We start from the raw sequence: 266,805 nt of genomic DNA on the forward strand, positions 1-266,805 counted from the left end.
TGAAAAGGTAAATAGATAATTCCTATCCCGCCCCCTTTGTCGAAACGTCCGGGTCTTCGGTTTCGGTTACAGAAACAGCCACTTCTGCATAATGCCAGGAGCTTGGGGGGGGGGCGCTGGGGATTGTGCGACAGACACTGACACCCCACCACCCTGAGTTCAAAAGCTACGTTGTGGATATTGCTGCTTTCCTTCTGGGAAATGGGGTGGGTGGGGTTTTATTGCAGGAGGTGGCAGGGAGAGTCTGGCGAGCCCTCCAGAATAATTTCCTGACGCAGATGCTTGGTTCTGAAGGATGGGGAGGGGTGCAAATGGTTTGTGATCTCCTGCCCCCCCCCTTTTCGCTAGCCTGGACTCTTCATCCAAAACTCTATTGTTCCCCCGTTTGCCGCTTTGCTCAACAGTTGCAGAAACATCTCTTTTTGGAGGGCAACACTGTCCGGGGATTTAGTTGCACGAGCTGCCTAACTCCTCTTTCCGATTCAAAGTACTTTTTTGGCGGGGGCTGGGGTGGGGGACAGGTAGAGGAAGAGGAGGGGCAATTTTATTTATGTCGCATACTTCGGTTCCCTAAAGGAAGGAGCTGCGGTTTCCTCTGAGTTGAACGCTTGCGGGATTGTTGCTGTCCAGCGTGCAAGTCTCTCCCCTCCCCTTTTTGCATGGCGAAGGCAGTTCCCGCCCAGTATTAAAGGAAAATAACTCATGTGCATGATTTGTTATTTTTCAGCAGGGAATAGTGAGGAAAATCCAGTCAGCCTTGGGTGCCGAGCCAGACTAAGCCCCCAAATGGTTGCTGAGGGTGGCAGAATCAGAGGGGTTCAGTGGGGGAAGGGGGGAATCGTTTAAGATGTACACACACGTCTCCTGCTTGCAAAGTGGACAGAGATGCGCTCTCTTTGACGTCTCGATGGTGTGGGGCAGTTTGTCACTTTCCGATGGCAGAATTTTGTGCCAAGTGCCCCTGGGGTGTTTGTGGGTCCCTGAAACACATGCCTGGAACTCAGAAATCCTCTCGCAGGCATGTTTGTGAGTCTGAATGCTTCAGGCAGGTTCTCCCTGCTCCCCCCCCGAAAAACCTTTCTTTTACAGCATCTCATTTCCCAGGTCAGGCCTCTGGTTCTCTGTGCTGCTTGGGAGGAAGTGAACCTCCCATTTGCCAAAAAGGGAGCCTCCTGTGGCTCCCTTGGCCTGGCTGGGCGATTTCTTAAGTCCTCTGGGTCTTCCTGGCTGGCGCAGCAGAGATCACCTTCCCACCATCCCCTCTTTTGCTCTTGAGTTGGCCGGGCAGCGTTCAACTTAACTTGAGTCCCTGCCTTGTTGTCCCTCAGGTCTGGGTTTGAGTCCTGCCATAGCCCTCCCCGAATGCCCCCCTGCTCTCCCCGGCGAGTTACAGCTGGGCCCCTGGGCCCCTGCATGTGCCGCTAGCAAGTCCCGTTCCGAGTACGTGTCTGCTTACACTCCGCCTGTGCCATCCTTTGTTTTACGACTTTTGCACTAAAACTGCCGCCTCCTAGGCGTTCTGTGTGGGCACTTGGATGCAGTGCTTCTCCCCCAGCCCTTTCCACTCCCAGGAAGTGTCCTCTCCCATTGTTATATAACCCGTATCAGTATTTTAGCCTCTAGTACTCGCCATGGTCTGCCCATTTCAAGCCTGCTCGGTCCCTCTCCTGCGCGAGGAGGAATCCCATCTGCTATTAAAGAAAAAAACAGGAGGTGGTATCTCTCCTGCTCCAGACGGTGAAAGCAGAGGTCTCGTCCTTTGGCCTCCAGCGATCCTGTCAGAATTCATTGGTCCGACTCTCTGGGATGCCCTTCCCTCAGATCTCAACGTTGTGCACAATCCTCTTCCGTCTTTGGCCTGCCGTTTGGGATGCGGAATTGGAAGATGTGTTGCCTGGTCTGGTAAACACACACAGCTCTCGAACTGGACAGTTTTATAGGGAGATGTAGAAATCTCTCTCCTCCTCCCTTTTCTAAATTACACATGTACATAGGAGAGCCTGTGTGCGGATAAACTGTAAGTAGTTTTACAAAAATGGCCTTAATATATATCTATATCTATATATATCTGTATACACACGTGAACACACACACACAAAAAACCTTTCTGGATTTGTTTGAGGGTCACTGAGGATTAGGGACCATTTGCTTTGGAGGGCACTGTTTAATTTTCTGGTCTGTTGTTTCATTTGTTGCTGTTGCTGGAAACGGATTGTTAAAGATGGCAGGATCGTAGCGTAAGATATTTCGGTACCTCTGCTCCCAGCAGGGGGCAGTGTCATTCTTAATTTATCATGTTGAGTATCCAAGCGATGACTTTAGCACAGTGGCAAATTACTTCCTCGTTAATGCACCTTATATTCTGCTTCTTTCTGTTCTTTCATCTTGTGGGGGTTTTCTGTGCTCACCTCCGCCCTCAATTCTGTGTTTAAGGCCAAGCCCCCGGAGGTTTTGAGATACATGCTCTGGCTGCATCAGCTTCTGATGCAGAGCTTGTTTAAAGTTGCTTATTTTGAAGAGGGCGGAGCTGAAAGCTCCCCAAATCTTTCCTTTTGGGGGATTCTACCCACCATGATTCTGTTCCAGGGGAGAATGCTTTGTTGCCATCCTGCCTCATTCAAAAGCAGGTTTGTTGTTCATTGCTCAGTTAGGGTCAGGTTTAAAAGAGCAGCTCTCTTTTGGTTAGGTGCCTGGTTTGTGTCTGGATACCGGGATGGGCACAGTGGTGCATTTGTCTTAAGCTGTTCCTTCTGTGCTCTCCTTTCCTCCCACTCCCACTTTCCCACCCTTTACCTTCCCAACAACCCTGTGGGGTAGGTTAGGCCAAGAGATGGCAGCTGGCCCAGGGAGTGGCTGTGCCGAGTGGTCATTTTATCCTGGGTCTCTGTGGGCCTTAATCTGACACCAGCCTGGTCCAGTATTGCTGTGTGTGTGGTGTGTGTGTGTGTGTGCGTGCGCCAGCTAATAATACTGTGTAAACGAGACCAGCTTCACCCCGCAGCACGGTCTGAGCTCCTGAACTTACATAAGCAGTGCCCTTTCTCCTTATAATTTGGCAAGAAAAAGTTCCCAGTGAGGAACCGAGCACGTAAGTCGACGTCCCTCCAGTTTCCATCAGGCTCCGCTTGCTCCACAGCACCTCCACGGGAGCAGGCCAGGAGGGGTACTGCGCCTTCTCATCCCAGTGGGATTCCCAGGAGCCAGGAGGGTCCCCTTTCACTGCCGATTCTGGTCTGCCGCCTCAGACTGCCAGGCAGTACAGGCTTCCATAGCTCAGTTGATAAAAGAGCATGAGACTCTGAATCTCAGGGTTGTGGGTTCGAAAGGTTCCTGCATTGCAGGGGGGATGGGCTAGATGACCCATTGGGTTCCCTTTCCAGCTCTACAAGTCTGTGATTCTTAGCAGGAGCTTTGCTGCCAGCCCAAAATATTAGCAAGGCATGTTAGAGCCCTAGAGCTGATTGGGGTGTGTGCGTGTGTAAGCAGACTGCGATGGAAGTGTAAAAAAGCAAGACTTAAAAGTGGTGCAGGGAGGGGGGGTACAGATCCAGCAACTGGATCAAGCCAAAGGGGGCCCAGCCCAGCCCCTCTTCCCCCAGCGGCCAACCAGACCCTCAGCAAGCAGAGGGCTAAGTGTCCAGTTTTCCTCGGATACAGGACGCTGGGCTTGGGGTGGTCAGACCCAGCATTGCACAAATTGGGGGCGGGTGGGATAAGACACCCCTCCATCCCTGCCAAAAAAGGCCAAATTTGGGTACGGCCTCTGCCCATTGCATGGCCAGTGATAACCGAATCTTGTTATCGCCGTGGCTTTTCTGCATGTTTGCAGGAGTCTCGCTGGGCTCCTTGGAAATCTGTCTCTCTTGACAGGCAGCAGCAAGAGACTGAGCTGTCCCTTTAAAAAATAACCAAAATATACTTCTCTCCCCCCCCCATTTTTCTGTGGTGGTCCCATTTCCATCCTCCTTTTCCTTCCTCCATCCTTTCAAGGCAGCCTTCTGGTCCCCCCCCCCCCTTAGGTAGGATTCTTCTCCGGAAGAGGAATCTACATACTACATACACACTCATGGCTTTTGAGAAAAGAAAGAAAGAAGGCACTTTGATTATTATTTTTTTAATTAAAAAAAATTCCCTTGTCACTGTGAAAACATCTGTGAAAGAGCAGTTGAATATCTGAGTATGCATTCTTTTTAGGGGGGAAAAGGGGGAACCCGAATAAAAAGTTAAGTGTTTTTCTGTTGTAACTTTTTTTTTTTAACCTTCCTTTTATTTTCAAAAGAAAACTTTTAGGGTTTGTGTGGAATTCCCATATTGCAATATGTGAATTGGGGGGGCGTGGAGGGTTTTAAAAAGCAACACTACGTTTATGGAACTTCGGTCATTATCTTTGTGCTTTTCGTTGTATTTATTATTGTTTTTATTATTATTTTTTTAAAAAGGAGAAAAAAACCTTCCTTTCGGGGAGGGGGAGGAGGGCACGGTGCGTGTGTGTATATAAATATATATATATTTTAAAAGTACCGGTATATATAAATAAATGTGAGCTTGGCCAGTTTCTACTGTGCTGATAAAGGAAAGGCGTGGCTTTTTTGGGGAGGGAAACGCAGGCTGTCGTTGGGGAGATGCTCCGAGGTTGCGGCTCCAGCTTGGTACTTTCTGCCTTTGGGTTGTTGGGTTTTGGTTTTCACCTCCCTTTTACATAATAATGATAAGAACCGAAAGCAAAAAAAAAAAAAGTATAATAGCTGTTGGTATCTAGCATGTGTATTGAAGCAAAGGCTGTCTTGGCTCAATGTCTCAGTTCCCACCTGCAGGTTGGACGATCTCACGCCCGTGGTTGAGCATTCATTGCCTTTTTTTTTTTTGGCTTTCTGCCAAGTTCCCTTCTCTCCTCTCCTATTCCACCCCCACTTCAAAGACTTCTCGGTATATCAATAACAATGATAAAATTCCCAGCGTTACTGTTCTGCTCCCCGCACCCAGCTGCAATTTTCAGGTGTGTCAAAAACAGTGGAAAGCCCACCTTTGGGACCGGGTTGGATGGGAGATGGGATCTGAGATGCCTTTCCTTCCCCCCCCCCAGACACAACTTATATATGTTTGGGAGGTGGGGGCAACCCAGTCAAGATGGGCGGGGTTCAAATAATAAAATTATTATTACTAATATTATTATTATTATTACTATTATTATCAATTGCCACCACATCCAAACGGTGTTCTGTTGCTGTATGGCACGGTCTTCTCCTGGCCCAGCCTTCGCCAACCTGGCACCCCCCCCCAATGCTGCCACCGTTCTGGACGGGGTGGGCAAGCAGTTTTTTGGAGGCTGGGGCTTGGGTGCGCGGTAGAAGCTTCTCTGGAAAAAAGCACCAGCAGAGCTTTAAAACTTAACTGGGCAGATCAGCAGAGGCTTATGCACAGGGACTAGCTGCATCATTTTTTTTGTTTAAAAGAGAAATGGCGGTATCAGGAATCCCTACTAAAAGCCATTATCCTTGGGAGTGGGAAGATCCACAACCCTCTTGATGATGGCGACCAGCGCATAGAAATCAACCCCTCACTTGCATTCCTTTTAAACTTTTTGTGCCAGGAGGAGAAATGGCTCAATCCCTCCTCAAGACCCTTGATTTGGAGAACACTGGAGAACAGGCTTGCAAATTCCCTGCCATATGTAAGAGGAACACCAGGATTAATTCTGCAAGCTTTTGCAGGTTGCGTCTGCTGTCGGCCATACTCTGAGTAGTCCTATTGAAACAGACGGATGTGGCCAAACGGGTCTGGTGGATCTACTCCGAGCAGAACTTAATTGGGCTGCAACCCTAACATTACTTTCTTTTTGGGGGGGATAAGACCACGCCTAAACCTTATTTCCCCTTTCAATCCTAAATAGTTCCTAACTCTATATGGGCATGAGCAGTTGCACCTTGAACGCAATTATCCATATTATAATAACCATATTGCTAGAGACATCCAGAACATTAACGCAACTTAGCAAGTAAACAAATGTGCTTAGTTCTAGCTGTTAGTCGGGTGGTAGCTTTTCAATACATGGCTTTCTTTTGGGGGCAGGGAGGAAATTTAATTTCTCTCTCTTCCCCCCCCCAATTTCTTTTGGGGCACCTGAAAGTGTAAAAGAACACCAGGGGAAAGGTGGGTTTTATCTGAATAAGGAAGATTCAGCTGTGCGTGGCAGCTTCCCTTACAGACAGGCAGCTAAAAAACAGTAACACAAAAATCATATTTTGGGGTGGGGGTGGGGGGAGGTGGATTAAAAGGGTGGGAAGGGAACAGTCTTTTGTTTTCTGTATTTTTGACTGTGTAACATCCTGTTCTTTATAGTTTTTTTTTAAAAAACAAACAAACATGAGGACTAGTGGAATGACTTTACTGATATATGCAAATCCTACCATTGAGTTACAGGTTTTCTTGAGGGTGGGGAGGGGGAACTTGGGGCGGCAGCAGCAGCAGCAGCAGCACAGGAACTCTGGAGCATAGAAGCTTAATTTATTGTGGCTTTTTTTCTTGGCAAAAAAAAGGAACCCTGAAGGTGGCTTTGTAAGCGTGTGTGTGTTTTTCTTCTTTTTGCAAACTTAAGAACATGACAATGATGTGAAAAAGCGGCAAAACTCTGTGTACATTCTTTTTGATCTCTCTTTTTTTTTTGGTTCGTTCGTTTCCTTTTTCTTTCTTTCTTTCTTTCTTTCTCTGTGAAGGCTTTTTTTTGTCTTTGTAACTTTGCATTATTTGTAAATGAAATGTAATAAAGTTCAGCTGTTTTTCTCTCTCGCTGCTCAGCTCTGCTTTTCTGAATAATTGTTGTTAATTGCAAAGCTTCTTTGCAACGGGTTAAAAAGGGGTATTTATTTATTTATTTTGCAAAAAAGCCTTCCTGTTCCCTAGCCAGACAGCAGTTTTGCTTTTTTGGATCTCCCCTGGCTTTCAGAGAGCCCGCCCTGCAGGCAGCATCAGAAAACAAAACACAACCTTCTTGTCCTTAAGACAAAGTAATTTAATTCTCCAAATTCTCTATACATACATATTATTTTTTTAAAAAAAGTGCTTTCTTTGCGTTTCTTCTTACTGCTTCCGAGAAGGTGCGCATTTCATTGCCTGCCTTTAATGCGCCAAGGATTCAGGGCGAGGAATGACCGTGCAAGTGGGTTTGGAAGGAAGCTCTGTTTACCCAGGGTCACCTGCTCACCAGGCTTCTCACCACCTCCGGCCGGAGCCTCGAGGGGCTGAGGATCGAATCAAAGCAGGAGCATCGCTCTTACAGGATGCCAGAGCAGGCCAGATTGGATTAGCTCGGTACACGTTTCCCTCCCTGTCCAATTTAAAGCTGGTTCAGTCATACATTTCTCAGAATTGGCTACTTGCAAGACTATGACCATTTCTCAGGAGGGACGTCTCACACCCCACCCCGTTTTTGTATGAATCGCTGATCTGTGCTTGGACAGTGATTCATGCAGGGATGCAACGGTCAGCCCCACTTTCTTGACATCAGACCCGAACCCCCTACCTAGGGGTGGAGCAGAAGGAAGCAGCTTCCCTCTGCTGGTGAGTGCTTTGGAGTTCTTGGTGAGTTTCTCCTGGCCAGCCTTTCCCCTCCATGTTCTCAAGCGCCTCTGTTGGAACAACTGGATTAGCTGCTGCTCTTTTGCAGAACATTCAGCAGGTTCGTGGCCAGCGAGTGATTCCAAGGGGGCTTCTGGTTACTAGGGAAAGGGGGGCGCAGCGATGCCAGAGGGCGGCTGGGCGGCCGCTGCATGGTGTTGCGAGACTGTCCATAATTCGATATATCGTATAAAAGAGCAGGAAGCAGAGGGGCGAGTATGTGTCTTGGGCCAACCCTAAAAGGCGCTTAGTAGTCTTGCTGGTTCCGGTAAGATTCGTAGTCCTCTGGAATTGTGTCTGTGAATGAGGAGAAACAGGAGGCAGGGATCTTAGAATGGTAGAGTTAGGAAGGGGTCCCGAGGGTCATCCAGTCCAACCCCCCGTAACGCAGGGAGTTACAGAGTCCCACCCAGTAGAAGAAAGGAAGAAGAAGGAAGAGTTTGGATATGATATCCCGCTTATCACTACCCGAGGAGTCTCAAAGCGGCTCACATTCTCCTTTCCCTTCCTCCCCCACAACAAACACTCTGTGAGGTGATGTGGGCTGAGAGACTTCAGAGAAGTGTGACTAGCCCAAGGTCACCCAGCAGCTGCATGTGGAGGAGCGGAGACACGAACCCGGTTCTCCAGATACGAGTCTACCGCTCTTAACCACTACACCACAATGGCTCTCCAGTAAAAGAGAGGGACTTGATGATGCGAATGTGGGAGTTAACGCGCTTTGGTAAACCCCTCCCAGGCTAACATTCTGTTCCTTACAGCCGCTAAATACCCATAAGAAACCAGGAGTCCAGATAGACTGCCTCTGGACCTGGAGGTTCCACAAGAACATAAGGAACCTGGCTGCTGGATCAGGCCAATGGCCCATCTGATCCAGCATCCTGTTCTCATAGATGCCAACCAGATGCCCCCCCCCCATGGGGAGCCCCCAAGCAGAACCTGAGCACAAGAGCCCTCTCCCCTCCTGGGGTTTCCAGCAATGGTATTCCAGAAGCATCACTGCCTCCGACTCTGGAGGCAGAGCCGAACAAATAGGTGAGTCCCAAAGGGAATACGACCCTAAGACCCACAACATGCCGGAAGTCTGTAAAGCAACTGAAACTCGCTTTCTTTTGCTTGGTGTGTGAAACGCTGTCACTAAATCTTTTTTTTAGTTCCACCCTTTGGCATTAAAATTGGCAGGGCTTTGAAGGCTGCGGGGGGGGGGGGGGAGTGGGGCCCTGCTCACCGTTTGCAGCGATACCGCAGGTTGGACCAGATGATGTTCTCCTGGGAAAAACAGAAGACCCCCAGGCGCCCGGCCTCTCATCGTGGTGTCAAGGACGACGCCTGTGTCTTCGCCACCAAGTCAGGGCCCCTCGTAGATATCGAAGCCCTAGAGAGGCAAGTAAAACGATTCGAGGATTCTAATGCCAGCACATTTGTGGCAAAAAAATGTGAGGGTCTCCGGCAAGGCGAGCCTCTGCTTGAAAAGAGGCTCCTCGCCGCCGAAATGATTTTTTTGAATAATAACACAAAATCTCTTTGGAAATAACCCCAAATAAAGGTCCCTTGTACCTTAGGAACTTGCCTTATCTGGTTTTTATTTTTAAATATGCATTTCACAAAACAAGACAAATACGTTAATTGGAAACTGAAAAGGAAGCTTATAAACCTCTTGCTATGTTTGAAATGAGACACGGGTGGCGCTGTGGTCTAAACCACAGAGCCTAGGGCAGGGGTCAGCAAACTTTTTAAGCAGGGGGCCGGACTATATTTTGCATAAAATAATACTAATGAATGAATTTCTATGCCCGACAAATAACCCAGAGATGCATTTTTAAATAAAAGCACACATTCTACTCATGTAAAAACATGCTGATTCCCTAGGGCTTGCTGATCAGAAGGTTGGTGGTTCGAATCCCCACGACAGGGTGAGCTCCCGGTGCTCGGTCCCAGGCTCCTGCCCACCTAGCAGTTTGAAAGCACGTCAAAGTGCAAATAGATAAAGAGGGACCCCTGACCATTAGGTCCAGTCATGGACGACACTGGGGTTGTGGCGCTCATTTCGCTTTACTGGCCGAGGGCAGCTGGCGTACAGTTTCGTGGTCAGTGTGCCAGCATGACCTAAGCCGCTTCTGGCGAACGCTGTTTGCCTTCCCATGGCCTAGGGCTTTGCCAATCAGAAGGTCAATGGTTCGCATCCCCGCAATGACTGGGTGAGCTCCCGTTGCTCGGGTCCCAGCTCCTGCCCACCTAGCAGTTCGAAAGCACGTCAAAGAAGTGCAAGTAGATATAACAGGGGTTACTGCTCCGGCGGGAAGGTAAACAGCGTTTTCCCTGCACTGCTCTGGTTCGCCAGAAGCGGCTTAGTATGCTGGTCACATGACCCGGAAGCTGTACGCCGGGATCCCTCGGCCAATAAAGCGAGATGAGCTCCGCAACCCCAGAGGTCGTTCGCAACTGGACCTAACCTTTACCTATGTTTTGAAGTAAATTTTGCAGGGTGTCTTGCATTCAGCGACAACAGAAAACAAGAAGATACAGTATTTTTTTTTTTTTTAAGAGATCACATTCAAAACCATGCACCAACTTGAGGTGGAGGGAACCATCCCAAACACAATGAATAAGCAAACTAGAAAAATTCTTTCCAGTAGCACCTTAGAGACCAACTGAGTTTGTTCTTGGTATGAGCTTGTGTGCATGCACACTTCTTCAGATTACCATGCATAGCACACCGAATAGCTCATACCAAGACAAACTCAGTTGGTCTCTAAGGTGCTACTGGAAAGAAATTTTCTATTTTGTTTTCAACTATGGCAGACCAACACGGCTACCCACCTGTAAATGAATACAGCCAGGACAGGCACTCAAGCACCCGTCAAAACTGCATGGAAGCAGGAAGTTGGGAGGGTAGTTGGGCTTTTGTTGAGGAGGGAATCCCAGAGCTACAGGACCACCACTGATCCAGGCCCTTCTCCCTGGTAACCATCCAGCTCCTGGAGCACCTGTGACCCTGGTCCCTGCCACTTACGGCTGTAGCCCCACCTGGGGCCGGTGCTGCAGGAACCAGCGGTAGGAGGTCTTGTCCTTCCAGCCGACGTTGCGAGGGTCTCTTCCAGAGCAGCTTGACTGGTTGGCCGTGTCTCCGTGTTGCCACGACGGGCGTTGCGGGAGGTAATCTCCAGGGCCTGTCTTAGACTTCACTGCCTGGGATTTGGAGGGAAGGGAGGAAGCTCAGAAAGCAGGAGCAGGTGTGGGGGGCTTCCCTGAGTCCCCCCCCCAATGTGGTTGGAGAACCACAACCTATCGGCGTCAGCAACCCGTCCCTTTTCTATTTATATAACCCGCCTTTCCCGCAAGCTGGGATTCTAGGAGGCTTCCCGCATTTTGAAAATAATGGTTGTAAACATTTTTTTTGGTGATCATTTTCATTGTTTGCCCTTTTCGTAAACTGCTTTTGAGGTTTTCCTTTCAACGCCCAAGCGCGTGAATCTTATGAAATCGAAGAAACAAACGTCGTGGAATATGAAACAATTCTAACGAACCAGTTACAGACAATAGTCAAAATGCATCCGAACACATTTACCATATATACTTGAGTATAAGCCTAGTTTTTCAGCACATTTTTTGTGCTGAAAAAGCTGCCCTCGGCTTATACTTGAGTGAGGCGGGCGGTGGGGGCGGCGAGAAAGAAGCCCTTTCTCTCCGCTTGTGCTGCCACCCACTCTCCCCAGTCAACCATTCCTTAAGAAGCGTACAAGAACAGCGTTTTTCTTTACTCTCCCCAGGCAGCTTGTTCCATTCCTGAACTGCTCGCATAAATGCAAACTTGCCAAAAGGAGGAAGAGGAAGAGCAGCCCAAAGGGTTGCTTTCGGGCTGCTCGTTCCTCCTCCTCCTCCACAGCGGCAAAGGGTGAACCGGCTTATACTTGAGTCAATAAGCTTTCCCAGGTTTTTGTGGGAAAATTAGGTGCCTCGTTTTATATTTGGTCGGATCTATATTCGGGTATATACTGGTAGAACCTGCTCTATCCTAGAAACCACAGAACTGTATTTTGTGTTTTTTTATCCTGTATCTTTATGTTGTGAACTGCCCTGAGATCTATGGATGGAGGGCGGTATACAGATTTTTAATATTAATAGGGTTAGAAGGGATCCTGAGGGTCCAACCCCCTGCAATGCAGGAATCTCAACTACGCCATTCACGACCCACAGAGAGGAGATCTCGAGGCAAGCCTTTTCCTAGAGAAAAAGACTACCAAGGGCAGAAGGATGTGGTTGAGGTGATGAAAGCCTCCCTAGGGGTCCTTCCAGATGACCTGATCTGTTTGCTAGGAGCATTCCATTCTGATTTGAGCACTTGGCCATGGTCCCATCAGCCCTGGCGGGAGACGGCTGCTCTGGCAGGGGATGATGGGAGTTGTAGTCTAGGACATCTGGAGGACAACATGTGCACGGAAGGCTGTCTTAGCCTCTTTCCTGGAGGCCGGCCAGTGCCTTTGCCTTGTGTCTGCAGGAAGAACTGGCTCTTAACTGCTTGAACAGCCTGCGGAGGCAAGATGCAGACGAGATTTGAGAGAAGGCAACTGAGATACAGATCAGCCGTCAGGGAAAACATTCCTTATTTCCCTGCTCTCGTTGCCAGAGAGGAGAAACACGAGATGGGAGATTTTGTGTGGCCCGTTTTCTTCTCCCGTTTTCCTGGCTTGACCCGCGGCATCTGGGCTCCCCCTGGGCTCCTCAGCCGCCACCTACCTTGAGCTGGATCCCGGTTCCGCCACAGCCCTGAAGGGGTTCGCCTCGCCAGTAGGTCTGCTCCATCTGCTTCCACATGACCACGTAGAAGCTGGCGCTGTCCTGGTAGCGAAGATGAAGCCGGCGTAGTCATCGTCCGTGGCCGTGTTCACGTGGAAGGTGCCCTCGAAGTCCACCCGTTGAATGCGGTGTACCCTCAACCAAGGGAGAGAGGGGTCACCGCCACAGAATCTGGGGGCGGGGTGCAGCTGGTGGTCTTGGCCTGCAACTCCCGGCCAGCCAGCAGGAGACCAGAATGGTTGGGGGTGGGGAGTTGCAGTCCACCAGCACCTTAAGGGGCAGAGGTGGCCCCCCCCTTCCCTGCTGCAGACATGGGAATCCTGTCTCATGCCCTTGGCCCATCTAGCTCAGTACTGTCTGCGCTGACTGGCAGCAGCTCTCCAGGGCTTTAGGAAGGGTTCTCTCCAAGCTCTAGCTGGAGAAGCCCCCAGGGATTGAACCTGGGGCCCTTCTACATGCAAAGCAGGTGTTCTACCGCTGAGCCCACCCTCCCCACATCACTATCAGGGCAAGTGCTGGGGCCAGGTCAGCCCACAACTCACAAGATGCCAGTGAAGCTAACACTTTATTCAAAGGAAACAGCTCAGACCAGTGAGCACAGCAACTCTTTCCCAGTAGGTCTTGACCCAGTGCGGCAGTTGTGAGGACTGAACTACCCACCTTCCCACAACTCCCTAAGTCCCCCACCCCACCCCCGGGTTCTTGCCTTGCAACCTGAGGCTCTGCTCTGCCCTCTGCACGTTCTGGGAGACCAAGGGGGGAGGGGAGCTGGTCACAGCAGGAGGGGGAGACCCCCTGTCTTCTTCAGCAGCCTGCCTCATCTCTGCCTCCTCTCCTGTCTCTGTTTCTGCCTCTGAATCTGGACTGCTCTCTGCCACAGACTCTCCCCACTCACTAAACCCTGTTGCCTCTTCAGCTTCCGGCACTCCCTGCTCCCAGCCTTCTCCCTCTGCCTACTCATTGTCATCCCGCCACACCCCTCCCTGGGCTCTGAGCCTTCTTCCCTTGGGGGTCCCCCTAGCTGGTGCCTCCCACCACTCATCCACATCCAACCAGTCCGTGACAATCTCTTTTATCAACAAGCCCGTGGCATTTATGTTCAGATGACACAGCTATTCACTACAAAATAAAAAATAAAAAATTCCTTCCAGTAGCACCTTAGAGACCAACTAAGTTTGTTCTTGGTATGAGCTTTCGTGTGCCTGAAGAAGTGTGCACGCACACGAAAGCTCATACCAGGAACAAACTCAGTTGGTCTCTAAGGTGCTACTGGAAGGAATTTTTTATTTTGTTTTGACTATGGCAGACCAACATGGCCGCCTGCCTGTAACTACAGCTATTCACTGATATTTTATTGGTGGTTGGTTTTTATGAAGACTTTGTGAAAGAATATTAATAATGGTGGGGAAAGGATGTGGGATTTATGTGTGGAAAAATATCACTTACCGACTGCCAAACCTGGGTCGCTGTTCATGGTCTGAACAATCTCCATTCCCTGCAAATGAAAGGAGAGAGAGAGAGAGAGAGAGAGAGAGAGAGAGAGGAGAGATGAGGGAGAGAGAGAGAGAGAGAGAGAGAGAAGTGGGTGCTTTTTTTTCAGTCTGAGAGCGTTGTTCCAGAAGCACAGGTGGTTTGGAAGCACTAACTGGACTACTGCAAAGTGCTCGGTGTGGGGCCACCTTTGAAGACCACCTGGAAGCTACATCCGGTGTAGAACAGCTGCGGAGCTGTTCATCCGTTCAGAAAACACCCCGTTTGCTTTCATCTCAAAGCCAAGGCTGTGGTAGATCACAAAACTTTAGCAGCTACGCAGCTTGGAAACTAAATGTCCGAGGAACGACTCCCTCACATCCATCTCCCTGTGCCATCCCCGGAGATTCGGACACTCTAGTTTCCAGGGCCAGATGGAGACATCTGGAGGGCCACATTTGCACCCCTCTTCTGGACAGGCCCCTCCACACCTGGGCGTAACTGAACAGGGACAAGGAAGGAAGCGTATTCTGCGGAAAGCTTTATCCTTCCGCCTCGGACCACAACAGGAAATGGAGAACGTAGAAGCTGCTCCTTTGCCAGCTGACCTGGTTGAGGACGACCCAGTTGGGATCGATCTGCGCGTCGCCCTCGGGATCCAGCACCACTGTCTGAAACGCCCGGAAGTCAGTCAGCGTCACCTGGGCATTCTCTGGGCAGACGTCTATGCGGTCGACCACCATGTCCTTATCGAAGTCTCCCTGGCAGGCGTCCCCAATGCCGTCTCCTGCAGCGGGGGGGGGGGGGGAGGAGGGTCAGCTTTCTAAGAGCAGCTCTACCCCCCAAGGGGTTCCGGTTAGATCATGGAAGGACCCAGGCAGGGGGTGGTGGGGCGGGAAGGTCACAGATGCCACGCACCCCTCCCTGCAGGCAGATGCTGCTAGATGAAAAGTTAGGATTCAGGAAGTTTTACTTTTTTTACTTATTTTATATACCGTATTTTCCGGCGTATAGGACGACCCCCAACTTTTCCAGTTAAAATATACAGTTTGAGATATACTCGGCCGCAGATTCTCCACCCGGTGTATAAGATGACCCCCCAACTTTTGAGAAGATTTTCCTGGATTAAAAAGTAGTCTTATACGCCAGAATATACATAGGTCTCCTTTCTGCCCACAGGCATTCAAGGCAGCTACTGAAGTTGGAAGACAAATTGTTTTTTTTTAATTAAAAACAACAGCAGCAAGTTGATGGATTTCATGGATTCGAAGTTACTGTTATGAGTTTGGCGGGGGTATCAGTCTGGACGATACCCCGGGTCGCTTCCAATCCTGTATATTGCGGTGGGTGGGGGAGGGGAGAAGAATGTATAAGAGGAAGCCTGAGCAACCAGATGTTTTGTCAAGGCCGTGCCTTTGGTTAGGCCTGCTAAGACCTGCAATTCAACAGATCCAAAGAGGGGGCCCTGTTGCCATAGAGACGTGTGGGTGGTCCTTCTCCCACATCACTTGGCTGGATGCCACACCATCGTAGGACGGAGAGCAGGTGGCCAGAGGGGTGTGTGTGAGTTCTGCTGATGACTGGGGTGGGGGGGGGGAGAGACATGCCTTGCTCTGGGCGGGATTTGGGGCTCCAACTGGGGAAGCAAGATCTGTTGGGGCGTTAATGCTGTGAGCCTCTCCGCCCTATGCTCAGGTAAATAAAACCCAGACCTTCATTCTGAGGAAACACCTTTGCAGTCTTTCAGCACTCTGAGAGGGGACAGCACCTAACGAAATACTCCAGGTGAGGCTGTGGCCCGTGACAAAACCAGGGAGGTGGCCTGATGAGGTTTCTACTTTTTCCCCCAAGGCCAGTTCTCCTTCCTTACTGTCTGTATCTTCCTGCCCGGGATTAGGCACCAAGCGGCAGTTGTCTGGGCCGGGGGGCCTGCGGTCAGGGATGCCGTCGTTGTCGTCGTCCTCGTCGCATTCGTCCCCGATCCCGTCCTGGTCAGAGTCCAGCTGGGAGCTGTTGGGCACCGAGGGGCAGTTGTCCCTGGAGTCCTGGTGGCCGTCCCCATCTCTGTCGTGCAGAGAGAGAGAGGAAGGAAGGATTGCAAGTTTGGGGTATGGGAACTGAGGTTTCAAGAGCAAAGGGAGCCTTGGACCTACAAAGGAGGGCAACCAAAATGGCCTGGAAACGATGCCTTATGAGGAACGGTTTAAGGAGCTGGGTATGTTTAGCCTGGAGAAGAGAAGGTTAAGGGGTGATATGATAGCCATGTTCAAATATATCAAAGGATGTCATATAGAGGAGGGAGAAAGGTTGTTTTCTGCTGCTCCAGAGAAGCGGACACGGAGCAATGGATTCAAACTACAAGAAAGAAGATTCCACCTAAACATTAGGAAGAACTTCCTGACAGTGAGAGCTGTTGGACAGTGGGATTTGCTGCCAAGGAGTGTGGCGGAGTCTCCTTCTTTGGAGGTCTTTAAGCAGAGACTTGACAGCCTTCTGTCAGGAATGCTTTGATGGTGTTTCCTGCTTGGCAGGGGGTTGGACTGGATGGCCCTTGGGGTCTCTTCCAACTCTAGGATTCTATGATTCTACATGGGAAGCTCAGGGTCGCCAATTTGACCCGACGGAGAAGAGGAATTGGCAGTGGCTAAGTAAGTCTCTTTCTGTGTCTCCTCTTTTAACGGGTCCCTTTAAAGTAAACCGATTCCCAGCTCTGAAATTCCTTGGCTGAGCTCTAGCCCTGGCTCTGGACCCAGACTCCTAGGTTTCTTTAAAGGTGAATCCGAACCACACTCATCCACAGGAGGCTGCCTGCTGTATCTCTGCATGAGCTAGTGTTGCCCTTCAACCACCCCCCGCCCTCCTGTCCTCCATCCATCCAATCTGCCAGGTTGGGTGCAATCGGATCTTAAGATGTAGTAGAACTAAGTGCCCTTGAAGGCGCCTGTCGCATCTCTGTATGACTCCCTGCTCTGGGTGCTCTGCCTGTCAGAAGAGGCAATTATTGCACAAATCCAGTGGCGTGTGCTACCCTGAGGGTAGATAATGATTCTCTCTCAGTTGCTCTTACTTTTGGGTGTCAGGATAGGTCTCAGGACAGTGGCAGTTCAGCAAAAACAAAAACTATAGGTGCTCCATAGCTCCTGCCGCCTGACATGTGAAACGAGACAAGCCATTTCTATAACTTACCTGTCTTGGTTGGTATCACACAGGTCCCCAACGAGATCGTGGTCCGTGTCTTTCTAAATAGCAGGAAGCAACAGTGTGGTGTTTATGATTTAAACCACAATGCGTGAGTTCAAAGAATAGAGAAAGACAAAGGAAGTTGACCAGCAACAACCTGTCTGAGAGAATGGGGGAAAGAAAAGAGCTTCCCCTTGCTCTCATCCAGGAACTTTTATTGAACACAAAAACCCGCCTTCCAAGATTCAAATCATCCAATCAACAGCTTCCAGCGCAAACCTCTCCTAGGGCCATGTGGCCAGGTAGAGAACAAAGAATCTTTGAACTTAGCAGAACTGGTTTGATCTAACCCTACTTCCTAGGCTACAATTCTAATCAGCATTCCAAAGATGAGGTAGGTAGAAAGACACAAGATTGATAGGAGGAAGCGAAGAACAAGCATCCTGGCCATATTGACACTTCCCAGGCCTCCAGGATGTTAGCAGATATACTTCAAAGAGACAAGAGGGACAGATGCTCAGAGTTTATCAAAGATACACTCATTGCCATGTAGTTGTAAATTAATCCAGCAACTCAATTGAAAGAAAGACGTGACTCTGTGCTTCTCAATGATGGAAGCTTTAAGGAACACAGCCAAATAACATAGCCAATTTCAGGTCATGTAGGATTGATCATAGAAAATCATATTTTGCCAACAAGACCAGCAGGGAGCTTTGCACTCAAACACAACCGCATATATGGGTATCGGAATGTCCCGCTCAACCCTCACAATGTCTTTAGACAATTTATTATTCCTTATTTATCCTGCATGAACACTACACAACAGCTGCATTATTTGCTTAAAATAAAATAAAAAAGTATACAGGAGCAAAACCTGACTTTGAAATCCGTGACTCTTAACTGCAGGGGGTGGGGGGTGGGGGAAACCATGTCTACCTACAGCCCCTATTTCAAACCTTCGCTTGAAAGATCTAAGCCGTACAGACATTCACCTTCAACCCCAGTCTCTAGGCACCCTTCAATTTGCTCCCCCACCCTTGGGAAAAGACCCATTTGCACCCCGCCGCCAACTCATTCCTTTCCCCAGGAAGTGCTTACTTGGTCCGGGTTGCTAATCAAGGGGCAGCTGTCACAAACGTCTCCAACTCCGTCACCGTCGCTGTCCCTCTGGTCTGGATTGGGGATCCTCACGCAGTTGTCCAGGACATTTTTAATCTCTGCAGAAGCGGGAGGCAAAAGAGTGCGGCATCTCACCTTGCCTGCAAAGCTCTAGGAGAGGTATTCCCTCCTGTGCAGGGGTGGGGGCAGGATTCTCCTCCCGGAAGAGGCATCAGGGCTTATGCCAAAGTGAGGAAGGAGAGGCACTCTCCAAAAACTGAATGCCCAATCCACAGTTCTGAGAGCTTACATTAAAAAATAAATAAAACCTTTTTCAAAAAGCCTCCTGGCCAATTAATTGTGTGTCTCTTTATTAATTAATTCAGAAGGTGTGTGTTTTAATTGACCAAATAGTCCATCTTTCCACTCTAACACAGATGCGCTTTCTTTGTCACGTCCTAGAATGACGACAGGACAGGTGTTGTCTGTGAGATGGAGCAGGATGCAGCAGCTACAATTGTCCTCTCCTGACCATCCCTTTGCCTAGACCTGATCCGGCAGCCAGGCTCTTCTTACATTCTTGCGGAACCTCCAGACCCAGAGGCAGTCTATCTTGATTTCTAGGCTCTGTGAGGTATTTGGCAACTGTGAGAAGAGGATGCTGGGCTAGATGGCCCGATCTAGGAGGGCTGCTCTTGTGTTCATCACCATAATAATTTGTGATGATTACTGCTGTTAATCCACCCGCTGATCATCATCATCATCATTCCTATTATCTATCCTCCTCTTCAGCCCCTCTGTCTTTGGAATCGCTCAGGGGCCCTGCAAGTACTCACTGTCTCCGTCCATGTCGTCGTCGCACAAGTCCCCCCGCCCGTCTCCGTCACTGTCCCGCTGGTCGTTGTTCTTCACGTTCCGGCAGTTGTCGCAGGCGTCGCCAAAGCTGTCCTGGTCGCTGTTGCGCTGGTCTGAGTTGCGCACAAGCACGCAGTTGTCCTGGGTGGGGAGAGGAGAGGAGGGGTGAGTCAGGGGAGGGGGCTGGAGAGATACGGGAGGGCGAGAGTTTGCTGCTGGACTCGAACCCTGAGCCTGTCTCTTGCGCAGGCAGCATTCTGCTTCCTCTATCCTTCCTCCAAGCATTAATTTCAGAGGGTTTAGCCTGAGCAGAACATCGCTGGAGGCAACCCAACAATCCAAGCTCCACAAAAAAAAAACCATACATTTAAAGAACACCTCTCCCTCCCCCCCAGTTTGCCCTTCACACAACTACCATTCCCAGCAGCTGTCAGCAACAACAGGGTTTCCGATTTTAACACACGTGCAATTATTATTATTATTATTATTATTATTATTATTATTATTTATACCCCGCCCATCTGGCTGGGTTTCCGCAGCCACTCTGGGCAGCTTCCAACAAAATATTAAAATACAATAGTCCTTCAGATATTAAAACCTTCCCTAAACAGGGCTGCCTTCAGATGTCTTCTAAAAGTCTGGTAGTTGTTTTTTCCTTTGACATCTGGTGGGAGGGTGTTCCACAGGGTGGGTGCCACCACTGAGAAGGCCCTCTGCCTGGTTTTCTGTAACTTGGCTTTTCAGAGTGAGGGAACCGCCATAAGGCCCTCGGCGCTAGACCTCAGTGTCCTGGCTGGACGATGGGGGGTGGAGACGCTCCTTCAGGTATACTGGACCGAGGCCGTTTAGGGCTTTCAAGGTCAGCACCAACACTTTGAATTGTGCTCGGAAACGTACTGGGAGCCAATGTAGGTCTCTCTCAGGACCGGTGTTTACATGGTCTCAGTCACCAGTCTAGCTGCCGCATTCTGGATTAATTGCAGTTTCCGGGTCACCTTCAAAGGTAGCCCCACGTAGAGCGCATTGCAGTAGCCCAAGCCGGGAGATAACTAGAGCATGGACCACTCTGGCAAGACAGTTTGTGGGCAGGGAGGGTCAAGTTGCCTGACATAAAAGCTTATTGGAAACTGCCCTCCATGGAGCATTGTGCTTGACAAGGAAACGACAGCTTTCCTTGGTCCTGAAAGCAAACCGGAACGGCACTTTTCTACTTGACGCGCACGCAGGACAGGAGTTCAAACCTCGGTGTTTATTATCCCATCGCCGTCGGCGTCGTCATCGCAGGCGTCTCCCACCCCATCTCTGTCCGCGTCCTCTTGCCCGGAGTTGGGGACAGTCACACAGTTATCCTGGAAAGGGAGACAACGGTTAGGCTTCTAAGGTGCTTGTGTGCGTGACTTAGGGGGAGCTGCCAGCCAGGACCTCCTGCATGGAAAGCAGGGCTTACAATCCTTGCCCTTTCTTTCACCAACAAGGTGGTGTTCCTCTGCCTGTGTTTTTCCTCCGTTTCATAGTTAACTTGTGACTTTCTCTCTCGCTTTTTTTTTTTAAACAACCACAGCAACCCAGTTTGAGTTGTTTGGCCAAAGTCACCACAAGGACTTCCCTTAACTTGGAATCCAACTCATTCGTGTGTGTGTGTGTATGTGAAAACAAAATAAAAAAAAATCCTTCCAGTAGCACCTTAGAGACCAACTAAGTTTGTTCTTGGTATGAGCTTTTGTGTGCATGCATGTATCTGAAGAAGTGTGCATGCACACGAAAGCTCATACCAAGAACAAACTTAGTTGGTCTCTAAAGTGCTACTGCAAGGATTCATTTAATTTTAATTTTTGTTTTGACTATGGCAGACCAACACGGCTACCTACCTGTAACTCTGTGTGTGTGTGTGTGTGTGTGTGTGTGTGTGTGTTTGTGTTTTACAATTTAAAGTGCTCATTTTTACATCCTTAAGATATCAATGACTCCCCCTCTTCTCTTTCCACAGTTCATCTTACATATCATAAATCCCTGCATGTTTTACAAGAGCTATACCATTCAGTTTTCCATTATTACCTCCACCATAACTTATTTACACTGTTGAATTTATCTTAATGCTGCCAGCATTTTCATCTGTACACAGTTATTTCCTATATATTCAATAAACGTTTTCCAGTCTTCTCTAAACGTAGGTTCTTCTTGTTCTCTTATTCTATATGTTAAGTCCGCAAGAAGAGTTTAAGTTGCCACTCTTCTTTGGTTGGGAACTCGCTCATTTTCCATTTTTGGGCTAACGAAACACGGGCCGCAATACTGGCATACATAAATAACCTTTTTTGACACCTGGGAATTTCAGTCTGAATAATCCCCAACAGAAAGGACTCTGGGGTTTTTTTGGGGGGGGGGTTGGGGGTTGGAAGCACCTTTAAACATTTTTTTCAATTCATTATGGATCATTTCCCAATACCCTTTCACAAGAATAAAAGGAATGCAACTCTTAAGCCTGCCTAAGCTGTGCTCAGACAAGGAGAGGCATAGTCCAGATGTGGGGCACAGCCTTGGGCACCGAGGGTCTCTTCTTACCTTGCGGCACTTCTTGTCTGTGCAGCGAAGCTTCTCGTCGGGAAATCCGTCAATGTCGGTGTCTTTGCCGCAGATGAAGCCATTGCCGGCCCACCCAACAATGCACTGAAAGCAGACGGGGTACAATATTAACCAAGGAAGGCAGACCTGTTAACACAGGCTCCTCACTTTTCTAGTCTTCACTACACTTCTGCACGCGTTTATTATTATTATTATTATTTTAAAAACTTGATCTCCAGTAAAGTCGCCATGCGTCCTTTAACTTTGCCTTATGCACATTTTTTTTTTGCAAGCAGTTTCCTGAAACCTAGTGCTGTTTTGACTCAACCGATGCATTTTCACGCACAACAAGAACAACACAAAGGTTCAATGCTGAAGGGGGCTTTGCACAAAGGTCTGCCCTTGAATCAACGAGCGAAGGGAGGGTATTAATTTCTGGAGGTGCAAGTGTGTGACTGTCCAGCCACTAGGGGGCAACAGAGACTAAACAAAAAAAGGCTTTGTGCTGTACAGGTGAAACTCGAAAAATTAGAATATCGTGGAAAAGTCCGTCTATGTAAGCAATTGTTTTCATTCGCTACTGGAGTTTAATATATGAGATAGACTCATGACATGCAAAGCGAGATATGTCAAGCCTTTGCTTTTTATAATTGTGGTGATTATGGCGCACAGCTGATGAAAACCCCAAAGATGAGATTGTTAATTTGGGGTTCTCATCAGCTGTACGCCATAATCATCACAATTATAACAAATAAAGGCTTGACATATCTCGCTTTGCATGTCATGAGTCTATCTCATAGATTAGTTTCACCTTTTAAGTTGAATTACTGAAAGAAATGAACCTTTCCACGATATTCTAATTTTTCGAGTTTCACCTGTAGAAGATTTTGCTGTTCTAATGTACAGTACTTCTTTGCAAACATGACCCATACATTCTGAATCTTAAAACATCAGTTTTAGAACAGGCCTATTTTGTTGTTCTTCTGAATCAGTCGTCCCCCCCCTCCCGCCACATTTGGTGAGGGATATATTTAGAAATGGATTTGAATGGAGTCTTCACTTTTCTGCGTACGCCTGCCTTCGTTTTCTGGACATGCTGTGAAGCAGAAGCCTGAAATTCACATTTCTAAGGGTGAGCCAGGGGAGAAAAACACACCAGCCATCTCAATCTCCTCTAGTCTGCAGAACTTTGCAGCTTCCCCGTCAGCTAGATCTGGAGGTGCTTAGGGCTTAGGGCACATGAGGAGGAGGAGGAGGAGCCCAAGGGAGGATTTGAACTCACCACACAGCTGAGTGTTCCATCGCGTTCCACAATGCAGTCCGCTTTCTCGTGGCACGGGCTGAGCTCTCCGTTGGGGCACCTTCTCTCCGTCTTGCTGCGGCAGCCGGAAACCTGGTCCCCTGTGAAGCCAGGCTTGCACGCCCCACACTTGTAGGAGCCCTGCAGGGAGAAGAAATGGGGTGGTTTGCAGTCTGGCATTTGCAGCGATGGCCAAGCAGCCGAAAGGGTGTCCTCTCCCCTCCCTAGATGCGTGAAACCTGCCCTGCTGTTTCATGGTGCTTTCTCTCTTTCCCTTCCACCGATTTTGGGGCATCCTTGCTGTCAGGGAACTGTCCCGCCCGGCGCAGCGCAAGGTGGTGGAAGGGCTCTCGGGATGCTACGGAGAGCCCCGGCCCCACCTGACCAGCAGCACCTCCTCTGGCAGCGGAAGAAGCAGCGAGACTTGTCTCAGGGAATGGAGGGTCGAGGCTCTGAGGATGCTGGAGAGACCCTGCACTCCCTTAGCCCAAGGGGTGATGAAGGAGGCATGCAATTTCCATCGCCCCAAAGGTGTCGAGGGGTGAAACGAAAGGATGGAAGGCGGGGTTTCTGTATACTGAAACTCTTTTGTTGGGGTCAGAACCAGAAGGGGCCATAGCTGTCAAGTTTCGGATTTGAAAATAAGGGATCAGCAGTCTCACCTATCCCGGGGACAGTCACATGTCAGTGGTGGGCGGAGCCAGAAGCAAAAGTGGGCGGAGCAGCAATGTAAACTCCAAGCGGGCTCGGAGCGGAGCAAATAGGAGGGCAGCCATGTGCTCCGCGCGATGGAGCCCCATTGTCTTCTTGTCTGATCCCATCAAAACAGGACAGGAATCAGCAGCTGCTCAAAGGCAGCCAGGCTCCGCCCACCAGCTAACCCTATTGGCCAGCTGAGGGGCTCGGCGGCAGCGGATCGGGGCTGATGCAGGGGGAGGAATACACCCCCCTGTAAGCATGGGAAACGGCTCCCACTTGCTTTGAGGGCTGAGGCTTTTCTCTCCAAGTAGGCGAGGTCTTCCCACCCAGTCCCTGGCCAGCAGGGGAGGAGCTGCTTCCATTAAAAACGGGAAATAAAAAATAAGGGAGAGCAGCGGGAAACTGCTTGAAATAAGGGAGAATCCCGGGGGAAACGGGATACTTGACAGCACTGCTCTAAGGTGCTACTGGAAGGATTTTTTTAAATTGTATGGTGTCAATTTGACAGCACTGGAAGGGGCCATTCCTGGATTCTGCCGACGCTTGATACAGGCATGAACTTGTTAGCTCTGCACTGTACATAGCATGCACAATAAAATTACTAAAGGAAAAGTCGGAGTTTTTCCTGCTTACGCATGAGCAACTAACTGAGGACCTTACACATGCTTTTGGGAAACACAGGCCAGTGTGTACCGTGTGCTTCGTCTTGCTTTCAATAGGATTGTTTTTGGTGGGCTGGGAACCCCCAAGGTGGGTGTCATTTGTGGCCGCTTCCAATGCACCTCTAAAGATGAAGGAACACCTGTTGATGCATCTAGCTGTTACCCGGCATAATTTAAATGGGATGGACAGAACCAGGTGAGAGGCTCTCTCAGGATAATTGTCTGCAGCGAAACTAAAAGACATTAGTCAGGAATCTAACATGCTGGGCAGACCCTCCACCCCACCCTTCCCTGTTCTTGAGCTGCTTCTCCTTTCGTTGAAAGGAGGGGTGGGGGTTGCCTTTTGCGGCGGGACAGGAGGAAGGTCTGGTCTGAGGCAATTGCCTAGAATTACCCGAGTGTTGATGCAGATGGAATTGGGGACACAGGATTTGCCCACCCCTGTCTCGCACTCGTTGACATCATTGCAGACCTGTGCAAGAAAGAACAGAAAGAGGGAATATTTGTGCCTGCCTGTTTACCTTGCGGCAAAACCAGCAAAGTGTCCTGTTGTTGTGGCAACTTTTAAGGGCCAACACGTTTATTATGTCATAAGCTTCTGGGACCGGGCCTGAGTTTCTGCAGCAATAAATCTGTTTGTCCTCAGAGGTGCCGCAAGACCTTTTCGCTGTTTCAAAGGCATTTTTGGGTGATCAGGTATTTGGGAGGATCAATAGCTCCACAGCGAAACACAGACTTGGCCTGCAATAAGCAACTTCCTTCCTTGTGTGACTGCAATAGGTAAAGTCTGCTCTCTAAGAGAGATTCGCCAGCTTGAACGCTGCTCACCCTGCATACCAAAAGGGCTTCAGTAAGTACTGTAGTTTTCGCTACATAGGGCGCACTGAACCATAAGGCGCACCTCGTTTTTAGAGGAGGAAACAAGGGGGGAAAATATTTTTCTGGTTTTCCTCCTCTAAAAGCCCTGGCTTTTTTGAGCATCAGCTAAAAGTTTTGCAGCTTTTTGCAAAGGGAAAAGCCCTGTTTTTTGAGGATCAGCTAAAAGTTTTGCAGCTTTTTTGCAAAGGGAAAAGCCCTTTTTTAGGATCAGCTAAAAGTTTTGCAGCTTTTTTTGCAAAGGGAAAAGCCCCGTTTTTTTGAGGATCGGCTAAAAGTTTTGCAGCTTTTTTTGCAAAGGGAAAAGCACTGTTCTTTTGAGGATCAGCTAAAGGTTTTGCAGATTTTTTGCAAAGGGAAAAGCCCTGTTTTTTTGAGGATCGGCTAAAAGTTTTGCAGCTATTTTTGCAAAGGAGGAAAAGCAAAGAGGAAAAGCCCTGTTTTTATGGGGTTCAACTCACATTTCTGAAAAATCTTAAGGAAAGGGAGCCATTTCTACAGTTTCCAGACAGATAATCTAATCAGCCAATCACATGTCACAGGGGAAACAAACAACCTCCCTCTGCAGCACATTCAACAAAGGAGGCCTGGGCAAGAAAGGAATGCCTGGGCTGAAAGGGAGCCGGGACTCTTATCTCTCTCCTGATCTCTTGCTGATCAGCTGCTGAGGGGGGTCCTTTCAACACCCCCTTTTCTCTTTGTAAAATAAAAAGCACGATCCTCTTTTGGCCCCTGGGCAATTCGGCTACAAGGACCACCATTCGCTCCATAAGACGCACAGATATTTCCCCTTACTTTTCAGGAGGGAAAAAGTGTGTCTTACGGAGCGAAAAATACAGGTAATTGGACCAAGTGCTAGTGTGAAGATACTGGCTGAAGATGGACCAGCGTTATGCTTGGGACCTGAGTGGCCTTGTATAGAGTCACTGCCAGGACTAGGACCCGGAGACAGGACCCCTCCAGCCTGCTGCTGGCAGCATTCTTGCAACCCGGTGCCCTCCAGCTGCCCTGCAGCACAGCTTCAAAAATGGAAACAGGAGCAGAAATTGCTGGTATCCATTTATTCACCCCGGAACCAAAACAAACCCGGCAAATATGGTATTTGCTGTTGTTTTCTGCTGCTAGTTCACAAATGATCCGTAACTGATTACATACAGGTGAAACTCGAAAAATTAGAATATCGTGGAAAGGTTCATTTCTTTCAGTAATTCAACTTAAAAGGTGAAAGGTGAGATAGACTCATGACATGCAAAGCGAGATATGTCAAGCCTTTATCTGTTATAATTGTGATGATTATGGCGTACAGCTGATGAGAACCCCAAATTAACAATCTCAACTTTGGGGTTCTCATCAGCTGTGCGCCATAATCATCACAATTATAACAAACGAAGGCTTGACATATCTCGCTTTGCATGTCATGAGTCTATCTCATATATTAAACTCCAGTAGCTAATGAAAACAATTGCTTACATAAATGGACTTTTCTAATTTTTCGAGTTTGAAATGAATGGGGTTGTAATAATGCAATGGCAAATGGATTGTAGGCTAAGTAATTTCACCAGAGAAGACAAGAGAGGCGGATGAGATGGCCTTGGGCGGGAGACGAACTGCAGCAGAAGAGAAACAGGACGTTGGGCGGAACAGCATGCGAAGCCTTCGTTCTTCCATCCCTGTTCCTATCAGCCCTCCTGGATACAGGCCCCGGGAGCATAAACAGGCTGCCCGGCTTAAAGGAATGGCAAAGAAATGGAAAACTGGGAGGAACCCTGCCCGCCACCCTTCTGTTTCCGCAGCTGTGCTCACCACCCCTGAGCAGAGGGCAGAAGACCCTATCCTCTTAGGAGTTACCTGCTTGTTCGCCCTGGCGAAAGCCAGACCGACTCCTTCCAATATGGGGCCGCTGTAGCCAGGAGGGCAGGGGTTGCAGTGGAAGCCGGGGGCTGTGTTGACGCACTGGACTCTGGGGAAGCAGGGGTTCGCTGCGCACTGCAAGGAGGAAAGGTTTCGCTTGTTTGTGCATGATTATAGCATCGCTATAACAGTGGTTTTCAAACGGGGGTGTGTGTGTGTGGTTTGTGGTGTTGATAACACCATTTGGGACATTGGCTCGCATTCCCTCCTTCGCTCCACTACCCCCTCCCATGGCAATCTCCTTGAAGAGGATCCTTCTCTCTCTCGCCCCCGGTCACACTCTCAGTTGGAGCAAGATGAAAATGAGGCCAGTGAGCTTGTCCAACATGCAGAGGCGTAGCAAGGGGGGGGGGGGCGTAGGGGGCAGTCCATCCCATGTTCCATAATGGAGGAGGTGACAAATTATCAAGGAACAATTACTGCCCTACTAGGGCGGTTCATAAAAAAAAACTTATTTTAAAAAAATGCCTGCTCCAAAGGTCTTATCTTACTATATACTAGGGATTATATAGCTATATATGAAATTTCACGCATATCGGTTAATATCTTGACCCTCCTCCACCAAAACAGCTGTTTACTTGGCTGTTTCCCTACGTCGTGAAGGCTGAAATTTCAGTTCGGTGGAGCACTTACTGTTCCCAACCCTAACCCTGTGGAAAGCCATCTAATTAGACTTTAATTTGATTTTAGGATGTTTTTAGGAGGTAATTTAATTATTGTTTGATTTTATACCAATGTTATGTATCTGATGTTAGACACCCTGAGCCCGACTTCGGCCGGGGAGGGCGGGATATAAATAAAAGTTTATTATTATTATTATTACTTGTTATTATTCCTTTGTAAGAAAATATGAACTAACGTAAAACCATTTTTGCAGGGGGGGGAATCGATGGGGGGGGGGTTGACAAGAAATTTTCCACACCGGGTGCCACCTGCGCCTCTGCCAACATGCCTCCCCCATTGTGTGAATCATGAACACCTCCCACAATTCTATGGGGTTCTAGAACACCAGCCTTCACATGGAAAGTAGGCGATTTGGGGTGGGGATGGGGGGGCAATCTTTTTGATCCGAGAAGAACTGTGCGTGTTTGCGGGCGTAGGGGGATCCAAGCCAATCTTAGTGCTTGTCCTCCACTCCCAAGGCAGTTGAGGAAAAAAAAAAAGATTCAGAAGAGATCTATGGCTTTCTCCTGCCTCCCATCTTTCACGCAGAAGCAGAGGGGGGAACCTCCTGACCTCGTCAATGTCGGTGCAGTGGGTCCCGTTGCCCGTGTAGCCCTGAGGACAGGCCCCACAGCGGAAGCTGGTGGGGGTGTTCGTGCAGGTGACCCTGGGGAAGCAAGGATTCGGGTAGCAGCGATTAATGGGCACCACGCTGATGCCGGGGCCAGTCGCTCCTGTACGTATCCCTGGGAGGCAAGGAAACAAAGAAAAAGACATTGGGCTGCCCCCACTGGAGGCTGGTCTGTTAGGGGAGAATGGGGCACTGCCCCACCAACCATCTCCCTCCTGTCTGATTCCTCTTCCTTCAACTCAAGCCACGTTGACACCATACATTTAAAAAAACCCTTCCAGTAGCACCTTAGAGACCAACTACGGTAAGTTTGTTTTTGGTATGAGCTTTCGTGTGCATGCAGGTGCATTTCAGGTGGCGCTGTGGGTTAAACTACAGAGCCTAGGCTTGCTGATCAGAAGGTCGGCGGTTCGAATCCCTGCCACGAGGTGAGCTCCCGTTGCTTTGTCCCAGCTCCTGCCCACCTAGCAGTTCAAAAGCACGTCAAAGTGCAAGTAGATAAATAGGGACCGCTCCAGCGGGAAGGTAAACGGCGTTTCTGTGCGCTGCTCTGGTTCGCCAGAAAGCGGCTTTGTCATGCTGGCCACATGACCCGGAAGCTGTCTGCGGACAAACGCTGGCTCCCTCGGCCTATAGAGCGAGATGAGCGCCGCAACCCCAGAGTCGGACACGACTGCACCTGATGGTCAGGGGTCCCTTTACCTTTACCTTTAAGATGCTACTGGAAGGATTTTTTTTATTTTTTATTTTGGTTTGACTATGGCAGACCAACACGGCTACCTACCTGTAACTGGAACCATACATTTAAAGTATTTTGACCCACTTGAAACAGCGAGATGAGCGCCGCAGCCCCATAGTCGCCTTTGACTGGACTTAACCGCCCAGGGAACCTTTATCTTTTTTGCCTTTATTTGCCATGCGCCCATGTGGTGCTCATAATGCCAAGGTTGCAGGTTCGATCCCCGCATGGGGCAGCTGCAAAATTTCTGCTTTGCATGCAGGGGATCGGATGAGATGGCGCTCAGTGTTCCTGTGGGCTGGAGCAGGACGAGTGGCTGCCATTAGTGGGCTGCCAGGGAGCAAGGGAGAGGGAGAAAGGCTGAGCCAGCTGTCCTTCAGCAGCTGCAGCCAGGCAGAAGTTGCAGCAGCGCACACCCAGCCATGCGCTATTAGGCGATTAGGGGCTACGCCTTGGGTGGTGCTCTCAGGCGGCAGTGCTCTGGCCCCTTACGGCTGGCTGGTTGCACCTGGTAGGTGAGATGAAATCTGGTTACAATAAGGGCCCTATGGTCCTCTCCCTTTTTTGCAGGAGGGGCCTCTGGGCATGCCCAAAGTACCATTCACTCCAAGTGCTGGTTTGTAAGGAATTTTTAACTCTTTCCAAGAAATGGGCTGCAATGTGTTGGGTCTGTAGGGACCCAAGCGGACTTACCACAAGCATCACACTCCATCACTGTGTTCTTCAAGAAGGTGAGCTCCTTGATCTGCAAAACAATTGCGAAAATAAACACCAGTTTACAGCCCCCTTCCTTGGTGATTTGGGGTAGGGGGGAGGAATGCTCAGCTTCCGACCCAAAGCCATGTATACAAAAGCAGAGCAGCGCTGAAAATTCCCAGGTGACATGCTTCTGAGAACAATTGTTTCTGAACCTCCTAGAAAAAAAAAATAAAGCACTCAGCAAAAGTTTCTCTCCATATTGTTCTGTCCCAAGCTTGTGGGGTGGTGGTTTGTTTTTTTTTTAAACTTTTGGAAAGAGACAAAAAAATGCAATCAACAGAAGTAACAAAATGCAACATGATGGTTGTTCCATCAGGATTGGAAACAGTCCTGATGAAATCCAGACATGCAGCATGGTGGATCCTAAAATTTTAGGTGGGCAACCCAGCCAGATGGGTTGTAGTAAAATTGAAAATTGAAATTAATCTTCACGCTAATAAGTCTCTCCGAAGATTTCCATCCGTTTCTCCAAGTGTGTGTTGTGTTACTAATAGGGATGTGGGTGGCGCTGTGGTCTAAACAACTGAGCCACTTGGGCTTGCTGTTCGGAAGGTCGGCGGTTCGAATCCCCGCGACGGGGTGAGCTCCCGTTGCTCTGTCCCAGCTCCTGCCAACCTAGCAGTTCGAAAGCACGCAAGCGTGAGTAGATAAATAGGTACCACTGTGGCGGGAAGGTAAACAGCATTTCCGTGGGCTCTGGCTTCCGTCACGGTGTCCCGTTGCGCCAGAAGCAGTTTAATCATGCTGGACACATGACCTGGAAAGCTGTCTGCGGACAAACGCCGGCTCCCTTGGCCTGAAAGCGAGATGAGCGCCGCAACCCCAGAGTCGCCTTTGACTGGACTTCACCGTCCAGGGGTCCTTCACCCTTCTGCCTTTACTTGTCATGTACCACCCCTGGTTTCTGGGATGGATCCAACTAAATATCCAGACCATACATTTAAAGCAGTTTTATTCCGCTTTAAACAGTCATGGCTTCCCTCCCAAAGAATCCTGGGAGCTGTAGTTATAATTCCCAGAATTCCCTGGGAAGAGGAATTGACTGTTGTGTTCGGCATTAAGTGGTGATTCCTTTGTGGAATAATAATAATAATAATAATAATAATAATAATCTATAAATATATAAATGTTCCCATTGTGTGCACGGCGGACACCGATGTTTTCCTTAACCGCTAGACCAAAGCGCATCAAATTAGTACAAAGCATAACTTGACCATCGAGGAAGGATCTGGTATAATAATTTTTTTAAAAAACCACACCTGTCATGCCTAAAATATAGAATAAACACAAAAAATGGTGCGCCTATTATACCTCACCAGCAAAAGGAATGAAGACTCCAACAGCATCCAATAGAAAGGCAGATGGCCCGTCGACATCATCAGACCTGGCCAGAGCAACAATGTCTGTGCCCTCACCTAAAATGGCCGTCGCAGCTTCGCATGCTCCGAGAAAGGGGAAAAAAAAAACCACAGAGCAGGAGGCATGCTTGAGAGGTCGCACTGAGTAAGACCAGCTCTGAGGAGATTGTTTTGCTGGGGTGCGTGATTTTGGGACTGGGTAATTTTGGGACTGGGGTGGGGGAGAATGCTCTTTAAGGTCACCATTGCCCTCTCCTAAAATGGCCGCCGCAGCTTCGCATGCCTGGTGTTTTTAAATGAGTAGAATGTGTTCTTTTATGTAAAATGCATCTCTGGGTTATTTGTGGGGCATAGGAATTAGTTAATTCCCCCCCCCAAAAAAAATAGTCCGGCCCACCACATGGTTTGAGGGACAGTGGACCGGCCCACGTGTGAAAAAGGTTGCTGACCCCTGCTCTAAAGGGACAGGGAAGAATGAAAACAGGAGCTTCCAGAATACTCTCGGGGTCAGGAGAATTTTAAAAAGCAAAACAACAACAACAACAACAACAACAACAAACAAACAAACCCCACAGCAACGCATGGCTGGGCCAGCTAATAATAATAATAATAATAATAATAATAATAATAATAATAATAATAATAATAATAATAATAAATCTAATTCTGTTTAGAAACCGCCCCCCCCCCATTTCCCCCTCTTTCTGGCCTTGCTTTCTTTAGTTTCAGACTACACTACTTGTACATTGATGAGGCCAGAACATCATTTGTGGAGGGGAGCGGGCTGCCATTTTTCTCCCACGATGCCCTGGGATGATGCTAGAATGCGGCAGCCAGACTGGTGACTGGGAACAGCCGCCGGGACCATATAACACCGGTCCTGAAAGACCTACATTGGCTCCCAGTACGTTTCCGAGCACAATTCAAAGTGTTGGTGCTGACCTTGAAAGGCCTAAATCAGGCTTCTTCAACCTCGGCCCGTCGGATGTTTTGAGACTACAATTCCCAGCATCCCTGACCACTGGTCCTGCTAGCTAGGGATCATGGGAGTTGTAGGCCAAAAACACCTGGAGGGCCGAGGTTGAGGAAGCCTGCCCTAAATGGCCTCAGCCCAGTAGACCTGAAGGAGCGTCTCCACCCCCATTGTTCAGCCCGGACACTGAGGTCCCGCTCCGAGGGCCTTCTATAGGTTCCCTTAGCTGTGAGGGAAATGGTTTTTGGTAGTGGCGCCCGCCCTGTGGGACACCCTCCCATCATAAGGAACTATAGAGATAAAAACCATTAATGTTTTTCACGATGTCTTACTGTGTTTTAATTTGTTGGAAGCTGCCCAGAGTGGCTGGGGCAATCTAATAATAATAATAATAATAATAATAATAATTTGCTGGCATCATCTGAAGATGTGCCCTTTTTGCAGAGCCATAGCTACAGGGGCAGGGGGCTAGTTGTTGGGGTTTTTTGCCGGGGTGAAACCCCCAGAGGGGCTCCATTGAGGCTCCTATCCTCTGTGTGTGCGTGTGTATACACAAATGTGCATGGGGCGTGTGTGCCAATCTGGGTCTTTGACCCGGGTGAAATAAAGCCTAGTTTCGGCCCTGCTTTTTGCCCAGGGTGGAGCTAACGAGGCCAAATGCCAATTAATGTATCGCCCAGGGTGTGCTGTTTTGACATTTTGAGTTCCCTAGGGGCATTCCTGAGAAAACGAGGGACTAACTCTTAAAAATGTCTTGGTAGATAAAGTCTGGACCTCGTTCCCATCTGGATTTGGCCTTGAAGCCGGGGAAGCAGCAGAAGGTCTTGTTGTTTAGTCATTTAGTCGTGTCTGACTCTTGGTGACCCCATGGACCAGAGCACGCCAGGCCCTCCTGTCTTCCACTGCCTCTCGCTTTTTGGCCAGACTCATGTTGGTAGCTTCGAGAACACTGTCCAACCATCTCATCCTCTGTCGCCCCCTTCTCCTTGTGCCCTCCATCTTTCCCAACATCAGGGTCTTTTCTAGGGAGTCTTCTCTTCTCATGAGGGTGGCCAAAGTCTTGGAGCCTCAGCTTCAGGATCTGTCCTTCCAGTGAGCACTCAGGGCTGATTTCTGACCCTGATGTTGGGAAAGATGGAGGGCACAAGGAGAAGGGGACGACAGAGGATGAGATGGTTGGACAGTGTTCTCGAAGCGACTAACATGAGTTTGGCCAAACTGCGGGAGGCAGTGAAGGATAGGCGTGCCTGGTGTGCTCTGGTCCATGGGGTCACGAAGAGGCGGACACGACTGAACGACTGAACAACAACAACAAGGTTTGATCTTCTTGCAGTCCATGGGACTCTCAAGAGTCTCCTCCAGCCCCATAATTCAAAAGCATCAATTCTTCGACGATCAGTCTTCTTTATGGTCCAGCTCTCACTTCCATACATCACTACTGGGAAAACCATGGCTTGAACTATACGGACCTTTGTCGGCAAGGTCTACTTGAGGTAATCACCTCATCTGGCAGAAGGCTGGAGGTTTACCGTTTGCTTTCCAGCTCGCAATTAAAGTGTTGCCAACGTGTTGTGGTTTTTTAAAAAGCTTTAATCTAACCCAGACCTTCCTGTAAACCTGGGCAGAGCAGGCCTGAAGGGACCCGTGGTGGTTTTAGCTTCCACTGCCAGATTTTTATTTATTTTAATTTCTTTTTGCGTTTTGTGGGTGGGTGATTTCTATATTTCAGGAGAGACTGACAAACACCACCCAACCTCAAAGTGAGGAAGGGCATGTGCGACCTTATTTTGGAGATATGCCCCCCCTTTGAAAACATATATTTCAAAAGGGCAGAGGCTGAAGATGAATGGGTGTGCAGTTAGAAGGGAGTAGCGCAAGAGCTCGTGAAAAGTTCCTTTTCTTTTTCCCCAGAAATGGCAGAGCAGAAGGAGCAAGGGAACTGCTTTGTGATATCAAACTAGAGCCAACAGTGAGCAACCAGGATGCCCCCCACCCAACAGCACAATAAAGAAAACTATCCCCTGTAATATGCTTCTAGTTGGAGGTAGGCTGCTCCTGAAGGTGGAAGCTCGACTGACAGTGGCAAAGTGTTAGTTCTGGGCCCATAAGTTGCCAGCCCCTCGTCTTCCTCAAGTGTAGTGGATTTTTGGAGAGGGGTGATCTGAGTTTAATGGGTATGATATTAATGAATGTGATGAGCGGGAATAAATTAAGATGACTTTATGTAGAAATGATTTGTTGGGGCGGGCGAGCACAACTGATCTGAAGCAAGGAGTGTTGGGAAATTAATTGGTGGAGGGGGTGTTCTTTGTGTAAATGAAAAGAAGAACGAATTGGGTGTGGATAGCAAATGCATTGAATAATTCATCTGGGCTGCCCTTCTGTGACACTGAAAATCCAAATTTAACTCCAGGGAACAGAAACGGCTAAGTTTATGCAGGCCTCATTGTCCTAATAAACCCCAAATCTTTTAAGTACCTAGCCATACAACCAGACAGACCACACCTTGTTGTTCCTCCCCAGAAGCTGCTATGTGCAGAGGTAGCCTGCCTCTGAACCTGGAGGCTCTACCTAGCCACTGAGGCAATGGGCAGCCAAAAGACTTTGCCCATGTGGATTCACCCCCCAAAAAACATTAAGAACGTAAGCAGATCAGGCCAAACAGGCCCCCCCCCAAATGTCTAGCATACTGTTCTTGCAGTGGCCAGTGTTTCCTGGGACTGGTACTCAAACACACTGCTCCCTTCTACTGCGAAGGCAGAACATATAGCCAATGTGTCTGGTTGATAAGCCTTTTCCTGCATGAGTAGAGAATAGGGGGTCAGTGATGGGGAGGGGGCCAATGGGGGGAGGCATCCAGACACCATTATGGGCAACCGGACGCCATTATGGGAAGCCTGCAAGCAGGACCTGAGTTCAAGAGCACTCTCCCCTCCTTCAGGAAAGGGTTTTCTTTCTTTTTGGAAAGACAGGCCCCTGACTGGAAGGCCCATCTGGCCCCCGGCGGGGGTCTCTCCGAGAGGCTTGCGAGTGGAGGCGTCCTAGCTGCCTGGGGGCAGTGGGGAAGATCTGACTTCATCCCAGCAAGGACGACGGCCGGAGAGGAATGCACGCACGGCGGTGACTGCCCCCGGAGGGCCCCCCCCGGCTCCGCAAGAGTTTGTCCTGGCACAGAGAGGGCCAGTCTGCTTTTCCAGTTTGCTGGCAAGGAGAGGCGGCAAGGGAGCCGGGGGTGGAAGGGGAAAGCGCGTCTGGAATGTGGAGTTACACAAGAGAGAGGCGGCCGGACAAAGCAGACTTTGGATGGCGCAGGGAGGAAGACCCCCAGACGCTGCATCGCCCCCATAGCATCGGGGCAGCCATCTTGTTGCATGCCCTCCAACATTTCTCCAACGAGGACAGGAAAAGCGGGACGTTCTGGGATCAAATAAAAAACCGGGACAGCTTCTGTAAATCCAAGACTGCCCCTGAGAAATAGGGACACTTGGAGGGCCTAGGATGCTGGGGGGAGGCAAAAACCCCTCCGGGAAGCCAATGTGCTTCTCTCCTCTGCTATGTGGCCCCAGCAATATGCAGTCTTGAGTATAAAGAGTCTGTTATGCTGACGTTCTCGCTAATACCAAACGCAGGTGGCAAGTCCCAACAGGGGTTGGAGCCCAAAGCAGGCAGGGCCATTGAGAAAGTGGGGCTTGAAATCTCACTTGTGGGTTTTCTGCAATGGGCATCTGCATAGCTGTCAACCTTCCCTTTTTTGCAGTGGGAAACGGCGCTGGAATGTGGGGATTTCCTGCAAAAAATGGGAAAGTTGACAGCTATGGGCATCTTATCCTCCTTCCCCTAGAGCAGGCATATCCCAAGTCCGTTTCGGGGGCCTAATCTGGCCCGCCGGTTGGTTTGATCCAGCCCCTGTGGCGGTTTATTTCCTGGGGTAAAATCCTAAAAAAAAACCAAAACCATTCAACAACTTCAATCCTAAAAAAATGCCCAACAATTTCAACCCTAAAAAAAAGGTCAACAACTTTGGTCGGCCCTCACTTCATCAAATCTGGCCCCCTTTGCAAGAAGTTTGGACACCACAGCCCCAGAGATTTGTTTGGAGAAGCAGGACGTAAGCAGAGGCCTGTTGTGTGGGCCAGAGGGAAATTAAATCCACCCAACATTTTGTTTCCGATGGGTGTACAGCAAGGCACCTCTAGGGAGGCAAAAGTCCCCCCCTCCCAAACTCGCCGCTGCCCTGTGGTCTGTCCCAAGAATCTAGTCTTGGGGATGGAGAAATTAATTGGTCTAAATAGGGGGTGGAGAACTGTGGTCCACAACCCACAGCCTAATTTCCAGTTTGCCATGGGGTGAACAAAATGAATGGAGTGATGGAAGGAAGCATGGGGTGGGGGGAGCCCTCTTCACACACCAGGGGTTCTCTGTCTCTCTCTTGTTGGGTGGGAAGGAAAAGAGAGAGAGAGAGAGAGTAGCCCCTGACAGATTGTCCCCAAGGGAATGTGACCCTCAATAGATTTTATTTATTTTTTAAAAGGCTCCCTCTCTCCTTTTCAGGAGATTCTGGAGGCCTTGGATTGGCCTAGACTCTTTAGGTTCAGGATCCTTGCCATTTTCTCCCAGGTCACAATATCGTAATTGCTTCTTGTCCATTATAATCAGGGGTACAGAATCAGTTCTTGGGGTGTTCTCCAACGGTAGCCACGCTCAGACAGACCCACTGAAATTAAAGACACAGTTTACTCCAGTCCATTATTTAGGTAGATGCAATGCAGAAGAGGGTCCCCCAGATCATAGAATCCTAGAGCTGGAAGAGACCCCAAGGGCCATCCAGTCCAACCCTCTGCCAAGCAGGAAACACCATCAAAGCATTCTTGACAGATGGCTGTCAAGCCTCTGCTTAAAGACCTCCAAAGAAGGAGACTCCACCACACTCCTTGGCAGCAAATCCCACTGTCCAACAGCTCTTACTGTCAGGAAGTTCTTCCTAATGTTTAGGTGGAATCTTCTTTCTTGTAGCTTGAATCCATTGCCCTGTGTGCGCTTCTCTGGAGCAGCAGAAAACAACCTTTCTCCCTCCTCTATATGACATCCTTTGATATATTTGAACATGGCTATCATGTAACACCTAAAGGCAGGATTCGGCATCTGGGGTGGGATGCCGACCAGCGTCGCCCTGCATCCTCCCCCTGCAATTTCTTTGCAAGCTTCTAGTCCTTATGACTGCGCACGATAGCCGGCAAGCACTAGAGAACGCTGCAAATGAGGAAAAGCCTGCAACTTGGGGTGGCTGTTGGATAGAGGTGACCCCATGCAAAACACATTATTGCTCTACGAACATTATTGCATACGCACCCCATGCAAAACACATTATTGCTTTACGAATCCTAGAAATAATTATCAAATGCTTAAGGGTAACTGTTGCTGTTGTTATTATTTAAAAAGATCTGGTATGCAAATAGCCTGTGCACAATTAGTACATAATTTGATGGTGGGGAATGGCTTTCGTCTGCCATGCAGGGTTCAGGTGTTTTAATCTTCCTCTCCTTTTTAACTGAAAAGGAGGATGCGACCGGCATCGCGCTTCCCTTACCTGCTGTTTCAGCAGTTCTGTGATCTGCCGCAGGACCTGGTTCGTCTCCCTCATCTCCGAGAGCATCTGGGGCGAAAGGTCTCCGCCTGCAATGAGAAAGCAGCGGATATTTTCCTGTTACTTCAGGGGGGCAAGAGAATCACGGGGTTGACTCGGAGCTAAGGCACCTGCCCACCGCCGTATCCAGCCTTTTGAACACAAATACCTGACCAGTTAGAAATCTCAGGGGAGCTGCCTGCCTGAGTCACTTCAGAGAAACCATGATTTGGGAACAAGGTATAGCAGTTAAGCAGAGAAGCCATCTTCAATCATGCTCTGTGAAAGTAAAGCACCAAAACCAGGTCCCCCCCCCCCCCTCTTTTTACAATTGAAATCTGCCCCCTTGCAGTTAAAGCCGACCCCTCAATCAACTCTTGTTTTAGTTGATTAATCTATTCACAGAGATAATTCAGTTTGGTGGCACCTGAGACCCACCCCTACTCCCTTCTCTTTGTCCAGCCAGCCACCTCAACCAATCAACTGCTGCTATTGCTGTCCAGCAACAGATAGCCTGCAACTGAATAGGGAAGTTCCATTTTAGCTATCTTGACCATCACCCATTGATAGACCTCTCATTCTCCATGAATTTATCTAACCCTCCCCCCGCCCCCACTTTAAAGCCATCCGGCTGCTGCAGCAACACCTTGTGGCAGTGAGTTCCACAAGTTTAATTATCTGCTGAGTGACATACTGAAATTCATTTTGTGGATCAGTTGAGATTAAATGGATGAACCCAAGTGAGGAAATACTATACTAGATAGATAGATAGATAGATAGATAGATAGATAGACAGACAGATAGATGTAGATATATAAAACCATTTCTATTCATTTTTTCTTCATCTATACTTTATTTAATCAAGTACCTTCTTAATCACTTTCCCCTGCTAAACTAAAACCTCCATTTTTTAAGAGGAGGGCCTATAGCCTAGTGGGTAGAGCACCTGCTTTGCATGCAGAAGCTCCCGGGTTCAAACCTGGCACCTCCAAGGAATATCTCCCTGCCTGAGCTCTTGGGAGAGCTGCTGCCAGTCAGGGGAGACAAGACTGCACTAGATGGGCTAATGGCAGCATCCTGTATAGCATGGACTGTTCATGTTGCACTGGTCATGTTGTGCAGATGTCTGATGATCGTCTTCCAAAGCAACTCCTCTATTCCGAACTTAAAAATGGAAAGCGTAATGCTGGTGGTCAACAAAAGAGGTTCAAAGACTCTCAAGGCAAATCTTTAAAAAATGTAGTATAAACACTGACAACTGGGAGACACTGGCTTGAGGGCACTCCAGTTGGAGAACAGCCTTTACCAAAGGTGTCATGGGCTTTGAACTCAGGACGAAAGGGAGAAACGTGCTAAGAGGAAGGCACACTTGGCAAATCTACACCGTGATTGACTCCCGCCCGGAAACCAATGTCCCCACTGTGGAAGGACGTGTGGATCCAGAACTGGCGTCCACAGTCACTTACGGACTCATTGTTAAAACCGTGTTTATGGAAGACAATCTTACTCGGCTACTAGGGATCGCCAAAGAAGGAGGATAGCATGGGTAGGCAATCTAAGGCCCGGGGGCCGGATCCGGCCCAACTACCTTCTAAATGCGGTCCAGGAATCAGCGTGTTTTTACATGAGCAGAATGTGTCCTTTTATTTAAAATGCATCTCAGGGTTATCTGCGGGGCATAGGAATTCGTTCTCTCCCCCCCCCCTTCAAAATATAGTCCGGCCCCCCACAAGGTCTGAGGGACAGTGGACCGGCCCCCTGCTGAAAAAGCTTGCTGACCCCTGCTGTGTAGGGAATCATAGAATTGTAGAGTTAGAAGGAACCATGAGGGTCATCTAGTCCAACCCCCTGCGATGCAGGACTCTTTTTGCTCAACCTGGGGCTTGAACACACGACCCTGAGTTCAAGAGTCCTCACGCTCTACGGACTGAGCTATCCCACAACAGGGTGCAAACAGAGCCACGATAACTTTGGTCACCCTTTTCTGCACTTTCCCCCACAATTCCTTAAGGTCCTTTTTAAGACAAGACAGGGCAGTTTGGGGTGCCCACGATCAGATACCTTGTGGTATGTGCACATCTGTGGAGCTAAAACTTAAGGGTTAACTGGTGTGTGTGTGTGTATTTGTGTGTGTGTATTTGTGTGTGTGTGTGTGTGTGTGCATGCCTGCCTGCCTGCCATTGCAATTACACAACTTGTTCCAACCCCAATTAAGCCCTGGAAATCGGCATCTTTCATCCACCCACCCTGCAAGGTAAATTGTCCAGAAGCTCGTTTCACAAGTCCGTTCCTGCTCAAACTTACAAAACCTCGGGTTTTTTTAAGACTTTAAAAGGTTGCAGCTTCCAGTGTTAGGCCATATGCTCCCCCCCCAAAAAAAAACACCCCAGAAGTTATTTCCACAAACCCCGCCAAATGATTTGCCCCCCTCTTTGCCTCGCTCTCGCCCCCCACAATTGCAGAGCAGCCAGTGGTGGAGCTGCCTCAGGGAGACCCACTTTTCATTCTGGTTTGGGGGAGAGGAGCTAACCCTCTCCCCCCCCCCCAGCAAAAACCACCTCCCTCCCTCCCTCAATTTTGATCTGCCAGGACGCTGGGCAAGGGGCCTTCTTTGTAGTGGCACCAACACTTTGATCTACTCACTCTCCTCCAAAGTCTTGCCCCTCTAAGACCTCCTACCTGCTTATTATTGCTCTGTCCACCCTTCCCGGGAGTGTACTGTGCTCCTAACGAGACCCTTATTGATTATTGCTCATCCATCCTGGTGTGATAAGAGTCATCCTCACTGAGGACTGCTCACATGCCCTGACTGAACTATTGGGAGGGGGGGAGCACCTTTAAAACTTTTAAAACATGTTGTGTATTGATTCAAGGGTTATCATAGTGTCTGTATTCACATTAGGGGAAAAGTAATTGCCTTCCTGTTCCAGAAGGAACAGCTACTAATTGGTTCATTCAAGCTGCTGCCTTTGGATCCTCGGTCTTATTGGTTCCCACCAAAAGGCAGCTTTGTGATTGCTTGAGATTGTTGCCTCCAAAATGTATCCTTTCTAGCCAGTCTTCTGTCCCTATAAATGTAGCTTCCCTCTCCTCAGTCTCCAGTCTTGTTTGCCTCAATAAAGAGTGTTACATGAAGAAGCTGTCTCCTGCCTGCTATGCCAGAGAGCTGAAATCACTTGCTGAAATCACTAACCTCATGCTACAACAAAACAAATATAAAATTAATACAAAATAAAATAAAAAATTCCTTCCAGTAGCACCTTAGAGACCAACTACGGTAAGTTTGTTCTTGGTATGAGCTTTCGTGTCTGAAGAAGTGTGCACACAAAAGCTCATACCAAGAACAAACTTAGTCGGTCTCTAAGGTGCTACTGGAAGGAATTTTTTATTTTATTTGTTTTGACTATGGCAGACCAACCTACCTGTAAATAAAATTAATAATACTTCTCTCTCTCAGGGCATACACACTGCCCTCCCCCATTTCCAATAAGGACACTCTTCCTATTTTCTGGTATTCTGCCCCTCTCCACTAGTCAATGTTCCCATTCTCTCCCCCCCCCTTTTTTTTGGGGGGATGCTTTTTTCCAAAATGGTCCGGAATCACACAGGATCCTGTGTTCCTGTCTTGGGCCGGGCATCCCCTCACTGCCGTTGGAAGTCGTACGGCCCCTAAATCTTCCTTTCTCGTTTCCATGTCAAGTGACAAAGCGTTAATTCAACCTGCAAGTGGGGAGGTTTGCCTGTTGCCCAGGGACACCTCCAGACCAGGCTGGAAAAGACCCCCCGAGCCTGAAACCCTGGAGAGCCACAGCCAGCCATTGGATTCTTGTGGCAATGAGTTCCGTGAGTTGACTATACCCGCTGGTCAGTTTTTTTTCACTGATCTGGCTCAACTGTTATGAAGCAAGCAGGAACACACTTCTTACATGGGTCCAATTTCCAAGATATTTAGGAGGAGCCTCCTCTGCAAGAGGACTGGAGGGCGGCAACACGAGAGCAGGGCCTTTTCTATGGTGGCTCCCTGCTTGGTGGGAGACCCGCCTGGTGCCTTCACTTCATATCTTTAGACACTAGGCCGAAAACGTTCCTCTTCTCCTAGCCCTAGCCTTTTCAACTTGGGGTGAGTATTTTTTATTTTTTTGCGTATAAGACTACTTTTTAATCCAGGAAAATCTTCTCAGTATAAGTCGGGGGTCGTCTTATACGCCGGGTGGAGAATCTGCGGTCGAGCATATCTCAAACTCTATATTTTAACTGGAAAAGTTGGGGGGTCGTCTTATACGCCCAGTCGTCTTATACGTCGGAAAATACGGTATGTATTTTTGTTGTTTTTATATTGTAAACCACCCGATGATCCTCAAATGAAGGGTGGTATGGAAATTTAAATCATCATCGTCATCACCATTTTTGCAACGCAGTTCTCCAGGCACATAGTATGTGCATAAAGATGCATGCATTAGTGGAAATATTTTTTAAAATTGCTTTGCAAAGTTTGTACAGTATGCAAAATCGCATACCAAAAGGTATACCTTATGGAACTCCCTGCCTATTGAAATCAGGCACGCTCCTTTGCTGACTCTTTTCTGCACCTGCTTAAAACATTTTTGTTTATGCAAACATACCCAGGCTGGACATGTCGATATGTTGACTTTTTAAATGTATTTTACTGCTAATTTTAATTATTTTCAAGCATTTTAAACTACTTTCATTAATGTTTTTTTAATATTTCCTGCAGGTCACACCGAAGTTTTTACCAACAATCAAGCGTTATATATATATTTTATTATGTAAAATAAATAAATTATAGGATAACCGCACAACAAAATTCTGATGAATCTTCAGGAGGATTTAAAAAAAGAAAAGAAAAAGAAAAAGCTTTGCAAACTAATGTGGAAAGCTGGTTAAGTGCACAATAACAGGAGGAAGAAAGACAGAAATCATATGCAATGTAACATACTCCCATACATTCTTAAATAGATATGACCTTATTATCCTAATACATATGTATGCAGATATTAAAATCCTACTGAATTCTGTGTAAACTCCTACCAAATGTTGTCATAATCATCCAAACAAAGTCTACATCTGTAAGACGTATTCTACACATCTCCTTCCCCCCCCCCTCACTTTTCTTTTCTTTTCCTCTGTATCACTATTTATTAGAATTGAAATTGTTAAAAAACAACAACCAATAATGGGGGGTGGGGGTGGGAAATAGGATTGACAGATTTGTCCATCTTTACATGAGGAAATGTGTGTATATATATATCTCTCTCTCGAAGGCAAATGCAGCTGAGCTAAAATGGAGCTTGCTTTCTGCTGTCCCAGGGGCAGGATTTGGACCATTGGATTCGAATGACAATAAAGGAGAATCGGACTAAACACCAGGACTAAACTTTCTGATGTGGAACAGTCCGACTGTGGGCTCTCCTTCCTCGGAGGTTTGTAAGCCGAGGTTGGATAGCCACCTGCCATGTCATGGACTTTCCAGCTGTAATTCCTGCACAGCTGGGGATTGGACCCTTCCAACTCTCGAATTCGAGGATGCTAAAGATTACGTGTAAAATAATTGTGCTGATTGTTCGCGAAACTTGGTTCGTCTCTAAGGTGCAGTTAGCAGCCAGCTTACCTAGGCAAACATAAACCATGCTATCAAAACAAAATATAAAATGTAATATAAATAAAATATAAAATATATATAAATAAAATCAAAAAATCAAAAAATCCTTCCAGTAGCACCTTAGAGACCAACTAAGGAAGGGTTTTTTGATTTTTGATTTTATATTTTGGTTTTTGATTTTATATTTTGTTTTGACAATGGCAGACCGACACGGCTACCTACCTTTAACATGCTATCAAGATTTAATAAAATACAATAAAAAATTCCTTCCAGTAGCACCTTAGAGACCAACTAAGTTTGTTATTGGTATGAGCTTTTGTGTGCATGCACACTTCCTTCATATACCTTCAGATATCCGAAGAAGTGTGCATGCACACAAAAGCTCATACCTATAACAAACTTAGCTGGTCTCTAAGGTGCTACTGGAATGAATTTTTTTATTTTGTTTCGACTATGGCAGAACAACACCTGTAACAAGATTTAATAAGGAAACCAGGATATGATGCTGGACTAAAACAGAAAGGGAACGGATCACAGGAGCCTCAACGGGGATGACTTAAAAAATCAAAAAAAAAATCAACCTGGATGATTTATTTTACAAACCCACCCCCTGACTTCCTTGAGAAAGAACAAGACTGCAAAAGGGAATCTTAACTCACCTCTTCCTCCAGGCATCTGGCCTGAACCCCAGGAGCAGAGGCTCAGCAGAAAAATTAACCTCGGAGCGACAGTCATTCTCAAAGCCTGATGGTGATGCCCGAGCAGGCAGCCTGCCCCCCCTTTTAAGAGTCTTTTGTATATATAAAAAAAATTGGCTCGAGAACTCGTGAACCTCGGCTCCGCTCCCCCTGCTGAGTGCCTGGGCTTTGCTGTTTATGAAGCTGCATTTCTGCCTTCTGAAGTTTTTATTCGCTCGGATGCTCAAAGGAGACGTCATCCCTGGCTCCTGCTCCAGCGGGAGAGAGCGAGATAAATTAAATTAGAAGAACAAACAGTGTACGAGAAAACCATCAAGATTACCTCGCGGTGGTGGATTGGCATGTTTTTTTTAAAATTTTCTAATGAAATCAGGGAGAAAAAACAACTCCGGGATTAAAATGTTGGAGGGATTATTTCCTCCGTAGCATTCTTCAAAACTCACCTTCCCCTTCCCCCTGTCCTTGTGGAACCTTGGTTGGCGAAAAGTTGACCCTTACATACATCCCTTCTCCCCGCCACTTCCTCTCCCACCACTGCTGAAATTCCAACTGTAAGCTCTTTGCGGGCAGAGAGCTACTCTGCTTTGGTATGCCGAAGAAGCATCTTGAGCTTGGCAGTGAGTTCATGCTTCCTGCTGTGCTTAGCTGAGGCTCAACCACGGCAGACAGCTTGTGCCCCCCCACTCCTGAACTGCCCCCTCCGACGTCCACTTGCCCAGGCTTCCAAGGCCTGGCCAGTGGCCCTCTACAACGGGGGTAGCCAACAGTGTTCATCTCCGGCTCCCTGACCATTGACTGGGCTGGTTGGTGGGCATCGGAATGCATGCGCCTCGGGGGTGCTGTAGACTACAGTTCCCAGCATCCCTTGCCACTGGTCCTGCTAGCTAGGGATCATGGGAGTTGTAGGCCGAAAACATCTGGAGGGCAGAGGTTGAGGAAGCCTGCCCTAAAAGGCCTCGGTCCTGTATACCTGAAGGAGCGTCTCCACCCCCATCGCTCAGCCCCGGACACTGAGGTCCAGCTCCGAGGGCCTTTTGGAGGTTCCCTCACTGCGAGAAGCAAAGCTACAGGGAACCAGGCAGAGGGCCTTCTCGGTAGTGGCGCCCGCCCTGTGGAACGTCCTCCCATCTCATGTCAAAGAGATAAACAACTACCTGACATTCAGAAGATATCTGAAGGCAGCCCTGTTCAGGGAAGTTTTTAATCTGTGACATTTTAATGTATCCTAATATCTGTTGGAAGCTGCCCAGAGTGGCTGGGGAAACCCAGCCAGATGGGTGGGGTACAATAAATTATTATTATTATTATTATTATTATTATTATTATTATTATTTTATATACAGGGCTTTCTTTCTTTCTTTCTTTCTTTCTTTCTTTCTTTCTTTCTTTCTTTCTTTCTTTCTTTCTTTCTTGGTGCTAGCAATTGGTATCTTGCGATTTTCTGAACTGTGGGCTGCAGCCCTTCCCCTAAAACTAAATCAAGGCTCCGGTCCTCATGGTTGTGAATAAAGGGCGAATTTACATTGCACCTTTATACTGCACCACTCCGTCCAGCTCAGTATTGCCAACACTGACTGGCAGCAGCGGCTCTCCAGGTTTTCAAACGGGGAGCCTTCGCACCTCCAACTGGAAGTGCCAGGGATTGAACTGGGGATTTTCTGAAGGCAAAGTTACAGTCCCTTCTCCAGGCAAACATGACAGCTTGACCGATGTCTTCCCAACCCAGCCGGCAAGCTGTTTTTTCCCCCAACAGGAGCGTCACTTCAAAAGAAGTCTTGTGTATGTAATTTTCTTCTCCTTCTTCTTCTTTAAAGAGGGTTGTTTGTCGGTGTTGTGGAAGGGAATTTGCGGAACATGGGTTGAAGCTGCAGGAGCAGACAAGCGCCTCTTGTGAGACCATCCCAACAGGAATTCTCATTAAGAGGGCTGGACTTAGAATATGGACAGGCCAGCCTCAAAGTCCAACATTATTAATTTTTTATTTTTTTAAAAAAGAAAAACCCCTGCGCCTAGAAATGTCCGTTCCAACACCAATAAAAACGAGGCCATATGGAAAGAGTGGTTTTCTTCATCCAAGCGAGGTGTTAATGGATTGTTTTTTTGGAGTGGGGGAGCCCCTCCCCCAAATTTCGGAGGCCAGGCACCTTGCAAAAAAACAGAGCGAGGGTCACCTCGTGGTTATGCTTTGTTCGACACCCCATCGTAAAGACAGGAGGCTGTGCCCTTTCTGTTGCCAACTTCTGTTTACCAGAACTGCTCCTGCGCCTTTAACAGCAGCGCTTCCAACGTAGCAGATAAAAGTTCTTCCCCGCGGTGTACGGAAAGAGTCAAGGTTCAGCTGCTGTGTCAATGTGAGTCGTGCCACAGGAACCAACATGTTCTTAAGCTGTCCTGACAAGAGAACTGTCTCGGTGGTCCGCAAAAAGCCCCCCCCCCCCGGTCTATGGAGGCAAGACTGGGAAACGGGGCCTCCTCGGTGGTGGCCCCATCTTTCTATAATTCCTTACGCAGGGCAGCAGCCGAGCTAGGTTTACTGATGAGATTTTAAGTTTTAACATTTCACAGAGGTTTCAGGATGGCAGGTAGATGGGCTTGGTATCAAAAACTTGAATTTTCAAAAGGTTGTAGCATTTACCCTTACCCAGTTGCCCCAAACACCTTCTTTTTAAACTGAGACTAATGGAAAGTGATGGCTAGTGAAGGCTATTTAAACAAGTAAATTTGGGCAGGGGGAGGGAGAGGGGGAGAGTAGCAAAACGGTCCCTAAAGGGGGGGCATTTGAAGGGCACTCCTGGTGGTGAATGGCATTTTTGCTTAAATTGCAGTTTGCTTGTTGTCACTGCCCTCACTTGCCTTCGTTGGTGTCATTAGCAGTGCCGGATTTACGTATAAGCTAAACAAGCTACAGCTTAGGGCCCCACTCTCTGGGGGGTGGGGTGGGGCCAAAAATTTTAAAGCGGAAAAAACTGGATGTACATTTGCAAAATATAAGATAAAAAAACAAATAAAAGAAAACCTACATGCAGCAACAGTGTTTGGTTGGGCTCCTATGATTTAAGTAATGAGCCCCGTTTGCTAGCCTGCTCCCTAAAATATCACGGGTTTGCTCCTTTCTATATATAGGGTGCCTACGTTCTGCATGGACTGGTTGCAGGGCAACATGTGCAAATGGCTTGAGATACCTACCGGTATTACAGTAGGTCCATAAATTGCCATATAGCATATATTCAACACAAAAAAACAGCGACAAATTGTGATGGACAGCTGCACATATAAAGGGCCCCATTACCTTCAGTAGCTTAGGGCCCCATCAAACCTACATCCGGCCCCGATCTGATGAGCTGCAGAGCATCATGAAAATGTTCCGTTTGCTCCACGAGTCCTGGTGTGTGTGTGGGAGACCACCTAGAGAGAGGAAGCACATACTGCCAGGAACAATAACCTTGAGCAGGACCGAATATTCACATGGTGATGTTTCAGGACCAACCCCCCCCCCAAAAAAAAAACCAAAAATGAGAACATTGTGCAGAACCTCTGTTTGGCTGCTTCTAATTTGGACCCTGCTGATCCTGATTATTTTTGATATTTGTGGGCTGGGACGGAGCCATTGGTCCATCTAGAATTGGTCCATCGGCTCTGCTGTGACCCGAATTTTCCATCAGGCTGCCTCATTTGGAGATATCGGAAGCAGAAGGCTCATTCCATCAGCTTCGCTGGAGGCCCACTTCCATCAGACACCCCCTGCCTCTGAACGTTGCCAGCTGGTCAACATTAGGAGCAGTCGTTTAGAAACCGATGCTTGAGTTTCAATTTTCCTCTTCCCTCCTGCTCCCTTTCCCCTTGTGTGTTGTGTTGCGAGTTGGTTTAATATTGTAAGCCTGCCGGTCGGGACTGTCTGGTTTTGACTGTGTGTAATCTGCTCTGGGAGTTTTTTTTCTGTCTGAAAATCAGGGTAACAAAGCCTCTAATTGAAACGAATAAATATCACCGTCTGAATCGATTGGCAGCCTTGCTGGCGAAGTCAAATTGCTGGATAATCACAGCGCCTGCTGTGGCCGCAGAGACCGGTAACTCGCGGCTGCTGCCTCCTGTGTTGTTTTTGCTGTGTTCGCAGCACCAAAGTGATCTCCCTGGGGCTGGAGGTCCCAGGCTGTCTGGAGGCTGCCCTGACCACAAGACCCCCCTCTCGGCTTCGCCGAGCTGATCCAAAGGAAAGCAAAGCAAGACTTCTGTCTTGGGCCCAGTCTTATTCAACATCTTCATCAATGACTTGGATGATGGGCTTGAGGGCATCCTGATCAAGTTTGCAGATGAAACCAAATTAGGAGGGGTGGCTAATACCCCAGAGGACAGGATCACACTTCAAAATGACCTTAACAGATTAGAGAACTGGGCCAGAGCAAACAAGATGAATTTTAACAGGGAGAAATGCAAGTACTACACTTGGGCAAAAAAAAAAAAATGAAAGGCACAAATACAGGATGGGTGACACCTGGCTTGAGAGCAGTACATGTGAAAAGGATCTAGGAGTCTTGGTAGACCATAAACTTGACATGAGTCAACAGTGTGATGCAGCAGCTAAAAAAGCCAATGCAATTCTGGGCTGCATCAATAGGAGTATAGCGTCTAGATCAAGGGAGGTAATAGTACCACTATATTCTGCTCTGGTCAGACCTCACCTGGAATACTGTGTCCAGTTCTGGGCACCACAATTCAAGAAGGATACTGACAAGCTAGAAGGTGTCCAGAAGAGGGCAACCAAAATGGTCAAAGGCCTGGAAATGATGCCTTATGAGGAACGGCTTAGGGAGCTGGGTATGCTTAGCCTGGAGAAGAGAAGGTTAAGGGGTGATATGATAGCCATGTTCAAATATATAAAAGGATGTCATATAGAGGAAGGAGAAAGGTTGTTTTCTGCTGCTCCAGAGAAGCGGACACGGGGCAATGGATTCAAACTACAAGAAAGAAGATTCCACCTAAACATTAGGAAGAACTTCCTGACAGTGAGAGCTGTTCGGCAGTGGGATTTGCTGCCAAGGAGTGTGGTGGAGTCTCCTTCTTTGGAGGTCTTTAAGCAGAGGCTTGACAGCCATCTGTCAGGAATGCTTTGATGGTGTTTCCTGCTTGGCAGGGGGTTGGACTGGATGGCCCTTGGGGTCTCTTCCAACTCTAGGATTCTATGATTCTATGACGTCTGGCACCAACTTGCCAGAAGGAAGTGTACAAGGTACTGTTGAATTGTCTTGTTAGTCCACTCCAGATTGTGGTCTGCAAAGTATGGATTTCACTACCAAAGCCTTTATCACGAATGAGTAAGAGCTCTTTGACGAGGGGGGTGGTCTCCCTCTGGAGACTGTGGGCTCTCCTTCCTTGGAGATTTTTAAGCAGAGGTTGGGAGGCCACCTGCCATGGATTCTTTAGCCGAGATTCCTGCATTTCAGGGGGTTGGACTAGAGCAGTGTTTTTCAACCACTGTTCCGTGGCACACTAGTGTGCCGCGAGATGTTGCCTGGTGTGTCGTGGGAAAAATTGAAAAATTCAAGAGAATTACTTTATATATAGTCAATATAGGCACAGAGTTAAATTTTTTAACATTTTCTAATGGTGGTGTGCCTCGTGATTTTTTTCATGAAACAAGTGTGCCTTTGCCCAAAAAAGGTTGAAAAACACTGGACTAGAGGACCCCTGGGGTCCCATCCAACACTACAATTCTGCCGCAAGGCAGCAGAGGTTCAGGTCCAGAGTTTTCCTTCTTCCAGATGGGCTACCTCCCCAGGTTCGTGAGCCTCATTTATCCAATTGACAGCAGCTGTCCAGGATTTCAGGCAGGGGGACATACCCAGCCATAGCTGTCAACTTTCCCCCTTTTTTTAAAAAGGGAAATTCCCTTATTCCGAATAGGATTCCTCGCAAGAAAAGGGAAAAGTTGACAGCTATGTAACCCAGCCCCACCTGGGAGGTGCTGTTGGGGAGCGAACCCTTGGACCCTCCGCAGTAAGGCCAAAGTCTAAAATTACTGAACTGCATCACTGGCCCCCTCTTAAGCTGCCAGTTGGTCCCAGTACAAATTAGTTTAGCCAGGAAAGAGAATTCCAAGACTCTGCTTTTTCGGTAAGAGGAGGTGATGTTCTCCTGCCTCCTGGACGGGGTCTGGAAGTTATTTTTCTCTATGTGTGTGTCGTTTCTTTTTCTTTTTCTTTTTGTGCGTGGCAGAAGCACGAGAGACCCAGTAGCCAGCGGATGGCCTTTGGGGATGCTTTTGCTGAGCACACGGCGTCCCAACAGGGTGAGATCACTCCTTTCCTTTATTTTCCTTGGAAAAACACACACCCTGAGCCATTCCTCCGATGGTTCGGGGAACTTGTGGCTCTCTCCAAAGCTTGCTGTTTCCCCCCCCCAAACAAAGCCTTTACCCACAGAAGATGAGGACAAACACACACCCCCCGCGGGCCAGGTGGCTCCTCTCTGACTTAATGAAGACGTAGTCTTGGGAGCAGGAGGAAGAAAAAGGAGCCGGGAAGCTTAAGGATGCTGCAGAACTGCCCTACTGGGTCACTCAAAAAGTGAGTCTACTCACAACACAATCCTGTTCCCCACAAAGGCCAACCAGGTGGCTCAGGGAAGCCCACAAACAGGGAGGCAACAGCTCTCTCCCATGGTTGCTCCCATGCCCTATCTCAGAGGTAGAATGCCCTGGACATGGAAGTTCTGCTTAGGCCCTGGCAAAGGATGTAGAAAGAAATGTGTCGGTTTGGACCAACGCTGTGCCTGCTCTGTGTTCAGTTCCTAGCATCTCTAAGGAATGTGCTCTGTCTGAAACTCCAGAGCAGCTGCTACCAGTCAGTGCGAGCAGACCACATAAGCCAAATAGACCAGCGGCCTGATTCTGTATAAGGCGACTCTTTGCGTTCTTATTCTTATCCTGATTCATGCAGTGGAATGCTTCCAGGAAGACGAGCGAGGGGGATGGAGGTAATTCAGGGGTAGACTGCCTCTGTGTGTGGAGGCCCCATTAATAGCCCACCTAATGGAATGACCTGCCTCCCACCATGGCTAATGAGATGCCTCTGGAAAGGCCACAGGGAGGGCAAGAAGGCAATAGCCCCCGCCCACCGCTTGCCAAAACCTGTCACCAACACTGGCTTTTGTTGAGAAAGTATCTAGAGAGATCACAAAGCTGAGTCTATCTAGCTCAGGGGTAGGCAACCTAAGGCCCGTGGGCCAGATGCGGCCCATTCGCCTTCTCAATCTGGCCCACGGACGGTCTGGGAATCAGCGTGTTTTTACATGAGTAGAATGTGTCCTTTTGTATAAAATGCACCTCTGGGTTATTTGTTGGGCATAGGAATTCGTTCATCCCCCCCCCCCAAAAAAAATATATAGTCCGCTCCCCCCCCCCATGGTCTGAGGGATGGTGGACCGGCCCACGGCTGAAAAAGGTTGCTGACCCCAGACTGCGGGAGGCAGTGGAGGATAGGGGTGCCTGGCGTGCTCTGGTCCATGGGGTCACGAAGAGTCGGACACGACTGAACGACTGAACGACAACAACATATGTCTGAACTGCAGCAAAATTTTGCAGTGCGCTGTCGTGAACCAGCCCACGGCTGAAAAAGGTTGCTGACCCCTGATAGCCCATCATTCTCTTTCTAACTGCAGCCAGCCAGGTGCCTTCAGCAGTTCACCAGAAGACCCTGAAGTTGTAATAGCTATCTCCTGCCCACCCTAACAAGGTTACGACGCCTGTCTCCAGCAGTGATCTGCACACATAGTCACAGGCTGTAGGAGCACCAGTTGGAGAGCTGGGTCTGGACCAGGGCTGAGAGCTGATTACAGAAGCTAGGGAGAGACCATTGCACCTGAGGTGGTTGGGCAGGACTCCCCAGAGGAACCTCCGAGGCCACCAGGACCTATAAGGCTGGAGACGGGACCCTGGTGGGCACATTCCTTTCCCAGCACCTCACCAGTTCAGGAGCTCTTCAGGAGGGAGGCTGTGGAATGGGGGAGGAGTGCTCATCTTCAGGCCAGAAGGTTGGTCCTTTAAGGCTCTGAAGGTCTCCACAGGTGAGTTTAGCCTGGAGGCGGCAGTCCAGACAGAGGTACAAAGGGCCTCAGTCTACTTCCAACCTCTGTCAGGGGGCTTTTCTCGGAGCTGTCCGTGGTTCAGCAACCTTTGTCCAGCCTTGCCTCTTTCCCCCAGCGGTTCCGGCATTGGACCAGAACACGACAAACCTCAGCTGCAGTGTGTGTGTGTGTGTGTGCTGGGTAAGCTCACTTAGGGAGGAGGGTCCTCCGAAACCCGGAGCCAACACAGCTAACCACCCTCTGCTCTCTGCCCACAGTATCTGGTCCTCTACCTGGCAGTCATGGAGAATGGCCAGTGTTCTTAGACCTAGTTTTCCTTCCGTAAGTTGGGCATCGAACCCATTTTCTCGGGGATAGGTAAAGGTAAAGGGACCCCTGACCGTTAGGTCCAGTCGTGAACGACTCTGGGGTTGCGGCACTCATCTCGCGTTACTGGCCGAGGGAGCCGGCGTACAGCTTCCGGGTCATGTGGCCAGCATGACTAAGCCGCTTCTGGCGAAACCAGAGCAGCGCACGGAAATGCCGTTTACCTTCCCTCCAGATCGGTACCTATTTATCTACTTGCACTTTGTGCTTTTGAACTGCTAGGTTGGCAGGAGCAGGGACTGAACAATGGGAGCTCAGCTAATCGCCCGGATTCGAACTGCTGACCTTCTGATCGGCAAGCCCTAGGCTCTGTGGCTTAACCCACAGCGCCACCCACGTCTTTCTAGGGGATACTTTCTGCATAACAAACTTCCCCCTCTCCAGCTATTGGTTGGTCTCTGGTGATGTCCACCTCTATTCTGTTGTTGTTGTTCAGTCGTTCAGTCGTGTCCGACTCTTCGTGACCCCATGGACCAGAGCACGCCAGGCACCCCTATCCTCCACTGCCTCCCGCAGTTTGGCCAAACTCATGCCAGTCGCTTCGAGAACCCTCTCCAACCATCTCGTCCTCTGTCGTCCCATTCTCCTTGTGACCTCTATTCTACTTCTTCCTTAAAAAGAAGCTGTTTGCTCAATCAAAATGCCAATCTCTCTCTCTCTATGTGTGTGTGTGTGTGTGTGTGTGTGTATAATATTTTCAGGATGGAGGGCAAGCAAGGAAGAATTGAGTCAAGGGCATAAAGTGAGCCAGGAACTGAAAACAGTATTAGGCTGAAAACATAAGGCTGATTTCTGGTAAAATGTCGGGATCCAAATGAGAAACATGATGCCAAAGTGTGTGTTTTTGTGACCTCCCGCAATTGGGTCAGAAGTCCCGTGGTTGTGTGTGTGTATGTGTGTTGGGGGAATATCAAGCCTCAGCCGCAGGAATTGCTGGTTTCTGCCACCTCTTCTTGCTCCTATTGTCCAACACTGGTCCATTTCATGATTTCATCGCCACCTGACCCGTGTTCCTTCCACCTCCTCCTCCTCCTCCTCATCCCACGGAGCGTGTTCCCTTTCCATCGGTTCCTCTTTCAACCAGTAGCTCGGCTACCGCCTAGGAACTCAGCCCAGGGTTCTAAGAAGAGGAGGGGAGGGGGAAAGCGATTGTCTTTTAATTGAAAATGACATGAGTAGCAAAGGAAAAAATGTCTGATGTTTCCTGCCAGGCCCTTTTAACAGCTCCTCTGGGCGAGCGATTACGCTATGCTCTGCGTTGGGTGGCGGTAGGAGAAGCAAGCTCTGGCAAGCCCCGGCAGGGCGTCTGCAAACCTCATCACAATGAACCATTTGGAGAGCGAAAGGGGGAATGAGGAAAAGAGGAAAAGAACGGACAAACACACAGGAATCGGCATTCTCTGTGGCCAAAGTAAATGAAGGCCACCGGAAAATCAGCAACAAAGTGGCCCAGCCAGATGGGTGAATTGGATAAAGGAGGTTGTGGTTCTGGTGGCTGTTTTAACAGCCCTTGTCCAGACTGCTTGTTTGGAAGATTCAAGACAGCCTACAAGCCAGGACATCCTTCACACAACATATAGTTCAATGTCCACTGACTTGGATGGCTTTAAAAGGGCACTCGGCAAATTCATGGAAGAGAAGGTTGTCTGTTGATGGCTGAGGCTCCATGTGCCTCCATGTCTTGAGGCAGGTCATCTTTATCAATGACTTGGATGATGGGCAGGAGGGCATCCTGATCAAGTTTGCAGATGACACCAAATTGGGAGGGGTGGCTAATACCCCAGAGGACAGGATCACACTTCAAAATGACCTTAACAGATTAGAGAGCTGGGCCAAAGCAAACAAGATGAATTTTAACAGGGAGAAATGTAAAGTACTACACTTGGGCAAAAAAAATATGAAAGGGACAAATACAGGATGGGTGACACCTGGCTTGAGAGCAGTACATGTGAAAAGGAACTAGGAGTCTTGGTAGACCATAAACTTGACATGAGTCAACAGTGTGATGCAGCAGCTAAAAAAGCCAATGCAATTCTGGGCGGCATCAATAGGAGTATAGCATCTAGATCAAGGGAAGTAATAGTACCACTGTATTCCGCTCTGGTCAGACCTCACCTGGAGTACTGTGTCCAGTTCTGGGCACCACAGTTCAAGAAGGATACTGACAAGCTGGAACGTGTCCAGAGGAGGGCAACCAAAATGGTCAAAGGCCTGGAAACGATGCCTTATGAGGAACGGCTTAGGGAGCTGGGTATGTTTAGCCTGGAGAAGAGAAGGTTAAGGGGTGATATGATAGCCATGTTCAAATATATCAAAGGATGTCATATAGAGGAGGGAGAAAGGTTGTTTTCTGCTGCTCCAGAGAAGCGGACACGGGGCAATGGATTCAAACTACAAGAAAGACGATTCCACCTAAACATTAGGAAGAACTTCCTGACAGTGAGAGCTGTTGGACAGTGGGATTTGCTGCCAAGGAGTGTGGTGGAGTCTCCTTCTTTGGAGGTCTTTAAGCGGAGGCTTGGCAGCCATCTGTCAGGAATGCTTTGATGATGTTTCCTGCTTGGCAGGGGGTTGGACTGGATGGCCCTTGGGGTCTCTTCCAACTCGATGATTCTATGATTCTAAGTGATGTTTCTGAATACCAGTTACTGCACGAGGGGAGAGTGCTCTTGGGTTCAGATTCTGCTTGGGGGCTTCCCATGGGGGCATCTGGTTGGCCACTGTGAAAACAAGATACTAAACTAGATGGGCCTGATCCAGATGGCTCATCTTCTGTACATATGTTCTGTTTTGCAGCCAAAAGTCTTTGTGCAGACAGCAACATGAGAACGGGCCTTTTCCGTGGTGGCTCCCCACTTATGGGATGCTCTCCCCAGGGAGGCTCACCTGGCCCCTTCATTACGTATCTTTAGGCGCCAGGCGAAAACGTTTCTCTAGAACCAGCCGTTGTCTGATTAAACCAGGCTTCCTCAACCTCGGCCCTCCAGATGTTTCTGGCCTACAACTCCCATGATCCCTAGCTAGCAGGACCAGTGGTCAGGGATGGTGGGAATTGTAGTCTCAAAACATCTGGAGGGCCGAGGTTGAGGAAGCCTGGATTAAATGATCTGTGGCCTTTTAAACATGTTTGTGGGAGGGGGGAGGTGTTTTTTTTATTTTTAAAGTTACATATTTTTGTGTTTTTATACTGTAAACTGCTGTGATCTTCAGATGAAGGGCGATAGAGAAATTTAGTAAGTAAGAATAACACTTTGTTGGCTACCATCCAAAACATGTAATGCATAAATTAAAAAAAACAAACAAACCATCAGTTAAAACGAAACAATCTGCTTCAGTGAAAAGTTCATTCTGTTTGTTTCTTCGGCAATGCCAGCCATTGTCTCCAAAAAACCACTCAACACCCCTCAGAGTGCTTGGCAGAAGGGCAAGCTTCATAGCTGGCACCAAAATAAATCATTATTATAATCTCCACTTCCCCCAAATCAGGTTCCAATAGGGTTTCATCCCAGTGAGGTGTGTCTCCAGTCCGGATGCCGACCCAGCGCTGCCTGATCTTCTTTCCACAAGCGCTGCCCATTCGTTTGTTCATTTGCTCCCCCTCAGCCATATGGCGGGCTGTAAAGGTTTTCCCAAATTTAGCCTTGGGCCCTGAGCGATGCCTCCCTTCCGTCCACATAAGCTGAACATTGTTAATTCTGTACAGATGGGAGGATTGTACACATTCCCCAGGCTCTGCAAAGGTCTCTCTCTCTCTCTCTGGCCAAACTCTTCTGTTGCTCAAGGAGGAGTCTTATACAAGGCGGCTCTTTGTATAGCTGCCTGGGCCGCCTGCGGTTGACAAGAGGTGGTCCAGCTTACCTTTCCGTTCCTCCTTGCCCACTGAGTTAACTGCCTGCCCTTTTGCTTCTGCGACACTAGTCCTTTTCTACGGAATTGACGCAATTCGTTTGCTCAATTTATTACAGGGGAGAATCCGGCTGGCTTTGCTGCCAGACTCCTGCATTCCAGTCTTCTCTGCCATCGCCTTCCTGTCTTCTCCCCACTCACCAAGTCATGGGTTTAGGGTGGAATGGGGTAAATTTCTAGATTATATGACAGATTGTAAAAATTTGTAAGCACTTACAGGTTTGATGGAATTCTTGCAGCAGGACAAAAATGTATAGACAGAAATGATAACAATAAGACAACAAAACATGTGAGAAAGAAGGTAAAGCGTTGGAGTGATGAAAAACTAGAAAACCAGAGAAGGAAAGGAAGGAAGTCAAAAACTTGGCGGAGTTTGTGTAATATTGTACAACCTTATATGATGAATATATTTGTATTTTGTTTGTTGATAAAAATAAAAAGATGTTTGCAAAAAAAAAAAAAAAAGACATGGGTTTAGGGTGTCTCCCGCTTTGACATGTAGCCTCTTTACAGAGGAGCTATACGGAGTGTCTGAGGCACTGGTGGAGAGGGGCTGTACGTCCGTTTCTGCTGGGGGCTTCAGTGCCCCGAAAGTTTCCCGTTTGTATTTCCACATTTAAATTTAAGGGAAGGGCCACAGCTCAGTGCGAGAAAACATGCTTGGTTCAGGCCCTGGCTGGGAAAAGCCCTGTGGGTGGCGTCAATACCAGTTTGTGTGAACAATTCAGTATGAAGCATCTTCTTATTTAAATCTATTGATAAGCTTGTTGAGAATGGGGAAGTTCTGTTGCTTGGTGGGAGAGCAGTTGCTTTGAATGCAGAAGATGCAGGGATTCATCTACAGGTAGAAGGGGAAGAAATGGAGGCAGTGAGAGATTTCACTTTCTTGGGTTCCATGATCACTGCAGATGGTGACAGCAGTCACGAAATTAGAAGACGTCTGCTTCTTGGGAGGAAAGCAATGACAAACCTAGACAGCATCTTAAAAAGCAGAGACATCACCTTGCCGACAAAGGTCCGGATAGTTAAAGCTATGGTTTTCCCAGTAGTGATGTATGGAAGTGAGAGCTGGACCATCAAGAAGGCTGATCTCTGAAGAACTGATGCTTTTGAATTATGGTGCTGGAAGAGACTCTTGAGAGTCCCATGGACTGCAAGGATCATAGAATCATAGAGTTGGAAGAGACCCCAAGGGCCATCCAGTCCAACACCCTGCCAAGCAGGAAACACCATCAAAGCATTCCTGACAGATGGCTGTCAAGCCTCTGCTTAAAACTTCCAAAGAAGGAGACTCCACCACACTCCTTGGTAGCAAATTCCACTGCTGAACAGCTCTCACTGTCAAGAAGTTCTTCCTAATGTTTAGGTGGAATCTTCTTTCTTGTAGTTTGAATCCATTGCCCTGTGTCCGCTTCTCTGGAGCAGCAGAAAACAACCTTTCACCCTCCTCTATATGACATCCTTTGATATATTTGAACATGGCCTTAACCTTCTCTTCTCCAGGCTAAACAAGAAGATCAAACCTATCCATTCTGAAGGAAATCAGGCCTGAGTGCTCACTGGAAGGACAGATCCTGAAGCTGAGGCTCCAGTACTTTGGCCACCTCATGAGAAGAGAAGACTCCCTGGAAAAGACCCTGACGTTGGGAAAGATGGAGGGCACAAGGAGAAGGGGACGACAGAGGACGAGATGGTGGGACAGTGTTCTCGAAGCTACCAACATGAGTCTGACCAAACTGCGGGAGGCAGTGGAAGACCAAACTGCGGGAGGCAGTGATCTGGTCCATGGGGTCACCAAGAGTCGGACAGGACTAAATGACTAAACAACAACAAACTGATGTACAGTTAGAATAAAGACAATCAAAATAGAAAGTAAATTAAAAAGAAGATTAAAGAAAGCAGATTACTATGGTTGATATTAGACCCGCGTAGAGGACGAAGGAAGTCAACAAACAAAATGGAGTCAAATTTAGGTTAATATATATCTTTATTTTTGAGATGTTCCTTTTTTCTTTTTTGTTCTTTTTTCTATTTTTATTTTCATGCTAATATATTATTTGTATTTTCTTTGTAATATATTGTATGTCTGTGTTGTTTTATGTTTGTTTATCAGCATATAAATAAACTATTTAAAAACAGATAAAGTCTTAATTTAATTTTTAAGGGATAGCCCCTTGATAAGAGCCCAGGCACTGCAAGCTTCAGTCCTCTGCATCTCCATGAAGGGGCTGGGAAAGACTACAGTTGTGGCCCAAAACATCTGGATGACACCACTTTGTGAAAGGCTGGGGCAAGATCAGGGCCAAGGAGAGCAACCATTTCCCAAAAACAGAGCGTGCCAGTAAGCATGAATAACATGTGTTTCACAATGCCCTTTCTACTCAACCCCTTTCCTGGGTTTAAACTCCCGTGTCTCGGAAAAATCCTTTGCCTGCTTGCCCAGTGTTGATTGGAATTGCAATATGTATTTAGGGTGAGAGGAGTGAGGAATGTGTATGAGCCCATTGAACAGCATATAGAGTCATAGAGTTGGAAGGGACCCCCAAGGGTCCTCTAGTTCAACCCCTTACACTGCAGGAATCTCAATTAAAGCATCCATGGTCGTACCCAGCGAGGGGCAGGGGGGGCAGCTGCCCCTCCCCAGAAGCAAAAAAAAATATTAAATGGTTATAAAGTGATGAAACGAAATAAAATTAGGTAGGGCAATGGCGAGTGATCAGTGGTTTAACACACTGAAATGGTGTAAAAACCGAGAAGTATCTAGAGCCACGTAGCGACTGGTAGAGGAATCTATGTCAGCCAGCCAGTGGGATTCAAGGGAGGGAGAGGTCTCTAGCGGGCTCTAGCAGAGAGAAGAGGGAATCTTCTAGAGGGGTCTAGTGAGTTCCACGTCACTATATAAACTGAGCCGCCCGCCGCTAGTTGATCAGTATTTTAAGTGCTTTCCCTTCCACCCTGGAAGTTTTGATGGAAGTAATAATAATGGAATACCGAATGGTTTAGTTTATATAAAATATGCAAGGATTTCTGTTATGTAAAATGAACCATGGGACGCGGGTGGCGCTGTGGGTTAGACCACAGAGCCTAGGGCTTGCCGATCAGAAGGTCAGCGGTTCGAATCCCCGCGACAGGGTGAGCTCCCGTTGCTCGGTCCCAGTTCCTGCCCACCTAGCAGTTCGAAAGCACATCAAAGTGCAAGTAGATAAATAGGCACCACTCCGGCGGGAAGGTAAATGGCGTTTCCGTGCGCTGCTCTGGTTCGCCAGAAGCGGCTTAGTCATGCTGGCCACATGACCCGGAAGCTGTACGCCGGATCCCTCGGCCAATAAAGCGAGATGAGTGCCGCAACCCCAGAGTCGTCCGCGACTGGACCTAATGGTCAGGGATACGTTTACCTTTACCTTTAAAATGAACCATGGAAAGAGAAGAAGGGAAGTCATTGGTATTTTAAGGTTTGTATAAATGAATACTCTAAATTGTAAAACGGAAAATTTAATAAAAACCACACACACACACACACTGCTTTTTTTCTTTAAAAATGTTTGGGGGTACTCTCATTTTGACTCAAGGACACCACCATTTTATAGTTCAATTGTGGTTCCAGTTGTTTCATCCCTCTGCTGCTGTGATCTGGGCTTTTGGGCTGAACATGGAAAGAAAGAGGGAAAGGAGCAAGAGAGAAACAATCCTGAATTACAGAATCATTTATCTCATTTTCATTTTTTGTCCCCCCCAGGCCACTTAGCATAAAAGCTGCTACTGACTCTGGGTGTTTATACTGAATCGCATAGAAAATAGAATGTCCTTCAACAGCCCTCTGGTGGAAGAAGAATGAAATGGAGTGGATAGAAATTTTTCTCCCTTTTCAAATGGCACTAAAATTCAGGATCTGCCCCAGTGAGATCGGCAGTAGATTCAGAGAGAAAGGACTCGTTCACACAAAACGCTGGTGGGTTTTCATGAGGATTCCCCCCCCCCCACTTCAAAATCACAAACTGAGGTGGAAATGTGGAGCACTGAAAATGAAAGAATGATAAACTTAGAAAAACAAAACAAAATAAAAAATTCCTTCCAGTAGCACCTTAGAGACCAAGTAAGTTTGTTCTTGGTATGTTAGTTAGTTGGTCTCTAAGGTGCTACTGGAAGGAATTTTTTATTTTATTTTGTTTTGACTATGGCAGACCAACACAGCTACCTACCTGTAACTGAGAAAAACAGAAATGGATAGATTTGCAAAGCTTTCCCAATTACCAGGTAATTCTACTCACCTTGGCTTCTCTTGGCTTTTCTCCAGCTGGACATACTTCACTTCACTTCTAATTTCTGACTTGTAATGGATCCACATCACCAGAGACAGATCCGAAGGGACTGTTAGATTTTGCCTTCTCAAATATGAGGGAACAACCTGTGTGTGTGTGTGTGTGTGTGTGTGAGTGAGTGAGTCTACACAAAATACGTATGTGGAAGAATAGACTGTTAGACCTTTAAAATACACCCTTGTGAATGTCAAAGCTTCCCTCTTCCGGCAGCATAGGAAAAGACCACATGTTCGGTAAGTTAAGAATGGTTTACTTACAAATTCTTCAAAGGTCAGATTCCATACAGCATTCAGAAACAGTTGCATAGGCACTAAAACTTGGCTTAGTGGCGAAAGTTCCTGAATTGTTGGTACAGAAACACAAGAACTGTTTGTGAGAGTCACTAAGCTGGAGCAACCCAGCTAGCCTCTTCACACGCATAGACTGGAAGGGAACAAAGCCTTGATTACCTAGTCCCTCCCAAGGTGAGCTAAGTCTGGCAGGACAGCTTACTCTATGGTCTTAACCCCTTCATGCACTAATTAGATTTAAGTATGTTGGTTATAGGGACCCAGGTGGCGCTGTGGGTTAAACCATAGAGCCTAGGGCTTGCTGATCAGAAGGTCGGTGGTTCGAATCCCTGTGACAGGGTGAGCTCCCATTGCTCGGTCCCAGCTCCTGCCCACCTAGCAGTTCAAAAGCACGTCAAAGTGCAAGTAGATAAAGGTAAACGGCGTTTCTGTGCGCTGCTCTGGTTCGCCAGAAGTGGCTTTGTCGTGCTGGCCACATGACCCGGAAGCTGTACGCCGGCTTTTCAGTGATGGCCCCGACCTGGTGGAATGCTCTGTCCCACGAGACTAGGGCCCTGCAGGACTCAATCTCCTTCCACAAGGCCTGTAAGACAGAGATATTCCGCCTGGCCTTCAATTTAGCCTGATCATTCATTCCTTTTCCCCTTCCCTTTTTCTATGAAGAAAGCCTTCTGAGAACCCCACATTTAAACTCTTCCCTGGTCTCCTTGCTGGCCCTAGCAGGACTAACTTGGCCAGTTAGCCCTGGCGATCACACATTTATGTTGTGTATATTCTGGCGTATAAGACTACTTTTTAATCCAGGAAAATCTTCTCAAAAGTCGGGGGTTGTCTTATACGCCGGGTGGAGAATCTGCGGTCGAGTATATCTCAAACTCTATATTTTAACTGGAAAAGTTGAGGGTCGTCTTATACGCCCAGTCGTCTTATACGCTGGAAAATACGGTACTTTATGCTGTTTTTAAGCTGTTTTTAAAGTTGTTTTTAATCAATGTTTTATATTTGTTGTTAGCTTCCCTGAGCCCGGCTTTTGAATCGGGAAGGGGGGGGGCGGGGTATAAATAAAAATTTTATTATTATTATTATTATTATTATTATTATTATTATTATTATTCTTATTCTTCCTCTGCCCAGCAGACCTAGAAATACTCCAGCCCACGTTCCTGGCTTTTCCTCCCTAACTAAATTTGTCTTTTGTAGAGTTCTGATCCTAATTTCTCCATTCACTCATGGTTCCCTCACTTCCCCTGGTACTACTCTCCTTGCAGGCATGTGCCCAAGAATGACCGGCACTTCAACAAGGTCAACAAGGATCATAGAATCATAGAATCATAGAATCCTAGAGTTGGAAGAGACCCCAAGGGCCATCCAGTCCAACCCCCTGCCAAGCAGGAAACACCATCAAAGCATTCCTGACAGGTGGCTGTAAAGCCTCCGCTACAAGACCTCCAAAGAAGGAGACTCCACCACACTCCTGGGCAGCAAATCCCACTGTCCAACAGCTCTTACTGTCAGGAAGTTCTTCCTAAGGTTTAGGTGGAATCTTCTTTCTTGTAGTTTGAATCCATTGCCCCGTGTCCGCTTCTCTGGAGCAGCAGAAAACAACCTTTCTCCCTCCTCTATATGACATCCTTTGATATATTTGAACATGGCTATCATATCACCCCTTAACCTTCTCTTCTCCAGGCTAAACATACCCAGCTCCCTAAGCCGTTCCTCATAAGGCATCGTTTCCAGGCCTTTGACCAGTGTTCCTGCCTGACATTACCTTGGGCTTCCAAATGTGTAATGATATCAGCAATGCAAGGTGGACGTACCGGTCCAGCCTATCTCCGTACTCCACGCGCAGGGAAGTAGTTTTGAACTATCAGAACTAAAGAGGGGAAAAGCTGTTGTCCATCATTGGGGGTCTGCACTGCGAATCCTCAAAGGCAGATGGCATCCATCTCTTGCATAGCTGTCAACTTTTCCCTTTTTTTTTTTAAAAAAAAATGGGAAATTCCCTTATTCCGAATAGGATTCCTCGCAAGAAAAGGGGAAAAGTTGACAGCTGTGCTTTTTGGTGTCCTCAAGATTCCACAGGCAAACAGGGATGCAAAGGCCACAAGGCGATAGCTATACAATGTTAGGTTAAAATAGTATATAAGAAGTTAAGAATTTGTTTTTTATATTAGAAGTTATGGTTATGAATAAGTAGATAGAGATAGGATAAGATGTTAATTGAAGATTAAGAATAATGGTGAATGATTGTTAAAATAGTTACAAAGTTACTAAAGTAAATTAGAATTGAACGCAGAAGAGAGAACGTGAGGAAGTCCCCCCAAGAAAGATTTGAAACAAGTTTATAATAATCAGATTGGTGTGTTTTAGTGTTTTTGTAGGGTGATAGGTATGTATTAGTTTTATTTGTTATTTGTATGTTGTGGTGTGTTTGTTTTATATGTAGAATGTATGTTTTTATTTGTTATTTTGTGTGGAAATACCAATAAATCTTATTTTTTTAAAAAAGCAAAGGCTACAATAAGAATAGTGAAAATGATATGGAGAAATTGCATCTTGTAAGAGTGGGGGAGGGAGCTGTTCTGCATGAAAAAATGTGTGCATTAAATTGCAATTGCACTATTATAATTTTCATGCAGGCCTTTAAAAAACAACAACCAGCTTTAAACTGGGGGAAACATGATTTGGACACCTCTGCTCAAGACTTACTGCCGCCAGCACACCTGCTGGGGGGTTGTCCTATAACCCTCCTCCTCTTTCTCCCCCCGCCCCCCCCCCCGCTGCTTTTTCTCCTCCTCCTCCTCCTCCTCCACCTGTCCGTCATGTGCCACAGACCCTCCTCCCACAAGGAGGGATTTGATGTGAAGGCAAAGCCAGCTCTCCTCTCCTCTTCCCCCTCCTCCTCCCCGTTTGCAGAGGTGAATTTCTGAAGGCAGGAAGGAAACCTGGGGCTGAAATCCCTACAGCTCTCATAGGGGGGGGGGGAATGTCAGCTGGACAGAATCACAGCAGCAGAAAGTGGGTTGGTTTGGGGTGGGGTGAACATTGCATGCAGTTCCTAGACAGATATTGAGCCTGCTCTTTCTTTCCTTCCTTCCTTCCTCCCTTCTCTTAACCATCTTTTGCCATCTCTCGGAGCCTGACTGGTCCTCGCGGATAAATGAGGTGAGATGCTCTGGTTTCGTGCGCGTTTACATTTTTTGCACCAGGGATGCGTTTCCAGGGAAGAGAAATGGAGGCGGGGGGGGGGGTGGAGGTAATAGGAAGGTCTGTGCAAAGAGGAAGGGAAGCGGCTGGTGGAAATGGCCAAGGAGCCTGGGAAACACAGCGTCGCCGAAGAGATCAGCCAGGATTTGCAAAGCTTTAAGGAGATTTGCATGCGAGCCGAGCTGGGTTCTTGAAAGCATTGCAACAACGTCAAGGGTTTGTTTGTTTGTTTGCATGTCGGTTTCGGCGGCAGCAGTAGTCGGGGCACCGGGAGGGTTGTCCTCTGTGCGTTGTCTTGCTAAAAATAATAAGAATAATTAGGTGCGTTGCCTTTTCAGCAGGAGGTTGCTGCATCTGCCCAGGGAGCCATTAAGGGGTTGGGGAGGAGGAGGAGGGAATTACTCGCCCCCCCCCCCAGCTTCCAACGCATGCATTTGAAAGGGCAATATCCAGGCAAGGTCAGGATGCATGCAGGAGGGCCTGGGATGGACGCTGGTCTCTTATCTCTGTGTGTGTTTTTGTGGAGTCAGGCCCTTGTGCACCTTGGCTCATTATTGCTGCACTGGCTGGCAGCCTTTCTCCGGGGCTTCAGGCAGAGGATCTTCCCGGCGGCTGCCACAAACCAACCCACTGATCCATCTATTTCTGTACTGTCTACACTGGCTGGCAGCAGTGGCTCTCTAGGATTTAAGACGGGGGTCCTGCCCCCCCCCCAGATGAGAGCACTTGAACCTGAGACTTACTTCATGCAAAGCTGGTGCCCCACCCCGGAGCTGTGCCCTTCCCTTAAAAACAGAGCAAGATTCTAGTCCTCATGGACTGGATTAAACAGAAAGCTGCCTTCTGCTGTTCCATCTAGCTCATCACTGACCGGCAGTGTCCCGCTGGGGTTTCTGGCCCTACCTGGATATGCTGCCAGAGAGTTAACCTGAGATTTCCTGCATGCACGGCAGCACAGATGTTCTGCGATATCTCTCCCCCCAAATCAAAGAGGCTTCCTATCACCTGAGAGTCAATTCCAATAGATTTTTATTGTTTATAGCCCGTGGCAATCGCAATACAGTATGAGGTTGAATCATGCAACTATAATAATAAATAATAATAATTATTATTATTTATGTAATTATTTATGAAATATATTACTTGCACCAGACCAGGACAAATCTACAATGTCCAGATTTTTTTTTTAAAGCATTCCTTCCGGTCTGCACCCCTGGGGTTTGGCACTTGCACTATCCAGAAAGGTTCCCCTTACCTTTCTGGACTCTGGTGCGAATGGTGCCACCCTATAACTGATGCGCTTCTCAACACCTGCCAACAGCCATTCAGTTTTAAAAAAACATGAAGAATCCCCTTCCCCCCCCCCCCCCCAGTGCCAGAACTTCCTAGGTTATGGCGGTAACTCAAGACCACAGCTTGGCAGTGGCTAATAATTTAGAAGGTCTTGCCTTCTAAATATCTCCTGTAGCGTAAGAAACGGACTCCACTGGGTGAATCCTGAATTTGAACCCATTAGCTTTTTCCTTTGTGGACAGGTTCCCCCCACCGGTTTTAAATCCGTATCGTTATTTTCATAGCTCAGTTGGTAGAGCATGAGACTCTTAATCCCAGGGTCGTGGGTTTGAGCCTCACGCTGGGTGGAAGATTCCCACACCCCCAACATTATTATTATTATTATTATTATTATTATTATTATTATTATTATTATTATCATCATCATCATCATCATCATCGTAGCACCCTATATCTGCAAGTCTCAGGAAGGTTCACAAAAAACACAAACCGCATAATAAAAATAATTTGATTTGATTTGATTCGATAATAAAAATAAGAACAAAAACTAAACCGATAATCACGTTTCCCGCAACACATTTAAAAGGGTGTTGGGTGTCAATTAGCCAAAGGCCTGGCTGAAGAGGAACGTTTTTTGCCAGGCACCTAAAGGTATATATCAGGGGTCAGCAAACGTTTTCAGCAGTTTTCACTGTCCCTCAGACCTTGTGGGGGGCCGGACTATATTTTTTTTTGGGGGGGGGGAAATGAACGAATTCCTTAGGCCCCACAAATAACCCAGAGATGCATTTTAAATAAAAGGACACATTCTACTCGTGTAAAAACACGCTGATTCCTGCACTGTCTGCGGGCCGGATTGAGACGGCGATTGGGCCGGGCCTTAGTTTGCCTATCCACGGTACATATAATGAAGGTGCCAGGCGAACGTCCCTGGGGAGAGCATTCCACAGATGGGGAGCCAGTGCAGAAAAGGCCCTGTGACAGGGTGGATTTGATTTAAATCAAACCGATTTAAAACACGATTTAAATCACTAGTCAGTAAGGCTAGTGGATTTAAATCAAAAAATCCGATGTAAATAAAAAAAATCTGATTTAAATTAAAAAATCCGATTTAAATAAAATATCAGATTTAAATTTAAAAAATCTGATTTAAATAAAAAAAATCAGATTTAAATTTAAAAAATCAGATTTAAATTTAAAAAAATCAGATTTTTTTTATTTAAATCGGATTTTAAAAAATTTAAATCCACCCTGAGCCTTACTGACTAGTGATTTAAATCGTGATTTAAATCGGTTTGATTTGAATCAAATCCACCCTGCCCTGTGATCGTGTTGCCGCCCTTGGCATTTTTCCATCTCCGCCGTATTAAACAGTTGGCCCCCTACCTCTCTCGCCCTGATCTGGCCACAGTGATCCATGCGACGGTCACCTCCAGACTTGATTATTGTAACTCGCTCTACGCGGGGCTGCCCCTAAGACTGACCCAGAAACTCCAGCGGGTGCAGAATGCCGCGGCGAGGCTCCTTACGGGGTCCTTGCCGCGGGACCACATTCATCCAGTGCTTTACCAGCTGCACTGGCTCCCGGTGGAGTACAGGATCAGGTTTAAGGTGCTGGTTTTGACCTTTAAAGCCCTATGCGGTTTAGGACCCTCGTATTTAAGGGACCGCCTCTCCTGGTATGTCCCATGTAGGACCTTAAGGTCCTCAAATAATAACCTTTTGGAGGTCCCGAGCAACAAAGACGTTAGGTTGGCCTCAGCTAGGGCCAGGGCCTTCTCAATATTGGCCCCGACTTGGTGGAACAGCCTATCACAAGAGACCAGGGCCCTGCAGGATTTGGCATCTTTCCGCAGGGCCTGCAAGACGGAGCTGTTCCACCTGGCCTTTGGGTTGGTTTCTGTTTGATATTTATGCTTCATCTTTTATTGGTGGGATATTTTGAAATTGAGACCTGCAGTTTTAATTGAATTTTAAATTTGTATTTTAATCTGTTATTTTAAATTGATCGTTTTTATGTTTCTTGCTGTGATTTTAATTGATGTTAGCCGCCCTGAGCCCGGTTTTCTGGCTGGGAAGGGCGGGGTATAAATAAAATTATTGTTATTATTATTATTATTATTATTATTATTATTATTATTATTATTATTGTGCTCCCTTCCAGCTTTGCAATTCTGTGATTCTGCAAAATGAGCGCAGCAAAGGGTTTGCGGGGAAGTGTGGCTTTGGCATGTCACAGCCCCCACCCCCCAGCTTGCAAGAGGAATGGTGTGCTTTGGCAGCTGTGTTGCAAACCCCCCCCTTCCCCAAAAGCCCCAGACAAACCCAGATATATATATGTTTAAAAGCAATTACATAAATATTGCAGCTAGGGTGATGTGGATTCTGTTCTGACATTTATGAAACTACAATAATCGGCCTCAAGAAGGGAAATCACACCCTGGAGAATTTTAACTCAGTTTTCCTTACCCGCCCTCACTTTTTTTTAAAAAAAACAACAACAACCAAACACCCCAAGTTTCTAGACCTCAAGGTAGCCAGTACGCTGAAGCCACGTGGTGCTGGCATTGGTGGGTGGGAACAGGAGGACTCACAAGTGGATGGAGCTCCAGTACCATAATTCATGGAGGCTGGCAGAAATGGAATACGTTGTGTGTATTTTGCAATTCCAAAAAATGATTACAGTGAGCATCATTTAGAGATATTGTTGTGGTGTTCATATTTTAGTGAGTAGGGTTGGAATCTGAGGCATTTCTTTTTAAATACGGAGTGCAGGGCAGCCTGAGGAGAGAACTGTCAGTATTAAGCGGTGAACATTTACATTTTTGGACCTGCCGTATCCCGAATTTCAGAGTTGATAAATTCTGTTTATTTTCCGTGTTTGCACCCGTCTTGCAGGATTTCTGTTTATGGGTGAGGGATGGAAAATGGGAGAAAGTTGCTGGAACTTGGTGTTCACTCTGTGCCCCAGTCACACCCTTTTCCAGAGGACTTATCGTCTTCGGATCCAACTAGGTGTAACAGCAGTAGGCTTGTTTTTGTTGTTCAGTCGTTCAGTCGTGTCCGACTCTTCGTGACCCCATGGACCAGAGCACGCCAGGCACGCCTATCCTCCACTGCCTCCCGCAGTTTGGCCAAACTCATGCCAGTCGCTTCGAGAACACTGTCCAACCATCTCGTCCTCTGCCGTCCCCTTCTCCTTGTGCCCTCCATCTTTCCCAACATCAGGGTCTTTTCCAGGGAGTCTTCTCTTCTCATGAGGCGGCCAGAGTACTGGAGCCTCAACTTCAGGATCTGCCCTTCCTGTGAGCACTCAGGGCTGATTTCTTTAAGGATGGATAAGTCTGATCTTTTTGCAGTCCATGGGACTCTCAAGAGTCTCCTCCAGCACCATAATTCAAAAGCATCAATTCTCCGGCGATCAGTCTTCTTTATGGTCAGGTCTTCTTTATGGTCCAAGATGGGACAGGTCATAGCGGAGAATTTAGACTAAATGTTATCCACCTGGAGAAGGAACTGGTAAGCCATTCCAGTATCTCTGCCAAGAAAACTCTGTGGACAAAGCAGTAGGCTACCTACCTGTAACTAGCAGTAGGGTTAACGTGCCAGAGTTCGCTAAAACTATATGAACTTGTTTGGGTTGAAAGCAGGGTTAGAAACTCAGATAAACAAACGAACGAACAAAAGTCTCCTTAAGGCTTAAACCAAGGTTGCAGTGGCCAAAATGGAATGCCTGGTTGCCATTTTTTGGGCAAGACAGCTCTAAAGTCTCACCCCTTGCTTTTTCTTTTAGGACTAATTGCAGTCGTTAACAGTCATCAACAGGTTTTCCACACCCATCAGCCAATCCCCCATTCCCACCCCCCTTCTGAGTTATACCCCTCCTCACTCTCTCACTATATATAAGGGTCTGGTGACTTCTGCTTCAGTGTATCTGAAGAAGTGTGCATGCACACGAAAGCTCATACCAAGAACAAACTTAGTTGGTCTCTAAGGTGCTACTGGAAGGATTTTTTAATTTTTAATTTTGTTTTGACTATGGCATACCAACACGGCTGCCTACCTGAAACTTAAAGAAGAATACTCACTTGATCCAAAGACAGTCCACACATCTATTGGCCTGTTCCGACCTCTTCTTCGTAATGGTGACTGAGACCATTCATAACGTAGGAATATTCTTCCCAACTCTGAACAGGGCAACTGAAGGCAAGCGACAACAATTCACTATAACACTGTTCACTGCTGCTGCTCAGGCTGCACAGAAAAAGCGTTTTGGTTCCTGAAATTCATTCCGGTTGTGCAGATAAAATATATTGGAGAGAATGCTACAGGAGGGGGCGGTATTGGTGTTTGAAAACAGTGCAGATCCAAGGATCCCTAGATGGGGGAGATGTCAGGTGCCATCGTGGTGCCCAGGCATCTTCACTTGGCCAATAGTCAGGTGCAAGATATGCCTGGTGCCTGGCTAATTTTGAATACTGGTTGAAAGTCCTGTTTGAGGACTTCCCTTAGGGGCACTTGCTTGGCCGCTGAGTAGGCAGGACGCTGGACCATGGCGCCACCCAGCTGCAGGGCTCTTCTTATGGAACCTCCAGGTCCAGAGGCAGTCTATCTTGATTCCTAGGTTCTTAAGGGCATTTGGCCACTGTGGGAACAGGGTACTGGACTAGATGGGGCCCCCTTTGGCCTGATCCAGCCAAACCCTTGAGACGGAGGGGAATCTCCAGCTGGGACATAATCTTGCTGGGGCGGAAGGCATTGTGGCCCCCTTACTATCTGCCCCCTGCTTCGTGGTGAGTTGGCAGAGCTGATGCCATCTGGCTCCTGTCAAGAACGCCTCCATTGGCTTAGGGTACAAGGCGTTTAACCGGTTTACCTTCCCACTGCCAACAGGAGCAGGGTAGGAATTGTTGTCACCCCTCCCTCGAATCCAGAACTCATCCCAGCGATGTGGGCGGTGCTCTGAGCCACGTCGTGGTGCCTTGTGCTTCGCACCCTCGCTTTCAGGGCCTGGGAGAAGGGTCGAGCGAAGGAGCCCTTTGCCCATGCTCATTGGGCAGCAGTGCGCCTGCTGTGCTGGTGCTTTTGAAACCAAGCTTCCAGCTGAAGGTGACAACAGAGGCTTGTTGGTGGTAGCCCCCAACGAGCATATAAAATTCCTTGTACATTCTGTGCAGACTTTGGGCTAGAGGTAAGTTAAAGGGACCCCTGACCGTTAGGTCCAGTCGTGTCCGACTCTGGGGTTGAGACGCTCATCTCGCTTCATTGGCCGAGGGAGCCGACATACAGCTTCTGGGTCATGTGGCCAGCATGACTAAGCCGCTTCTGGCGAACCAGAGCAGCGCATGGAAATGCCGTTTACCTTCCCGCCGGAGTGGTACCTAGTTATCTATACTTGCACTTTGACGTGCTTTTGAACAGCTAGGTGGGCAGGAGCTGGGACCGAGCAACGGGAGCTCACCCCGTTGTGGGGATTCGAACCGCCAACCTTCTGATCGGCAAGCCCTGGGCTCTGTGGTTTAACCCACAGCGCCACCCGCTGTGGTTGCAATTCTCCCTCCAATCCCATTTCTTTAGGGAAATGGGATGCTGCCTTATACCAAGTCAGACCCTTCTTTGGCCCACTGAGCTCAGTATCGTCTGCACTGGCCGGCAGCTGCCCTCCAGAGTTTCCATGCAGGGCGTCTCCTCCTGGCCTCATCTGGAGAAGCCAGGGATTGAACTGTAAGACCTTGTGCACTCAAAGCAGATGCTCTGCTTGTCTGAGCTTCTCCCTCTTGGGAATGTGGACTGTAGGATTGTGTCTGTGTGTTTTATGCTGAACAGGCAGAGCGATGCAGTTAGATAACAATAGACTCTGAGTTTCGTAGCCTTGCACGGTTCCCTGGCGCGCCCCCTTTAAGATGGCAAGGTACATTTGTGGAAATCACAGCTGCATCGAACTGATGAGGACGCCCTCCCATCGGAAGTCAAGGGAAAAAGAAACTGTGCAGCTGCAGAAGATCTGAAGGCAGCCCTAAATAGGGAGGTTTTTTAAATGTATAATGTTTTATTATATTTTTTGTATATGCTGCCTGCCACCCAGAGTGGCTGGGGAAACCGAGTCAGATGGGCGGGGAATAATAGATAGATAGATAAACAGACAGACAGACATAGAGAAATAAATATAATTTTTGCATTGCAGGGGGTTGGACTTGATGACCCTTGGGGTCCCTTCCAACTGTACAGTTCCGTGATTCTATGATTCTACTCAAGGTAGACCCTATTGCAATTATCATTATTAAATTTTCTATATCGCCCTTTATCAGTAGATCTCAGGGCGGTTTACAACATAAAATTACAATTTAAAAAAAAAACACACCACAAACTGCATACTAAAAATAAGAACCGACCCCCACCCCAATAATGTCCCCTCCCACGATACATTTAAAAGGACGTCGGATGCCAATCAGCCCAAGGCCTGACGCCTAAAGGTGTACACTACAGCTACCTACCTGTAAGTGGTACCTCTGGTTACGAGCTTAATTCGCTCCGGAGGTCCGTTCTTAAGCTGAAACCGTTCGTAACCCATGGCACGCTTTCGCCAGTGGGGCCTCCAAAAAGAATTTGTTCGTAATCCCAAAAAAATGGGTTGTAATCCCAAAAAAAAAGGTTGCAAACCGGGACACGCACTTCTGGGTTTGACGTGTTTGTATTAAAAAACGTCTGCAAACCAAGGTACCACTGTATAATGAAAGGCACCAGCCGGACCTCCCTGGGGACAGCATCTCATAGATGGGGAGTTGTACGTTGGTTGTAGCCCATGAGAACAGCCCTGCAGCAGCTAGATCAGGCCAAAAAAAGGGGGGGGAGTCATAGATAGAATCTCAGGATTGTAGATTTGAGAGGGTCCTTGAGAATCACCCAGCTAGTCCTCATGCTTTTGCATAAACAGCTAATTTAATCGAGGCCACTGCCTTAGACCCTTAATCCATCTAGCTCAGTTTTGTCTACACTGAGAGCCAGTGTGGTGTAGTGCTTAAGAGCGGTGGACTCGTAATCTGGTGAACCGGGTTCACGTCTCCGCTCCTCCACATGCAGCTGCTGGGTGACCTTGGGCTGGTCACGCTTCTCTGAAGTCTCTCAGTCCCACTCACCTCACAGGGAGGAAGGGAAAGGAGAATGTTAGCCGCTTTGAGACTCCTTCGGGGAGTGATAAAGCGGGATATCAAATCCAAACTCTTCTTCTCCTCCTCCTGGATTTCAGAGGGGGAGGGGATATCTCTCAGCCCTACCTGGAGATGCCCCCTGGGGATTGAGCTGCAAGAAAGGAGAGCATTACTGAAGAAGGGTCATCCTGGATCAGGTCCAACGTCCTCCCCTTACAATGGCCGCAGTGCTAGAAATTAGCCAGGCGCCAGGAGCGTTTTGCCTGAAACCCTGGAGAGCTGCTGCTGCCAGTCAGTGTGGACATGACTGAGCTAGATGGCTCAGCAGCATCAGGCAAGCATCTCTGGTTCCTATCCACCGGTGAGTGGGTGTGGTTTTCTCGTGTAAGGAAAGATTCCTAAAAGGAGGGATACACATCTACTAAATAAATCAAGATATGTCAAAACCGACGTACCAAGACAGCCCTGTTGTGTTGGAGGGGCGCCGGCTTCTTTTGCTGGACACCTGCCCAAAAATCTTCCCCTGGCGTATGCACACAGGAGCTGTTTATACTGTTCTCTTTCTCTCCCCTTTCTTCCTTCTCTCTTTCTCTCTCTCTCTCCAGTCTGTGGAATGCAAGAGTAGGCAGGGCTCTGTGGTGGGACAAGAGTGATGCACCCCACAAAATATCGGCCGGGGTGGAGGTGGGTGAGGGGGTGGGTGCACATAGCTGGCGTGATTTTTAAACAAAGAAGGAGAGAAAACACTCTCCCCCCCCCTGCGGTTTTCCAGCAAGTGGCATTCAGAAGCATTGCTGCCTCCGAGTCCAACTGTGGAGGCAGAGCGATAGTGGTCTTATCTTCCTCCATGAGTCATAGAATCCTAGAGTTGGAAGAGACCCCAAGGGCCATCCAGTCCAACCCCCTGCCAAGCAGGAAACACCATCAAAGCATTCCTGACAGATGGCTGTCAAGCCTCCGCTTAAAGACCTCCAAAGAAGGAGACTCCACCACACTCCTTGGCAGCAAATCCCACTGTCGAACAGCTCTTACTGTCAGGAAGTTCTTCCTAAGGTTTAGGTGGAATCTTCTTTCTTGTAGTTTGAATCCATTGCCCCGTGTCCACTTCTCCGGAGCAGCAGAAAACAACCTTTCTCCCTCCTCTATATGACATCCTTTTATATATTTGAACATGGCTATCATATCACCCCTTAACCTTCTCTTCTCCAGGCTAAACATACCCAGCTCCCTAAGCCGTTCCTCCTAAGGCATCGTTTCCAGGCCTTTGACCATTTTGGTTGCCCTCCTCTGGACACCTTCCAGCTTGTCAGTATCCTTCTTGAACTGTGGTGCCCAGAACGGGACACAGTATTCCAGGTGAGGTCTGACCAGAGCGGAATACAGTGGTACTATTACTTCCCTTGATCTAGATGCTATACTCCTGTTGATGCAGCCCAGAATTGCATTGGCTTTTTTAGCTGCTGCATCACACTGTCGACTCATGACCCAGTCCTCTTTTAAAGGTAAAGGTAAAGGGACCCCTGACCATTAGGTCCAATCGCGGACAACTCTGGGGTTGCGGCGCTCATCTTGCGTTACTGGCCGAGGGAGCCGGCGTACAGCTTCCGGGTCATGTGGCCAGCAGGACTAAGCCACCTCTGGCGAACCAGAGCAGCGCACGGAAACGCCATTTACCTCCCCGCCGGAGTGGTACCTATTTATCTACTCGCACTTTGACGTGCTTTCAAACTGCTAGGTGGGCAGGAGCAGGGACCGAGCAACGGGAGCTCACCCCGTCATTGCGGGGATTCGAACCGCCGACCTTCCAAATTGGTGCCTATCACTCCCTCCTGCGGGAGGGAGGGATTTTCGCAGTTGAACTGCGCTGTGCGAAGGCTTCCTCTTGCGTGCCTCGATTCTTCCAACATTCAGCTTCCTGGGACGTCCACCAGTTCTGAGAGAAGCTTTCATCCACCCACTTTCTCCGTGACGCGAATGTTTTACAAACCTCTTTCTTGTTGCCTCTCGCTCGCCTTTAAACTGATGAAGTCCCAGACCACCCTGAATTCCTAAAGGACGGAAATAAAGGGAAGCAGCCTTCATAAACTGTGTGCGTCCTAGTGTTTCGGAGGACGAGTTAATTTTAAAAGGGGGCTTATGGGTCCTGGAAGATGCTTCTGCAAGCTCAGCGGCCGGAGCATGAGACTCTGAATCTCAGGGTCGTGGGTTCGAGTCCCACGTTGGGTGAAAGATTCCTGCATCGCAGGGGGGTTGGACTTTCTGGAGATAGTGAATGCCAGGAAGTGCCTGGTTCAGAATACCAATATCTGGGGGGCGGGATGGGGTGTGTGTTTGTGTGTCAGGAAGGGGCTATTGTTGCCAAGCCTCGCTGCCTTTGCCCTTTCTAGAAATGGGATGCATTTGGTTCAGTCCATCAAAGTTCTTTGCTTAGACTGATGAGGGCTCAAGATGTGGGGGGGCAGAAACAGAAGTGTCCGCAGAGAATCAGCCTCTCTGTGTGTGTTCCAAGCACCATTACTATCTCTCGATATGGGTGGTGTTGAGAGAGCCACAAGATCTGAGGTGTGGGCTATTTTTTGTGGGGAGGGGGGTTTGCTCTTGCCATTTGGGTGTTTGGAAGTGTGCGAGTTTCTCAGGGTGGAAATACCCAGGGGGTTCCCAAAGTGTGGTTATCTAGGCGGGGTGCTAAAAAAAATAAGGTGACAGCAGGGGAGGGTGTAAAGGACTGTGTGAAAAGCTGGCATCACTGGGTCAGTTTCTTTGATTTTGTTGAATTAATTAAACTAAGTTTCAGTTGGATTTTTGAGTAAGTGGGCTACTAATTGTCACTGCTTTGAATAAAATAAAAAAATTCCTTCCAGTAGCACCTTCGTTGTCGTTCAGTCGTTCAGTCGTGTCCGCCTCTTCGTGACCCCATGGACCAGAGCACGCCAGGCACGCCTATCCTTCACTGCCTCCCGCAGTTTGGCCAAACTCATGCCAGTCGCTTCGAGAAAACTGTCCCACCATCTCATCCTCTGTCGTCCCCTTCTCCTTGTGCCCTCCATCTTTCCCAACATCAGGGTCTTTTCTAGGGAGTCTTCTCTTCTCATGAGGTGGCCAAAGTACTGGAGCCTCAACTTCAGGATCTGTCCTTCTAGTGAGCACTCAGGGCTGATTTCTTTAAGGATGGATAGGTTTGATCTTCTTGCAGTCCATGGGACTCTCAAGAGTCTCATCCAGCACCATAATTCAAAAGCATCAATTCTTTGAAGAAGTGTGCATGCACATGAAAGCTCATACCAAGAACAAACTTAGTTGGTCTCTAAGGTGCTACTGGAAGGAATTATTTTATTTTATTTTGTTTTGACTATGGCAGACCAACACGGCTACCTACCTATAACTGCTTTGAATGTTACTGTTTCTATGATCCTGTATGTATGCTTTAGTTGAGATTCCTGCGTTGCAGAGGGTTGGACGAGAAGACCCCCCGGGGTCCCTCCCAATGCTACAAGCCGATGATTATTTTTCTTGGTGGGTCGTGCAAACTGCTATAATAATAATAATAATAATAATAATAATAATAATAATAATAATAATAATAATAATAATAATAATTTACTATTTATACCCTGTCCATCTGGCTGGGTTTCCCCAGCCACTCTGGGCGGCTTCTAACAAAATACTAAAATACAATAGTCTTGTCAAACATGCTCGTCTGAATAATTTTTTATTGGGCATGGGGCACTGGGGATGAATTTGTGGAACCAAGGTGGCAGGCCCCCCCCCCAAAAAGTTTGGGCGCCAGTGATATGAGCTGTCTCATCCCTCACTCAACAAACAGAACCCCCCCCCCTCTATCCCTTTGTGGATTCCTTTCTCAGCCTTTCCTTCTCAGCCACCAGCTCTCTCTTTCTCTCTCTTCTTTCCAAGCCGTTATATAAAACCCAGGCACGCTCAGCTTGAATTAGGTCAAGAGAAACTGCACGCCCCTCTTCACTTCTGTTCTCTTTCTAAAGATTCAAGCGATGGGGAAGGGATGTGAGCTTTGGGATGGGGGTGTGTGTGTGTGTCGTTGCCCATAATTTGAATGCATCCCTCTTGGAAGCAGAGCTTGCCCCCCCCCCTGGCTGAAAGGGGAGAGGCGAGTTTCCTTTCCCAGAAGGATTTACTCCCTTGGCCTCTTCCTAAAAGCTTTTAATCCGGAATCTTTTTCATTTTCTTTTAATTTGGAGGTGCAGTTTTGCAAGCAGGAAACATAAAAAGGTTTTTAAGGCAATTCATTAGGTTCCATCCACTGTTTGTCGTATTCAGAGTTCCGGCTGAAGCTCAAAATTTATCTTCAGTTTGCAGATTATTATTATTATTAATAATAATAATAATAATAATATTCATTTCATTTCTACACACCTCATTATATTTTTAAGATAGGGAAAGGCTCTGCGGCAGAACAGCTGCTTTGCATGCAGAAGGGTCCGTCTCCCCTGTCATCTCAGAAAAGACCCTTGTTTTGAAACACTGCTGCTGCCAGTTAGTGTGGGCAGCACTGACCTAGAAGTCCGCTTCCTATTTAAATGGGTCATTGCTTTGCTTTCAAAGGGCAGGGCCACAGGTCAGCCAAAGAGTGTCAGCTTTTGCATGCCAAAGGTCCCATGTCCCCTCTCCCGGAGGTATCTCTAGGTAGGACTGGGAGAGCTGCTGTCGGTCAGTGTGGACAATACCAAGCTAGATGGAGCCCTATGGCCTGACTCAGTGTAAGGCAACATACCTGCGTTGCACAGAAAAAGCTAGATATATGGGTAATTGGAAATAGAAACTGGAGGCAGCTGTTTTGAAGAAGGACACATTCATCGGTTCCAGTGTTAGAAATTAGCCGGGTGCCAGGTGCGTTTTCCAGCTGGTGTGGGTCCCTGCAGAGATTCCTGGATGCCAGATCGGCGACTGGCATCTCCCTCTGGCTGCCACCTCCAGCTGTCTTAAGCAGGTCAGCAGAAGAACTTATTGGTTGCATTTATCTCCCACCTTTTTCTCCAAGGAGTCCATGGTCCATCCCCCTCCTCAGTTAATCCCTACAACGACCCTGTGAGGTGGGCCAAGAGACTGACTGACTCCAAGGTCGCCCAGTGAGCTTCATGACTGAGTGGGGACTCGAACTCTGATCTCCCACGTCCTCGTCCGACGCTCTAACCACTACACCACCCTGCCTTCCTAGAGTCCTCCTGCTATGGGGCAGCTCTATAAGTAGGTAGATCAATGGGGGGGCAGGGTGGATTTGATTTAAATCACTAGTCAGTAAGGCTCAGGGTGGATTTAATTTTTTTAAAAAAATTGATTTAAATAAAAAAAATCCGATTTAAATAAAAAAATCCAATTTAAATTTTAAAAAATCCAATTTTTTAAATAAAAAAAATCCAATTTAAATTTTAAAAAATCCAATTTTTTAAATAAAAAAAATCCAATTTAAATTTAAAAAATCCAATTTAAATCGGATTTAAAAAAAAAATTAAATCCACCCTGAGCCTTACTGACTAGTGATTTAAATTGTGATTTAAATCAGTTTGATTTAAATCAGTTTGATTTAAATCAAATCCACCGGGGGGGGGGGGCAAATGTCCCTGAGAAAAGGACTTGAAATATTTTCTTGGAAGCCTGAATTTGCTTTATTTGATGTTTTAATGTGTTGAAAACCGCTTTGAGGTTTTTTCTTTAAAACGGAAAGCGGTATAGAAAGGAAATGAAAAATAATGACGATAATAACAAATTGCATCGTAAAACAACAACAACAACGCGCCTAGACATCTTAACCTAGATTTAAGGTTCCAGTTGGCGATGAGATTATATATCTGAGTTTCTAACACTCCGAGACTCCCCAGTTTCGGCCTCCGTTTTTGTCCTCCTCCAAACTCGGACTCCACTTTGCATAAGAATGTTCTGGAACCTGGTTGGAACCTCGGAACTTCCTGCGCATCCGAGCATCGCCAAGTTCCAAGGTATTGTCTGGCCCAGAGGGACCCCTCAGAATTATCCGCATTTGAAAGAGGGGAGAGAGAGAGATAGAAAAGGATAGCGGAGAGGTTTGCCTCCTTGGCTTTCGGCAAACCCTCTTCGATTTGGAATAGTTTCCCCTCCTCTGCGCCATGGCTGCCAATTTGGCCACCGCCAACACTTTCGCCTGCAGAAGAAAGGGGTCCTTCCTTGCCTCCCCATCGGGGAAAGAGCCATTCATGGCCAGTTTCCTAGGAGACCACAGAACGCGCCTCAGAGATGGCCACATCCTGCATCCGCAGCTGAGAACTGAGTGCAGAAGGTAGTCTTTGTCAGCCAAGAAATAGACACAGGTTCCTGATCCTAAAAAAACCCCAAACCCTTCACCTCTTGTTAGGCTGTGGGACTCCCTCCCACAGGAATCAGGGATGGCCCCCAACCTGTTGTTGTTCAGTTGTTCAGTCGTGCCCGACTCTTCGTGACCCCATGGACCAGATCACACCAGGCACCCCATCCTCCACTGCCTCCCTGCAGTTTGGTCAGACTCATGCTAGTCGCTTCGAGAACACTGTCCAACCATCTCGTCCTCTGTCGTCCCCTTCTCCTTGTGCCCTCCATCTTTCCCAACATCAGGGTCTTTTCTAGGGAGTCTTCTCTTCTCAAGAGGTGGCCAAAGTACTGGAGCCTCAACTTCAGGATCTGTCCTTCTAGTGAGCACTCAGGGCTGATTTCCTTCAGAATGGATAGGTTTGATCTTCTTGCAGTCCATGGGACTCTCAAGAGTCTCCTCCAGCACCATCATTCAAAAGCATCAATTCTTCGGCGATCAGCCTTCTTGATGGTCCAGCTCTCACTTCCGTACATCACTACTGGGAAAACCATAGCTTTAGCTATACGGACCTTTGTCGGCAAGGTGATGTCTCTGCTTTTTAAGATGCTGTCTGGGTTCCTCGTTGCTTTCCTCCCAAGAAGCAGACGTCTTTTAATTTCATGACTGCTGTCACCATCTGCTGTGATCATGGAGCCCAAGAAAGTCAAATCTCTCACTGCCTCCATTTCTTCCCCTTCTATTTGCCAGGAGGTGACGGGACCAGTGGCCATGATCTTAGTTTTTTTGATGTTGAGCTTCAGACCATATTTTGCGCTCTCCTCTTTCACCCTCATTAAAAGGTTCCTTAATTCCTCCTCACTTTCTGCCATCAAGGTTGTGTCATCTGCATATCTGAGGTTGTTGATATTTCTTCCGGCAATCTTAATTCCGGTTTGGGATTCATCCAGTCCAGCCTTTCGCATGATGAATTCTGCATATAAGTTAAATAAGCAGGGAGACAATACACAGCTAACAACCTAGATGTCTTTAAAAAAGGATTCACACAAGAGGAGGCTATCAGTGGCTACTAGCCAGAATGGGAACCACAGGAGAACGTTGAACTTGTGCTTGGGCCCTGTTTGTGGGTTTCCCAATAAAGGCATCTGGTTGACCACTGTGAGAACAGGGTGATGGGTTAGATTGGATTGATCTAGAAGCCAGTCTCTTCTTGCTTTCTTATCGGACCTCCAGGACCAGAGGCAGTCTACCTCGGCTCCTAGGAATTGCGGGATATTTGGCCATTTTGAGAACAGGATGTTGAACTTGGTGGCCCCTGATCCAGCAGGCTGTTCTTACATTTCTGTGTGTTTCTCTAGCTTTCCCCCCCTCTGGAACCTGCAGTCAAGGGGTGGTGTCTGCCGTATTTGCTTTGATTCTTAAATAATAATAATAATAATAATAATAATAATAATAATAATAATAATAATAATAATTATTATTATTATTATTATTTGTGTGTGTCTTTTGATAAGCGGAAGCAGAAATGGTTCCTGCAGGCCGAATCCTGCAATTTTGCTGTCCGCCTTTTCCATATTTCACCCAAACCCATCCTTACTGGGTGGGTGGTGGAAAAGAGGGGAGACAGTGGGGGCTTATGTAACAGGGTTCCTTCTGGGCTCAGAAGCAATGTTATGCAACCAGCTCTTAGTTCTTGGAGTCGCTCAGATGGTACCCGACTCCACCCTGGTTGCCATGGTGACCAGCATCTCTCCCTCTCCCTCTCTCTCTCTCTGTGCAATGTGTTTTCTTTCAACAAAGGTCCCCTGCATTTCTTCGTCTTTCAGTCTTATTTTCCGCTCCGTGAAAGAAGGAGGCCTTGACACAGAAGGGTCGATGGCGCAGCACGCTGTAATCGGCAGCCATTCCCCCAGCTCCTCAACACACAAATCCTCCCTCCTTAAGTGACTCGTGGGTTTGCAAGGGTGTGAGATGGGGGTTGGGGGTCAGTTCGAGCCTTTTGCAGATTTTGAACTAAAGGTTGATCTGGCGTGGGATTATTGGGTAGGCCTCGTTTGATGGCTTCAGCTCTGCTTTTGGACCGAGGGCCACATTGCCCTGGTATAATCCCATTGGGGGGCCACATTCCAGCAGTGGGGGAGGGTTAGGAAGTGGTTGGTTGAGGGGTAAATTTAATTTAGTTCACACTGAAAGGTGGATCTGTCCAATTTGAACTTTCTGAAATGATACGAGAACTGAAAGTCATGTTTTGAAATTCACACATAATTCAATTTTGCGATGTAAGGTTCTCCAGCCAGCCGGTTTATGCAAAAATGCCTGTATTGGGGGAAGTGGTGCATAAAATGCATATATAAAATGCATAAAATGCAAATAACATCAAAAACGTGCAGTACGTTGAGGAAAATTGCTTGCAGAAATGCGTTCATTAGAATAAATTCGTACTTAAATGCCGATTTGAATTTTCACGAGGATTTAAAAGAAAGGTTCGCATATTGCTGGAGAAAATGTGGAAGAGTAAAGATCGAATAAATGAGAAATTGAGGCCACACCCACACCTTGCATTTAAAGCTGCATCATTCCACTTTATTGTTATTTTTAAATTAGTTTATTTATTTCATAAGCAGACAAACAAACAATGATCATTCACACAGGCAGAAATACAAATAATATCCCAGAAAAGAAAAGAACAAAAAAGAAAAGGAAAAGAGAAAAATAATAATATTAATACACCCATGTGTCTTCCCTCCTCCAATACTCATTATCGCTTAAACTTTAAGTTCTTATTTACGTTGCATCTTTTTAAAAAAAATCATTTTTTTATTAGTTTTATATGCAGACATTACAAAAAAACAACAATTTTCACATTAACTTCCATATTTTAACACTGGCTTTTTAGGGCCATGATTTCCCTCAAACCCTCCACATGGTTTTCAAACCTCTATCTCTTTAATCTATACTTCTTAAATCTATCATTGCTTAAAGCCATCATATTCAAATTAATCACTATAAGATTCACATTTACAACAATATTTCTTCATTAATCTGCAAAGCTTCTTGCCGTCCTATCAGCGTATTCGATTGAATACCATCATCTTTCAAATAATTCGTAAATTTAGTCCAGTCTTTGATGAATTTCTGGTCCCGCTGTTCTTGGATTCTTCCTGTCATTTTATCCAGTTCCGCATATTCCAGTAATTTCACTGTCCGTTCTTCCTTTGTCGGTGTTTCTTCTTGTTTCCGTTTTTGTGCTATTAAAGTTCTCGCTGCAGTCACTGCATATTGAAAAAGTTTAAAGTCTTGTTTTTTTAATATCTGTACCAATGATGCCCAGTGGAAATGCTTCTGGTTTTTTTTTTAGCAAATGTATATTTCAACATTTTCCTCATCTCATTATATATCATATCTCAGAAGCTTCTCACTTTCTTACACTCCTATTTACATTGCATCTTAAACACCTCGTCTTTAATGTTCTAAACATATTAATTTTTCCTACGTCTGCTTTACAAACTTAATCTATACATACCAACGTGTTCTCCTTAGAACAGTGTTTACTCATGTACTCTTCAAAACATTGCCATTCTAGCCTTAGTTTCTGATTTGTCTGGTATCTTATGGCTGCTGTTAATTTCGCCATTTCTATAAATTCAGATAATTTACAAATACAGTCTTCTTTTGTGGGTGTAGAATTTTCTTTCCAATTCTTTGCAAGTAAGAGCCAGGCTGTTGCATATAAAAATAATCTTTGCTTATCTTGTGGGATGTCCCTTCCAATTAGACCCAATAGATATGCCTCTGGTTCTTTACATCTAGAGAAATTTTGAGCATCTTTTTAAATTCCTCATGAACACACCCCCATTTTTAAAAATCTTTTTCACAGCCCCACCAAACATGCATCATGGTCCCTTCTACTTCCTCGCACCTCCAACAGAGACTGGATTTTGACTTATATATTTTGGCGAGTTTTGAGGGTATCGTTCCACTTTAAACAGGTAACGGCGTTTCCCAAATAATTATGAGAACTGCCATTTGTTAAGAAGGGTGCTGGGAGTTGTTAGGAGGCTCCAATTCCCCCCCCCCCCAAAGAGAGCTGTAATTCACAGAGTGGTATAATAATCAATCCCTCTTCATAGGGAAACCTGAGATTTGTAGTTCTGTTAGAGGAGTAGGAGATCTCCTAAGAACTCTCAGCACCCGTAACAAACGACAGCTCTCAAAATTCATCGGAGGAAGCCGTGAGTGTTTAAATAAATCTCATCTGTGGTGTGAATGTGTCCCGAGAGAACCAAAACCAGCAGATCCTTGTGCTCCTAGATTGTACACGAAAAAGACGGAAGAGCGCTGCTGGGGTGATAAGTTGGCAATGTGGGGTCCCCCCCCCCCATGGTGCATATTGCCTGGTCTTTTCCAGTGCATCTGGTGCATGAATGCGAGATGGCAAAGTCCAGAGCATTCTGTTCCACCTCCGCCCTTCTCCCTCCTCTGCTCAGCTCGGCTTGGCTTGCTTCTAATCAAGTTGACTCTAATTGGTTAATTAAATAAGGAGGTCTCCCAGATGTCTGGCCTCCCCACCATGTTTCGATGGGGGCCGCTGGGACTGCGTTCTCGCCACAGTTTGGCAAGGATCCCAGGTCCGCTTGATGATTAGCCAGTTTATACGTACTGGGCGGTGGGGACACACACCATGTAGCGGCACTTTGCTGGGAACGTACTGAGGTTTTATATGGGGGAGGGAGAGAAGGGGTTCAATGCTTGGATGCTTGGTCGGTTGGCATCCGTCTCTCTCCCGAGAGACAATGGAGTGCGTCTCCGGGGGTGAAGCCAAACTGCTGCATTCGCAGCACCGAAGTGACCTCCCTTGGGCACAGGCATGGCCAGTGTGCCTGGAGGTCTCGGGCTGCCCAGATGACAAGCAGGGGCGGAGGAAGGTGGGGTGCGGTGGATGCGTTCCCCCCAGGTGTCATCACTGAGGGGGGTGACAAAATGCCGGGCGGCACTCACCGTGGGGCCTACAGCTCGCCCAAGTCACCGCGCCTCGGCCGTGCGCAGGCTCTGCGCTGCCCAAACGGTCCGCCCGCTGCCTCCCCCCCAGCTATAGGGTGGATGAGTGGGAGGAGGCAGGCAGACTCCCGAGGCCCTGTGGTGCGCCCCACCCCCAGTAGGTGGCTCGCACCGCCCCTGGGCGCCATAGCTGTCAAGTCTCCCTTTTTTAGCGGGAAACTCCCGCAGCTATCCCTTATTGTTGATATCCCTTAAATTTCCCTTATTTCCAGGAAGGAGAGTTTCTCAGCCCTGCCTGCCTACCTGCCTACCTCACAGGACTGTTGTGGGGATTAAATGAGGACTAGGGCCAGGGAGCTCCTTGGAGAAAAAGGTGGAATATAAATACCTAATAACAAACAGACAGACAGATATATAAAGAAGAAGATAAAATAGGCGAATGTTTCTCGGCAACAGGTGCTCCGATTCAGCATTGCTGCCCCTAACTGGAGGCAGAGCAGAGCCAACCTGGCCAGAAGCCACCAGTGGTCCTCTCCTCCTGCATGAATTTGCCTGATCCTTTTCCTAAAGCCATCCAAGTTGGTGGCCGTCGCTGCTCCCTGTGGCAGGGAGTTCCAGAGGTTAACTGTGTGCTGCGTGAATAAGTGCTTTCTTTTCTCTGCCCTGATTTCTCTTTGCTGGTGTAAATTAATTTGTAGCCGGGGGGGGGGGGATTACCGCGGCGTGGACTGTCCCTGAGAACCGTAGACTGTCCCCGGGACGGGTGAGGGTGCTGAATCCCTTATTTTCGAATCCGAAACTTGACAGCTATGCTGGGCGCGCCACCCCGGGTGCCCGTGCGGCTTCCTCCGCCGCTGACGACAAGACCCCTCCCTCTGCCTGGCTGATGTGGCCCAAAGGAAACCAGAGCAAGACGTTTGGCACCAGCTGGGCTGCAGGAGTTGCCGGAAGGAGGCGTGCAAGGCGCGATCCAACTGCCTTAGGGACTCCACTCTGGATTTGTGTAGGGTTTTCTTCTCCTGAAGATATCCCACAATGCAGCGGAGGTCAAGGGCCAGAGTTTTCCTTCTCCTAGATGGGCTCCCTGCCCAGGTGGATGAGTCCCATCTGCCCCTCACTTCCCTTTATGTTGTGGGAGGTGGAGAACTATGTGCCTTGCAACCGTGAGCTACTTGGAGGAAAGGTGTGAGGTGCAAATGGAGTAAATTATAATTTGAGAAGCCAAGGGGACAACAGCAGACACTAGATCTGAGCATAATCCAGTGAGAAAAGAAAACTGAGAAATGGAATGGAATGGAATGGTCCTGCAGGGCTGGCCGGCTGGCACCTGGACCAAGAACCCTCCTGTTAGAAAATTGGTATTGTTATAATGAGGCTACTATTGGAACGATATTGCAAAATATATATACAGTACACACAAACACACACACACACACACACACACACAGAGAGAAAACATGTACGTGTGTGTACGTGTGTGTGTGTGTATCAGGGGTAGGCAACCTAAGGCCCGGGGGCTGGATGCGGCCCAATCGCCTTCTCAACCCGGCCCACAGACGGTCCGGGAATCAGCGTGTTTTTACATGAGTAGAATGTGTCCTTTTATTTAAAATGCATCTCTGGGTTATTTGTGAGGCATAGGAATTCGTTCATTTTCCCCCAACAAATATAGTCCGGCCCCCCACAAGGTCTGAGGGACGGTGGACCGGCCCACGGCTGGAAAAGGTTGCTGACCCCAGATATATGTCTGAACTGCAGCAAAATTTTGCAGTGCGCTGTCGTGCCCTAATGACAGACACCAGTGGTTCAGCGCCCATCATCAATTTGGAAGCCAAATGGAACACCCTCCCTGCGAAAGACACAGTAGTTTTTAGATATTCATTTATTTCCTTCAGCTTTATTTATTGTGGGGAGAGAATAGGGGGTCCCCTAGCAACTCTCAGCCCTCTTTTATGTAATTACCGTTTCCCCAGCTATTTGACTGTTGCTATCAGAGTGCTTTAAATGTGTGGATTGAATGTGCTCCATGTCTTTTCATCTGTAGCACAGGAATCTGGGACCCGGGGATAATAACACTGGCCTACCTCGCAGGGTTGTTGAGAGGATTCTCTTTCCTCCCCAGAATGGGAGGCCTGCTGCCGTCGGGATGCCCTCTCCCATGTAAACATAGAATCATGGAGTTGGAAGCGACCGCAAGGGTCGCCTGTCCCAACCCCTTTTGCCCAATTCAGGGCTCGAACCCACGACCCCGAAAGCGCCTCACGCACTATTCTGTCGTTCCTCTCGCTGCAGGAATCACGATGTTCACCAGCATCACCGACGGGCTCCTGTGTTGCCTGATGGGCAAGACCCCCAACGCAGTGGGTCCCCTGGAGAGCGTCGAGTCCAGCGACGGGTTTAGCTTCGTGGAGGTGAAGCCCGGCCGGGTCCTGCGGGTCAAGCACCTGGCCCCCACCCACCCGCCGGGGGCCGAGGACGCGCCCCAGACGGCGGGCGTCGTGCGCTGCAAGCGCCGCATCACCGTCTACCGCAACGGGCAGATGGTCATCGAGAACCTGGGCGACGCCGTCCGCTCCGACATCCTCCAGTGCCAGAACGGCTCCGAACCCAACGGCACGATGGAGCTGGAGGTCTCGGACGCGGCCGGAACCGGCGCGGCCACCCCCTCGGCCAACCCCCCCGCCCCCGGCCCTGCCAAGCGGCGCCGGCGCAAACCGAAGAGGGTGGTCAACGTCGACTGCACCAAGTTCATCACCAGCTGCAAGGGCACCCACGGTGACGTTGTCCTCTTCTTCATCCACGGCGTGGGGGGCTCTTTGGACATCTGGAAAGAGCAGCTGGACTTCTTCTCCAAGCTGGGCTACGAGGTGGTGGCCCCCGACCTGGCCGGCCACGGGTGCAGCTCGGCCCCACAAATCGCCGCCGCCTACACTTTTTACGCCCTGGCCGAAGACATGCGGGCCGTCTTCAAGCGCTACGCTCGGAAGAGGAACATCCTCATCGGTCACTCCTACGGGTAAGGGCGAGGGGGGGGGGAATCCTGCCCCGCTCCCCAACCCCGTTCATTCCATTCCATTGAATGCTGGTTTCATTGCAGCGGGCCGCGTGTGTGTGTGTGTGTGTGTGGATTTCTAAAGCTTATTCTAACCTTCCTCGCAAGGTTGTTCTGGGGATTAAATGAGGAGGGAGGGGGGAGCCATTTATGAGCTTCATCTCCCCCCCCCCCCCGTGCACTCCATTTCATTCTGCCCCGTGTTCCATCAAATGTCGGTTTCGCTGTAGGGGATTTCTGCAACCTATTCCAGAACTGGAGACGATGCCCAAGAGGAGGGAGGGTTTAGCTTAGGTATATTTAGAAGGGAGCAGCAGGTTGGAGTGTATGAGCCGAAAGAAAAAAAAATGCATCACTGAAACCATTTTTTAAAATTGTAAACGTAAGGAAAAGAAAGAAGGCGGAGACTCGGAAATGTAAGCTAGGAAACGATATCTTGGCAGCACCAGTGATAAAAAGGCGGCAGTGTGAGAAAAGCCAAAGGGCCCCCCATCTAATGCTTTATTGTGTTTTTAATATTCGATTGGGAGCCGCCCAGAGTGGCTGGGGAAACCCAGCCAGATGGGCGGGGTGTAAAAAATTATCTATCTATCTATCTAAATGTTCCCATTGAGTGTACGCCGGAAACCTATGTTCTCCGCTGCACCAAACAGCATCAAATTAGGACAAAGCATAACTTGACCATCAAGGAAGGATCTGGCATAATAAAATTTTTAAAAAACCACACCTGTCATACATAAATAAAGGATAAAGGGGGGGAGTGGCGCGCCTATTATACCTCACCAGCAAAAGGAATGAAGACTCCAACAGCATCCAATAGAAAGGCGGATCGCCCGTTGGCATCATCAGACCTGGCCAGAGCAACAATGCCTGTGCCCTCACCTAAAATGGCTGCCGCAGCTTCGCATGTGCTGAGAGAAAAAAACACGGAGCAGGAGGCATGCCTGAGGGGTCGCACTGAGTAAGACCAGCTCTGAGGGGATTGTGTCGCTGGGGTGCGTGATTTTGGGACTGGGTAATTTTGGGACTGGGGTGGGGGAGAATGCTCTTTAAGGTCCCCAGTGCCCTCACCTAAAATGGCCGCCGCAGCTTCGCATGTAAAATGCATCTCTGGGTTATTTGTGGGGCATAGGAATTAGTTCATTCCCCCCCCCCCCCATATAGTCCGGCCTACCACATGGTCTGAGGGAAAGTGGACCGGCCCACGGCTGAAAAAGGTTGCTGACCCCTGCTCTAAAGGGACAGGGAAGAATGAAAACAGGAGCTTCCAGAATACTCTCGGGGGCAGGAGAATTTTAAAAAGAAAAGAAAAAAAAAACCCCACAGCAACGCGTGGCCGGGCCAGCTAGTTATATTATATTAATGCAGCCTCCTGCCCCCACAGTGCTCCCAGAAAGCCAGGCATCGGGGCACCTTCTGCTATTTCCCCCACTGAGGAACGTGAAGATAAACAGCTCTTGAAAATGGAGGCTCTTTCAGTGCACAGGAATAGCAGTTGTTGACAAGCTTCCTCGTCTATGGCTTTAGATATGACTCAGCCTGCTGGTAATCTGGTGTTCTGGAGTACCATTCCTATCATCCAGGGTGGACTCCAAACATAATCATCATAGCCATTATTATTATTATTATTATTAGTAGTAGTAGTAGACCACCTTATACCTGCAAGTCTCAGGGCAATTCACAACATAAAATCACAAAATACGTAATAAAAATGAAACAACCCAATACCCCCCAACACATTTTAATAGGGCATTGGATGTCAGTCAGCCAAAGGCCTGGTTAAATAAGAACATTTTCGCCTGGTGGCTAAAGTTATATAATGAAAGCGCCCGGCGACGCTCCCTGGGGGAGAGCATTCCGCAAACGGAGCCATTGCAGAAAAGGCCCCGTTCTCATGTTGCCGCCCTCTGGACCTCTCATGGATGAACCACACAAACATCGGGGTGGGGGGCAAGTTGGGGAATATGGCACACCCCCCCCCAAGTCGACCACTTGCTTCTTCCCACAGAGTCTCCTTCTGCACCTTCCTGGCGCACGAATACCCGGATCTGGTCCACAAGGTGATAATGATCAATGGCGGGGGGCCCACGGCCTTGGAGCCCAGCCTCTGCTCCATCTTCAACATGCCCACGTGCGTCCTGCGTTGCCTCTCCCCGTGCCTGGCCTGGAGCTTCCTCAAGTGAGTAGCCAAGCTTCCTTTGCAGGGGTTTCTGGGGGTGACAAAATGCCAGTCATCACAGATCTGTCACTCTGCATTCTTACCAGGTATAGTAGGAGATGAGATACCAAAAGACAAGAAAAAAAATATCCTTTTATGCAACTGCAGCCAGCCAGGTTACTCCTTGCAAAGAACTGGAAAGGAAATTATATACCCACAAAAGAGGATTAGCTATATAAATCAACAGAATTTATAGAATTGGCAAAATTATCTGCGGCAATAAGATATCAAACACATCAGAAATTAAGGTCACAATGCTTATGGTTAAAAGAGTACATGAGTAAACACTGCTCCAAAGATAACATGCTGGTATGTTTATATTAAGCTCGTAAAGCTGTCTTGATTAATATAATGTAATGTAATGTAATGTAATGTAATGTAATGTAATGTAATGTAATGTAATGTAATATAATAGTATACTAAAAGAAATAATGTAGTGATACATGATTCGCAAGGGACTGTATGGTGGTGAAATACGGACTTAAATCCACACAGAGACATTGTTTGGTTTAATTTATCTTGCTTGTTGGAATATATCAGAGGCTGTGAAAATATTGGGACGCGAAAACAAATGACAATAATCGATTAGATACCTCTGGAATCTGAAGCATGGGAAGCCCCTAAATAAAATTAAAATAATAATTCGGTAGATTTAGAACTTTTCTTTTTTTAATTGATAATTGGATAATAATTTGGAATGTAATTTGGAATGTTTCATGTGATTCTCTTGTATTGGAAATTCTAATAAATATGATTTGGCCAAAAAAAAAGCAATGTAAATAAGAACTTGAATGAAAAAATGACAAGCACTGGTGGAGGGAAGTCACAAAGGTGTATTTAGAGATGTAAAATTTCCGGAAATTTTGAAACTTGGAAAAATACCCGATTTCCCCCTGGTTTTTTTTTGGGGGGGGGGATAAAACAGAAATTTTCAGGAAAAAAAATAAAAATGCTACATTAGCACTTCTTTTTTCTTTTCCAGATTGAAATTCATTCTGTTACTTTAGAAACATAAAATATAACTATGGACAATTTTAATGGGCATAAAATTACCACAACTAGCATATTAAAAATATAGTACCGGTATATCCAAACAATTATTACAAACATAATTAACTTTTAAAATAATATTTATTTGTATTTGTAACAAATGGAGCAACCATCTCCTGAACTGTTTACTAGTTTATGAGGAACAAAAACAAAAACAAAAACCACAAAACAATTTTTAAAAATCCAGAAGTAACAATTATGCATTGGAGAGTTCAGTTTGTAACCTAGGACTTGCTTGTCCTCACAGAAATTAGAATATTCTGATACCATACATATCTTTTTAGAAATGATTTATAAAATATTTGAACCCCTTATCTTAAAATATTTATTCATCGTGTTAAAAAAATAATCTATTTTTTATTTTTTCAATTTTTCGGAAAAAAACACAAAAAGGCTTCAGGAAAAAACGGGGAAAAATTGTTTTTCCCGATTTTTTCTGGGCCTTTACATCTCTAGGTGTATTATCATCCACCTATTTTATGTCCTCCTTTCTTACCTTAACTTTTTTCTTTCGTTTTCTTCTTATCCTTATTTCCCTTTTTGTTGTTATTATGGTATTATGGTCGTAAGTTTATGTGTATGTGTATTAATGCTTGTATGAATGTCTAATCAAATAAAAAAATTAATTAATTAATGATAAAAAAACAGATCTGTCACTCTGCATTCCATGGCTCCTGAGCATGATCACTGGCTGTTGACGTGTGTGTGTGTGTAGCTTTATTGTTAAAGTAATTTCCTTTTGCGTCATGTCTTTTTATAGTCTGAGCCCTGGGCTTGCTTATTTCCTTCTCCCTCCTGGAGTGTGTTCCTTTTGTGCTGTGTCTTTGTATATCGTCTTCATTCCTTTTCTTTCTTTCACTGATTTCTCAGCTGCCCTGGGAGCCTAAAAAAAGCCGAAGAGCATGGCGATAAGTCCTCCAAGTATTAAAACGAATAAATAATTAAACCAATAAATCTCCGTGCTTAATTAACCCTGCCCGTTTGGCTCCCCTTGCAGGGCTGGCTTTGCACGCCAAGGCGCCAAGGAGAAGCAGCTGCTGAAGGAAGGAAATGCCTTCAACGTCTCGTCCTTCGTCCTGAGAGCAATGATGAGCGGCCAGTACTGGCCGGAGGGGGATGAGGTCTACCACGCTGAGCTGACGGTGCCTGTCCTCCTTGTTCACGGCATGCACGACAAATTCGTCCCTGTGGAGGAGGACCAGCGGATGGCTGAGGTAACGGCTTTGAAAACATGCCCCGAATCCCTACGAAATCCCACTCCGATCCCCCGCCTTTCTCCTTTCCTGGGAGTGTTACTTCCTGCAGAATTCTGTGAAACAGCAGCTTCACCTCTGGCCAGTGAAAGGGGAATAATGTTTTTTGGTGTGCCTCAGTGCACTTGTTGTTGTTGTTCAGTCGTTCAGATCGTGTCCGACTCTTCGTGACCCCATGGACCAGAGCACGCCAGGCACGCCTATCCTTCACTGCCTCCCGCAGTTTGGCCAAACTCATGTTAGTAGCTTCGAGAACACTGTCCAACCATCTCATCCTCTGTCGTCCCCTTCTCCTTGTGCCCTCCATCTTTCCCAACATCAGGGTCTTTTCTAGGGAGTCTTCTCTTCTCATGAGGTGGCCAAAGTACTGGAGCCTCAACTTCAGGATCTGTCCTTCTAGTGAGCACTCAGGCTGATTTCTTTGAGAATGGATAGGTTTGATCTTCTTGCAGTCCATGGGACTCTCAAGAGTCTCCTCCAGCACCATAATTCAAAAGCATCAATTCTTCGGCGATCAGCCTTCTTTATGGTCCAGCTCTCACTTCCATACATTACTACTGGGAAAACCATAGCTTTAACTATACGGACCTTTGTCGGCAAGGTGATGTCTTTGCTTTTTAAGATGTTGTCTAGGTTTGTCATTGCTTTTCTCCCAAGAAGCAGGCGTCTTCTAATTTCGTGACTGCTGTCACCATCTGCAGTGATCATGGAACCCAAGAAAGTGAAATCTCTCACTGCCTCCATTTCTTCCCCTTCTATTTGCCAGGAGGTGATGGGACCAGTGGCCATGATCTTAGTTTTTTTGATGTTGAGCTTCAGACCATATTTAGCGCTCTCCTCTTTCACCCTCATTAAAAGGTTCTTTAATTCCTCCTCACTTTCTGCCATCAGGGTAGTATCATCAGCATATCTGAGGTTGTTGATATTTTTTCCGGCAATCTTAATTCCGGTTGGGGATTCATCCAGTCCAGCCTTTCGCATGATGAATTCTGCATATAAGTTAAATAAGCAGGGAGACAATATACAGCCTTGTCGTACTCCTTTCCCAATTTTGAACCAATCAGTTGTTCCATATCCAGTTCTAACTGTAGCTTCTTGTCCCACATAGAGATTTCTCAGGAGACAAATGAGGTGATCCGGCACTCCCATTTCTTTAAGAACTTGCCATAGTTTGCTGTGGTCGACACAGTCAAATGCTTTTGCGTAGTCAATGAAGCAGAAGTAGATGTTTTCTGGAACTCTCTAGCTTTCTCCATAATCCAGCGCATGTTTGCAATTTGGTCTCTGGTTCCTCTGCCCCTTCGAAATCCAGCTTGCACTTCTGGGAGTTCTCGGTCCACATACTGCTTAAGCCTGCCTTGTAGAATTTTAAGCATAACCTTGCTAGCGTGTGAAATGAGTGCAATTGTGCGGTGGTTGGAGCATTCTTTGGCACTGCCCTTCTTTGGGATTGGGATGTAGACTGATCTTCTCCAATCCTCTGGCCACTGCTGAGTTTTCCAAATTTGCTGGCATATTGAGTGTAGCACCTTAACAGCATCATCTTTTAAAATTTTAAATAGTTCAGCTGGAATATCATCACTTCCACTGGCCTTGTTGTTAGCGAGGCTTTCTAAGGCCCATTTGACTTCACTCTCCAGGATGTCTGGCTCAAGGTCAGCAACCACATTACCTGGGGTGTATGAGACCTCCATATCTTTCTGGTATAATTCCTCTGTGTATTCTTGCCACCTCTTCTTGATGTCTTCTGCTTCTGTTAGGTCCTTTCCACTTTTGTCCTTAATTGTGGTAATCTTTGTACGAAATCTTCCTTTCATATCTCCAATTTTCTTGAACAAATCTCTGGTTTTTTCCCCTTCATGGATCACTGCCTTGTCGTGGCGAAGGGGCTTGAATTACTCAGGAAGCTATGGACAGGTCAAGATGGACAGGTCATAGTGGAGAGTTTGGACCAAACGTGATCCACCTGAGTAGGAACTGGCAAGCCACTACAGTGCACTTGAGTGCTGTTCAATTCTGTGGTTATATGCCTAGAAACAGGGGACTCCTGGAGGGTCATAAGAACTTGAAATTTGCACCAGCTGCAAATTGGTGAGCAGTGTAGCCCCTAGTATTGGAATTATCCACCACTGAGTGTGTGCTTGTCAGGGATTGCTCCTTCCCTTGGGTGTTGCTCATGAGTAACGACAAGCCTTTAGGTAAGCTAAAACTATTTATTGTGATGTAATTACAGAGTCTCTGCAGTCAGTTTCAGATTCTCGAAGTGGCGGGCTTTCGCGAGCCCGCCAACACAACCAACGGCTCGGCACCCTAAAATGACGTCTGCGTCTCCTCCCCCCCCCCCCCCGGCTCATCTTCCTGACTGTGACTGACGGTGCTGGGTCTCTGCTCTGTCATCCCCAGCCCTGGCATCTCCCTCTCTTCCGGAGACATTTCCTGACGGGGGCTGGAAGAGGAGGATGAATCTGTGGAGATTATGGGTGGCTGTTCTCTATAGCCCAGTGACACCCCTTCCCTGGAGGAATCGCTATCTTCCCTCCCAGCTCTAGCTTGCTCCTCTCTCTCTCTCCCTGCTCCTCCCGAGTAGTCCCTCTTTCCCTGACAGTGCCCTTCCCCTCTTCCTGCTTTTAATGATAATAGTAAATAATGACTATACCTTAAGGATCACCTCTCTCTGTATGAACTGACCCAGACCCTGCGCTTGTCATCTGAGGCCCTTCTCTATGCCCCCCCATCCTAGAGAGGTTTGGAGGGTGGCAACAAGGGAGCGGGGCCTTTTCGGTGTTGGCTCCCCGATTGTGGGACGCTCTCCCCGGAGAGGTTTGCCTGGGGCCATCACTACATGTCTTTAGGTGCCAGGCAAAAAACGTTCCTCTTTACCCAAGCCTATGTCTGTTACCGTATTTTCCGGCGTATAAGACGACTGGGCGTATAAGACGACCCCCAACTTTTCCAGATAAAATATAGAGTTAGAGATATACTCGCCCGCAGATTCTCCACCCGGCGTATAAGACGACCCCCGACTTTTGAGAAGATTTTCCTGGATTAAAAAGTAGTTTTATACGCCAGAATATACAGTAAATAATCTATGTGGCCTGTGAAAGTGTGGGGGAGAGTACTGTTATCATGACTATTTTATTATTTATTATTTTTATCATTGCAATGTGTTTTTAATGTTGTGCATCGCCCTGGGATCTTCTGTTTAAGGGCAGTATACAAATTGAAATAATAAAAGTAATTATTAATTATTATTATTATTGTTGTTGTTGTTATAACAACAACAGTTTAAGAGGGGCGTGTGGTGAGCCCTCTAGGCTTCACGGAGCAGGGAACTGCCTTTCAAACCTTCTCCTGCCCTTTCGTCCCCCCCCCCCCCAGATCCTGCTCATCGCTTTCCTGAAGGTGATTGACGAAGGCAGCCACATGGTCATGATGGAGTGCCCGGAAACGGTGAACACCCTTCTGCACGAGTTCCTGTTATGGGAGCCGGAGGCTGTCCCAGCCGCGGATGGAACAGAAGCAGAGAAGAAATAAGAAATAAAAAAAAAACCCTTAACAGCTACTTCGTGAAACTAGCGGCCTGCTCGCGTTGCCTGCTTCCAGAGGGATGTTTTTTTCTGGTTTTGAGCCTGCGACAGTAGAAGGCTGTGGCCTCCTCCTCTTCCGCAGAGAAGCGGACTGGACTTTTGTGGGCTGGGCGCATGCAGGGTCATGGCCGAGTGAGGTGGACCCTCAAGACGGGTGGGGAAGGGAAGGGTCAGCCGCTCCCTGAGCTTTCGCCCTCGCTTTCCCCCTTGTCGTGTGTCCTCGTTCGTTTTTTCCACGCTCAGCCTCTGGCAGGCTGCAGAGAAGAGGTTGTGGCGAGTTGTGGCGGCTCAAGGAGCATCATTTCCACGGGACCTGTCCCAAGATGGCAACCTAAACTCCAAGCTGACTTGGGCGCGATTGAACCGACCCGCATTTGTGCACACAACTTATTAAATCGGCGACCTTGCTCCTCCCCGAATTCCCTCTGCCCCTCGAAGGCCCACCAGGTGTGGTACACAAATTCTCCGCATTGGCTGAGCCAGGAAGGAGAAGGCAGTGGGGAAGATTCTAACCACTTGCCCCATTGCTTGAGGATGAGCACCAGTGCTAGGTTTTGCCATGGGGCTAGACGTCCCCAAGCCCCTTACAAAGAGCTTCAGGGGGCAGGGCTCCCCAGTATTTACCCATCCATTAAACACCTCCTCCCTTTCTCTCACGTTGCCTCCAAACCCCTGCATTTTCTGGGCAAAAGGTCCTGCAGCCCTCCTGGAGTTTGGGGGTACCTCGTTCGCTTCTGGTTTTGGCAGCTTGTAAATGTACTCTGCAAAAATTGCAGCACCCAAAGGTATTTCAGGGTAAAGGCACCCCCCCTGCTCTCCACAATCTTTGGCACTTTGGTTGGGAGAGCAAAGTCCCCGTAACTGAGTAAATCCTTATTTTGCCAGTGCCCGTGTTCCTCCATATCGAAACCTTCGGAACCGCCCGCTCCCTTCCCCGTTCAGCAGGAGAAATTAAAAGGAACTGCGAAAAAAGAGTTCTGGCTGGGAATGGGGCTTCTGTTAAGACTTGGATCGGAGGGAAATGGCATGGCACAGAGAAAGGCGACTTCTCAAAATCTGCTCCTCGGCGTTGCCACCCCCCAAATCTGGCGAGGCTCATGGGGAAAAACCCAGATGGATCCGGGGTGGGGGACCTTTTTGGTTTCGTGGGCTGGAACCTGATCAGGATGGGGCCTCGCAGGCTGAATTTGAACTCCCAGTCGCATGACATTGCTAGGATAGCACGATAAGACAGGTGAGCCCCGCACCTCACCTGGAAATTGGCAGGTGGGGGGAGAGGAGGTGCCTTTTTATTCCTCTCCCCCACTCGCTTAAATGAGTGGCTTCAAACCGCTTTAAGCGCCGCTCGTCAGCTGGAATTAAGCCTCCGCTGCCTTTTCTGCCATAAGGCTCTCTTCCCAGCCACGGTGCAGGATTAGACCCTGTGTGCCTGCTCATTCATTAACATCAGCGATGCCAGCAGATGGGCAGGGGAGGCATGGTTTGGGGGAAGGTGGCAGCACAGGCCTGCAGGCCAGAGATCCCTGACCTCTTTAAGCGTTCGCCTTACTCAACAACACACCCAGTACAGAGACATTTGCAGCCATTAAAAATAAAATAAAAAAAATTAGTATTCCAGCATTTTGCTGGGTTTGATTCGTTTGCTTGTGGTGACTTCGCCACCTCTCCCAATCCTAACTTCATATGTGCTCTTCATAACGGTTGGTTGTTTTTTCACCAACCCAGAACCTGCCAAGCCGCAATGTGGGGGTATATTCACACAAGCCACAGTGCGGCGGGGAGGGTGGCCAGAGACAGATCAGTTCAGGATGGCAGTGGTACCTGATAACACTCTTTTGTCCCAAATTAGATTAAAAAAATAAATAAAAAAATCCTTCCAGTAGCACCTTAGAGACCAACTAAAGTTTGCACACGAAAGCTCATACCAAGAACAAACTTAATTGGTCTCTAAGGTGCTACTGGAAGGATTTTTTTGATTTTTATTTACTATGGCAGACCAACACGGCTACCTACCTGTAACTAGATTTTAAAAAGTTATTATTTGATCCTGCCGCAAGCAGTCCTCCCTGACTCAGGACTCCTATAAGGGGCTCCACCCCACCCCACCCCTAATCCAGCTCAAGGTCACTTCCTGCAACATGTAAGAGGGTATGGGATTGCATTTTGGGATTCTGGAATTCCAAGGCAGTGTGTGTGTGTGTGAATACCCACCACAATGACCAAATCCTTGTTGCGCATCCACAGAAAGGCAGCCAACTTTGCACACAAAGCGAACCAGTGTTGAGCCTCCTTAGTAGCAGCATAACCATAATAAACAGCTTGATACCTTTTTATTATTAAAAAAAATAAATCTGTATTCTTAGGAGACTGTTTTAACCAGCTTGGAAATTGATCAATGGGAGGTGTTTGTTTTGTCTTTTATTTTTGGGGGGTGGGGGGTGGGGAGAGTCTGCTGCTGTGAGTTCCACAGATCCAGGCCTTTCCAGCCAGGAGACAAAACGGGATTGTGCGATAAGTGTCATCCTAGACTCTCAAATAAAAGTATTATATTCTCAACAGATAAAGGGTTTGTTTCTTGGATCTGCAGAAAAGAGTCGAGATGGTAGAGGATTGGAAGGACACTGCTGTGGAACCTTCCTATAACCGAGGGCCACATTCCCTTCTCAGAAACTTTCTGGGGGCCAACGGCAGGTAGAACAAATGGGAAATTTGCTTTTGTGCAGTAGGGCTGGTTCCTACCCTCTTGTGTCTCCTTTCGGGCCGTTAAGAGATGGAAACAGAGTTGAGGTTTCTCCCGTCAGCTGTTTCATCCTTGTAACGACCTTGCAACGGAGGTCCGCCCGAGCGTTTCTGACATCTTCAGCCTTTACCACAAAGCAGACTAGAAATCTGCCCCTTCCAAGTGAAAGAATGAGGAAACCATGGTTGGGAAGGGGGCTCCTGAGGGTCAACTAGTCCACCCCGCCACTGCAGGAAGGAAATCCAGGGCGGCCTCCGCAGGAGACATCAAGGAAGGAAGAGCCCACCACGCTTCAAGGTTATTCCTGAACTTTTTTAAAAAATCAATCATTTAAAAAATTGTAATGAAAGCCAGCTCCTTTTGAACCAGACTTTCCGTAGTACTGATGGTATTTTGAGGTCTGCGTGCTCAGAGGTGATGGTTGGAGGTGTCTCAGCAAAAGATGGACAGCCGTAAACTTCAGGTCCTGCATTAAAGCAGTCTCTGTGTGTGTGTGTGCGCCAGGGTGGAATGGATGTCCTCACGGTGGCCCGTTTCAACTCTTAGGTTCTCCTCCTGAAAAGAGCTGCGAGAGTAGAGGCGGGAAGCAACGTTGCCCACCAGGGGCAGGAAAAGTGGGGTGGGAGTGAGGAAAGAGGAAAGGAGGCCAAGCGTTTCGACCCTAGAAAAACATTTAATTTTTCACCAACTCTACATGATCCGAAGGAGAGGAGGACTGAACGAGAAAGCCACATATAAAAAAAGCACAAAAGCATAAATTACAAAATTAAAAAACATGTAGCACACGTCCGACGGCTGCATATATGTTTTGAGAAGGGCACAGGAGACCCTGTTTAAAGAGGGAGGTGAAATTCAGTTCTTTCAATGTGCACCAAGAGCTAATTCAAGCTTGTCTAACACCGATCCTTCTCTCCTGTTGAGACATCGGGGAATCCAGTGGCGGGGAGTTCCACATTCCCCATGAACTCTGAACTCCAAGCCAAGGCTGCTGGTGGTTGGGGGAGCCAACAAGGCAAGTCCTAGCCCAGGCTTCCTCAACCTTGGCCCGCCAAAATGTTTGAGACTACAATTCCCATCCTCCCTGACCACTGGTCCTGCTAGCTAGGGATCATGGGAAACATCTGGAGGGGCCGAGGCCGAGGAAGCCTGTCCTAGCCCAAGCCCTCGGGCATAATGCGACGACTGGCCGTGCCGAGAGTGCCCCATGAGCCAGGGAGCTGTCACTGGCCTGTGCGGATGTCTGCGGGCCGCAGCTGCCGCTCCCCCTCTGCCAGGAAGATCTGCATGGCTCTGTGAAGGAGGTGGATGCCCAGGCAGCGCCTCCGCTTCATAGGCCAGCCTGCCATGATGCCGTAGTAATTCCCTCTCTTCTGATTGGTCAGCATCTTCAGGCCCTGGAGGGAGACACGGGGGGGCCCGTGAGCCTGTTGATTTCCCTAGATCTCTCAGGGGGCTTTCCATACCACTGACCACAGTAATTTCCCCCCCCCCCCCGTGGATGTCTGAATTAGGACTGGGGTGGGTGGGCAATGTGATAGTCCCAGTCCTATTCGGATGGCCGCTTCCAGAAGTGCTGCTTGACCCTGTGGAGCTATGAGCTACCATCTTTCTCTCTCTCTCATTCATTATTTATTAGTAATTATACGGCCTATACCCACAGGTAGGGACGTGGGTGGCGCTGTGGGTTAAACCACAGAGCCTAGGGCTTGCCGATCAGAAGGTCAGCAGTTCGAATCCCGCAACGGGGTGAGCTCCCGTTGCCGGTCCCTGCTCCTGCCAACCTAGGTTGAAAAGCACGCCAAAGTGCAAGTAGATAAATAGGTACTGCGCTCCAGCGGGAAGGTAACGACGTTTCCGTGCACTGCTCTGGTTCGCCAGAAGCGGCTTAGTCATGCTGGCCACATGACCTGGAAGCTGTACGCCAGCTCCCTCGGCCAGTAAAGCGAGATGAGCGCCACAACCCAGAGTCAGACAGGACTGGACTTAACGGTCAGGGTCCCTTTACCTTTACCTTATACCCACAGGTCTCACAAGATGCAAAAATCACAACATAAAAACACAAAATGCATACCATAATGAAAACAAAACAACACAGTAATCCCCTCCCTTCCCCGACAACATTGTAAAAGGGCACACCCCCACGTGGGGATCGAACCCAGACCCTGAAATCAAAAGTCTCATGCTCTACGACTGAGCGTCCTGCGAAGGAGCCTGCCTTCAGCCGTGGCCCCCTCTGGCATGCGCCCTTACCGATGGCATCCACCATGCAGGCTTCTCTCGTGTAGGCTTCCACCGGGATGACGTTCTGGAAACAGTGCATGGAGATGACCCCCTGACCGCTGGCCCAGATATCCAGGATATGCTGACTTTGGAGCACGCCTGGAGGAAAGGAGGGGGCAGATAGTGGCGGAAAATTACGCAAAGGAAAATGCCAAAGGATAAATGGACATAAATCTGATATCAGGAATCTCAAGACAGAGAAACCAGTAGAACACTTCAATCTCCCAGGACATTGTATAAAAGATCTCAAAGTAGCTGTCTTAATGCAAAGAAATTTCAGAAATAGACTGGAAAGAGAAGTGGTCTGAATTGCAACTCATCACCAAACTTAAAACCAATGGAGAAACCTGGTCTGAACAAGACATTGGATTCTTATCTCATTATACATAACAAAGCTATGTTTAGCCATCTCACCCCTTGCTTTCTCCTGTAAGACCAATTGCAGTCGTTAAGAGTCGTCAACAGGTTTTCCACACCTATCAGCCAATTCCCATTCCCACCATCCTTCTGAGTAATACCCCGCCTCACACTCACACTATATATAAGGATCTGGTGACTTCTGTTTCAGTGTATCCTGAAGAAGTGTGCATGCACACGAAAGCTCATACCAAGAACAAGCTTAGTGGTCTCTAAGGGTGCGACTGGAAGGAATTTTTATTTTATTTTTGTTTTGACTATGGCAGACCAACACGGCTACCTACCTGTAACTGAAAAGTAAGTGTTTGCTTTCAGATCTGTTTCAAAGCAGGATCCCCTACCTCTGCCAAAAGGGCCCCGATTCATCTAGCTGCTTCTGAAAAGGCAGCTGCCAAGGCAGGAAGATGGAAGCCCCCTTGAGCAGCCCCAGCCCATGCACACGGTTTCATAGGTGCCAAAGGGTTTTGGACCCCTTTGCCCCTCCCAAATGGGGGGTAAAATCGACTGGGCCGAGCTGCCCCAGCCTCCTCTGCCACGTGAGAGTGCAGGTAAGGCACCCATCGCCCACCCGCCTGCCTAGACCCGGCCCCCTTGAGACTCCTGCCATGGAGGGGACTTGGGTGCCACCGCTGGAGGGGAGAGAGGGAAGGGTGTGTGGGGCTGGTTGTCCCCCAGCTCCTGGCCTCAGCTTGGGCACCATCGCCTCCTGCGCCCGGGCCTCGGAAGCGGTTGTCAGACCTGGGTGGGGGTGGGGAGGCTCACCTTGGGCTATGAAGAGTAGAAGAGTTTGGATTTGGATATCCACGCTTTACCACTACCCGAAGGAGTCTCAAAGTGGCTCACATTCTCCTTCCCCTTCCTCTGTGAGGTGAGGTGGGGCTGAGAGGACTTCAGGAAGCGTGACTAGCTCAAGGTCACCCAGCAGCTGCATGTGGAGCAGTGGAGACGCGACCCGGTTCACCAGATTACGAGTCCACCGCTCTTGAGCACTACATCCCCACTGGCTCTCATTGCTCGCTTGGCTCCAGCCTCCCTCCTTCCGGCAGGGGACGGACCAATGCGTCCCCCTCCCCCAGTATTTTAATCAAGATGGCATAGTCTCTGCCCTGTGTCCAGAAGTTGACTGGAGGGTGCATCTCACGCTGCCACATCTCTCTGGCCTGACCCCCACCCTCACCCTGTGGCGTTTGCATCAAAGCAGGGGAGAGCAGGGGAGCCACCCTGGGCTCGGTGCTGCCTTCACCTGTCGTGCACTTGCCTCTTCCAGCTCTGCTGGTAGTGCGTCAAGGGCAGTTCGTAGAGGTGGCAGTAAGAGGCCTGGAGCGCTTCCCCTTGCCCACGTAGAAGATGGCGCTGATGAATGTCCGGAAACCACTCGGCTCGGCTGATGTACTGGCAGCGGAAGGGGGCAGGTTCTGGGTCACCCTGTCGGGCACAGGCAGAAGGGCAGAGTTAACCGGCAGAACTCGACGTCATGGGATGGCAGCGGTGGGCCAACAACTCAGATAATAATAATAATAATGATAATAATAATATTTATTATTTGTACCCTGCCCATCTGGCTGGGTCTCCCCAGCCACTCTGGGCGGCTTCCAACAAATATTCAATACATTAAATATCACAGATTAAAAACTTCCCTATACAGGGCTGCTTCAGGTGTCTTGTGAATGTCAGGTAGTTGTTTATCTCTTTGACATGAGATTGGGAGGGCGTTCCACAGGGCGGGTGCCACTACCGAGAAGGCCCTCTGCCTGGCTCCCTGTAGCTTTGCTTCTCGCAGTGAGGGGAACCGCCAGAAGGCCATCGGAGCTGGACCTCAGTGTCGGAAGGCTTTAAGAGGCGACTGGACAAATTCGTGGAGGAGCGGGGAGCCGCCAACGGCTGCCAGGCACGATGGCCAAGCTCTGCTTCCACGGTCGAAGGTGGCTGTGCTTCTGAGTACCAGTTTCCTGGAAACAGCAGGAGGGGATCGTGCCCCTGCTTGTCCGCGTTTCCCTTGGGGGCATCTGGTCGGTCAATGTGGGAATGTGATGCTGGACTAGGTGGAGCAGTGGCCTGATCCAGCAAGCTCTTCTTATGTTCTTGGGGGATATAGGAGGAAGAGGTGGTCTGTGTGAGTGTGAGATACACGCACTCACAAAATGCAACCACCCCCCCCCCCCAGATCGGGGATCAGGAACCCTTTCCCCTCTGCCTGGGGTTCTGCATTCCCTTCCAGAGGCCCATGCCGGCAACATGCAGGGCCAGAGGCAAAAGCAGGTGGAGGAATCGATGAAAATGTTTACCGTATTTTTCACTCCATAAGACACACTTTTTCCTCCTGAAAAGTAAGGGGAAATATCTGTGTGTCTCATGGAGCGAATGGTGGTCCCTGGAGCTGAATTTCCCAGGGGCCAAAAGAGGATCATGCTTTTATTTACGAAAGAAAAGATTTTTCTTGAAAGGACCCCGCTCAGCAGCTGATCAGCAAGAGATCGGGAGAGATAAGAGTCCCGGCTCCCTTCAGCCCCGCCCTCCATTGTTGAATGGTGCTGCAGAGGGAGGTTGTTTGTTCCTCCCAGCTACATGTGACCTGGCTGATTAGATTATCTGTCTGGAAACTGTAGAAAAGGCTCCCTTTCCTTTAGAAGCTACAGAAATGTGAGTTGAACCCCATAAAAATGGGGCTTTTCCTCTTTGCTTTTCCCCCTTTGCAAAAGGAGCTTTGCTTTCCCCCTTGCAAAAAAAGCTGCAAAACTTTTAGCTGATCCTAAAACAACAGGGCTTTTCCCTTTGCAAAAAAAAGCTGCAAAACTTTAGCTGATCCTCAAAAAAACAGGGCTTTTAGAGGAAAACCAGAAAAAATATTTTTAGCGTTTCCTCCCTCTAAAAACGAGGTGCGCCCCATGGTCCGGTGCGCCTTATGGAGCGAAAAAGATCGGTACTCTTTCCATCAGGTAACCAAGGGTGCATCCCAGCCAGGCCAAAACACCTGGTGTTGTGGTGTGTGTAAATCGGGGCTGGCAAGGATGTTCTGTGTGGCCTGTGAGAATCCTGGCCCTTGGACGCCAGGGCTTAAGCTTTCCTACCCTGAGTCACAGAAATCATAGAACCGCAGAGCTGGAAGGGACCATGAGGTCACCTAAGTCCAGCGTTTCCCCGAACTTGGGCCCCAGCTTTTTTCTGACTACAATTCCCATCATCGCTGACCACTGGTCCTGCGAGCTAGGGATGATGGGAGTTGTAGTCTGAAAACAGCTGGAGACCCAAGTTTGGGAAACCCAGATCTAGTCCAACCCCTGCACTGCTCGAACCCACAACCCTGAGATTAAGAGACAAGCTCTTCTCCATTCGAACTGGTGATCAGATGGAGCAGAGGCTGGAGAGAGAGGCTCCAAGCTCTTTCCTGGCATGGCCAGAGGCCTGACAACACCCCGAGGGTTCTGTTCTGCGGAAAAGACTGCACGCTGTCAAACTATATCGCCAGCCCAAAACTCAGCTGAGTCTGAAAAGGTAAGAATTGCCTCCTTTTCCCCCAGCAGCAGCTGAGTCGGGGGAAAGCTTGCACACCTGGGATCCAGGAGCAGGTAGTTGAAGCTGGACTTGAGAAGACCCTCCCTCCACTTGCGGCTCTTGTCCGGCTGGTCGAACTGCCTGGACAAAGCCATCTCGTCCTCCTGGCCATCTGGGATCTGGTAAGTGTCCAGGGCAGTAGACAATTCCGGGCTGTAGCCTGGAGGCAAGGAAAGAACAGACAACCCCACCCCCACCAAAACAGACAAGTTTGTTAACACACGGTGGAGAGACGCACAGGATACGTAACCAGAATATTATCTCAATATACGGTCACAGCAGAGAGACGTTGTCATATCGTGCACGAGCAGAATAGGGCTGAGCGATATATTGATATAGCGTCCTAAACTGGTTTGAAGTCCACATCGTGATAGCGGTTTCATAATTTTGGACCTGGCAATATACAGGTGAAACTCGAAAAATTAGAATATCGTGGAAAAGTCCATTTATGTAAGCAATTGTTTTCATTAGCTACTGGAGTTTAATATATGAGATAGACTCCTGACATGCAAAGCGAGATATGTCAAGCCTTTGCTTGTTAAAATTGTGATGATTATGGTGTACAGCTGATGAGAACCCCAAATTAACAATTTCAACTTTGAGGTTCTCACCAGCTGTACGCCATAATCATCACAATTATAACAAATAAAGGCTTGACATATCTCGCTTTGCATGTCATGAGTCTATCTTATATATTAGTTTCACCTTTTAAGTTGAATTACTTAAAGAAATAAACCTTTCCACGATATTCTAATTTTTCGAGTTTCACCCGTATATAGCAAATCGTGTGTGTGTGTGTGTGTGTGTTTGTGTGTTTTGCAAAAACCACAATGTGGGGCAAAACCGTTAGGCCAGCCAATGCTTCTCTCGATTCCTGCTGTCCCTGTTAACTTTGCCCACTCAGCATTGCCCTGCCTCCTGCAAGGGGCAGCAAATCACAAGAGCAGGCGCTGGCAAAAACCTTGGTGCAGGAAAAACTGTGACGCCACATAGCTCCCTTCTTAGAATCACAGAATCACAGAGTTGGAAGAGACCCCAAGGGCCATCCAGTCCAACCCCCTGCCAAGCAGGAAACACCATCAAAGCATTCCTGACAGATGGCTGTCAAGCCTCCGCTCAAAGACCTCCAAAGAAGGAGACTCCACCACACTCCTTGGCAGCAAATTCCACTGTCGGACAGCTTACTGTCAGGAAGTTCTTCCTAATGTTTAGGTGGAATCTTCTTTCTTGTAGTTTGAATCCATTGCAGAAAACAACCTTTCTCCCTCCTCTATATGACACCCTTTGATATATTTGAACATGGCTATCCTGTCACCCCTTAACCTTCTCTTCTCCAGGCTAAACATACCCAGCTCCCTAAGCCGTTCCTCCTAAGGCATCGTTTCCAGGCCTTGGACCATTTTGGTTGCCCTCCTCTGGACACCTTCCAGCTTGTCAGTATCCTTCTTGAACTGTGGTGCCCAGAACTGGACACAGTATTCCAGGTGAGGTCTGACCAGAGCGGAATACAGTGGTACTATTACTTCCCTCCATCTACATGCTATACTCCTATTGATGCAGCCCAGAATGATATATCAACATTTCGCGACGTTTAGCTGGTGATATATTGCGATGTTGAAAACCAGGCATCGCCCAGCCCTAGAACAGAACAGGTGTAAGTGTGTGGTGGTGGTGGTGGTGGGGTTTGTGTATTAATATTATTATTTTTACCAGGAGCTCTCAGCCCCTTAGCCTGCAAATTAGAATCAGCAAAGGAGATATGTAAACCACTCTTCCTCCTCCTCCTCCCCACAACTTTAAAGACATGTAAGTTAAAGGCAAAGAAGCACATGGAGATGCCCCTGGAGGGGTTGACCCGGGACCTTCTGCATGGAAAGCCAAGGCCTCCATCAATGGGCTGAGGCCCTCCCCTACCCCCAGGCAAAGCAGAGACCCACCTGCAGAGCCCTTCCGGGCTTTGGTCTTCGGGTCGCTCATCAGCTTCTCTAGCAGCTGCAGGTAAATCTTCCTGGTGAGTCCCGTCACAGGTCCCGGGTTGACACCAAAGTCTCGAAGCTGCCGGACTAGCGCTTCGTCCGAGAGGTGGCTCAGATCAGAGGGGGCTGGAGGAGAGCAGCCGCCCGCATCTGGTGGCCGCAACCGCCTGACCAGTGTACGCCCTCCAGTCGTAGATGACGGTGTCTTCGGAGCTGGTGGTGTTGGCCACGGAGTCGTCCGTGCAAGGGATGTGGCGCTCCACCAGGGTGTGCCCTTCATCCTCGTAAAGGTATTCCACAGGCTCGGCGGCGCTCAGGTTCACTGGCCGGCCACCGGGCGACAGCTGGACATCCTGGACAACGGGACTCATCCGTCCTGACGGGCAGGTGGAGGCTCTCGGCACTGGCGGCCCTCTCGCAGGCAGCCGGCTGAAGCTCACGCGCGAGCGATTGGCCTGCCTCTTGGTCCTACCGGGCTTGGCACTTAGCCGCTCAGGTTGACCCCGAGACAGCACAGCATCCAGGCTTTCTCGAGCGGCGCAAGTCTCCTCTCCATTCCCTGGTGGCGGTTTGTCCCCCTTCAAGGGAAGCTCTTCCTCTGAATCTGTCGCACGGTCGCTGCCACATTTGGTATCAGGACGGTCATACCCTCCGCAAACATCTCTCCCAGAGCTCCCTGGTGTATCCAGGCTGATGAGAGGGCAGCCCGAAGGGAGGGACCCTGAGCAGCTGCCGAGACCAGCCCCAATTAATACGGTGTCATCGAGTTCACCGTTCTCGCTTCCCGCCGCACCAGGCAGGCTGCTGTTCCTTGGGCCGGCGGGTCGATCCTGCCTCTCGCCGGAGGCCGGAACCAGCCCTCCGGGGTTTCTCCACCGCCTGGGACGCTGCGGCATCTCCAGGGTCTCGTCAAAGAGGGAGGAGGAAGAGCTGGCACTGTGCGTGGCCGTCGCCATCATGCGGCTTTTGGTTCGGGGCGTAACGTGCCGGGGGCTTTGGTGGGGCTGGAGCAGTGGAGAATGGCAGACCTTGGTTGCCAGCATCATTGACCTCAGCTTGGCCTCCAAGCCGGCAGGCTCTTCTTCTCTGGTGCTTGGAGGCGTTTGATGAGGGATGGGCATTGTTTCAGCCGCATCCCAGTTCATCCCGGGAGGGACGGGACTCTCATTCTCCGGTGAAGACGTCTCTTCAGATGCCTTCTGTATAAGCACCGTTTCTGCAGCCCACAAGTGCTCCTCCACATCCTTGGTGCTCGTGCAGTGAAATCCTCTCCTATCCTCTGTACTCAACCTTTCCTGAGCTTCAGGCGACCCGCTTCCTTTAGCTTGCCTTGCAGTTCTCTTCCAACGATGGGAGAGGAAATTTCTGAAAGGTGCTCGTTCTCTGCTCCAGAAATCCTTGGCTTCTGCGTTCCCCTCAATGGCGGAGAGTTTGTGCCTTGGTTTCCCCACTTCTGCAAAGAAGGGCGTTCTGCAAGAACCTGGGACGTTTGGGAGAAACCCGGCTGGCCGCCGTTCTTAGGCCGTTCGTCCTTTGCAAAGCTGCGCAGGTCCAAACGTTGCCTCCCAGCGCGTGTGTTGGAGCAAGCCCCCTTACAAGCAATTCTGTCACACAAATGTCTCAGGCAGTCTGACCCAGCAGGAGAATTCCTCTCGTTAAATGCCTCGACCGTCTCTCCGGAGCTGCTTACCGGTCCTCTGGAAGCCGGGCCTAAGGAGAATTCTGACATTAAACTGCTGCTCCCCGTGTTGTGGGAGCTGCACGTAGAACAGCTGAAGGCGGCCTCCCTTCCCTCCTGGGTCTGAGTCTCGCTGCAAAGGAGTGCTTCCGTACCGCTTGCGTAACATTCGCTGTCGCATGAGGCGTACTGGCCACTGCTTGAGCTTTCACTAAACGATTCGTCTCTTTCGGAGCCTCCGCCCAGATTCCCACCGGCGCTCGGCAGCAACTCCGCATTGACGACGACCGTCTTTTCCAAATCTGAGACGGCTGCAGCGTTCTCCCGGGTGAACAGGTAGGCATGATCGGGAGAGGTGACGTCCAGCCCTTCGTGGCCCGTGGCTCTCACCACAAGGTCTGGGTCCAGGAAGCTGCCATACTGGGAGAGGTTGAAGGTGGCGTTGGGATCCTGCCTGCTGGCAACGGGATCTGCTTCAGATTCGGACACAACTGCATGGGTGGGAGAGGGCCCAGGGATCTCCCGGGATCTGTTAGAGTTTTGTACTTCGAGGCTCGCTCTCAGCTTGCGGTTGATTAAAGTGGAGGGGGGAAATGCGCCGTCTGCGGCTGGAGGCAAAGGGGACCCCTTAGCTGTAGTGCTCTGGACTTGGTGAATTTGGATTGCGCCAAGATCTGGTTCGGAGGGCTCGGGTCCTCCGATGTGAAAACCCCGTGTTGCCAAGGGACTTGGAGCTAGCTGCCCAAGCACGCCGCCCAAGCAGGATGAGGCTGCCGGCTGAGCACAGAGGTCTCCCTGATTGGACAAAGTGCTGGAAGCCAAAGAACACTCGGTTAGGAACGAAAAAGCGATCCTGTCCTCAAAGGAACAAGTTTTATCTTGGCTCTTTGAAGGACGAGAAAGGAAGGTGGTTGGCTTCGCATGCTGAAGGCTCTCATCCGGAGGAGGCCGCAGGCTTCCGCCCGAGAGGATGGGGCAAGCGTCGTAAAGCCTTGACGACCCCCCAGGGTTCAAGGTGTCTTCAGTCACGGTGGAGAGGAAGCTTTCTTCTCTTCGGTAGCCTGTATAAAAAAGAAAGAGGGACAAACGAGGCTAGGATTATTTAATTTGAGCCTCTGAAATTAGGCAAGTCATACGAAATAGTTGCTGGCATTCTGCTACACAGCTCAAGCATTTTTGAAAATCGCAGAATAAGGTAAAGGTAAAGGACTCCTAGGGACGCGGGTGGCGCTGTGGGTTAAACCACAGAGCCTAGGGCTTGCTGATCAGAAGGTCGGCGGTTCGAATCCCCACGATGGGGTGAGCTCCCATTGCTTGGTCCCAGCTCCTGCCCACCTAGCAGTTCAAAAGCACATCAAAAGTGCAAGTAGATAAATAGGTACCGTATTTTTCGCTCCATAGGACGCTCCGGACCATAGGGCGCACCTCATTTTTAGAGGAGGAAACAAGAAAAAATATTTTTCTGGTTTTCCTCCTCTAAAAGCCCTGTTTTGTTTTGTTTTTTGTTTGTTTTTGAGGATCAGCTAAAAGTTTTGCAGCTTTTTTTGCAAAGGGAAAAGCCCTGGGGTTTGGGGGTTTTTTTTTTGGAGGATCAGCTAAAGGTTTTGCTGCTGTTTTTGCAAAGGCAAAAGGCCTTTTTTGAGAATCAGCTAAAAGTTTTGCAGCTTTTTTTGCAAAGGGAAAAGTCCTAGGGGTTTTTTTTTGTTTTTGTTTTTGTTTTGAGGATCAGCTAAAGGTTTTGCAGCTTTTTTTGCAAAGGGGGAAAAGCAAAGCTCCTTTTGCAAAGGGGGGAAAGCAAAGAGGAAAAGCCCCATTTTTATGGGGTTTAACTCACATTTCTGAAAAATCTTAAGGAAAGGGAGCCATTTCTACTGTTTTCAGACAGATAATCTAATCAGCCAGTCACATGTCCTAGGGAAACAAAAAACCTCCCTCTGCAGCACATTCAACAAAGGAGGGCGGGGCTGAAAGGGAGCCGGGGACTCTTATCTCTCTCCCGATCTCCTGCTGATCAGCTGCTGAGCGGGGTCCTTTCAACACTCCCTTTTCTCTTTGTAAAATAAAAAGCACAATCTGCTTTTGGCCCCTGGGCAATTCAGCTCCAGGGACCACCATTCGCTCCATAAGACGCACAGGTATTTCCCCTTACTTTTTAGGAGGAAAAAAGTGCGTCTTATGGAGCAAAAAATACGGTACTGCTCCAGCGGGAAGGTAAACGGCATTTCCGTGCGCTGCTCTGGTTCGCCAGAAGCGGCTTTGTCATGCTGGCCACATGACCTGGAAGCTGTACGAAGGCTCCCTCGGCCAGTAAAGTGAGATGAGCGCCGCAACCCCAGAAGAAGAAGAAGAAGAAGAAGAAGAAGAAGAAGAAGAGTTTGGATTTGATATCCCGCTTTTCACTACCCGAAGGAGTCTCAAAGCGGCTAACATTTTCCTTTCCCTTCCTCCCCCACAACAAACCCTCTGTGAGGTGAGTGGGGCTGAGAGACTTCAGAGAAGTGTGACTAGCCCAAGGTCACCCAGCAGCTGCATGTGGAGGAGCGGAGACGCGAACCCGGTTCCCCAGATTACGAGTCTACCACTCTTAACCACTACACCGCAACTGGACCTAATGGTCAGGGGTCCCTTTACCTTTAAAGGACTCCTGGACAGTTAAGTCCACTTAATGTATGGTCTGGATATTTAGTTGGATCCATTCCAGAAACCAAGGGTGGTACATGACAAGTAAAGGCAGAAAGGTAAAGGACTCCTGGATGGTTAAGTCCAGTCAAAGGCGACTATGGGATGCGGCGTTCATCTCGCTTCAGGCTGAGGGAGCCAGTGTTTGTCCACAGAAGCTTTCTGGGTCATGTGGCCAGCATGACTAAACTGCTTCCGGCGCAACGGGACACCGTGACGGAAACCAGAGCGCATGGAAACGCAGTTTACCTTCCCGCCGCAGAGGTACCTATTTATCTACTTGCACTGGTGTGCTTTCAAACTGCCAGCTTGGCGGGAGCTGGGACAGAGCAACGGGAGCTCACTCCGTTGCGGGGATTCAAACCGCCGACCTTCTGATCGGCAAGCCCAAGAGGCTCTGTGGTTTAGACCACAGCACCACCTGCATCCCTCCATTTTTTTTAATATTAGAACTGTAGAGTTGGAAGAGCCCCCAAGGATCATCTATCCCAACTTCCTGCAATGCAAGCATTACAGCTAAAGAATCCCTGACCGATGGGCATTCGATCTCTGTTTTAAAACCTACAGCAAAGGAGAGTCCATCACCTCCCAAGGGAGTCTGTTCCACTGACGGAAAACTCTTACAGTCAGACCTTCCTAAAGTTATTCGGAATCTCTTTTCTTATTTGATACAAGTGTCAAAAACTACAAAACATAAAATATTCGCTTCGTTGATCAAAAGATAAAGTAAGTGTATAAATAGGCAGAATATTACAGGCTGTGTTTGTGTGTGTGTGTGGGGGGTTAAACTATTCAAATTAGTAATAATTGGAAGGGCCGGAGGGTGGGGTCACCTTCTTGAAACCGGCATCGCTGTAGATTGGATGGTAGTGAGTGAGGCTGAGGTTGTGAGGGCGAAGCAGCAGGGGTGCCAATGGGTAAGATACACCGAACGCCTCGGATATTTATTGGCTGAGTACAAACAGTTAATAATAACAGAGTTGCTGGTCAACTTCCTCTCCTCTGCTCAAAGATCTCATTTTCATCTTAAAAACTACTAAATCATAGAATCCTAGAGTTGGAAGAGACCCCAAGGGCCATCCAGTCCAGCCCCCTGCCAAGCAGGAAACACCATCAAAGCATTCCTGACAGATGGCTGTCAAGCCTCTGCTTAAGACCTCCAAAGAAGGAGACTCCACCACACTCCTTGGCAGCAAATTCCCACTGTCCAACAGCTCTCACTGTCAGGAAGTTCTTCCTAATGTTAGGTGGAATCTTCTTTCTTGTAGTTTGAATCCATTGCCCCGTGTCCGCTTCTCTGGAGCAGCAGAAAACAACCTTTCTCCCTCCTCTATATGACATCCTTTGATATATTTGAACATGGCTATCATATCACCCCTTAACCTTCTCTTCTCCAGGCTAAACATACCCAGCTCCCTAAGCCGTTCCTCACAAGGCATCGTTTCCAGGCCTTGGACCATTTTGGTTGCCCTCCTCTGGACACGTTCCAGCTTGTCAGTATCCTTCTTGAACTGGGGGTGCCCAGAACTGGCTTCCTCAAATCAGGCTTCCTCAAACTCGGCCCTCCAGATGTTTTTGGCCTACAACTCCCATGATCCCTAGCTAGCAGGGAAATTGTAGTCTCAAAACATCTGGAGGACCAAGTTTAAGGAAGCCTGTACTAAATATTTTAAACAGGTTCACGTTTCTCAGGCTCACACATTCGAATTTTTTGCTAAGCTCCGTTTCAGCAGCTGTTACGTATAGCAAACAAATGAGAAAGTAAAGTTTTAAATCGCGCGACAGGATGCGCAGATAACATTGCACCGGGGGAAGGGGGAAGGGGGAGGCGGACAGCTCGATTGCTTCCCCCACACTTACTCATCCAGCGGTGCTCCCCCTCTCCAGCCTCCTCCGGGAACCCTTGCAAGATCTGGAGGCACATCTCGTTCCCTTCCTCCAAAGCCAGGTCGATGGCAGTGTTTCCGTCCTGGGAGAAAGAAGAGGCTAGAGGACGAAGTCTGGCTTGCTAGTTCTCTTCATCCAAGTTCCCTTCCCTGCCCTCATAGAATCATAGATTTGGAAGAGACCCCAAGGGCCAACCAATCCAACCCCCTGCCAAGCAGGAAACACCATCAAAGCATTCCTGACAGATGGCTGTCAGCCTCCGCTTAAAGACCTCCAAAGAAGGAGACTCCACCACACTCCTTGGCAGCAAATCCCACTGTCCAACAGCTCTTACTGTCAGGAAGTTCTTCCTAAGGTTTAGGTGGAATCTTCTTTCTTGTAGTTTGAATCCATTGCCCCGTGTCCGCTTCTCTGGAGCAGCAGAAACAACCTTTCTCCCTCCTCTAGATGACATCCTTTGATATATTTGAATTATTCCAATTAACACGGGGCCAGGTAATCAAGAAGCAAGTTTCGCAGCTTCAACTCATCACCTGCCTGAACATTGGTTTAAATCTATCAAATCCGCCCTGCTTCCGAGTCAGCATCCAAAAGAACATGCCAGGTTTGCATGAAGCAGGTTTTCGTGTCAGAGGTCGGTCTCAGAGTGGTATAAGGCAGGCATCCCCAACCTGCGGCCCTCCAGATTGTTTCGCCTACAACTTCCCATGATCCCTAGCTAACAGGACCATTGGTCAACGATGATGGGGATTGTAGTCCAAAACAACTGAGGGCTGAAGGTTGGGGATTCCTGGTATAAAAGGCAGCAGGAAGGAAAGTGTCCCCTGCCATCCTGTCTCCCCCCGCCCTGCCCAAACGCACACACACACACACATGGCAGGAACTCTGGCCTACCTGGTCTTTCAGGCGGGGGTCCTCCTCCTTCCATCAGCAAGAGCTTCAAGCACGTGTAGCACCCCCAGGCGGCGGCTACATGCAAGGGGGGTGAGGCCGTCCACGGACCTGAATCACAAACAAAACCTGGGCTTGCACCTTGCACGATAGCTGCCCAAGCCTGATGGGTGTCAAGAGCCCTGATCCATTGCACTGGACTCTTGAACTGGCAGCAGCTCTCCTTCCCAGCCCCCTCCCCACCCGAGACTCCAGAGAGGCATGCAAGACGTGTGCATGCTCTGTCACTGAGCTACGGTCTTTCCCTTTAAAGTAAAGCAGGTCCTCCGGATCTGCATTGTTCTTGACGTTAAAATTTTATTATCTTGAGGTCAAACCACTGGATGTGCAGGTCAAATCTGTGTCCAGGGCAGCTGTCTACCAGCTCCATCTGGTACACTGGCTGAGACCCTCCCTGCCTGCGCATTGTCTTGCCAGAGTGCTGTATGCTCTGGTTATTTCCCGCTTGGACAACTGTCATGCGCTCTCTGTGGGGCTACTTTTGAAGGTGACCCGGAAACTACAACGAATCCAGAATGCGGCAGCTAGACTGGTGATCTAAAACAGTTACAGGTGGGTAGCCGTGTTGGTCTGCCATAGTCGAAACAAAATAGAAAATTCTTTCCAGTAGCACCTTAGAGACCAACTGGGTTTGTTCTTGGTATGAGCTTTCGTGTGCATGCACACTTCTTCAGATACACACGAAAGCTCATACCAAGAACAAACTCAGTTGGTCTCTAAGGTGCTACTGGAAAGAATTTTCTATTTTGTTGGTGATCTAAAAGATCTTCACTAGCTCCCAGTACATTTCTGAGCACCATTCAAAGCATTGGTGTTGACTTTTAACGCCCTAAACGGCCTTGGCCCAGTATACCTTAAGGAGCGTCTCCACCCCCATCGCCCAGCCCGGACACGGAGGTCCAGCTCTGAGGGTCTTTTGGTGGTTTCCGCCCTGTGAGAAGTGAGGTTATAGGGAACCAGGTGATGGTGCATGCTCTCTGGTATGCCCTCCCATCAGATGTCAAAGAAAAAAGTAACCATATAACCTTTAGAAGACATCTGAAGGCAGCCACGTATAGGGATTTTTTTTTGAAATGTTTAAAGTTTATCTTATTATTTATGTTGGAAGCTGCCCAGAATTCCTGGGGCAACCCAGTCAGATGAGTGGGGCATAAATAGTAAATTTATTTATTTATTATTATTATTATTATTAAATAGGATGTCCCTATTTTCATCGGAGAAATCATAGAATCATAGAATCATACAGTTGGAAGAGACCACAAGGGCCATCCAGTCCAACCCCCTGCCAAGCAGGAAACACCATCAAAGCATTACTGACAGATGGCTGTCAAGCCTCCGCTTCAAGACCTCCAAAGAAGGAGACTCCACCACACTCCTTGGCAGCAAATTCCACTGTCCAACAGCTCTTACTGTCAGGAAGTTCTTCCTAATGTTTGGTGGAATCTTCTTTCTTGTAGTTTGAATCCATTGCCCCGTGTCCGCTTCTCTGCAGCAGCAGAAAACAACCTTTCACCCTCCTCTATATGACGTCCCTTTATATATTTGAACATGGCTATCAGATCACCCCTTAACCTTCTCTTCTCCAGGCTAAACATACCCAGCTCCCTAAGCCGTTCCTCATAAGGCATCGTTTCCAGGCCTTTGACCATTTTGGTTGCCCTTCTCTGGACACGTTCCAGCTTGTCAGTATCCTTCTTGAACTGTGGTGCCCAGAACTGGACACAGAGCAGAATATAGTGGTGCTATTACTTCCCTTGATCTGCAGGGTATGCAAGTAATCTGATGCCAAATACACTAGATGCCCGCTGGTGGGTTCAGAGCTCATTTCCCCATGGATGTAGCAGAAGGGCCGTGCAGAATACCTGATATTGGGGTCTCCGCCATACCGGAGGATGAGAGCAAGGCACCGGATCCCACTCTCCTGCTCCATGCCGGCAGCAAGGTGGATGCCGGCAATCCCCTCGGGCAGAACCAAGTTGGGGTCCGCTCCCTGCTGGAGAAGGCTTCGACCATCCTAGGAAGCGAGTAAACAGCAACTAGAGACAAAAGTCCAGGAAAAAAGAGCAAGCGAAACGGACAAAGAGATGGAGCGAGCGAGGAAAGCTAGCAGCATTCGGGACATTTTAGTTTAGAGAGAAAAGGCGAGTGAACACAACAGAAGTTTGTGAAATTATGCATGGCGATTCAGGGTTGTAAATATGCATAAACAAATTTCAGAGAGAAATTTTGAAAGTCTATATAAGGGTGAGCACACCTTTTGTTCTGGGTCCTCCTCCAAACTCCTGTGTCTGTGTCTTTAATAAAGATCAGGCTTACTAGCTGCTTTGCTTCTCAATATTCTCAGGTTGGCCTCTGTTATTTCCTCCTACAGATGGAGAACCTACAAAGAACTCTATACGGGCTCTTGGGTACCCCATAAGGGAAAAGGAGCAGTTTTTGTTTACAACAGAAGTTATTATTTATACTCCAGACATCTGACTGGGTTGCCCCAGCCGCTCTGGGGAGGCTTCCAGCATTGTGAACTTCTTTGCCAACAACAATGATAATAATAATTGCAATGATACTTAGTTACAATACAGTAATTGCAAATAAAAGCTTGGGCATTACCGGTAACTTCAGATCTGCAAGCCCAGAAGCCCCCAAAACCATGTTTTGTAATAATCAGTGCATTTTCTGGGGGTTCTCCAGTGTACTCATTACTTGCACCTTTTTCCTAGAAGAAATGCACTGGTGGTATTATTATTATTATTAATTTCAGGGGTAGTTTTCGTTTACATAAGAAAGCTTTTACAAAGCCAAAAAAGAACAAACGAAGAAAAGGAGAAGCCGCTAGAGAAATTCACTTGTACACGTGAACACGTGCATTCACACGTGCGCTTACTCGCACTCTCCGCCCGACAGAGCCTCGCGCAGCCGGATCGAGAGCGGCAGGGCGCCTGGTTCCATTCCGCCCCTAGAGGGCGGCCAAGGGGCAGAGGAGGCGCACCTGCGCATGCTCACTCCGCCGGCACATGCGCAGATTTCCCACAGGAGGTAGCGGCTACAGTACTGCCATCCCCGCGCGGCCGGCGGCGGGATCTCGGCCCGGCAAGGTCGCCTCGAGACGCAGCCGAAGAGCCGCCTCCGCAGCCCCGGCCGAGGGCAGCGCGCCCTCCGCGGCTCCCTCACAGCCGCTGCCCCAGCAGCAACACTGCCCCCGCCGCCATCTTGCTTTTAAAGTTTGAAGCTTCCCTCTCAAGGCCTGCCTGGGTTTGTCATTGGCTGGCCGTCGCAATGACTGACTGCCCGGTTGCCCAGTAAAAAGAGGAACGAGGAGGGACTGGTAGGCGGGGGAAAAGAGAATCCTCTGTGTGGATAGGTTGGAAAGGGGCATGAGGCCTCTGCCCCTTTTCCTTTACCCGCCCGCCCTGTTGATTGGTCTGGAGTTGATGTTTACGTCACTTGATTGACGGTGTAGTTGTCTCTATTTGTCCGCTTCCCCCATTGAGCCTAAGAAAGACATAGAGGACTCGGTACTTTTGTCCACAGACATGATTTCCGGCTTGTTTTGGTAGGCTTTGCTAAACCCCAGTGTTTTTCTATTTATTGATGCCATCTGTTAAGTCGTGGGTGCAGTGTCTATATGATTTCAGCTCTTGGTGTAATCAGCTCTGGACAGTGATTCAGCATGCTAGCGAGGATATGCTAGGAATCAAGTCTAACAAGAACAATCTCCTTTATTGCAGTAGGAACTTGACTGACTGGAGGGAAAGGGCGAGCTCCTTTTTTACTCTCTGGAACAGGAGTTGGGGAAAGGATACATTTAGATTTTGGCAGGACCCAATCAGAGTAAGGATCCAAGTTGTGCCAACAAGTTAACCAATAGCAACTGTCACCGCACCCGTTTGAATCATCCTGGAGAGGAAAAACAACATAAAAAATAAAAAAATCCTTCCAGTAGCACCTTAGATACCAACTAAGTTTGTTCTTGGTATGAGCTTTCGTGTGCATGCACACTTCTTCAGATATACTGAAATAGTATCTGGAGTGGGAAAGGTAGTTACAGAACTAGCAGTGAAACTCATGTACAGTATGCATATTAAACCAATACATAACACCATCTATTTGCATTCATCCATCTATTCATTCATTCATGCCATTTATTTGCATTCATCCATCAATTGATTTATTTTGCGTTCCTTCTATTAAAATTCATTGACTGCTTTTCCCTTCATTGCATTTCCACCGTTTATTTATTTATTCAGTTTAAGGGGTGCATTATCCACTCTCTACCTTATTTCCTGATTGCATCCACATCCTTTTCTATGCCAGCCTTCTTTATAACTAGGGTGATTCATTTGCATTTCAGCTGTCTGGAAGGGAAACAAACAAACAAACACCCCAATCTATTGTAGAACTGAGTCTTTAAACAAACAGAGCTTCTCTTTTGCACGACGTTTGGAAGTGAGAACTACAAATCCCAGCATCCATTGCGAGGAGAGGGGCATTGCATATGGTTCTTCCCTTCCCTACACTTCCGGTCTGGTTTGCAAGAAGTCTTTTATTTTCGCAGCTGGGTTTTGTCTGTGCCTGTGAACGACCACTGGTTTTACAGGTTGCTTGCGTTTGGAACAAAAGGGGTCGAGGTAGGTGATTTTCCAGGAAAAGGGAGAGGTCATTTGTGGGATGTGCAAGATAATTGCTTTGGATGGGGACGATAAAGGATGCTAAGCTGATAATATTTGGTACAAAGCCTTTTTGTACAGTATTTGGAAAGCTCAGCTATTATGGGGATGGGGAGGAGCTGCCAAGCCTTGCAAAGATAATTAATATACGTTTATTCTTATGGTTGCAAAGGAAAATAAGAAAGATGGTGACCCTATGAGTTGTGCAACCAATTTCAGTTTGTGTGTGTGTGTGTCAAGTTGTCATGATTTTTGCAAATCTCTCTCTCTTAGCTTTGCAAACTACACCAAGTTATCATGCTGGCCGAATGATAAAAGCCGGGATCAGAGCATGTTAGCCTAGCTCTTGCAAGGGACATTGTTTTCAACGCTGCAGCTCTGTTCTTGCAGAGCTGGTCTTGGCCAGGAGCAACAGCCAACCGAGTGAAGAAATAGATATGATATGTGGTAGGATCAGAGATAAAAGCAAAGTTAACTGTGCTGTACATAAGAGTAGACCATCTCTTGCTCCATGAACTTATCTGATCTGCTTTTAAAGCCACAAATGGCCCTGCAGCAGGGAGTTTCATAGGTTAATTTTGCATTGCTCCAAGAAGGACTTTAATGGATCCACCATACTTTTTTACATTTCGTACGTAATCAAAAAGTTAAATTGGGTTTCAAACAGACAGCCCAGCGACATCGCCTTGTTTACTTTACATTCCTAAGCAAAATGTAAACTCTCTCAAATTTATGTTGCGGATACATCTTACTTTTTTGACTGAAGAAAATCTGTGGGGATGGACAACACAAATGTTAACGTAGTAGAAAAGCTTGAACTCATTTGGGTTCTGAAAACCATGCATTGTAAGGATAATTTGGGACAAGGGAGTTTTCATGCCATTAAATCGATTAAATTGACTGCTGCCACATACCGCTTGAGTAACAATTTCTGGGAGTCTTAATTCAAGAGAGTTTTTGCACTCAGGTTTTGACATCTGATGCCCTTTTAAATGTATTGTGGGAGGGGAAATTTGTTTGTTTGTTTGTTATTTCTATTTATTGTTATTTGTTGCATCTGTATACTGGCCATATACCCGCAGGTCTCAGGGCGGTTCACAACATAACATTACCATATAAAAAACACAAAATACAGAATAAAAGCAAGAACGTTGGATTATTGGTTTGTTTCCGTTCTTTCTTTTATTATATACTAGCTAGCCCAGCCACGCGTTGCTGTGGTTTTTTTTCCCCCTTTTTCCTTTTTTTTCTTTTTAAAATTCTCCTGACCCCGAGAGTATTCTGGAATCTCCTGTTTTCATTCTTCCCTGTCCCTTTAGAGCAGGGGTCAGCAACCTTTTTCAGCCGTGGGCCGGTCCACTTTCCCTCAGACCATGTGGTAGGCCGGACTATATTCTGAGGGAAAAACTAATTCCTATGCCCCACAAAAACCCAGAGATGCATTTTACATAAAAGAACACATTCTACTCATGTAAAAACAGCACGGCGGCCATTTTAAGTGAGGGCACTGGGGACCTTAAAGAGCATTCTCCCCCACCCTAGTCCCAAAATTACGCACCCCAGCGACAGAATCCCCTCAGAGCTGGTCTTACTCAGTGCGATCTCTCAGGCATGCCTCCTGCTCCGCTTTTTTTTTTTTTTTTTTGCTCATGCGAAGCTGCGGCGGCCATTTTAGGTGAGGGCACTAGGGACCACCCCCAGCCCCCCCACCAAAAGCAAGTTCGCCTGCGCCACGTTTCCACTGAGCAGTTTGTGTCAGAAAGTCCTCAGGTGCTTACAAATGGCAGTTGTAAAATGGTGGACAGGGCATTGTTGCTCTGGCCAGGTCTGATGATGTCAACAGGCGATCTGCCTTTCTATTGGATGCTGTTGGAGTCTTCATTCCTTTTGCTGGTGAGGTATAATAGGTGCACCACTTTTTTGCCTTTATTCTATATTTTAGGCACGACAGGTTTTTATTTTTTAATTTTTATGATGCCAGATCCTTCCTTGATGGTCAAGTTACGCTTTGTACTAATTTGATGCTGTTTGGTGCAGCGGTTAAGGAGAACATCGGTGTCCGCCGTGCACACAATGGGAACATTTATATATATATATATAGATTTTGTGGTTTTTACATAGTAATGTTATGTTGTGACCTGCCCTGAAATATTGTTATTATTATTAGGCCATGGTGGGAATAGGAGGCTGGATTAGACTTTGGCCTGATCCAGCAGCCAGGCTTTTCTTATGTCCTTATGGAACCTCCAGGTCCAGAGGCAGTCTATCTGGATTCCTCGTTTCTTAGGGTTATTTGGCCACTGTGGGGACAGGAGGCCCCTTGTCTCGATGTCCTTATGCTCCTGATCAGGTCTCCCCCCATTCTGGATCTGTTGCCCCCCCCCCCCCAAATGGAGCTGTCACCCCCAAAACTGTGTTGTTTGCCCCCCTTTCCAGGAAGGCCTTCCGGAACAGCAACCCTGGACTCCCCACTCGACCGTGGGGCCCTGATGGACACCTCGGAGCCCAGCAGTGCGGCGGAGGAGGAGGAGGAGAAAGTGACGGCCAAGCAGCGCCCCAGGACCCGCTCCAACCCCGAGGGCGCCGAAGACCGCACCCTGACCACCCAGGCGAGCGTGGGCAGCCGCAGCGAGGGGGAAGGGGAGGCGGCCAGCACGGGGGACAGCCCCCAGAGCGCCGCGGCCACCAATGGGAAAGGCTGGCCTCCTACAGTCCCACCCACCGAGTTCCAGGTCAGGACGCCACGGGTCAACTGCCCGGAAAAAGTGGTGAGTAGCTTATTCTGCATCCCCATGGGGAAATAAATAAACAGGATGAGAAACTTTTTCATTACGCCACGGCATGTTGATCGCCCAATATTGGAAAAAGAAAGAAGTACCGGCAATTAAGGATTGGCAAGAAAAATTATTTCATTATATAGACCTGGCTAAATTAACTGATAAAATTAGAGGAAGTAGTGACCAAAAATTCCAACAAGATTGGGGGAAATTTGGAGACTACCTGAAAAAGCAATGCCCCACTGTGAAATGCTGGCTCCATTTCTAAGCACTCTGTATTGGGAGCTAAAGTTAGCAAGGAAAATACAAGAAAATAAAATAGAAGGATTACACAAGAGTACTAAAGCAGTAAACTAGAAGAGGCAGACTGACAACCTAGGATGAAGACAAGTGGAAGCTGTAAGGGAAGGGGAAGTTACAGATAGTAGAAATAGACAAGTATGGACAGAAGTAAGGAAGAAAGAAGTATTACTAAAGGTTAATAGAATTGATTTATATGAAATATAGAATTGGATGTTATGTTTTGCTTTGTATTATTTACAATTGAATTATTGGGAATATAGGAAGGCATTAATTGACTGCATTTTGTGGTTTTTTAGAAGAATTCAACATGTAATTTTTTAACATTGTTATTCTTTGGTTATTGTTTGTTTGTTTGTTTATTCAATGTTCTTTTTTCTTTTGTATAGATGTAATAAAGTAAATAAAAAAAAGGAAAAAAAAAAGCTTATTCTGTCCTCGACTTCTTCGGGCCAGCCCCTCCTTGGTCCCATGAGCTCATCCTAGAAGAGGCAGTTTTAGACATTTGTTGGGCAGTTTGGGATAGCTCAGTTGGTAGAGCACGAGACTCTTATTAATCTCAGGGTTGTGGGTTTGAGCCCCACGTTGGGCAAAAGATTCCTGCATTGCAGGGGGTTGGACTGGATGACCCTTGGGATCCTTTCTACAATTCTATGGCTCTATGGAACATGACATTGATATTCTCTCTCTCTCTCAGATCATCTGCCTTGACCTCTCGGAGGAAATGTCCCACCCGAAACTGGAGTCGTTCAACGGGTGAGTGGCCTTTCCCCTTCTGGTCGGCTCACATTTTTCTGTTGTGGAAGAAAATCAGAAGAAGGCGATAAGCCTTGGCGGTTTCCCGCATGTCTACCGCGCAAGGCGTTTTGATGACATGCGAGACTGAAAGCGGGCAAGTGCGGAGCCTCTAAAATCTGGCTTTCTGCAGTCTTGTTCCCCTCACAAACACACCCCAAAACAAAACCCCAATAAATTTGCAGAGGGCCGGTGTAGACTGCTTGGCAGCTAGTAGCCTCTATGCTAGATCTGACCACTCAAGTGATGTCATTTGGCCCTCTCAAGAGCACCTGGCTGTGAAAATAGAGATAGATAGGAGTGAGGCCTGTGCTCCATCTAGTTCAGTATTGTCAGCACTGGCCGGTAGCGTCTCTCCAGGGCTTCAGACAGGGGTCTCTGCCAGGCCTACCTGGAGATGCCATCGGGGATTAAAAATGGGACGTTCTGCATTCAGAGTAGGTGCTATGCTCCTTTCACTTAAGACAAAACTAAGATTCCAGTCCTCATGGTTAATAAAATAATAATAATAATAATAATAATAATAATAATAATAATAATAATAATAATAATAATAATAATATATGAGTGTCTGGAGGTGGTTGGAGGATGGATGGCAGGTAATGAATTGAGGTTGAATCCTGACAAGACAGAAGTGCTGTTTCTGGGGAACAGGGAGCAGGCAGGTGGGGGGGGGACTCCCTGGTCTTGAATGGGGTAACTGTGCCCCTGAAGGATCAGGTGTGCAGCCCGGGGGTCATTTTGGAACAGGGGTAAGGCCCATGGGCCAGAAGCGGCCCATGGAGGTTGTTTGACCAGCCCCCAAGCTGCCCCTGAACCGAGCCGCCCGCTCATGCGCTGCGCTAAACAGGCACAGCGCAGGGACTTGCTTCCGCGGCCCCCGAAATTGCAAGCGCACGCACAATCCGGCCTACGGAGAGATCTCCGTGGGACCGATCTGGCTCAGGCAAGATAAACCTTGCTGACCCCTGTTTTGGACTTACAGCTGTCCATGGAGGCGCAGGGCAATTCTGTGTCCAGGGCGGCTGTCTACCAGCTCCATCTGGTATGCCGGCTGAGACCCTCCCTGCCTGCGCATTATCTTGCCAGAGTGGTGCATGCTCTGGTTATCTCCCGCTCGGACTACTGCCATGCGCTCTACATGGGGCTACCCTTGAAGGTGACTCAGAAACTACAATGTTTTATTCTGGGTTTTTTTTTAAAAAAATGTTTTATTCTGTTTTTAATCTGTTGGGAGCTGCCCAGAGTGGCTGGCGAAACCCAGCCGGATGGGTGGGGTATAAATAATGAATTATTATTAATATTATTATTACAACTAATCCAGAATGCGGCTGCCAGACTGGTGACTGGGAGTGGCTGCTAGGACCATATAACACCGGTCCTAAAGGGTCTTCATTGGCTCCCAGTGTGTTTCTGAGCACAATTCAAACTCTTGGTGCTGACCTTTAAAGCCCTAAATGGCCCCATCCCTGTATCCCTGAAGGAGCATCTCCACCTCTGTCATTCAGTTCAAACCCTGAGGTCCAGCTCCGAGGGTCTTCTGGTGGTTCCCTCAGTGTAAGAAGTGAGGTTACAGGGAACCAGGCAGAGGGCCTTCTTGGTGGTGGCACCGGCCCTGTGGAACGCCCTCCCACCAGATGTTAGGGAGATAAACAATTACACAACTTTTAGAAAACATCTGAATGCAACCCTGTATAGGGAAGATTTAATGTGTAATGTTTTATTATGTTTTTGGGTATGCTGGAAGCTGCCCACAGTAGCTGGGTGAACTCAGTCCGATGGATGGGCTGAAAATAATAATAATAATAATAATAATAATAATAATAATATATATTTACTGTATTTTCCAGCGAATAAGACGACTGGGCGTATAAGATGACCCCTAGCTTTTCCAGTTAAAATATAGAGTTTGAGATATACTCGACTGCAGATTCTCCACCCGGCGTATAAGACGACCCCCGACTTTTGAGAAGATTTTCCTGGATTAAAAAGTAGTCTTATACGCCAGAATATACAGTATGTGCCACTCATCTGGCTGGGTTGCCCAAGCTACTCTGGGCAGCTCCTCGCAAACATTTTAAATCACAAAAAAATCCTCTCAAGCATTAAAAACAGGCCTGCTTTCCGATGTCTTCTAAAAGTCAGATAGATGTTTATTTCCTTGATGTCTGATGGGAGGGATTTTTTTAATAATAGGACTGCTTCAACTGAAGAGAGTCAGGACCACTAGTTCCGTCTGGTGGTACAGCAGACGAAGAAGCTATTTCCTTGGGCTCCATCTAACCGAGGTCATTTAAAACAGAAAAACACCAGAATATTGAACCTGGGACCTTCTGCGTGCCACAGATATGCTCCGCTCCATTTTGAGAGAGTGCTCATGGGAATATTCTCTCTCTCTTTCTCTCTCTCTGTCTGTCTCTCTGTAAGGTCCAAAACCAATGCTCTGAACATCTCCCAGAAGATGATAGAGATGTTCGTCCGGACCAAGCACAAAATCGACAAGAGCCACGAGTTTGCGCTGGTGGTGGTCAACAACGACGTCACCTGGGTACGTTTGGGCTCCTTCTGTCTCTTTTCTCTGGCCACCCATTTGACCGCAGGCTGCTCGGGGCTTGTGGTTGTTGTTGCCGCCTCCCAACTGTGGCAGCTTCTGACCTGCACCACCACACTCCGCACGGCGGTTGTGTTTCTTTGCCCAAGCCCTTTAGCCCCGGAATTGGAGGAGATACTATAATCGTAGAATTGTAGAGCTGGAAGGGACCCCTGAGGGTCATCAAGTCCAACCCCCTTGCAAGGCAGGAATCTTTCGCCCGACGCGGGGCTTGAACCCACGACTCTGAGATTAAGAGTCCCATGCTCTACCAACTGAGCTATCTCATGTTTTCTGCACCATCCCCTCAGTTTGGATGCCCTTTCCCAGCTTCTCAATCTCCTTTTTTTTTTTTGCGGGGAGGTAAACAACCTTCCTACTTCGTAGCTTTTCTGTTGTCTTGCGATGCTCAAGGAGTTCAAGGATACTTTTAAAAAACAATTTTGTAAGTTGTGTGCCCTTGTTTCTCAATTTGATCCTTTTACATGTTTGGTGGTACTTTATGCATTGCGGGTCCTGCCATTATTTTTATTGATTACAGTTTAGTAATTCTTTATTGTAATTGTAAAGTGTAAACTGCTTACCGTATTTTCCACTCCATAAGACACACTTTTTTCCTCCTAAAAAGTAAGGGGAAATACCTGTGCGTCTTATGGAGCGAATGGTGGTCCCTGGAGCTGAATTGCCCAGGGGCCAAAAGAGGATCATGCTTTTTATTTTACAAAGAGAAAAGGGGGTGTTGAAAGGACCCCACTCAGCAGCTGATCAGCAAGAGATCGGGAGAGAGATAAGAGTCCCGGCTCCCTTTCAGCCCTGCCCCCCTGCCCAGGCCTCCATTGTTGAATGTGCTGCAGAGGGATTATCTGTCTGGAAACTGTAGGAAAGGCTCCCTTTCCTTTAGAAGCTGCAGAAATGTGAGTTGAACCCCATAAAAACGGGGCTTTTCTTCTTTGCTTTTCCCCCTTTGCAAAAAAAGCTGCAAAACTTTTAGCTGATCCTCAAAAAAACAGGGCTTTTAGAGGAGGAAAACCAGAAAAATATTTTTTTTTCTTGTTTCCTCCTCTAAAAACGAGGTGCGCCCTATGGTCCGTTGTGCCCTATGGAGCAAAAAATACGGTAACTGCTGACTTTTAATCTTACTGTTGACTGGTGTATTCTAATGGATAGCTGAATATTGCTTTATTTGATATAAGCTGTTTAGTTTAAAGTTATGTTTTTATTGTGACTTTTTGTAGTGGATCAGGTTTGTAAACTGCCTTGTGTGCAGTAACATAGAAAGGCGGAACACAAATCAAAAGTGAAATGAAATGAAGACGGATAATTATCGGCTTTGTGGTTTTCTTCCCCCACCCCGCCAGCTCTCTGGATTCACCTCTGATCCTAGAGAAGTTTGCAGCTGTTTGTATGACCTGGAGACAGTGGTGTGCAAGTCCTTCAGTATCCTTCTCGCCGTGTGCCGGCAGAATTGCGACGGGTTGGGCTAGATGACCCTTGGGGTTCCCTGATTTAGGGGATTCAGGAATCTGGACTGGGAGGGGCTGGATACCAGCTTGGGGCAAGAGCACACTGCGGAGAATTATCCACCTTGACTTTTCTCCCTCCTTGAAGATCTCGAAGGTCTTTTCAGCCTCATGTAAGTTTCTCTCCTTCCTCCTGGTGGGACGGGCATTGGGTTGTTCCTGGGATGTTTGAGATCCAGGGCTTCAGAAAAGAAACCCTTTCCCTGGAGATACCCCTGGGGCCTTCTGCACTACCGCACTGTGACCCACCCCTTAAAAATAAGGTGCTAGTCCTCATGATCCTGCATGAATAGGAATAGGAATAATTTATTATTGGCCAAGTACATTTTCTAACATACTTGGAATTTGTTTCGGCTACATTGCAATGTAAACATACAGACACTGTTCCTCTCACAATACAAAGAAGCAAAGAAACCCCACCCATATTTTACCTCCCCTTAAGCTATACAACTACCGGTATGAATTTAACAATTTAATGGCACAAGGGAAAAAACTATTCTTGTGCCTGGCCGATTTTGTATATGAAGTCCTGTAGCGACGTCCAGATGGAAGTGAATCAAGCAGATGATGACCGGGATGTAAAGGATCTGCTACAATTCTCTCTGCTCTCTTCCTAACTCGGGTAGCATAAATGGTCTCTATTGAAGGCAAGCTAACACCAATTACCCTTTCTGCAATTCTTACAGCTCGTTGGAGCCTTTTCTTGTCTCTCTTGGAGGCTGTACCGTACCAAGCTGTTATAGAATTCCAGAGAACAGTTTCAATGATGCCTCTGTAGAATTGGATCAACACTTCCTGGGACAATTTAAATTTGACATGAAATGCCGAGTTGAGCAGGAAGGATCCTGGTTGCCTTAGGAGCAGGGGGAGTGGGCTTTTCCCATTGATCCCTTAGCTCAGGGGGTGGGCACTGGGCTTGGGGAGCCTGCAGTCAGTCCAGGTCCCTGGACCCAAATTTCCCTCCTTATCCCTCATCTACGCAGACAGCAGAAGACAGAACTGCCCGTGACGGAGAATGTTCAGAGCATCCCACCGCCGTATGTGGTCAGGACCATCCTGGTTTATAGCCGCCCGGCTTGCCATCCCCCGGTCACAATCACGGAACAGATGAAGGTGCCCGTTCCTTTTTTCACCTTCCCCCCTATTATTTATTTCTCTTTATATATAATTTTTATTAAGTCTCCAATGATATTCCAAAATGCTTGTCATCATAAACAGTGGTGCCCCGCTAGACGAAAATAATTTGTCCTGCAAAAATTTTCGTCTAGCGAGTTTTTCGTCTAGCGAGGCATTCGTCTAGCGGGCCAACACTGTACACGTGTCTGTTTTTTAATTAAATACAGGTGAAACTCGAAAAATTAGAATATCGTGGAAAGGTTCATTTCGTTCAGTAATTCAACTTAAAAGGTGAAACTAATATATGAGATAGACTCATGACATGCAAAGCGAGATATGTCAAGACTTTGTTTGTTATAATTGTGATGATGATGGCGTACAGCTGATGAGAACCCCAAATTCACAATTTCAACTTCGGGGTTTTCATCAGCTTTACGCCATAATCATCACAATTATAACAAATAAAGGCTTGGCATATCTCGCTTTGCATGTCATGAGTCTATCTCATATATTAAACTCCAGTAGCTAATGAAAAGAATTGCTTACATAAACGGACTTTTCCGCGATATTCTAATTTTTCGAGTTTCATCTGTACGTAACGTCTTCTTTCCTGATGCTTGCTTTCATTACTCCTTTTCGTTAGCTGTTTTAAAACACACACGCTTTCATTATCTAAGCCCCAATATCGTTCATTCTTTTAGTAATCCGCTGCTTTATATTTCAAACCCTGCCTGCGACTTCATGTATGGATGACAGTTTGATCCATGGTCTCCATTCTTACACATTTCATCAGGTTGTCCTCTTAGTTTAGCAGTCAATTTCAGCATAGCCCATCAGTTCCTTTTTCTTTTTCTTTTTTCTTTTATTTCCCAAAGCAAACAGCAGTTAAAAGCAATACATTACATATTCAAAGATAAAGATCCTAAACCCTGCCAAGATCTTTGACAATTTCAATTAATAGAATCATAGAATCATAGAGTTGGAAGAGACCCCAAGGGCCATCCAGTCCAACCCCCTGCCAAGCAGGAAACACCATCAAAGCATTCCTGACAGATGGCTGTCAAGCCTCTGCTTAAAGACCTCCAAAGAAGGAGACTCCACCACACTCCTTGGCAGCAAATCCCACTGTCAAACAGCTTTTACTGTCAGGAAGTTCTTCCTAATGTTTAGGTGGAATCTTCTTTCTTGTAGTTTGAATCCATTGCTCCGTGTCCGCTTCTCTGGAGCAGCAGAAAACAACCTTTCTCCCTCCTCTATAGGACATCCTTTGATATATTTGAACATGGCTATCATATCACCCCTTAACCTTCTCTTCTCCAGGCTAAACATACCCAGCTCCCTAAGCCGTTCCTCATAAGGCATTGTTTCCAGGCCTTTCACCATTTTGGTTGCCCTCTTCTGGATACCTTCATCTCATTCCCCAACCCCCAGTGTTTCCCTCCACCCGTGTGTGATCTTCCTTGCCTTCCGTTCCTTTTGTTATTGTTGCTTTGTTCATTATATTTATTTTCCCGTCGTTAATATAATATAATATTTCCTGTCTCCTTGCGACTTTTAAGTCATTGCATATTAATTTTCAGGCTCCAGCATCAACTTTTCCCATGTAATCCTTCCTATTCTTTCTTAATTATTTGATCGGAGCACCCTCTAATTGATGCTGTTAATTTTGCCAATGGGAGATGGCCCGTCAGTTTCATAAGCCATTCCGCCTTCGTTGGTAATCCCCCCCCCTTTTTTTATTCCCCTTCTTCAAAACTTCCTCCCATGTTGAATCTCTTTCCCTGAGTGGGCTGACAGAGGAGGGCTGTATCTCTCCCATATGTCTGTGTGCATCCATCTATCTGTCCATCAATGTGTGGGGTAGTAACATTCCCTGTATGGGGTGTTAGGGGAATGGTAGTACCTCTGGTGGGGGAGATGCGTCCTGCTCCTTCTGGGGCAGTTTGTCCAACTTTGGCCCCCACCAGCACTCAGCTCTCACCTGTGGCTCCTAGAAGCTGCCAGCAGGTGACAGCGGCCACAATCCCAGGTGTGGCTTTGACTGTCTGACTGATCCAGGTGAGGGGAGCCGATGAGTCTCAGACCCTCAGTGAGTTAGGGGCTTCCCCTGCATGCGAAGACCCGCTCTGGTGGATGGAACGAATGGGACCCAATGGTCAAGATGGCAGTTTCCACCCATGCCATAAAGGGAAGTGAAGGGCAGGTGGGACTCATCCACCTGGGAAGGGAGCCCATCTAGGAGAAGGAAAACTCTGGCCCTCAACCTCCGCTGCCTTGTGGGATATCTTCAGGAGACGAAAACCGGCCTACACAAATCCAGAGTGGAGTCCCTAAGATGGCTGGATGGCGCCTTGTCCAGGCTTGCTCCCCGGGGAGGTCGCTTGGGTACTGTTAGTTTAGCAGTTTGGCTTCACCCTCCGAGGCGCACTCCATTGCCTCTTGAGACAGATGGATGCCAGCCAGTAAATTTCGCCGGCGCCTATACCGTGCTTCCATTTGTGACCGTGCTGCTGCTGCTGCTGTTGTCTTTCTCCGCACAGAAAATGCTCCACTGCCCTTATTACTACTTTGACGTGCTCTACATCCACAATGGCTTTGAGGACAAAGAGGAGGAAACCAGCTGGAAGGTAAGAAGCATTGCTGGGCCAGGGAAGTGGGCAGGGATACTGATGTTTCTGTTGACCCAGAAACTGCAATTAATCCAGAATGCGGCAGCTAGACTGGTGACTGGGAGTGGCCGCCGGGACCACATAACACCGGTCTTGAGAGATCTTACATTGGCTCCTAGTGCGTTTCCGAGCACAATTCAAAGTGTTGGTGCTGACCTTTAAAGCCCTAAACAGCCTCGGTCCTGTATACCTGAAGGAGCGTCTCCACCCCCATCATTCAGCCCGGACACTGAGATTCAGCGCCGAGGGCCTTCTGGCGGTTCCCTCACTGCGAGAAGTAAAGCTACAGGGAACCAGGAAGAGGGCCTTCTCGGTAGTGGCGCCCGCCCTGTGGAACGCCCTCCCATCACAGGTCAAGGAAATAAACAACTACCTGACATTCAGAAAATACCTGAAGGCAGCCCTTTTTAGGGAAGTTTTTAATGTGTGATTTTGGTATTTGATTTCTGTTGGAAGCCGCCCAGAGTGGCTGGGGAAATCCAGCCAGATGGGCGGGGTAATAATAATAATAATAATAATAATAATAATAATAATAATAATAATAATAATGTCCCCTAGATGTTGCCAGCCATCCTTCAGCAGCCAGCTTGGCCAAGTTCAGGAGCAGATTGCTGGCAAGATATCTCACTCCACGGCTGAGAGAGATGCGCCGATTGTGGCTGCCGGACTAGTGACTGGGAGCAGCTGCCGAGAACATATAACACTGGTCTTAAAGGATCTTCACTGGCTGCCAGTCCTTTTCTGAGCACCGTTCAAAGTGTTGGTGCAGACTTTTAAAGCCCTAAATGGCCTCAGCCCTGTAGACCCGAAGGAGCGTCTCCACCCCCATCGTTCAGCCCAGACATTCAGGTCCACCTCTGAGGGTCTTCTGAGAGCTCCCTCCCAGCGAGAAAAGAAGTTACAGGGAACTGGACAGAGGGCCTTCTCAGTGGTGGCACCCTCCCTGTGGAACACCCTCCCAGCAGATATCAAGGAGATAAAAAAAACTTTATGACTTTTAGAAGACATCTCCCTGTATAGGGAAGTTTGTAATGTCTGGTGTTTTAGTATATTCTGATATATGCTGTGAGCAGCCCAGACTGTTCCATCATCATCATGGTTAAAACCTTGGAATATGCAGAGACAGCAAAATTGACAGCGCTGATGAAAGATACAAATTTCGAATCTTTCAGAGATGACTAGAAACCCTTTCTAGTCTATATATAAAAAGTTTTCCCCTGTGCAAAGACCACAGCGGGGTTTGAAGTAGCAGAAAATATTAAAATAAAACATGTTAGAGAGGCTTAAATTAGATAAGACAGAATTGTAAAATGTAATAATAATAATAATAATAATGTTATTTGTACCCCTACCCATCTGGGTTGCCCCAGCCACTCTGGGCGGCTTCCAGCATATACGAAAAAATAATGAAACATTAAAAAATTTCCCTTTACAGGGTTGCCTTCAGATGTCTTCTGTTGCAGAGTTACTTACCTCCTTGACATGTAATTTGGGTTATAAACATCAATGTTGGGTGAGCAGGAAGTTCTGTTGAATTGAAATGTAATTGTTGAGTAACAAATGTAGCTTTCTATATGGAAAAAAGAATATTCTTATGTTAAGTTATATGTATGGCCGCCCAGAACAGCTGGGGCAACCTGGTCTTGTGGTGGGATAAAGGTAAAGGGACCCCTGACCATTAGGTCCAGTCATGTCCGACTCTGGGGTTGCGGCGCTCATCTCGCGTTACTGGCCGAGGGAGCCGGCGTACAGCTTCCGTGTCACGTGGCCAGCATGACTAAGCCGCTTCTGGCGAACCAGAACAGCGCACGGAAACGCCATTTACCTTCCCGCCGGAGTGGTACCTATTTATCTACTTGCACTGGTGTGCTTTCAAACTGCTAGATTGGCAGGAGCTGGGACCGAGCAACGGGAGCTCACCCCATCGCGGGGATTCAGACCGCCGACCTTCTGATCGGCAAGCCCTAGGCTCAGTGGTTTAACCCACAGCGCGTACAAATAATAAAATTATTGTCATCGTTATACCTTTGCGGTCCCTCTCTCCTCTCCAGGAGACCTTTGCTTTCTTCAGCAACCTGGACAGCAAAGGCACCAACTACAAGTACGAGGTGTCCCTGACCGGCCCGGCCGTGGAGCTGCACAACTGCATGGCCAAGCTCCTTGCCCACCCCCTGCAGAGACCCTTCCAGACCCACGCCTCCTACAGCATGCTGGAGGAAGAGGAGGCGGTGGAGATTGAGGCCGTCGTGTGACTTTGGGGGGCGGGGTGGGGGGAGACACACAGACCCGAGGGACACACACACACTCTCTCTCTGCAAAGCATTTGCTAGGCCAGCAAACATATCTCTGCAGCCCACCGTCCTCGTTTCCTTAGCGTTGTTGGGGATTTAACTCTCCGGGTGTTTCTTTCGTAAATGCAAGATGTCTTGTCAGTTCCCGCCCCCCCCCCTCACCAAAGCGGTTGCCAGTTATTGCTGGGGGTGGGGGTGGGGGAACGACTTAGGGGTGTAAGAAGTTGGCTCCCCTCCTTTTTCGTGCTCCGTTGTGAAGTGGGTGGAGAGGAAGGGAGAAGGGAATGTTGAGTGTCAACTGATTAAAAAGGCCTTTCCAATGGTTAAAGCCGCCCGTCTCCCGAGATTTATTTGCGTTCTGGGAATTTAAAAGGGGTTTCCTCCCCCCCCCCGTATTTCTTTTTGAATAAATTTTATTAGATTTTATAAAGAGAGATACATGCCTCTTCTGGTCCGGGGAGACCAGCAGGAAGGAGAGTTTGTTGCTCTCAGGAAGGGGGGGACGGACATCTGTGCCTCTTCACTTCTCTGCCTCCTGGCCTCCCTCCTCTCCTGCTTCAGCATCTGCCTCTGATTCTGGACTGCCCTCTGCCACAGACTCGCCCTGCTCACAAACTCCTGTTATCCCTTCCGTTTCCGACACTTCCTCCTCCCAGTCTTCTCCCTCGTTTCTTTCTTCCCGCTCATCATCATCCCACCACCCCTCCCCGGGCTCTGAGCCTTCTTCCTTTCAGGGTTCCCCAGCTGGTTCCTTCCACCATTCCTGTATGTCCAGCCAGTCCCAGACATGTGGCTTAATGGTTCCTATTAACCTGGAGACTGAACATTTACATGGAGGTTTTCCCCCAAGCAATCCGAGACTATGCCTGCATGCAGCCAACATCTCCTCTGCCCTTTTCAGCCCTCTTCTGGTTCTGGGAGATCAGCTGGGAGGGGAGCTTATTGCAGCAGGAGAGGAAGACACCCGCCTGACCCATCTCTGTGTCTTGCCCCCCCTCCCCTACCTCCGAATCTGGACTGCTCTCTGCCACAGACTCCCCCCACTCACTAAGCCCTGTTACCTTTTCAGCTTCCAACACTCCCTCCCTTCTCCCTCTGACCACCCATGTTCATCCCTCCACCCCTCCCTGGGCTCTGAGAGCCAGTGTGCTGTAGTGGTTAAGAGCGGTAGACTCGTAATCTGGGGAACCGGGTTCGTGTCTCCGCTCCTCCACATGCAGCTGCTGGGTGTCCTTGGGCTGGTCACACTTCTCTGAAGTCTCTCAGCCCCACTCACCTCCCAGAGTGTTTGTTGTCGGGGAGGAAGGGAAAGGAGAATGTTAGCCGCTTGGAGACTCCTTCAGGTAGTGATAAAGCGGGATATCAAATCCAAACTCTTCTTCTTCTTCTTCTTCTTCTTCTTCTTCTTCTTCTTCTTCTTCTTCTTCTTCTTCTTCTTCTTCCTCCTCCTCCTCCTTGAGTGTTCCCCAGCTAGTTCCTCCCACCGTTCCTCTGCGTCCAATCTACCTGTGACCCGGCTCCAGATCGAGATGCCTGGAGGGTTACATTTGTCCCTTGAAGCTGAGATTCCTCACCCCAATCTAGGGAGACATGGAAATATACCGATGCCAATCAACAAAGCAGCCTTAGGTCCATTCATTGCCACGCGTTTACTCTGAGCAGGACTGAGTTGCGTGCCACCCCTGGTGGTTGTTGCTTTTCCAATCGCCGCCTGCCAGTTTGAAGCTGAAGCTGAAGCAGAGGAAGAGGTACTGCTGCTCCCTGCTCAACTCCTCCCTCTCACTGAGGACAGGAAACATGTCCAGGCTGTTTGGAGTTTTGAAACAGGAAAGGACGGCTGCCTGCCATCCCGGCTGGACCTGCAGAGAGCGGACTGTTTCTCTCTTGCCAACCTCCAGTTTAGCCAGAGGGCAGGAGAAGCTGGAATGGACAAGGTGAGTGCAGAAGGTTTTGTTTTTTTGGGATGGTGGGTGTCCTGAATCTTCTCAGCCCCTTCCTCCTGCCACCGCCACACTCAGGAACTTCCTCGGTCACTTCCCTTCCTGTTCAAGCAAGGAAAAGTGCAGGAACAATCCCAACTACTTGGGAGTAGACCCGCCAAAACAAACGGGGCCCTTGGTTTGCCACCATGTCCGCTCATTGCAACAGTCTGTCTCAAACCCTCCATGGGTCCCTATTTTCCAGGGACAACCCCGCATTTACAGAAGCCGCCCCGGTTTCAGCTTTGATCCCAGAATGTCCCACTTTTCCTTAGGATGTCCCTGTTTTCATTGGAGAAATGCTGGATGGCACAGAGTTATGCGACCACCAAGCCAGGGAGATAAGTCACTGGACAACCTTTACAAGACATCTGAAGGCAGCCCTGTATAGGGAAGTTTTTCAATGGTTTAATATTTTGTTTTATATATATATAAGGGAGCTGCCCGGAGCCGCTGGGGAAACCCAGTCAGATGGGCGGGGTTTAAATAATGAATTTGTTATTATTATTGAGTAGGGTGTCCCTATTTTCATCGGAGAAATGTAGGAGGGCCTGCCCTCGCTGGACCCCAGCTGCTCAGGCAACTGACGACAATCCATCCCTTTTTCTTTCTTTTTAATGCACCTAAATAGGAAGCGTTTCAAGGCAGGAAGCCTCGACCAGCAGGATGCAAGGCTCCCTTTCCTGTTTTCCACAGGAACAATGGACTTACTTGTCCCTACTAAATCTCTCTGGCGCATGAAAGCTCCTTGTTGTTGTTGTTCAGTCGTGTCCGCCTCTTCGTTACCCCATGGACCAGAGCACGCCAGGCACGCCTATCCTTCACTGCCTCCCGCAGTTTGGCCAAACTCATGTTAGTAGCTTCGAGAACACTGTCCAACCATCTCATCCTCTGTCGTCCCCTTCTCCTTGTGCCCTCCATCTTTCCCAACATCAGGGTTTTTTTTTTCCCAGGGAGTCTTCTTTTCTCATGAGGTGGCCAAAGTACTGGAGCCTCAACTTCAGGATCTGTCCTTCTAGTGAGCACTCAGGGCTGATTTCTTTGAGAATGGATAGGTTTGATCTTCTTGCAGTCCATGGGACTCTCAAGAGTCTCCTCCAGCACCATAATTCAAAAGCATCAATTCTACGGCGATCAGCCTTCTTTATGGTCCAGCTCTGACTTCCGTACATTACTACTGGGAAAACCATAGCTTTAACTATACAGACCTTTATCGGCAAGGTGATGTCTTTGCTTTTTAAGATGCTGTCTAGGTTTGTCATTGCTTTTCTCCCAAGAAGCAGGCGTCTTTTAATTTTGTGACTGCTGTCTCCATCTGCAGTGATCATGGAACCCAAGAACTAGCTCCTTAGCTCACCACAAAAGATCGCTGATCCCGACTAAGGTCAGCAATTGACCTCACGCCAGCTAGCGAAGGGTCAGTCCGTTGTGCTCCTCTCCCTGTTCTGGATCAAGCATTATTCAAAATAGCGGTTTGCTCTACACGCCAAGGAAGGTAACGGCACGACTAAATGCGGAACCGTAACCATGAATCGCACACGGGTTTAAAATCCAGTTAAAACCATGTGGTTTCATTCACTTGGCAAAGCGGACAGACTTGACCCAGGGACACCAGCTTTCCTAAGTCTCATGGGATCATAGAGTTGGAAGGGACCCTGTTTGGTCATCTAGTCCAACCCCCTGCAATGCAGGAATGTGCAGCTGTCCGGGGATCGAACCTGCAACCTTTGCATTCTCAGCACCACACACTAACCAGCTGAGCTATAATGGACATTTGCACACACACACACACCCCGTGGCTTTCCTTGCGTATTTATTTATCCTTATTCATATCCCATTTTCATATCCTCCAAGGGGGTTCAAGGTGGCCTCTGTGGTCGTCCTCCCCCTCCCCATTTAATCCCCCCCACAACCCTGCGAGGTAGGCTGAAAGAGGCTGTGACTGGCCACCCGGTCAAGGTGGAGTGGCAGGATTTGAACGCTGGTCTCCCACATCCTAGATCAGTGCTTCTCGAACTTTCTCTCTCTCTCTCTCTCGGCCAACTTTTCAGGATATAAATCTGCTTGCACCGCGCCGAATTTTTTACTCATAAGAAATACATTGGAAGGCAAAAAGAAACGACTCCCGGCCGTTTGCAATACAGAACACAACTACCTTATAATATGATCGCGGGACATTCAAGAAAGTATAAAGCAATGCAGCTGCAGAAAAACAGGAATCCTTTCCAAAATATAATTGTAAACGAGCCTCTTACATATGTGAAGCTCAGTGAGAGGCGTGAGCTTGCTTTTCCCGGGTAATCTCAATTATAGGGTCTATATTTGGGACAAGCAAAGTCTCATTTCCTCACCGATGCAAATAAGCCTTTCTCTCTCTTCTGATTTTTCAGATTTGTCACAGTTGAAAATCCCTGTTTTGGATTACAACTAGGTTTGTCCTCTGTGTCGCTTGTTGCTCTTGCTCTCAATTCAAAAAGATATCTATCCATATTCTGCAAATAATTAAAAATTGATTGATCGATTGATTGGTATTTTTTCCCCTCCAAAAATATTTCGAAGCGTTTAGCATCATACACAATTTTTTTTTTTAACACGGAAAGTTTCTTCTTGACTTCCCACCCATTCCTTTCCTGACGTTTGCTTTTTACTGTTCTTTCTATTAGCTGTTTTATAACACACTTACTGTATTTTTAATTGTCTAATCCCCGCTACCGAGAAATCTTTCAGTAATCTACTGCTTTTATTTCAAATCCTGCCAGTGACATCACGTATGGGTGATAATTTCATACTGGAGTGGTCGTCATTCTTCCTTAAACATTTTCATAGAATTGTAGGGTTGGAAAGGATCCCAGGGGTCATCTAGTCCAACCCCCTGCAATGCAGAAATCTCTGCTAACGCATCCGTGACAGAGGGCCACCCAACCTCTGCTTAAAAACCTCCAAGGAAGGAGAGCCCACTACCGTTCCACCATCAAACGGCTCTTGCATCAGAAAGTTCTTCCTGATGTTTAGTCGCAATCTCCTTTCTTGTAGCTTGAAGCCATGGGTTCGAGTCCTACTCTCCAGAGCAGGAGAAAAGAAACCTGTTCCCTTTTCCACATGACAGCCCTTCAGATGTTTGAAGATTATGTCCTTTGTCATTATGTCCTCTTAATTTGGCAGTTAATTTCGCCATTTCAGCATAGTCCATCAGTTTCACAAGCCATTCCTCCTTAGCTGGTAACCCTGAAACATTATTTTGGTACTGTACTATACTATACTACACTACACCGAAATGCTTAAATGTTTCTTTGATTGTCCTTGAATCTTCCCTCCAAACTTGCCATCCTCTCCTGCCACACTGGCAAGGTAAATTGGTACCCGGGGGCAAAAAAAATATTTGTCCCCCCCCCCAGGCATGGGATTGTCAGGTGGTACCCGGTGCGAAAAATTTCTTGTCCACCCCCACCATTGATTCCCCCCCTCCCCCGCAAAAATGGTTTTAGGTTATTTCATATTTTCTTACAAAGGAATAATAACAAGTAATAATAATTTATTTATTTATATCCCGCCCTCCCCGGCCGAAGTCGGGCTCAGGGTGGCTAACATCAGATACATAACATTGGTATAAAAACCAATCATTAAATTACCTCCTAAAAACACATCAAAATCAAATTAAAGTCTAATTAGATGGCTTTCCACAGGGTTAGGGTTGGGAACAGGAAGTGCTCCACTGAACTGAAATTTCAGCCTTCACGACATAGGGAAACAGCCAAGTGAACAGCTATTTTGGTGGAGGAGGGTCAAGCTATTAACCGATATGCATGAAATTTCATATATAGCTATATAATCCCTAGTATAGTAAAATAAGACCTTTGGAGCAGGCATTAAAAAATCAAAAAAAAATTTTTAAAAAAATTGTTCCTTGATAATTTGTCACCCCCTCCATTATGGAACCTGGGGCGGCCCGCCCCCCTCGCTATGCCCCTGCACACTGGGGGGCACCCTTTGAGAACTACTCTAACCACTATACCACGCTGCTTTGGTCAGGTCTCTCCTGACAAAGCTCTTGTAACGCTGCACTTAAATGGTAAGGATCTCCCCCATTATACGCACAAGCCTTTCTGGATAAGCGTGGTCTGCACCTGTTGAACTGCAGCCTGTCGCCGCCCCATCCCGCAACGGTGCTGACAATGTCCTTTCTGACTTCGCTCACATCCCTGCCTTCTGGGAGCCAGGGGGACGAGGACCCTGCAGGCGAGAGGTTTGGGGGCGATGCACCCGATGAAGGATCAATCCTCCGCTACGAAGAGCATATCACAGGGCTGTTGGTCACCATCACCCGTCTCCACGGCCGAATTGAGAGCCTGCAGCGGAGCAAGGCCAGGTATGTTCTCCCCACCACCACCACACACACATCAGGGTACAGGGGGGCAATAATTCTCTCTGACACAAAAGCCCCCTGCCTTAAAAGGATTCTGCGCTCTAGGCTATCCATGGCTAGGAATAGGAATAGGAATAATTTATTATTGGCCAAGTACATTTTCCAACCTACTTGGAATTTGTTTCGGCTACATTGCAATGTAAACATACAGACACTGTTCCTCTCACAATACAAAGAAGCAAAGAAACCCCACCCATATTTTACCTCCCCTTAAGCTATACAACTACGAATTTAACAATTTAATGGCACAAGGGAAAAAACTATTCTTGTGCCTGGCCGATTTTGTATATGAAGTCCTGTAGCGACGTCCAGATGGAAGTGAATCAAGCAGGTGATGACCGGGATGTAAAGGATCTGCTACAATTCTCTCTGCTCTCTTCCTTACTCGGGTAGCATAAATTGTCTCTATTTAAGGCAAGCTAACACCAATTACCCTTTCTGCAATTCTTACAGCTCGTTGGAGCCTTTTCTTGTCTCTCTTGGAGGCTGTACCGTACCAAGCTGTTATAGAATTACAGAGAACAGTTTCAATGATGCCTCTGTAGAATTGGATCAACACTTCCTGGGACAATTTAAATTTCCTTATTTGACGCAGGAAATACAGCCTCTGGTGGACCTTTTTAATAATACTATTGATATTGCTTGACCAATTTAAGTTATAAGAAATTATAGAGCCCAGGAACTTAAAGGACTCTACTACTACAACCATGTTACCAAGAATGGAAAGTGGTGGCAGAACGGAAGAGTGCCTTCTGAAATCAATTATGATTTTATAACCATAATGGCTATGCTCAGAGGCAGCAATGCTTCTGAATATCAGTTGTTGGGAATCTGTGGAACTCCCTGCCCCAGGAGGCAGCGATGACCGCTAACCCAGAATCATAGAATTGTAGAGTTGGAAGGGACCCCACGCGTCATCTGGTCCATGAAATGATGACATTAGACCATTTCTAGAATAGCAGGGGGATTGTAAGAGCAAGAACAGAGGGATTTTATTGATGTTTTGGTTGGATCTGGACTGAAACGCCCTTCCTTGCAGGGAGGACGACGACCTGTGCTCTGACCTGTGCTCTGAGTACACGGCAAGTCTCCCGCGATGCTCTCTGCCGTTCCCAAATCCAGCAGCAGCCCTGCCTCCTCCGGCAGCCCATCCTGAAAGAGGTAAGGATTTGCTGAGTCTGTGCAGGGATATGGCCTTTCCTCCAAAGACCGAAGCAGGTTTCTTGTCCTCCTCGTTCTTGAATGAAAAGTTGAACTGATGGTAGGAGATTGCAGTCAAACGTAACTGTGCTCGAGTGCTAGTTAGTGCATGAAGGGGTTAAGACCAGAAAGGTCTGTTCCTAGACGCAGCTTGGTCACGCCCCCTTACTTCCACAGGGAGGAAGTGAAGCTTCAACTTTTTCCTTTCCTCTTCTCGCCGAGGATGGATGTGTCTGAACTGGATGTGGGTCCGAAAAGGAGATGGCGTTGGTGCCAGGGGTATACCCCTTGGCAGGGCTGGCATTCTAGGGCTGAGGAGCCACCACTGAAAATGCCCTGACCTTTTCTCCATACATAATATACTCTGGCAACCTGCAGACTGTTCCTGGACCAGATGCATCCTAGTCACCCTTTTTGGGGACATGATCCCTTGGCTGCCAACTTTCTCGGAGGCGTAACAAGCCCAGGAGGTACCTGGTGCAATATTTTTTGTCACCCCTCCACATCGACAGCTCGGGGTAGGCTTGGGAGTCGCGGGTGGGTGCCGAATGTCCGCCCCCCTTCCTATGCCTCTGTGCCCCCACCACCATGACTCCCAAGTACCCCGAGCCGTCGGAGGAAGGGGGGAGCTATGCCGCTTTGCCAGGGTGCTGGCAAAGCTGCGCAGCTCGTCCTCTCGGGAGCCACGGCTCCTGTTTGTCCCCCCCTCTCCCCGGCTCACTGTAAAGCGGCAAAACGGGAGCCGCTTACAGCGAGGGAGGGAGGCTGGGAGGGCCCCCCCCCGAATCGCTGTAAGCGACTCCTGCTGCTGCCGGCGGCATCCCACTGCCATCCATATGGCGCTCCAGCGGCTCTGGTGGCAAACCGCTATGTACAGCGCATGTGCGGCGTCGCTATGCACAGCGCATGCGCGCAACACCGTGCATGCATTGCACGTAGTGGTTTGCTGCCCGCGCCGCCCGAGAGCCGTACGGATGGTGGCGGGATCCTCCGCTTGTGGCTGTAGCGGCGACGGAGGCATCTTATCGCCGTCTGAATGGCGCTCAGGTGGCATCGGCAGCAAACCACTATGTAGAGCGCCTGTGTGGCATCGCCATGTGCAGCACATGCGTGTGACACCGTGCATGCGTTGTATGTAGCGGTTTGCCGCCGGCGCCACTCAAACGCCTACGGACAGAGGTGGGATCCTCTGCTTGCGGCTGTGGCTGCAAATGGAGAGCCAGCGTGGTGTAGTGGTTAAGAGCGCTGAACTCGTAATCTGGTGAACCGGGTTCGCGTCTCCACTCCTCCACATGCAGCTGCTGGGTGACCTTGGGCTAGTCACACTTCTCTGAAGTCTCTCAGCCCCACTCACCCCACAGAGTGTTTGTTGTGGGGGAGGAAGGGAAAAGGAGAATGTTAGCCGCTTTGAGACTCCTGAAGGGGAGTGATAAAACGGGATATCAAATCCAAACTCTTCTTCTGTGGCCGCGCGATGGCTGCTCACGCCGTTGCGCCCGGGCCAGGGCAGCAGGGCAAGCACCCCGCAGTGTGCCTTCTTGTCCCGTCCCCCCCAGACATGGAACCCGGGGCACACCGCCCTACCCCCACCTTGTGACACCACTGATCTTTCTGTGCATTTGGAGGGTCTCCTTGGCTGGACCTACTCGCTGCTTTCCATTTTAAAGGTGCAGTAACTAAAAAAATTAATAATAATCTAACGGTGAGAGCTTTATGGAAGAAAGGATGCCTTTTTATCGGACGACTTAAAGAAATATTATAGCAGGAGCAGGATTTGAGCTTGGGCAGCAGAAGCGATTAGAGTATAATATTGTGGTTATGGTTTGATAGATAGAAGAGAGAAGGGGGAGAAAACAGGGTGGGAATCCGATAAAAACAAGAGAAAATACGGAATCGCGTCCTGGCTGCATATGTTAAAAATGTTAAAACTTAGTAAAATATAATTGGAAAAAGAATACTCCCGCATCTTTTCCAGGCGACCTCTTCCTCGATGTCCACAAGGCCGTCACGTCCCTGGAGAACACTGTCTTGGCCCACCGGTGCCGCCTCCCGAGCGCCAGCGCCGAGCTGGAAGGATGCACGGAGCCCATGGAGGTTGGCAAAGCCACATTCCTTCTCCTCCTGGGGGCAGGGGCCATTTTCCAGCCTGAGGGGTCCACATTCTCTTTCAGGGCCGGGGCGGGAGGGCATCGCCAAAGGGCAGCACCTGTTTGGTGTCCCTGAAAGGGTTGAAAGGTTATTAGAATTCTTAAATTGTGGTGCCCAGAACTGGACACAGTATTCCAGGTGTGGTCTAACCAAGGTAGAACAGAGTGGGAACTATGACTTCCCTTGATCTGGACACTAGACTTCTGTCGATGCAGCCTAGAATAGCGTTTGCTTTTTATTTTTGCTGCCGCAATCACCCTGTTGACTCATGTTAAGCTTGCGGTCCACCAAGCAGGTGTGGAGGAAGGGGGTCCGGTGGGTTGCCCCAGGTGTCACTGCTCAGGGGGGTGAACAGGGGCGTAGCAAGGGGGGCGGGGGTGGCCCGCCCCGGTTTCCAGGGGAGGGGGGGTGACACTTTGGCCACCCCCCCTACCCCACCCTGCCGGCCCTGAACGGGGGCATGTCGCCTTTCCCCCCTTCCAGCGGCTATTTTTCGGCGCGAGGGGCAGGCCAGCGAGGAGGGGGCGTCACACTTGTCGCTGGCATGACACCCCCTCCTCGCTGGCCCGCCCCTCGCACAGAAAAAAGCCACTGGAAGGGGGAAAGGGGGAGGCAAATCAGGGGCTTGAACGCGCCTGCTCTGTTTCCCTTTCCCCCCCTCCCAGTGGTTTTTTTCGGCGGGGGGTGGGCCAGCAAGGAGGGGGCGTCATGCCAGGGACAAGCGTGACGCCCCCTCCTTGCTGGCCTGCCCCTCGCACAGAAAAAAAGCCGCAGAAAGGGGGAAAAGGGGAAGCTTCCCCCTTTCAGCGGCATCCACGTATGGAAACCAAGCCTGATGAGGAACGGTTGAGGGAATTGGGGACGTTTAGCCCGGAAAGGGGGAGACTCGGAGGAGATATGTGAGCCATCTTCAAATATCTCAAGGGCTGCCAAATGGAGGAGGGAACAAGCTAGTTTTCTCCTGCTCCGGACGGTAGGACTCGAACCCATGTGACAAAGAAAGGAGATTCCGACCAAACATATGGAAAAACTTTCTGACGGCAAGAGCTTTTCTACCGTGGAAAGGAGGCGGTGGATTCTCGTACCTTTTAGAGGTTTTTAAACAGAGGTTGGATGGTCATCTGTCTGGGATGCTTTAGCTGAGATTCCTGCATTGCAGGGGGCTGGACTGGATGACCCCCAGGGACCCCTTCTAGCTCTACGGTTCTGTGATTCTATACATGCATTCTAATTTCCCAGGGCCTGGAAGAAATCCTGCAGAGATTCCAAGGAGGCAAGAAAGATCCCTGGCCCCGGCCGGACCCGGAAGCCCAGACTTCCGTAGCAGGGTTCCTGGCAGACGGGATGAGCATCTACGAGAGGGAAATCGCGCTGTACGAAGAGAGGAACGCCTCGCTCCGCGAAGAGCTGGAAGGCAAGGACGGCGAACTCGAAAGATCAAAAGCTGCCCTCTGCACTTACCAGGAAGAGAGGGATAAGCTACAGAGGAAGGTGCGCTCCAGCCTTAAAAGTTCGTTCCTCCGCATTCCCACATCTGTTCGAGAATTCTGTTTTATTTTTATACTTGCTGTGATGTTAGTGTTTTTTTTTTTTTTTTTGCTTTTTAAAATTCTCCTGACCCCGAGAGTATTCTGGAAGCTCCTGTTTTCATTCTTCCCTGTCCCTTTAGAGCAGGGGTCAGCAACCTTTTTCAGCCTTGGGCCGGTCCACTGTCCCCCAGACCATGTGGTGGGCCGGACTTTTTTTTTGGGGGGGGGGAATGAACTAATTCCTATGCTCCACAAATAACCCAGAGATGCATTTTAGATAAAAGAACACATTCTACTCATGTAAAAACACCAGGCATGCGAAGCTGCGACGGCCATTTTAGGAGAGGGCAATGGCGACCTTAAAGAGCATTCTCCCCCACCCCAGTCCCAAAATTTCCCAGTCCCAAAATCACGCACCCCAGCGAAACAATCCCCTCAGAGCTGGTCTTACTCAGTGCGACCTCTCAAGCATGCCTCCTGCTCTGTGTTTTTTTTTTTTCCCTCGGAGCATGCGAAGCTGCGGTGGCCATTTTAGGTGAGGGCACAGGCATTGTTGCTCTGGCCAGGTCTGATGATGTCGACGGGCCATCTGCCTTTCTATTGGATGCTGTTGGAGTCTTCATTCCTTTTGCTGGTGAGGTATAATGGGCGCGCCATTTTTTTTTTGCCTTTATTCTATATTTTAGGCATGACAGGTGTGGGTTTTTAATTTTTTTTTATTATGCCAGATCCTTCCTTGATGGTCATGTTAAGTTTTGTACTAATTTGATGCGCTTTGGTCCAGCAGTTACGGAGAACATCGGTGTCCGCCACACACACAATGAGAACATTTTTATATATATAGATAGCAAGTTGATTTCGACTTCACCGCCTATTTCCCTTGACATTTTGACTTCCCACCTTTGAAGTTGACCTGTTAAAATCTGTGGAGCGCCCTCCCGTTCAGTTGTCAAGGAGATAAAGAACTGCACAACTTTTAGAAGACACCTGAAGGCAGCCCCGTATAGGGAAGTTTTTAATGTTTGATGTTTTATTATGTTTTCATATGTGCTGGAAGCCGCCCAGAGTAGCTGGGGAAAGCCAGCCGGATGGGCAGGGTATTAATAATGACAACAACAACAACAACAACAACAGCAACAGCAACAACCATGATGTTTTTATTCCCACCCATTTCCTACTGCATTATATAGCATGCATTTTACCTATTACATATTTCCTCTGCTACAATTATTTTTATCCTTTCCCACCCGCTGCCCCGCCCTTCAATAAAGAGTTCATCACATTGATCTCTTACTCTCACACAGTCCATCAATTTTAAGCGCCATTCTTCCTGGGCTGAGATTCCTCCTCCTTTTCATTTCTGCACATATACAGGTGAAACTCGAAAAATTAGAATATCGTGGAAAAGTCCATTTATGTAAGCAATTGTTTTCATTAGCTACTGGAGTTGAATATATGAGATAGACTCGTGACACTCAAAGCGAGATATGTGTCAAGCCTTTGTTATAATTGTGGTGATTATGGCGTACAACTGATGAAAACCCCAAAGTTGAAATTGCGAATTTGGGGTTCTCATCAGCTGTACGCCATAATCATCACAATTATAACAAAAAAGGTTGGACATATCTCGCTTTGCATGTCATGAGTCTATCTCATCTATTAGTTTCACATTTTAAGTTGAATTATTGAAAGAAATGAACCTTTCCACGATATTCTAATTTTTCGAGTTTCACCTGTAGTATTCTGTCTGCTGTGGCTGCATAGGCAAATAATTTAGTCATCGTTTCTGGGACAACCGTCCCTATTACACCTCGGAGAAAAGCTTCAGGTTTTTTTTGGGGGGGGGGAATTACCAGTCTTAACATTTTCTTCATCTCATTATGTATCCTTTCCCAAAACCCCTTGTATTCCGTTGTGTTTTTTTTTAAGTTCTCGCAAAAACTGTACCATCAAGTTAACCACCTCCCCGTCTCTTTAGCCTCTCCAAATGCCTTGCGATGCCGCAGAGCAATGCGAGGTGTTGTGGCGGCTCAGTTAAGGCAGCGATGTGCATGGTGAGTGTTTGTCTTGCGTTTCCCTCTAGGTCAAAGATCTCCAAGGGGCCCTCTCCGAGATGGAAGCACATCCATACGGAGCCACCAGCCCGGTCAGGGAGAAAGAGTCCTTGGGATTCCAGGTGAGTTTATTGGCATCCAGGAATGGCATATATTGATGATCACCAACTCGGGTGGCTTGAAAGAGAGCCTTCCTCGCTAGACTCTGCGCCACTGCAGGGACTCAAGTGGCACTGTGGTCAAAACCTCTGAGCCTCTTGGGCTTGCCGATTGGAAGGTCGGCGGTTTGAATCCCCGCGACGGAGTGAGCTCCCATTGCTCCGTCCCAGCTCCTGCCAACCTAGCATAGAATCATAGAATCAGGGTTTCCCCCAAGCAATCAGAGACTATGCCTGCCTGCAGCCAACCTCTCCTCCGCCCTTTTCATGCCTCTCCTGGTTCTGGGAGACCAGCGGGGAGGGGAGCTATTTGCAACAGGAGGTGGAGACATAGAATCATAGAATCACAGAGTTGGAAGAGACGACACGGGTCATCCAGTCCAACCCCCTGCCAAGCAATAAAAACCATCAAAGCATTCCTGACAGATGGCTGTCAAGCCTCCGCTTAAAGACGTCCAAAGAAGGAGACTCCACCACACTCCTTGGTAGCAAATTCCACTGTCAAACAGCTCTCACTGTCAGGAAGTTCTTCCTAAGGTTTAGGTGGAATCTTCTTTCTTGTAGTTTGAATCCATTGCCCCGTGTCCGCTTCTCTGGAGCAGCAGAAAACAACCTTTCACCCTCCTCTATATGACATCCTTTTATATATTTGAACATGGCTATCATATCACCCCTTAACCTTCTCTTCTCCAGGCTAAACATACCCAGCTCCCTAAGCCATTCCTCATAAGGCATCGTTTCCAGGCCTTTGACCATATTGGTTGCCTTCCTCTGGACACGTTCCAGCTTGTCAGTATCCTTCTTGAACTGTGGTGCCCAGCAGTTCGAAAGCACGCCAGTGCAAGTAGACAAATAGATACCACTGTGGCAGGAAGGTAAACGGCGTTTCCACACGCTCTGGTTTCCGTCACGGTGCCCCGTTGCGCCGGAAGCGGTTTAGTCCTGCTGGCCACATGACCCAGAAAGCTGTCTGTGGACAAACGCCGGCTCCCTCGGCCTGAAAGCGAGATGAGCGCCGCAACCCCATAGTCGCCTTTGAATGGGCTTAACCGTCCAGAGGTCCTTTGCCTTACGCCACTGCTCTCTCACGACACTAGAAGTTGCGGGCAACCGAAAAGATTTAGGCGGGCAGAAGAAAGGACTGGGAAATATAGTTTGCTCAGGGTGCGTTGTCAGGAAAAGTCCGACCCCCTCAGAGAAATGCAGTTTCCAGAGTGGTTTAACTACCAGTATCTCTTTCCCAGGGGAAATCGGTGAATTGTAGCTCTCTTGGCTCAATAGGGGTGTCCTAAGAACGTTCAGCAGCCTGAACAAACTACAGTTCCCAAGGTTCTTTGGGGAAGCCATCACTGGTTAAAGCAGTGTGATGATACTTTACAGATCAAGGGCAAACAGATTGTAGATCCTTCCCTTCCCTTCCTGCTGTACATATTTACTCTGTCTTTTTGAATATATATCACAAAGGTGACTCTGCCTCAAGCCATCTTGCTTTGCAGGACCCACTCGTGGCAGCCCAAAACTTTGCCTGCTGTTTCCGAGGCGCCCCCAGTGCCCACCCCGTCTGCTGCTTGCACCCCGCGCAAGGCCCACCCCCTATGGAGACCCCCACGAAAGGCATGGAAGATCAAAGGCAGGAGCTGCATGGGTAAGGATGCCCCAACTATTCTCTCTCGCTTTCTTTTTAAAATAATTTTATATATATATAGCAAGTCAGACTTGCCAGTTCTACGTTTTGTGTCAGCTTCAGCTGACGCAATATTTGGTACCGTCTCTTCGCGCCATTTTTGTGCATATAATATTTGCATTAAAGAAATCAATTTACCTGTTTCTATTGGGGACACCTGTACCAGTTGTCCCTACCAAAAAGCCTTCTGGTCTTTCGGGGAGAGTTACCGCGGCTTAAAAGACAACCTTCCTTGCTAGACTCTGCACCACTGCTGGGACTCGAGTGGCGCTGAGGTAAAAACCACATAGCCTAGGGCTTGCCGATCGGAAGGTCGGCGGTTGGAATCCCCGCAATGACGGGGTGAGCTCCCATTGTTTGGTCCCAGCTCCTGCCAACCTAGCAGTTCGAAAGCACATCAAAGTGCAAGCAGATAAATAGGTACTGCTCCGGCAGGAAGGTAAATGGCATTTCTGTGCGCTGCTCTGGTTCGCCAGAAGCGGCTTAGTCATGCTGGCCACATGATCCAGAAGATGTACGCCGGCTCCCTCGGCCAGCAAAGCGAGATGAGCGCCACAACCCCAGAGTTGTCCACGACTGGACCTAATGGTCAGGGATCCCTTTACCTTTACCTTTTACCTTAAATACCTTAAAAATAAAATACAACAAAATCTCGTTATAAATCACCTCCCCAAAGTCCTTCACCACGTCCACCACATGTGGTAAAATGAGCTGACTTTCCCCTTATTTCCTCTTGAACCAGCAAAGTTCAGCCTCCTTCAGGTGAGATCAAGCTGGTTGAAGCACCCTGAGTAGACGCTACTTTCCCAGAATCGCAGGCTTGTAGAGCTGGAGGGGAAAACGAGGGTCATCCAGTCCAACCCCCTGCAATGCAGGAATCTCCACACAGAACCATAGCGTTGGCCACAGAGCCTGCTCCCTCCTTTTGGGGCGAGAAGGACTTCCCCCCGTTTGTTTTGACTCATATTGCTTTTTCTGCAAAACCCTGAAACGTCCGCCCCTCCAAGGATGCAAATTCCCCCACCTTTTTCAAAGTGGCCTCTGTTTGGCTCGATGACCACTGGCACTCAGCGCCCGAGTTTGCTAATAGCGGGAGTTGCGGGGAGAGCAGAATTGCGATGAGTGTCTCCCCCCCCCCCCATCCAGATTCACCGAGAAGCTCCAAGGCCTCAACCAGCTTCTCTCGGCGACGCTGCAGGAGTCAAAGGGAGACATGGAGGGCATCAGTTTGCTGCTGGGGCAACGGGAGTCTGAGGAGACTGCCCTGCGATTGGCTGTCCGGTACAGGTGAGCAGGGGCGTTGGCTACGGAGCAGCATGCGCTTTTCAGAACGGCTCGCGAAATCGTTATTTCGTAATAATTTCTGCGCCTGTTGCGGAGTGGTTGGAGGCAAGGGAATGGTGGGAGGCACCGGCTAAGAGAACCCCAAAGGAAAGAAAGCTCAGAGCCCGGGGAGGGGTGGCGAGTCGATGGTGAGTGGTCAGAGGGAGAAGATTGGGAAGACGAGGTGTCAGAAGCTGAATAGGCGGGGAGAATCTGCGGCAGAGAGCAGTCCAGAATCAGAGGCAGAATTTGAAGGAGGGGAGGAGGAGTTCTTCGTGAATTCGTCCAATCCTCTTTTCTTGGCAAGCAGGTGGCCGCCATTGAAGAGGAGGCAGAGATGAGTCAGGCTGGTGAAGATGCCAGGGAGTCTTCCCCTCCTGCTGCAATAAGCTCCCCTCCCCGCTAGTCTCCCAGAACCAGTAGAGGCATGAAAAGAGCAGAGGAGAGGTTGGCTCCACGCAGGCACAGTCTCCAATTGCTTGGGAAAACCCCCGGAAAGCAGGGAACTTAGACGGATGTGGGGAGGTGGGGACTTTCAGCAGCTGATCCATGGGGCAAGGCTTTCCGAGAAAAAACCTCCTGAGTAGACCTTGTTTCCTCTAATAAAGGGCTAACTTCAGTTTATTGCTGGAGCGCTCCTGACAGTGCCGCTGTCAAGGAAGACCCAGAAAAGATATAGAACCAAGAAAAGACCAAATAACGGAATTTTCCAAGTTGCTTGGGTGCTTTGCAAGTTAAAGCAAGGACCTTTAACCCGGCTCTTTGCCTTTCCTGGATTTCTTAGCGAACGCTGCCTGGAGGCCTACGAGGTGCTGTTATCCTTGACACCAACAAAACTGCACCCTGAAACAGAGGCAGGAGGAGAGGAGGGAAGCCTGTGCCACGCTGGTGAGTCACTGGGGAGGTTTTTGATGCTCTCTTTCAAAAGTTTACAAACTTAATACACAATACTATTTTCCAATTACAGTAATACTCATTTATCATTTGACTTCCCCTCTCCCCTCTCCATGGTTTCCCCATATTTTCTAATATTGCCGCATCTTAAAATTATGCTATGCCCTATCCTTTCCGCTTGTTCCCAGATATTTTTTTCCTGCTGTTCTTCATTCAAATCCTACTTGCATTTTTACACGTGTACAATAAACTCTTCAGATACTCTACAAAAGGGTTCTGTTGTTGTTGTTCAGTCGTTCATGTCCGACTCTTTGTGACCCCCTGGACCAGAGCACGCCAGGCACGCCTATCCTCCACTGCCTTCCACAGTTTGGCCAAACTCATGCCAGTCGCTTTGAGAACACTGTCCAACCATCTCATTCTCTGTCGTCCCCTTCTCCTTGTGCCCTCCATCTTTCCCAAAATCAGGGTATTTTCCAGGGAGTCTTCTCTTCTCATGAGGTAGCCAAAGTATTGGAGCCTCGGCGATCAGTCTTCTTCAGTCTGAAGAAAGAAGACAAAAGGGTTCCAGTCCTTCTTAAAAACTGTCTCTTCTGGACCTCAAATTTTCATGGTTAAATTTGCCAATTTGGCATACTCCGTCAATTTTAATGGCCTCTCTTTTGTTGGTAGCACCTCATATCGCCTCATTTCTGCAGACCCTCCAAGGGTCCCTTATTTTCCAGGGACACCCCTGATTTAGAGAAGCCGTCCCGGTTTCTGATTTGATCCCGGAATGTCCCACTCTTCCTTAGAATGTTCCTGTATTCATTGGGAAAATGTTGGAGGGAATGGAGTTATCCGGCCCCTGAGCCGCCTGAAGGCAATCCTGGATAGGGAAGTTTAAATTTATTTATTTTTTGTGTTTTATTATGTTTTTATATATGTTGGAGGCTGCCCGGAGTGGCTGGGGCAACCCAGTCAGATGAGTGGGGTATAAATAGTAAAATTATCATTATGGAATGGGATGTCCCTATTTTCATCGGAGAAATGTTGGCGGGTATGTTTGTGCGCATATAGCACCCTGTTTTCAATGTCCTCACCTTATCTGCACATGCATCCATTGCGTGTTGACAGAAGAGGTACCACACCACTGTAAGCTGTCATGCCTCCCCCCCCCAAAGTCCTGGGAACTGTAGTGAGTTAAGGGCGCAGAGGGTTGTTAGGAGAACCCCCTTACCCTCCCCTCACAGAGCTAAGTTCCCAGCGCTCCCTGCAAACAGGGATTGACGGTTAAACTGCCATGCAGACAGGGGCGTAGCAAGGGGGGGCGGGACGCCCCGGGTTCCATAATGGAGGGGGTGACAAGTTATCAAGGAACAATTACTGCCCTACTAGGGCGGTTCATAAGTAAACTTTTTTAAAATGCCTGCTCCAAATGCCTGCTTATCTTACTATACTAGGGATTATATGGCAATATGTGAAATTTCATGCACATCGGTTAATATCTTGACCCTCCTCCACCAAAATAGCTGTTCACTTGGCTGTTTTCCTACGTCGTGAAGGCTGAAATTTCAGTTCAGTGGAGCACTTACTGTTCCCAACCCTAACCCTGTGGAAAGCCATCTAATTAGACTTTAATTTGATTTTGAGATGTTTTTAGGAGGTAATTTAATGATTGTTTGATTTTTATACCAATGTTATGTACCTGATGTTAGCCACCCTGAGCCCGACTTCGGCCGGGGAGGGCAGGATATAAAGAAAAGTTTATTATTATGAAATATGAAATAACGTAAAACCATTTTTGCAGGGGGGGGGGAATCAATGGGGGGTGAACAAGAAATTTTCCGCACTGGGTACCACCTGACCTTCCTGTGCCTCTGGGGGGGGGGGGGTGACAAAATTTTTTTTTGCTCCCGGGTACCAATTTACCTTGCTACGCCCCTGCTTGCAGAACAATGAGGGCTGGAAACTTATGCAAGCCAAGGCAACTTCCTGTGTCCAGAAACATCTGCTTCCCAACAAAATTTTGGAGGGCAGCTGTCGGCGTAAAACGCTTAACCCTCTTTCCGCCCCTCCCTATCGCAGGGCGGTTATCGGAGGTGAAATCGGCAGTGTTGGGCGAAGCCTATCGGTCTCTGCGACGTTGCGGCAAGGACGTTTCTGGGGGGCCTGGCCTCAGCTGCTGGGAGCAGAGGTGTGGAAGAGGGAGGTAAGATAATCAGCCTTGCAGAACCTGCATGGGATGGTGAGGAAGGAGATTGTGCTGTGAGGCAAATCATTATTATTTTTTAAATTTGATGAAACTTGGTCCTCCTCCTTATCCATACATAAGAGAAATAGATAACAAATTTCCCCCATAAATTTCCAGGCCCTTGATCATCTTGGACGCCCTTCTGTGCACACGCTTCCAGTCTGTCAACACCCTTCTTAAATTGTGCTGCCCAGAACTGGACACCGTATTCAAGATGTGGTCTGACCGAGGCAGAACAGAGTGGGACTATTACTTCCCTTGGGACGCGGGTGGTGCTGTAGGTTAAACCACAGAGCCTAGGGCTTGCCGATCAAAAGGTCGGCGGTTCGAATCCCCGCGACGGGGTGAGCTCCCGTTGCTCGGTCCCAGCTCCTGCCCACCTAGCAGTTCGAAAGCACATCAAAGTGCAAGTAGATAAATAGGCACCGCTCCGGCGGGAAGGTAAACGGCGTTTCCGTGCGCTGCTCTGGTTCGCCAGAAGCGGTTTAGTCATGCTGGCCACATGACCCGGAAGCTGTACGCCGGATCCCTCAGCCGATAAAGCGAGATGAGTGCCGCAACCCCAGAGTCGTCCACGACTGGACCTAACGGTCAGGGGTCCATTTATCTTTACCTTTAAGACTTCCCTTGATCTAGACACTCGACTTCTGTGGATGCTGCCTAGACTAGCATTAGCTTTTTATTTTTGCTTGTGCATCACCCTGTTGACTCATGTTAAGCTTGCATTCCTCCAAGTCCCCTAGATCCCTTTCACATGTACTGCTAGTAAGCCAGCTGCGATTTGTGAAGCTGGTCCTTCCTGCCTAAGAGTCTGGAAACCATACCTGATGAGGAATGGTTGAGGGAATTGGGGATGTTTAGCCTGGAAAGGGGGAGACTCAGAGGAGATATGTGAGCCATCTTCAAATTTCTCAGGGGCTGCCAGATGGAGGAGGGAACAAGCTTGTTTTCTCCTGCTCCGGAGAGTAAGACTCGAACCCATGGCTTCAAGTTGCAAGAAAGGAAATTCCGGTTCAACATCAGGAATAGCTTTTTGACAGTAAGAGCTGTCTGACAGTGGAATAGTTTGCCTTGGAAGGCTATGGATTCTCCTTCTTCCTTTAAGCAGAGGTTGGATTGCCACCTGTCCGGGATGCTTTAGCTGAGATTCCTGAATTGCAGGGGGTTGGATTGGATGACCCCCAGGGGCCCCTTCCAACTCTACAATTCTATCATTCTAAGTGCAGAACTTGACATTTGTTCCTGGCTGAAATTCATTTTGTTAGCTTGCACGCAGTTCTCCAATCGGTGGAAGTCATCTTGAATTCCGACTCTGTCTTCTGTGGCACTGAGATTCCTGGGCTCAATCTGTAATTGTCCGGGGCTGGTGAGAGTTATAGTTTGAAACATCTATAGAGGGCGCCAGGTCGCGGGAGCCTGATTTCCACCTCACCCGCTTCCCATTCAGGCTCTCGGAGCTGTACCGTTCGGAAGAGGGCGACAGGAAGGTGTTGCGGGGGTACATCCGCCGCCTGAGAGAGGAGCAATCCTCCTTGAAGCTTCCACCCTGCCGGCCACCTCCCGGGCCCGACTCTGCCGCAGCCAGAATCAGCTCCCGGATCGGGACCAAGGTGGCCGAGGTCCAGAAAGCCTCGCAGGACACGCTTCCCTCCGAGGCAGCTCAACCCAGGATGGAGAAGACACGTTTGCTGCAGGAATTGCAGGAGGCGAGGGTGAGCGATGGGAGATCGGATCCTTCCCTGCAAAGTAGTCCACAATAAGTTTCCAGTCCTTAGTGATTTTTTTTCTCCCATTAACCCACCCTTGTCTCAGCCGATTCTGATAATTTTCTCAGCCTTTCCCCCGCAGCAGGTGGGGCTGATTCTCTCCTCCTGTCCTGAAGCCCTGGCCTCCCTGGCGGCAAGTGAGTAAGGTCCAGCCCCCAATCCGGCGCCAAGCCACGTGTCCAAAGTCCAAACCGAAGCAGATCCTGGAGCATTCAAGACAAGATCCATCAACGTGGGGGCCACTGAGCAGACGCAGCCCCTCCACTCTTCTCCCTTTTGTACAGGCCTAGGCAAACTCGGCCCTCCAGATGTTTTGCGACTACAATTCCCATCATCCCTGACCGCTGGTCCTGTTAGCTAGGGATGATGGGAGTTGTAGTCCCAAAACATCTGGCATGTACTTTGCATGCCAATTCAAGCGCCTGGGCTTGACGAGGCAGATGCATTGCAGGGGGTTGGACTGGATGACCCTCGGGGGGTCCCTTCCAATTCCCCAGCTCTGTTACTCTATGGCCCTCACCTCTCCTGAGCCCCCTCCAGCTGAGGAATCGCACCCCTCCTCCCAGAGCCTAGCGAGCCTCAGCCTCCTGGAGCTTCAGAGCATGCTGTGTTCGGGGAGACTGGGGTCCCTCTGGTGATGGGCCCTGCTGCTCTGGCTTGTGTGCACCCACCCACTACACCCTTGCCTCCCTCCAGCACCCTGTGAGCACCTCCTCCCCCATCCCCTGCTGCCCCATTGGGTCCCGGTCCGGCCACACCCCTCGCCGGTCGTCCTGCCAGTTCACGACACCTCCCTGTTCTGCAGTGCTGTCAAGTATCCCATTTAATACGGGATTCTCCCTTATTTCAAGCAGTTTCCCGCTGCTCTCCCTTATTTTTTATTTCCCTTAAATTTCCCGTTTTTAATGGAAGCTGCTCCTCCCCTGCTGGCCAGGGACTGGGTGGGAAGACCTCGCCTACTTGGAGAGAAAAGCCTCAGCCCTCAAAGCAAGTGGGAGCCGTTTCCTGTGCTTACAGGGGGGTGTATTCCTCCCCCTGCATCAGCCCCTGTCCGTTGCCGCCGAGCCCCTCAGCCGGCCAATAGGGTTAGCTGGCGGGCGGAGCCTGGCTGCCTTTGAGCAGCTGCTGCTTCCTGTCCTGTTTTGATGGGATCAGACAAGAAGACGATGGGGCTCCATCCCGCGGATCACATGGCTGCCCTCCTCTTTGCTCCGCTCAGCTCTGAGCCTGAGCCCGCTTGGAGTTTACATTGCTGCTCCGCCCACTTTTGCTTCTGGCTCCGCCCACCACTGACATGTGTCTGTCCCCGGGAGAGGTGAGACTGCTGATCCCTTATTTTCAAATCCGAAACTTGACAGCTATGCTGTTCTGATCTCAGGAGGCCTTGGGCGACCTCAACACCCGCTTGCACCTGACGGAGAAGGAGAAGCGGAGGCTGGCGTTGCAGATGTATGCTTTTCGGGCTCAGGAAGCTGCCTGCCTGCTGATGGCCCGGATCCTGGAAGGGGAGCGCGATGAGCTTCGCGGGCAGCAAACTGCGTCGACAGGAAGCAGCAGCAGCAGCAGCAGTGGAGAGGACTCCTTGGAGGTAAGGCTCACAACTGATCAGTTGTTGTTGTTCAGTCGTTCAGTCGTGTCCGACTCTTCGTGACCCCATGGTCCAGAGCACGCCAGGCACGCCTATACTTCACTGCCTCTCGCAGTTTGGCCAAACTCATGCCAGTCGCTTCAAGAACACTGTCCCACCATCTCGTCCTCTGTCGTCCCCTTCTCCTTGCGCCCTCCATCTTTCCCAACATCAGGATCTTTTCTAGGGAGTCTTCTCTTCTCATGAGGTGGCCAAAGTCTTGGAGCCTCAGCTTCAGGATCAGTCCTTCCAGTGAGCACTCAGGGCTGATTTCCTTGAGAATGGATAGGTTTGATCTTCTTGCAGTCCATGGGACTCTCAAGAGTCTCCTCCAGCACCATAATTCTAAAGCATCCATTCTTCGGCGATCAGCCTTCTTGATGGTCCAGCTCTCACTTCCGTACATTACTACTGGGAAAACCATAGCTTTAACTATATGGACCTTTGTCGGCAAGGTGATGTCTCTGCTTTTTAAGATGCTGTCTAGGTTTGTCATTGCTTTCCTCCCAAGAAGCAGGCGTCTTCTAATTTCGTGACTGCTGTCACCATCTGCAGTGATCATGGAACCCAAGAAAGTGAAATCTCTCACTGCCTCCATTTCTTCCCCTTTTATTTGCCAGGAAGTGATGGGACCCGTGGCCATGATCTTAGTTTTTGTGATGTTGAGCTTCAGACCATATTTTGCGCTCTCCTCTTTCACCCTTATTAAAAGGTTCTTTAATTCCTCTTCACTTTCTGCCATCAAGGTTGTGTCATCAGCATATCTGAGGTTGTTGATATTTTTCCCGGCAATCTTAATTCCGGTTTGGGATTCATCTAGCCCAACTGATCAGTAGATTGTGCTTATTCCCCCCCACCCCCAATTTGGCAAAAATAAGCATTCCCGGAAAGGTAAAGAGAGATCTTTTTATACGCTGTGAGGGGGAGTGACAAAGTTCTGTCAAGGTCAGAATGGATTCAAAAAGCTGGTTGAATATGCGGAACTAGATAGCATGTCAGGGGAAAAAACGAATCGAAGCAGATATTTATTTCAAAATGGGAAGTCTTTAAAATCTATTCGAAGAATAACAATGGTAGTTTAAGGTCAGTTGCAGCGTTGGAATAATTTCAGTAGCAGTCTCAAGTATGATGTGAAATCTAAGATAGATCGAAGATGATTAAACTCTAACAAAACTTGCTATGTTAAGGCAGTGAACAAATAATGAGACGGGAAGTCTGGTCGATAGAAAAAGACCATTTTTATTTCAAGGTTTGGAGATTACTAGCTGATGTTTCACCTTATTTTTGCTTTGTGATGATGATGAATATTTGTTCTCTTTTTCTGTATGGAGTATTGAAGTGAATGATAACAACAACAACAACAACAACAAAAATTGTGCTTATTTTTCCCCAGTGAGGGAACTTGGTGTATCTGGTAGAATCTTAGAGTTGGAAGGGACCCCAGGGGTCATCTAGTCCAACCCCCTGCAATGCAGGAATCTCCGCTAAAGCCATCCAGTTCCAAGCTCTGCCTAGAAACCTCCAGAGCCTGGCTGCTGGATCAGGCCAAAGTGTGCCTGCCTTAATCCGGCATCCTGTGCTCACAGTGGCTGAATACCCCTAAGGACTTAAGAATCTAGGTAGACTGCCTCTGCAGCTGGAGGCTCCGTAAGAACACAGGAAGAGCTTGGTTGCCAGAGCAGGCCAAAGGGGCCCCTATCGTACAGCCCCACATCCTGTTCTCATAGCTGACAACCAGGCACCCCTACATAGCTGTCAACCTTCACATTTTTTTTTTGCGGGAAATTCCCCTATCAGTAGACTATAGTACTGATAGGGGAATTTTCTTAAGATTTAGTGTCAGGAGTATAACGTATTCCTGGACACCGCAGAGTTAGACGCAGACTTTTCTGGAAGCTTCTGGCTGTTGTGTAATTGACTGGACAGCACAACGCAGGAACTCAGCAACTCACTGGATAACTATATACAGTATTTATTGATTGAAGCAACTAGTATCCATAAGTTACTATTTACAGACTTTACAAAAATAAAAGAAACAAAACATAAAATCCTTCCTCTCTGTCTCTCTCTTTCTACACTGACCACGTTCTCTACACCAACCATACACTAACCACACAGCTCTCACACAGAGCTCGGTCTTTAGGAACTCATCGACCAATCACAGGTCATTGCTAAGGGTCTGAGAGAGAGCAGATCTGGGCTTTCTGCCAACTACTTAATTGCTTGGAGATAGACAGCTGAAATTCTACACGTAGGCAACTCTGAAATCTCTAACAAATTTCCTGCAAAAAAAGGGAAGGTTGACAGCTATGCACCCCTATTATGGGAAACCTGTAAGCGAGATCCGAGTGCGAGAGCCCGTCACCCCTTCTGTGGTTTCCAGCAACTGAGATTCAGAGGCTTTGCTGCCTCCAATCTGCGGAGGCAGAGCAGAGCCATCCTGGCTGGCAGTCATCGATACAGCCTGACTCTCCTCTCTGAATTGGGTCTGACCCTCTTCTAGAGCCATCTCGGTCGGTGGCCATCACTGCCTCCAGTGGCAGGGAGTTCCGGAGTCTAAAGTCAGGTGCAGGGGCTCGGGGCTGTGGAAGCGGCAAGCTGCAAGCGGGCGCTCCTTTTCATTCATGGTTCCTCTCTGTGGCGGTGCAGGACTTTGCCCCCATCTGCACTTCCCAGAGGAATGCTCCCCGGCCGTCTGAGGATGCTGGCGTAGAACAATCCGGCGAGGATGCCAAGAGGGAGGCGTCGAAGTTTCTTGACACTCTGACGCAGTGAGTGCGATTCAGCTCACCTTTTGCGTTTCTCCGGTTTTGGGGTCCACGAAGCGCTTATTCCTATGTGGTCGACGTGCCAAGCAGCTAAAGGCTTTTTTTGGGGGAAAGGAATGCTTAAAAGGACGTTCCCTAAAAAATAAAATAAAAAAGACCAGAAGCATTCCTTTTAGGAATCATTGAGTCAGGTGTACCAAAGAATCAAAATAATTTATTTTTGTATGCAACTATTGGCGACCGAATCTTACAGGCTCGGAAATCAGCGAGTCTAACCAGTAGAATCAAGAGGAAACAGTGTTCAAGGAGGATTGTGATTAATAATGTGTGAACAAATGTATAATAATAAATGTATTTTAGGCAAAAAGGTGCCTGGTCCTCTGTGAGGATACCCCGGCTGTCTTGGTGAAATGTTTTTTTTTGGGGGGGGAGCCCCTCTGCCCAAATTGCCCAGCCTCACTCATCATCAATAGAATTGTAAAATTGGAAGAGACGACGAGGTCCAACCCCCTGAAATGCAAGAATCGTTTTCCCAATGCGGGACTCGAACCCACAACCCTGAGATTAAGAGTCTCACACTCTGCTAACTGAGCTATCCCAGTTATTATTAGAACCATCGAATCATAGACTTGGAAGGGACCCCAAGGGTCTAACCTGCTGCAATGCAGGAATCTCAGCTAAAGCATCGATAATAGTAGTATTATTGTTAATTAAATTTGCGTACTGCCCTTCATCTGTAGATCTCAGGGCAGTTTGCAGCATAACAATAGGAGAGAGGAAAACACCAAATACGTAACGAAAACAAGAACGAAGCATACCAATCACTCCCCTTCCAACTGAGTGCCAACCCACTGAAATCTATGGGTCTACTCTGAGCCAGGCATAATGGGTTTACAACCCCAGATTCTCCTGCTATTACGGGCATCAATCTCCCGACAGCCTGCTCCGGTTGCAGAGAGGTACAAAATTCCCTGTATGTTCTCCTCTAGTGTAAACGGCAGGATTGTGGAGCTCAAAGACCGAATCAGCTCCCTCCTGGCTGAGCTGGAAGAGAGAAGCCAGGACAGCAGAACCCAGGAGGCTCAGCAGATGGAGCTCACGAGGGACTTTTTCAAAGCACACAGGTAAGTTTGGGATGGGCGGGGGTCCCCTCTCCCCGAAAAGGACTCTGAGAGACCCCTGGCACCCCCTTATCTGGTCCGAGCTAGCCAACGGCTGCTCTGAAATCCTTACAGAAGCCCTCTATTCAGAATCACTGAGGACTCGAATCTTGCTTTGTCTGAAAGGGAAAGACCCAGGGGTGTAGCAAGGTAAATTGGTACCCGGGGGCAAAAAGTTTTTTGTCAACCCCCCCCCCCCCCGAGGCATGGGAAGGTCAGGTGGTACCCGGTGCGGAAAATTTCTTGTCAACCCCCCCATTGATCCCCCCCCCGCCGCAAAAATGGTTTTACCTTATTTCATATTTTCTAACAAAGGAATAATAACAAGTAATAATAATAAAAAACTTTTATTTATATCCCACCCTCCCTGGCCGAAGTCAGGCTCAGGGTGGCTAACATCAGATACATAACATTGGTATAAAATCAAACAATAATTAAATTATCTCCTAAAGACATCTCAAAATCAAATTAAAGTCTAATTAGATGGCTTTCCACAGGGTTAGGTTTGGGAACAGTAAGTGCTCCACTGAACTGAAATTTCAGCCTTTATGACATAGGAAAACAGCCAAGTGAACAGCTATTTTGGTGGAGGAGGGTCAAGATATTAACCGATATGCATGAAATTTCATATATAGCTATATAATCCCTAGTATAGTATGATAAGACCTTCGGAGCAGGCATTAAATTTTTTTTTTAAAAATAATCAAATATATTTTTTTCAAAACATTTTTTCCCCAAAAAAATTGTTCCTTGGTAGTTTGTCACCCCCTCCATTATGGAACCCGGGGCGGACCGCCCCCCGCCCCCCCTTGTTACGCCCCTGGAAAGACCTGCTTTGAATGCAGGAGGTCAATCTTTGGCGGAGATGTCCCCCTGCTCGAAACCCTGGAGAGCCACTGCCAGCCAGAGTGGGCAAAACTGAGCTATAGAGACCCAAAGGTCCAGCTCAGTAGAAGGCAGTTTCCTTTGCTCCTTATTCAGAGGACTAGAAACCGGCTTGCTTGCTTTCTTTCGCTGGGAGAGGCTGCAGCTTAGCTGCAGGACACCTGCTTTGCCTGTAGAAGGTCCCAGGTGGGGACTCCCTCCCCGAGACCCCAGAGAGCTCGTGCTGCCAGCCAGTGCAGGCCGTGCTGAGCTAAACCCCACCCCATCCGACTCGACTGTTTTCTCCTTTCCCCCTTCCTCTCCAGCGCCCTCGTCCTCGCCTACCAGAACGGCCGCAAGAAGCAGGAAGCCCAGCTGCACCAACTGGAGACGCAGATCGGCCTGATGGGTCAGAGGCAGGCTGGGCAGTTGCAGTCGCTGGTGCGAACCCTCCGCAGGTTGGAGGGCAGGGCGGGGAGCCCAGCCTCCACTTAGCACAAGCCTTGCCCAGGAAGGAAGGGCAGGGGGCTCCCTGTCCTGTTGGGAGAGGAGGGGGGAAGGGCATCTAAACACGTCCCTATTTTCATTGGAGAAATGTTGGAGGGTCTGGAGTTATGCGACTCCCGAGCCAAGGAGATAAGTCACTAAACGACCTTGAGAAGACATCTGAGCCCTGGATAGGGAAGTTTTTAAGGTTTAAAGTTCTGTTCTGTTTTTACATTTCTGTTGGAAGCCAACCAGAGAGGTTGGGGTAACCCAGATGGGCAGGCTATAAATAACATTATTATTATTATTATTATTATTTTATTTATTATGGAGTAAAAGGTAAAGGGAACCCTGACCGTTAGGTCCAGTCGCAGACGACTCTGGGGTCGCGGCGCTCATCTCGCTTTACTGGCCGAGGGAGCCGGCGTACAGCTTCCGGGTCATGTGGCCAGCATGGCTAAGCCACTTCTGGTGAACCAGAGTAGCGCATGGAAACGCCGTTTACCTTCCCGCTGGAGCGATACCTATTTATCTACTTGCACTTTGACGTGCTTTCGAACTGCTAGGTGGGCAGGAGCAGGGACCGAGCAACGGGAGCTCACCCCGTCGCTGCGGGGATTCGAACCGCCGACCTTCCGATCGGCAAGCCCTAGGCTCTGTGGTTTAACCCACAGCGCCACCCGCTGTGGAGTTAAACCACAGAGTATGGAGTAGGATGCCCCTATTTCCATCTGTGAAATGTTGGAGGGTATGACTTCACTACAAACGCTTCCCTTGTTTCCTGACGCAAATGGAAGCGTGGCGTACAGTACCTTGGTTCTCAAACTTAATCCGTTCCGAAAGTCCGTTCCAAAACCAATGCGCCCTTTTGCATAGAAAGTAATGCAAAATGGATTAATCTGTCCAAGGCTTTTAAAAACCTTTAAAAACAGCAATTTAACAGGAATTTTACTATCTAATGAGACCATCGATCCATAAAATGAAAGCCATCATCAGTGTACCGTACTATAAAATAAATAAGGCGGTATTGTAGATGATAAAAATTAAAATTCATGTTTTTTCCTTACCTGCACTGATGATAGTAATTGTTTGGATGGGGGGCTTTTATCCATTTCCGCAGTCACACAATCAATCAATCAATCAGTAGCTGAACTGGGTTGCACACAGTCACAAAAACAAATTAACCGAAAAAGCCTGAAAAACAAAAAAACGCAAAATAAACAGCAAAAACAAAAGCGCCAAACTTAATCCGTTCCGGAAGTCTGTTTGACTTCCGAAATGTTTGAAAACCAAGGCGCAGCTTCTGATTGGTGCAGGCGCCCCGGAAACAATAGCCAGCAGCCGCATTGGACGTTCGGCTTCCGAAAAACGTTCGAAAACCGGAACACTTGCTTCAGAGTTTTTGGTGTTTGGGAACCAAGGGGTTTGAGAACCGAGGTACCACTGTAACTATAAGCCAACGAAGTTTTCTGGTTGGCATCTGTCTGTCTCTAGAGGCAATGGAGTGCATCTTCAGGGGTGAAGCCAAACTGCTGCATTCGCAGCACCGAAGTGCCCTCCCTTAGGCCCAATCCTGGCCAGTGTGCATGGAGGTCCTGGGCTGCCCACATGACAAGACCCCCCTCTCGGCCTCGCTGAGTGGTCCAAAGCAAAGCAGAGCAAGACACTTGGCACCAGCTTAGGGACTCTGCTCCAGATTTGTGTAGGGTTTACTCCTTAGGCCAGGCACAGGCAAACTCGGCCCTCCTCCAGATGTTTTGGGACTACAACTCCCATCATCCCTAGCTAACAGGACCAGCGGTCAGGGATGATGGGAGTTGTAGTCCCAAAACAGCTGGAGGGCCGAGCTTGCCTATGCCTGCCTTAGGCTTTCCTTCTCCTGAAAATATCCTGCAAGGCGCTCTCGGAGGTTTAGGGCCAGAGTTTTCCTTCTCCCAGATGGGCTCCCTTCCCAGGTGGATGAGCCCCACCCGCCCCTCACTTCCCTCTACGGCATGGGCAGAAACTGCCCCGAAGCTCCCCCAAATACACTTTCAAAAATCCCATATAAGCTTCACAGGAGAGTCATAATGGGGGTGGGGGGGGGAGTTATTGAGTGGTTGTTTTTATTTTGATTATAAATTTTTGTGGTTTTACATTTTGATTTTGTTCTTTGAACTGCCCCGAGACCTCCGGGTATAGGGCCATATATAAATTCTATTAATAATAATAATAATAATAATAATAATAATAATAATAATAATAATAATAATAAAAAGTGGTACCTCGGGTTACATACGCTTCAGGTTACAGACTCTGCTAACCCAGAAATAACGCTTCAGGATAAGAACAGAAATCATGCTCTGGCGGCGCAGCGGCAGCGGGAGGCCCCATTAGCAAAAGTGGTGCTTCAGGTTAAGAACAGTTTCAGGTTAAGAACGGACCTGCGGAACGAATTAAGTACGTAACCAGAGGTACCGCTGTATTGATTAATTAAAATTTAATACAGTATCTGCAAGAAAAACACAATAATATACATAGTATTGAATTCATAGCATCATTTTACACCATCTTAAAAGGTGTAGGCTCCGGAACGAATTAAGTTCTTAACCTGAGGTACCACTGTAATAATAATAAAGAGAGGAGAAGGAAGAGGCCAGACTGCTGGCATCCACCAGGGGGCACCTTTGCACAAGAGTCAGTGTGCTGCGGCTGATCCTGTGTCAGTCATACTCCATGCAGACCTACAGAAGAAGAAGAAGAAGAAGAAGAAGAAGAAGAAGAAGAGGAGGAGGAGGAGGAAGAGGAGTTTGGATTTGATATCCCGCTTTATCACTACCCAAAGGAGTCTCAAAGCGGCTAACATTCTCCTTTCCCTTCCTCTGTGAGGTGAGTGGGGCTGAGAGACTTCAGAGAAGTGTGACTAGTCCAAGGTCACCCAGCAGCTGCAAGTGGAGGAGTGGAGACGCGAACCCGGTTCCCCAGATTACGAGTCTACCGCTCTTAACCGCTACACCACACTGGCTCTCAATGGGTTTAAGCGTTTTAATGAATGGGCCTTGAATGAATCCTGTCCTCCAATGTCAATAGGTGGATTCAGAGTGTGAACAACCTTCTTTGCAATCCCCAGTTGGGTAGTTAAACCAACAACCAAAGACTGAGGTTGCTGATGGTGACATAGAGATTCAGGTTTATGGAACATGTCCATTGCTCCCCACCGAGAGAATCCCGTTGCAATTTGCAATCAAGAGTCGGCAAGCGAAGACACAGAAATAAAACCACACAAACGTTGGCAGAAGCAGGTGAATACAGAAATACCAGTTGGTAGAGCGCGAGATTTTAAATCTCGGGGTTGTGGGTTCGAGCCCCATGTTGGGTGAAAGATTCCTGCATTGCAGGGGGTTGGACTAGATGACCCTCGGGGTCCCTTCCAACACTATGATTCTATGATTTTTTTTAACATCACACAAAACAGTTCTAACAGTACAACTGCATTGTTGGTGCCCCCCCCCCACCTTCTGCCACTGTTAATTTATTTATCTGGCAACCATACTGAGAAAAAACAGGCTTAAACACACACACACACACAAAAGCAGGCCTAAGTCTTACTTAGAGTAGGCCCTAGAATTCTAGAATCATAGAATTGTGGAGTTGGAAGGGAGCCCCAGGGGCCATCTAGTCCAACCCCCTGCCATGCAGGAATCTCAACCAAAGCATCCATGACAAACGACTGCCTTAGGTCCATTTTTCTACTGCAAGTCAAGCTTTGCTGGATGAGACCCAATGCAAATAAAACACTGAAGTCAAGAGAAAATAATAAATAATAAAAATAATATATAAATCAATCAAACCCTTGGTTTGATTTTTTCTTCTTGCTTCCTAGGAGTTGACCCTTACCCTCCCTTCATAGCTCCTGACCCTTATCATCTGAATTCTCGGACAACCCCCTTTTCTCCCCCCCCCCAACCCTGTTTTTTGAAGGAAAAAAAAAAGTTCACTGCTGTCAGCAAGATCAAAGGTGAGAGCCAGGGGTTTGATAAATATTCGCTAGACAAGGGAGTCAGTGACCCCCACAAAGGAGAGGTTTTCGAAACCAGACTCCTGGCTGGGTACCAAATCCAGGGGTCGTGGCCATACTGACCCCCACCCCCACCCAAAAACCCCAGTCTGCCTTTCTACCCCCTCCTCCCACGCTGCTAGACTCGATTCCCCCCTTCCTGGCTGATTTATCTTATGCTAATTAAAATTCCACGCGCACGCCCAAATATAGGGAATCTGATAGCAGAGGTCAAGCTCTCTACCCCCCCACCCCCAAATCTGGAGGTCAGGTCGAGAGTGAAGGGGTAGGGGGTTGTTTGGGGGGGGGGTTGGAGCACGATGGAGGTCTTGGGAAAGCGTGTGTTTAACTTAGATCTCGCGATAGGGACTGCCTTTCAGCCGAAAGGGATATTTCACATTCTGAAAACATTCCCGATTCACATATTAAGATTTTCGAGGTCTGGAAGCCAAGCCTGATGAGGAACGGTTGAAGGAAGTTGGGTATGTTTACCAAGGAAAAGAAGAGACTGAGAGGAGATAGGAGAGCCAATCTTTAAATATCTCAAGGGCCGTCATGTGGAAGGGGGGGGGGGAATAATAAAATAAATATTATTAATAAAGGTAAGGGGACTCCTGACCATTAGGTCCAGTCGTGGACAACTCTGGGGTTGCGGCGCTCATCTCGCTTTACTGGCCGAGGGAGCCGGCGTACAGCTTCTGGGTCACGTGGCCAGCATGACTAAGCCGCTTCTGGCGAAACCAGAGCAGCGCATGGAAACGCCGTTTACCTTCCCGCCGGAGCGGTACCTATTTATCTACTTTCACTTTGACGTGCTTTCGAACTGCTAGGTGGGCAGGAGCAGGGACCGAGCAACGGGAGCTCACCCCGTCGCTGGGATTCAAACCGCCGACCTTCCGATCGGCAAGCCCTAGGCTCTGTGGTTTAACCCACAGCGCCACCCGTGTCCTATAAATGCAATGGTATAACATAAATTTTAAAAATGGCACAGAGAGAGCATCATTTCAGGAATAAGCTTCCTCTCTTTTTGATTGAAAAAGGCTTTCTGCCTCTGACGCTCATTTTTTTTTTTGCCCCTCTCCAGTCCTGTGGGTCATTCCTGCATTGTGCGGGTTGAGCTAAATGACCCCCAGGGGTCCCTTCCAATTCTACAAGTCTCTGCTTCGACCTTAACCCTCGCAGGCAGCCAGAGCCTTGTCTGCCCACCCCCTGCCTTATTAAGGGAGTCGATATGTCTCTCTCCATCTCCCCTGGGTGCGGCAGCCTAACACAGATGTCAGGACAGGCGGGGTCTGCTCTCCCTCCTTGAAGCCCTTGATCACTCGGGGGATTTCAGAAATGTAATAACAACGACAACAAAATATACTTCTTCTTTATTGCAATCTAATTTAGGGTGTTCCAGTGGCCTACAGGGGTGTCCCGGTGTCCCTACTTTCTGGGGACAGTCCCGGATTTACAAAAGCCATCCCGATTTCTGATTTGATCCTGGAACGTCCTGCTTTCCCTTAAAGGTAAAGGGACCCCTGACCATTAGGTCCAGTTGTGTCCGACTCTGGGGTTGCGGCGCTCATCTTGCTTTACTGGCCGAGGGAGAGGGCGTACAGCTTCCGGGTCACGTGGCCAGCATGACAAAGCCGCTTCTGGCGAACCAGAGCAGCGCACGGAAACGCCGTTTACCTTCCTGCCGGAGCGGTACCTATTTCTCTACTTGCACTTTGACTACTAGGTGGGCAGGAGCAGGGACCGAGCAACAGGAGCTCATCTCGGCATGGGGATTCAAACCGCCGACCTTCTGATCGGCAAGCCCTAGGCTCTGTGGTTTAACCCAGAGCGCCACCCGCGTCCCAAGGGAAGTAATAGTCCCACTCTATTCTGCCTCGGTCAGACCACATCTTGAATACGGTGTCCAGTTCTGGGCACCACAATTTAAGAAGGGTGTTGACAGACTGGAAGCTTGTGCACAGGAGGGCGTCCAAGATGATCAAGGGCCTGGAAATTTATGGGGGAAATTTGTTATCTATTTCTCTTATGTATGGAAAGGAGGAGGACTATTTACCTTCCCGCCTGGGGAGGTACCGTATTTTTCACTCCATAAGACGCACTTTTTTCCTCCTAAAAATTAAGGGGAAATATCTGTGCGTCTTATGGAGCGAATGGTGGTCCCTGGAGCTGAATTGCCCATGGGCCAAAAGATTATCATGCTTTTTATTTTACAAAGAGAAAAGGGGGTGTTGAAAGGACCCCACTCAGCAGCTGAGCGGCAAGAGATCGGGAGAGAGATAAGAGTCCCCGGCTCCCTTTCAGCCCCGCCCCCTTGCCCAGGCCTCCTTTGTTGAATGTGCTGCAGAGGGATGTTGTATGTTTCCCCAGCGACATGTGACTGGCTGATTAGATTATCTGTCTGGAAACTGTAGGAAAGGCTCCCTTTCCTTTAGAAGCTGCAGAAATGTGAGTTGAACCCCATAAAAATGGGGCTTTTCCTCTTAGCTTTTCCCCCTTTGCAAAAGGAGCTTTGCTTTTCCCCCTTTGCAAAAAAAAGCTGCAAAACTTTTAGCTGATCCTAAAAAAAATAGGGCTTTTAGAGTAGGAAAACCAGAAAAATATTTTTTTTCTTGTTTCCTCCTCTAAAAATGAGGTGCGCCCTATGGAGCGAAAAATACAGTACTTGCACTTTGACGTGCTTTCGAACTGCTATGTGGGCCTGTTGCTTTCCCTTAGGATTTCCCTATTTTCATCAGAGAAATGTTGGAGGGTCTGTACTTATGCAATCCCTGAGCCAAGGAGATGAGTAACTAGACGACCTTTAGAAGACATTTGAAGACCACCCTGTATAGGGACTTTTTAATGTTTAGTGTTTTGTTTTATTTATATATGTTGGAAGCTGCCCAGAGTGGCTGGGGAAACCCAGTTAGATGGGCAGGGTATTATTATTATTATTATTATTATTATTATTATTATTATTATTATATGTTGATGACGCAGCTCCTTGTCCCGCCTTTCCACTCTTGAGGTGGAGGCTTCTAAGACCCTCCACATTTCCGCAATTGCAAAACTGTTTCTAAGATTCTTCTAAGGGTCGAATCCTGCCCCGGGACTTCCGGGTAAAGGGCTGGTGATAATTTTAAATGACGATAAATAGCTCTATGATGATCAGCAATAACAAAAGTATTGATTATAAAATAAAATTAACCGCTTCTTTAAGGAAATGTAAAATTCAACACTCTTTCCCCCGGCTGCTGATGTTAGGAAAAGCTTGATGAGCAATTCTTGGCGTTCGGGCCTCATAAATGCTTCGCTCCTGTGTTGTTTTGTCTATGAATTTTGCAAGGCTTCGCACGATGACATTGGCAACATTTCCGGGACATTTCTGTAGGCTGTGAAATACCCTCTCCTCCTTTTTTTTTGTATTTGCAAATCCTCATTTATTTATTAATCAAAACCAAACAAAGAAAACCAAAAATTTGTTGGCCTTTTCCGCATTCCCAGGGCAGTTGTAAACTTTTGCAATGCTTGGGGAAGGTAGAATCGTTAGGCGGCTTTTGGGAAAGGAATGCATGAGGAGGAGGAGAGGGGGGGGAAATGGAATTATACATGGATGGACTGTTCATACAGGGGGAAATTGCACACAGACCATCATCCCTGCATGTTTAGGATGGAATCTGGCTGCCGGTCATGTTTTCTTGACACTCCCACAGCTTGGCTAGGGGGCTAGAGAAATCCATCTTCGAGGAGAGAAAGGGGGGACGGGGGACGGGACAAAAAGCTATTAATTTTCCTTCCTGCAAACATTCTTTGAAGCTTCTCATTGTCGCCAGCCAGGGCCCAAGTGTCAAAGGGCAGCTGATTCGAGGATGGCGTGGCTTTCAGATGGAAATGTGGGCAGGGAAGCATGTGTTTGTGTGCATGCGTGGGACATGATTGTGTGGTGGAAACCCACCCCCCACCCCAACCGCCCCCTGATCTTGATGGTCTGCAGAGAGCGGGGCTTGTGGCAAGAGCTGGAGTGGGTTAGATTTCGTTTCTGAGGGAAGCTGCAGAAAATGCCAGCGAGGCTTAACTTTGCCGTTGCCTGAGAGCAGCGAAGAGCACCAGTTCTCCCTCTTCCCTTGGCTCAGGAGAAACTCAGTTGCAGGGCCGGTATTGAGAACAGCTGCAGACTAAATTTCGTGGTGCACCGAAAATAATTTGGTACTAAATACCCAAAAGACAGTAGAAATGGTAATTGATTTCAGAAGGCACTCTTCCGTTCTGCCACCACTTTCCATTCTTGGTAACATGGTTGTAGTAGTAGAGTCCTTTAAGTTCCTGGGCTCTATAATTTCTTATAACTTAAATTGGTCAAGCAACATCAATAGTATTATTAAAAAGGTCCACCAGAGGCTGTATTTCCTGCGTCAACTAAGGAAATTTAAATTGTCCCAGGAAGTGTTGTTCCAATTCTACAGAGGCATCATTGAAACTGTTCTCTGTAATTCTGTAACAGCTTGGTACGGTACAGCCTCCAAGAGAGACAAGAAAAGGCTCCAACGAGCTGTAAGAATTGCAGAAAGGGTAATTGGTGTTAGCTTGCCTTCAATAGAGACAATTTTTGCTACTCGAGTTAGGAAGAGAGCAGAGGGAATTGTAGCAGATCCTTTACATCCCGGTCATCATCTGCTTGATTTACTTCCATCTGGACGTCGCTACAGGACTTCATATACAAAATCGGCCAGGCACAAGAATAGTTTTTTCCCTTGTGCCATTAAATTGTTAAATTCATAGTTGTATAGCTTAAGGGGAGGTAAATTATGGGTGGGGTTTCTTTGCTTCTTTGTATTGTGAGAGGAACAGTGTCTGTATGTTTACATTGCAATGTAGCCGAAACAAATTCCAAGTATGTTGGAAAATGGACTTGGCCAATAATAAATTATTCCTATTCCTATTCCTAAACTGGTTTCAGCGACTTGCACCCGTAACTTAAAAGCACTTAAAGTGCTCCAAGCAGTTATGTGCAGCGCTGCAATCCTGCGACAAGAAGGCACTGCAGGCCCATTATCCCCGTACTGCAGGTCGGAAGACTGAGGCTGGGAGAGGGAACTGCTGCTGGGTGAGTGGAATGGTGGAAGGAACCAGCTGGGGAAACCCCAAGGAAAGAAGGCTCACAGCCCGGGGATTGGTGGTGGGGCGACGATGAGTAGGCCGAGGGAGAAGACTGGGAAGAGGAGGTGGCGGAAGCTGAGGAGGTAACAGGGCTTAGTGGGTAGGCAGAGTCTGTGGCAGAGAGCAGTCCAGAATCGGAGGCAGAAACTGAAGCAGGAGACGAGGGAGGCCAGGAGGCAGAGGGGAAGCCTGGCTGGTAAAGAGTCACAGCTTAGGGAGCTGGGTATGTTTAGCCTGGAGAAGAGAAGGTTAAGGGGTGATATGATAGCCATGTTCAAATATATCAAAGGGTGTCATATAGAGGAGGGTGAAAGGTTGTTTTCTGCTGCTCCAGAGAAGTGGACACGGGGCAATGGATTCAAACTACAAGAAAGAAGATTCCACCTAAACATTAGGAAGAACTTCCTGACAGTAAGAGCTGTTTGGCAGTGGAATTTGCTGCCAAGGAGTGTGGTGGAGTCTCCTTCTTTGGAGGTCTTTGAGCGGAGGCTTGACAGCCATCTGTCAGGAATGCTTTGATGGTGTTTCCTGCTTGGCAGGAGGTTGGACTGGATGGCCCTTGTGGTCTCTTCCAACTCTGTAATTCTATGATTCTATGTCTCTCCCTCCTGCTGCAAATAGCTCCCCTCCCCACTGGTCTCCCAGAACCAGGAGAGGCATGAAAAGGGCGGAGGAGAGATTGGCTGCAGGCAGGCATAGTCTCTGATTGCTTGGGGAAACCCCTGGAAAGCAGGGAACTTAGACGGATGTGGGGAGGCAGGGGACTTTCATCATCAGCAACTGGGGACGAGCTGCTCTGCATCTGTGGAGATTGTACTTGCATGGTGCGATTTACTGCTGGCTGGCTCCCGGCAGAGAGTTCCTGCCACACTGAACTCGAGCTCCTTGAGCTCTGACTCTTGTTTGTTCGCTTGCATTTATACCTCACCTTCCTCTCCAAGGAGCTCCAGGTGGTGTACGTGGTTCGTTCCTCCGCATTTAGCCCTAGGGTTGCCATATTTGAGCCCCCCCCCCCCAGAAAAACCTCAAATATAAATATAATTTTTTGAGCTATTTTTATTGAAATTCGCCAAAATCAACACTTACGACGTGGGTTGCCATACACCCGGATTTTCTGGGACATTTCGACGATTTCTGCCGGGACACTGTTTCCGACGGTCAAATCCAGGCTTTGTCTGGGGAATTCCAGGCGTATGGGAACCCTCTTTAGCCCCCACAACAACCCTGTGTGGTAGGTTAGGCTGAAAGGCAGTGACTGGCCCACGGTCGGTCACCTTGTGAGCTTCATGTCCAAATGGGGGATTTGAACCCTGATCTCCAGGACCTAGCCTGAGCCTCTAACCACAACGCCTCAACGGCTCTCTTAGCTATGCTCAAGATCCAGCATAGTGCTGTGACCAGAGAATTGGATTGAGGGTCACTTGCCAGAAGTCATGGAACAGGGGAGGACTCTTGTGTTCGAATCCTGCTTGCTGATCTCCTGCAGATATCTCTTTGGCCACTGTGAGAAGAGTTTTCTGGGGATGTCTAGCCTGGCAAAGAGGAGACTGAGAGGAGATATGAGAGCCATCTTCAGATATCTCAAGGGCTGTCGTGTAGAAGGGGGAACCAGCTTGTTTTCTCCTGCTCTGGAAGGTTGGACTCGAACCCATGACAAGATAGGAGATTCCGACTAAACATTCGGAAGAACTTTCTGGCGGCCAGAGCCATTTGACAGTGGAAAGGTCCCCCTCAGAAAGTTGTGGACTCTCCTTCCTCTGAGGTTTTTAAGCAGAAGTTGGGTAGCCACCTGTCATGGATGCTTGAGCTGAGATTCCTGCATGGCAGGGGGCTGGACTGGATGACCCTTGGGGGTCCCTTCCAACTCTACAATTCTGCGACTAGGTGGGCCATTGGCCTGATCCAACAGCCATGCTTATTGTATGTCTTCCTCTATCTTTGGGGGGGGGGGTCCTCCGGTCTCTGCTTCCTTCCTTCATGCATTCCCAACCCCCTCCATTCCCCAGATATCTGCCCCTCCTCTAATTTGCACAGAACTCCTTTGTCTCCTTCCCTCCCCTAGACATCAGCCACATGGGCACACATCGATTGATCCCTGCCCCTCCGGCTATCTGTCTGTCTGTCTGTCTGTCCCACACCCCAGCGATCCCTCATTCCACCCCCTCTGCAGAAGCCAGCCTCCCTGCGGACTTCCCAACTCAGACACGACAGCCACCAATCCTTGGGGGATTGTTCCCCCCCTTTGATCCATCCCCATTCCCCACATCCTGGTTTTGCGGGGGACGGATGGAGGCGGGGGGGGGTTGTCACTTCCCCATTGCCCTTCCTCCCCCCCTCCCCAGGCCCCTTTGAGTTGCCTTCTCCCCCCCCAAAAAAACAACAACACCCCCCTCTCCGCAGTAGGTTTCCCAGGGGAACGTGGCCTGGCTCTCCCCCCTCTGCCCCATCCTGACAGCCGGGATGGAGGGTTTGACCCCCAGGTTGAAGGTCACTGCTCTCTGCTCCAGCTCCCTTTTCTGATTCAAATTGGGGGCAAGAGCTTTGTGTGGGGAGGTCAAGCTTGAGCGAGGAGTGGGGGGGGGGCGCTGATGAAAAGGGGTTTGCGGTGGAAAAGGGGGAGGGGGGACCAGTCCCCCCACCCAGCTTCTGCTCTCTGGTTCAGGCACTTCCCTTGCAAGGGTGGAGGAACCCAAAAAAGGCCCCCAGTTCTTGCGTGGGATGCCCTTTAATTGTGTCCCCCCCCCACAAAAAAATACAAGCAGTGATGGGTCGGCTTGAAGTGCATGGATTTCTCTGTGGTAGGACTGGGAATGCCTCCAACATTTGTCCAATTAAAACAACAACAACAACAACAACAACAACAACAACAACAACAACAACAACAACAACAACAATTTTATACCCTGCTCATCTGACTGGGTTGCCGCAGCCACTTTGGGCAGCTTCCAGCAAATTAAAAATATATATAATTAAGAAAACATGAAACATGAAAAAACTTCCCTGTCCAGGGCTGCCTTCAAATGTCTTCTATTTTTTTTCCAACATAATTTTTATTAAGTTTTCTCAACATTATAATTTATACAAGAATGTACAACATTTATGAGTTCTGCATGTATACAAAGGTTTGTATCAATGAAAAAAAAATACTCTTATGCTTATATCATAACCTTCAGATGTCTTCTAAAGGTTGTCTAGTGACTTATCTCCTTGGCTCGGGGCTGGCATAACTCCATAGACCCCCCAACATTTTCCCGATGAAAATAGGGACATCCTAAGGAAGAGAGGGACAGTCCTGGATCAAATCATAAACTGGGATGGCTTCCGTGAATCTGGGACTGCCCCTGGAAAATTGGGACACCGGGAGAGTCTCTAATAATAACAACATCACACTGAAATAAAACAGCTACTTAGTCTAAAAAGGAACGGGGGCAGAAGGAAGAAACATGAAAAGTGAAAGAAGAGAAAGAGAGAGAAAAAGAGAGAAAAATATTTCCAGTTCCCTGTCCTGCAGCTAAATACAGTATTAAAAGCCAACCATTCTGTCTCCTGCAAACCAGTATTTTTTTTCAATCTTCAAATCCAGGTATTAAACCACTGTCGGAGGGCACTAGTGGTTTCCTAAGAACCCTCAGCACCCTGCACATACTACAGTTCCCGTGGTTTCTGGGGGGGGGGAAGCCACGGCTGTCAAAAGCGGCATGATCGTGCAGACAGGGCTTTTGAATCTGTCTTTGTGCCCCCCAACGGGCCCATCCTGCAAAACGAAACCTGAGCATTGGCAGCAGGCCTCGTTCCGCAGAGGTTTGCTGGCTACTTGCCGTTCCTCGTCTTAGTGCCTGGTGTGTCCACCTCCCCCCCCCCAAGCATCTTCCCCTGCTTGGCAACATCCGAACAGATGTTTCTCAACAACTGCCCAGCCCGGTGGGTGGGTGCCCCCCTCCCTTTGTTGGGTGCCTCTCACCCCCTTCCTTTGCCTGCGTTCCAGAGTCCAGGAAGGTCAAACGGTAACTCTGCTGGCAAGGCGAGAGGGCAGAGGTCGCCACACGCGATGGAGAAAGAGGCGAGGGGGGGGGGAGGCGGGTTCAAACTTTGGAACTGCCGCTGGAATGAGAGTCTCTCTCTTTCTCTCCTCCCAACTCCTCCAAGCAGCTGAAATATTCTTGCATCCTGGGAAGCCACGAGTGACTGAATCCTCTGCGTTGCTACAGAAATGACTTTTTCCCCTGCCGGGGTCCCCTGAATGTGACGGATGAGAGGCAATGTGTGTGGGAGAGATTTATTGTTTCATTTTATAATGCGTATTAAAAGAGACAATCATAATCACAACAACAACAACAACAACAACAACAACAACAACAACAACAACTTTTTTCAGCCAGAACTTGGTTCCTGCACCTCTCAGGTGGGCGCCATTGCCATTATAAGAGAATGAGGGAGGTATTCATGTTGAGTTCCAGCACCTATTTTTCTAGAAAAATAGCACTGATTATAATATTTATTGATTGGGTTGCCCCAGCCACTGTGGGCAGATCCCAACAAAAAATTACAGGGTCAGGTTTAAGGTGCTGGTTTTGACCTTTAAAGCCCTCTGCGGCTTAGGACCCTCGTACCCAAGGGACCGCCTCTCCTGGTATGTCCCGGGTAGGACCTTAAGGTCCTCAAATAATAATTTGTTGGAGGTCCCGAGCCACAAGGGTGCTAGGTTGGCTTCAACTAGGGCCAGGGCCTTCTCAGTACTGGCCCCGACTTGGTGGAACAGTCTGGCACAAGAGACCAGGGCCCTGCGGGATTTGGCATCTTTCCGCAGGGCCTGCAAGACGGAGCTGTTCCACCTGGCCTTTGGGTTGGTTTCAGTTTAACCCTGATGTTTTGTTCTTTTGGTGTGGTTGGTGGGCTACTTAAAAATGAGGCTGCAGTTTAGATTTCATTTTAAATTGCATTTTAATCTGTATTTTAATGAATTGTTTTATGCTTTTGTTGTGATTTTATTGGTGTTAGCCGCCCTGTGCCCAGTTTGGCGGGGAAGGGCGGGGTATAAATAAAATATTATTATTATTATTATTATTATTATTATTATTATTATTATTATTATTATTATTATTAAAAACACAATAAAATATCAACCATTAAAAACTTCCCTCTACAGGGCTGCCTTGAGATGTCTTCTGAAAGTCATATAGTTGTTCATCTCCTCGACATCTGACGGGAGGGCATTCCACAGGGAGGGTGCCACCACCTCTGCCTGGTTCCCTGTAGCATCACTTCTCGCAGTGAGGGAACCAGCAGAAGACCCTCAGAGCTGGACCTCAGGGCGGAGGCCGTTTAGGTCTTTAAAGGTCAGCACCAACACATTGGATTGTGCTCGGAAAAATACTGGGAGCCAATGAAGATCCTTTAGGAACGGTATTATGTGGTCCCAACGGCCTCTTGCAGTCACCAGTCTAGCCGCCGCATTCTGGATTAGTTGTTGTTTCTGAGTCACCTTCAAAGGTAGCCCCATGGAGAGCGCATGGCAGGAGTCCAAGTGGGAGATAACCAGGGCATGCACCACTCTGGCGAGACAGGGAGCAGGCAGGCAGGGTCTCAGCCAGCATACCAGATGGAGCTGGTAGACAGCTGCCCTGGATGCAGAACTGACCTGTACCTCCATGGACAGCTGTGAGTCCAAAATGACCACCAGACTGCACACCTGGTCCTTCAGGGGCACAGTTACCCCATTCAGGACCAGGGAGTCCCCCCCCCACACCTATTTTTTAAAAGCAGGAAGAAAACATCCTGTCCACTGAAGGAGGCCACAGATAATTAAAAACCATAGTCCCAGCTGCAAATAAATGTTTTTGCCTGGCGCCTGGAGATATGTAATGATGGCACCAGGCAAGCTTCCCTGGGGTGAGCATTCTGCAAGCGGGAGATGCCACCAATGAAAAAAACCCGTTCTTGTGTTGCCACCTTCCTGTGGAGGGGGTCTATGGAGAAGGGTGGGACTCTTAAAATGAAGAGACCCCCCTCCCTCAGTAGGCGGAGCTACAATTCCTATTTAAGGTTCAGTCTGAGACTGGCTGGTGCTGAAACAACACCTGAGCTCTGCTCTGCTGAACGGAGCTGTCCAAGGTACCACTGGACCGGAAAACTTTTGCCTCACCTCAGCCGCTGACTTGCCTCAACCCAGACCTTGCCACACATTGCTCTAACGCAGGCTTTACCCAATTTTCCCTTGCTACTATCTGCTTGCCCAGTGTAGTGTAGTGGTTAAGAGCGGTAGACTCATAATCTGGTGAACCGGGTTCGCGTCTCCGCTCCTCCACATGCAGCTGCTGGGTGACCTTGGGCTAGCCACACTTCTTTGAAGTCTCTCAGCCCCACTCACCTCACAGAGTGTTTGTTGTGGGGGAGGAAGGGAAAGGAGAATGTTAGCCGCTTTGAGACTCCTTCGGGTAGTGATAAAGCTGAATATCAAATCCAAACTCTTCTTCTTCTTCAGATCTGAGCTCTTAACTTGGGCCCAAGAACCTTTGCTCAGCTGTGACAATTGCTCAAAGCAGAGCATCCATTCTATGCCAGTTTTATCTTATGTCTTAAAAGTCGGATTCAGAATCTCTGAAGGTGCCACTAATCTGAGTGCCTGTCAGCACACACACACACACACACACACACACACACACAACTTAAAGAACCTTCAAATCTATCCTTCATCTACCTAAACTTGAATTGGCAGACATGAGGTGGTTCAGCACAGCCAATTTCCCTTTTAGTGGTGTGAGAAGTGGGATAAAATTTATCTGAGCCACACTAGGACAAAAATAAACAGCCTGGTTTCCCTTCTGCAGCTAAGCTTTCATTCTCTGTGAAGATCCCGGGAAGTAGCAGGCACGAGGTGGCTCCCTAGGACCAGTTTTCCTTAGAGTTGGTGTTAGAAGTGGGATGAAATTTATTGGGGCAACACTGAGACCTAAAAGATTACCTGGTTTTCTGTCTGCAATGAGGCTCGAATTCCCAGCGACAGTCCCAGGAAGTGGCAGGCACAAGGTGGTCTGCCAAAACCAGTTTCCTTTAAATTTGGTGTCAGCAGTGGGATTTACTGGGGCCACACTGAGTCTGAAAAACGACCTGGTTCCCCCACCTCTTGTCTTTCACGATTCCAAAGCAGAAAATAGGCCTGAAGGAGACCCATGAAATCATGTCCTTCCGTGCATGAAATGACGAAACACTGGAGACTGAGGGGACTGGGTTGGGGGTGGGGAGTGAGGGAATGCAGACCTGTTTGAAAGCCAAAATAACAACAAGAACGGAGAGGGTTTTTTTGGGGGGGGTGAGGGAGGCGGCCGAAACGGGAGAGGCCTCTTTTGTATCTCTGAATCCAGCCAAGCAGGCCAGGGCAGAAGAGCCCCCAAATTCCTTCGGAGATCAAACGCCCTTCGCCAGCTGGATAAGGGATGTCAAAACAAATAGGGCGTCTGGCCAGGGAGGGGGAGAGTCGTGGGGTGGGGTGGGGTGGGGTGGCCAACTAAGCTCGCAGTGGACAGATCCGATATCCTTCCTTTGTGGCGCAGCTTCTGCGATGGGAAAGGAGTGGGAAGGAGAGGGGAAAAGTCATAAATCAGACGCTGGCAAGGCTGCGAGGAGAACAGCCAGATGTTGGGAGGTGGGGGCGGTGGGGTGCCCCCACCCCCCTTTTCTATGCTCTTCCAGCCGAATCCTCCAGAAAGAAGTGGCCGTGGCATTGCTACTGTCGAACCGCAATCTCCCTGAGGCTCCTTCAGTCTTGGAAATCTCCGTGGTCACTGCCTTTGGGTGTCCCCCCACCCGGCGTCTTTCCCCCTCTGAATCGTATGGGGACCCTGGGCATCATCTAGTCCAACCCTCTGCCATGCAGGAATATGCCGCTGTCCCGTACGGGGATCGAACCTGCAACCTTGGCATTATCAGCAGCACGCGCTAACCGACGGAGCTGTAATTAATAATGGTGATGAGTTATTATTAATTCAATTTGCTTATTAATTCAATTTGTGCGTTGCCCAATACCCACAGGTCTCGGGGCGGTTGGAGCATAAAACCGCAATAGAAAAAACACAAATCACATAATAAAAATATTATGCATGCAGAATATTATTTGCACGCACCATGTTATCAGGGTGGTTATACAGCATCCTGCTTCCGTTTCTGAGCTAGATGGGACTCGGTGGAAGACAGTCCCCTCCATCCAACACAGATGCACAAGATTTATGCCCTCAGAGGATGGCTGCTGAAACATCTGACTCCCTCCTGAAGGCTGTGCACTGATGGAGACAGGATACCTTGGTCCACTGCAGCAAAGCTGTCTTAGAAGTATTTTGCAGCACATTCTCTATATTGTAGAGAGTAATAGTCCTGCTCTGTTCTTCCTTTTTTTAAAATACATTTTTATTAAATTTTCACTTTAAACAAAAAACAAGTTTCAAAATTCATCTACACGACTCCTTTCCCACTGCTCTGCAGAGCTATGCCTTCCCTCCCTCCCTCCAACAGGCTTTCTTTTTTCCAGACTACATCTCACTGTTTCATCTTATTTTATCAAGTCGGTGTCGTAGGATTTATTTCAATCCTGCTAGTGTATGTGGACCGAGAACTCCCAGAAGTGCAAGCTGGATTTCGAAGGGGCAGAGGAACCAGAGACCAAATTGCAAACATGCGCTGGATTATGGAGAAAGCCAGAGAATTCCAGAAAAACATCTACTTCTGCTTCATTGATTATGCAAAAGCATTTGACTGTGTCGACCACAGCAAACTATGGCAAGTTCTTAAAGAAATGGGAGTGCCGGATCACCTCATTTGCCTCCTGAGAAATCTCTATGTGGGACAAGAAGCTACAGTTAGAACTGGATATGGAACAACTGATTGGTTCAAAATTGGGAAAGGAGTACGACAAGGCTGTATATTGTCTCCCTGCTTATTTAACTTATATGCAGAATACATCATGCGAAAGGCTGGACTGGATGAATCCCCAACTGGAATTAAGATTGCCGGAAAAAATATCAACAACCTCAGATATGCTGATGATACTACCTTGATGGCAGAAAGTGAGGAAGAATTGAAGAACCTTTTAATGAGGGTGAAAGAAGAGAGCGCAAAATATGGTCTGAAGCTCAACATCAAAAAAACTAAGATCATGGCCACTGGTCCCATCACCTCCTGGCAAATAGAAGGGGAAGAAATGGAGGCAGTGAGAGATTTCACTTTCTTGGGTTCCATGATCACTGCAGATGGTGACAGCAGTCACGAAATCAGAAGACGCCTGCTTCTTGGGAGAAAAGCAATGACAAACCTAGACAGCATCTTAAAAAGCAAAGACATCACCTTGCCGACAAAAGTCCGTATAGTTAAAGCTATGGTTTTCCCAGTAGTAATGTACGGAAGTGAGAGCTGGACCATAAAGAAGGCTGATCGCCGTAGAATTGATGCTTTTGAATTATGGTGCTGGAGGAGACTCTTGAGAGTCCCGTGGACTGCAAGAAGATCAAACCTATCCATTCTCAAAGAAATCAGCCCTGAGTACTCACTAGAAGGACAGATCCTGAAGTTGAGGCTCCAGTACTTTGGCCACCTCATGAGAAGAGAAGAATCCCTAGAAAAGACCCTGATGTTGGGAAAGATGGAGGGCACAAGGAGAAGGGGACGACAGAGGATGAGATGGTTGGACAGTGTTCTTGAAGCTACTAACATGAGTTTGGCCAAACTGCGAGAGGCAGTGAAGGATAGGCGTGCCTGGCGTACTCTGGTCCATGGGGTCACGAAGAGTCGGACACGACTGAACGACTGAACAACAAAAGTGTCTTCAAGAGGGATGCGGATAGCGCTGTGGGTTAAACCACAGAACCTAGGGCTTGCCGATCAGAAGGTCGGCGGTTCGAATCACCGTGACAGGGTGAGCGCCCGTTGCTCGGTCCCTGCTCCTGCCCACCTAGCAGTTTGAAAGCACGTCAAAAGTGCAAGTAGATAAATAGGTACCGCTCCGGCGGGAAGGTAAACGCCGTTTCCATGCGCTGCTCTGGTTTGCCAGAAGCAGCTTAGTCATGCTGGCCACATGACCCGGAAGCTGTACACTGGCTCCCTCGGCCAGTAACAGGAGATGAGCACCGCAACCTCAGAGTCGGACACGACTGGACCTAATGGTCAGGGGTCCCTTTACCTTTTTAGTGTCTTCAAGCTTCTACAGTTATTCTTTATACAGTCAATAAATTTACTCCAGTCTCTTTGGAATTTTGATTCATCCTGGTTTTGGATCCTGCAGGTCAGTTTTGCCAGTTCCACATAGTCCATCTTCTTCTTCTGCTACTCCTCCATCGTTGGTAACTCCTGTAATTTCCACTTTTGGGCTAATAAAGTTTTTGCCGCAGTTGCTGCATACCTAAATAGTCTTTGGTCTGCATTTGCAATTTCCTCTCCCATCAAGCCCAGCAAAAAAGCTTCCGGCTTTTGGGGAAAGGAATATTTAAACATCTTTTTCAATTCATTATAAATCAATTCCCAAAACGATTTTGCCTCCTCACATGTCCACCACATATGATAAAAATCTCCATCCTTCTCTTTACATTTCCAACATGTTTTGTTATTCATCCCGTACATTTTAGCCAACTTAACCGGTGTATCGATACATCATTTTCATTACATTTTCTTTTAAAGTGACACATGCTGTAAATTTTAGGCTTTCATTCAAACTACAAGAAAGAAGATTCCACCTAAACATTAGGAAGAACTTCCTGACAGTGAGAGCTGTTGGACAGTGGAATTTGCTGCCAAGGAGTGTGGTGGAGTCTCCTTCTTTGGAGGTCTTTAAGCAGAGGCTTGACAGCCATCTGTCAGGAATGCTTTGGTGGTGCTTCCTGATTGGCAGGGGGTTGGACTGGATGGCCCTTGGGGTCTCTTCCAACTCTAGGATTCCATGATTCATTCCACAATCTCAACCACACATCGTAATCAATATTATACCCAAAACCCATTGCCCATTTTATCATCACTTCCTTCGTCTGTTCATCTTTTGTAAACCATTCCAATAAAAAAATAGTACATTTTAGATAATAATTTACTTCTGCATTCCAACAATTTGATTTGAAATATAGATTTTTTTTATCTTCAAAACCTACTTTCTTATCACACAAAAACACAAAGCTCACTTGATGATATTGCAACCATCCTGTCAAAGCATCCTCAATATGATTTGTTGTTGTTGTTCAGTCGTGTCCGACTCTTTGTGACCCCATGGACCAGAGCACGCCAGGCACGCCTATCCTTCACTGCCTCTCGCAGTTTGGCCAAACTCATGTTAGTAGCTTTGAGAACACTGTCCAACCATCTCATCCTCTGTTGTCCCCTTCTCCTTGTGTCCTCCATCTTTCCCAACATCGGGGTCTTTTCCAGGGAGTCTTCTCTTCTCATGAGGTGGCCAAAGTACTGGAGCCTCAACTTCAGGATCTGTCCTTCTAGTGAGCACTCAGGGCTGATTTCTTTGAGTATGGATAGGTTTGATCTTCTTGCAGTCCATGGGACTCTCAAGAGTCTCCTCCAGCACCATAATTCAAAAGCATCAATTCTTTGGCGATCAGCCTTCTTGATGGTCCAGCTCTCACTTCCATATATTACTACTGGGAAAACCATAGCTTTAACTATACGGACCTTTGTCGGCAAGGTGGCGTCTCTGCTTTTTAAGATGCTGTCTAGGTTTGTCATTGCTTTTCTCCCAAGAAGCAGGCGTCTTCTAATTTCGTGACTGCTGTCACCATCTGCAGTGATCATGGAACCCAAGAAAGTGAAATCTCTCACTGCCTCCATTTCCTCCCCTTCTATTTGCCAGGAGGTGATGGGACCAGTGGCCATGATCTTAGTTTTTTTTTATGTTGAGCTTCAGACCATATTTTGCGCTCTCTTCTTTCACCCTCAATCAATCAATCAATATGATTATACGGCTTTAATTTCTAACCTCTGTCAGTTTTCATTAGAATCTTCTATGTTCTTCATTGGTCTAACCACAACTGGAGTCCTGTGTCGATTTCTGGGTGCCACAGTCTTAGAAGGATGTTGACAAGGTGGAACATGTGCAGAGGGCAGTGACCAAGATGATCGACCAAGATGATCAAGGGACTGGAAACCAGCCTTTATGAGGGCCTTATGAGGGACGGTTGAGGGAGTTGAGTAAGTTTAGCCAGGAGGAGATATCAGAGCCATCTTCAAATATCTCAAGGTCTGTCACACGGATGATGGAGCAAGCTTGCTTTCTCCTGTTCTGGAAGGTGGGTGTTATGTACTGAGTTGAATAGGATCCAGAATGCAGCAGTCTGATTGGTCCTAGAACAATAGGATTGAGATTGCAGCAGTCTGATTGGTCCCAGAACAATAGGATCCAGAATGCAGCAGTCTGATTGGTCCGCAGGAGCCACCCAATCCAGCTCCAGGTGGAAGTGAATCCGCAACCCGATTGGCATACAGGAGCATCCCGGAATTAGCCAATCACGTGGGGCCCATTGTGTAAATAATGTATATAAAGCAGATGTTTTGGGGGAAATGCATTCCTCACTACTATGAGCTGAATAAAGAGCATGAAATTCACACTTGGCTCCGAGTATATTTCAGTGGGACTTGAACCCATGGCTTCAAGTTACAAGAAAGGAGATTCCACCTCAATATATGGAAAACTTTCTGAGAGTAAGAGCTGTTCAGCAGTGGAATGGTCTCCCTCAGAAGGTTGTGGGCTGTCTTTCCTTTGAGATTTTAAAGCAGAGGTTGGATGGCCACCTGTCATGGATGCTTTAGCTGAGATTCCTACATTGCAGGGGGTTGGACTGGATGGGTCCCTTCCAACTCCACAATTCTATGTTTCTATGATTCCTTTAAGCCTCTTAAGAGTGGGTCAAGCAACTGGCAGGGCCATCGTGGGTAGGACCGTAAAATCAATACAATGTTGACAGCAGATGGTGGTGAGATTCCTCTCCAGCAATGCGCAAGAATTCGGGAGTTGGTGTGAAAGTCCACAAAAGTATGTGTCATTTTTCTGACTCATCTATACAGCACACACATACGTACGTACAGAGAGAGAGAGAGGAAGGAGAAGGAGAAGATGAGGAGGAGGAGGAGAAGGAGGAATAATTTTGCAGACTTGTGCCCAAATTATTGTTTTAAAGGTGGCAAACGAACTCCCAACCTCTGCAAAGCGGGAGCAAGATTCCAAGGGGTTCCAGATGCTTATGTTTTCGTTGAGAATCAAGACATGACAGAAATTGTAGTGACTTTAAGATATACGTTTTGTTTGCATATATATAGATAAACCAGATGAGGGGAGCCGATGGGAGCCACACCCTCGGTGAGTGAGGAGCTTCCGCTGCATGTCAGACCAGGACCTGAGAGAGCCCATGGTTCAAATCCTCCCACTCAGCCATGAAGCTTACTTGGTGTGCCCTTGGGCTGGCCAGCCACTCACTCTCAGCCTGGCCAACCTCACAGGGTTGTTAAAGAAGATAGAATTTGAAGAACTATGCATGTATGCCCCCTTTCCTTGGAGGAAAGACAGGATATGCAACCAATCAGTCAAGGGTGAATATTTATGAATCACGAAGTCCTCATTGGGCAGGGCCCTTAGAGAAACCACCGACCCACAGGCCTCACCTCTACCTACAATCATAGAATTGTAGAGTTGGGAGGGTCCCCAATGTCCTCTTCTCCAGGCTAAACATATTTCAGCTCCTTCAACCGTTCCTCATCAGGCTTGCTTTCAAGACCCTTGATCATCTTGGTTACCCTCCTCTGCACACCTTCCAGCTTGTCAACATCCTTCTCAAATTGTGGTGCCCTGAACTGCACACAGGACTCCAGGTGTGGTCTGACCGAGGCAGAACAGAGTGGGACTATGACTTCCCTTGATCTGGCCACTAGACTGCTATGAATGCAGTCTAGAATAGCATTAGTCGTCTGTCTGTCCCTGTCCCCCCCCCCCCCGCTGTATCACACTTGTTTCCATCCCAGCTTGGAAATGTCATTAGGGATGGAACTTTTTACATGCAAAGTGTGAGCTCTAAAGACAGAGTAAGTTTCTGGTCCTCATGGATCTGCATAAATAGTTGCTTTAAGTAGGAATGCAGGACACTCCTTTGAACTTTGTTCAATCTAGCTATGCAATGTCTGTAAGAAAGTGTCTATGGGAATTTTCTGCCCTCTTTAACTGGAAAGGATCAAGGGGTGTCCCCAAGAACAGGGGGAGGTGTCAGTGTCATGTTGCCTTGATGCACACCCCCTAGAAAAAGTCTGGCCTTTCCTTGGAGGCTACCTTAATATGACCACCTTAAAGTCTGGAGTGACTTCAGGGCTGCCCACATCTCCCTCCAGAATCTGAAGCCAGCCCAGAGGTCATTCCTCCTCCTCCCTCTGCAGAAGCAGAGGCTTCTGGGTCGAGCTTGACAGGGAATCTTTAAAATTTACGTTCTGGAGGCTGTTGGGCGCACGGCTGGCCCGGCCTTCCTTTTGTCTGGGCTGCCCACGCCTCCAGATTTATTTATTTTCCCCCTGACTCAGCAGACTGCTGACCTCGTCTGTTTCCCAGCCGCGGATTTTTCCTCCGAGAGGTGGATGAGCAAATACTTATATATGCCGGGGGGGAGGGGGGGAAGAAGAGAAATATAGAGTCCAGGAAGTGGCTCAGATGTTTTTGTGGGAAATGGATGATGAGCTCAGAAGGAAAAGTGCTTGGGAAAGCAAGGAACGCATTCTTGGGTGCACCCAGAACATGGGGCAAACTGGTTAGGTGCACTCCCCACCATGAAAACCATCATCGACTCCCATATTGTCTAGTACGGATAATTCCATCTTCCTTATACACTTCCTATGTGTCTCCGGATTTTGTTGCGGTGTATCGCAAGAGCGCCTCAACTGCGCAATAATATCGGGGAAGCGTGGCAGAACGATGAATCAAGCAGAATTATGTGTGGATGGTCCAGAATAAAATCTGCCGCTAATGCACTATGGTTGGGTGGAATCATAGAATTGTAGAGCTGGAAGGGGCCCCTGTGGGTCATCTAGTCCAACCCCCCCCCCCCGCAACGCAGGAATCTCAGCTAAAGCATCTGTGACAGATCGCCACCCAACCTCCGCTTAAAATCCTCCAAGGAAGGAGAGTCCTTCACCTTCTGAGGGAAACCGTTCCACTGCCAAACAGCTCTTACTGTCAGAAATCCCTCCCTGATGTCGAGTCCTTTTTACTCACTTGAAGTCACTGATTCTCCAGACCAGGAGAAAACAAAATTGCTCCATCTTCCACATGACACCCCTTAAGATATTTGAAGATGGCTCTCATATCTCCTCTAAGTCTCTTCTTTTCCAGGCTAAACATACTCAGCTCCTTCAACCGTTCTTCATAAGGCTTGGTTTCCAGACCCCTGATCATCTTGGTCGCCCCCCCCCTGCACACCTTGTCAACATCCTTCCTAAATTATGGCACCCAGAACTGGACACGGTATTCCAGGTGTGGTCTGACCAAGGCAGAATAGAGTGGTACTATTACTTCCCTTGATCTAGACGCTATACTCCTATTGATGCAGCCCAGAATAGCATTAGCTTTTTTAGCTGCTGCATCACAGTTCACTCATGTTCATCTTGTGGCCCACCAAGACCCCTAGATCCTTTGCAAATGTACTGCTAGTAAGCCAGCTGTCCCCCATCTTATATTTGTGCTGCTGAGTCAGTGTTCTCATCGGATTATTAATCATTAAGGTGTGTTTGTGTATCGGGAAGAGCAGCAGAGTCCTATGGGGGCCTTGTCACCAGGTGGTGGGATGACAGGCCTCTCCCCGCCCCCGCTCCAAGTCCCCAGGGATGCATTTGGCTCGTCTGGCCTTGTCTGGTCTCCTGGAAGGGGAGACACCTCCAGGCCAATCAATGCGGGCTCTGATTGATCGCCGCAAGAATGGCTGCAGGGAGACAGAGCAATTATACACACACACTTACAGGCGGGGAACCCTTTTTCATCCGTGCCAAATGGTGGCCTGGGTGGACCTTGACCAACATCCTTTCTGGCTGCCGGATCTCGCCCCACCTGCTCAGGTGCTTTGTTCCACCTAAGAACATCCTTCCATACCCTCCATTGCCCTCCCGACAGGTGTCAAGGAATTAAATAACTATCTGGCTTTTAGAAAACAGGGAAGTTTTTAATGTTTGATGTTTTGCTGTGCTCAACATGTGTGCTGGCCCCAGGGGTTTGTCCGTGAAGCGAAGTCCAAGTCCAGTCCTGGGTCTAGGGGTCCAAAGGAGGTCAGTCCGGCGGGGAGCGAGGCAGGGAGCAGGTCAAGGTCCAAGGCAGGTGCAGGCACAAGGTTGCAGGTCAAGCATACGTTTGCAACTAAGTTGCTCACGCAACTTGGGCTGGGTCTGGCTGGCTTTTATCTGGCCCTATGCTTAGGGCGGCCCCGATCCTCCGGAGACTTGCCTCTCCTCCGGGCCTGGAGGCGAGCACTCCTCCTGTAGGCACTTAGCTCTCTTCGCCTCTCTGTCCTGAGCCTCTGCAGCTCAGGAGAGGCTGGTGGGTTACTGGACCCAGGGGCTGCCTCACCTTCCTCTGAAGAGGCTGGGAGTGGAGCACCTGCAGGCAATGGGTCCTCCCTCCCATCAGGAGCCAGAGCAGACTCTGCTGATGCCTGCACCTGGGGATCCAGCACAGGTGGGGATCCTTCAGGCTCAAGCCCTGGCCCCGGCTCAGCTGGTTCTGGAGGCGGGGAATCCTGCGCAGGCTGGGATCCCTCAGGTTCAGCATCTGAGTCTGAATCCCAGGCCATCATAACATGTTTAATTTGTTGGAAGCTGCCCTGAGTGGCTGGGGCACCCCAGTCAGATGGGTGGCATGTAACCATCATAACCATCCATGCTGGACTACATTCTTAGGAGTTTGGATTTGATATCCGGCTTTATCACTACCCTAAGGTTCGCCAGAAGTGGCTTAGTCATGCTGGCCACACAACCCGGAAGCTGTACGCTGGCTCCCTCGGCCAATAAAGCGAGATGAGCGCTGCAACCCCAGAGTCATTCGCGATTGGACCTAACGGTCAGGGGTCCCTTTACCTTTAAGGAGTCTCAAAGCAGCTAACAATCTTCTTTCCCCTCCTCCCCCACAACAAACACTCTGTGAGGTGAGTGAGGCTGAGAGACCTCAGAGAGAAGTGTGACTAGGCCAAGGTCACCCAGCAGCTGCATGCGGAGGAGCGGGGACGCGATCCTGGTTCACCAGATTATGAGTCCACTGCTCTTAACCACTACACCACACTGGCTCAAGGCCACCTTCGGCAAATGAGACCTGAGCCAGGCCTCCCAAACAACGCTCCTAATCTCAGGGCCGTGGGTTTGAGCCCCACGTTGTGCAAAAAGATTCCTGCACTGCAGGGGGTTGGACTAGATGACCCTCGGGGTCCCTTCCAACGCTATGATTCTAGGTAGGTAGGCACTAAAAATGTGCACGCTTGCTCTACGCTAAAAAACATTAAACCTGTGTTTGAAAACATCTGTGGTTGCGGTCCCATTTGTGCTTGTAGGCGTTTTAGAGGCATACAGGGTAGTCCGTGGACTGCCCATATTGCGGTGTTTGCCAGGTAATGTGTGAACAGGGGACAGGTCATGGCTCAGTGCTGGAGCATCAACCGGATGCGTGCAGAAGGTCCTTGGTTCAATCTCTGGCTTCCCAGGCAAAGACTTGCAGCCAGAAACATCAGAGGGCCTTGCTTTCTTTCTGAGGCTGAGCGGCACACCCCTGCTTTGTCTGGTGCTGGGTTCAAGTCTCCCCATCTCCAGGCGAGACTGGGGAGCTATTATCTATTAAATAAAGCAAAAAACAAAAATATAGAGACTGCTTACACTTTGGTTACACTTTCTTCCAGGCAATCACCAGCGACTATGGGATCATTATTTCTCATTTCGGATGGGTGTGTGTGTCGGTGTCCAAAGGTCTTTTTACGAGATTCTCCAGTCTCAGCGCTTTTTGCTGAATCACCCAAGCAAGGAAACAACCAGTTGACCCTTAAAAACAACACAGCAGGGTGAGGGGGAGTCAAAAACAGAGCTAATTTTTCTGGCCCTCCATTTCAGGAGTGATTTTCCTTTGGGTGCGCGGGTTTAATTTTTTAGAATTATAGAACTGACACACTTTTCAGACTCTCCGCTTGAGCTTGATACCTAGAGACCTCGCAGCCGGCCACAGCAAGCAGTCCTGAGTCCCAGCAACATTTTTTTTTAATGTTGTACATCGCCCTGGGATCTTTTGATAACGGGCAGTATATAAATTGTAATAATAATAATAATAATAATAATAATAATAATAATAATAATAATAATAATAATAATAATAATAACGCAGCGCAATAACTCCAACTCTGTCGAAGGCAGCTCCTCCAGACTCTACACATCCGTCCTGGCAGGGTTGTTGTTGTTGTGAGGCTGGGAACCGGGAGAGCCAAAAGCCCCTGCCCGCTGGGTGGCGACACGGCCCTCTGCGCGCGCTCAGAGACCCTCTGGCGCGCCTCGGGGCTGGGCAGGAAGCGGCGGGCGAGAGGGAGGCGGCCTCGGCAGGCGGGCCGGCCGGCGGAAGGGGAGGGCCGGCGAGGGAGGAGCGAGCCAGCAGCCAGGCACGGAGCGAGCGAGCGAGCGAGCGCCGCCGCGCCAGCCGCTCCAAGTCCTTCCTCGCCGGGGCCTGAACTTTGCGCGCCGCCGCGATGCGCTAAGGCATTTTTGCGCACGGCGGGCGCCCCTTTGGCAGCCTCCCCGGCCACAGATCGGAGTCCCCCGGCTCTTCGCAGGAGACCAGCCCCCCACCTGGAGCCCCCGAGAAGCCCCCGCACCTCTTCGCGTCGCGTCCGCCCGCCATGGCCGCCGGGGAGCCCCGGAGCGCCCCCAACCCTCTCCGGAGCGCGCCAGGCAGGGCCCCCCAACCCTCTCCGCACGGGCGACCCTCCTGAAATCCCGCCCCGGAAAAAAACTTGCCTGGCTTTTTTTCTTTTTCCTTTTCCTCCCCTCCCCTGTTCTGGGGGAATTTCTTTCCAGGATCCCCCTTTTAACAAAACCTTTCCAAAACTTGGATACCCCTCAACCCTCTCCAACACTTTCCCCCCTCGATCTGCAAAACAACTTTGGGGAGGGTGACTTTTTTCAGGGTTCCAGTTCTCCCTCTCCTAAGACTCTCCCCAAACGCCATCCCCTTCTTGCCCCCCCCCCATTTTAAGGAATATTTTTTACCAGCCCGAAGTGACCTGGATTTAACTTTTTTATCTTCCCCCCCCCCCCGCTTTCCACCTTGAGCCCCCTAACCTGGGCGCCAGGCTGGTGACCGCTGGCTCCCTCCTCCCACGAAATTGCCCCCCCTGAAATTCCGCTTTGGGGGAAGCCAAGGCTTAATAACAACAATAATCATAATGCTGTTGGTGATCTATTAAGGAGACATTTTTGTGCCTGACTTCGCCTCCGCCGCCTGGAAGGAGAGAGCGCCCCCAACCCGCGGCTGGCGGCCGGAGCCGTGCTTGGCCCCCCCACCCCTCCGGCCCCTCACCACGGACACCCCCACCGCACCCCTCTCCCCCCCTCCGGGGCGCTATGGCCATGGTGACCGGGGAATGGGGCGACCCTAACGGAGGCGAGGCCAACGGCTTGGAGAAGGGCTACCCCCGGCACTCGGAGGACGACTCGGCCTCCCCTCAGGGGGGCACCAGCGACCAGGAGCCCCTCGACGACGACAAGCCGGGCATCCAAGTGGACTGCGTGGTGTGCGGGGACAAATCCAGCGGGAAGCACTACGGCGTCTTCACCTGCGAGGGCTGCAAGAGTTTCTTCAAACGCAGCATCCGCAGGAACCTCAGCTACACTTGCAGGTGGGCCTGGAATGTTTGTTTTTTTTTAAAGAATTTTTTGGGGTGGGGTGGTGGCGGCGGCTGGGGGCTCACCTGGGCATCACCTCTATTCATCCATTTATTTAACATCACATTTCTCTCTGAACCCCCCCCCCCAAACCTCCTTTTCTGTCCGGCCTGGCCTTTCCTGAGAAGTCAAGAAGTAGGGGTGCTCTGCCAGGCATGAGACTGGGAGAAGGGCCGCTGCACCCATGTGTGAGAGAGGGTGGCCTGCCTGTTTGTGAGATGGGGGGGTGCTCTGTCCGTTAGAGGGGGTGCTGTGCCCACGGGTGAGAAGGGGTGCCCTTTCTGTTTGTGAGAAGGGGTTGCTCTCTCCATGCGTGAGGAGGGGTGCTGTGTCTTCCCGTTTATGAGAAGGGCACCCTCTGTCCATTTGTGGGGAGAGGGTGCTGTGTCTGTAAGGGGGTGCTCTGTGAGAAGGGGTGCTGGCTGACCCTCTGTGCCTCCTCTGGGGAGTCTGGGCCTTCTCTGCTCTCTGGCCTTCCAGCCTTGGAGTCGCCTCAATATCCAGGCTGCCTTCGGGGTATGTTCCTCCGCCTGCTCCTTCTTGGAATCAGGGACATCTTTACAGAACCGGCCTTTCGATTCCCATTGTTGCCGTCCCTAGAAGTGGGTGCCAGGAAACGTGTCCCCCCCCATCTCCTGTTTCCAGTGCAGGGCTAGACACCCCCCTCACTGTCAACACACACCCCAAATTATTTCGGATTCCCTTCCCCAAGTCCGTCTCTGTATCCTATTTCATTTCCTTCGCTTGTATCCACCCCTCTTCCTTCAAGGAGCTTGAGGTGGTGGTCACAATTCCCTCCCTCCCTATGCAATCCTCACAACAACCCTACAAGGTTGGAAAATGGTGGGTAGGCGCATGGTGGAATTTAAACCTTGTTCTCCAAGGCCCTTGGTCACTCAAGGCTCTGGTGAACCTGTGTAGTCAGTCCCTGGTGAAAATCGGCCCTCTACCTTGAGAACGCAGCTTGGCTCGCTGACTTGAGATGTCTGGAGTTGTTAATGCGACTTGCTGTCTGGTTTTGCGGTGCCCTGAGATGTTTTGCTGTTCCAGGTGAGCTGGCCTGGGGGTGCCCCGTTCAAGTGCCACCCCTGCCTCCTTGACACCCCTAAATGCATCATTGCTTCTGGCAGCTGTTGCCTTTGCTGGAGCATATAAACGCTTAAGCTGGTGTGTGGTTCAGGGTTGAGGCCCTGTTATACTGAGGCGTCCCCTTTTGAGAGGAGAGGTGGGGAAAATAACATTTTAACAATGCACGGTGCTTGTGTGTCTGCAGGAGACCAAATAGGATTCCTTCTGATGTTATGTGGCAATTATATAATAGAATCATAGAGTTGGGACCCAAGGGTCATCTAGTCCAACCCCCTCTAATCATTCCTGTGCTTGATGTTTCTGCAGCAGTCTTGCATTTTAAGGGTCATAGAATCGTAGAATTTTACAGTTGGAAGGGACCCTGAGGGTTATATAATATTGTGTCCTGTTTATTCTTATTTAAAAAAAATTGATTTCCCATGTGCTCTCACCCAGTGTTAGAAACTCAGATAAAAGGTAAAGGGACCCCTGACCATTAGGTCCAGTCGTGTCCGACTCCGGGGTTGCGGCGCTCATCTCACGTTACTGGCCAAGGGAGCCGGCGTACAGCTTCCGGGTCATGTGGCCAGAATGACAAAGCCGCTTCTGGTGAACCAGAGCAGCACACGGAAATGCCGTTTACCTTCCTGCCAGAGTGGTACCTATTTATCTACTTGCACTTTGACGTGCTTTTGAACTGCTAGGTTGGAAGGAGCTGGGACCGAGCAACAGGAGCTCACCCTGTCGCGGGGATTCGAACCACCGACCTTCTGATCGGCAAGCCCTAGGCTCTGTGGTTTAACCCACAGCGCCACCCGCGTCCCTCGAAACTCAGATAGTAGGGGCCAAATACCAAGATACCAAATGGCTCCTTAAACCAAGGTTGCCATTGCCAAAACACAATGCCTGGTTGCCATTTTTGGGCAAGAGCGCTCTAAAGTCCTATTTTCCAAATGATGGAGTGACTGTGATGGATTCTCAGTTAAACATCTGGCTAGTTCAGAGGACAACCTTGGGCCTGGTTAAGAGCTTTGAGAATTTAAAAGAAGGAAAGTCACTTGATCCAAAGACAGTCCACACATCTATTGGCCTGTTCCGACCTCTTTTTCTTAATGGTGACTCAGACCATTCATAACGCAGGAATATTCTTCCCAACTCTGAACAGGGCAACTGAAGGCAAGCAACAACAATTCACTATGACGCAATTCACTGCTGCTGCTCAGGCTGCACAGAAAAAGCGTTTTGGTTCCTGAAATTCATTCCGATTGTGCAGATAAAATATAACTGATAGAATTTTACAGGATGGAGCCTTGGTGTGCGAAAACAGTGCAGATCCAAGGATCCCCAGATAGGGGAGAGGTCAGGTGCCTTGCTCTCAGGGATCTTCACTTGGTCAAAAGCGGTCGAAAGCCAGCAAAAATGCGCTTGGCTAATTTCGAACACTGGCTGGGGCGTTCAAATCCCTTGCTCTACCTGGAGAGAGAGGTGTGTGTGTGTGTGTGTGTGTGTGTAGAAATCAGCAACTTTTTCATGGCTTGAGTGTTGTCTCAACAAAGGTGAGAGCCCCTTCTTTTGCCCCACCCACTTTTTGCCTCTGGCCCTGCCCACCACGACCCCCCGCCCCCGGACGTTCCCCCACACCTTCCCTCGGCCCCGGGTGTCAGTGAAACCGGCCAGCTGCAGATTCCCTCCGTCCCCCTTAAGAGATTAAGCCTTGAAATGGGCCTGCCAATGAGAGCCAGCAGTGGGATAGTGGTTGGAGCAGCCTTTCTCAACCTTGGATCCCCAGATGTTTTTTGCCTACAACTCCCATGATCCCTAGGTAGCAGGACCAGTGGTCAGGGATGATGGGAGTTGTAGGCAAAAAACATCTCGGGACCCAAGGCTGGGTTAGAGTGTTGGACCAATACTTACATGGGAAACCAGGGTTCAAATCTTGCTTTCCAGCCCATGAAACTCATTGGGTGACCTCGGGACAGTCACTGCCAAGCACTCTCCTTCCTAGCAGAGTTTGAATGGCCGTCTGCTAGGGATTCTTTACCTACCGTTCCTGCATTGCAGGGGGTTGGACTAGATGACCCCCAGGGGTCTCCTCCAACTCTACAATTCTAAGATTCTGCAATAATGCTAATGGTCTGCCTTGCAGGGCTGCTGTTGCAAGGATTTCAGCAGTCCTGAGGAAGTGTTCGGAATCATAAAAGTATTCATTCTTTTCTCAGCTCTGCTTTCCAGGAATCCTTGGAGTGAGATTAATTGCAAGAACTCAGGGACGAATCCTGAAGTGGCGGCGGGCGGGGGGGGGGAAGAGGGTGCCTTTGTGACATCCATGAGAGGTAGTCAAGCCGGGGCTTGTATGAATCGCCCATGTTGGGGCCTGTGGCGCTGTTGCGATAACCTTGGATTTTGCTCCGTTAAAAACAAGCGCTCAAGTTACAAGCCCTCAAGGCGGTTGAGAGTTGGCCGCCTCCACCGCACTCAGTACTCTGCCCTTCCCCGCGAGTGGGGGAAAAAGCAGCCGATTTCACTCATGCCCTGTTGCCAAATCCTTGCCAAATTTGCTGCAGCCCTCGGGGAAGAGGGGTTGGGTGTGAAATATTGTCTGCCTCCTTTTAACACCTGGCCAGCTTTCCCATTGGGAGTTGTGTTTTTATCCTGCGGCGTGGGGCTTTCGTGTGTAAGGTACAAATCCTCCTTTGGTTGTTTGTGGTGTGAACTTCCTGTGATCCGGAGTCGTGCTGCCTAGCAGGTGATTCGAATCCGGTACCAGAGATTGACAGGTGCTTTCCCTTAGTTTGTGGCATTCCACGTGCCCTCGCAATCTGAAGTCGGACTTGGGTGTCCCGGGGGGTTCCTTCCGACTCTGCACATCTATGATTCTGTGATTCGGATCTAACATTTCTCTAGCAGTTGCAAATAATGCTGCCAGACTGTGTTAGAAACTCAGATATGTAATAAGCTAGGGGCCAAATGGCTCCTTAAACCATGGTTGCTGTTGCCAAAACGGAAACCGGGGTCTTATTTTCCAAATGATGGACTTACTGTGATGGATTCTCAGAGGTTCAGAGGACAACCTTGAGCCAGGTTAATAACTTTGAGAACTTAAAAGAAGAAAAGTCCCTTGATCCAGGGACAGTCCACAAATATTAGCTTATTCCAGCCTCTTTTTATCAATAGTGACACGGGCCATTTGTAACATAGGAATATTCTTCCCAACTCTGAGCGGGGCAGTGGGGGAACTGAAGACAAGAGACAACAATTCACTATCGAAACACAATAAAAAATAAAAATAAATCCTTCCAGTAGCACCTTAGAGACCAACTAAGTTTCTTTTTGGTATGAGCTTTCGTGGCTGAAGAAGTGTGCATGCACACGAAAGCTCATACCAAGAACAAACTTAGTTGGTCTCTTAAGGTGCTACTGGAAGGAATTTTTTATTTTATTTTATTTTTTGTTTCGACTATGGCAGGCCAACACGGCTACCTACATGTAACTGCAACAATTCACTATAACGTTGTTCACTGCTCCTGCTCAGGTTGCACTGAAAAAGCCTTTTGTTTCCAGAAATTCATTCCGATTGTGCCAATAAAATATGGCAGGATGGGGCCTTAGTGTGTGAAAACAGTCCAGATCCAAGGATCCCCAGATGGTGGAGACGTCAGGCGTCATCCCGGCAGCCAGGCATCTTCACTTGGTTGCAGGTGGTCGATAGCCAGGTGCAAAACGCCTGGCACATGGCAGATTTCGAACACTGCTGCCGTCCAGGTTTGAGTCGTAAAGAGTCATGGAATTGTAGAGTTGGAAGGGACCCTGAAGGTCCTCTAGTCCAACCCCATGCAACGCAAGGTTCTTGCATTAATCCACAAAGCCCAAAATACCTGCAGGACCAGCTTATTTCGTCCGGCCTACTTTTACTGGCATCTGAGCCTTGTGCTCTGTGTAACTCACTGCCACTGGAGGCTGGGAAAGGAATTGTAGCTGCCTTTCTTGTATTTGTTTTTTTACATCTCCTAAAAGCTGTGTTAGTCAGATGGGCCTCCTCACCGTGGATTTCCCCCCCTTACCAACCTGTACTTATTTATTTATTGGGGGGGGGGACTTATTTAACCAAATATATACAGTCGTAACTTGGAATTCAAACAGCTTAATTTTTGAACGTTTTCCCTCCCAAACATCGCAAACCCAGAAGTGAGTTCTGCGGCTTCCGATTGGTTGCAGGAGCTTCCTGCAGCCAATCAGAAGCCGCGCTTTGGTTTTCAAATGTTTTGGCAGTTGAACGGATTTCCACAACGGATTCTGTTTGACTTCTGAGGTAAGACGGCTCACACTTGTAACGAAACCTCTTATTGATTTCGGTGGGTGGGTGGGGAGACTATCAGCAGAAACAGTTAAAAGTAGTATTTTTAAAAATCCAAGAGACAGTTGAAAAATGACCATATAATATAATAATAATAATAATAATAATAATAATAATAATAAACTTTATTGCAGCTATAAGCTCATATATAAATAGACACACAAATCATATCTGCCTTACAATCCATGCAAAAGCAGCTAAAATAATTACATTAAAATAGAAATAATAACATAAAATATTTACAATCAGGAGAAATAAATATAAATTCAACCTATGATACTGTCAGGAGTTATAGGCCCAAAGGGGGTGGAAAAGAACCATTAGGATTCCTGTAATAGGCCATTTCGCCTCTTATGGTTCAGAACCGAAGTCAGATACCTTGCCACTTGCAAGGTTACTGTTGGGTTAGAATCCTGGAGTAAAAGGGTAAGCTGGATCTCAACTGGAAGTCCAGATAATTTTTAGACCAGTGGGCTCAACAATCAGAAGCCGCACTTTGGTTTTCAAATGTTTTGGAAGTTGAACGGATTTCCGGAACGGTTTCTGTTTGACTTCTGAGGTAAGACGGCTTACACTTGTAACAAAACCTCTTATTGATTTCGGTGGGTGGGTGGGGAGACTATCAGCAGAAACAGTAAAAAGTAGTATTTTTAAAAATCCAAGAGACAGTTGAAAAATGACCATATATATCAGGGGTGGCCAACTCCCAAGAGACTGTGATCTACTTACAGAGTTAAAAACTGAAATTAAATAAAGCTATTTTTAAAATTAAAAAAACAACAACTGGCAGTGATCTTTTGGGGGGTTCAGGAGAAAGTTTTTTTGGGGAGGAGGAAAGCCCCGTTTTTTATGGCATTCAGGTCAAAGTTGTTGTGGAGCTTTTTTAGGGAGAAGGAAAGCCCTGTTTTTGGGGGGTGCAGGGCAAAACATGAGCTTTTTTTAGGGGAGCCAAAGTTGTTGAGCTTCTTTGGGGTAGCCATTCATCTACCAGTGATCTACCACAGACGTCCAGTGATCTACCGGTAGATCCCGATCTACCTGTTGGACGTGCCTGATATATATTATTAATGACGTTGTTGAAATTTGAATACTTGCAGGTCACGGGGCAGTTCACAGGATAAAATAACGATTTAAAAACAACAAAAGCATAGTCAAAATAAAAACAGATTATAAACCAAAAGAAACCCAATAGCAGTTTCAAACTGGTATTTTAAAAAAACATTCAGGAGGCATTTAAAAACCTGCGGTGTGTTTATTTAAAGAACAAAATATCAACAAAAAGCAGTTAAAACCGTTATTTTTTATTTGATCAGATAATAATTACAATTGACCGTGTAATAATAATAATAATAATAATAATAATAATAATAATATTTATTATTTGTACCCCGCCCATCTGGCTGGATTTCCCACTCTGGGCGGCTTCCAACAGAAATCAAATACAAAAATATCACACATTAAAAACTTCCCTAAAAAGGGCTGCCTTCAGGTATTTTCTGAATGTCAGGTAGTTGTTTATTTCCTTGACCTGTGATGGGAGGGCATTCCACAGGGCGGGCGCCACTACCGAGAAGGCCCTCTGTATTAATTTAGCAAAATTCTAAGCCCTTCATGGATGTTTTCATTGATCTGATTGCGGTTTTATTTGCTGTGTGCTGCAAACATATACCACGCCACAGCCAATCATCACTGCCATCATAATTTCATTTTTTGTTTTTTTTAAAGCACCTGGACTTTCCATTGTGATGGCCGTAACCCAGGCTTAAGGTTGCCATTTGGCGATTATCTTGTACACCTGAGTTTCTAACACTGCCTTGGAGAATTCCCTCAAGGTCTGACCTTCTGCACTCAAAGCAAATGTCCTAACCCCGTGGTTCCCTAGCTTTCTTTTGGGCTAAACCACCACTATCTCGCCTCCATAAACCTATCCCCGGTGTCCTCCCTTACAAAAAGCAATTTTTTCCGCTCAGGAAGAGAACAGTGCGGAAAAAGTGCCGAGCGGCAGCAATTAATTGCGCGCTTATTCCAAATCCAATTAAAACCCCTTCGTTCAATTAATGCAACAAGGCGCGGGGACTCGCACCCGGTCCCCGTCAGTGAGGCCCTTTGTGTGACATTAGGAGGACTTGCGGCCGCCTCTCCGGCCTCTCTCCGTGCCCCATGCTCTTTGTGGCCGGAGTAATTGAACCCGTAATTTATTTATTTCCCTTGTATAAAACGGGGTGTGTTTGTGTCTCTGTCGTCTCCACAAGGGAGCCTTTCAGGCCTTTTTTCTCCCAACAGTTGGACGGCGCCCAAAGCCGGCCTTATTTGCCTATTTAACACACGCTCCACTTTGGTGGCAAATTATCTGGCCCCCTAATGACATAATTAGTGGGACCATCGGCCTTGACGAAGCTTTGCATCTGCCCCACCCCACCCTGCCCCAGCAGAGTTCGTTCACATGGGTATTGCTATCCGTACTCAGAAGCTGATTTCACTGATCTGCAGATTTCTCTTATTTGCTGGATGTTGGGAGATTCAGGGCAGGTTTTTTTCTCTGTTAATTAAAAAAAAAAACACCCTCCTCTTCATTCGGCACATGGTTGAACTGCGGAACTCCCTCCCACTGGAGGCAGCGGTGGCCTCCGACCGAGATTTCTTTAAAAGAGGATCGGACACATTCACGAAAGAGGAGGAGGAAGAGAGGGTTATGGACTCACCATGATGGCTACCCAAATCCTCAGTTTAGTGGCTTTCAAATGGCAAGAAAGGAAAGTTTGATAGTGAAACGGACTTGCTTGGAAGGTGGCGGAGTCTCCTTCCTTGGAGTTTTTAAAGCGGAGTTTGGATGGCCGTTCTTGTCAGGGATTCTTTAGCATTGCAAGGGGGGTTGGACTAGATGAGCCTCGGGGGTCCCTTCCAGCCCCACATTTCTGTGAAAGAAAAGGGGGAAGTGCAGAAGGAAGTGTGGAAGAGGCTGTTGCTTAAGGCGCATCTGCATTGTCCAACTCGAATCTTTAGATTGTACAGATCTTTTGCAAGTTTGATGAGCGCAGCCCGATGTCTGCAAAAGGTACATGGGGCGGGGCGGTTTTTCACCTTCCCCTTTGCTCTGCCCCTTCCGTAGACTTTGGACCCAGCTGCTTACATTCCCTCCCCACACACACTTTGTTCCAATGTGTGTAGAGGAGCCTTCTTCTGCCTCCCTGGTCTTTTTCTGCATAAAAAATATATTTATGTTTCTGGCATTTATAGGGCTCTTGCTTTTGCCCCCTCTGCAAACCCGGAGTTTGCAGAAGTTTTTTTTGCTTTTAAGCAAATAAGTAAAAAATAATGACATGGCATGTGAGGGGAAAGGGGGAGCAAAAGATGCTGGAGGTGTTGGTGCTGACCTTTAAAGCACTAAACGGCCTTGGCCCAGTACCGTATAACCAAAGGTGCGTCTCCACTCCCATCGTCCAGCCCAGACACTGAGGTCCAGCACAGAGGGCCTTCTGGTGGTTCCTTCATTGTGACAAGTGAGGTTACAGGGAACCAGGCGGAGGGCCTTATCGGTGGTGGCGCCCGCCCTGTGGAACGCCCTCTCATCAGATGTCAAGGAAATAAACAACTATCTGGTTTTTAGAAGACATCTGAAGGCAGCCCTGTTTAGGGAAGTTTTTAATGTTTGATGTTTTATCAGGGTGGATTTGATTTAAATTTTAAAAAATCCGATTTAAATCAAAAAAATCCACCCTGAGCCTTACTGACTAGTGATTTAAATCAGTTTGATTTAAATCAAATCCACCCTGTGTTTTATTGTGCTTTTAATTGTGTTGGGAGCCACCCAGAGTGGCAGGGGAGACCCAACCAGATGGATGGGATATAAATAGTAAATTATTACTACTACAGTGGTACCTTGGTTTGCATACGTTTTGGATTACAAACACGTCAAACCCAGAAGTGTGTGTCCCGGTTTGCAACCTTTTTTTTGATTACGAACATTTTCTTTTTTTGAGGCCCCATTGGCGAAAGCGCACCTTGGGTTACAACCTATTGTGGTTTACAAACAGACCTCCGGAACGGATTGTGCTTGTAAACCAAGGTACCACTGTACAACTACTATGAAGGAACAGAATAACCCACATGTGAAACGTGGGGCCGAGGTTGCTCTCGTTGGGGCAAGGCAGCCTGTGGTGCAGGGCAGTGTTTGTCCCGATTTGTTACTGGTGCTCAAGAGCTGACAGCGCGACTGAGGTCTCCATTGCCGCCGGATCTGGCTTGGTGGACGATGAGGACTGGAATCTTAGCTTGCCTTTAGGAGAAAGGCTGTATAGCTCAGTGGCGGAGCCGCTGCCCAGCAGTGCAATTCCTGGCGTCTTCTTATAGGGTTGGGGAAGACTCCTTTTTGGACCTTAGTCCCCGGGGAGACACTGCCGGTCAGAGAAGGAGGTGCTGAGGAAGATGGACCAGTGGTCTGACTCGGATGGAGGCAGTTTCCTGCGTTTGCTGTTTATACCAGTCCTTTATTCCCAGCCACGGAGACTGTAATCTTGCCGTATAAGCTCAGTGGCAGAGTATCTCCTTGGCATGCAGAAAGTCCCACTTTCACACTCTGATGTCTCCGGGTACAGCTGGGGAAGACCCCGGCCGAAACCCTGGAGAGCATCTGCTGGCACTCAGTGTAGGATCACAGAGTTGGGAGGGACCATAGAATTGTAGTCGGAAGGGGCCCCTAGGGGTCATCCAGTCCAACCCCCTGCAATGCAGGAATCTCAGCTAAAGCATCCTTGGCAGATGGCCCTCCAACCTCTGCTTAAAAGCCTCCAGGGAAGGAGAGTCCCGAGGGAGACCGTTCCTCAGCTGAACAGCTCTCAAAGTCAGGAAGTTGTTGGCCACCCTCCTCTGCCCACGTTCATGTGTACCAGTTTTAAATCATGAGGACTAGATCCCTGCTTCATTTCTAAATGAAAGGACCATAGCTTAAGGGCTCAGTCCCCAATGGCATGTCCCCAGTGTTGGGCCCATCATCCTGAAACCTTGGAGAGTCGCTACCAGTCAGTGCAGGCAGTCTTGAGCTTCAATGGACCAGCGTTGTGATGCGGTATAATGCATCTTTCCAGAGATGGGCCTGCCTGCTTTATCCCTCCTGCCCTGGCAACCCTCTCCTCGGAGCCCCTTGTCCTGGGAGGAGGGAATTTTTGGGATTCCTGACTCCTTTGCCTGCTCATGCGCATTGACCTGATGGGCCCCCGAAAGAGAGACGTGGTCTGTGTGCATTTGGAGAAGCGAGAGGGTTTCAAATCTTTGCTAGTACAGAAAGCAAGTGTCCAAATGGGATGGGGGGGCAGGAATTGGTAGAGGTTCATCACAACCTATGCGGAGTCCAGAATTCTCTTCTCCCCGTGGTTAGAAACTCGGATATATAAGCCAATCACCAAGTGGCACCTTAAACCCAGAACAAAATAAAATTAAAAATTCCTTCCAGTAGCACCTTAGAGACCAACTAAGTTTGTTCTTGGTATGAGCTTTCGTGTACTGAAGAAGTGTGCATGCACACGAAAGCTCATACCAAGAACAAACTTAGTTGGTCTCTAAGGTGCTACTAGAAGGAATTTTTTATTTTATTTTGTTTTGACTATGGTAGACCAACACGGCTGCCTACCTGTACTGGAACCTTAAACCCAGGTTATAGTTGCCACAATAGAATGGCCAGGCACAATTCCCCCCCCCCCCCCAGTGGGACGACGACGATGATTTCTGTACCACTTTATATTTTAAAGGAAAAAAATCTCAAAAATAATTTACAACACATTAAAATACCCAATCAAACAATCCAGAATAAAACCAATTCAGGCTTCCGGGAAAATATTTCTGATTCTTCTCTAAGTGACATTTTGCTTCCCCTTTATTTATTTATTTTCCTACCTACCTACCTACTTAATATATAGAGCCTCCCCCTAGCAGAAGTGCTCTAAGAAGGCAGGGTGGTGTAGTGGTGAGATTGGCAGACTGGGAGCCGGGAGACCAGGGTTCAAATCCCCACTCAGTCATGGAGCTCACTGGGCGACCTTGGAGTCAGTCACAGCGGCTTAGCCTACTTCACAGGGTCGTTGTAGGGCTTAACTGAGGGGGGGTGAACCGTGGACTCCTTGGAGAAAAAGGTGGGAGATGAATGCAACCAATAAGCTCTTCTGCTGACCTGCTTAAGACAGCTGGAGGTGGCAGCCAGAGGGAGATGCCAGTCGCCAGCCTGGCACCCAGAGATCTCCACGTGGTTGCAATGGGACCCGCGCCAGTTGCGAAACGCGCCTGGCACCCGGCTAATTTCTAACACTGTTCCAAGCTAGGAATAGGAGAGATCCCCCAAGTCCGAAACTCTGGAGAACCACAGAACCACTTCCACTCAGTTTATTTTTCCGTGGCTATTTGGCTAACGTTGCTAATGTTGTTTTATAGATTATAAATGCTATATTGATGTGTCAATCATATAACACGACTTTTGCTTGAATGGTAGGGCTTAGCTTAACGGGTTTGCAAAATGCGCCTGGCGCCTGGGGAATTTCTAGCACTGGGTGGCTTACGGAGAGGTTTATCTTACTTTTATTTTTTATTTTTTAACAATATGTGCATTTCCTTAAAGATATGGGGCGGCTTTGTGTGTAAACAGGAGGAAGGAGGCAGCTAATCTAATGATTTTTGTTTTAACCTAGGTCGAACCGTGACTGCCAGATTGACCAGCACCACCGCAATCAATGCCAGTATTGCCGTCTGAAAAAGTGTTTCCGAGTCGGGATGAGGAAAGAAGGTACTCTCCAGTTTTGGGGTGTGTTTGTGTGTGATATTTGGAGAGATGCAAACTCCAAAGAGGACGGCACGTATATCTGTTAACCGGGGTCCCAGCTTGGAAAGCTGCTGGATTTATTTCGTGCTGCACCACACAACTCATGTCATCAGATGTATTACTTATTTTTGGGTTTATTTTCAACTTCATGCATCCCACCTTTCCTCCCAAGAGCTCTAAGTGGCACCCGTTGCTTTCCCCTCCTCCCCATTTTTATCCTTACAACAACCCTGCGAAGTAGGTTAGGCTGAGAGGTAGCTGCTGGCCCCCAAGGAGAAAGCAAGAGAAAAGGAAAAAAATTAAGAAAGATAGAGTAGAGTAAAGAGACTCCTGGATCTCTGCAGCTGCATATGATTTTCATTCTTTAAGTTCCATCCATTCTATCATCTATAAACATTTTGTTTTGTTTTGTTCCGCTGAGTGTCTGGTGCTGCTGGCACCCAGTACCCGCTGGATGGCAGAAGGGGACTCAACTGGCAGGACTCTATAGCAGACGGTCTGACCTTTGGTGAAATCAGCAAGTCACACGCAGACATGACCTGAAAGAGAGTTGTGTCAGGGAGTCAGTGCTTAGGAGCTGCCTTACGTCAGCAATGCAAAGAGGTCAAAAGTCCAGCATTGGCACGGATAACCCAGGGTCAAAGTGCCTGGCACTGCAGGCGCCAGCTAGAACGCAGCAGAACCAGGGTTCAAAATAAGCCAGTAGGGCTTGCTGATCAGAAGGTCTGCGGTTCAAATCCCTGCGATGGGGTGAGCTCCCATTGCTCAGTCCCTGCTCCTGCCCACCTAGCAGTTCGAAAGCACGTCAACATGCAAGTAGATAAACAGGTACTGCTCTGGCGGGAAGGTAAACGGCGTTTCCGTGCGCTGCTCTGGTTCGCCAGAAGCGGCTTAGTCATGCTGGCCACATGACCTGGAAGTTGTACGCCGGCTCCCTCAGCCAGTAAAGCGAGATGAGCGCCACAACCCCAGAGTTGTCCGCGACTGGACCTAATGGTCAGGGGTCCCTTTACCTTTTTATCAGCCACTTGCGACTGAGTGAAGGTGCCTAGGAGCCGGGTTGCACAATCGGAATGAATTTCAGGAACCAAAAAGCTTTTTCTGTGCAGCCTGAGCAGGAGCACTGAACAGCGTTACCGTGAATTGTTGTCACTTGCCTAAATAAATGGAAAAGTCCATTTATGTAAGCAATTGTTTTCATTAGCTACTGGAGTTTAATACGAGATAGAATCATGACATGCAAAGCGAGAGATGTCAAGCCTTTGCTTGTTATAATTGTGATGATTACGGCGCACAGCTGCTGAAAACCCCAAAGTTGAAATTGTTAATTTGGGGTTCTCATCAGCTGTACGCCATAACCATCACATTTATAACAAATAAAGGCTTGACACATCTCACTTTGCATGCCATGAGTCCATCACATATATTAGTTTCACCTTTTAGGTTGAATTACTGAAAGAAATGAACCTTTCCACAATATTCTAATTTTTTGAGTTTCACCTGTACATTGGCAGCTGAAACCTTAGTTTTGGCCCCTAGTTTATAGTATATCTTTCTAAAACTGCTTGCATCCTAGAAAGCCGCATCAGTCTGTTTAGGTCAGAGCAAAGGGGAAGCTGAGGACTAGCAGCGTGAGATGGCTGGGGAGGCAGGTTAACGTGGGACCTGGTGTGAAGTCAAGAGGCCCTCGCTTTTACGGAGTGAGCTGCTTGCCTTCAAGGCTGCTGGAGGGCCCAGCGGGTCGCTGTCAAACCGGTAAAACAGGTGGTGTTTGTTTGGAGAGTGCAGGATTTTACAGGCGGGTTAGGAAAGGAGCCTCCAGGCTGGCAGGTCATATGACTCAGTAGCAGTAAAGGTCACAGCTGGAGAGGCAAATACCATCTTGAGAGCCAGCGAGTGAGGAACGAGCACCAAATTATTCCTTTGTTTGGATTTTTGGCCCCGTTTCCACAGGTCTCATGATCGTGCCCCTCACTCCACCCCCCCCTCCCCTGGGTTTCTAAGGTCTCCAGGGGAGATCTTGCCCTCGGATCCTGCTTACGAGCTCCTCCCTTCATTGGGAACGGGATAGAGTCATAAAATTGCAGCGTCGGAGGGGTTCCCCATGGGTCATCTAGTCCAACCCCCCCGCGATGCATTTGGAGAACCTTTAGCTGCCTTTGCTGGATAAGACCCCAGAAAGTTCCTTTTGGCCCAGACGATCATGCTGTGCCAAAGATTCTGGCATTTGCAGGGGGTTCTGCAAGATGACCCTCTGGGTCCCTTCCAACTTTACAATGCTGTGATTCTGCGATTCCTGGGGAGGGTAGCTACTGCTGCAGAAGACAGCTTGTCAACGCCCTCCTTAATTTGTGGCACCCAGAATTGGACACAGTATTCCAGGTGTGGTCTGGCCAAGGCAGAAGAGAGTGGGACTGTTATTTCCCTTGATCTGGACACTAGACTTCTGTTGATGGGCCATTCCATTGTCACGGGTGGGACACTTTGACCATGTTTTTTGGTATTTACACATGTGTAACAATGTAAATATACATAAAAATTAACAACCAAAATTTAAACTATGTTCTTAATAAGATACTGAACATTTTACTAATTTTTTATTATTTTTATGGATATTTTTGACAATTTTATTAAATGTTAAAAGTGTTGTCACGGGTGGGACAAAAAAAGAACATGGAGCTTGAGATAAGTTTGATTTATGGAAAAACTCTGTGAGTTGGGAGGTGAATCAATGATAAACTCAGCATATCTGTTTAAATCAATGTTTATTGGTTACAACTATGCAATCAGGAATTAAGTTTAAGAAATTTAACGATACAAAATTAAGGAAAAAATGCTGTCAGGGGTGGGACAATCATCAGAAAATTTTTAACTTGAACACTTCTGTGAAGACTACGTGGGTGGACTTTTGAAAAGAAGTTCCATAAAATAAACTTCTTTTGTCTTTAACTTTTTAAAAAATGGTTAGACTGCATGTTTGCAATCTTCCTCACCAAAGTCCAGCGCTCATCTAGCATTCTTATCAGGCTCATTTTTCATGGAATGGCCCTGATGCAGCCTAGAATAGCGTTAGCTTTTTTTGCTGCTGCATCACAGGGATGGCTCATGTTCAGCTTGTGGCGCACCAAGACCCCGAGATCCTTTTCACAGGTATTGCTAGTAAGGCAGGTGTCTTCCCCCATCCTATATTTGCGCATCTGGTTCTTCCTGACTAAGTGCAGAATCTGGCATTTGTCCTTGTTGAAATTCATTTTGTTAGCTTGCGTCCAGTTCTCCAACCCGTTAAGGTCATTTTGAATCCTGATTCTGTCTTCTGTGGCATTAGTTCCCGCTCCCAGTTTGGTGCAATCTGCAAATTGGTTTGAGCATCACCTCAGTTCCTTCATCCAAGTCGTTTATAAAGACGTTGAACAACAGCGGGCCCAGGACAGAATCCTGCGGCACTCCATTGGTCACTTTCCCCCAGGATAGACTGGATAACCCTCAGAGTCCCTTCAAACTCTATGATTCTACTAGCTGGCCCGGCCACGCGTTGCTGTGGGGTTTTTTGGTTTTTTAAATTCTGGCCCCGAGAGTATTCTGGAAGCTCCTGTTTTCGTTCTTCCCTGTCCCTCTAGAGCAGGGGTCAGCAACCTTTTTCAGCCTTGGGCCGGTCCACTGTCCCTCAGACCATGTGAATGAACAAATTCCTATGCCCCACAAATAACCCAGAGATGCATTTTACATAAAAGAACACATTGGTCGGTGGTATTGATCACTTGGGACTGTGTGTGTGGAACATGCGAAGCTGCGGTGGCCATTTTAAGTGAGGGCACTGGGCACCTTATGGAGGCCTACTGCGGGCCTTGCTGTGGTTTTTTTTTACTGTAAAAGCGCACCCCCCACACACAAAGACCCCCCTCCTCACAATTAACTGGCCCCATGCTCTACGCCATTAAAAAGAGCATTCTCCCCCATCCCAGTCCCAAAATTACGCAACCCAGAGACAAAATCCCCTCAGAGCCGGTCTTACTCAGTGCGACCTCTCAGGCAGCCTTCGGCTTATTTTGCTCCCGCATTTTCCCCCTCCCCCCTCTCTTCCTCAACTGCCTTGCCTCCTGCTCCGTCTTTTTCCCACATTTCCACTAAGCAGTCTGTGTCAGAAAGTCCTTGGGTGCTTACAGATGGCAGTTATAAAATAGTGGACGGGGTTTTCTTTTTGGCGCAGGTCTGATGACGTCAACAGGCAATCCGCCTTTCTATTGGATGCTGTTGGAGTCTTCATCCCTTTTGCTGGTGAGGTGTAATAGGCGCGCCATTTTTTTGCCTTTATTCTATATTTTAGGCATGACAGGTGTGGTCTTTTTTAATTTTTATGATGCCAGATCCTTCCTTGATGGTCATGTTACGCTAATTTGATGCGCTTTGGTCCAGCGGTTACGGAGAACATCGGTGTCGGCCGCACACGCAATGGGAACATTTTTATATATATAGATGACAAATAACTCTCTGGGTTCAGTCAGTCAACCTGTGACAAATCCACCTCACAGTTCCCTTGCTAACCCACATTTTACCACCTTCCTCACAAGAATATCAGGGGGGACTTCATCAAAAGCCTTGCTGAAACCAAGATACACTATGTCCAGCATTCCCCCGATCCACCAAGCTTGCAACTCCATCAACAAAAGAAATGAGATTTGCTGGGTCTTCACAGCTTCCGTTCCTAAGTGCTCGCAGAGCCAGTGTGGTGTAGTGGTTAAGAGCGGTAGACTCGTTATCTGGGGAACCGGGTTCGTGTCTCCACTCCTCCACATGCAGCTGCTGGGTGACCTTGGGCTAGTCACACTTCTCTGAAGTCTCTCAGCCCCACTCACCCCACAGAGTGTTTGTTGTGGGGGAGGAAGGGAAAGGAGAATGTTAGCCGCTTTGAGACTCCTTCGGGTAGTGAAAAGCGGGATATCAAATCCAAACTCTTCTTCTTCTTCAGACCGACAGTTGAACTACCTGTTCTTTCCTGGTACCGGTTGTCAGTGGCATGTGGCATTGGGCCACCCTGTTGACGAGCAAAGAACCCGCCTAAACCAACTCTCTCTGCTTGCTTCCCGCAGCAGTCCAGAGGGGCCGGATCCCTCCCACCCACTCCAGCGCCAGCCCCAACGCCCTGCCCAGCGGCGAGTACTACAACGGCCAGCCCGTCTCGGAGCTGATTTCGCAGCTCCTCCGCGCCGAGCCCTACCCCACCGCACGTTTCAGCTCCCAGTACGCCCAGCAAGGCAGCGTGATGGGCATCGATAACATCTGCGAGCTGGCAGCGCGGCTTCTCTTCAGCACGGTGGAGTGGGCGCGAAACATCCCCTTCTTCCCCGACCTGCCCGTCTCAGACCAGGTGGCGCTGTTGCGGCTCAGCTGGAGTGAGCTCTTCGTCCTCAACGCCGCGCAGTCCGCCCTGCCGCTGCACATGGCGCCACTACTGGCCGCCGCCGGCTTCCACGCGGCCCCCATGTCCGCCGACCGCGTGGTCTCCTTCATGGACCAGATCCGCATCTTCCAGGACCAGGTGGAGAAGCTCAACCGGCTGCAGGTGGACCTGGCGGAGTACAGCTGCCTCAAAGCCATCGCCCTCTTCACCCCAGGTGAGCACACCGGCCAGAGCCATTCCCGGCTGTATTGAGGCGGCTCGAGTGAGTGAGCCAAGCCATGTGTTTGGCTATTGCAGAATTGCCCATTTCCCCCTGAATTTGGATGTTTTTCTCTCTCTGAATGAAAATGCTTTGTTGAAGTAAATCAAAATGCCATAAAATCACAGAAGTACTAAGAAGCAGAGCAGTAACAACAACAGTTTTATTGTATAGCACTATTCTTATATAACAAATATAATATAATTATTTTCATAATTGTGCAATTAATTATAATTATTAGGTAATAATTATATAATATAATAGATGTTTAAGATATTATTTGATTATTTCTCAGCATTTTTTAAATTAACTTTTCAATTTTTTTAAACAAACCTCAAAACAAATCTTTCATAACCTTTGACTTCTATTCCACGGAGTTCTTTCCTTTCCTCATTAAGCTGCTATATGACTTATATTTTACCCATTAGATACATTAATTCTAAATGATTAAACTACCAATTCTCTCATCTGCTGCTCTACTTCAAATCCTACATAAGTTTTCATATAACCATGATACTTTTTTTCCAAATACAGTGGTAACCTTGGTTCTCAAACGGCTTAGTTGTCGAACAGATTGGCTCCTGAATTGTTCCGGTTTGCAAATGTTTTTCGGAAGCCGAATGTCCGACGCGGCTTCTGCTTGAGTGCAGCCAATCGGAAGCCACGTCTTGGTTTTTGAACACTTTCAGGAGTCGAACAGATTCCCGGAACGGATTAAGTTCGAAAACCAAGGTACCACTGTATTCCACAAAATATTTCCAAAGACTCCTATTTCCAAAAAGGACCAGAGGAGGTGGTCTAATTATAATTATAATTTAATTATCTATACCCCGCCCTTCTGGCTAGGTTGCCCCAGCTACTCTGGGCAGCTCCCAGAACATCTGGAAACATAATAAAAGTCAAACATTGAAAACTTCCCAATACAGGGCTGCCTTCAGATGTCTTGTAAAAGTTGTGTAGTTCTTTAACCCTCTGCCGGCCACAGAGCTTGTGATTCTCTTCACCACTTCTCGTCTACGAGTGGCGCGCATGGAGGCAGCTCCACCTTGTGGCGAGACAGTGCAAGCCTGCATGCCAGTGGCAGTCTATCTGGGTTCCTAAGGGTAATTGTACACTGTGCAAAAAGGATGCTGGATTAAATGGGCCGCTCTCTTTGGCTTGATCCAGCAGCCAGCCTCTTCTGGTATCTTTGTGGAACCTCCACGTCCAGAGGCAGTCTATCTCGGTTCCCAGTTTCTCAGGGGTATTTGCCCACTGTGAGGACAGGATCATAGAACTGTAGTGTTGGAAGGGGCCCGGGGGTCATCTAGCTCAACCCCTGGCAATGCCCCCGGAATCTTTTGCCCAACGTAGGGCTCGAACCCACCACCATGAGAGAGTCTCTACTGTCGGAGCTTATGAGGAGTAGAGACGTGTCTCTATCCCCCCCCAACACACACTTTGGCTTGATCCAGCAGCCAGGCCTGTTCTTGTGGGACCTCCAGGTCTAGAGGCAGTCTATCTGCGTTCCTAGGTTCTCAGGGTTATCTGGGGACAGGAGGGGGCCCTGCCCAGGCTCTCGCGAATGCTAACCGTCTCCTCTGTTTCAGATGCTTGCGGCCTCTCGGACCCTGCACACGTGGAGAGCCTGCAGGAGAAAGCGCAGGTGGCGCTCACGGAGTACGTCCGCTCGCAGTACCCCTCGCAGCCGCAGCGCTTCGGCAGACTCTTGCTGCGCCTCCCTGCGCTGCGGGCCGTCCCCGCCTCGCTCATCTCGCAGCTCTTCTTCATGAGACTGGTAGGCAAGACGCCCATTGAGACGCTCATCAGGGACATGCTACTCTCGGGAAGCACCTTCAACTGGCCCTACGGGACGGGGCAGTGAGGAGACGATGAGTGTGCGGAGTTGCCGGGACCTGCCTTCCCGCCCCCCACCTGCCCTGCAGGTTCTTGTGGCCATCGCACCGACAGCCTGGATGTCCCCTGGCACCACCCAATTCCCCCGGATCGAGGCGTCGAACTCTGTGCAATTTTTTTTTCTGTTTCAGGGGGTGGGGTAGGGGGACCACTTTCCCTGCTGTGACTGCCTCTACCCCCACCCCAGTGCCAAGAGAGGGGCAGGGCGGGTGTCCATTGGGAATTTCTCCTTTTCCGTTCCATTGTGGGCACGGGAAATGTAGCGTACTTGGTTTGCTTTTCCTGGTTTCATTTCGTTTATCCAGTCTGGTTTCAAGCAGACGGACGGTTCCCCTGGAGGCTTTGCTGGGGGGCTTCTGCCCCCCAACTTCCTTGATTCTTCGGCCTCAAGAGGGGGGGAGCCTGACCCCTCTCCCAACCTCCCCTCACCCCCATTTCTCTCGATCCGACTTCTGCCACCTGATGCCCCTCCCCAGATGTTGTGGGACACTCCACACCCCCCCCCCAGCCAGTGTGGCCAAGGGGTCTGGGGTGACGGGGAGCCCCAAAGCAGCAGTGGATCGTGACCAAAGTGGATTGGGTCCCCAGTGCGCATTTGCAAGCTGTCTTGCCTAATAGTAAGCCAGATTTTCGCAATCAAATCTGGGAGGTATTTTGAGAGAGAAAACTTTTTGTTGCAATGGGGTGAGGTGGGGGGGGAGCGTTAGTTTGGGATGCACCTAACGTGCAAACTTCCCAGATGTCTGGGTGCAACCCTGCATGGAACCAAAGCAGATAGGATAATTTCCTTTCCTGCAAGCAGAGAGCGCCCCTAGGCGCATGCAGAAGGCCCCAGGTCCAGCCTCTGGCATGTTCAGTTTAAAGGACCTGGCCACCATCCATCCTCCAACCGCCTCCAGACATTTGCACAGTGTCTGGAGTGCCTGAAGTCCCCCGACGGCTCCTCCAGGTCGGGCTGCAAACGACCCCCTGCCCCCGAACCCTGCAGAGATGCTGCCGGCCAGTGTAAGACAACACAGAGCTCGGTGTGGCAAAAGACACTCAAATTGTTCCTGCCTTTATCGTGAGGGACGCCATAGCGAAAAAACATTTTCCCATCAAATTCCCACCACATATCAATGTAGTTATGGCTGGCATTGGCCAGAACGGTAGTTCGGCACGGTATGATAATTTCAGACGTATTGCATACACCAAAAGAAACAAAATAAAAAATTCTTTCCAGTAGCACCTTAGAGACCAACTGAGTTTGTTCTTGGTATGAGCTTTCGTGTGCATGCACACTTCTTCAGATACACTGAAAGGGAAGTCCACTTCTGCTTCAGTGTATCTGAAGAAGTGTGCATGCACACGAAAGCTCATACCAAGAACAAACTCAGTTGGTCTCTAAGGTGCTACTGGAAAGAATTTTTTATTTTGTTTCGACTATGGCAGACCAACACGGCTACCCACCTGTAATCAAAAGAAATGTTGGGAATCTCCTCAAGAAACAACTGGGCAGAACCATTTTGGAAAATCTGCGCCCGCGATTCATTTCCCAAGTTGACAAATCCTCCAACTCTGTGTTTTTCCTGCCGCGGCAACCAGAGTTCCCAGTACCAAAAACACACTCGGCGCCTACATGTCAGCTGCCGCCTCTAATCCGCTCTTGATTTAGACTCCATGAGGACTAGAATTTTACATTAGGGGCAAGGACTAAAACTCAAAAAGACCCAGGGGTCTCAAACGGGGTGTGTGCTGTGAGCTGCCTCTTCCAGGGGTCTCAGGGGCTCCTGGTCAGAGTGTAAAACACCGGGCTGGATACACAAGCTGCTTGGACAACCACCCTGCAGAGATGTACCCGGTCGCTGGCAGGTTCCTGTCCGCCACAAGCACGAGCCACATTTTGACATGCCCCCTTACTTGTGATGGAAGCTGCCTGCCCCACTTCCTTCATCCGCAGTAGGGGGGGGGGGGAGTCCGCCTCGCCTGGGTGGTGCTCCCTCCGTGTTCGTTGAAGATGCTATGCAAAATAGTTTTGAGCTGCATGCAATTTGGAATATACTGACGACTTTTAAAAAACAGCGATCTTCCTCTTTTCGCAACGGGATTCCGGCTTCCTTTGCCGGTCGGATCAGTTTCGACTGAGACACTAAAAAACGAAAACACCCCTCCCCCCGGCTGCTATTTTTCCTCACGGATCGTTCTTTTTCCTCCAGCCTGCAGACCTGCTCTAAGGATCTCCACTTGGCTTGTGTGTCCTCTCAGTGACGCCAGTATGAATTGCCCTCAAACCCATTTTCCGGATGGGAAAAAACTGAGGCCAGAGGACTATTTCCCCCTACATTATACAAGTCCATGGGAGTGATGTGCCTCTAACTCAGGTCTCCCAGATCCAAAGTACCGGTTGTAATCTATGCAATCTATCCCCACCCCGCCTACAGATTCTGCATCAAGGAAATTCAGATTCTGCGCTTGGAATGAAGCCAGGAAGGGGACAGGTCAGGTGTAAAGAAATTTGCTTTTTTCAAAGAATTGTAGGGTTGGTGGGGGGGGATGGACCAAAGGGTCATCTAGTCAGGGCCGTCTTAGAGGGATCGGCCGCTGTGGCGCGGCGATCCCTCGGCGCCCCCGGCCTGCCGCCTCTCCGCCTGCCTCTCTCCCGCGCTGGCCGCCCCTCGGGAGGGGGGTGGGCGAGCGGGGGTTGAGGGGCGTGGCGGTGGAGCAGGCGCTCGCGTGCTGGTGGGCAGGAGGGCTGCAAGCCGGCTGCTCGCACCTCCCGGAGCCCCAGCTGGAGTGCTGGAAGGGCACGCAAAGCCCCACGGCGTTCCAGCTGGGGCTCCAGGAGGCCGGCTTGCAGCCTTCCCACCCGCCGGCGCGCGAACGCCCGCTCCAACGCCACGCCCCTCAACCCCCACTCGCCCACCCCCCTCCCGTGGGGGTGGGGGCGGGTTGGGGAGGGGGAGCCCGGTATGCCGGTGGGCTCACGGGGGCGCCCCTGGGGGGCCAGGTGCCCTGGTGCGCCGCGCCACCAGCCCCTATGGATGAGACGGCCCTGCATCTAGTCCAACTCCCTACAGTGCAAGAATCTCAGCTAACCCGAGCAGAGCTAGGTCTGGCCAGGCTGGGTGTGTTGAATATGCCACCTGTCCTGCATTGGCCAATTCCTTGCCCCTGAGCATCGGAGGTAGACTGCGCTTCAAACTGGAGGCTCCATTGAACTACCATGGCTTAGAGCTGCTGCTACATTGTCCCTCTTATTCTTCAAGCCCCCCTTGAAAGCAAAGTTCTTAAGAGGAAGTTTTTCCAGGGTCTCCATGCAGAAATTGCCTGGTCCGATCTCCGAAGATCAGTTGTGCGCACCTTCCTATATTCGTGTCTGAACCAACCCTTAGCCCAGAACCATAATGGTCGCTTTTGGGGGAAAGGCCAGAGCATGGGCTCTGTGTAGCAAGAAGTTTCCAGGTCCCGGTCCCCCCCCCCGAGTTCCATTGAATCCCAGGTTTATTCTCTGTCCGAAACTCACGAGCAGTAATTACCTAAGTGGACCCAATTTAAAACTAAAAACTATGCACTTTGAGGTCTCGCTGATTTCCATGGGAGTTTGGGTGCCGCTCTTAATTAAAAGCCATAGAGAGAGAGAAATGTCCCCTAAAAGTTTAGATTCAGGGGGGCCATGTCCAGCATCTGTGGCTAGTGGTCCCGAGTTCAAGGTCCCTTGGATAAAAATCCTACTCATTATTCTCCTCCCCCCCCCCCGTTCGTGGAAACCGGATTTGGGTGTCCGGACGGATGGAGAGGGTGACTTGTGCCAACCAAAATGTCGAAAAGAGGGGAAGGAATGGCTGGCGGGTTTGATTTCGTTGCAGACACCTCCTTTTCTGATTTGATGCACAGCCAATGAAACAATAAATATTGTTTTTTCTTAGGAAAAAAATGGAAGGCAGTGGTTGGTTTGTGTTTATTGGAGGGGAAAGGGTTTGGAGGGGGTGGGGAGAAGTGGTGTCATTGTTTTAAGACGATTCAGCACAGGTAAAAGTCCTTCCTGCAGCACAAAGTTAAACTGTGGAACTCCCTCCCACAGGAGACAGCCTAGATAGCTGTAAAAGAGGATTGGACTAATTCACGGAGGAGAAAGCTATTTGGAGACAGTGGCGCTTCTGAACAACCAGCGCTCCCACTTGCTAATTTTAATCCAACATCTTTCGGGGATCCTCTAGCTGTAATTGCAGGGTGGGGGTTGATCTGGATGACCCCCAGGGGACCCTTTAAGTTCTGCAAGTTGATCTCAAAACGGCTACAAAACACACCTGGATCTCCACAGCCAGCATTCCCCACTTTTTATTAAAGGAACTATTAAAAACACACACATGCACACAACTGTTTACCCCCCTCCCCAACCCCTCCGAAACCCCCAGCTGCCCCACGCTCAAATGGAAAAATCCCCAAACATGCATAAATGGGGTCGTATATTTACAATGCTGACTGAGTCAGCAGATGGGTCACTGGACGGTTGGTTTTGAACCTGAATCAATGGGAGTGAATATTTGGGAGTATGCCGTCTGATAGCTGGGGGTGTCTCTGTTCTGATAGCTGGGGGCGTCTCTGTTTTGGAATCAGACGCCCCCCCCCCACCCCCTATTCACACTTTGACTTCTCCCTATTTTTACTCTTGTGTGTACCAATTAATTCCCCCAGGTCTGAGAGTTTTTCTCGCCGTTCGTTGCCGTGCCTTGCCAAAACCTGATCTTCTCCCGCTGAATTGAAGCTTGGCTAAGCAAAACCTCTCTGGATTTTTCGTGCGTGTGAAATCACAATGCCACTCTGCGTTTTCGGACATGCGTCAAGAATGCCCCCCCCCCCAGGTTTTATCAGCAGGTGCATCGGTGTGCTGAGATACGATGAAACTCCCAAGATGTTGGGAACATTAGGAATTTCCTAAGGAAGACCGGTGATGGGTTTCTCAGTACACCGCCTTCACTTGGGAAGGGAAAACAAGTTCTATGAAAACCCGGCAGAAATGCTGGCAAAAGGTTTCAGAATTATTCTTGGCTGCTGTTTAACTCCTATCGTTTGGGGTGGGTGGGAGCTGATTCAAGATTCACCTAATCATGGGTTGTTCAGCTGGAAGGGACCCCTAGGGTCATCTAGTCCAACCCCCAGCAATGTAAGGATCTTTTGCCCAATATAGGGCTCGAACCCATGAACTCATGCTCTTACCGATTGATAATCCAGGCACGGGAGATTGGTGAGCCTCCATCTTCACCCCTGGGCTGCGTTCTGCGCAAGCAATGCCTCAATGGCTACGCAACCCTTGTTTGAAGTAATTTTGTACAGTGCTTTTTAAAGAGCACAGGTTCAGGGTTCCATCCAGCTATGACTCCTTCGCAAAAGGGATGGGCATGGCCGATGTAGGACCATTGATTTCAGTGGGTCTACTCTGAATACATGGGCGATGGGAAAGGGTTGTGGCTCAAAGTCAGAGCACGTGCTTTTCATGCAAAACGTTTCCCAGCAGGCCTGGAGTAAGACCCCTGCCTGAGACGCTGCAGCATCGCTGCTGCCAGTCAGTGTAGGCTACACTAAACTAGATGGGCTGCAGTGGCTTGGCTCACGATAAGGTAGCTCCCACGAGAAACTCGCTTGCTTTTATAGGAAGGGCTACCTCTTAACGTTACAGAGCACCCACTTTGCATGCAAAGGGTCCGGGTTCAATTCCTGGCATCCCCAGGCAGCGCCCGATGTTCCTTGGGCTTAGCTGGGTACAACCCACGGTTTTTAAAAAATCTGTTTGGCACCCAAAATAAGAAAGCGCTCTGTCTAAATGAGGATTTGTAAGTTCTGTCTCTTCTCTTTCCTGGCTTCTTTTTTCTATGCATGTTCAGAGTTCCAGGGTCCCAAGAAAATGGAGTTGTTTTTTAAAAATGGTTTTGCAAAATTGGCACGGGAATGGGCAAAAGAGCTCATCTTGACATATGTACAGCTTGAAAGAAAGCATCCCTGCTTGTCTTGTTTTGGGGGTCAAATTCTGCAGAAAACGGGAGCGTTGGCTCTCCCCCTGCAGCTGCCTGCTTTGTTCCCCTGTCCAAGTTACGCCCGACTCTTGTCGTAGTCGCTGACCATCCGTTTGATGTGGAAGAGCTTGTTCCGCAGAGACTTGCTGTCCATTTTCTTGCTCTGGTAGTCGGGAGTCTGCGGCGTGAATTTGCAAGGAAAACGTTAGAATTTGCAAGGAAACGTTAGAAAACAAAACACAATTCACAGTATTCTCACTCGGGCCGCAGATTAAAATATATTTCTCAACCCGGCTTTTCATAGAATGGTAGAGTTGGAAGAGACCTTCCAAATGTCATAGAATTGTAGAACTGGAAGGGACCCCTGAGGGTCATCTAGTCCAACCCCCTGCAATGCAGGAATCTTGGGCTAAAGCATCTGTAAAACCAAATTCCAGGAGGCCACCAACTTGGGTGGATTCAGTTTCTTAGGAGTATTTGGCCACTGTGGGTGCTGGCTTGTTGTGAGTGCTGAATTCAGCAGCCAGCTCTTCTGATGTTCTAATGGAACCTCCAGGTTCAGATGCAGTCTATCTGGATTCCTAGGTTCTGATGGGTATTTGACCACTGTGAGGACAAAAAACAAAGGCTCTCTCTCTCCCCCACATCCCAACCCTCCTTTATTGCACAAGGGGCCTGTGGGTGTTTAGGGGCCACACACAGATCTGGATTTGGCCCTAAGAAGCGTAGATCAGGAGTGGTGAACCCACTGTCCTCCTGGTATTGCTGGCCTCCACCTCCACCACTCTGCCATCGTCGCTGACCATTGGGCATGCTGGCCGCTTCAACATCCAGAGAGCCACAGTTCTTTCCCCGGCCCCTTTTGGGAGGCAGAAAAATGTGTCACTTACGCGCTTCAGGTCCTTCAGCCGGTTGTATTCTTCAGCCACCCCCTGCGGGAGAAAGATGTCAAAGTCAGGAGAGTCCTGTATATAGAACCTCCCTGTTCATGAGCAGTCTATCTCAGTGTATCTCTGAGAATGCACTCTCAAGCCCTCTCTGTTTTCACCATCCTAAGTTCACATTTCCACATCAGTCTGCAATCATTATTATTCTAGAGCAGGCATAGGCAAACTCGGCCCTCCAGATGTTTTGAAACTACAATTCCCATCATCCCTGACCACTGGTCCTGTTAGCTAGAGATGATGGGAGTTGTAGTCCCAAAACATCTGGAGGGCCAAGTTTGCCTATGCCTGTTCTAAAGGAAGCCCTGGGGGGAAGGTGTCCGATCCCAGTATCCCTGGTAGAACAAGAGACTCTTAATCTCAAAGTTGTGGGTTCAAGCCCCACGTTGGGCATTAAGATTCCTGCCTTGCAGGGGGTCAGACTGGATGATCATTGTGGTCCCTTCCAGCTCTACGATTCCTCCTGCAAAGCAATTTCACCCAACAGACCCTGTTTCGCAAGGCAACCTCCCCCTGTATAATCCACCTTTGCCGTTTTCACGAATATACGAATTTATTCATTGACTGCATTTATATCCCAACTTTTTCTGTCTCCGCAGAGCTGAGTGCTGCCCATATTGCCTTTCTTCCTTATATCTACCCACAATCCTTTGCTCTGGGTGCAGGTGTGTGTGCGTGGGGGACAACCTACCTGGTACTGCAGGCTGTCTTCGGGCAAATGGTCCAGCTGTTTGCTCAACTGGTTAATCTGGTCATTGATGGCGTCCATCTCGGCGCACAGCACCTTGTACCGTTTGAGGTCGGCGTCAAACTCTTGCTTGTAGTCCTGGCGGACGCTGTCCGATATGATTGGCGGATACAGGCTATGAGGAATGGAAGAGAAACCCACACGGTGTGGGGTTGGTGAGGAATGCCTTGCTTTTAAAACATAACACATGGCCCTATTGTGGCGTGGCAAGCCTTTGAGAACAGCAAAGCGTTTGCCAACACAGAGGAAAACTTTTAATTTAGTCCCCCAAAAAATAAATCCTTCCAGTTGCACCTTAAAGGTAAAGGTAAAGGGACCCCTGACCATCAGGTCCAGTCGTGTCCGAATCTGGGGTTGCGGCGCTCATCTCGCTCTATAGGCCGAGGGAGCCGGCGTTTGTCCGCAGACAGCTTCCGGGTCATGTGGCCAGCATGACAAAGCCGCTTCTGGCAAACCAGAGCAGCGCACGGAAACGCCGTTTACCTTCCCACCGGAGCGGTACCTATTTATCTACTTGCACTTTGATGTGCTTTCGAACTGCTAGGTGGGCAGGAGCTGGGACTGAGCAACGGGAGCTCACCCCGTCGCAGGGATTCGAACCGCCGACCTTCTGATCAGCAAGCCCTAGGCTCTGTGGTTTAACCCACAGCGCCACCTGGGTCCCTAGTAGCACCTTAGAGACCAACTATGGTAAGTTTGTTCTTGGTATGAGCTTTCGTGTGCATGTACACGAAAGCTCATACCAAGAACAAACTTAGTTGGTCTCTAAGGTGCTACTGGAAGGAATTTTTTTACCGGAATTTTTTATTTTCTTTTAACTATGGCAGACCAACACAGCTTTGTTGTCCAGTTGTTCAGTCGTGTCCGACTCTTCGTGACCCCAAGGACCAGAGCACGCCAGGCACGCCTATCTTTCACTGCCTCCTGCAGTTTGGTACCTACCTGTAATTTTAATTTAGTACCTTCCTTCCCTTGACGGGGGCACACTACAACTAATTTTATTATCTGTAGCCCCCCCCCCCACCTGACTGGGTTGCCCCAGCCACTCTGGGCAGCTTCCAACACATATAAAAATACCAAGAATCCAGCTTTATAAGCTTCTCCAGAAGGTTTCAGGCTCAATCCCCAGTGGTAGGGCTGGGAGAGACACCCCTATCCATGAAATCCAGGGGAGCTGCTTCCAGTTAGTGTAGGCAATATTGAGCTGGTTGGACCTGTGCTCTAACAGCTTCCTGTGTTCATTTGAAGAACAGACAGAGCTCAGCACAGCATGGCTAGTACCTGTAACATCACCAACCCAACCTTCTTTCACCCACCTGAGCAATTTTGTCACTGTTGGAAAAGGGGGTGAAGGTGTGCAATGAACAACCATTCATATAACCGGTGATGGTAATAATAATAATAATAATAATAATAATAATAATAATAATATTTATACCCCGCCCATAATAAAAGCAGCAAGCATTAAAAACCTCCCGATAGAGGGCTGCCTTCAGAAGTCTTCTAAAGGTTGTGTAGTTACTCATCTCCTTGACGTCTGACGGGAGGGTGTTCCACAGGGAGGGCACCACCACCGAGAAGGCCCTCTGCCTGGTTCCCTGTAGCTTCTCTTCTGCCAGTGAAGGAACCACCAGAAGGCCCTCGGAGACGGATCCTGGTGTCCGGGGTGGAGACACTCCTTCAGGTAAACAGGGCTGAAGCTGTTTAGGGCTTTAAAGGTCAGCACCAACACTTTGAATTGTGCCTGGAAACGTACTGGGCGGAAACGTCACTGGAAGGAGTCTCAACAGTGACTTGGAATGGATGTCCAGAGGCAGGTGAATTTTGGCGTCGTGCTGGGTGCTGCTGAAATTTGAAAGGCCCAAACCCACCCCTGAGTGCCACACCCTTTGGGAACCACTGAAGCAAAGGTAGATATTGCGGCTCACCTCTTCCAGTCGCCCTGGTCCCGCTCGTCTCCGGACTCCACGGCCGTAGTGTAGTCGGTCTCGTACTGCGATTCCTCGAGTTCGGGGTTCCTCCTCCGCCTACGCCCTTTGCGGCCGGAGGGCTTGCTGGTGCTCTCCTGTGCGTTCCCTTCCAGCGTGCTGGAGCTGAAAGTCCAGGCGGGGTTGGCGGTCTGCGTGTAGGAAGGCGGGCTGGAGAGGAGACCCCAAGGTTACACGTGAGTAAAGCTGGAGTCAGCTGGGAATCAGAATCACAGAGTTGGAAGAGACCACAAGGGCCATCCAGTCCAACCCCCTGCCAAGCAGGAAACACCATCAAAGCATTCCTGACAGATGGCTGTCAAGCCTCCGCTTAAAGACCTCCAAAGAAGGAGACCACCACACTCCTTGGCAGCAAATCCCACTGTCCAACAGCTCTCACTGTCAGGAAGTTCTTCCTAATGTTTAGGTGGAATCTTCTTTCTTGTAGTTTGAATCCATTGCCCCGTGTCCGCTTCTCTGGAGCAGCAGAAAACAACCTTTCTCCCTCCTCTATATGACATCCTTTGATATATTTGAACATGGCTATCATATCACCCCTTAACCTTCTCTTCTCCAGGCTAAACATACCCAGCTCCCTAAGCCGTTCCTCATAAGGCATCGTTTTCAGGCCTTGGACGATTTTGGTTGCCCTCTTCTGGACACATTTCAGCTTGTCAGTATCCTTCTTGAACTGTGGTGCCCAGAACTGGACACAGTATTCCAGGTGAGGTCTGACCAGAGCGGAATACAGTGGTACTATTACTTCCCTTGATCTAGACGCTATACTCCTATTGATGCAGCCCAGTGGTGGCTGTCCTTTGGGGACTCATAGGGCAGAAGGAAGGGAGCTCAACAGCAGGGGGCGCCAGCGCTTACGACAGGCTTGTTAGCAATTTCACTCCTCCGAGGCTGCATTTTGTGATTAGTGGAAATCACGTGGTCTGTCTGAGAGGAAGCGAGAGAACTGGATATAGTCCTATTTGTATGTATTATGTGACGTACTTGCACTTTTCCCTGTTCTCTCTCGGAGCTGGATGAGAGAGAGTGTCATGATTCTGTGTCTGTGTAAAGGTAAAGGGACCCCTGACCGTTAGGTCCAGTCGTGGACAACTCTGGGGTTGCAGCTCTCATCTCGCGTTACTGGCCGAGGGAGCCGGCGTACAGCTTCCAGGTCATGTGGCCAGCATGACTAAGCCGCTTCTGGTGAACCAGAGCAGCGCCTGGAAACGCCGTTTTCCTTCCCGCCGGAGTGGTACCTATTTATCTACTTGCACTTTGACATGCTTTCGAACTGCTAGGTTGGCAGGAGCAGGGATGGAGCAACGGGAGCTCACCCCATCACGGGGATTCGAACCGCCAACCTTCTGATCGGCAAGCCCTAGGCTCCGTGGTTTAGACCACAGCTGTGTAATATACTGTAAATAAATAGTAGTTTAGAAACGGTGGCTGCCCTTTGGGGACTCATAGGGCAGAAGGAAGGGAGCTCAGCAGCAGGGGGCGCCAGAGATTACGACAGGCTGAGCCAATTCTGCTTTCGTTCCCATCCCATACCCTCCAAGTGTCCCGATTTTCCAGGCACAGTAGCGGAATTACTGAAGCTGTTCCGGTTTGTGATTTGATCCAGGAATGTCCCAGTTTTCCTTTCTCTTCCCCTCCACATCTCGGAAAGCAATTAAAAGTAGGGGAGAGATCAGATTGCCCCCTCCTGTCCTTTTTGGAAACGGGGTGTGTGTGTGTGTGTGTGTGTGTGTGCGCACAGATGCAGAAATGGAGTCCTATTTTTAATGATAATGAAATTCCTGCACTAAATGAAGCAAATGTTGAAGCTGGCATACGAAGTCCTTCCTATAATTTTGAAGGAACACTAACAAATCCGCCAGACATTGCAATGCTTCCGCAGCCAGCCAATTATTAGGAAACATGTGGAGTGTTGATCCCTTTATTGTAAATGGAGCCTCACGCTGCCTCCTCGGAAGTAAGCCCCACTGTATTAAATGGAGCTTACTCCCAGGTAACTGGGTAAAGACTGTGCTGCAATCCAAAGCATTTTTACTCAGAACTAAGTCCCACTGTGTTCAATAGGATTTACTCTCAGGTATGTACCTGGTCATTCTCACAGTTTCCATTGTTGTTGTTGTTGTTGATATCGTAGAATTGTAGAGCCAGAAGGGACCACGAGGGTCATCTATCCCAACCCCCTTGCAATGCAGGATTCTTTTGCCCGATGAGAGGCTCAAACCCAAGACCCTGAGATTAAGAGTCTCGTGCTCTACCACCTGAGCTACCCAGCTAATAGTGATATCAAATCCTACGAGCGTTTTTTAGGCGCAGAGTTAAACTGCAAGCGGGACCTGAACCCAAGACCTGAACGCACTCCCTTCCTGTGCCTGCGATTCAGAAGCACCACTGCTTCCAGCTGTGACGGCGGAGCCATCCTGGCTAGTGGCCATCCATAGCCCCCTCCTCCCCCATGACTTTGTCCGATCCTCTTTTACATCCATCAAGATCGTGGCCCGGTTGCTGCCTCCTGCGCCAGAGAGTCCCACGGTTTAACGATACGTGTTTAACCCTGTTTATTCCGCCACAAATCTAGCATTATGCAAGAGGGAGAAAAACAATCTCTATTCTTCACAATGCACCACTCAAAAGAACTCCATTTTCTCCACTCACCTGCTCTGGCTTTCACCTGGGTAGTAGCCATTCCCGGAGACCTTGTAGTTGTAGGGGCTGGCTGGAGCATGTGTGGGGCTCATTGGCTTTTCGGAGTAGTTCAGGGTTGCTGTCTCATCATGGGTGCTGGTCCCATCGGTGACATTCTTCACCTGCGAAAGGAACGGAAAGCGTTGTTTTGGGGCCAGCTGAAACCTTCCCCTGGATCGGGGCCCTTCTGGTTTTGCCTCTCGGGTAAGGATGGGCGAGTAATTCCAAATTTTCACATTTCCCTGCCACAACCTGGTTGGAGTGTTGGACTAAGGAGCTGGCAAACCATGGTTTGAATCCTCACCTGGGTGGGAACAGTCCCTGATTCTCGTCCTAACCGACCTCGCAGGGTTGTTGTGGGGATCAAATCAGGAAGGGGGGGAACCATGATATAAATGCAACAAATAAATAAGATAAAATTGCCCTCGCTGCTTCTGGTTTGTTTTTTTAATAAAAAGTTGCCATGAAAATTTGATCCTTATAGATAAAAAAGAGAGAGGTGGCTTTGCCCTTCCAGAATTAGAGATATATCATACAGCTGCTGCCTTAACATGGTTAAAAGATTGGATAGATCTGGAAAATCCCGAAACATTAGATTTGGAGGGGTTTGATAACCGCTTTGGGTGGCACTCCTACCTGTTATACGGGAAGGTAAGCGCCCATAAAGGTTTCTTGAACCACATTATAAGAAAGTCCCTGTTTAAAATCTGGACAAAACATAGATGGATGCTGGAGCCAAAAATCCCATTATGGACATCGCCAATAGAAACAATCACAGTGAGGAGGAAGAATATGCAGGGCAAATGGGCAAGATATAGAACATTAATAAAGGAGGAGAATGGAAATATTGTATTAAAAGAGTACAAAGAGATAAGTAATCAACTGACAGGATGGTTACAGTACTTCCAGTTAAATGAAAGGTTCAAGACAGATAAAAAGGAGGGAATAGCCAATAAAATATCTAAATTTGAGGCGCAGTTAATTCAATCTAAAGGAAAATACATTTCCAAAATGTACGATCTGATACTAGAATGGGAAACCAAAGAAGAACTGGTAAAAAGTGCCATGATAAAGTGGGCTCAAGATATTGGGCACAATATTCTCATGACGCAATGGGAGAAACTATGGAAAGATGACATCAGATTTACAGCCTGTATTAATCTAAGGGAAAATGTCATGAAAATGATATACAGGTGGCACTATAGCCCAGTCAAATTATCAAAAATGTTTAAAAATCAGTCGCCCCTGTGTTGGAAATGTAAAAGTAGTTTGGGAACGTACTTCCACATGTGGTGGGAATGTGAGAAAGTTAAGGAGTACTGGGGAAAGGTTCATAATGAATTAAAAAAACTTCTGAAAATCTCTATAAAGAAAAAGCCAGAAACCTTTCTCCTGGGAATACTACCTCCAGAAATTAAGACAGAAAAAAGATCATTAACAATGTATGCCCTCACAGCGGCCAGAATTCTTTTAGCGAGAAACTGGAAGGGAGAGAGTATCCCCACAATATGTGATTGGCAAGCTTTAATGACAGAATATATGCAGTTAGCGGCAATGACGGGAAGAATGAGAGGTCAATTCAAACAAAAAACACAAAAAGAATGGGAAGTTTTTATTGATTATTTAAACCAGTACAGTAACATCAAAATCTCCTGGCAATAGGAAGGTGAAATCTGCGTAGGTACTGAATATCAACATATCATTAGAAAGAAATAGAAGACTAGACCGGAATTTTGGTGCAGATTTCTCTGTATCCAGACACTTCTTCTTCTTCTTGTTGTTGTTGTTTTGCAAAGCAAGTGCCCCTAATAAATGCATTTTTTTAAAAAAAATTTGTTTATAAATGCATTCCTAGACACACTTCCCCCCAGTGTATGAATTTCTGTACAGATTACTTGGCCGCGGAACCGCATGACAAAATCTGGAGACGTGTGGATTAGGCCGTTTTAAGTCTCAACAACCCTGCAACAACCCTGTAAGGTGACAGGGACTAGTTTGCATGGTCCAACTCTGTCGGGGGTTCTTTAGCTGCAACGCCCGCACTGCAGGGGGTTGGACTGGATGACCCTTGAGGGTCCCTTCCAAGTCCACAACCCTGCTTTTTTCTCTTCCTGCTTTTTAGCTGCTTCTTCTTCATGCCAGGGTCTTTGCTGGGACCTCCAGGAAAACCTGCAGGCCGGATCACACCCATGGCATTTCCTCCACAGGAACAACATCCTGGGCTGCTTCTCTCTCTCCCCCCCCCCCTTTCCTCCTTTCCTTCCGGGCTTTTTTACAGAGCGACTACCACCTGGGGCTCCAGAGGCTTCAAAGGATCTCCTGCCAGTCTAAGGAAGCCGTCTGTCGAAGCTAAATCCAGCGAAATCATGCTGCAGAGTAGACCCAATGGAACCAACAGACATTATTCAGGCCCCATCTGCCCTATTGCATTTAAAGTAGCATTGTACCACTTTAAACATGGCTCCCTGCTCCCCCCCCCGCAAACAATCTTGGGAACTATAGTTTCCTTAAGGGGTGCTAACAGACTCCTCTTCTGCCTCCCAGAGCTACAGTTCCCAGAGCGGTTCAACCAGTGCTTTTTTTCCTTAAAAATTGTTTAGGGGTTACTCTCATTTTGACTCAAGAAAACCACCATTTTATAGTTCAAACCAGGGAAAATAAATATAGTAAATGGACAAAAGTACAAAGGTTCACAAAAAGTTCAGGGGTATGTGCACCCCTGTGTGTGTGTCCCCCCCCCCCAAGGAAAAAAGCACTGGCTTCACCAACCAATCCCTCTCCTTAGGGAATTGTCGCTCTGTCTGGTGAAGAGGCCGGATAGCTCAGTCAGTCAGAGCGTGGTGCTGGTAACGCCAAGGTTGCAGGTTCGATCCCCGCATGGGACAGCTGCATATTCCTGCCTTTCAGGGGGCTGGACTAGATGACCCAGAGGGTCCCTTCCAGCTCCACAGTTCTGGGATGCTATGGGAATCCAAGCCAGAGGTACATTTTCAAAGGCCGCAGATCACCAGATCTTCCAGCGAAGAGCGTGAAAACGAACGACCGTGTGAAGTCTGATCCGCCTGTGTGTCCTTGAGTTCTGAAACATCTTTGCAACTCCTTTCCTTGCATGCTGCGCCCCCTGCCCTGTGCTGTGCAGCCCGTGCCCCTGATTCCCTGCTTATCCCTGCCCCTGTTGTACAAGGAGTCACAGGATGTCCCGATGCATTCCTTATTCCTTATCTGTTCCGTGTCCCCGTGGGCATCCTTGAACCACGAGGAGGCCCCTTTGGCAGGGAGGAAAGACTTAACAGGCTCCTTTCCCTCTGCACTCTGGGACTGATCCCCTTCCCCAGAAAACGAGGCTGAATGATCTTAAGGAAGTGCAGGGGACAGCTCCCCTGCCCCCCTCCCACTCTCCTCCAGGATTTATTACAAGCTCTGTCTAGCAGATCTGGAACGAAATATCTCAGCAACAGTTGCTTTCAATTTCTTTCTTTTGACCCCCCAAGTGCTCAGTAGAAGCTGTCAAAATCTGCAGTCATTTGAAAACTAGGAACTTAAATTAAAAAATCAACACCTTTCATGCGGTTAACGAGTCTGTTTTGCAAAATTACAAAGAACGCACCTTTTGCGTTTTTTTAAAAATCTAAACTAAAGCAAGTTTTCTTGGATTTGCTGGAAAACATTTTCAGCACTTCCTTCTCAAATTCCTCCTTTGCCCCTCCCACCCACGCACACTCAGTAAGGATAGCCCATTGAGGTCTTTACTCTCTGCAAGGTACTGAATGACCGCTCTACGGTACAAGCAGTGCATGGCTGAGAAAGTATTCTGATTATTTCTACTGGGCCTGTGGGAAATTGCAGTCAAACATAGCTATGCACAAGCACTAGTTAGTGCATGAAGGGGTTAAGACCACAGAGGTGGAGTCCTAGACTCAGCCTTCTCTTCCTGTTCTCCCCCTCTCACCGAACGGAACAAGGCAGATGTGCCTAAGCGAGCTCCAAGCTTTGAGCAACCGTTTGAAGCTCTCCTCCTGTACTGTATTTTCTACCCAAGAGTATTTCGCCTGTGTTCTCCTTGCTGCTGCTTGGACGAACGCACAAATCTGACGTTTTGTAAGTAAAGCGTTTTAAACTTACTTAACCGCTGTGGTCTTTTCATTGCAAAAGGGGTAGAAAGAGAGGAGAGCGCAAATCTGACGTTTTGTAAGTAAAGTGTTTTAAACTTACTTAACCGTTGTGGTCTTTTCATTGCAAGAGGGGTAGAAAGAGAGGAGAGCGCAAATCTGACGTTTTGTAAGTAAAGTGTCTTAAACTTACTTAACCATTGTGGTCTTTTCATTGCAAGAGGGGTAGAAAGAGAGGAGAGCGCAAATCTGACATTTTGTAAGTAGAGTGTTTTAAACTTACTTAATCGTTGTGTTCTTTTCATTGCAAGAGGGGTAGAAAGAGAGGAGAGCGCAAATCTGACGTTTTGTAAGTAAAGTGTTTTAAACTTACTTAACCGTTGTGTTCTTTTCATTGCAAGAGGGGTAGAAAGAGAGGAGAGCTGTTTGCATGTATCCAAACAGGATATGAAAAGGGTTTAGCATTCCCATGCTATGCAGCTTTTGTGAGTTTAAACGCTGCTCCTGCTGCTGAGTAAATTGAGCCCCGCATTATGAATCCAGGCAACCAATCCTTTTGTCATTTACCCCTCCCCCCCACTTGTTTCACGAGGATTCACTATTTTCCTCCCCTAGAGCCATTGTGGCCACTAACCATCAAAACCCCTCTCCTCCAATCCTCTTTGAAGCCATCTTGCTTGGTGGCCATTTCAGCCTCCTGTGGGAGGGAGTTCTGCGGTTTAACTACCGTATTTTTCGCTCCATAAGACGCACTTTTTTCCTCCTAAAAAGTAAGGGGAAATATCTGTGCGTCTTGTGGAGCAAATGGTGGTCCCTGGAGCTGAATTGCCCAGGGGCCAAAAGAGTATTGTGCTTTTTATTTTACAAAGAGAAAAGGAGGTGTTGAAAGGACCCCGCTGAGCAGCTGAGCAGCAAGAGATCGGGAGAGAGATAAGAGTCCTTGCTCCCTTTCAGCCCAGGCCTCCTTTGTTGAATGTGCTGCAGAGGGAGGTTGTTTGTTTCCCCAGCGACATGGGACTGGCTGATTAGATTATCTGTCTGGAAACTAGAAAAGGCTCCCTTTCTTTAAGCTGCAGAAATGTGAGTTGAACCCCATAAAAATGGGGCTTTTCCTCTTTGCTTTTCCTCCTTTGCAAAAAAACCCCTGCAAAACCTTTAGCTGATCCTAAAAAAACAGGGTTGTTCCCTTTGCAAAAAAACAACTGCCAAACCTTTAGCTGATCCTCAAAAAAACCCAGTGTTTTTCCCTTTGCAAAAAAGCTGCAAAACCTTTAGCTGATCCTCAAAAAAACCAGGGCTTTTCCCTTTGCAAAAAAGCTGCAAAACCTTTAGGTGATCCTCAAAAAACCAGGGCTTTTCCCTTTTGCAAAAAAAAAGCTGCAAAACTTTTAGCTGATCCTCAAAAAAACAGAGCTTTTAGAGGAGCGAAACCAGAAAAATTTTTTTTTTTCTTGTTTCCTCCTCTAAAAACGAGGTGCGCCCTATGGTCCGGTGCGCCTTATGGAGCGCAAAATACGGTATGCAATCCGAGGTTTATTATTGTGCTGTGAACAAGTGGGGGCAAGGAGGCTTTCCCACCCCTCCATCATGAGGGCCACATTCCCTCGAGGAAATCTTTCTGGGGGCCACTCAGCAACTCACTGCCTGGAATTATCTCCAATGGAGATCCCTGGGGGAGAGCAAATCTGTGGCACTCTGCATGCGAGGTGGGGGCTGTACCATCCGAGAGTTATGGTACAGGCCTCTCTGCTTTGGTTTGGCATATCTACAAACTCTACTCCTGACTCGGCACTCTTGAGGCTGCAGAAGTTTGAGGTCCGTCTCGTCCAGCAATTTGCTGCAAGGATTTCAGCAACTGGGGGGGGGGGTTTCCTTCCGCCTCCCCACCCCTCCTGAAATTGGGCAAAGGTTTCTCGGAGTTGCTCTCTTGCTTTGGGGGTGCCCCAAGCTGCAGGGTGTTTGGCGGGCGTGAATTCTCAGAGCATGAAATTGTGCGTAAAATGTGCAACCGGGGGCCTGGTTAATGATTGACGCAACCGAAACCAGAGGGTATCGCAAGCAAATAGCGCAGAGCGAGAGTCTCTTTCAAACACACGCAGATTTCCCTCCCTGTTGAACGTCGCAGGCCGAAATCCCACCAGGTGACGCCTTTGCAAAACAATTTAACAAGAGGTGGTGACGTCCAGCGACTTGCATGTTTTTTTTAAAAAGGATTGGTTTTCAAAGAGGGAGTCTCTCCTAGCCCTGCTTGGGGGCTGAACATGGGACCTTGTGCACAATCGTCTGTGGAGCTGTAACCCTACTTTAAAATAACGTAAGCTTCTAGTCCTCATGGGAGATTTAATAGGAACACAAGAAGCTGCCTTCAGAGAGGGGGTGTGGCCGGAGGAGAGGGTGTGTGGCCGGAGGAGAGGGGGTGTGGCTGGAGGAGAGGGGGTGTGGCCTGAGGAGATGGTGTGTGGCCGGAGGAGAGGGGGTGTGGTCTGAGGAGAGGGGGTGTGGCTGGAGGAGGGGGTGTGTGGCCTGAGGAGAGGGGGTGTTGTCCGAGGAGATGATGTGTGGCTGGAGGAGGGGGCGTGGTCTGAGGAGAGGGGGTGTGGCCTGAGGAGAGGGGGTGTGGCCTGAGGAGAGGGGGTGTGGCCTGAGGAGAGGGGGTATGGCTGGAGGAGGTTTCTGAGGGCCAGACGGAGAGATCAGGAGGGCCACATTTTAAAGAGCAAAAGAGCCACCCTCCTAACAATGCCGCTGTGGCGGAATGGGTCAGTGCGTCTTTCTGCTGACCAGAAGGTTGGTGGTTTGAGCCCACCCAGGAACAGCTGTGGGTGGGATTCCTGCATTGCAGAGGGTTGGACACTAGATGACCCTTGTGGCTCCCTTCCAAATATACAATTCTATGGTTCTGTGGTCCCATTCCAGCTTTTCAGTTCTATGATTCCTGGAGGTCCCCTCAACAACAGGCCTTGAACCCCACACTCACCCATTCCTCCACGTTGGGTCCTTCCTGGAACGCCAAGGGCTTGTCCCAGTAGACGTTGGGCTTCCCATACTGCCAGATCTTCTGGCGCGTCTTGTGGGCGAAGAAGCAGATGACACAGAGCAGGATCACGAGGAGGAAGCCACAGACGATGGCGATCGCCTGTTTTTTTGTGGGGGGAGAAGCCGGGGGGTGGGAGGAGGAAGTGTTTATAGCATCAAACACCAAGGTTCTCAGCCCTGGGAGATATAACAGCACATTGGTCTCTGAGCACGTGCAGAGCACATTTCACTCCCCCCCTCCCCATATTTGGGATGCACATAGATTTGGAGACGTGACTATTCTTTTACTTGCTAAAATGTACACCCCACTTGATTGTGAAGAAAACAAAGCAAATCTCAAAACTGCACACAAAAAAGATGCAATTAAAACGTTAACAACAACAACAACAACAACAACAACAACAACAACAACAACAACCTAAGACTTTCAGGAAGCTAAGATGACAATAAACTAAAAACAGTTTAGAACTCACATCAACTTCTCTGAATATATGGGCAGGCTATTTTTTAAGCAAGAAAGTTTTCAGGTGCCGAAAGGAGCACAGCAAAGACGCTTCATAGAATCATAGAATCCTAGAATCCTAGAGTTGCAAGAGACCCCAAGGGCCATCCAGTCCAACCCCCTGCCAAGCAGGAAACACCATCAAAGCATTCCTGACAGGTGGCTGTAAAGCCTCCGCTTCAAGACCTCCAAAGAAGGAGACTCCACCACACTCCTGGGCAGCAAATTCCACTGTCAAACAGCTCTCACTGTCAGGAAGTTCTTCCTAATGTTTAGGTGGAATCTTCTTTCTTGTAGTTTGAATCATTGCCCCGTGTCCGCTTCTCTAGAGCAGCAGAAAACAACCTTTCTCCCTCCTCTATATGACCTCCTTTTATATATTTGAACATGGCTATCATATCACCCCTTAACCTTCTCTTCTCCAGGCTAAACATACCCAGCTCCCTAAGCAGTTCCTCATAAGGCATCGTTTCCAGGCTTTGGACTATTTTGGTTGCCCTCCTCTGAACACGTTCCAGCTTGTCAGTATCCTTCTTGAACTGTGGTGCCCAGAACTGGACACAGTATTCCAGGTGAGGTCTGACCAGAGCGGAATACAGTGGTACCATTACTTCCCTTGATCTAGATGCTATACTCCTATTGATGCAGCCCAGAATTGCATTGGCTTTTTTAGCTGCTGCATCACACTGTTGACTCATGTCAAGTTTATGGTCTACCAAGACTCCTAGATCCTTTTCACATGTACTGCTCTCAAGCCAGGTGTCGCCCATCTTGTATTGAAATCAATCGGCAGGGAGTTTCAAAGTTTGGCTTCCGCCGTGCTCAGTGGGCGAGTACTTACAATTGTGAAATGGGTATTTTATATGGCACCAGTAATAGGGTCGGTTCCGCAGAATGAAGTGGCCAAGGGGGTGAATATGGGGCAAGGTGACCTCTCAGGTAAACGAAACGAGGTCATGACTCATAGGAAAAATGTGAGACGCTCTGATTGGACCAGAGTGTAGCTGGTACCCACTGCGATTGGGAGGGTGGAAGGCAAAGGAGCCCAATACTAGGCGGAGCCAGAGTCAGTGAAAGGCGGAGCCAGAGCCTGTGAAGGGCGGGGCCAAATGACACTCATTTTCTCCCACTCACTCCCAAGTGAGAGTGAGTGGGAGCTGATTGGCTGAGAGCAGACTCGGGGGACACAGCCCCATTCTCCCTAATGGTTCAGCTCCATCTGGACTGTCACGAGTCCCCCATGGCCGTTCGCCCTGCATTGGGTGCGGATCGCACCCAGACACTCTTATCTTATCTGCCCCACTGGGCAGTTTCTGGGTGTGCCCAATTTAATGGACCGGTTGTTTTGCTGCCCAGCCCCGAAACCGACCTCTCCGATTTGTCCTTTTGCTTTGAAACAAAAATAGGTTCCTGGTGTTTGCTTTTAAACCAGCCCGTCTCTTTTTCCTGGGGCTTTTTAAATAATAATAATAATAATAATAATAATAATAATAATAATAATAATAATAATAATTTTATTTATACCCCGCCCTTCCCAGCCAGAAAACCGGGCTCAGGGTGGCTAACATCAATTAAAATCACAGCAAGAAACATAAAAACGATCAATTTAAAATAACAGATTAAAATACAAATTTAAAAATTCAATTAAAACTGCAGGTCTCAATCTCAAAATATCCCACCAATAAAAGATGAAGCGTAAATATTAAACAGAAACCAACCCAAAGGCCAGGTGGAACAGCTCCGTCTTGCAGGCCCTGCGGAAAGATGCCAAATCCCGCAGGGCCCTGGTCTCTTGTGATAGGCTGTTCCACCAAGTCGGGGCCAATATTGAGAAGGCCCTGGCCCTAGTTGAGGCCAACCTAACGTCTTTGTTGCTCGGGACCTCCAAAAGGTTATTATTTGAGGACCTTAAGGTCCTACATGGGACATACCAGGAGAGGCGGTCCCTTAAATACGAGGGTCCTAAACCGCATAGGGCTTTAAAGGTCAAAACCAGCACCTTAAAACCTGATCCACCGGGAGCCAGTGCAGCTGGTAAAGCACTGGATGAATGTGGTCCCGCGGCAAAGACCCCGTAAGGAGCCTCGCCGCGGCATTCTGCACCCGCTGGAGTTTCTGGGTCAGTTTTAGGGGCAGCCCCGCGTAGAGCGAGTTACAATAATCAAGTCTGGAGGTGACCGTCGCATGGATCACTGTGGCCAGATCAGGGCCAGCATCTCTGAGCAATACAGAAAAGCAACAGAGGAGAGGTAGCTGGGGCAGAAGTTATCAAGGCCTCCTCACATACCCAACTCCCCCCCCCCCCAATCCTTGCTCTCTGGGAATCTTCCTCCAGCCAGAAAAATGGGCTTCTGAAATCCTACAGGTGCCATCCAAACAGTCATGAGGTCTAGCAACTTGCCTGCATCAAGACGAGCGCCAAAAGGCTGAGGAGAATGAATGGAGGGGGAACCAGCAGCCCCAGGGATGCTGTTGGACTCCAACTCCCAGAAGCCCCCCAGCCAGCTGTCCCCCAGTGGTCAGGCATGGTGGAAGAAGTCCAGGCATATCTGGAGGGCATCAGGGTCAGGGAAGTTTCCTTAAGAGCAGGGATGGAGGCTCTCCAAATGTCTCTGGACTACAACTCCCAGAAACCCCTGGGTCCAGCATGGCTGGTAATCCTGGACAAGGTCATCCTCCACGGGCCAAACTGGACCCCCTCTCTATCTTTTGCTCATTCTGCTGGGAATTATAATTACTATTATTAGCTAATTTTATTGGTTTGCTGCTTCTGCTACTTTTTTTTTGCCGTGGTGACTCACAGAACGACTTACAAAAAACAGCAACGTACACTCCTTAAAAGCGGGGGGCGGGGGGAATACATCAAAACAGCCCACCCACTCTAAAGGGCCATGTAGATAGCTAAAAGCCCAAGGGCTGTGTGAAATGGAACGGATTTTGTAGGTGCTTGAAAATATCTAGCATTGTGTCAGGGGAGGGGTGGGAGGGCACCAGCTGGGGAACCCCCAAGGGAACCCCCAGAAGAAGGGGGCTCAGAGCCTGAGGATTTGGGGCGGGACAATGGCAAGTGGTCAGAGGGAGAAGAGGGAGAAGCCACAGGAGGAGGAGGTGTCAGAAGCTGAAAGGGTAACAGGGTTTCGTGAGCAGGGAGAGTCGGTAGCTGAGAGAAGTCCAGGATCAGAGGCAGGTTGGAGAGGACAGGTGCAAAGTGTCAGAGGTGAGGCAAGCTGTCAAAGAAGTCAGGGGTCTCCCCCTCCTGCCGCAACCAGCTCCCCTCCCCTCTGCTCTCCCAGAACCAGAAGAGGCATGAAAAGAGCGGAGGGGAGATAAGCAAGGTGAAGAAATCTCAGATTGCTTCGGAAAGACCCAGGAGAGGAGGAGGAGGAGGAGACTTAGACACTCAGGTGTGGGAAGGCGTGGACCTCCAGTTCTTGCAACTGACCTACTGGGAAGAGCTGCTGTGATCAGTAGGCCTGCGCCGTTCTGGTTTCTTTGAATGAAAGAGTTGACTTCACTGAGAGTGGTGGTTTTTTTTAATTGCTGGCCTGACTCTGGCTGCTGACGGGATGGCGCCAGGCAAGCCACTCCGGGGAGAGTGTCCCACAAATGCGGAACCTCCACAGGAAAGGCCCGGTTTCCATGTTGCCGTCCGAAGAAGAAGAAGAAGAAGAAGAAGAAGAAGAAGAGGAGTTTGGATTTGATATCCCGCTTTATCACTCCCCGAAGGAGTCTCAAAGCGGCTAACATTCTCATTTCCCTTCCTCCCCCACAACAAACACTCTGTGAGGTGAGTGGGGCTGAGAGACTTCAGAGAAGTGTGACTAGCCCAAGGTCACCCAGCAGCTGCATGTGGAGGAGCAGGGAAGCGAACCCAGTTCACCACATTACAAGTCTTCCGCTCTTAACCACTACACCACACCGGCCCTCCGGACCTCTCTTACCTCCTGAGGGTCCACCATGCAGTAGTGGTAGAGGTATTGGTTGGCGTAGACCCCCGTGGTGTAGACCGAGTTGCACATGGCCAGCATGGGGTTGACGTAGTAGTTGCTGGACATCTGAGACCGCGGGTTGACGCCCACGACGTAGACGATGGAGGCAATCAGCATGACGAACGCCAGGATGGCGCACAGAACCAGCACCACCAGGTAGAACCTCCGGGAGCGAGAGCCGCCGGACTTGGTGAGGCTGGTGATGGCGAGCGCCAGCAGGGCAATGAAGCAGAGGATCGACATGGCGAGCATGAAGCCGTTGGCCGAGCGCGGGTTGGCCATGCCTCCGTAGTACCCCATCCCCATGCCCATCCCTCCGTAGGTGCTCCCGCCGTAGACTCCCATGCCTCCGCCGTAGTAGCCGCCCATCGAGCCCCCGTAGCCGTAGCCGTAGCCGTACTCCCAGGCCAGGGTGGAGGCCACGCAGGCAAAGATGGTGACACACAGGAGGACCCCCATGCCTTCCAGGATCCTCACGACCCCGGGGGGAGAGTTCCACTTGTAGAAGTGCTGCGGGACGTCCTCGATGTAGTAGGAGCCCGGCGGAGGGGAGTGGATGTCGTAACCGTAGTCCTCTCCGGGGGGCCCATAGCCGGTGGGCGGGCTGTTGTAGGGCTTCTTGGTGCTATACATGCTTCGGGGTGGGGTGGGGTGGGGCTGGCAGCCAGAGCGTCACGGGCCCCTGGGAAGGACCTCCGAGGAGGAGGAGACCTGGAGAGGAACACAAAGGGACATGCCTAAGCATCTCTGAGAGCTTTTTCATTTGGGCAAGTGAAGGCGATTACTAAGGCATGTTTGAATACACAGCCTAATAATAATCATCATAGAATCCTAGAGTTGGAAGAGACCCCAAGGGCCATCCAGTCCAACCCCCTGCCAAGCAGGAAACACCATCAAAGCATTCCTGACAGATGGCTGTCAAGCCTCCGCTTAAAGACCTCCAAAGAAGGAGACTCCACCACACTCCTTGGCAGCAAATCCCACTGTCGGACAGCTCTTACTGCCAGGAAGTTCTTCCTAATGTGTAGGCGGAATCTTCTTTCTTGTAGTTTGAATCCATTGCTCCGTGTCCGCTTCTCTGGAGCAGCAGAAAACAACCTTTCTCCCTCCTATATATGACCTCCTTTTATATATTTGAACATGGCTATCATATCACCCCTTAACCTTCTCTTCTCCAGGCTAAACATACCCAGCTCCCTAAGCAGTTCCTCATAAGGCATCGTTTCCAGGCCTTTGACCATTTTGGTTGCCCTCCTCTGGACACGTTCCAGCTTGTCAGTATCCTTCTTGAACTGTGGTGCCCAGAACTGGACACAGTATTCCAGGTGAGGTCTGACCAGAGTGGAATACAGTGGTACTATTACCTCCCTTGATCTAGATGCTATACTCCTATTGATGCAGCCCAGAATTGCATTGGCTTTTTTAGCTGCTGCATCACACTGTTGACTCATGTCAAGATGTTGAATAAGACTGGGCCCAAGACAGAACCCTGTGGCACCCCACTAGTCACTTCTCTCCAGGATGAAGAGGAGCCATTATTATTAATAATAATAATGGCAATCAATTACAAAAGTGTATTTGAATACACAACATAATAATAATAATAATAATAATAATAATAATAATAATAATAATAGATTGTTTTCCCAGCAGGAACTCGCTGGAACTGAGGTGGGAGGCATTCATGGTGAGTTCCAGCACCTCTAGAAAATAATAATAATAATAATAATAATAATAATAATAATATGGTGTCACCCATCTGAATGGGTTGCCGCAGCCACTCTGGGAGGCTCCCAATGAAATACATACAGATTTTAAAAGGTGGTGGATTTATTATTTATTATTTGTTCCCTGGTGCAGTGGGGTCAGCAAGGTTGGTGGTTCGAGCCCACCCGGGGCAGGATTCCTGCGCTGAAGTGGGTTGAGCGAGACGATCCTCTGGATCCCTTACAACTCTACAATCCTATTTTTCTATTAAGAAAAAAACCGCGAACCGACGTGGAAACATGGGTAAGCTGAACTTCCATGAGGGAGAAACGCCCTTCTGGAAATTCAGCCGCGTTTTAGCATATGCATCTAGATTCAGGCAGGTAGCCGTGTTGGTCTGACGCAGTCAAAAAAATAAAAAATTGCCCAGTAGCACCTTAGAGACCAACTAAGTTTGTTCTGGGTATGAGCTTTCGCGTGCATGCATCTGAAGACAATTTTTTATTTTAGCACATGCAATTTTGCTTGGCGAACACATTTTCTTTTTGCAAGGCTACTCTAATTCATTTTTCAGTTTCACTGATATATTGTTCCAGTTACAGGTGGGTAACCGTGTTGGTCTGCCATAGTCGAAACAAAATAGAAAATTCTTTCCAGTAGCACCTTAGAGACCAACTGTGTTTGTTCACACACACACACACACACACAATGCATTTTTGTACACCTCGCTTTGCTGCAAATTTGGAGAGGTGCAACTTCTCAACGACAGTGGTGTTGCTGTTTTCACGTATTGTTTCAAAAACGAGGTGAGTCGGTGGCCCTTTGAATGTTGAACTGAATCAAGTCCCTCCTCCTCCCACCCCCAAATCCCTGCTTGGAGATGCCAGAGACCCTTTCCTCCTCCCAGACCCTTCAGGCACTGGCCATTGCCTCCCCCACCCCCACAGCATAGAGCATTGGTCAGATTGAGACCTGGGAAACCGGGGTTCGAATCCTCCCCCTTGGCCACGAAGCCCACTGGGTCACAGCAGCAGTGCTTCTTACAGCCTAACCTACCTCACAGGGTTGTTGTGGGGATTAAACGAGGAGAGGGAGAAAACCACGTCCAGCCCAGCCCAACTTCTTGGAGAGAGAGAAAAAGGTGCGGATACAAATGCAGCAAATAAGTGAACGGAAATCCCGAGCGCTGAGCCTGATGGTTGCAAGAAGGGGGTCAATTATCCTCTCCTCCTCCTCCCCCTGTGGCAGCTCAGAGCTCCCCAACCTCACAAAAGAGTTGCTTGCAGTCTCTCTTACCCCTGCCAGCCGACCTCAGCCCCAGAGCGCCAGTCGGGCTGCCCCCTCGGGGTCCCTTTCCTTCCTCTCTCTCCGGCACCTGGATCCCAAGGCCGTTCCTTGTAAACAAAAAGCGAGACACCGGAGCCCAGCTCTCGCCTTTCACCTGCTAAATAAATGATCCTCTTGCTCTTGTTTGCGTCCCCCGCTGTCGTGCGCCCAGCGCATGCCAGGACGGGAGCCGTCTCAGAATGGGACGAGGCTTCCTCCCCAGGGACTAGCGGCCGGAGACACCTCCCAGCATTCAGAAGTTCCTTCCTTCCTTTCTCTCTCTCTCTCCTCCAACCCTCCACCAATGGAAGGAGGCACAACGGGGGCCTTCCACTGACTGAATCCTCGAATTCGGCCTCCGGACAATTCGTCTTCTGGGGCCTGGTTTTTGTCAAGCAAGGCTGTGCAATTAAAGGCCGTTCACAAAATTATAGCCAAGGTTGTGGCAGCGTCCTGTCCAACATTTCTCTGATGGAAATAAAGTGGTCCCTTGGTTCTCAAACGCCTTGGTACTCAAACATCTTGGAACCCAAACACTGCAAACCTGGAAGTAAATGTTCCAGTTTGCGAACTTTTTTTGGAAGCCGAATGTGCTCCGTTTTGAGTGTTACGCTTCTGATTTGAGTGCCGCACTTCCGTTTTGAGTGTTACGCTTGAGGTCTGTCTGTTTTTGCTATTTATTTTGCGTTTTCGTTTTTGCGGCTCTTTTTTTAAAAAACGAATGTGTGGAACCCAGTCCAGCTACTGATTTGACTGACGAATTGTGTGACTGCAGTACATCGATTATTGCTTTCATTTTATGGATCAGCGGTCTCGTTAGATAGTAAAATTCACGTTAAATTTTGTTTTTTAAAAGTCTGGAACGGATTAATGCATTTTGCATTACTTCCTATGGGAAAGCGCACCTTGGTTTTGGAACGCTTCGCTTTTTTTTTGCTTTGACTTCTGGAACAGATTAAGTTAGAGAACCATGGTACCACTGTAGGAAGCTCCTCCTGGGTTTGATGTCCTGGCCCACATGGATATCATCTACACATCTAGCTCGGTCACGTTGAGCCAATAGCAAACCTCTCCGCCTCACCTACCTCACAGGGTTGTTGCAAAGAAAAAAAAAGAACGTGCGAGGGGAGGGATTGTGTGCCTCCCACGGACAAATGGATTTGAAATAAAATTTTAGCAGAAAGCTGGCTTGAGTCCCCATCAAGGAAAAAGGTGGGAAATAATAATAATAATAATAATGGTGGAAATTGTGAGAATGACCAGGAAAATAGCAGAGAAAGAGAGCAGAAATCCTGAGGGTGAGGGGTGGGTGTGTGTCTCACTTTGCCCTCCCGAAATGTTAGAGGGTATGTGAATTTGTCTACTCCTCTCTTAATGCCGCCCAGGTTGTTGGCCATCGCTGCCTCCTGTGGCAGGGAGTTCCACAGTTTAACCATGCTCTGCATGCACTTTCTTTTACCTGCCTTGGTTCTTCCAATATTGGATGCCCACCAGCTCTGGTCTTATGAGAGAGGGAGAAAAACCTCTTCCCTATTCGCTTTCTCCAGGCCACGCACAATTTTGCTTGCTGGAGGAGACTCTTGAGAGTCCCATGGACTGCAAGAAGATCATACTTATCCATCCTTAAAGAAATCAGCCCTGAGTGCTCACTAGAAGGACAGATCCTGAAGTTGAGGCTCCAGTACTTTGGCCACCTCATGAGAAGAGAAGACTCCCTAGAAAAGACCCTGATGTTGGGAAAGATGGAGGGCACAAGGAGAAGGGGACGACAGAGGACAAGATGGTCGGACAGTGTTCTCGAAGCGACTAGCATGAGTTTGGCCAAACTGCGAGAGGCAGTGAAGGATAGGCGTGCCTGGCGTGCTCTGGTCCACGGGGTCACGAAGAGTCAGACACGACTGAACGACTGAACAACAACACCATGTCCCCACTCACCTTTCGTCTAAAACTAAAACACCGCCAACTTTCTTCATAGGGGAGTCTCTCCATTGCTGCCTAAGAACAAGCCCCGCCGAATTAAATATGGTTTACTCCTGAGTAGACGTGGTTAGGGCTAAGGATGGATCTGTCGCTTTCGGTTCTCCCAGTTCCAAAGGCCACATTTCTCTCCCAGCCTTGAGGCCTTCCAATTTACTGGCGTTTGGAATTTTTTCAGTTTGAGAGAGAGCACCGAACAGTTCCTCCACGAATGCAAACTGGCGATAAGGAATGTTTCTTTTCAGACCTTGCAAGCTGGGCTCTCCCCCCGACCGCCTGGCCGAGACTCGAGTTCCCAAAAGGCAACAATCCTTACCCAGAGAAGGGAACGATTTGCCAAACAATGGGTGCATTTCTGAGAGCTCGAGATACGCTCCCTGAGCTTGTTTGCAAGCTGAATTCCTTGCAGTTGCATGATTTTCCTTATGTATGTGCATGCCTGGGTTTTAAAATTTAATTATTTTTAAAAGATGTCTTCCGTTCTGCTTTGCAGCCCTTGGATTTCTGAGCTGCTTGCAAGCTTTGTGGTTCAGCATCAAGTTTGGCAAAAGCAAATGAGAAAAGGATAATCAAAACTCCCCGTTTTAAAAAGTCGCTCAGAGTGTAGAAGGGGCAAAATTGGATTTTGGGTGGCTGCAACTCAGAGCGTGGGTGCTCTGTTTAGGGATTGTATAAAGCACTTTCCCTGATTACTTTCAAGCTGGAATCTCTCCCACTGATCTAGGATTCTAGTCCTCATTGAGTTTAAATAGGGCTCTTTGCCCCCCTACACTGACTGGCAGCAGCTTTCCAGCATTTCGGACTCCGTTTGTGATATATTTTTATAAGTCGTGAAAACTCAACAGCATTTTTAAAAGCACGACTTGTTCCTAACATACACATTTTGGATGCAATTTATGCCCCATAGACACATTTTTTTTTTTGCAAAGCAATTCGCTTAATAGAATGAATTCTAATGCTTTTTTTAAAATAAAAAATTCTTTGGTACATTCTGCCCTCATATACACATTTTTATATGCACTACTCAGCTGGAGAAGGAAAACTCTGGCCCTCAACCTCAGCTGCCTTGCAGGATTTCTTCAGAAAAATAAAAGGCAAAGGAGTTGTTGTTGTTCAGTCGTTCAGTCATGTCCGACTCTTCGTGACCCCATGGACCAGAGCACGCCAGGCACTCCTGTCTTCCACTGCCTCCCGCAGTTTGGCCAAACTCATGCCAGTCGCTTCGAGAACACTGTCCAACCATCTCGTCCTCTGTCGTCCCCTTCTCCTTGTGCCCTCCATCTTTCCCAACGTCAGGGTCTTTTCCAGGGAGTCTTCCCTTCTCATGAGGTGGCCAAAGTACTGGAGCCTCAGCTTCAGGATCTGTCCTTCCAGTGAGCACTCAGGGCTGATTTCTTTAAGGATGGATAAGTTTGATCTTCTTGCAGTCCATGGGACTCTCAAGAGTCTCCTCCAGCGCCAGAATTCAAAAGCATCAATTCTTCGGCGATCAGTCTTCTTTATGGTCCAGCTCTCACTTCCATACATTTTGTTGTTGTTCTTCCGTCGTTCAGTCGTGTCCGACTCTTCATGACCCCATGGACTAGAGCACGCCAGACAGTCCTATCCTCCACTGCCTCCCGCAGCTTGGCCAAACTCATGCTAGTCGCTTCGAGAACACTGTCCAACCATCTCATCCTCTGTCGTCCCCTTTTCCTTGTGCCCTCCATCTTTCCCAACATCAGGGTCTTTTCCAGGGAGTCTTCTCTTCTCATGAGGTGGCCAAAGTCTTGGAGCCTCAGCTTCAGGATCTGTCCTTCTAGTGAGCACTCAGGGCTGATTTCTTTAAGGATGAATAAGTTTGATCTTTTTGCAGTCCATGGGACTCTCAAGAGTCTCCTCCAGCACCAGAATTCAAAAGCATGCATTCTTCGGCGATCAGCCTTCTTGATGGTCCAGCTCTCACTTCCGTACATTACTACTGGGAAAACCATAGCTTTAACTATAGGGACCTTTGTCGGCAAGGTGATGTCTCTGCTTTTTAAGATGCTGTCTAGGTTTGTCACTGCTTTCCTCCCAAGAAGCAGGCATCTTTTAATTTCGTGACTGCAAAGGAGTAACCCCCCCCCCCAATCCAGAGTGGAGTCTGTAAAGTGTTTAGATGGTGTCTTGTACGCCTCCTTCCAGCAACTCCTGCAGCCCAGCTGGTGCCAAATGTCTTGCTCTGCTTTCCTTTGGACCCCATCAGTGAAGCCAAGAGGGGGGGGGTCTTGTCACCTGGGCAGCCCAGAACCTCCAGACACGCGGCCCAGACTTGCTCCCCAGGGACATCACTTGAGTGGTTTAAATTCACCCCTGGAGGTGCACTCCATTGTTTCTCAGATACCAACAACAGCAACAGCTCAGCTGGAGAACTGCATTGCAAAATTTGGAGGTGTGAAATTTTTTGCAACGCAATTAACCCGTATTAATTGCCTTCACACTCGCACAAAATTTTATTCATGTATAACATTCCCTTCATTAGTTTCAATGGGTCACAGGAACGTGATCCACAGGAGCCTTGGGCCCATCGACCTCATTATTGCCTGCGCTGACTGGCAGCAGCTCTCCAGGGTTTCGGACAAAAAGTCTCCCCCAGCCCTATCTGGGGATCTGAACTCGGGACCATGCGAAACAGGTGTTCTGCTTAGTTCCCTCGGATGCTCCCCAAATTGTAGCATTATGAGAGGGGGGGAACGCATCACTCTGACCACTAGGGAAGGGTGAGGAATCTCATTTTGCATTTAAACAGGAACCTACTGAATTTTTTTAAAAATGCCTGAACCGAATGACAGCTGCCCTTCAAAATTAAAAACCTATCCAAATTTTGCAACGTGGCTCTCTGGCCAAGGAATGTCGTCGTCCGTCTACCTGCCACCCCAAAGGCATATAGGAGCTTATACATCTACATAAATATATTAGTTACAGGTAGGTAGCCGTGTTGGTCTGCCATAGTCAAAACAAAATAAAAAATTCTTTCCAGTAGCACCTTAGAGACCAACTGAGTTTGTTCTTGGTATGAGCTTTCGTGTGCATGCACACTTCTTCAGATACACTGAAACAGAAGTCACCAGATCCTTAAATATAGTGAGGGAGTGGGGAGGGGTATTCCCACCACCCTTCTGAGTAATACCCCTCCGCACTCCCTCACTATATTTAAGGATCTGGTGACTTCTGTTTCAGAGTATCTGAAGAAGTGTGCATGCACACGAAAGCTCATACCAAGAACAAACACAGTTGGTCTCTAAGGTGCTACTGGAAATAATTTTTTATTATAAATATATTAGTGAAAGCAATATATCCAAATGCCATTGTCTACCACTGGGTTGATTTCCCTAAAAGAAAAAAAAAGATAGAAAGTTCTTGTCCTCATTGTTCTAAACAAAGGAAGCTTCCTTCTACTGAGACAGACCCTCGGTCCATCTAACCCAGCACTATCCACACTGACTAAGCTACACCCTTATTCGAAAGCGTCTACTCTGAGTAGGGCTTAATGGCACGCAGCACCCCTCCGTGCACCAAGACCCGCAAAGTTTTAGCTGCAAAAAAGCAAACCCTCCCTTTCTGGATGATTTCATCGAGGGTGGGGTGGGCAGGAGGGGCACCCACAACACAAGTTTTTTTCTCTCTCTCTCTTACCTTGATTTTCGTCCCTCCTGGATCCCTGGCCGGCTCCTATTCCCTTGCCTCCGGGGAGCTCATGATTGCAAAGGTTACCTTAATCACCACAACTTCCTGTTACCTTTGGAGCAGTGAGTCATGTGACCCTCCCCCCCCACCACAACAACCAGAAGGTGTTGGCTGCAGAGGTGCCCCCACCCTGCCCGCTCCCCGAAGCACACACCTTTCTATTTATTTTCTGCCCCTTTCTTCGCTCCTCCGAAAAGGAACAGGTTAATCATTGCCAGCTCCGCGCAGTTGTTAAATCTGTTCCTGTGTGTGCACAACAACACACACCACCCCCTTCTTCTCCCTCCCCAGAAACGCTCCTTGCCTGCTTCCTCAAGCTCCCAGCCAACTTTTCAGGCTCCGAGTCGTGCTTGGTACAAGACTGATGCCAGAGGAGAAGGGATTTAAAATCTCCACTCTCCCTCTCCAGACTGTTTTCCAGGGCCAGGTGCCAATTCCAGACCTCACTTGGTTCTGCTTCAACCGCTTAAGGTGACCCTGGAGACCCAATCTCACCTTTCTGTCTCTGCAAATCGGTCAGGGCAAAGATTGTGAGCCGAAGGTCTGCCAAACCACTGCCCAGTTATCGTTATTCTTCTCTCCCCCCGCCCCCAAAATGTGTTATCGAATAACGCGACTGGATTCCAGGCTTTTTAATCCCCTGAATGCTTGTTCCTTCCTTGCAAGACTTCAGCACCATGACAGGCCGGTGGGGTCCCGGAAGAAACCTGCGTCAACGGGAGCAATTTGTATGCTTAACGTTTAAGTGCGCAAAAAAATAAATTAAAAAAATGCAGCCTAGGATTCGGGAGCCTCCCCACGCGCAACAAGCGTTCTCAGGATCGGATGATCAAATTTGTTTTATTTCGTGGTACATAGTGTAAAAGAAAAATCCCAGGTGTGGAACTGCCCAGCCACCTGGCCCTTGGGGATAAGCCCACTGGTTTCTGCGGAGTTAAATAAAAGAAGCCCAGCCACTGGAGCAAGGACAAGACAGGGTTTATTATTGCACAATAGGTTACAGTCAAACTGCACACCCAAAGCAGCGTTACAAGAACTTTTAAAAACTCCTATCATATCCCAGAATACAGTTTGGAAACATCATTATTACTACATCACTAAAACATCATCACTACATCACGAAAGGGGAGGGTGATACATGATTAACATATAGGAAAAACAAGATTAGCATATGGGGGAAACAGAGCAATATGATGGAGATAGCCCTGGGCCAATGTGAATGGGTGTTAAGTATTGGCAAGGATACCTTGAGCACTTATCTGGAAGAGAACAATGGGACTCTGGTTGAGGGATATTAGCCTGAAGCACCCAGAGATTACCTGCTGAGGCATTTCCCTGTGTACCTGTCTCTCGCCTACTGGATCATGGCAGAGAGATGGGTCCCCTTAAGGGCAGCACTCCATACCCCAAATGAGTTTACTCGGGAAGAGACTTTGCTTAGGTGACCCCCCCCCATAATTTCCGTAACAATTTTAAAAAATGTTTTATTCATTTAATGTACAATCTTTACTCCAGAAGACTTCACACATCCAAAATAAAGCTTTTTGGGTTTTTTTTTAAAGTGGTTTACCAAACAATGAAACTATCACAATACTTTAAAATGAACAAGAATAATTTCATGGTGTTTGAAAAGTTAAAATAACCCATTGCTTTGATCAGCGGGAACGGTAACTTTTACTGTTAATAAATGCACTGCATCAGTAAGAACTTGATAATTTAGTTCAGCAGCAATGTAGAGCATGAGATCTTGGGGTTATGTGTTCGAGCCCCACGGTGGGTGAAAGATTCCTGCACTGCAGGGGGTTGGACTAAATGACCCTCAGGCCCCCCTTTCAACTCTACAATTCTATAATTCTATGAGCCAGCTTAGCCCAGCGGTTCCATCGACCAAAGCATTGCTTGGATCCCCTAATTGCTTCCAGTGGTTTGACACCCGTGGGGGCTGCCTGGATTAAAAAAATAATAATAATTCTATAATTCTATGACATCAGGCAAGCACCTTCCCTATATTCCTTTCGGCGCCTGCTGAAGACCTTTTTATACAGACAAGCCTTCCCAGATGTTTAGAAAGTTTGTCAGAGTTTTAATTTGTTATCTTGTTGCGATTTTAAATTAAGATGGTAGATTTTTTTGGCGGGGGGTAGTTTTTTTGTAAGCCGCTTTGAGGTCCACCCCCCCAAGCAAGTGGTATATAATTTCTATGAAATAAACAGGATCATAGAATCGCAGAGCTGGAAGGGAACCCAGAAGTCATCCAGTCCAACCCCCTGCAATGCAGGAATACGTAAAACAAAACAGCAACAGACTAAAAACACGATTCAGACTCGCATCAACTTTCTAAGCTTCTGTACAGGCCTGTCTTAACTAACATGGCTTTTTTTTTTAAAGCAAGCACCAAAAAGAGTACGGGGAATGTGTCTGCCTGGTATCAACAGGCAGGGAGTTCCAAAGATGCTCTGCAAGGAGTCCACACAGAGAGCAAACCCTGCCCACCACCTTTTGTATTTTTTTAGTATTTGTTTTAATAATTTAAAAATGTACAGTGGTACCTTGGGTTACATACGCTTCAGGTTACATACGCTTCAGGTTACAGACTCCGCTAACCCAGAAATAACGCTTCAGGTTAAGAACTTTGCTTCAGGATGAGAACAGAAATTGTGCTCTGGTGGCGCAGCGGCAGCGGGATGTCCCATTAGCTAAAGTGGTGCTTCAGGTTAAGAACAGTTTCAGGTTAAGAACGGACCTCCGGAACGAATTAAGTACGTAACCAGAGGTACCACTGTATTGATTAATTAAAATTTAATACAGTATCTGCAAGAAAAACACAATAATATACATAGTATTGAATTCATAGCATCATTTTACACAATCTTAAAACATGTAGGCTCTCGGCATACACGTTTGCGAAATCGTCTGGAGAAATTTGCCTTATACTTCCCTTAAGTAAAAAAAAGAAAAGGGGGGGGCAGGTTTCATGAAAGGTGTCTCTCTTTAAAACACCTTTTGCGACCCTTCTAAGCCCAGTTAGTCACTCTGAAACAGCCACGTCCCAGATATTGTTGTGCTCGGCCTCAATGCCTTTTGCATGAACATGAGCTAAGCTTCGTCTGGGAACCTGGTTTCTACTGAGTCAGAGGCTCAGAGCTGCCCACACGGACTGGCAGCAAATCTCCAGGGTTTTGAGCTCAGGGGTCTCTCTTGGAGATAGAATCATAGAATCCTAGAGTTGGAAGAGACCCCAAGGGCCATCCAGTCCAACCCCCTGCCAAGCAGGAAACACCATAAAAGCATTCCTGACAGATGGCTGTCAAGCCTCTGTTTAAAGACCTCCAAAGAAGGAGACTCCACCACACTCCTTGGCAGCAAATCCCACTGTCCAACAGCAATTACTGTCAGGAAGTTCTTCCTAATGTTTGAATCCATTGCCCCGTCTCCGCTTCTCTGGAGCAGCAGAAAACAACCTTTCTCCCTCCTCTATATGATATCCTTTTATATATTTGAACATGGCTATCATATCATCCCTTAACCTTCTCTTCTCCAGGCTAAACATACCCAGCTCCCTAAGCCGTTCCTCATAAGGCATCGTTTCCAGGCCTTTGACCATTTTGGTTGCCCTCCTCTGGACACTTTCCAGCTTGTCAGTATCCTTCTTGAACTGTGGTGGATGTCGGAGCTGGCTTCTCCAGAGGAATGGGGAGGGGGGGCACGAAACATCTCGAGGAGCCAAGGGGCAGAGCTGAATGCCCTATATTAATGGAGGGGTCCCGGCCCCCTCAAAGTAGAAACATAGAATCATAGAACTGCAGAATCGGAAGGGGTCCCCAAGGGTCACCTGTCCCAACCCCTTGCAATGCGGGAATCTCAGCTAAAAAACAAGAGATGAATAATGCAGGTTGGCGGCTTCCAATACATTAAACCAGGGGTAGGCAACCTAAGGCCCGGAGGCTGGATGTGGCCCAATCGCCTTCTCAATCCGGCCCACGGACGGTCCAGGAATCAGCGTGTTTTTACACAAGTAGAACGTGTGCTTTTATTTAAAATGCTTCTCTGGGTTATTTGTGGGGCCTGGCTGGTGTTTTTACATGAGTAGAATGTGTGCTGTTATTTAAAATGCATCTCTGGGTTATTTGTGGGGCCTGCCTGGTGTTTTTACATGAGTAGAATGTGTGCTTTTATTTAAAATGCATCTCTGGGTTATTTGTGGGGCCTGGCTGGTGTTTTTACATGAGTAGAATGTGTCCTTTTATTTAAAATGCACCTCTGGGTTATTTGTGGGGCCTGCCTGGTGTTTTTACATGAGTAGAATGTGTGCTGTTATTTAAAATGCATCTCTGGGTTATTTGTGGGGCCTGGCTGGTGTTTTTACATGAGTAGAATGTGTGCTGTTATTTAAAATGCATCTCTGGGTTATTTGTGGGGCCTGGCTGGTGTTTTTACATGAGTAGAATGTGTGCTGTTATTTAAAATGCATCTCTGGGTTATTTGTGGGGCCTGGCTGGTGTTTTTACATGAGTAGAATGTGTGCTGTTATTTAAAATGCATCTCTGGGTTATTTGTGGGGCCTGGCTGGTGTTTTTACATGAGTAGAATGTGTGCTGTTATTTAAAATGCACCTCTGGGTTATTTGTGGGGCCTGGCTGGTGTTTTTACATGAGTAGAACGTGTCCTTTTATTTAAAATGCACCTCTGGGTTATTTGTGGGGCCTGCCTGGTGTTTTTACATGAGTAGAATGTGTGCTGTTATTTAAAATGCATCTCTGGGTTATTTGTGGGGCCTGCCTGGTGTTTTTACATGAGAAGAATGTGTCCTTTTATTTAAAATGCACCTCTGGGTTATTTGTGGGGCCTGCCTGGTGTTTTTACATGAGTAGAATGTGTGCTGTTATTTAAAATGCATCTCTGGGTTATTTGTGGGGCCTGGCTGGTGTTTTTACATGAGTAGAATGTGTGCTGTTATTTAAAATGCATCTCTGGGTTATTTGTGGGGCCTGGCTGGTGTTTTTACATGAGTAGAATGTGTGCTGTTATTTAAAATGCACCTCTGGGTTATTTGTGGGGCCTGGCTGGTGTTTTTACATGAGTAGAACGTGTCCTTTTATTTAAAATGCACCTCTGGGTTATTTGTGGGGCCTGCCTGGTGTTTTTACATGAGTAGAATGTGTGCTGTTATTTAAAATGCATCTCTGGGTTATTTGTGGGGCCTGCCTGGTGTTTTTACATGAGAAGAATGTGTCCTTTTATTTAAAATGCACCTCTGGGTTATTTGTGGGGCATAGGAATTCATTCATCCCCCCCTCCCCCCGCCCCTCCCAAAATAGTCTGGCCCACCACATGGTCTGGGGGACAGTGGAACAGCCCATGGCTGAAAAAGGTTGCTGAGCCCTGCATTAAAACATAATGAAACAACAACAACAACAACAACAACAACAACACATTCAGAGGTCTGAAACTGCAGCGGATTCCCCCCTCCCAATAACGGCAGCTTCACAGCCAACCTGGGAACATGGCTCCACCGACTGGGGCCCCTTGCTGAGGAAGGAGCCCCCCCCCACCCCCAGGGCCTTTGCCAAGATCATTCCCGCCCCTGTAAGCTCTGTGACCTCTGTGGGGCACCAGCTTTGAAGACGGGGAGAGAGAATTTTGGCAGGGGAAGCAGGGCTCTCTGCCAAGGAAGGTGGCGGGCGTTCTGTTTTCCAAAAGCTGGAAAGGTAGCTTTTACCTTTTAGCTTTTAGCCCTTCCCACGATTCCTGAGGCAGCCTCTCTCCTGAACGTAACAAACGCCAGCCAAACCTTCCTTTCAAAACAAAGCCCCGTTCCCCCACCAAAAAATAAAGATGCTAGTCCTCTTGGTTCTGAATCGCATACTGCGCCCAGTTCTGGGTGCCATGATTTAAGAAGGACGTTGGCAAGCTGGAAGGTGTGCAGAGGAGGAAAGCAAGATGTTCATGCGTGATCATCACGATGGGTTGAAGGAGCTGGGGATGTTAATAATAATAATAATAATAATATTAATAATAATAATAATAATTTATTATTTGTACCCCACCCATCTGGCTGGGTCTCCCCAGCCACTCTGGGCGGCTTCCAACAAATATTAAAATACATTAAAATATCACAGATTAAAAACTCCCCTAAAAAAGGCTGCCTTCAGGTATTTTCTGAATGTCAGGTAGTTGTTTATTCCCTTGACCTATGACGGGAGGGCGTTCCACAGGGCGGGCGCCACTACCGAGAAGGCCCTCTGCCTGGTTCCCTGTAGCTTTGCTTCTCACAGTGAGGGAACCGCCAGAAGGCCCTCGGAGCTGGATCTCATTGTCTGGGCTGAACGATGGGGGTGGAGACGCTCCTTCAGCTTGGAAAAGAGGAGAGTGAGAGGAGATATGAAAGCCACCTTCAAATATCTCAAGGGCTGTCACATGGAAGAGGGGGCAAGCTTGTTTTCTCCTGCCCCGGAGGGTAGGACTCGAACCCACGGCTTCAAATTGCAAGAATGGAGATTCCCACTAAACATCAGGAAGAACCTTCTGACAGTAAGAGCTGTTTGACAATGGACCAGACTCCCTCAGGAATGGACTCTCTTGTGGAGTCTCCAGTAGCGGTTTAGTCATGCTAGTTATGAGCCGGAAAGCTTTCTGTGGACAAACACTGGCTCCCTTTGCCTGGAAAGCGAGATGAGCACCTCACCCCATAGTTACCCTTGACTGGACTTAACCGTCCAGGGGTCCTGTACCTTTTACCTTACCCTCCTTGAAGGTTTTTAAGCAGAGGTTGGATGGCCATCTGTCATGGATGCTTTAGCGGAGATCCTTGCATTGCAGGGGGTTGGACTGGATGACCCTTGGAGTCCCTTCCAACTCTCCAATTTTATGATTCTATGATGCCCAGAAATCACCATCCTATTTGGAACACCTCAGAGCAGGTGTTCACTTTTTATTTTTCAGCAAAAACTTAGGAACGCTAAAACAAAATAAAAAATTCTTTCCAGTAGCACCTTAGAGACCAACTAAGTTTGTTTTTGGTATGAGCTTTCGTGTGCATGCACACTTCTTCAGATACACTGAAACAGAAGTCACCAGATCCTTAAATATAGTGAGGGAGTGGGGAGGGGTATTACTCAGAGGGTGGTGGGAATGGGTGATCGGCTGATAGGTGTGGAAAACCTGTTGACGACTCTTAACGGCTGCAATTAGTCTTGCAGGGAAAGGCAAGGGGTGAGATGGCTAAAGATAGCTTTGTCATGTATAATGAGATAAGAATCCAATGTCTTTGTTCAGACCAGGTTTCTCCATGGTTTTAAGTTTGGTGATTAGTTGCAATTCAGCCACTTCTCTTTCCAGTCTATTTCTGAAATTTCTTTGTATTAAGACAGCTACTTTGAGATCTTGTATAGAATGTCCTGGGAGATTGAAGTGTTCTCCTACTGGTTTCTCTGTCTTGTGATTCCTGATATCAGATTGATGTCCATTTATCCTTTGGCGTAGGGTTTGGCCTGTTTGTCCAATATAGAGAGCTGAAGGGCCCTGTTGGCATTTGATTGCATACACAATGTTGGAAGATGAGCAATTAAATAGTCCTGAGATGGTATGTTTGATGTTGTTGGGACCAGTAATGGTGTTGTCTGGGTTTATGTGGCAGCAAAGTTGGCATCTGGGTTGCCAACTTTGAAGTGTGCATGCACACGAAGGCTCATACCAAAAACAAACTTAGTTGGTCTCTAAGGTGCTACTGGAAAGAATTTTTTATTTTGTTTTGACTATGGCAGACCAACACGGCTACCCACCTGTATTAGGAATGCTAACCAGTCCAGCCCCCCATTCCTCCTTGTGGAGTTTCGTGGGATGTCCAGGGATTTTGCAAGAGACCAAGGAGGAGACCTTGACCACCCCTGTAAAACAACAACAACAACAACAACTCCAAGGGATGCTGTCATTTCCTTACAGAAGAAACTCCATGTCAAAGATGCAATTAGGAGGCATCTTTCCACACTCTTTAGAAGTATACAGAGGCCTCGCTGGTCTTCTGGTCGTAGGCCTGTATCTGTGCCTTGATGTGGGTGAGCTTCCTCTTGAGGTATTCGCAGCGCTCCTGCTTCTCCAGGAAAGCCGGATCCTGAAATTTGCAGGGTGGGGCAGAGAGATGGGGGAAACGGAAAACACGTCAAAATGCATTTGCAATGTGAACCAAATACCCACCCAATTTCCCAGGGACAGTGCCGGAGTTACGGAAGCCATCCTGGCTCCTGATTTGATCCCAGAATATCCCTATTTCCTCCACCAGTGCCAAGCTTGGGGAGGAGGATGAGACATGCTTCCCCCCCCAAAGAATCCTGGGAACTGTAGTTAGGTCAGCGTCCTCTCACAGTGCTACAATTCCCAGCGTTGCCTGGGAAAGTGGGATTGACTGTTGAACCACTATAGGAATCGTAGCTCTGGGAGGAGAAATGAGCCAATCTCAGCATCCTTAACAAACTACAGTTCCCACCAGGGCTGCTGACAGGGAGGAATGTACACATGTACTGGGCCCCATTCCAGCAGGGCCCCCCAAACTGATAGCTCAGTCAGTAGAGCATGAGTCTCTTAATCTCAGGGTTGTGGGTTCGAGCCCCACGTTGGGCAAAAGATTCCTGCATTGCAGGGGTTGGACTTGTGGTTCCTTCTAATTCTACAATTCTGTGATTATTATCTTTCATTCAAATTCCTGAAGGGCTGTCCCATGGAAGATGGAACAAGCTTGTTTTCTCCTGCTCTGGGGGGGGGGGGAGGACCTGAACCAATGGGTTCAAGTTACAAGAAAGGAGATTCTGAATAAAAATCTGGAAGAACTTTCTGGGGGCGTGACAGTGGAATGGTTTCGCTCGGAAGGTGGCAGACTCCCCTCTCCTTGGAGGTTTCTAAGCCGAGGTTGTGTGGTCATCTGTCAGGGATACTTTAGCTGAGATTCCTGCATTGCAGGGGGTTGGACCAAATGACCCACAGGGGTCCCTTCCAACTCTACAATTTTATGACTCTATTAATTAGACATTTCTAAAGAAAGTTGAGAAAAGCAATGACAAACCTAGACAGCATCTTAAAAAGCAAAGACATCACCTTGCCGACAAAGGTCCGTATAGTTAAAGCTATGGTTTTCCCAGTAGTGATGTATGGAAGTGAGAGCTGGACCATCAAGAAGGCTGATCGCTGAAGAATTGATGCTTTTGAATTCTGGTGCTGGAGGAGACTCTTGAGAGTCCCATGGACTGCAAGAAGATCAAACCTATCCATTCTGAAGGAAATCAGCCCTGAGTGCTCACTGGAAGGACAGATCCTGAAGCTGAGGCTCCAGTACTTTGGCCACCTCATGAGAAGAGAAGACTCCCTGGAAAAGACCCTGATGTTGGGAAAGATGGAGGGCACAAGGAGAAGGGGACGACAGAGGATGAGATGGTTGGACAGTGTTCTCGAAGTGACTGGCATGAGTTTGGCCAAACTGTGGGAGGCAGTGGAAGACAGGAGTGCCTGGTGTGCTCTGGTCAATGGGGTCACGAAGAGTCGGACAGGACTGAATGACTGAACAACAACAACAAAGAAAGTTATAAAGCAAAAGGTGGAGAAAACACTAATGCTTTGGCACTTGGCAGGCAGCACCATTGGCATATGGTGTGCTGGGCTCAGGAAATCCTGTTGCCACAATTGGTTCTCAGGATTCTTTGAGATAAGCCATTGCTGTTTAAAGTGGTGTGAGAGGGCATTAAATGGGAGTTAGGAGGACTCCATTTGCAGCCTTAGGGAAATCTTGAAACAACACTCGCTTCTGACTTTTATTTACCTCCTTCTTGCTTTGGTAATCTCTCCACACAGTGGAAACCCGGCTTTCCTCCTGCAGAGAGAAAAGAAGCATTTAAAACCCCTCACTGAAACAAGCCAGAAAATGCAACCTCTCAGAATCATTGCTCCAAGCTAAGGATGGACGTATCTCTCATTTTTTGGTTTTTCTTCCCCTCCACAAACTTAAATTCAGCTCTCCTCATTTGCAACAACAACAAGCTGTATTATTATTATTTTTTAAAGAAACTTCATGAAAGTTCAAAATCATTTCAGTGCGAATTTTGCATGCAATTTCACCCCCTACGCACATTTCCACCAATACAACGCATTTGCAGTATGTTATTTCCATTAATAAATTCATGCTCGTGGACACTTTGCTCCAGCAGACACACTTCCGTCCTCATTAATTGTCTGGAGAACTGCATTGCAAAATTGAAAAAGGGCTTGCTGTTCGACGTATTTTGCTTTTTGCAGTTGCAGACTTAATGCCTGCTTAAGGTTTGTTGTTTATATATATATATTAAAAATGCATCAATGTGTATTAAGAACTACCTTCTTGTTCTGATAGCGGTGAGGAAGCTTGGAGAGCATCGCCTCCAGTTCCTTGAATTTCCCCAGCGCTGTGCGGACTTCATCGTACAGCTCCTTGTATTCTGCATATTGGTCATTGAAGACGGCTTTGTATTTTTCACGCTCCTCCCTGCTTCCGAGGGCTGGGTACTTTCTACGCCATGCAGCAAAAAGTCAAGAAGGAGGGGAAAAAAAGTGGGGAGGAGAGTCAAAGCCAAACTCAGAGTAGACCCACTGAAATGAATGAACACGACTCACTTGGGCCTGCTAACTTCAATCTATTGTATCCAACTCAGAGAAGACCCAGTGAAATGAAGAAGAGTTTGGATTTGATATCCCGCTTTATCACTACCCGAAGGAGTCTCAAAGCGGCTCACATTCTCCTTTCCCTTCCTCTGTGAGGTGAGTGGGGCTGAGAGACTTCAGAGAAGTGTGACTAGCCCAAGGTTCACCCAGCAGATGCATGTGGAGGAGCGGGGACGCGAACCCGGTTCACCAGATTACGAGTCTACCGCTCTTAACCACTACACCACACTGGCTCTGAGCACACAATTCTCTTTGGCCTGGTTGAAGAGGAACGTTTTTTGCCTGGCCCCTAAAAACATATAACGAAGGCGCCAGGTGAATCTCCCTGGGGAGAGCCACTGCAGAAACAAGTGGGGTGCCACTGCAGAAAAGGCCCTGTTATCTTGTTGCCACCCTCTAGACCTTTTGTGGGACAGGCACACAAAGAAGGGTCTTGGAGGATCTCAGGCGATCCTTGAGGGATTGCAGTCCTGAGCTGTTTATAGGTCAAAAGCAGCACTTTGAATTGGGCCTGGAAGCTCATTGGCAGCCAGTGCAGTCAGACCAGGATCAAACCCTCTTGGCCAGGTGAGCATCCTGGCCACCAAATTTTGCACCAGCTGAAGCTTCTGAACCGTCTTCAGAGACAGCCCTATGTATAAAGGACTGCAGTAGGTAATCTAACCTAGAGGTTCCCAGAACATAGACAACAGAAGTTAGGATATCCCTGTCCAAACAGGGGTGCAGAAAACCCCCCTGAGCATCCCTGGACCACTGCTGCTTACTTACGACACATAGTCCGGGACGATGTGAGGTTTGGGGTGGTGGCCTGTCGGAATGGCGAAGTTTAAGACCTCTGGGTCTCCGCCCTTCTCTGAGAACTCGACGCGTCTTGCAACTTTCTCCTTGGGATTAACTTCATCCTGGTCTATGACTTGCTGAGGCGTCCCCCGTAAGAGGATGGGCTTCCGCTGAGACGAAGGGAAGGAGACAAGGCGAGAGGGAGGCTCGTAGTTCACTTGCCCAACCTTCAACGGGGAAAGAGAGTGCTGTGGACATCATTAATTGCTGAGGGACTCAACATGTCATGAGCACAAGAAACTGCCTTTTATTAAATCCAGTGACTGGTCTAAGTATCCCAGCAGTCCCCAACCTGATGCCCTCCGGGTGTTGCAGGACTACAACTCCCACCAGCCCTAGCTAATGAATGAAAAAAATAATCTAGAAGAGGCTGGGTACATCCTTCCTTTTCTTTGATGGGGTTCCCACTTCATGCTAGCACTTTGAACAGCAGCAGGGTGGTTTGCATTTCTAATTTACAAACAAACAAACAAACAAACAAACAAACAAACCCCAAAGTTTGCATTCCAGCTTGCCGAAGGTATTTTGTGAAAGTTCAGCAGGCTGTAAGTCAGACTCGCAGTAGACCCATTGAAATCAATGGACATAAGTCTACTTTGAGTTTGACTTAGCCAAAGACAACCCGTTGGGTGGAATTCAACATCACACTATGGCAAAACATTTCGCCCGCAGGAGCATTTCAGCTGGTCAGGTGCAACGATTCCTCTCTCTCCTCCTCCAGGGTGCTGTACTGGGGGGTTCTCTTTTGTCCCATTAGCCAAATGGGACTAATTTTTAGTGGGGGGCGAGGAAAGGATGGGGAGGAGAGGGGAAAGTTCCAGAGATTCTGCTGATGGGGCTTTTTCAATGAATCCTGCCCATTGTGTTTTGCAATGCACACATACACCCACAGCTGGAGCACAGAACCATAGAATTATAGAGTTGGAAGGCAACCCAAGGGGCATCTAGTCCAACCCCTTGCAATTCAAGATCAACGCAAACATCGGAGCCAACTCCTAGGAGCCGAGGTCCCTTTGCCCCCCCCATAAAATATTTGAGGGGGCAGGTCTCCCCCAAATTTGATGAGCATTGCCATTCAAATGATGTGGGTGTGCCGTGTCATGCGATGCATTATGTGGGGTGGGACTTACCTGCCCCCTCCCCCCAATATTTTATTCAACACAGCTGCTTTTTTTTTTACTCTCTCGTGGGTCATAACTCTTGACTGTTCTGGAGGCCATGACTGTAACTTGGGGAGATTACAAGGAGCCTCATTCCCTTCTCCCAATGGTGGGGTCTTACCAGAGCTCTTGCGTTCTTCTGGGCAGCTTGATGTCTCCACATCCTGAGACAGACGAGGGAGCCGACCAGGTAGAGCAGCGTGGTGAGGAAGAGGAAGGCGATGGCAGCCACTTGCCCTCCTTCGACTCGGCACAAGGCGACAACGAGCGGGTTGTTGGCAAGTACGGAGTAGCAGAGTCCGCCGCGGTTGACGTCATTGACGTAGGCGATCGCAGCGGCCATGTATAGGAGGGACATGACGAGGTTGAGGCCAAACTCTGCCAAAGGCCACCAGTGCGAATCCAGAAGGATCGTCCTGTAGTACATGGTGACCCCGAGGCCTAGCAGGATCACCGTCACCAGCCACACCACGCTGACCACCACCAGCACGAATGGGGTCATCGGGCCATAGTAATTGTATCCATACCCTCCGCCCAAGACACCGTTGTAGGGCAGAGAGTTGCCACCGTAAAGCGCCGACCACTGGTAGTCCTTCTGGATGTAAGCGGCTGTGCAGGCAAAGACCATCCCTCCCAAGATGAGCTCCAGGCCTGCCATCAGCCTCAGGAGGCCAGGCCACGACTTCATGTAGGAGTATTTGTGGTCGTAGGTCTCCAACTTCTCCTTATAGCTGGGTGGACCACTCGACAAGGCACCCTGGCTCACAGCAGCCGGCGTCTTCCCAGGCGCCGAAAGGGTGGCGGAAGCTGAGAGGGGTCCCTTAAAATCGCCGTCGCTATCGTTCCCATTGTCAGCGGAGCTCCCCTCACCATCAAAGATGGTTTTTTGAGGGTTCTCGGGAAACTGGGTGTGTTTGAAGTCTTCTGGAGCGTAGGTCAAGAGAGAAGTCTCAGTCCAGGGCTGTCTCTGCCAGCGGTGGAAGAAGTTCTTCCAAGATGGAGGAATGAAGCGTCTAATAGGCTTCATGGAAGATGGCTCTTGGTCCTGAGGTGTGCCAGTGAAGGCCGGTTTGGCTGATGGAGATGAGCGGAAGCCATCTGAAGACCTAGAACCCAACGACTTCCCAGAATTCTCTGACCAGGTTCCCATTGGATGTAGCCGCCTGGAGGTGTTTAGAAGTTCCTCCCCTCCATCCATCTCAGGAGGCCTCTTCTCTCCGACTGACGTCTCCTCAGAGCTCATGTCCTCAAATGGCTGGCAGAGAAAATCTTATCTGTACCCTCCTATGGGCACCTCTTGAGTGGGCGGTGGAGGGGCGTCCCCCCATTCTCCTCTCTGCCATTTTGCCAAGTCTGGTGGTTGAAAGTTTGGGAACTGAAGGAGGAAGAGAATCAAGTGTTTCAGAATAAACGGGGCCCTTAAAAAAAATAATAATAGAGAAAATGAACAGCAGTTTAGCTTTTACAGTAATGAAATGCGGTGAGAGGAGAGGTCTACAGCACTTCAGGAAGGGACTATACCACGTCAATGAGACCTTTTATGCCCCTCCCACCTTAAGACTTATGAGGAACGGCTTAGGGAGCTGGGTATGTTTAGCCTGGAGAAGGGAAGGTTAAGGGGTGAGATGATAGCCATGTTCAAATATATAAAAGGGTGTCATATAGAGGAGGGAGAAAGGTTGTTTTCTGCTGCTCCAGAGAAGCGGACACGGAGCAATGGATTCAAACTACAAGAAAGAAGATTCCACCTAAACATTAGGAAGAACTTCCTGACAGTAAGAGCTGTTGGACAGTGGAATTTGCTGCCAAGGAGTGTGGTGGAGTCTCCTTGTTTGGAGGTCTTGAAGCGGAGGCTTGACAGCCATCTGTCAGGAATGCTTTGATGGTGTTTCCTGCTTGGCAGGGGGTTGGACTGGATGGCCCTGGTGGTCTCTTCCAACTTGATGATTCTGTGATTCTATGACTCTAACCCAACAGTGCAGAAACTAATCTGTGCAAGCAGTGATGTCATCTTCAAGAAACATTTTGAGCAGGCTATTTCCTTCAATGTAACTTAAGACCTTAACATGGCGGGAACAACAACAAAAAAATGGTTTGAGGTGGTACAGTCCCTCCCTGAAATGTCCCCACTCCCCTTTTCAACTTCCCTTGACCCTGGCTTTTGATGCATAGTTTTCAAACTATGTAGTTCTAAGTTGTTTTCAACTGTCTTTTAACATTGTGTTTTGATTGTCGTAACCCACCCTGGGACCTTGGGCTGAAGGGTGGATAATAATAATAATAATAATAATAATAATAATAATAATAATAATAATAATTGCTATTTTTCTAGAAAAAGAGGAGCTGAAACTCACCACGATCCCTTACAATGGCAATGGTGCCCACCTGAAAGGTGGTAGGAACAGATTTCCAGTGAATTCTGGCTGAAAAAACAGCAAGAGGAAGAAGAAGAAGAAGAAGAAGAAGAAGAAGAAGAAGAAGAAGTCTCTCCAGTGATGAGACTCTGTTAGCCAACAAGGGTCATTCTTGTCCATCTCAGGCATTCTCGACACCCAAATCCTGGCTCCACAAGCAGTCATCTGGTGCCTGGAACGGTCACCTACTGAACCCCCCAAAACCCTTGCATTGCTTTCTGCCACCCCAACTTTTCATCTCCCTTGTGCTTGCTCCCCAATGAACCCCACACACCCAGGGCGTTGGCCCTTGCCCACAATCTGGATGGAAGTTCTCAATCGTCACACATCTCTCGCCCTCCCCAGAAATGCTTTTCGCGGTACCTTCAATGGCCACGAAGTCCGCAGCGGAGGCCGCCTTCCAGAGAGGGGAATCTGGCTCGGCCAGGTTCAAAGCCCTCCGTCAGAGGATGCAGGTCATTTCCTCTGTCTGGGCACAGCGTGGTCTCCAAAAGATGTAGGGATCTTGGTCGGCTTCTGCTGGGAGGTTGCAAATGACCACGGGTAGGTGGGGGAATTGCTCTGCGGCGTACAGAAAGCTCTAGGCTCCGAACCCAGCACGATATCAGCCCCTGGCATGGTTAAATATTAACTGTGGAGCGGGCAGGAGGAGAGAAATGTCACACACAGATCGCATTATTACTAAGGCTAGATACCCAGCCGGCCAGCTGTCTTGCCACAGATGTCTAATGGCTTGAGCTACAGGGATATACCGTTTCCCCCCCGTGTATAAGATTAGATTTCCCCCCTAAAAAGTCTGTCAAAAATTAGGGACATGGGGCCACCCCTCCCATTTTCTTAAATCTGAGTCCCCCAAAATAGGGGGTGTCTTATACATGGGGGCGTCTTATAGGTGGGAAAAATACGGTAAATAGAATAAATAAGGGATTCTCTTAGATTTTCACACGGAAAATGCAGGAATCTTTTGCCTTACGTGGGGCTCGAACCCATGACCCTGAGATTAAGAGTCTCATGCTCTACTGATTGAGCTGTCCCAGCTACAAGGTAGGAAGAGGCAGGCCAGGCAAGTGAAGCATTTGTCTCCCAGAACCAGAAGGGGACTGAAAAGGGCAGAGCAGAGGGAGCTGCCATGCAGGCACAGTTCCCAGTGTGTGGCCCGTGGGGGGGGGGTACCTAAATTGGTGGAGGGAGAGTGGTTGCCAGTTGCTGCAACTGCTCCCCAGAACACGGACCTGGGAACAGCTGCCTAGACACTAGATTGGTGTGCTGTAGAAGCGACTGTATATGTTATTTTTGGTAATAAATTCTTAACTATCCGCCGTGTGCATTCCACTGGCTGGGAAGTTCCCTTGAATTCTGATGGTGGGAGGGCTTTTTTCAGAATATTTAAAGAAATATTTTGTTGTTGTTCAGTCGTTCAGTCGTGTCCGACTCTTCGTGACCCCATAGACCAGAGCACGCCAGGCACCCCTATCCTCCACTGCCTCCCGCAGTTTGGCCAAACTCATAATATAGCCTGGTGAATTCATCAGCAGGATCTGAACTGTGAGCAACAGAAGGAATTAGAGATTATTGTATGGTGGTTATGATATAAGAAACAGAAAACTGGGTGCAGGAAGGGAGGGAAATTAAAAACGCCACGGAGAACAGAAGGGGAAATCGAAAAAAACAAAAGGGAAATTTATTATGTTTTGGAGCGTATGTGTGAAATTTTGTGTGACTGGGAATTTCATAAAATATAATAACGAAATGAATTCTGATGATGCCTCCTGCTTGCGAAGATGCAGAATGCAGGTGTGTTGAGAGTGGAACCCAGTTCACTGTAAAAAAGTGAAATTCACCTGTGATGCCCTGCCCACTTTTTCCTCAGGCCCCACCCACCTCTGGCACGTGGGCCCCCCAGGCTTCCCATGCGACTCCCCTTTCACGCTTCCCCCATTGGTCAGAGTTAAAGGACACATCCCGGCAAGGAGGGCGCAAGAGGCCAGGCGAAAAGGCTCTGAGGGCCACATTCTGACCCCCAACCCTTGCCAGAGGCTCCCCATCTCTCGGTCTAGAACAGTGTTTCCCAAAGTGGGAGATACCACCCTGTGGTAGTGGGGTGTGTGTGTGCCGAAACGATCCCGGGGGCCATGGGGCTCCTGTTCTAGGTCTTCCTTTACTATGTTTTGGGACGTAGGTAGAAATATAGTGTGGGATGTGAAACACAAGAACAGTCAAATAAAACATCCCTAGAGTGGACATTTCACTTTTTCACTTTTTTGGGCTCCATGATCACTGCAGATGGTGACAGCAGTCACGAAATTAGAAGACGCCTGCTTCTTGGGAGAAAAGCAATGACAAACCTAGACAGCATCTTAAAAAGCAAAGACATCACCTTGCCGACAAAGGTCCGTATACTTAAAGCTATGGTTTTCCCAGTAGTAATGTACGGAAGTGAGAGCTGGACCATCAAGAAGACTGATCGCCAAAGAATTGATGCTTTTGAATTCTGGTGCTGGAGGAGACTCTTGAGACTCCCATGGACTGCAAGAAGATCAAACCTATCCATTCTCAAAGAAATCAGCCCTGAGTGCTCACTGGAAGGACAGATCCTGAAGTTGAGGCTCCAGTACTTTGGCCACCTCATGAGAAGAGAAGACTCCCTAGAAAAGACCCCGATGTTGGGAAAGATGGAGGGCACAAGGAGAAGGGGACGACAGAGGATGAGATGGTTGGACAGTGTTCTCGAAGCGACTAGCATGAGTTTGGCCAAACTGTGGGAGGCAGTGGAGGATAGGGGTGCCTGGCGTGCTCTGGTCCATGAGGTCACGAAGAGTCGGACACGACTGAATGACTGAACAACAACAACAAGAGTGGACATGAAAGAGGGTCTCAGTCAGCCAGTCGGAACTTCCTGTTTCTCCTGGGGTGACACAGACTTCCTCTGCGTAACTAGAGGTGGGTGTGGCCTCACCTGTGCAGGTAAAGACAAAAGCACAGCGGCCAGACTCCATCTTTCTCCCTTTTTCGACTCGCTTTCAACGGAGCAACACGTGCTTAGGCAAGATGCTTTCTTGGCTTCCAGGCAAGAGAGGAGAAGGAGCTATGGCCCTTAAGGAATAGTCTCCTAATGTATATTATATTTTCTAAGCCAAAAAGTCTGCCTTCTGAGATCTGATTGTGAACAGATGATACTTGTAAGTAAACTCTTTATACTTTTATAGAAGACTGTGTCGTGTCTTATTTTAGGAGGGAATTAGAAGGGGGGAAATACCAGGACAGTATTATTATAGAGGCTCCAGCGAACCTGAGCAAGCTATCCGCTGTGTGTGTTTAAAAAGGGGAATGAAAACTCTGCTAAGTTCTGGGACTTGTTAACACAAGTTGGAATAGGATATAATAAACGATACATCCTCTCCTGCATCCCTAAACATTCCCACATATAGATGCATAAAAGAACGCAAATTTGTCGCTGCATCTTTCTGCTTGTTCTCATAAAGAAGGTAGATTTGGGGGGGGGGCGGCCCTGAGTAATTTTTTTTTTCCTGAAAAGGGGGCAGTTGGCAAAATAACTTTGGGAACCTCTCATCTAGAGGAAAAGGCTGTTCTGATATGGTTAGACCACAAGATGGCAGTAAAGAGGCAGGGAAAGGCTGGTGGCCTCTCAAACCTTTCCAACATACCAGCCTCGATGAAGACCTGGAGGATTAAATTCTGCAACATCCTTTCCCTGGTCTCCCTTCTCTGTGAGTTTGCAGGAATTCCCACTATTACCACAATAGTCCACAAGGGTGGGGAGAATGTCTGGAGAGACCTCTAAGGTCCCATTCATCAAAATGGCCACTAATTTGGCTTAACCATGTCTGGAAGTAGAGCAAAGTAATACACATTACCATCTGTATAGCAGCCTGCATCAGGCTGGTGCCCTCCAGGTGTGGTTGGGCTTAGGGATGGCGGAGTCTTGGAATAATGGACTGATAGAAGTTGGAAGGACCCCAAGGATCATAGAATTTTAGTCGGAAGGGACCACGAGGGTCACAAAACTGAGAAGATCTATAATTGAGGAGATCTATTAAAGGTAAAAGGTAAAGGGACCCCTGACCATTAGGTCCAGTCGTGGACAACTCTGGGGTTGAAGTGCTCATCTCGCTTTATTGGCCGAGGGAGCCTGCGTACAGCTTCCGGGTCATGTGGCCAGTATAGAATCCTAGAATCCTAGAGTTGGAAGAGACCCCAAGGGCCATCCAGTCCAACCCCCTGCCAAGCAGGAAACACCATCAAAGCATTCCTGACAGATGGCTGTCAAGCCTCTGCTTCAAGACCTCCAAAGAAGGAGACTCCACCACACTCCTTGGCAGCAGATTCCACTGTCCAACAGCTCTTACTGTCAGGAAGTTCTTCCTAAGGTTTAGGTGGAATCTTCTTTCTTGTAGTTTGAACCCATTGCTCCATGTCCGCTTCTCTGGAGCAGCAGAAAACAACCTTTCTCCCTCCTCTACATGACATCCTTTGATATATTTGAACATGGCTATCATATCACCCCTTAACCTTCTCTTCTCCAGGCTAAACATACCCAACTCTCTAAGCCGTTTCTCATAAGGCATCATTTCCAGGCCTTTGACCATTTTGGTTGCCCTCCTCTGGACGCGTTCTGGCGACTAAACCGCCTCTGGCGAACCAGAGCAGCACACAGACATGCCGTTTACCTTCCCGCCAAAGTGGTACCTATTTATCTACTTGCACTTTGACATGCTTTCGAACTGCTAGGTTGGCAGGAGCAGGGACCAAACAACGGGAGCTCACCCCGTCGTGGGGATTTTAACCGCTGACCTTCTGATCGGCAAGCCCTAGGCTCTGTGGTTTAACCCACAGCGCCACCCACGTCCATTGGGGCTCACCAATCTTTGGGCTAGCACGGGGTGCCGTATTTTGAAAGATTGGCGAAGTCCTCCCTTGCTCTGAGTTTTTCTGAAACTCGGCTTAGCTAAAAGCGAGACCGGGGAACGCTCTGCGAGAAAACATGAGAAATGAATGGAAAGTTTGCAGCCTAAATAAATGACCAGCCCTACTTTCCCGTTTATCTTTCAAACGTTTTATTTATTTAATTGTCTGCCTAATACAAAATTATTCATATCCCCACAGCTGAGCCCTTAAAAAGGGGTCCCCAAAATGGCTTACATGAAATATAAAAGACAGAAACAACACCCCCCCAACACACACACACACAATGACAATGACAATGAAAGTGCCTCATCACACATATGCTCTTGTTCTGATCATTACAGTGGTCCTGCGAGGTAGGCCGGCGCTACCATTCCCATATTATGCTCAGGGGAAACAGAGGCCGAGAACGTGGCTTGCCCATGTGGCTCCTTTCCAGGTGTTGCAGATCATGGCTCGCATCACCCCCTGCCCAGGCACCAGGGATGATGGGAATCGTAGTTCAACACCTCTGGAAAGGGGTAGCAGATCAGACAGCCACCCTAAGCCCCGTTTACCTGGATGTTAGCCCCACCAAATTCAGCAGGGCGCGCTTCTGAGTCGGCATGGCTAAGATTAAACCGTGAGGCTTTTTCTGATCTCTGGCTCATCTAGGGAAGCTCCCTTGACATTTGCCTCGGATTTTGGAGTCCCAGATGATGTGGCCTCGTTTCCAAAGTGGAACAGGCCTGGAACGTCCCTTCTTTGCAATTTCCAGAGTTTCTGCGTGTGCCCTGCTTGCAACCACGCCCAGTTCTTTCCTGTCTGGTTCACCCCTCCCTTTCTCCATGCACACTGACCGTGAAACACTACAATAAAGCAATCCTGATGCAACTGCATAGCTGTCAAGTTTCAGATTTGAAAATAAGGGATCAGGACCCTCACCTGTCCCGGGGACAGTCTACGGTCCTCAGGGACAGTCCACGGCGCGATAATCCCCCCCCCCCCAGGCTACAAATTAATTTACACCAGGAAAGAGCTCCCAGGAAAGAGAAATCAGGGCAGAGAAAAGAAAGCACTTATTCACGCAGCACACGGTTAACCTCTGGAACTCCCTGCCACAGGGAGCAGCGACGGCCACCAACTTGGGATGGCTTTGGAAAAGGATTAGGCCAATTCATGCAGGAGGAGAGGACCACTGATGGCTTCTGGCCAGGTTGGCTCTGCTCTGCCTCCAGTTAGGGGCAGCAATGCTTAATCTGAGCACCTGTTGCCGAGAAACATTTGTCTATTTTATCTTCTTCTTTATATATATATATATATCTGTCTGTTTGTTATTAGGTATTTATATTCCACCCAAGGAGTCCCCGGACTCCAACTCTCCTTCCTGGAAATAAGGGAAATTTAAGGGATATCAACAATAAGGGATAGCTGCGGGAAACGGCTTGGAATAAGGGAGTTTCCCACAAAAAAGGGAGACTTGACAGCTATGTGCAACTGTGTGCTGCTCTTTTTTGGGGTGTGTGATTCTCCTTTTACTGACACGCAGGTGCGGTCTGAACACACTAGAAGACCGCTGCACCAAAAAAAAATCTCAGCGCAACAGCACTCGAGCCTCCTTTGCAATGTCTCGGTGGAAGGGGTGCAAATAAACTGGGGGCGAGCTCAAAGACGCACTGGTCCCAGTTCTGATTTGCTGCATTTCCGAATTGCTGAGGAGCTTAATGCATAGCAGAGCGAACTCTCAAGAACGGCAAAGGGACAAAACAGGGGCCACTCAGGCAACTAATTCCACCCCCCACCCACATGCTACACCCAGCTTTCAGAATAACTGTTTTGCGACACCGTTTGCCGGAAAGAATAATAATGTGAAGAAAAAATCTCCTCGACGTATCTAAGAATAGCCCTATGAACTAAACCACGGTGTTAAATGCTAAATTCTGTAAAAGTCTGTATGGGGCGTCATTTCATACGATTTTTTTTATTATGTATTTTGTGTTTTTATATTGTGGTTTTATGTTGTAACTGCCCTGAGACCTGCAGGTATAGGGCAGTATACAAATTTAATAATAATAATAATAATAATAATAATAATAATAATAATAATAATGTGAAGTGTTTTTTTCTAAAAAAAAAATGTTTAGGGGTACTCTCATTTTCCTACTCATATTGAAATACTGCCCCTCAATGAGGCCAAACTTAGATTCACAACATTTTTAGGGGTATGCGTACCCCTGCGTACCCCCAGGAAAAAAGCACTAAGAAGAAGAAGAAGAAGAGGAAGAAGAGGAGGAGGAGGAAGAAGAAGAAGAAGAGGAGGAGGAGGAAGAAGAAGAAGAGGAAGAAGAGGAAGAGGAGGAGGAGGAGGAGGAGGAGGAAGAAGAAGAAGAAGAAGAAGAAGACATTGGTAGCCCTTAATTGCCAAAACAGCTTTCCGCGGTCTCTCTCTCTCTCTCTCTCTCTCTCTCTCTCTCTCTCTCTCTCTCCCCCCCCCCCCATACATGCATGCAAGAAAGCAAGCATACAGGTCTAAACAGAGTTCATCTTCTAAGGATCATATCCAAATTCTCCCCAGTTCTTTTTAGAGGACCCTGGGCAATTATGACTATTTTTTTTTTTTTGAACATCAGTTTATCCGCAGAGCTGGCGAACTCCGAGATGCCAAACGAGTGCAGGGATCGCCAATATGGCGTCTTCCCAAAATGGTTTGACTACAACTCCCATGAAATGGCATTGAAAGAAGATTAGACAAATCCACAGAGGTGGAGGAGAGGCCCATCGAATGCTCCTGGCCATGATGGCTGTGCCCTGCAATGCTTCTGAAGATCAGTTGCTCTGCACCGCAGGAGGGGAGAGTTGCTCCTGTGCTTGGATCCTGCTTGCGGGTTTCTTACAGGCCTCTGGTTCGCCACTCTGAGAAGAGGATGCTCGACTAGTTTAAAGTGGTGGTTCCCAAGAAACCCGGAGCCTTTCTGTTAGGTATAATTGGACCACAGCTTCCGAAAGAATTGTTTATTTTGTCTACGTATGCCGCATTGGCGGCAAGAATAGTCTATGCACAAAAATGGAAAAATCAGGAAGCCCAACGAAAGAAGAATGGCTTGTGAAGACGACAGGATATGCTGAGGTGGTTAGATGGACTGTGAGAATTAAAGAACGGAACCAAGAAAACATTTCTTGAAGAACGGCAATGTGTTGTGGAATATTTGGAAAAAAAACCATCACGGTTATGTTAAAGCGTATGCTTGATGGTTGAATGGGAAGTCAACGGAGATGAGATATGTATTCTGATGGTTGTGTAAAAGAATTTGTAAAATTTGAAAAGTTAATAAAAAAATGTTTTGTTTTGTTTTGTTTTAAATGGGCCCTTGTCCTGATCCAACAGGCTCTTCTCATGTTCTTACAGACTGCACTGATGTGCCTGCTCTGGACAAAAGTTGTGCACCTTCAGCCTTGACAAAAAGCTGTGGATCATTCAGGGCTTCTGTTCTCAATGGTGCTCTTGTGCATTAGGAACCTCAGAAACTGGCTACAGTTTCAGACAAGAGCGGTGGCGTTCAAGCTCCTTGCACGGAGAGCAACAGGTGGGCTTTGCTGTGCCTCTGCGGCAGTCGCTCCTAATGGAGGTCACCTGCCGGTTGCCGCGTTCTCCCTCTCAGCTCAGCGAGCGTTTCATTATTAGCCTGGCACAGGGCCTTCTCGGTAGTGGCATCCTCCCTGTGGAACACACTCCCTTCAGATGCCAAGGAGATAAAAGAGCTAACACAACTTTTAGAAGACATCCGAAGGCAGCCTTATATTGGGAGGTTTCTAATGCTTGATGTTTTTATTATGTTTTTAGATTGTGCTAACCCAGCCAGATGGGCGGGGTATAAATAATAATAATAATAATAATAATAATAATAATAATAATAATAATAAATAACCATCACCGGTTATATTAATGGTTGTTTGTTGCACACCTCTGCCCTCTTTTCCACCAGTGGCAAAATTGCTCTGGAGATCAATGGTGGGTGAGAGAAGGTGGGTTGGTGATGTTACAGGCACTAGCCATGATGTGCTGAGCTCTGCCTGCTCTTCAAATGAACATAGGAAGCTGTTAGAGCACAGGTCCAACTAGCTCAGTATTGTCTCTTCCACCCCTATCACTGGGTATTGATCCCGAGACCTTCTGCATGCCAAGCGGATGATTTGCCACTGGGCTACGAAACTTTCCCTGATGGGAGAAGCCTGTAAAGCTGGATCGCTCTTTTCCAGGACTCGCGCTGGGGCAGAAAATGGGGGGATTTTTTTCGTTCGGGTTGGCAAAAGCTCTTTCCAAGGGTACTTAGAAACATGGAACTCTCCAGTCTTCCTTTCCAAGTGGATCACTGAGTTGGCCCCTGACAAAGAATAACAGGGGCTGCTGCAACTATATAGAATGTACAATAAATGTGAGGGGTGTGTGTGTGTGGGAGTCCCCTGAACCTTGGTGTCACAAGGGTCACAACTGAAATTTGAGACCCCCAAGTCCGCCACTACTCCCCTGCTTATAAGTAGTCTACCACTGATGCTGAAACGAGTTGAGGACAACAGGAAGGGAGGGCTACTGCCTTCATTTCCCCCGAGGCCACTTTGGAAGACAGGATTCCAGGAGCCAAGCCTGATGAGGAACAGTTGAAGGAGCTGGGTATGTTTACCCTGGAAAAGAGACGACTGAGAGCCATCTTCAAATATCTTAAAGGCTGTCACATGGAAGAGGGAACAAGCTTGATTCTCCTGCTCCAGAGGCTAGGACTTGAACCCATGGCGTCAAGAAACAAAGAAAAGAGATTCTGACTAAACATCTGGAAGAACTTTCTGACAGTAAGAGCTGTTTGACAGTGGACTGGACTCCCTCGGCAACGTACTCCCTTGTGGACTCTCCTTATTTGAAGGTT

General features: G+C 48.3%; 8 protein-coding genes across 10 annotated transcripts; 4 read left to right on the plus strand and 4 right to left on the minus strand.

The window, feature by feature from the left end:
- Positions 1 to 6,967: 6,967 nt before the first annotated feature.
- Positions 6,968 to 44,303, minus strand: COMP (cartilage oligomeric matrix protein). Its single transcript, XM_033136774.1, is given in 22 exon segments — positions 6,968 to 7,916; positions 8,849 to 8,913; positions 8,915 to 8,989; positions 10,624 to 10,803; positions 12,352 to 12,461; positions 12,464 to 12,526; positions 12,529 to 12,546; positions 13,858 to 13,906; positions 14,490 to 14,668; positions 15,752 to 15,945; positions 17,068 to 17,120; positions 18,160 to 18,278; positions 18,996 to 19,155; positions 20,256 to 20,363; positions 21,577 to 21,681; positions 22,859 to 23,017; positions 24,632 to 24,709; positions 26,962 to 27,099; positions 28,261 to 28,433; positions 29,751 to 29,802; positions 37,735 to 37,820; positions 44,050 to 44,303. Coding segments are annotated over 22 exon segments (2,295 nt in total). The 5' UTR covers positions 44,126 to 44,303; the 3' UTR covers positions 6,968 to 7,861.
- Positions 44,304 to 64,137: 19,834 nt separating this feature from the next.
- ABHD8 (abhydrolase domain containing 8) lies at positions 64,138 to 95,124 on the plus strand. The gene is made up of 5 exons (XM_033136817.1): positions 64,138 to 64,216; positions 86,282 to 87,005; positions 89,050 to 89,220; positions 91,307 to 91,523; positions 94,941 to 95,124. Exons 2-5 carry the CDS (start codon positions 86,290 to 86,292, stop codon positions 95,094 to 95,096), a joined length of 1,260 nt encoding a protein of 419 aa, XP_032992708.1. The 5' UTR covers positions 64,138 to 64,216; positions 86,282 to 86,289; the 3' UTR covers positions 95,097 to 95,124.
- Positions 95,125 to 99,098: 3,974 nt separating this feature from the next.
- ANKLE1 (ankyrin repeat and LEM domain containing 1) lies at positions 99,099 to 117,967 on the minus strand. The gene is given in 16 exon segments (XM_033136874.1): positions 99,099 to 99,274; positions 100,132 to 100,251; positions 101,758 to 101,764; positions 101,830 to 101,897; positions 101,900 to 102,011; positions 104,136 to 104,298; positions 106,076 to 106,274; positions 106,276 to 107,594; positions 107,711 to 108,853; positions 112,332 to 112,475; positions 113,253 to 113,340; positions 113,342 to 113,360; positions 115,172 to 115,323; positions 115,564 to 115,597; positions 116,191 to 116,519; positions 117,902 to 117,967. Coding segments are annotated over 16 exon segments (4,128 nt in total). The 3' UTR covers positions 99,099 to 99,109.
- BABAM1 (BRISC and BRCA1 A complex member 1) lies at positions 117,837 to 132,359 on the plus strand. 3 transcript variants are annotated; one of them, XM_033136733.1, is made up of 9 exons: positions 117,837 to 117,934; positions 120,410 to 120,741; positions 121,748 to 121,806; positions 124,273 to 124,393; positions 125,794 to 125,872; positions 126,041 to 126,068; positions 126,939 to 127,068; positions 129,612 to 129,698; positions 131,792 to 132,359. In XM_033136733.1, exons 2-9 carry the CDS (start codon positions 120,463 to 120,465, stop codon positions 131,990 to 131,992), a joined length of 984 nt encoding a protein of 327 aa, XP_032992624.1. In that variant the 5' UTR covers positions 117,837 to 117,934; positions 120,410 to 120,462; the 3' UTR covers positions 131,993 to 132,359. The 3 variants fall into 3 exon arrangements, with proteins under 3 accessions (XP_032992624.1, XP_032992625.1, XP_032992626.1); XM_033136734.1 differs by having other exon boundaries at positions 117,838 to 117,934; positions 126,044 to 126,068; XM_033136735.1 differs by having other exon boundaries at positions 117,910 to 117,934; positions 120,414 to 120,741.
- A 1,427-nt stretch (positions 132,360 to 133,786) lies between these two features.
- On the plus strand, positions 133,787 to 160,397 carry USHBP1 (USH1 protein network component harmonin binding protein 1). Its single transcript, XM_033136875.1, has 15 exons — positions 133,787 to 133,965; positions 138,228 to 138,376; positions 139,473 to 139,594; positions 141,609 to 141,727; positions 143,021 to 143,272; positions 145,394 to 145,486; positions 147,019 to 147,167; positions 148,353 to 148,493; positions 149,314 to 149,417; positions 151,491 to 151,614; positions 153,104 to 153,368; positions 154,801 to 155,010; positions 157,699 to 157,820; positions 158,807 to 158,941; positions 160,168 to 160,397. Exons 1-15 carry the CDS (start codon positions 133,957 to 133,959, stop codon positions 160,334 to 160,336), a joined length of 2,163 nt encoding a protein of 720 aa, XP_032992766.1. The 5' UTR covers positions 133,787 to 133,956; the 3' UTR covers positions 160,337 to 160,397.
- A 28,363-nt stretch (positions 160,398 to 188,760) lies between these two features.
- NR2F6 (nuclear receptor subfamily 2 group F member 6) lies at positions 188,761 to 209,230 on the plus strand. Its single transcript, XM_033136702.1, has 4 exons — positions 188,761 to 189,361; positions 201,504 to 201,598; positions 206,722 to 207,246; positions 208,881 to 209,230. The coding sequence occupies exons 1-4, from the start codon at positions 189,087 to 189,089 to the stop codon at positions 209,153 to 209,155; spliced, it is 1,170 nt and encodes a 389-aa protein (XP_032992593.1). The 5' UTR covers positions 188,761 to 189,086; the 3' UTR covers positions 209,156 to 209,230.
- A 4,846-nt stretch (positions 209,231 to 214,076) lies between these two features.
- Positions 214,077 to 241,977, minus strand: LOC117039582 (occludin-like). The gene is made up of 8 exons (XM_033136743.1): positions 241,840 to 241,977; positions 233,125 to 233,883; positions 228,623 to 228,781; positions 221,507 to 221,658; positions 218,798 to 219,007; positions 216,813 to 216,984; positions 216,068 to 216,109; positions 214,077 to 215,355 (listed from the first exon to the last, which is right to left on the minus strand). Exons 2-8 carry the CDS (start codon positions 233,803 to 233,805, stop codon positions 215,254 to 215,256), a joined length of 1,518 nt encoding a protein of 505 aa, XP_032992634.1. The 5' UTR covers positions 233,806 to 233,883; positions 241,840 to 241,977; the 3' UTR covers positions 214,077 to 215,253.
- A 7,903-nt stretch (positions 241,978 to 249,880) lies between these two features.
- On the minus strand, positions 249,881 to 255,841 carry OCEL1 (occludin/ELL domain containing 1). Its single transcript, XM_033136632.1, has 5 exons — positions 254,704 to 255,841; positions 253,339 to 253,514; positions 252,247 to 252,418; positions 251,696 to 251,746; positions 249,881 to 250,000 (listed from the first exon to the last, which is right to left on the minus strand). Exons 1-5 carry the CDS (start codon positions 255,811 to 255,813, stop codon positions 249,881 to 249,883), a joined length of 1,629 nt encoding a protein of 542 aa, XP_032992523.1. The 5' UTR covers positions 255,814 to 255,841.
- Positions 255,842 to 266,805: the final 10,964 nt, after the last annotated feature.

Source organism: Lacerta agilis, chromosome 18 (assembly GCF_009819535.1).
Source record: "Lacerta agilis isolate rLacAgi1 chromosome 18, rLacAgi1.pri, whole genome shotgun sequence".
NCBI classification, from domain to species: domain Eukaryota; kingdom Metazoa; phylum Chordata; class Lepidosauria; order Squamata; family Lacertidae; genus Lacerta; species Lacerta agilis.

Bases quoted from the DNA above. Each gene is read 5' to 3' on its own strand.
- ABHD8 (XM_033136817.1), top strand. From the start codon at position 86,290: ATGTTCACCAGCATCACCGACGGGCTCCTGTGTTGCCTGATGGGCAAG. The intron at 87,006-89,049 runs GTAAGGGCGAGG...TTCTTCCCACAG, and splicing joins CTCATCGGTCACTCCTACGG to AGTCTCCTTCTGCACCTTCC. The intron at 89,221-91,306 runs GTGAGTAGCCAA...CTCCCCTTGCAG, and splicing joins CTGGCCTGGAGCTTCCTCAA to GGCTGGCTTTGCACGCCAAG.
- NR2F6 (XM_033136702.1), top strand. From the start codon at position 189,087: ATGGCCATGGTGACCGGGGAATGGGGCGACCCTAACGGAGGCGAGGCC. The intron at 189,362-201,503 runs GTGGGCCTGGAA...GTTTTAACCTAG, and splicing joins AACCTCAGCTACACTTGCAG to GTCGAACCGTGACTGCCAGA. The intron at 207,247-208,880 runs GTGAGCACACCG...CCTCTGTTTCAG, and splicing joins CATCGCCCTCTTCACCCCAG to ATGCTTGCGGCCTCTCGGAC.
- OCEL1 (XM_033136632.1), bottom strand. From the start codon at position 255,813: ATGAGCTCTGAGGAGACGTCAGTCGGAGAGAAGAGGCCTCCTGAGATG. The intron at 253,515-254,703 runs GCAAGAGCTCTG...TCTCAGCGGAAG, and splicing joins ATCAAGCTGCCCAGAAGAAC to CCCATCCTCTTACGGGGGAC. The intron at 250,001-251,695 runs GTAAATAAAAGT...TGCAAATTTCAG, and splicing joins ATTACCAAAGCAAGAAGGAG to GATCCGGCTTTCCTGGAGAA.
- LOC117039582 (XM_033136743.1), bottom strand. From the start codon at position 233,805: ATGTATAGCACCAAGAAGCCCTACAACAGCCCGCCCACCGGCTATGGG. The intron at 216,110-216,812 runs GTAGGTTGTCCC...TTTCTCCCGCAG, and splicing joins AAGACAGCCTGCAGTACCAG to GGGGTGGCTGAAGAATACAA. The intron at 215,356-216,067 runs GTAAGTGACACA...TTCACGCCGCAG, and splicing joins GGCTGAAGGACCTGAAGCGC to ACTCCCGACTACCAGAGCAA.
- USHBP1 (XM_033136875.1), top strand. The intron at 139,595-141,608 runs GTAAGGATTTGC...CATCTTTTCCAG, and splicing joins GGCAGCCCATCCTGAAAGAG to GCGACCTCTTCCTCGATGTC. The intron at 141,728-143,020 runs GTTGGCAAAGCC...CTAATTTCCCAG, and splicing joins GATGCACGGAGCCCATGGAG to GGCCTGGAAGAAATCCTGCA.
- BABAM1 (XM_033136733.1), top strand. From the start codon at position 120,463: ATGGACACCTCGGAGCCCAGCAGTGCGGCGGAGGAGGAGGAGGAGAAA. The intron at 126,069-126,938 runs GTAAGTTTCTCT...TCATCTACGCAG, and splicing joins GAAGGTCTTTTCAGCCTCAT to ACAGCAGAAGACAGAACTGC. The intron at 129,699-131,791 runs GTAAGAAGCATT...TCTCCTCTCCAG, and splicing joins AGGAGGAAACCAGCTGGAAG to GAGACCTTTGCTTTCTTCAG.